We start from the raw sequence: 221,194 nt of genomic DNA on the forward strand, positions 1-221,194 counted from the left end.
AGGATCTCTCCCTGTTGCCCAGGCTGGAGTGCAGTGTTGTGATCACAGCTCACTGCAGCCTCCACCTCTAGGCTCAAGCCATCCTCCTACCTCAGCCTCCTGAGTAGTTGGGACTACAGGTGTGTGCCATCACACCTGGCTAATTTTTTTATTAATAATTTTTGTAGAGATGGGGTTTCACCTTGTTGCCCAGGCTGGTCTCTAACTCCTGGGCTTAACTGATCTTTCCGCCTCTGCCTCCTAAAGTGTTGGGATTATAAGCATGAGTTACCACGCTCATAGATCCTTGATAATTTTATCAAGCCATGAAATAAAAAAGCCAGCTTTGCTTAACCCCAAAGTATGGAATCAAAGGAGAGATGAACCCTATATTCAACAAAATTATCTTTCTTTTAGACAAACAAGCCATCTGCTCATGGGAGTTTATTTGCTTTCTGTTTTAAAGTACTTCTCAAATGAACTGTCTTTTTCATGTCAAAAGCCCAAGTGACCACTACAATTCCTAAATATCCCTGATGAAATGGTGCGTATTAGAGATGGAAGTGTACAGATTAGCCTTGTAGTGAGACATCATGAAGAAAGCATGTGTTTGGCCTGAAAGAAGTGCAGTTTTAAATTGTGAAGACTAGGAGAAATGCAGTGGTATGTAAAGATGTGTAACCTCTAACCCCCAGAGTTTGGCCATGGGCCAGCTATTAGTCCAGGCAGACAAAACAAAATAGTCCAGTTCTCAGGCGCACATAGACAAGACTGAGGAAGACATCTTAATCAGGTTTGGAAATGGTAACCCCAGGAAAAATTTATCCTAAGATGTCTGGTCTGGAGACCTTCTGAACTCATTAGCACTTGGAGGTCACTTGCAAACAGATTTATCAGAACCATGTTTATAACTTTCCCTGTGGACAACACTAAATATTAAGCAAGCAGTAGAAGCAAGGAATAGAAGACTAAAAATGGTTTGATGAAAGAATATAAATCTGATTGGATAATTTAAAAAATTCCAAGAGACCGTCTTCCTAGGGAAACACATAAAGTCAACACTGAAGTGCTTCAACAGAATATAGGAACTCAGTTCAATGTGAACTTACTTCCCAGCCATGAGCAAGTGGCACCTCATAAACATTAAGTCACAAGAGGTCTCAGATGTGTGCACTGCGTTGAGAGTCCTGGTGCAAGCAATGAGAGCTTTGGCCAAACCTGTATTTTTGTCTGTGTCCTCCAGCCCAAGACCATCAGGAACATACTCGTAGTTGAACAAGTTGGATTTATTTCTCTTTGCAGCAAGGGGGAACACATTCCATGGGGAAATGTGGGGTGTCTCAGTAAGAGGCTGTTAGGGTGTATTACAGGATTTGGGTTTGTGTTAGTTGATTTGGGGGCTTTGCTCAGAATTGCATCCTGTCAGGAAGTAGGGTGCAAGGAATGCTGTAATGTGCAGAATGAAGTGAAACTAAAGCTGTCATTGGTAAATATGCTAATGCATATTAGTCAGGATAGCGGGTTTTTGTTCATTTTTGTTGTTTGGACAATGTTCATGTTTTTGTTTCTGTTCAGACATGATTACAGAATGGTCTTTTTTTAATTTGATTTTTCACAGCCTTGTCTTGTGTTAGTGTTCTGTGAATTGTTTATGTTCAACAGATCACCACAGTGTAGCTGTGTCAGGCCAACTCCTAGCAACAGCACAGCCTAGCTGATAGTCCAGGTCAGTTGCTGTCTGTCATGGGCTGCTTTTCCCTTGCTCATTAGCTTAAAAAATAATGTGACACCCGGAAGAGTGGTTGCTCAGCGGTGGAAGTAGACAAATACATCTCAAGGCAAATGTTGGCAGTGTCCAAGCATCATGCAAAAGAGGGAGCTACTGTCTTCGAGTAGTTCAGTTACACATTTACATATTTTAAGCATCCATATCCGCTAACAAAATCCTCATTTTCATGTTTATCAAGTAACTTTCTATCTTGAATGTATCTTTTTGTCCATGTCTTCACATAGGGTAAGAATGTCCTTGTTTCTTGAACATGGTATTCCAGGTGTTCCTCATAATAAATCATGCTTTAAATTTTTTATATCTATATGTGCATATTACTTATATTTATTTAAACGTATATATTAGGTAAATACCATGACCTCACTTTCCTCCCTTCTTCCAATATCCTGTTTCCCATTGCCCAGCCCAAATGGAAGACAAAAGAAAGCCCATTGATGCCCTATCTACAGTTTAGCCTTCTGGAGGCATACAGCAGGGTAGAAAAGTATAAAGAGGGCGTTAGGAGGGCAGACCTCTTAGTTGTCCAAATATAATATGAGCATGCATCCATTGCTGGGGAAGGAGTGTCACTGGACGTTTTACAACATGATTAAGGTTATCTCCTCACAAAAACCTTGATATACAGAGTGTTCTAGCAACAGCAAACAGTCCAGATGAAACCTCTGTGTTGCAAAACTGTCATAAGAGTAGTCCTTAAATGAAGTCTATAAAATTTATAGCTTTACAGATTCCAGCCTGTTCTTCTGCCATTCTTTATACCACTCACCAGCCATACAAAACTCTCTTGTCTCTTCCAGCAGGGTACAAGGGCACAGAGAACTCACAACCTCTTTTTTGCTTCAGCCCATCCACTAGAACTAGCTCAGGCTTAATCTAACTGCAAAGAAGCCCAGGAAATATAGAAGAGAAGATGAAATATTTTGGTGAGTACCATTGTCTCTGGCAGTTTCTTGGAGCATTTTTGCTTACTTCCTAGTTCTTAGCTTTGTTCTATTTAACATACTTCTGTTGTGGAGCTTGCCAGTTAATTAAAGTTCCTTTGAGATTTTTCAAGAAAAGTGACACACACAGTTATATTAGCTAGCACACATAAGCTAACAGTACTAGCTAGTAGCCCCTGCCAAAAGGTGCTTGAGAAATATTCCATTTGTTTTTGCCAAAGGAACCTGTGCTAAGAATTGTTTTAAAACGTTGTGATAGTAGAAGTAAAGACCACTGAGTTTTCTTTGGATTCATGTGTGCCAGTTATGAATTTATTGGTTCTGAGCTCCAAATTAAAACTTCAAATTCGGCTCTGAGAAGTTTTCTCAGTAGAGGGCCCTGTAGAGAAACCTTGCAGGAAGAAAGGGCGTATTTCCATTTGGACACCAAGTAAGGTAGGCTACCTGCCTTCAGTACAGGTTTCATGTTAGGAAACCAGAGTAGTGACAGAAACTGTATAGCTCACAAAGCCCAAAATACTCACCATCTGGCCCTTTACAGAAAGTTTGCTGATCCCTGTTCCAGTCTATCTGTGGAAACAAAAATGAAGAATACAAGGCTCCCCAAACCACAAAGCATCTATTGAAATAACTGATGTTGTTCTGCTAGTTTTTTTCCCATAAAAAAACTAGCAGAACAACATCAGTTATTTCAAACAGATACTTTTTAAGGTTAACCCTTCAGTTTTAAAACAATCTGTCTTAAAATTATTTCTTCAAATACAAGTTTGTTTGTTTTTTTTTTTTTCCCCCATGAACATGTATTTTGTAAATGAACTTTGAGGGTACAAGTGTGAATTTAAAAATACCTCCTCCTTTGGTCTGGGTTATTATGCAGTAAGAACAGTCTTAGGGGGAGATGTTGGATTTGTACTTGGCCTGGGTTTTACTTCCCTTTTCAATCAAGAAAGGCATCAAACGTTCTTTGAAGGTATGGCTTTCTTTGCAATAAGTTGCTGAAGCCCTTTTTTACTTTTACAAAGAAGTTCAGCCTTCATAAAAATAATATGGCTTTTTCATTTGTGGGTGGTGTGTTTTATAAAATCAGACAGGATTTCAGAGATATGTTTCCCCCTCTTCCTGCCTAAACTTTGGCTGTCATCTTCCTTTTTTGTCTCACTCCCCATTTTATTGGGATCAAGATTGCTGGGTATAGACAGTAATAATGAACAGTGTAGTTAATTCTGTTCTTCCTTGGACTGTATATTTTTCTAGAGATTCTATGGCTAGAAACTCTGTGGTATTCTTTCTTCACAAAATACTGTTACAAAAGCCATTAAAATATTTTTTACATTTCTTACAGCATTTTTAAAGTGTTAATTCTGCATGTATTTATCTCCTGCAGAAGTGGTGTAATTCTTACTAAAAATGGATTTATCGTGGTATTTTACAATTTTAAAAACACAGCTTATTTTTAAGCTTAATATGCCTGGAAGGGAAATACTCTGTGACTGGAATAACATGTCAAGGAAAAATGTGTTTGGGGACCCATGGTCTTCAAACTTCTTTGCAGACTTCTGATTTATTTAAATTACATACTTTCTCTATTTGGTTGCAGCACCAGTAGACCCACAGTGTATATTTAATATTTCTAAACTTACAGAGAAAATATTCAATTTTTTAAAAAAACTTTAAAAAAGTTAACATGTAAAATTATAAACGTAAAATGAATATGTCTTCACTGGCACATGGCATATATAGCTGATTTTTCCCCCAAATTGTTCATAAAGTTAACGATTCTTTAAAAATTTAGCATTAGTTAAGTATTGTACTCAAGATTTGAGACAGATAAAGACAATGAAGTTTATTCCCTGAATTTCCCTAAGGTCCATGAGGGTAGGGACCTTACTTGATTTAGCTCACCACTGTATTCCCAGCACCTAGCTCAGTTGTTGGACGGTAACTGTCTATAGAATAAGTAAACTTCATAAACTCTGACTCTGATGTCCCCAGATCCTCAAGTACGTCATTCCATCAATTACCCCATCATTCTCCACCCTCTCCCTATTGGCTATTGCCCCTCAGCAAAAGTCTACCAATTAAAATCCCTCCATTCACCCAGAACATAGCCACCTGCCTTCTGTCCTCTTTCCTTCATAAACTACAAGGCCTTCTTAGAGAAAAAAGCTGGGAGACAGTTCTTTTGGCTTCGCAGAAGTTCTGGTTCTGACTTTTGCCAAAAGCTCTTATTTCTGAGAAAGTAAAAATATGTTTTCCAGCAACTCATTAATACCTTCCTGGATCTAGGATCTGTATATGAAGAAATTATGTGTAGTTCTGCTTGGTGACAGCTTTGAGCCCCAGTAGTCCTGAAATAAGGCGAGTCTTCCAAACTGGCTGAGGAACATTTTCAGACGTTAGATCCGTTGTAGTTTGAGTTAGGGATAAAACTGTTCAGTTCTATATGGGTAGCGATTGTCCCATCTTCTGGGCCTGAAGAATTACTTGAATGCAATAAAAATGATTTAAAAAATACTTATAAATAACCCTTCCCAGCTATATTTAAGGAGATATTTTAATCAAGAGCACAAACAAGAATATACAAAATGAGAACTGAAACAGAATCTTGGATAGCATCCAGGGCTTCATGCTGATTCCATGACATGGCAGAGTATTATTGTGGTGATCCTTAATTTAAAGGGGCAACTGCTGTCCCTAAAGTGACACTTTGATAAGGAAATAGTAACAAGTCTATCCATATACATGATTAAAGATTTCTATCATTTACATTTCATAGCTGTGAGCTGACCATTTTCATGAAAATATTATGTAAATTATGATCATAACAAGTGTACCCAGAATCAGAACTGCTAATTAATTCCCCTTTCCTGTGGATGCAGCTGATGTATTGTCACATCTTACCACTAATTTTCAGAAAATTATACTAGCAATATAAGGAAATGCCTTTATGATAAACTATCAACAGCTTTCTTATATTAACATAAATCAGAAATCTCCAACTGAAGGCTGAGATGGGAAGATCACTTGAGGCTAGGAGACCAGACTGGGCAACATAGCCAGACCTCATCTCTAAAAAATAAATTAGCTGGTTGTGGTGGCACGTATCTGAAGTTCCAACTACTTGGGAGGCTGAGGCCAGAGATCACTTGAACCCAGGAGTTTCAGGCTGCAGTGAGCTATGATCACATCACTGCACTGCAGCCTGGGCAACAGAGCGAGAACCTGTCTCCATGGAAAAATGATACAAACATCACTCCCAGAAAGAATATAAGTTTCAAGTAAGACCATTAAAAATATTTCAGATCAAGTATTGGGAAATAATTCTGTTTATGCTGAATAACAATATTGATACCATATGGTTTGATCCTTGATATCCATAAGTTATCAAGGATGGTGTCAAGGATTGATAACATAAGGTTCAATCCTTACATCTGAACAATCAGACTCAATTCACCTGTGGACCCGTATTAATATTACACTAAAAAACCAACCCAAAACGGTCTATTTAGTGCTTTGGCAGGATTTGCTTTAATATGAAAGAATAAATCAGTATCTTCCAAGCAAAGCCAAACAAACAAAAGATCTTGAATAAAAATCTAAAAATCCATCAACTCAACTCTAAGAAAATAAATGCCTTATTGTATTATTGCACTACATTTTAGGTTATCACCAATTTTTGATAGTATGGGATTCACGTAAAAGGCATTTGAGATACTGTGGAAAGTAACGTATGCCTAAACAATGCACGCACTGTGTGTATGTGTTTATGAAATACACACTTTGGATCACTGGATAAATCACGAGTCCTTTTTAAGTTTCCATACTCTCTAATGTAAAATGGGGAAAATACCCAGAAAAGTTATCTATAGGGTTAATTGGTAGATGAGTTAGTCATTAAATTAACATTAAACTTAGTAGACTGAGTTAGTCTACATTGGTAGATGAGTTTACATTAAAGCACTTTGTAAAGAAAATGGTATAAATGCAAATTAATGTTAAGCACTCTTATTCATTCATATTTTAATATAAAAGCACACAAAACCCACCAATTCAGAAAGGAAAAAAAGCTAACCTCTTCTGATTCTTTTATAGCTTAAAAATGGTTTAAAATGACTTTTGCCATTCAACTCGTATCAGTTCAAGAAGCTCTGGAATAAGTAACCACTGAAGGTAAGACATCTTTTAAATAATAAAAGCCAAACCATACTATTCTTAACACCTCTCAGTTTCTCTAAAGCCAGTATGACAATCTTAAAGGGAAATAATTACTCCTTTTAATCCCTTAAAATTTAAAATATAGTTTTTACCATGTTTTCAGTAAGATTCTCATTCTGTACCAGAAAGTTCCTTAAAAACCCAAGTTTTAAATATTTAACTTTTTCTGTCCATAAAATAGGTATTATGTTTACATATTATCAGTAACACAGAGTATCTTGGTGTAGAACATTTATTTATTTTTCCCACAAATCACTGAAAGTTTAGGTCAGTGGGAAATAATTTTAATCAAATAATTGTACATTTTCTTCCCACATATCCTGCCTTGTATTAGGAAATGACATTGTGATCCATTTCATTACAAGTAAAATATTACAAAATATTTACAGGAAAATATTAAAAATAACTCAAACACAAAAGGCAAGATGAAATAAACTGTTTTTTTTCCTCCAGAAATCTCTACTCCAGTGCCCACAGCACACAAGAGTCAAAACAAATAAGCAACTAAGATCCCCCGATCACAAATTTCCAAAGAACTGGAGGAGGGGAAGAAACAGGGTGAAAATGGTGGTATGAAAGGGAATGGATGTTAGCAGCACTGCTTCAATAACTGATCTATTCTGGATGAAATACCCTTTTTTATGTGCAGTAAATTCTGAACAAGGCTAAATTTTAGGATATTCCTTGAACTGAAATTAGAAAATACCCTGACAATGGAAGCAGCTCTTTCATCTAAGTTTAATAAGAGCCTCTTTCTCCATGGGCCACTGTTGTGAACAGAAGCCTGTTCTGGCATCAAAAGCTGTCACAGTAGCCCTTCCATCTCTTTCATGAAAGCCTCATAGACATCATCCTTAGTTTGTACTGAGACAGGAACAGAAGGACCAGATTTGGGTGCTGCTTTGGCAAGAGGCACAGCAGAATCATCCTCTGACTTTCTTTGGGGAGCAGCAGTAGCCCCTTTATTCTCCCGACGTACTCTCAGTGCAGTGGGCACAAATCGAGTAATCTCTGCCTTGGGATTAGTGATCTGTGGCTTGGCACTGATGGTTGCTGTGGCTTTCTTCTCAATGGTGGCTGCACTTGTATCATCCGCCTTGGGTCGCTGAATCAAGTTGGGTGGGGCACTTAAAACCCCAGGGTTTGGCAAGGGAGCTGGTGGGAACAGCCCAGGGGGGGCAGGTCCAAGGGGAGGCACCAAAGGTGGGCGCATCATGCCAGGACGAGGTGGAGGAATACCTAAATGAATAAAATAGGCGAGATGAATACTGTAAGAACTAATAAAATTTAACTACTATTAAGGACATTTAAATATTGGTTGCCAATTTTTAAATAAATGGATAACAACTTACAGAAAATAAGCTGAATTCATATTGGTTGCTATTTGAAACTCAGGAATATTTTATTATAAAACAGTATTTACCTTCAGCCTATATTCCTGTGCTTACAGTTTTATGTTCTCTTCTTCTCTAAATAACATCCTACTTTAAAATATAAAGGGACATCAACTGGTTTCAAATTACTATCTCAAATCTCACATCCCAAGATTCTATTCCAGCTGCATAGTGCAGATATTAGTAAGGACAAGGTCAGGAGACTGATCCCCATGCATTATATTCCATACCATTTCCCCTGCACAAAAAGGTCAATGGGCAGGAAATAAAATTTTAACCCTGGTCATCAAATGCATACGGAGGCCGAACACGGTGGCTCACACTTGTAATCCCAGCACTTTGGGAGGCTGAGGCGGGTGGATCATTTGAGGTCAGGAGCTCGAGACCAGCCTGATGACCAACATGATGAAACCCTGTCTCTACTAAAAATACAAAATTAGCTGGGCGTGGTGGTGCACGCCTGTAATCCCAGCTACTTGGGAGGCTGAGGCAGGAGAATTGCTTGAACCCAGGAGGCGGAGGTTGCAGTGAGCTGAGATTGCGCCATTGCACTCCAGCCTGGGCAGGAAGAACGAAACTCTGTCTCAAAGAAAAAAACAATGCACATGGAGTAAGAGAATGCAACTAATCACAATCTGTCATCATTACTGGAAAAGAACTCATGTCCTATGGACAGTTCAGACATACAGAATATTCATATACCAAGAACTGCAGATTTCAGTTCTTCAAATACCACTTTTAAATGAAATATTAAGTACCATATTTTATCAAATCTAAGATCCTATTGATTACAAACTCATAATTATTCTGTGTACCACTGAGAGAGAGGAAAAAAAAGCCCCAGCTGGGGCACTGAAAAGCAGATATTCACATGAAACTGGGACATTTCAGTGTTGTAAACTAGAAATATACCTACCACATAAAACAAGCCCACAAGAAAATCTGCATGTCTAACCTTGACATTAGGTAGAGGTAAGGGAAAAAAACACTCTAACTTTAAACTTTAAGTTGGTACTCATGCAGATGCATGAAACGGCTTCGTAACTACAACTAAAACCAAAAAATTAGCAAATAGAGAATTTAATCCCATGTTCTCTGGCTACAAGTTCCTCAAGTGAACCAAGTGCAAGTACCCACTGGAAGAACTGTACTTCAAGCCAGGTCAACGGCAACTTACAAACCACCACTGACTGTAAGATGACCTCAGATTTCAGAATACTGAAATGTGACCATATGTCTTAGAGCAAATTAAATAAACAGCAGGCTAAGTTTTTATTATAGAAATTGAAAGCGTCACCTGGAGGTGCAGGGGGAGGTAGCCTTGGTGGGGGTCCACGAGGAGGGGGACCAGGAGGCAGACCTGGAGGTGGACCTGGGGGAGGGCCAGGGGGTCGGCCTGGTGGTGGTCCTGGAGGTAAAAGTCGGGGTAAGGGCCCTCGGAGTCCTGGCATTCCAGGTGGTCTCAGGAATGGAGGAGCTCCTGAAAAGAGAAAAATGATAAATTAATGTCACACAAATGTACACTAAGTAATAATTATGGCTTAAAAGTAACTCAAATATGGTTTGACTTTAACCTGAAATCAGATTAACTTCAAGAAGTTAATGAAACATACATGGAAACAGAATTCATTCAATAAATATCTGAGTACAGCCGGGCATGGTGGCTCATGCCTGTAATCCCAGCACTTTGGGAGGCTGAAGTGGGTGGATCACAAGGTCAGGAGTTCAAGACCATCCTGGCCAAGATGGTGAAACCCCATCTCTACTAAAAATACATAAAAATTAGCCGGGCATGGTGGCAGACACCTGTAATCCCCGCTACTCGGGAGGCTGAGGCAGGAGAATGGTGTGAACCCGGGAGGCGGAGCTTGTAGTGAGCTGAGATTGCGCCATTGCACTCCAGCCTGGGTGACAGAACGAGACCCCATCTTGAAAAAAAAAATATATCTGAGCACCAGAAAAATGGTACTGGATTTGTTGTGGATCTTTTCACTTTATTTCCCAACACTGACAAAAAGCATACTCAATCACAGCTCCACAATGTTGGAAATATACAAAGGTGATAAGAATTCTTACATGGTTCCAGTATAAGCTGAAAATGGAATATAAAACACAATGCTTTAAGGACCCCTTGAAACTCATGAATATATAGACAAAGACCACTAAGAATGACATAAAATAGGTAACTTTGCTTTGCACCAATCGGAAAATGATTAGCTCAACTAAAGAAAACTTAGTAGGCTGACAATAGGATGAAGGACTAAAATCACAAATAGCTGAAAAGTTCTCTGTTGCTTCATTTCATAAATAATCTTTTTATACTTTCAAGCTGAACACTTAATAAACAGACTAATCACCTTTGCCTCTAAAAAAGAACTACAACTAAAAAACTATGGAGATTACACTGACATTCAACATTCCTAACCGAAGAACACAAGACATTATTAACTGTGTCTTACTCCCACCTGCTGCCAATTTAGAGCTAGGTCAACCTATCATACTAAAAAGCAATACTAAAGAAAACCTCCATTACATGTTCAAGTTTCTGTCTGCTGTAATAAGAAAAACTGTGAAAACAAGAGTGCTCTGGAGAAAAACAGGTGGCTGTCAGTAGAACTATGAGTTGCAAACAATGGTTTGGGAATGAACAAGCTTTACTTGTCCTTTGAGAATCCTTCACATCTTAAGAGAATCCAATTAGGAGGAAACAAGAAAACATGAACACTAACAACACATAGTATTTTTTGGAATGACTTCATTCTAGCCTCATTTAAACTTTATTCACATTATGTAAGTGTTTACCTGGAGGTGGACCAGGAGGAAGGCCTGTAGGTGGCCCAGGAGGCCGTAATGGTGGAGCAGGTGGTGGTCCAAGAGGTGGTGGTCCTGGCATGGGAGGTGCTTGTATCTGAGAAGGAGGAACAGACTGCGGCGGAGCCTGCTGCTGTGAAGAAGCAGTGGATGTGCCATCAGAATGGGATTCCTCTTTATGCTGCTTTTGTGATTGCTTTTCTGCTTCAGAGTCATCAGAATCATCTTCATCATCGTCCTCTGAAAATTCCTCTACTTCCCGTCCCTCCTCAGGGATTTCTTGACCTGAAAGAAATTTTAAACCCAGTAAATGGAGTTGATTCATTTTCTTACAGTTTGGAGAACAGCAATGACTGAATACACATGGTTAATAAATGTGTTCTCAAAATTAAAAACCAAATAGTCTTCTTCAATAAAATACTTAGATGTGAAAGAAATAACATTCTACTCATCTATGTTAATGCAGCATAGTGGAATGAACTCAGGCTTTAAAACCAGACAGACCAATATTTAAATGCCAGCCCCACCATTTACTTGCTGTGTAACTTTAGGCAGCCTATATAATGGTTCCAAACCTTATTTTTGTAAAACAAGGACTTATTACTTACTTGAAGGTTGCTGAGATACTTAATGGAAAAACGTATGTAAAGTAATTAGCGTGAGGATACACCAAAAGGTGATTCACTATTTTTTCCCTGCCTCACCTGCCATACGAAGCATCATGGCTTGAAGAGGAGTCAGTTCCTTCATGTTCTTCTTTTTCTTCCTTGATTTTCCAGGCATATCTGCAAACCGTACACTCAGACCTAAGGGGACAAAGGAGGGAGTGGAGTAGATTGGCATCAACAAAATTCAGTAAATGTTTACTACGTAGCACTATAAAGTACTAGATATGATTGCTACCCACTACTTGGCAGAGGTGCAGGATGAGATAGCTATACTAATGATACGAACACCCAGATAAAAACAATTTTCAAGAAAATATAAATTACTAAAGTTGGCCAAAGAAGTGATAAGCCCAGAATATACAAAACTTAAATGGTAGTTGAAGATCTACTCCTTAAAGGCTACAAATAATATTAGGAGGAAATTCAGCCAAACATTAAGTTACAGAAATCTGATAAAGAGCATAGGAAAAGATGAAATGTTACCCAACTCATGAAACTAGCCTAACCATGATACCAAAATTCATCTACTGGCCAACATAAAATATAAGCAAGTTACACATGTTTATAGCAGCACAATTTGCTATTGCAAAAATATGAAACTAATTTAAATGTCATCAACCAACCAGTGGTTAAAGAAAATGTGGTATATATCCACCATGGAATACTACTCAGCCATAAAATGGAACAAAATAATGGCCTTTACAGCAACTTGGATGAAGTTGGAGGCAATTAAGTGAAGTAATTCAGGAATGAAAAATCAAATATTGTATGCTCTCACTTATAAGTGGGAGCTAAGATATGAGGATGCAAAAGCCTAAGAATGATACAATGGACTTTGGGGACTCAGTGGGGAAGGGTGGGAGGGGAGTGAGGGAAAGGAGACTACAAACTGGGTACAGTATATACACTACTTGGGTGAGGGATGCATCAAAATCTCAGAAATCACCATTAAAGAACTCATCCATGTAACCAAACACAACCTGTTCTCCAAAAACTATCAAAATTAAAATTTACAAAAAGGAAAAAAAATATAAGCAAGTTGAATCCAAGTGTTCTAAAAGCCAGCAATCTAATTCACTAAAGAACTTAAAAAAAACAAAAAAAGTTACATCCCAACAGATACCTAAAAAATATTTATGATTTAAAAAAACCTATTAGCAAGCTAAGAATAAAAAGAACTTAACTGACAAAGGCTATCCATTAGACGCTGGATAGGAGTATTTTTAGTTGGTAAACATTTTAGGAGAATAGTTCCATGTGAACAGAACTTTAGTTTTGTTTACCCTGTATCCTTAGTGCCTAGAAAAAATGCCATATATAGTAAAAACTCAATAAATATTAGCTGAGTGAATATCAACTCAGAGTTGGGATGGCCATTTTCAGAACATGTGTGTTGATGAGAATATATAAGAAAAATCTGGCTGGGTCGGTGGCTCATGCCTGTATTCCCAGCACTTTGGGAGGCCGAGGGGGGCAGATCACCTGTGGTGAGGAGTTCGAAACCAGCCTGGCCAACACGGTGAAACCCTGTCTCTACTAAAAATACAAAAATTAGCTGGGTGTGGTGGCGGGTGCCTGTAATCCCAGCTACTTGGGAGACTGAGGCAGGAGAATCGCTTGAACCTAGGAGATGGAGGTTGCAGTGAGCTGAGATTGTGCCATTGCACTCCAACCTGGGTGACAAGAGTGAGATTGTCTCAAAAAAAAAAAAGGAAAAGAAGAAAAAAAATCTGTAGGCAGAATAAAAGGAAAAGAAGGCAAGAGACCACACAGACCCAGAAAAAAATGGAGCTGCCATGGCTCTAATGGCTTTCTACTTTCCAGTACTAGTTCCTACCTAATAGTCCTCTATAATAATCTTTCATTACCAGCTCTATCATTTTTAACCAGCTTTTTTGTTCTTGCAACCATGATTCTTAAGACACAGCAGGAGAAAAATTTGTCATTATCAATATTAATATTACATAGTATTATATAAATATTCTGTTGTAGGCCACATAAACAATCCCAAAAGAAGCTCCAAAATTGCTGAGGTTTGACAGAATTGGTGTGCATTTTCCACTGTCAGTACCCATTATGATGCTTAAAATTTTCTTGACAAATGTCCTATTTGAATTTTTTAATAATCAAATAAACACACCCATTATAGATATGTTTCATGATTCCACTCATGAGTGTACCTGGGTTATAATTATGATCCTGGTTCATGTAAGATACCATAAAAGGGCTTCAAAGGTAGATATTTAAACAGATTTATAAAATACAACATCAATGTTTTTCTTAATATGGCTACTCTCCTTTCTTTCCTGTAACATACCCATAATAATACGTTTATGCTGTTGAATAGTTATACCTTTTACCCCAAAATGAACTTTATTACATAGACATTTTTATTACATACAGTTTAATGTTTTTCCTCATAAACATCCACTGAGTACTTACTGTGTCAAAAACTTTCTAAATTTTAATATATAAGATGAACACAGCTATGATCCCGACTTCCAAAGATTTCAGATTACTCTCACAGATTCATTAATAAATTAGGACCTTCAGCTTGTTTTCTCTTTATTGATCAATACCATGAATCCTTCATCTGCACATACCTGACTTCTTTTCTTCATTGTTGTCTCTCTCACCATCATCACGGTGCACAAATTCATCCCCGTCACTTTCTCCATCTGATTTGTCGGTGTCACTGTCATCAGTACTGTCATCATGCTTATCTTGATCCATGTCCTCAGGATAGCCATCATCTTCACTGGTGCTAGAAACATCATCATCATGACCTCGCTGGGCTGAGAAGTGGGAAGGGAACATGGAGAAGTAGTATGATTGGACCCTCCACTACATGGTACCCAGAAATACAGAAAATTATGCTATTCAACTCAGACTGTAACAACTTAATTCTTACCAAAAAAAAAAAAAAATTCTTGTATATATAGCTACTCATACAGTCTAACAAAATTTTCCTTTGCCAATAATTTTAAACACTTCTTTTTGGTAATTTAAGATTTTTTTAAAAAGAGGTTCTAATTTGAAAACCCATTTCCTCCTTTAGCAACAATCATGTTTGTATACACATACACAGTCAGTGAATGTATACAATGACGCTCTAGTCTGATGACAATAAAGCTAAAAGGGAACCAGATATACAAGTCTTAAAGGATTAGCAGCAAGAGTGATGACATCTCCAGGAAAAGCCTAATTTAAAACACGATAAACATTTCTATACTTATGTATGATGCTTTTACTTGAGAAGATCCTAGGATTTATCCAACTGTATGTATATTAGTTATGTACATGATATCCTCTCATTTACTTTCTAAGTTCTGAGGGTGGTGAACAATATGTTAAACAGGGCCAACATAAAAAATGATAGTTATAAAAGCAAAAGAACAGTCACTTCTCACCAAGTTCAGGACTATATAACATGTCTTCATCTCGCCTACGAGGGGGAAGATCTAGGGCAAAACCCACTTTACGGCCATACATCTGCACGACTTGAGGAGGAGGTGGACCAGGGGGAGGGCCAGGAGGTTTTCTGCCAGGGGGCAAACGTGGAACACCATGTCCAAGAAGAGGAAGGATAGAAACTGCCCGAGTTGGAGGTCTGTTAAAAAAAAAACAAAAACAAAAAAACCCCCACAGTAATCACTTAACAGTAATGAGATATTTATTTTCTCTTCTAAACAATTTTCAAGGGATTTCTTATTTTACATTTAATCAAATGTCACACTGTTTACATCCATATTGTCTTTTATTTCCCTCCGCATTAATTTTGGCACTGGACAGTCAACTTGTGCCTTTTCTAAATGCTCTGATTGTGACACTGCTTCCTTACCCATAGGCTGAGGTTTTCTTTAGGATAGAGGGTGGCTGGGCACCAGGAAGTGGAATGTCCTGGATCAAAATGTTGGAAGGAGCATGTGGCATATCTGGCAAAGGAATACTCTCCACTTCCACATGCTGAGCATTCTGAAACAGAGAGAACCATTCAGTAGTATGATAAAAAAGTCATCTACTAACTAAACACTAAAAATGACAAGTCAGCTGTTTCGTAACTTGGACATGCTTTCCAACTAACATAAATATCACCAAAAACCCCCACAAAAATAACCTTACGTCAATACTTCCACATTGTCAAAGAACTGAAAGAAATCTTTACTTCTAAAAACGTCAGAACCCAGCTGTTTTTTTTCTCCTCTTATCAGGTAATTCTTTTTGGATGATTCGAAACAGCTGTTGTCTAGAGAAAGCCAACTGTTACAAGTATCTAGCACCAGAGCTACCCTATTTAATATGCAGGGTGATAGAAAAATACATGTCAGGCTGGGCGTGGTAGCTCACACCTGTAATCCGAGCATTTTGGGAGGCTGAGGCAGGTCGATCACAAGGTCAGGAGTTTGAGACCAGCCTGGCCAATATGGTGAAACTCCATCTCTAATAAAACTACAAAAATTAGCCAGTTGTGGTGGCGTGTGCCTGTAGTCCCAGCTACTCAGGAGGCTGAGGGAGGAGAATTGCTTGAACCTGGGAGGCAGAGGTTGCAGTGAGCCAAGATGGTGCCACTGCACTCCAGCTTGGGCAACAGAGTGAGACTCGGTCTCAAAAACAAAAAATAAACAAAAAAAAGAAAAATAATATATGTCAACTAACAAATAGTATATATCCAGTGGTGGAGGTTGGGCTCATTAGCTTGCCTATGTTGAATTTCTGTTGTGTATTAGCTTAGTTTGACTAAGCAAGGTAACCTGTGCCTTCATCTGTAAAATGGGAGACATATTACCTCCTTTACAGAAATTATAGCATTTGATTTTTTCCCATCTTTATTTTGAGGTAAAACTTACGAAATGTACAAATTCAGTAAGTTTTGACAAATGCATATACCTCATACTCCTTCCCAATCCATCTCTAATATCATCCCCCAAGGCAACCACGGCTACATTTTTTTTTTCCTGCACAGATTATGTGTGACTATTCTAGAATTTCATAAAAATGAAATCATAACAATGAGATAAACTTAGCATGTTTTTGAGATTTACTCACAATTTTTCTTTTTTTATTCCATGCTGTTTTATTAGATTATTCCTTTTATTGCTGAATAACAATAAAATTTGTATAAATATGCTACAGTTTAATGATCCATTATCCTATTAGTGAACACTTAGGCTGATCCAAGTTTTTGAATTAATTTCTTCTGTTTAAATAAAGAGGATTAGATTTGCAGGTTCACACAGTAGGTGTATGTTTAGTTTTAGAAGAAACTGCTATAAGGAAGAGGTTCAACATGACATTCTCCCATCAACTTTTTAAATCTAAGTATAGGCTGAGCATCCCTAATCTGAAAATCTAAAATGCTCCAAAATCCTAAACTTTTTGACTCCCATATGATGCCATGGTGGAAAAATCCACACCTGACCTAATGTGATGGGTCGTAGTTTTGTTTCATGCACAAAATTTATAAAATTATCTTCAGGCTATGTGTATATGAAACATAAATTTCATGCTTAGACTAGGGTTCCATCCCCAAAATATATGCAAATATACACAAAAACAAAACAAAACATTAAAAACCCCCAACAACCCTAAATCCAAAACATTTCTGGTCCCAAGCACTTTGCATAAGGGATACTCAATCTGTATAATATTTTAGTTTATCTCTCAAAAAAAAACCTTGATTACCTTGACAGCATCAAAATATTGGCTAAGTTGAGCCCTCTTCTGTTCATATTCTACTTCTAGCTTTCTCAATTCTTTGTAAATATCTGGATTCTCTTTTTCATAGAGTCGTAGAATACGTTCAAAGGTTTCACGCAGCTTTTTACGCTTGTCTTTCAGTACTTTCTCATTTAATTGTGGCTGTTGCACTGGATTAAACTCTAAGAGAAAAAGTAGATTATGGAATTAAATATAAGAGGCCACTTCAATTAGGTATCAATAGGTTACATGATAAAAACCTCCATATATGCTAAAAAATTTTTAAGAGATCTAGACACCAGACATACTCTTTTCAATTTTATTCGAAGAACTACAATATTTATTAAAATCCCCACCCTTTTTAGATGGCCACTAATTTTACCTTTCTCAGAAATGCCACCTAATTGACTTTCATCTTCATTGTAATAAAAATCAATTTTCACTGCTCTGTGCTGAAAACCTGGTGAAGATTCTGTCAGATTTGTGTTTACCTACTACATTAGTCCTGTCAAATTTTGAGATCTTAAGCATTTTCCTTGAATTCTCTGATTTTTTGCTTCCTCATCTAAAAAATGGAGACGTTAATCACTTTGTAATAAAGCTATGATGATACAATGGGATTACAAATAAAATATCCAGTGGTGTTTGACTCACCACTTAACTATAATCTTTATAACAGATCCGTATTCCTGGCCTAGCTACTATACAATCCTTTCTCTCCCTAACTAATCATGTGTCAATATGGGGCTTAACTGCAGGTCCTCTATCCCAAGAATAAGACCTCCAGGCCTGCCTGGTCAATCATATCCCCCCATCTTCCTTTTTAGTGAATGACTCAGAGATCAATTAGCACATGATCCAAACTGGGACCAGAACATTCCCTGAGATTTTAAATGTAGATGTGAGAGAGATAAGCTCTCAGATTTTCTTTCTGAATGTGTTATGTAGAGAGAAAACAAACCTAGAGCTGCCTGTGGCCTTGTCTCTCAATCATCACTAATTACACACATATATTCCACCTTCTATCCCAAGGAGTTCATTAGTAGTAAGCTGAATGAGGCTAACAGACATCAGACTAGACAGATGGACAGTACTGATGATGAGACTGGATTTTGAGGCTAGTTTCTCTCAGGGATTTCTCATCTTTTTTTTATGTTAAGACTTCTTAATTAAGACAGCCAATGCATGCTTTTTTCTGCCTTAACTAGTCTGTATTGAGTTTTATAAATTGTAACTAGACCCCTGATGAATAGTATTCTCTTCACCCCTTTCCTTTTTCTTAAAAGAATAACAAGTTTATCTTCTTCCTTAAATCCTATTAACTATTATTAATCTTGGCAATTTATTCAAATCCAGAGGGCGTATTCTTACACCATACTAATCCTAGTGTGATTAGTAAAAGCACTGAATGCCTGAGTTTTAATCTCAGCTTTGCCACTACATAGCAGTGTGACCTTGAGGAAAGCTATGTAATCTCTCCATGCCTGAGTTTTCTTACCTGTATAATAGGGACAGTGCACCTACCCTAAAAAATTGTGAGGATTAGAAAACTGGTGGAAAAAAACTGGTGCGTAGGTGTATAGCAAGACAACTACTCAAGAAACCTCAGTTATTACTATTATCTCCTTTTAAAACAACACATAACATTTGGGGTCATTTAAAGAAGGATTCCCTGATTCCCCAAGGAAAGTAATTATCCCTGCTGATATTTAGACCAGAGGCAGGAAGTGGAATCAGTTACAACTGAACTGGGAAATATCTGGGATCCTGAAGCCTGACCCAGAACTCTTAGCCAGGCTAGCTGCACAGATTCTCCCACATTATTTCAGAAACCTTGTAATAGCCTAATGCCATGACTGAATTTTTTTTTTTGTACCCCATTTAATGTATCATTGAGGAGTTTCATTCCATCTCTTTTACTTACTACTCTGTTTTTGGGCAAAACATGGAACTTGTAACGATCACTTTAAAATGCTATTTTACAAAAGTGGCAAAGGGTAGAAGACAAAGTGGCAGAAACTTGACAGGTGAAAAGCACATGGAAGTTAACTAGACTATTTTATTTTCTTGCATGTTTGAAAATTTCTATTAAAAAAACAAAATATTCTACATGTTCTAATATTAAACAGAATGGATATTTGTGGGTTAGGATAAAATTTCCAGTGGCAACATCAATGATTTTCAAACTTAAATGCAAAAAAAGATAACATGCAGCTATTTCATGTGATTCCAATTATAACAAAGCAGCGATACTTAAAATGCATATGAAGAGTGAATAAAATTATTCTATAAAATGTGAAAAAGGCAGATAATCCTGGTATAGTATTTTATTATTTGGTTTTTAGGTATTTGATGATTTTTTTCTATATCCTTACTAAATGGATAAGTATCTTTTTGGATCTTCTGATTGGAAAAATTGGAAATAGCCTTATATTCACAGGGGCCTAATACTTAGATTTACATGGTAGTTGCCAACATTAAATAAAAGACAACAAACAAAAAACCCAAGGTTATTTCATAAATCAGATTAAGTCTTCTCCCGAAAAGCAAGCTGGCCAAACTGTGCTTCTGTTATCTCACAATAACAATTAACTGAAAGCCAAATAATCGCTTCCCTCTTATTCTGGTATCTGGGGTCTCCAGTTTGCAACAGCCCTCTAGCACTCCATTTTGTCTCCCTGAAACTAACATTAAATCCAAGCATCGAATGCCATCATGCTGTTCTGTTTTACTTACGCCTATGCTGCTTCACTCGTTACCTGCCTGCCTCTGTACGTGTCAGACTGTTATAGCTGCCTGTTTGTAAATTCTTACCCATTTCATCCAATTTCTCCATGTCTCGGATTATCTGTTTTGGATCCTTCATCTTTAAAACTGCAGCTCGAACCATCATGCGCTGTTTTTTGTTCTTAGAAAAATAAAAGGGCAGATGTCAAGAAGTCAGGCACTCAGGAGTTTTACTTCAACTTGCTTTAAGAATCTAAACAGAATAACTCCTTGGCTTCTGATCACTTGTTTCAACCACCAGAAACAGCTATGTAATTTTTTGCCTTAAAAATGTTTACACTTGTCAAAAAGACAAAGAAATGCTATTTTTAAGATGTGCTTTCTTAGTAAAGTATTTCTTTGAACTCTGAGATCTTTAGCAGTTACTTAAACACACACACACTTTAAATTTCTTTTTTTTAACCCCTTATGTTCTTGAAGACCTTGGGTGATTGTTCCTGCCCCTTGTTGTAAAACCTCTGCTAGTTGAAGTCCAAAGCAAAGGTTGAAGCTAAATTCTAAAATTATATAAAGAATATTTAAAAATTTTGCAGCAGTTAATGCTAAACATGAAAACACAATCGAACATTATTTAAAATCTGTGTTGCTTCAATGTATTATACTATAATACTATAAAGCACAATACTATAAGGCAAATCCTTTCTTATTCTTTTGAAGCACTTTGCCACAAATTCAACAGCTAAGAGGAGAATGCTAATTGGGAAAATGGATATATAAATCTAATATATCTATAAATATTATAAACCTACATATATATATTTAAGCTAATGTAATATATGTAATAGACAGCTAATCAGGAAAATGGATAAAGCTATCTAGCATCATGTTTATTTCCATCCTCATCAGTAGACTTTAAAACAGTTATGTTTTAATGAGAAAAAAAAGAATTATTTTCAAAAGTATTTTTTAACTCACTGGGAAAAGTAATCAAACAATGGCATTATAACCTGTAGTGAGCTTCTCTGCAAAGTTACTTCAGTTCCTAAATAAAGTTTGGCTTAGTATATCTTACAGTTTTTATAAAAAGCATAAAGTACCTTTTCTAGAAAATATTAGAAATGTTATTCTGAAACCCACTAATCACAAATCACAAGATGTACCAAACAATACTTAAAGTTTTATAAGATGCCTCTAAAATCATACCTTCTTTAATTCTCTCTTCCGGGCTTCCTTTCCTTTAAAAGGAGAGAGGGAGATATAATAAAATCTTTGAATCTTGAACATTAGCATTTCCTCCAATTTAATACAGGTAATTCTTTATTGTGGAAAGTTACAGTATGCACTGTAAAAGAGCAGCATCTTTGGATTCTATCCACTACATGCCAAGAGCATCCCTCTAATTATGACAACCAAAAATGTCAAGACATTTTTGTTTAATGTTTCATTAAAAACAACTATGAATCTGAAGGAAAAACATAACATAAAATGCGAAACAAGGGCTCGCAAAACTAATTTGCTCAAAATTTCCAATATAAAAAGAAAGATTTCAGCCAATTCTACTTTGCAAGTCAATCAAATTTGAAAAATAAAATACGGGTACTAATTTCTTTGCATATTTAAAGTCTTAATGTGCCCATACAAACACTGAATATACAATTTATTCCTCCTATCACTGCTGGTCTTGTAATTAAGCCACAGAGAAAGAAATTCCCTAATATTTGCAATTTTTAACGCTCTCCTACTTCATCATTCCACACTAATGGACACTTACGGGCTTGGTCTGTGGGGTTCATAAATTTTCCACTCTTGGTGGATGATGTAGATCTCCGTCCCATGTTGACAATTTGTATGGTTTACTTGTTCATTAAAAAAAGAAAAATCTGTGAAGGTGAAGACAAAGAAATAGCTTATATCTCCTAAATGTATTTCTTCCTTTTTCTAGTCCCTACCAATCTCTGAAAAAAATTCCTTTAATTAGAAATTCTGTGAGACTGTTCTTTCCTTAGTTTTGACTTTAATGTCCAAGAAAGATGGCATCACCTTTCTTGACCATGAAAATTTAGATCTCTATCATTCTTCAGAAATGTGATGAGTGTGAAGACCACTTTGAATATCCTCAAGTCATCAGTTTAGCTTTTTTCTTATGGATCACAGCACTGACTTTGTCAACTGATGAAAAAACAACTAGAAAATACTTTAACGATATGGCACAAACCATGAACATCAGAATTCATTAGTCCTTCTTCTATAACCTCCCTTTATTAACATGTAATTGTAAAAGAAGAATAAGAAGGGAATGGGGGTAATGGATCTAGGCTCAAAACAAATACCTCACCTTTGCCTCTCTCCATGGTTTTTCTTGGCATGTATGCTGTACCTTCTCAATACTTCTAAGACACTAAAAACTCATTAATTTAAGCATATTTAATTCAGATTCAGTTCTAGTTCAGATATAATGCTTGACTCTCAAGAGTTCAAAACACAACTAAATATGCAAATATTTGAAATTAGTGCTATACTGAGAGCTCCCCAAAACTTAAATATTAAGACACATATTTTTCTTACTAAGACCTGACTCCCAATATATATTTCTTAAGGTAACTAAAGGGAATACTTATTTTTGTTTGAGGAAAAAATATTTTGTAAGCTAAAACTTTTATTAACACAGTACCCTATTACATGGCTTCTTCCTCTTATTCCAAAATAATGGGGCTTAATTTTTTGAAGCGCAGTCTTTGCAGTAATAAAGGCGGACAAATTTGCTTCCTTTTGCAAGTAGACACTTTTTAAAGGTAAGAAAGGGAAGATTTTGTCAGCCCAGTTTATTACAGTTAATGTCTCTTTCACCAAGTGTCCAACTGCCTCGAAAGCCAGATGTTTCAGAAAGCCAGATGTTTCACAGCTGTTCTGGTGGCAATTACTTCAAGACAGCGGTATCAAAGGCTCTGATTTTTAGCTTCCTCATCTAAAAAATGGGGACATCGATTACTTTATAACAAAGCTCTGATGATACAATGAGATTACAAATAAAATATCCTGTGATGTTTGACTCACTACTTAACTAAAATCTTTATAATGGATCCATATTCCTGGCCTAGCTACCATACACCCTGTCAAGTGGTTTCCTTCTAAGAAAAACTGGGGATGGGGGGGTTAGGGGGGGTGGGAGAGCAGCAGGGAGTAGGAGGTAGGGAAGGAGGAAAACAAGCAAAATCAGTACAAATACAAGCTCTCCCATCTTTGATTGCCTGCGTTGTTTGTGCTTTCCTTTCTCAAGTTTCCTCAGGCTCATGTTCTGAATCTCCTCCCCCACAAATGAAACACAACGGATACGAATTACAGAGAATTTTACGGAAGACACTGGAGCTTAAGTCTGCAGATTAGTTTTTTGTCTACAAGCGGAGGCGACTGGAAAATCAAGCCAAATAACCGTTGGGTAACTCTAAACAGCCAAAGAAGCTTCAATGGGATAGGGTCCAGGTTCACCAAAGGAGGCAACACCAGCAACTGACGAAACCATAGCGACGGTTGACCGACCATGACTCGAGGTACAAGACGTCAAACCTAACGCTACCAATCAACGTGCATAAGAAGCGGCCCCAACCGACCCGGGCGATGCCAACCGCGCAACCACTGGTCGCCGCGCCACCCCAGGCCCAGGAATAGCCCAGTCCGCAACCGGGAGACCTCAACCAGGGAGAGGAGGAGCGGGGCAAAGGGGCTGGGTGTCCCCCAAGCCGCTGCGCGGGACGTGGAAGGGACGAAAGAGGTGAGGAAGAGTAGTAAATCAATTCAATACACTCACACTTCTGCTGTGCTCCCAGGACTACGAGAAGCGGGTAGGGGGCGATTCCCGGCCTCTTTCACTTCGTAAGGGCCTTCAACTGGGTCTCTCGGTCAACCCCTCAGCTACCGCCATCTTGAAACCTCGCGCCCCTCCGCACTCCTCACGTCATTTCCCATTCCTCTGTCCCGCCTTCTCTTAGCGCCGCTTGGCCCTGGAACCATAGAGAATACCCAAGAATTCCAGGACCAGAGTCTCTTCCGGTTCCATACAATACTCAATTGGTTGGTTGTCGGCTAAGAGCCCGCCTCATTGCGCTCATCTAGTACAATAGGAATTAGAAGAAGATAGCTGCTAACTGAGTGGCTGACGGTCCTGCCTCTCGAGTTGGAGGCATCTTGACGTAGTTGCTGGGAGCCTGGTACGTTGAGCCGTCCGAGAACGGTACATTCTGCAGATAAAGAAGCGTTCTGCGTGTTCTGTCTTTTGGAATTACCTTAGTTTTTGCATTTTTCTGTTTCTTATGACCCAAGCAGGTGCGATCCTTTAGGGGTGTCTCCGTGTGTAAACGAATACCCAGATAACATTTGCCACTGAGTTTAATCCGCTTTGTAAGCATCAGGTTATCCCATGTGAGCGCCTGGTACGTGTGGAAATTTAATAGACACGCAGAACAGAACGTTTGTAGACCACCCGAACAAATAAATTAGCACCCGTATTAGAGTCGCAGATTGCTTATATGGGCGGTGATTTATTATTTGTTAGTAGTGTTTTGAAGAAGAAATACGGGGATACATATGCAGTCGGTTTTAAGTTACATGAGTGGCAAGGTTGATATATATTGGCTCTATTCCCGACTGGTCTTTTCACCAGCCAAAAGTCCTCTATGATGTCACTCTACGTACGGGATTCTTCACTTAACTCTAGCCTTCGCCCTTTCCCTACCTTCTATCCCCTCCTTCCGTGAGTCAGCCCCCACTTATTTCCCTTAAAGGTAAGTTTAAACATTTAAAAAACTATCTCAGAGGATACGCTTGGTTATTTCTAATCTTAACCTGACTATCCCATGTAGGAAGGCTATTCTTACCACCAGTTATAAATATTTCAAAATATTGATGGAGATACATACTAATTTTTAGCAGAATCTTTAAACTGCCCTTGAAGGTATAAGATCGGTCCTATACCTAAACTTACCTTTGTGTTAGGAAATTCTTGATTTGATTTTAGACTGAATTTGAGTGTCAGAAAGCAATGACGAGATATTGTAGGTTAAAGCTGATAAACCAGGTAGTACATAAAAAAGAAAATAATCTTGAACTGCGAAGGTGAGCTAAGTTGTAATGTTTTGCAACTAGTTTTTTTTTCTTTCCTAACACATTAGTGGTCATAGTTTTGCAACTCGTTTTGAAAAACAATGCAAGAAGAGAAAGAGAAAACAGTGTATGTTGGAAATATTAAAGTCTTTCATGTAGCTAAAATTTTATATGTAGCTACTATTTTTAAGATATGCTGAGCAGTTTTTATTTCAATACATTTCTTGTACTTGGATGGGAGAATCAACTATAACAAACACAGTCTGGCATCAACAGCATATTAATAATTTTGTCAGTATAGACTAAAAGAGTCCTCATGGGAATTATTGGTTGGCAAAGGATTTAGAAAACAAACACATCTGCAGAGATTCAGCGGAACCATTAATAGGCCTCCATAGCCTTTGGCGTTTTCTAAAATCAGGTAATTAGTGAAATGGCCCACCTAATGCGTCATGTAGCAAAGGCAGCTGCCTCCTTTTTGCTAGTGTTGAAAATGAAATTATATTCTTTTTTCTGAAAACTTATAATAAATTATGACTTTCTTTTAAATGACAAATGCTTTGAGTAGTGACCTTCTATTCTGCATCCTAAATGCATTTTATTCATGTGTAGCTGTGTTTTGCTTTCTTGTCTTCTAAATGTTTCAGTGTTTGAACATTCACTTGAGCGATATTTAATTATCACAGTTGGTCAGGGTTGATTGCAGTGACTGAAACAGGACCTTGATGTTTTTAGTTTTGATTTTTACCATTTTCAAATCCATCCGGTTTACATTGTGTAATCAGTAGACGTTTACAGATCAGCTTCCTGTCCTAATTGAAGCACATTGTTACAAACCATTTTTCAGTCTCTTCTAGTTTACAGAAAACCAGATTTACTCTGATGGTCAAAAATATGGTAGTATTTCTGTCTCATTCGAAGGCCTAGAGTTTGTGTCTAGGCAGAAGTTACTAAGTATGTCCCCTTATAACTAAATGATGTTTGAAGCTGGTGGTAGAAATGAAAGTCTCTGCATTCAATGTGAAATTTAAGAATTTTACTGAAATTAGAAAAGAGAAAAGTAACCCCTATACTTGCTACTCTACGATAGCATTTACCCCAACGTTGATCTGGTAGAGCAGGGTGTGAAAACATCCAGGGAGAAAATTTTTTTACCTCACAGGGTCTAGCATCAGCTGATCCAGGCATTGTTGACTCAAAACTCATCTAGTCATCTAGTCTTGGCATCTCCAATTTCCCTCTCCAAATTGTTTATCTTATTTAAGTCCATATTGGAAGCCTATAGAAAATGAACCTAATCAAAGAAGCAAACACTGTTACTGAAAAGGAAGCAGAAAAACACTTCAGTGGCAAATAAAATGGCTGTTCATTTCATTTGGTGTTTCACTGTATTGATGACCTCAGTAATGGCATGATTATATTTTTCTGAGGCTGATTTGAACTCCACCAGATGCTTCTCATAACTTTTGATGGCTGCTTGAAGCTGTGTTTTTTCCACTGCTCCCAGGATGGCACGGACAATCATATCTATGCCAAGGCCAAGAACAGCAACTCCAATACTACCAAGGAGAGAAGCACCAATTTGAGCTAACACAGTGACCAACTTGTTAATTATGCCAGTTGTGACATTTGAGCCCACAAGTTTAACAGCAACTGCACTGGCTGCAGATGTAGCTTCTCCCAGGATGACCGAAATAACCTTTTGCACTATTGCAATTTTGTCTGTTTCCTTTTCCTTAATATCCTGAAGTTTTCTATAGAGGGTTGGCTCTAGCTTATCTTTTAGTGCTTCATCAACCTTCTGCAGTTCCTTTTGGATTTTCATAATGGCTTGGATGATGAGGTCACAGTTTTCTTTGATGGTCCCATCTCTTTTCATCTCAATGGAGGCCAGCCTGCACCCCAAGTGCATATTTAGAACCTCAGTCAGCTTATTGGTGACATCGAAGCTGTCAGATAAGCAATCAAGGAGCTGCTGGTGAAGACGATTTACTTCTTCCCGCCTTTTTGGGTTCTCTGGGTAAAGGAAGTCACTTTGGGCCATATTTCCAATATGATCGCTGAAAAATAAAATGGTAAATTTTTACTGAAAGTCTTAAAAAATGTCTGCTAACTGTGTAGAAGGGACTAGGAAATCTTTTTCTTCATGCATAGCAAAGAAGCAAGATGCTGTCTAAGGATAATTCCTCAGAACACTCAACAAGTTTTTTTAAAAGAGGGAGTATCGCTGTGTCACCCAGGCTGGAGTGCAGTGGTGCGATCTCAGCTCACTGCAACCTCTGCCTCCCAGGCTCTAGCAATTCTCCTGCCTCAGCCTCCCGAGTAGCTGGGATTACAGGCATACACTGCCATGCCCAGCTAGATTTTTGTATTTTAGTAGAGACAGGGTTTCATCGTGTTGCCCAGGCTGGTCTCCAACTCCTGACCTCAGGCAATCCACCTGCCTTGGCCTCCCAAAGTGCTAGGATTACAGGCGTGAGCCACTGTGCCCGCCCTCAGCAGGTTCTTTAAAACAGTTATTTTTATGAAATTTGGAGTCAGTGTATGGAAAATGTAGGCAACAGAATACAACCCTTTGATGGATAAATTAAGGTATTAGATTTTGTGGTGGTGAGAAATATTCATCGTTTGTCAAGCATCTGTTTATTAATAAGAGTGATTATTTCTAGGTAATATTTAATAACTTTTATTTGAAACAGACCCCAATTTCAAATGCTTACCTCTTGATTACTAGTGCTCCTTAGTTTCCCGAACCCCTAGTCACCGCATTGACCACACCTGCCGGACTGATTTCTCTAGCATTTGGAGTTAAACTCTAGTCAGGGCCAGATAAATATTAACATCTCTAAATTTACAGGGCTGTTTTTTGTGTTTCAATACTTGGTTATTTTAACTTAAAATATTCAAGTCACTTTATATTTCTCTACAGGCAAGTTATTTGTTTTCTAAACCTAAAGGATATCCAAAGGCAACACGTATATCATGCTAGAATCTTTAACAAATTTTTTCTTGTGATAAGAGTATATATTCAAGACTCTTTGGATTAAAATTTCATGTGGGGAGAAGGTAGGCACTATACAGGGCACAGTGTTAATCAGAGATAATCATGTGATTATTCTCCATTTGCAAAGCTTATAAATTAAATTATTTAGAATAGTCTAAATAGTATCGCACTTGGGCATTATTTAGATAAACTAGAGTGAACGTCAGAAAAAAAATGCCATTTTACAAAAGTATTAAAGAATAAGGGGCCGGGCATGGTGGCTCAGGCCTTAATCCCAGCACTTTGGGAGGCCCAGGCAGGTGAATAACTTGAGGCCAGGAGTTCAAGACCAGCCTGGCCAACACAGCGAAACCCCATCTCTACTAAAAATACAAAAATTAGTTGGGTGTGGTGGTGCATGCCTGTAATCCCAGCTACTCTGGAGACTAAGGCAGGAGAATCACTTGAACACGGAGGTGGAGGTTGCAATGAGCCAAGATGGTGCCACTGCACTCCAGCCTGGGCAACAGAGCGAGACTTTGTCTCAAAAAAAAAAAAAAAGTACTGAGAGTACATCATAGAATGAATAAAATAAACTTGACAAGAGACTTCAGCGTTTGTCCTTTTGGCCTACAGTACCTAATAGTCATGCTCTTCTGTGTTTATTTGGGTGAAAAATCTAAATTTGAGCCAGTAAGAGCACGATGCTACTCAATATGCATACTTTGAGTAGCCTTCCTATGTGGCTGGTACTTTTTTTTTTAAATTACACTCTTGAGAGAAAAGAGAGAAAAAATGGAGTTCTCTATCCATATCCATGTGGAATCTGGCGCAGTCTCTTTTTGAGTAAATAATATCGTAATTAATTTGGACCGTATGTCTTCTAGCACTATGGTTCTTATTCTGCTTAAGGGGAACCTCAGAAGCATGGAATGTAGGAATGAAGATTTTTTTCTTTCAAGAAAGTAAACCTGAAAATAACCTATCCTCCAAATCGTATGGATACAATTTGCAACGGAAAAGAGAAAATTTTTCTGAAATGGTTTAGGAACATAAATAACCATGTATGTTGTTAGATTTAGAAAAATGCACCGGAACCTCCTGGTAAAATAAACTACCATGGTCAGAAATTAATTTTTATCCTTGATTCAAATCCAGCACACATACACATATATACAGGCATGCACACATGTAACAGACACACATTTCCACAAAACAATACTTAGAAAATTTTCTAATCCAATTCCCTTTAAAGAAATTGCTTGTGATGATCCAGTAAATATTCTCTAAACTTACAATGGGTTGGAAACTGTAATTTGCTAAGCACAGATTTGGACTTTGAATTTTCTTTTTTCTTCTAGTAATTTTCCATTAAACGTTTGTCTTTTTTGACTCCCGGTTTTCAGATCTTATTATGAAGTGAAAACTCTAGTTTCTGACTGACAGGAGAAAATTAGCTATATTCCTATTCAGACAGTTAGGTGAGAGGAGTTTTCTTATCCTGAGAAAGTTCAAAATATCTCTAGCAGCTATCATATGCCATTATATGAAGGCATAGTTTCCAGAAAAGGTGGGTGGTTCTATCTACCTCAAGATAAACAAATGGAGAAATGAACCTTCCTCCTGGATGGGAGGCAGAATGCTTCCAAGTGGTCGGCTCCTTTTCAATTAACTCATTGTTTTAGCACAACTTCACGAATTAATCGTAAAATGCATCTGAAAGACTGAACAGGTGAGCCTTATTTTTTTTCAGAAAATAAAATAGAACTCTTCTCCCCCCAGTATTAAAACACCATAAAAACAAAATAGTAAACAGTATGGTACAGGTACAAGAGTCAGTGAATTAATGGAACAAATTAGTCCCCAAAGCAGACCCTTCTATCTATTTAATAATAATAAACTGTAGAATCTCAAGTCAATAATAATCGAAATTATGACTCCATAAATGGTCTTGAGTCATGGGCTAGACTTTGGAGTTAAAAATTAATAACAAAATTGTTAGTGTAATATATGTAGAAAATTAAATAATAGCTAGAAGAAAATGGATAATTTTCAAATATCGGTATGGAGTAGGACTTTATAAGCCTAAAACCAATAAAAAAAAAGCACATGCAAAAATTTGACTAACAAAGATGGCCAATGTAAAAAGAACTGAAAACAAGCTGGAGAGAATGCAAAAAAAGTATTGTTATTATTTTCAAAAAGCAGTGACAATCTAATATATAAATGAGCAAACCACCCTGAACAGAGTACAAAAAAATAGTATCTAATAAAATGGTGGGAAAAGTTCAGTCTTACTAGAAATCAAAGTGTAAGACATTGTACGTTTTCAACTACTAAAGTAATGTTTTTCCTCCTTTTAAGTAGTCTTGCTCTTGCACTTGCGCTCTTAGACTCTTTTTCGTGGGACCTAGACATCAGTTCATGACTTCGTTCCAATAACGAGTTTGGCTAAAGAAATGTTATGATGTGCTAAGAATTATGTTTCCCTTATAATGAAAAAGGACTTTTATTCTGAGTCAGACTTACCTTCCTAGCTTTTTTCCTTGGGTGGGGAGTGGGGAGGGTTTTCTTGTGCTTACATATCTTCAGCAGGCCTGCCACCATACCTGCTTAGGTATGTCTGAGCTCCAGTTCTGAATACAGCTCAAGGTTATTTCTACACCCCAAATGAGATAGGGAGCACTGGGGAATTAGGAAGAGGAGAGGTGGGGATTGAAAGTGAAACCATTGAATTGTGTTTTGGACAGGTGAAGTTTGAAGAGCTTAGCGAAGAAGGCAATTATTGATTCATTAACTATTCATCTAATAGGGTAGTACTTACCACGTGTAAGGTCCTATGCCAGCACCACTCTGCAAAGCATACAAAGATGAAAAAGACATGGTCCTTGCTTTTTTGGAATTTCTAATCTAGTTAGGAAGTTAAGACAGATTTATAACTGTAATATCAAGTTGAAAGTAATATGTCGTACAAACTTAAAGGTACACTTGGTATTTGACTTGTGCAAATTTGTTTTAAACAACCCACACTTTAATATATAATATATTGGCACTATGGCCATGTGGAGACATTTAGTCATCTAGTAAGGTTAACAATTTGTAACCTTTCAAGTATTCTTAGATATGTGCTTGACAGTTGAGGAGAGGCTGGGCACCACATGGAGAACCATAGTTGGCAGTGTGCAGTATTTTCGCTATTGCCCTTAACAATTTAGTTCTGACTCCCAAAGTGATTACTCCACTCAGCAAAACAAAAGCCCTGCAATTATTTGGAGTCACCCTTCTTAAAGATCGTAGTTGTTACTCAGGCAAGCTTCAAGTGATATTTTACAAACAACCCATAATATTGTGCCCGAGAGGAGTTCTGAGCCATATACTTTCTCCATCTTATTCCATTTTCATTGATGACCTGTCACTTTCAAAGATTGTAGCACCAACAGCAAGTGGTGTATTTAATCCAGCTCTAATTAACTACACCTATTGTATGGTAAGTTTGAACTTTTACATAATTTGAATTATCACATGATGGTGCTTCCTGTTAGTGAAAAGTTCCACTTGGGGAATTACCATCCACTTTTGTACAGAGTTTGTTCTATTATTTGAATATTTTCTTGTAGTTATCCATGAAATGGGTTCTGTAGCGCCCTGGAGCAGCCCATGGGGAATTGCTAGACAGCAGGTTGAGCTCTTGGTCTCTGGGTCTCCCATTTTTCACCTGGGCCTTTGCTGGACTGGAGCAGCTGTGCTTTCTCTTGCTCTACACATTTGGGCTCTGGGTAGGTAAAATTTTATTTGATGAGAGAGTTCTGTTGCTAAAACAAAGTTTGGAAATTTTTGACTTGTTATTTTATTAAAAAATGACAAAAACATCTGAAAGCGCTGATGTCATTGGTCAGCACACCTTAAGAAATGAAAATGGAGACAAAGGTTAGCTTGAGATGGATGCTTACTGCACCTAACCTTGTTAATTTTTTTGAATTGAGAAGTCAACATTTAAGATTAAAGGGCATATAAGATATGGTAGAAATATGCTGATAGTTGTGTCTAAAAGTTAAGTTTTATTTAATGACATCATACAGTTGTTTTAGTTTTTCAGAAAAGGAACTACCTTACAAAATGAAAATGTACTGATCATCATATGTTCAAATAAAAGTCTTCAGGGTACTTTCGTGAATAACAGTAGTGCGTTGACTGTCAAGTGCTGTTGAACTTAGAAATTAATATCAAGGTGATTAGAGAAAGCTTCATGGAGAATGCAATATATGATTTATACTTTGATAGATGGTACATTATGGAGAAATTAAAAGTGAATGGTTTGGTAAAACAATTTTTAAATATATACTTATTACCAGTAATATATACACTTTTTTAAATAGAGGAGGAAAAACACCCATAAACCTACCATTTCACTTTTGATTTTTGTTATTCCTTTTCAAAATTTGTTTATATGCATAAGTATCTTCACAAAGTTATCATAATAGTATAAATAAAATTCATCTTATATTCACTTAACACTTTCCCCTATTTATAGCTTTAAAAATATTTGGCCGGGCGTGGTGGCTCACGCCTGTAATCCGAGCACTTTGGGAGGCCGAGGCGGGCGGATCACGAGGTCAGGAGATCGAAACCATCCTGGCTAACACGGTGAAACCCCGTCTCTACTAAAAATACAAAAAATTAGCCGGGCGCGGTGGTGGGCGCCTGTAGTCCCAGCTACTTGGGAGGCTGAGGCAGGAGAATGGCGTGAGCCTGGGAGGCAGAGCTTGCAGTGAGCCGAGATCGCGCCACTGCACTCCGGCCTGGGCGACAGAGGGAGACTCCGTCTCAAAAAAAAAAAAAATTTTATTGGTTACGTATACTATTCCCTATCTTTACCCTGGTTCAATAAATCTAAAATTGTTTCACTATCACTAATATTCTAATGAGCATTTTGATACCCACAGATTTTTTTTCCTCCATTATCTGGATTATTTCCTCAGCATAAGTACCTAGAAGAATTACATAATTAGTGGCATAAGTAATGGGAATTAAATTTTTATTACTTTTGATATGTATCGTAAATTGCATTCCAAAAGCTTTTACCGTGCTACCCCAAATAAATTTTTATAGCAGGATACTGGGTATCCTGCTATAAAATTTTTACAATTTTTATTTTAGATTCAGGAGGTACATACACAGGTTTGTTCCCTGACTATACTGTGTGTTGCTGAGGTTTACTGTGAATGATCCCGTCACCCAGATACTGAGCATAGTGCTGGTATCTTTCCCAGTCAAAGATGGTCCTGTTTAAATATTGTTGATTTGGGAAGAGTAAGGTTAAATTTCAAAAAGAGAAGTTCTTGCCTATTTGGAAATACATACTGAAAACATTTAAGATGAAATGAAATGGTCTCAGAGATTTGTTCACAAATAATCTGGAAAGAATAGTGGGGTAGGGTTATAGAGGAAAAAAGATTGGCCTTGTTTTGATAATTTTTAAAGCTGAGTTATGGGTACATGGGAGTTTATTATATTATTGTCTCCACTTCTGTGTATGTTTGAACTTTTCTTATAACAAATAAAAAAGAAAGAAAAAGAAAAACATGACCCTGTCTAAACCTCTGATGTTTAGTCATTAGTGCTCTCTGAGGTTTTACATTTCTTCTTGCTGTCACTTTTCTTCACTGTCCAAACAGGGTTTTGCCATCATGCACAGTTTCCTTATTTGGGAGTGTGGAAATAGGGTATAGGTAAAGTCAGGAGCTTTTCAGGAGAAAATAACAGCTTCTAACTAGTTCTGAGTCTCCTTTAATTCAAATAAAAATCTGTGGCCTTTAATTAAAACAAAAATTGATCATGATGTGATGATATACTTTCTGATATAAATTCATTTAAAAAATGTTTCTGACCAGAAAGAAGAATATTAAAGTCATTCATCAGCATTTATCAAGTGCTCACTGGTGAAACCTCTACTGTGTCCCTTGAGGCATTTGAAAAAGACAATGTTCCTTGCCCTCAAGACGATAACAGCCTGTTTGGAGACATACAGCAAATGCTCAGAGATATTTAGATATAACATAATTTATGAAGGAGTATAAGTACTATACATTAACCAGTATTAGATTCCACATTCATTCTTTCATAGATAGGTACTGAGTGCCTATATTAATATTAATGACATAGAAGGAAATGTTACTATCCATGTAAACTTCACACATTCACACAGGTATCATTTCATCCTTAATCCTTCTTAGAATTGATGTCTTTACTGCTTCTCTTCCACTCTGACTTAATCAGTCCTAGAAATTGTTAATTTTCTTCCTTCTCTGCTGTCTTCAGAGAAGGCACCAGGAAAGGTTCCTTCCAAATCACAAGGAACATGTCATGGGATCCTCTTATAACAAAGCTGTTTTTTTACTTTATTTTATTTATGGTTAGGATTCAAGACTGACGGGCTAATTCAAATTCCTCCTACTACTGAGAAACAGAGTATTATATCAATACTAATAGAAATATCCATGTTGCTTACCTTGCTGTGTTTCTGAGTTCCGTGGTCCCAGCAGTTGTTTAGGAGTATTGTTAAAGTGCTTTTTCGTCTGGTTTCATCTGGATATTTCTGATGGAATGTGATGACTTACAGACTTTGCTAGTCTCTGCTGGGTCCCTCTGCCTGTCTCGTTTATAGGCTATTTCTACATGGCTTGGCCCTCAGAATTCCTTCATTTCCTGTTAATAAAAACTTAGTATACAGTATTAAGTTATATAAACTGGAAGACTAATAGTGTGTAAAACTTATTTTTAAATTTCTGTTCTTTAATGGACTTTTTATTGTTGAGAAGCACTATATAACTGAGCTAATTCAATTTAGTAGAGAAGATGGCTCTTTGATTGCAGCTCTCAGATTTTGGGGTTTTATCTTGTCAACTATTCCAGATACTAAGTTTCTTTTAGCTTCTGTTGCATTTGCACCTCTAACTGTTGCTGATTATTTAAATTCTCAAGATATATAAATGCAGTTACTTGCATCCAATTTTTTTTTCCTCTTCTTTCCAGCTAGGAGTTCTCCTCTTTGTCATTCTTTCTCTTCCTGTGTTGGTAAATTGTCTTGACAATATAAAAACCTTAAAGTCCAACTTCACTCTTTTCCCTGAAAGCTCAGATCAGAGTCTTCCCTGCTGCTTCTTCCCAGCTTCAGTCTTCAGACCCGTTAATTCCTCCACAGCAAAGACACCTGAGTCGCAGGGAAATCACTCAGCCCCAGTGTAACTTAGTGAAAGACAGCAGGCTTTACACTCAGACAGTCCTGGTTTTGTGTACTCCAAGTACCACTTACTAGTCATGTAATCCTAAGAAAGTCACTTAGCCTAAGTTTTCCCATTGGTGTAATATGAGTATTAGTTAATAATTTATGGATTAAATGGGATAGTGTTTATAAAGTAATTGGCATAGTGGCTGATATGTGGCAAAATCTTATGAAATGGTAGCTATTCATATATTAACAACGGTATCTCCTGGTGGAGGGGAGAGGAGAATGGGTGGGTACAGGATACAGAATCAAAATGCCAGACAGGCAGACAGGAAACTTTAAAATCTAAAGATGCTGCCCTGTGATCCTAAAGAAGGGCTAAGTGGGGTCACTTTTCTACTTTTGTCCCAGTGGATCATCTTGCCCTTGATGTATCCAGGGCCCCACCATGTACGGATGTGTGGCCAGTGTATCTGAACTAGGTATGGATGTTAAGTAGGATTTTAATAGATGTTTGGGGAGGATGGTGGTATAGAGGAAATAATACAGATGGAGGGAACACTGAGAGCAAAGGAGCTGAACCAAAAATTGTAGAACATTTTCAGGGAACAAAATCCACCATGCTGGTGATACAGGGTGTAAGTGGGAGGAGCAGTTAAGGGAAGGTAAGTCATGGAAAATTGAAAATAGTTTGTAGATAGCCTTAGATGTCATGCTAGGAAATTGTATTTCATTCTGTAGGTAATAATGAACCATTAAAAAATCCTTTTAATTATGGTGTAATATTTGGAGATTTGGATTTCAGGAAGGGTACATTATGTAAACTTGATTAGTAGGTATGGACAATAAAGCATGAGTTACCAACCCCATTGCCTACAGTATGTGGACAAAATATGTCTGTCTTTTACTCTGTCTTAAAACAGTTGCATTTTGTTTCCAAAGAGGCTATTGTTGAAGAGTACCATTTAACCCACTTGTTCCTAAGGTGTTTGTTTCTCTCCTATTTCTACCCTTCTTAACATTTATTGCCTACTCATCCACTCCTTTGTCTCCTACCACATAGCAGCCTAAGTGGAGTTGCCAAAATTAAGGATAAACAGTAACAATGCAAAATAATTATCAGAGAAAAACTAGAAGCAATATTGACTTCATACTGAGCCCCCTAATCAACTTGAACTTCTTTTTTCTGCAATCAGTTTCTCAGGTTGAAAACTTGAACTTCTTAAATCTTTCTTGACTACTAAAGCCAGTATTAACGTCAAGTCAATAGTCAGAACTGAAACTTAGGAAGCAGGCAAATTTTCTTAGTGTAGATCTTGGAGTCAGGGTGGTTTTAGGGAATCAGGAAGGCTGATTTGACAAGTTTCACTGCTGGATTGACAGTGGTGGGAAATGAGAGTGAAAGCAATAATATCTCCAAACTTATCTGCATGTAGCTCTCACTTGATAGTTTCTTTTATTTAGAATGCTTTATTTTCCCTTTTATCCTAAAGCGCATCCCCTTCTTTTCCTAAAATCTCTGCTCAAAAACCATATATTACATGACCCTGAATAACCTGCCTGATTCAATTATGATTGTTTCAACAATTTGCCAGCATTTATGAATGTTGCACTTAAAAAAAAAATCAAGCAAACCTAAAAATAATCACCTTTTTGACCCAATAGCTTCCTTTATCTTTCTTCTTCGCAGTTAGACTTCCCAGTTTGGTAGTGTACATGCATTGCCTCTACTTCATTTTCTCCATTAATTTTCCAGTATTTATAATCTAGCTTCTGTACATATTCCTGCCTCTTGCAAAATTGCTTTTCTAGCATTGTCAATGACATTGTAATGACTAAACATAAGAAATAATTTACAGTGTTTATCATACTTGCAGCATTTGAAATTGCTGATCAGGTCTTTATATTTTCTCTTTTTTTTTTTTTTTTTTGAGACAGAGTCTCACTCTGTCACCCAGGCTGGAGTGCAGTGGTGCCATCTTGGCTCACTGCATCCTCCGCCTCCCAGGTTCAAGCAATTCTCCTCCCTCAGCCTCCCGAGTAGCTGGGATTACAGGCGTGTGCCACACCCAGCTAATTTTTGTATTTTTTAGTAGAGACGGGGTTTTGCCATGTTGGGCAGGCTGGTCTCCAACTCCTGGCCTTAAGTGATCTGCCTACCTCAGTCTCCCAAAGTGTTGGGGTTACACTAAAATAAAATACTTAAATATAAATCTAAGAATATATGAGCCACCATGCCCGGCCAATTTATCATTTTTTCTTTAATGGATATGCTTTTGGTGTCATACATATCAAAGGACTAATCAGCTAACCAAAAGTTACAAGATTTTCTTCTGTTTTATGGTTTTATATTTTTATATTCATGTCCCATTTTGAGTTAATTTATGTATGTGTATGGTATGACATAAAATCAAGGTTTATGTTTTTGCATATGGGTATCAGGCTTTTCCAGCACCATTCATTGAAAAACCCTAAACTTTCTTTTTTTGTTGTTGTTCTTTCTTTGTTTTTTGTTTTTATTTATTTCTTCCAAAAAAAAAAGGGAGGATACATGTGCAGAATGTGCAGGTTTGTTACACAGGTATACATGTGCCATGGTGGTTTGCTGCACCTATTGACCCATCCTTTAAGTTCCCTCCCCTCGCCACCCACTCCTCAACTGGCCCTGGTGTGTGTTGTTCCCCTCTCTGTGTTCATGCGTTCTTATTGTTCAACTCCCACTTATGAGTGAGAACATGTGGTGTTTGGTTTTCTGTTCCTGTGTTAGTGTGCTGAGGATGATGGCTTCTAGCTTCATCCATGTCCCTGCAAAGGACATGATCTCATTCCTTTTTATGGCTGCATGGTATTCCATGGTGTATATGTAACACATTTTCTTTATGCAGTCTATCATTGATGGGCATTTGGGTTGGTTCCATGTCTTTGCTGTTGTAAATAGTGCTGCAATAAACATACATGTGCATGTGTCTTCATAGTAGCATGATTTATAATCCTTTGGGTATATACCCAATAATGGGATTGATGGGTCAAACTGTATTTATGGTTCTATATCCTTGAGGAATTGCCATACTATCTTCCTCAATGATTGAACTAATTTACATTCCCACTAACAGGGTAAAAGCATTCCTATTTCTCCACACCCTTGCAAGCATCTGTTGTTTCCTGACTTTTTAATAATCTCCATTCTGACTGGCGTGAGATGGTATCCCACTGTGGTTTTGATTTGCATTTCTCTGATGATCCGTGTTGTTGAGCTTTCTTTTTTATACATTTGTTGGTCGTGTAAAGATCTTCTTTTGAGAAGTGTCTGTTCATATCCTTTGCCCATTTTTTGATGGGGTTGTAAATTTGTTTAAGTTCCTTGTAAATTCTAGATATTAGACCTTTATCATATAGGTAGATTGCAAAAAATTTCTCTCATTCTATAAGTTGCCTGTTCACTCTGATGATAATTTCTGTTGCTGCGCAGAAGCTCTTTAGTTTTATTAGATTCCATTTGTCAATTTTGGCTTTTGTTGCAATTGCTTTTGGCATTTTTGTCATGAAGTCTTTGCCCATGCCTATGTCCTGAATGGTATTGCCTAGGTTTTCTTCTAGGGTGAAAACACCTAAACTTTCTATGTTAAATTGCCTTTGCATCTTTGTTAAAAATCAATTGACCGGCCAGGCACGGTGGCTTATGCCTGTAATCCCAGCACTTTGGGAGGCGGAGGCAGGCAGATCACAAGGTCAGGAGATGGAGACCATCCTGGCCAACATGGTGAAACCTCATCTCTACTAAAATACAAAAAAATTAGCTGGGCATGGTGGTGTGTGCCTGTACTCCCAGCTACTTGGGAGGCTGAGGCAGGGATCGCTTGAATCCAGTGAGGGGCGGAGGTTGCAGTGAGCTGAGATTGCGCCACTGCACGCCAGCCTGGTGACAGAGCAAGACTCTCTCTCAAAACAACAACAACAAAAACAATCAATTGACCACATTTGTGGGTCTTTTTCTAGACTTTCTGTTCTGTTAGGTTGGTCTACATATCACCAATACCAAACTGTCTCAATTACTGTGGTATATCTTAATATTAGATTGTGTGAGTCCTCTAACTCTGTTCCTTTAGAAAAATCTTTGTTTATTCTTGTTCCTTTACATTTACATATATATTCTAGAATTCACTGTTCTGTATCTATAAAGAATCTTGGTGGCATTTTTATTGTGATTACATTAATTCTGTGGAGCAATTTGGGAAAAATTGACATCTTAACTACGTAAGTCTTCCAATCCATGGACAGAGTTGGAGTTGACATCTTTGCTATATAGAGTCTTTCAGTTCATGGACAGAGTTTATCTCTCCATTTATTTACATTTTCTTTGATTTTTTTTTACTTCAGAATTTTATTTTTTAAAATCTTAGTGCACAGATTATGCACATATATTCTTAGATTTATATTTAAGTATTTTATTGAGAAAGTATTATAAATGATACTTATACAAATGATTGGTTCCCTATTGTTCATTCCTAGTGAATAGAAAACAATGGATATTTGAATGCTGACCTTGCATCTGCTAAAATTACTAATAGCTCTAAGAACTTTTGTGTAGATTCCTTGGGATTTTGTATGTAGACATCATGTTGTCTACAGAGGTAGTTTTATCTCTTCCTTCTCAATTTGAATATTTTCTTTTTCTTGTCCCACATCACTTTCTAGGATTTCCAGTATGATATTAAATAGAACTAGTGAAAGTGAACATACCTGACTAATTCCCAATCCTGGGGGGTAGCAACTAGTCTTTTATTATGTTAGCTGTGGTTCTTTGTAAGAGCCCTCTATGATTAAGGAAGTTTTCTTATATTCCTACTTTGCTAAGAATTTTTATTATTAATGGATATTGAATATTTAAAAATGCCTTTTCTGCATCTACTGATATGATCATGTGGTTTTTCTTGTTTAGTTTGATTTTTTAATGTTGAACTAACCTTACATTTTTGGGATACACCTTAAATTGTTCTTAAGGAATATTGGTCTAGAGTTTTCTTATTTTTCTACAATGGTAGCCTTATAAAATGAGTTGAGAGATATTCTCCCTTCTGTTTTCTGGAGGATATTGTATAGAATTGTTATTCTTTTTTAAATGTTTGTTTGAATTCACAAGTGAAACCATCTGTGCCTTGATTTTCTCTTCTAGAAGGTGTTTAACTACAGACGCAATGTCTTTAAGAAATATAGGTTTATTTAAGTTTTTTGTTTCTACTTGGAAGAGTTTCCATAGCTTATGTCTTTTAAGGGAATAGGCCTGTTTTATTTAGATTGTTGAATTTATGCACTCAGAGTTGTTTATAGTGTTCTCTCATTATCCTTTTTATATCTGTAGGGTCATAGTGACATCTCATTATTTACATTGGCAATTTGTGTTCTCTCTCCTTTTTTTTTGGTCAACTGGCTTAAAGTTTATTGGTTTTTCTTTAAACACTTTGTAGTTTTGTTGGATTTTTATCTATTTTTTCTGTTTTCAATTTCACTGATTTCTGCTCTTTATTATTTTTTTCCTTTTGCTTACTTTGAATGTTTGCTCTTTTCTAACTTAAGATAGAAGTTAAAATTATTCATTTTATATCTTCCTTTCTAATATAAACACTTAATCTACAGATTTCTCTCTAAACACTGCTTTAGTTTCATCTCACAGATTTTGATATATTTTCATTTTCATTCAGTTCAAAATAATTTCTATATTTTTGTGACTTCTTTTTTGAGCCACAGATTATTTAAGGGTGTGTTGTTTAATTTACAATATTTTGTAATTTTTCATGTATCTTCTTTGTTGACTTCTATTTTAATTCTATTAAGAGAAGATTTATTGTCTTTTACATATATGAAAAAAACTCCTGGAATTTTTAATTGGAATTGTGTTGTATTTATAAATTAGTTTGAGGAGTACTGACATCTTAGCAATATTGAGTTTTTTGGCCCATTAACAATATATCTTTCTATTTATTTAGGTCTTCCCTAATTTTTCTCAGCAATATTTTACAGTTGTAAGTGTAGAGATATTTCATCTCTCTTGTCAGATTTATCTATAAATATTTCATATTTTAAATGATATTGTAAAGGTCATTGTTTTAATTTTAATTTCTGATTTTTATTTTGTTGCTAGTATATAGAAATACAATTGATTTTGTACATTTGATCTTGTATTTTTCAACCTTGTGAAACTTAGTTATTACTTCTAGAAATGCATATTTAATGTAATTATTGATATGCTTAAATTAAGTGTAACATTTAGTTTTCTGTTTTTCTGTTCTGTTTTTCAAATTTCTCTGTTTTCCTTTTCAAGCCATCTTTTGAGTAATATAAGTAGTTACTTAAATAATTTTGAAATTTCATTTTAATTTGCCTATTGACGAAAATCTGAATTAGTATCCTAGGGCTGCTGTCACAAATTACCTCACACTTAGTGATTTTAAACAACAGAAATGTACCCTCTCAGAGTTCTCAAGGCTGGAAGGCTGAAGTCAAGCAGGACCTCTCTCCCTCTGGGGGCTCTGAGGGAGAATCTATTCTTTGCCTCTTCCAGCTCTGGTGGCCATGACCATCCCTTAAGTTGGGGCCACATCACCTCCATTTCTGCTTCCATGGCCCCATTGTTTCCTGCTCTGTTTTTAATGGTTACTCTAGAGATTATAATATACTTCCACACTTCACACAATCTACTTAGAATTAATATTTTATCACTTCAAGTAAAATAAAGAAGTCTTTCAGCTACATAAGTCTCCTTACTCTCTCTCCTTTATGATGTAATTGTCATATACATTAAGTCTACCTGCATTGAAAATCCCAACAGTGCTATTTTTTGGTTATAATTTTTGCTTCTTTCTGTGGTCTGCCACCTGCTATTTGATTCCCGGGGGTCCCCTTTCCTGGTGTTCTGGCTAGAAAACAATTTCAGCTCTTCCCATTGCAACTGGTTCTCACCTTGGGGCAAAGCAGTGAGAGAAAGAAGCCTGCAAGGTCACTACCACCATCCCTGCACCACAGTTGCTTCTGCCTAGGGTAGAGTGGGAAGAGTGAAAAGGGGTCCACCCCATAAGGACAGCGTTTTCACTGCCAGTTGATAGGGGCAGGGGCAAAGGACTGGCTGACCTCTGCTGCACTTGTGAGGTGTGTGGGGGGGTGGGGTGGGGAGTAGGGGATGGGGGTGGGTGGCACTGCTGTTACTTGTTAACGCTCGAAGTCAAAAGTGTTTGGAGCTGCCTCTGCTCATGACTAGTTGGGGGCAGACAGAGGGTGGGGTGGGGGGGCTACCACTTTGTTGCTGGCAACTAGATCAAAAGGGATCTGCCCGGCAGAGGCCCCTGCTCCTGATTTGCTTTGTAGAGTGGGTTTATTTTGGAGCTTTCCCTGTTTGGGCTTGTTCACAGTTCTAATTCCAGGCTGCCCTAGAGCCCAAGATGGGATATATAGGAAGCAGGAGAAGACAAACGACAACAACAACAACAGCAACAACAACAACAAACACAGAAAAACACACCCTCAAACAAAAAGTCAGAGCTTCATTGCTTTATTGTCCTTTAAATGCTGTACTCCGTACTTCCTTGGCCTTCTGTCATCCACCTTTCAGAATTATCTGATAGTGATTTTATATATTCAGTCCAGGATTTTTAGTTGTAATCAGTAGGAAAGATCAGATGGAGTGTGCTTAGTCTACCTTAACTGGAACCAGAGCCCCTCTATGTAATTTGTAATGCTTTATCCAGTATTTTTCACTACATTGAATAGTTAAGGGTAGTATCCTTGAGTGTAGTGTAATTCAGTATATCAATCTATCCATATATTCGGGATCCAGCACACAGTATTTGATATGTGGTATAAATTCGGCGATACAACCCTATTCTACCCTGTTTTAATTATTTTTGTTATTATTTTTATTGAAGCATAGTACCATTTTTGTTTCAATGTTTGTATAGCTTTCCTGCCCTTGGCAGGGGGAGTTATCTTCATATTTAGACTATACTTTCAGTTTCTTTATGGTTGCCAAATCGACTTTTATTTTTCATTTGGATTACTGCTTTGCTTTGCATTATTGGAACTTATTTGTTGGAGAAACGTCTTCAGAGTCAGAAAAGGATAAAGAGAGACTGATTCAAGCTGCCAAAATGTTCTTCTTTCATGTACAAGATCTTGCTTCTGTCACAAACACACTGACTGAATTGTTTAACTGCAGTATGAATACTCAAATCCTTTTGATGGCTGTGAAAAACAATAGTAACATTAAGGATTTTTTTGAGCAAATGCTCAAAATTTTTTAAGGAGATGCAATCTGTAATGGATGCAAGACATGACAAAATTCAAAAGGAGTCTTTATGTTCCAAGGTTGCAATGGCCATGTGCTCTGTGGTTCAGAAGAGTACCAATGTAGAGGAGTTGCATCAGTCAGCTAAAGAAGTTTTCAAAAGTGCCCATACGCCAGTCATCATCTCTGTGCTAAACAGCAGTAACATCCTTGGGAGTCTGGAATCTTCTCTTTCACACTTGATGAAATTCCCCATCATGAATCTTCAATTAAGTAACTTCTATACAGAAGACACCAAAGAGCAATCAGATGTCACCACATCTGAGAGAACCAGAAGTCCAGGTTCTTCCAAAACCACTGTGATAGACACCTTGAAAAAACTGCAGGATGTACTAAAAACTGAGGATTCCAAAAATCCCACAAAGTCAGAGCAGATTTGTTGGAACAAATTGTCAAGGCTATGGGACCAATCTTAGAGATCCTCCAAAAAGCCATAAAGACTATGGAAATGAATATTTCTGTGTTTAAGAAAGCCAGTGACAAGTAGGGATGCAACAGAAATGTTCATTTCTGTCAGAAAACTACTTACAATCTTATGGTTTTTCATAGTAGTTTCTAAGATCTTTTGGTGCCAAACATGTGCTATGTTAGAACATAAGTACACAAAAGTCATCTGGCAAAACATTTACCTGTAGTTTTGCTTTATTAAAATAAAAAGAAATAATTAAGAAAGCCTGTTTGAAATGTCAGTCACTAAGAAGAATATATTGTTGAAAAAAACAAAGTGGTATTACATTTGAGGATGTTTCTAAATATTGTGTTTAATCTTAAAGCATAATTAAAACAACCCTAAAGTAGTTCCCACACTTAACTATTCTATTTCCAGTGAGAAATCCAGGTAAACTGTAAATATTATCATTAGATAGACAATCTAGGCCTGGGAAACAAAATAAACTCAATTTTTGTCACTCATATACCAATTTCTATATACTTCAGTACCTTGACGATCAGAAGCCATCACTAAATATTTTAAATATGATTCATAAGTAAGTGAGAACAGTGAATGAGTAATAATGACTTTTCTTGCTTATGTGTGAGTAAGACCAGAACAGATAGTTCATTCTCACTTGTCTCCTGAGGTCTTATGATTAGAAAATACTAGAGGTGGAAAAATGGAAGTACTCTAGCCTTTCACAAAGAAAAGACTTTCACAAGGAAAACACTTGCAGAAGTAGGATATCTGAGATGTGCTTTATTTAAAGAAATGAGATAGGGCAGTCTCTTTTACTACCATAAGTCTTTGGTTCTCATGCATTGTAAATGAGTGTGTACTCCTAAGATTGGTGTTGAAGTTAACTATTTCATATGATACCTGATAGAACTCTGTTGAGAATAGGAAAAGCAATAATAACTCCAAGCCAAAGCCATCATTGTAATTCCCATTGTCATTTAAAATAAGGAGTCCCTTCTCCATCCTCAGATAATTTCAAAATGTTTGGTAGGGAGGGTCAAGTGGATTTTGACCATTACCAGAGCTTGGAGGTCCTGGAAAAAACGATGAGTTTCAATACATTAACTCTCATTTTCTCTCCACAGCAAAGCTGAAACCTTGCTTATTTGTAATAGGTTTCTATTAAGAACTCTATTATTTTGAAGAGGATGTTAAATTGATTCATTTGCTACCATACACATACATACACACACACACACACACACACACACACACACAGAGGGTGAGAGAGAGGAGAAGGGAGACAGGACTCTCACTTTGCTACTTTTTCTGGACCTATATGTGTCTAGGGTTTCAATCTCCTTTTAGTCTTAGGATTATGTTTCAGAATGTTGGATGCAACAGCTAGGGGGATTCATATGGAAATGAATGAGACAAGGACCAAGAAAAGTCTTGGTGCAGAGTCTTTCTGTGAGGTGACTGGAAGAATAGGTGGTGGCAGTTCACAGGAAGTCCTTGCCAGATGCCAATGGGAATGACAACCAGGGTGTTAGAGATGGGAAGTGCCCACTTCAATAAAGATGAGTGGTCTTCCAGTGCTGGTGGCTGTTGTTAGGCTGGTGATCACTTACAGTGTTTCACATTTTCCCACCCTGGGTACCACCAGTCTGACCACTCTAATGACATCATGTCTGCTGCTGCCTCCTGGCTTCTGGAAATACTGAGGAAAAGCTGTATTTTTTTCTCAAACCTATTACTCACATTTAATGTTTCTCTCAAATACTTTGGTTTTGGGTTCCTCTCATTTTCTCTAATATCCTTCAGTTTTTGAAGAACAAAGTGGGGTGTGTTTCTATACTATGCCTGGTCTCATTCCTCCTCTAGGCTGTGAGCATGGGATGGCCTAGCTGTTTGAATGAATCATCAGTAGGGAGGAAAAAGTGAACTGCCACACAACACAACACATGATCATTTACTATTAAAAAAATGAAATACTATTATACTTGTAATTTTTTTTATTAGTTGCCAGTGTTTGCTGCATCTTGGTATTTCTGAAAGCACCTAATAAATGCTTGTTGAATTTTACCAAATCAAGAGCTAGTTCATTCAGTGTAAATCAATTTGATTCATATTATTAGACAACTCAGTACAAGAATCCTGATTCTTCTAGCAAAACAAACTTTACTGAAATTTTCTTTCATTGGATTTTTTTAAAGTAAGAGTAAATAGAGAACTTCAGGATAATCTAATAGGCATATTAAAGAGAACACCTTGTTATAAAAATAAAGTATTACATGGGATGAGTGTTTTTACTTTTTAAATTTTTCCTGTTTCAATCAGCTTCTTCAGGTTAAACAGTATATTTCTGTACACATCAAAAGGAGACATACATGTATTTGTTTAATAAAATTACTATAGGACATAAGTACTCCTTACAGCACAGTCTCTGTTAACAGTTGCATGAATTTACACATATTTGAACATCCGCCTTATCTTTGGAAGATATCCCAGGCTAACAAATTTATCCCAGCAGAAATTACAGTGAAATTTCTAAAACTAGTCTCTTAGAGTTTCATAAACATGTAACTTAATCAATTTAAATCAATATTCTACAGATTCCTTGCTCAACAACTTTGGACTATAGGGAGAGACTGAGGGGATATGAACTATGTACATTTATCCTTAACCAAACTCATGAATCTACATAATTTTAAGAGAATAGTTTCTGTCTCCAGAGATTTGATCTGTAAAACAGCAGCAGGAGTTAGAACTAAGTTATCTTTTTTAGAAACTTGGCTATTCCCTTAAGGATCATAATTGTGTAAGTCACAGTGTTCTCAAATGTTGGTGTATAGCAGAATTATCTAGAGGACTTATTAAAACAGACTGTTCAATTTCTGTAGTCTGTAGTCTGGGATCAGGCCCTAAAATTCACATTTCTAACGAGTTCTTAAAGGATGCTATTGCTGCTTGTGCCTGGAGAGTCAACGCTTTAGGAGAATTGTCTTACTCAGAAAATTATGACTTCTCATGGAAATCAAATGCTTTTGGCTGACTTTTTAGCTTCACTGAGTGGCTTCCAATTTCCTCTCCAGCCCACATTACCCCTCACTCTCTGCCAGACCTATCTGCTCCCTGAACTTATGCTGTACATACATCGATCATTCCGTATCCGCTTCTATTTTCTGCTTTCCTCTAAGTAAAACCTCATCTCTGATAGAAAGCTTTATCTAACCATAGGCCAGAGGAATCACATTTTTCTCTCAGCTCCAAGCATTTAATATTTGGCCTTGTTTTGGGCACTACGCACTTGGCAATACTTTTTCTTGTTTTTTTCTCCATCTGCTCACCCCTTCTCCCAGCCTAGAGCCCGAACGGCTGGTTCAAATGCAGCCTCTTACTTAAAGCCTTCCGGGTGTCTCTTCTTGCCTCAGTTGGAAGAAATCTTTCTTTTGAATTGTTATGAACAGAAAACTTGATTTTTGCCTTTTTTTTTTTTTTGGCATTTCACTTGTGGCTTACTTATGTTCTTAATTTCTCCTAAGAGATTGTAAACTCATGAGAGATCTGGCCTAGTGTTCTCAACTTTTAATCCCCAAAGTGCTTTGTACACAGTATGGCTCAATACATGCATTTATATGGCACAGGAAAAATGTACTTAAGATGTTGAGTGGCTTTTACCAACATAGCATGTCATTACTGACTCATCGATGCTCACTGGAAAAGCTTGCTTCCAGAGCCATGTCCCCAGGACTCTCTACTAGGTAGCCACCAAACTGCCAAAGACCCTATCCTATGCAAGTCACATAAATTGTCTGTTTGTAGAAATTCTTTTTTTCTTTTTTTGAGATCGAGTCTCACTCTGTTGCCCAGGCTGGAGTGCAGTGGTGTGAACTTGGCTCACTGCACTACCTCCGCCTCCTGGGTTTAGGCAATTTTCCTGCCTCAGCCTCCCAAGTAGCTGGGATTACAGGTGCGTGCCACCATGCCTGGCTAATTTTTGTGTTTGTAGTAGAGACGGGGTTTCACCATGCTGGCCAGGCTGGTCTTGAACTCCTGACCTCATGATCCGTCCTCCTCGGCCTCCCAAAGTGCTGAGATTACAGGGGTGGGCCACCATGCCTGGCAGAAATTCTTTCCTTTATTGACTGTAGAGGCTACTGCAACTAGGTGACAGAGGTGATTTGGCCCTGTTAGTTTCAAATCCCAATTTAAAGAATGATAGTACAGAGATGCCTGAACTCCCTGCCAGGTAATTTTATGTAGCTTATTCCCCATTCCATTTCTTTGATCATGACACAGGCCATTCAGGAAGTCCTATGGAGAGTAAATAGATGGACCGATTTTCAGTTTTGCTGCTTCTTATCCAAATCTCAAAAGGGATAAGGAGCATGGATTTTCAAAATCCAAAATTATAGAGCTAGCCCTCATCTTTACTCCATTTAGCCTGATACCAGGGTCTTTAGTGATCGTGATCAGGTTAAATAATCCCTTATGTCGCTACCTAAATTACTACCTGAGAGAAGCGTTAGAGAACATTTCCAGCTATACAATTCAACAATTTATACTTCTTTGCATGTACTAGTTTACATGTAATGAGACCTCACTATATTGCTGATATTTGTTTGTAATCAGTGTTTTTTTCTCTCATACTCTCTGTTAACCTTCACACATACCCTCATGTTTTCCTAATATTTAAATTTGCTATGAAGACTTAAATTTGCCATCAAGTTCTCTATGAATTAACATATGAGTTTAAATTTTAACTTTTGTAATGTCTTAGGAACATGCATGAACACCCATTACTGCTGGTGAATGAAATTTCACTAACATCTTTCATTAACTTTCCCTTTTATTTCTCACGTTTCCATGTGTCTTCTCATCTGAGGCCTTACTAGCTTAATCTTGAATGCTCATAAAAAATCTCTGAAGAAAATTCACACCTTGGTTAATCTCTGGGGTTCAAAGCTTTTCTGTTTGGTGAAGAATTTGTCCTTTGCTTTCTAATTTGATCTTCTTTGATTTGTTCCTATTTAGAATAACTAAATTAAAAAAAATAAGGAAGAGTCCTTGTATTCATTGGAACTTCAACTGCTTGATGCTTGACATAGAAAATCTAATTCAAATTATGCAAGCAAAAACATAAATTATTGATTTATATAATGAAAAATCTTGTAGTATTCAGCTTTAGGCAAAGTTGGATCCAGAGGCTTATACATTCTCATCAGGTCTCAGTTTCTTTTCACGTATCAGCTCTTCCTTTGTTGTGTTAGGTCCTTTCTCAAGGAGATAGGGTCTCCTCTCCTGGTGGCAGGATCTTTGCTGGCAGCTATAAGCTCCTACCCTGCTTTCATTAATATCCATTCAGAAAAGAACCTCCCATTCTATTTCCAATTGCAATTCCACAAAAGTACCCTGATTGTATCTCACAGGCTCTGATTGGATCATTTTCTATTCCAGCATGAATCTTTATGTCCATGAAGAAGAAATATACTGATTGGCTAAGGCCTGAGTTACAGGCCAGTCACAGTCAGTGGGCTGAGCCAGCTCTGCATCAGTTGCTAGCTGGGCAAAGTGATTTCCCCAAGAGTACTTAGGGTGCCCAGATTGAAATAAGGAAAAGGGGTACAAGGAAAGGCATAAGAGAATTAGCAAAGAGGAGGCCATGCACTGGTTTCAGCAGAAGTATGATGGGATCATCCTTCCTGGAAAATAAATGTCCATTTCTAGCCAAAAGGCCAATAAAAAAGATTTTATTTAAATATTTTTTTTAAATAAAAGGAGCCACAAGATTCCTTTATACTCTGCTTTTGGAAAAGATGATGACACTGGTCAAAAAGGAGAGAGATGCAATAGCTATAGGATCAGGGATGCATTTCTTGCTGGAAGCTGTAAAAAACAAAACAAAAGAGATATTTTAGGTAGCAGAGTTTTTTTTTTAAAACTACCTCATCTATCCATTGATCCACTTACTTAACTTAGAAAATTCCTAATAAAAACATTTGAAGTTAGCTACTTAAAACACATTATTTTAGATTTTTCTAACATAACTTGCTTATTTTGCAGATCATGAAACAGACACCAAGAGGTTAAAAGATGTACTCCCAGGTAACCCAGCCAGCTGGCGGTAGAAATCTAATTTTCCATCTTTATCATCACCAGCAGCATAATCACGGTTAGCATTATCCCCATCTTAATTATCATCATCTTCATCACCATTATGAAAGTTAACACAGACTGAATGCTGATTTTGTGCTAGGATCTTTTTCGAGCCCTTGCTATATATTAACTTACTTAAGCCTCACAAAAAACCTATGAGATTTTTATTCTCATTATCCTTGGTTTTTACTTGATGAGATTGTGATACAGAGATGAGAAAAAACTTGCCAATGTCACACATCTTGTAAGTAGTGTAGGCACCATTCAAACTTGGCCAGTTTGTCTCAATTCTGCATTCTTAACCACTAACCTGTTTGTCTGTGTATTACATGTCCATCCATAGAATTTTTCATTACAAGGTGAGCGAGAAATATTCACACAATCCTGTTTGGAGTGTGTGTGTGTGTGTGTGTGTGTGTGTGTTCTAACTACACATATACACCTTTCACAGGAAATGTGGGACAGGTTAGTAGCCAGTTAGGTGTGGAAGCAAAACTGGAAAAAAAAAATATTGTCAGATATAACGAATAATTGGCCATATAATAGGATGGGGACTGAAATGAGATGGGAGATGGAAACCCTGTAAAAAATAGTCTAAATAAAGACTGGAATCTCTTTGCAGCCAGTTTTCACTATTGTTTAAGGTAGAAAAGATGTTTCTGGGAGGAAGAGATTCAACTCTAATTGCCTCAATATTTGCTCATATTGTTTGATAGGATAACCAGATGAGGGAGAAATACATTTCTACTATTTTCACACAATATATACATTTTTTAGTTTTTTGGAATTTCTATATAGGAATGTGTGTGTGTGTGTGTGTGTGTATACAAGTAGAAATTCCAAGACAGAAAAGACAGAAATTACTCTGTGTGTGTATGTGTGTACTGTATATATATATATATATACAGTAATTTCTGTCTTATTTTTTTGAGTTGGAGTTCTCACTCTGTCACCAAGCTGGAGTAGATACAGTAATTTTCAAGACCTTAATTTTCACCAATAAGAGTTGGCAAGGAAAATTAAGAGCATACGTCTTTCTAAACTTTTGTCAAAGTTTGTGTTAAAATCAAATTATATGAATCCCTACAGAGACTTAGGAAGCATTAATACCACTTTAGCAGGTCAATCATTAGAATGGTTCTCAAACGATTTTTGTTTTTTTTTTCCTCTTCACTGAGGCTAAAGATCACAAGGATTTCCAGTCCCACCCTTTCCCAGTATTTAGAGAGCTTAAGGGTCTCTGTTAGGCCACACAGTAAGTGACAGAGCCAGTATTTAACCTAGAGAGTCTGATTTCAGAGATTATATGTTGAGCTTCCTGGAATGTAATGTCAATTCTCAGTCCTCACTGTATTTGACCTATCAACCATATTTATGGTAGTGAATCACTCCATCCTCCTTGATACTTACTCTTCTTTTTGCTCTTAGGACACCAACTCTATCAATTTTCTCCTCCCTCATTGGCCATTCCTTCTCCATTTTTTTTTTTTTTTTTGAGATAGGTCTTGCTCTGTCACCCAGGCTAGAGTATAGCAGTGCGATCTCTGCTCACTGCAACATCAGCTTAAGTGATTCTTCCACCTCAGCCTCCCAAGTAGCTGGGACTACAGGTGCACACCACCATGCCTGGCTATTTTTTTTTTGTATTTTTGGTAGAGACGGGGTTTTACCACATTGCCCAGGCTGGTCTCGAACTCCTGAGCTCAAGTAGTCCACCTACCTTGGCCTCCCAGAGTGCTGGGATTATAGGTGTGAGCCATCACACCTGGCCTCTCCATCTTCTTTGTACTTGACCTTTTAAAATGGGAGTGTCCTGAGGTTTGATCCTTGGACATTTTCTCTCCTTTATTTATACACCTTTGTGGGGAGCTCATCCAGTCTCTTGGCTTTAAATACCACCCATAACCCACTGACCTCAAATTTATCTTTCCATCCTGGGTCACTCGGAATTCTACACTCGTGCATCAACTGTCCACTCAACATCTCTGCTTGGGTTACTATTGCACAGCTCAGATATAACATGTCAAATACCAAACTCCTGCTCTTAAATCTACTCCATCCCCAGGCTTCTCCATCTCAGTGAGTGCCACCTCCATCCTTTCAGTTACTCTAGCCAAACCTTGGAGTCATTCTTCACTCTTCTTTTTCCCTCACTCTTCACTTCCAGTGTGTCAGGACCTCCTTTTGGCTCTGAATCTCATCAAACCTTACTGCCTCCACTCTACCACCTTCATCTCTCAACTGAATGATTGAAATAGCCCCCTACTTGGTTTCTCTGCTTACCTCATTACAGTTTATCCTCTACTGGGCTGCTAGGTCAGTTTTGACACAATCTTCTATGTTCTCTGCCCAAAACCTCTCAGTGGTATCCTATCTAAGAGGAAAAGCCAAAGTCCTTACAACTGCCTTCAAGGTCCTATGTGATCGAATCTACATCATCTTCTGTCTTCGCTTTCTATTATTTTTCTCTCATTCCCATACACTGGTATCTTTGCTGTTGCTTCTTACTTGAGACATTTGCACTTGCTGTGCTTTCTTCCTGGAATGCTCTTTCCTGAGATATACATGGGACTGGCTCTCTCATCTCCTTTCAACCTTGGCTCAAATGTCACCCTCTCAGTGAAGTTTCCCCTGATCACCCAGTTTAATATTGCCACTCCTTCCCATAGTGTTCACTGTCTCCTTACTCTGCTTTATTTTTCATCTTAGTATGTACCACCTACTAACTACGACATAATTTACTTATTTATTTTGTTTATTTCTGCCTCACATCAATAGAATGTAAATCCCCAAGGGCAGGGATTTTCACCTGTTTCCTTCCCTGCACCTAGGATAGTGCCTAGCAAATAGCAAGTGACCAATAAATACTGATTTGTTGAATGAATGAATAATAGCTGCTATTATGATGATGCCCAAATAAGAGACAAACACATAGACACTACTGTCTTGCAATCATAGTCATTCCTCAAAAAAATTCATAAGTCCTCTTTATAATAATTAGGATGTTAAAAATAGCTTCCGCTTAATTTTATTATGTCAGGTTAAAGTAACTAACTCTGTTGATACTTTTTCTCTACCTCTTTTATGGCCATTACCATTTCTACCTGGCATTATTATTATTATTGTTGTTACATGGACCATATATTTAGGAAAATAAATGAAAGACAGCGTGCATTAATTACAAACTAAAGTTTTATTTGAGGATACCTCACCTTTTTTTTTACTTTTGTAGTTGTCTTTAGTTTTCTATTTGACTATCTCTTCAAAGTTTTTAATTTTCTCTTTACCTTTTTACAGTATTTTTAAAATTGGAGAATGTGATCCATTGATGGGTTGTGACATCAGCTTAGGAGGTCATAGCCATCATTGTTTAATAATGTAATAAAATAAGTTAGAATAGAAACACTAGCATTAACACTGCCTATGAAAAGGGTAACTGTTGTATTTTATGAATATGTGTGTATTTGCATATTTATGTGTGTGTGAACTGATTTATAATGTAAACAGTCATAGTCAAGAAGCTTAAAACTAACGGTAGTTTCTCAGTTATATTTGCTGAAGAATGGATGAATCCCCTGAAACCAGTCTATGGAGAATATTGTCCTGGAATTCTTATTAGAAAACATGGGGAAGGATCCTATTTTTGTCATTTGTAAACTATGAATAATTTTACGCAAATCCCTTAAGCTCTCTGAATCTCAGCATTCACATCAGTACAGCGGAGTCAATAACCTGACTTACAGGGTGATTGTGAAAACTAAACAGATAATGGGTGTCCAAACATTTTGTAAACTAAACTGCCAAACAAATATCATTTTATCAGTGTATTATAACCTGATTTTGGTCATCTCTGCCTTAGGGTATAAAGTCTGGAAGAAATACATAATGATTATAACTTTTATTTCATGAAGTCTGAATCTGAATTTTATCATACTGTTCAGAAGTAAATAGTCCTTAAACAGAAAAAGGTAAAGCTGACATGCAGTATACCAAGTCTAGTGTTTGAGGCAAATGCTATCTATAGCCTCTTTCTGTCAAAATGCAAGGAGCAAGAGTATTAATATTTTAGAATATTACCTAGCAAAAACTTAGCACCCGAAAATGAAAAGCGTTATTCCTTCTGCCTCTTCCTTTGTTTCTCTTCTTACTATCAATTTCACTGAAGCACATGTTTGTGCCATTAAACCATTATCCCACTTCCATGTGCAAAGTACTTTCCCAGAGTTTCTCAGTTGTGTTTGAGAGGAGGCAGAGACACCAATGCTATCACAACATTCCCACAAGATGAGTATCACTTCCATTTTATAAATGAAGAAACAGGCTCAGAGGTTAAGTCATTTGCATAAGGTCACCTAGCTACTAACATATGTCCAAATCTTTCTGGCTCCAAAGTTTATTCACTTTCCACCATGCCGTGTGGTCTCCCAGATTTATTCAATGACTCATTCTTTCATCCATTTATCTGAGACTGACACTCTACTTCAAGGTCATTGTGATGCCACAAATAGGGTAAACTAATTTTAGATAATTGAAGCCCAGAGTAAAAGAAAACAGGCAAAATAGAAAGCTAATAAAATAAATAATAATAATGATAATAGTATCTTAAAAGTTTTGAGTACTTACATTTGTCAGATACTATTCTAAGAGATTTTACATGCATTCATTCATTTTCTCCCCACCAGAATCGTACAGGTTGTTAAAAAGTGAAGTTTACATGTAAAACCAGGCTGACTACAAACAATTGCCTATATTTCTCTAGAAACATTTTAAGAATTTTGATTATGTGAAACATTTTAACAAATAAATCCCTGTTCTTTGTGAATCCAATGATATAGAACAGAGCATGTATTTGTGTGTCTACAGATTTTTGGCATAGGTTATTTTGCTGAAAGAAGCAAGATTTAAGGGCAAATAACTAACATTCTGTTAACATATTTTGAGTCTTCCAATGGGCATGAAGACACCTGTTTCTATGGCAACCAGTACAGGTCATGTGAGGGGTGATGGAATAATTAGAGGGGAAAGCTGTTAGTTTAGAATGACAATTTTTCCTTTTGCAAATTTACTTCCTTAAATAGTATAATTCTATTAATTTGATCTCTTGTCTCTCTAAAAGCAACAGATTCCTGGAAACTCTTTAAACTTGAGTTACATGCTAACAGGACCGATTTTAGCATAAATTGAAGGACTGGAGAAGCTATGCTCTTTAATATACTGTCTCTTCTTTGGGAGAATTACAGTATGCTGCTGGGTAATTTTAAAGGTCTTCAAGTGGTCTTTCCAGTATCACGTCTGTCAGATTGAGAGGGAACAGGAGAGAAAACATAATTCACTTGGCTTATAGGGACTTCTGGGGACACAGAATAGCTTGTGGCTCCTGCTCATGAAACAAAACGAAGCTGAAAGAATGAGAAATAGTGTCCAGAGAAGATAACAGTTTCGTGAGGAGTTAGATATCAGTGTTCCAGAACACCATCTGTGAATTCCCTAGGCTGGGGTTAGTGGAGCAGTGAAGTGGGAAATAGTAGCTATCTAGAAAGTCGGGTCTGGGGAGAGTCCGCTGATCTTACTTCCTCCCTGTTAAGGATCCCAGATAAGAAAGACACACTACCTCCTTCCTCTTATTGTTCATGTATGGCTCAGTCCAATACTGCTCCAGAATGTTGGGGTAAGTACTACTTATCAGTTAAAATAAATCACTTTAAGGACCTTTCTGATGTTCCTTCACTTACTGATTGAGAGAAAAACAAAGAAACAAAGAAACAAAGAAACAACACTGTAGCGAATAACTGAAAACATTCTGAAGGCAATCAAACTTTTTTTTTTTTTTGACAGAGTCTCACTCTGTTGCCCAGGCTGGAGTGCAGTGGCGCGATCTTGGCTCACTGCAACCTCTGCCTCCTGGGTTCAAGTGATTCTACTGCCTCAGCCTCCTGAGTAGCTGGGATTACAGGCTCGTGCCACCACTCCTGGCTAATTTTTGTATTTTTAGTAGAGACGGCTTTCACCATGTTGGTCAGGCTGGTCTCGATCTCCTGACCTTGTGATCCACCTGCCTCGACCTCCCAAAGTGCTGAGATTATAGGCGTGAGCCACTGCACCTGGCTGGCAATCAAACATTTTTTAAATCATAAGAGATAGATATTGTGTCCTATCCAAGACTGTATTCAGTAGTGTCCCTTTATCCTTAGTGGATACATTCCAAGACATTCAGTGGATTCCTGAAACTACAGGTAGCAGTGAACCCTATGTTATTTTCATATGTGTATGTATGTATGTATGTATGTGTGTGTATATATATACATACCATCAATGATAAAGTTTGAAGTGTGGCAGCAAAACTAGCATGAATTTCTTTTTCCTTCTTCACAATTACACAGGTAGAAGATTCATTTTTACCGTAGATCTTAGCAACCTCAGCATACAATTTTTTCTTTCTTTCTATTAAGTTGAGAACTTTAAACTTTTCATTCAGAGGAGGCACTTTCTCTTGGGCATATCTGAATCTCCAAGATCACTATTCTTTCACTTTGGGGCCATTATGAAATAAAATGAGGGTCACTTGAAAACAAACACTGCAATACCGAGACAGCAGATCTGATAAACGAGAGGGCTACTAAGTGACTCACAGTGTAGACTGTGGATCCCCCAAACAAAGGGATGATTCACATCCCGAGAGGGAAGGCACAAGATTTCATCACACCACTCAGAATGGCATACCATTTAAAACTTAGGAATTCTTTATCTCTGGAATTGTCCATTTAATATATTCTGCGGGTAACTGAAACCAGAGAAAGCAAAACCATAGGTAAGGGGGCATTACTGCAATTTTTTGCCCTCAACTAAATGACTGTGATGCTAACTAGCCAATGGCAGATGAGGCTTAGGTAGGTCAGGTGGAACCAGAGGATGGACCAGCCTTCTCTGCAACCCTTAGTCAGAGTCAGGGATCAAAGGAAGAAAGGCATCCCTGCAATGTGAGCTTATTCCTCTCCTTCTTTTACCTTCCCAGATAGTTTCATAGCTGTGGAGGGTGAGAAAATGCTCCAATTCCAGCTCTTGGCTGATTATATGATGCCTCTGACCTATCTCTTCCCTCTTCACTTCAATTTATAAAGAAAATATTAAGTTGAGAACTTTAAACTTTTCATTCAAAGGAGGCACTTTCTCTTGGGCATATCTGAATCACCAAGATCACTATCCTTGCACTTTGGGGCCATTATGAAATAAAATGAGGGTCACTTGAAAACAAACACTGCAATACCGAGACACCAGATCTGATAACCGAGAAGGCTACTAAGTGACTCACAGTGTAGACTGTGGATCCCCCAGACAACGGGATGATTCACATCATGACCAGTGGTATTTTTATTCTGCCGTTTACAAGCTTTTCTGCATGGCCACACAAGCTTCTAATTGATAAATTTCTGGGAAAAATTTAGTTACGGTAACTCACATTGCAAGTGACCATGTTGATCATTTACATTGTGACAACAGCTTACTTTTGACTAGGCGTTGAAGCTTCTAGAATATCTTCCCTTCTTCAAATATTGGAACTGTTTTTAATTAATTGTGTTATATGGTCATGTAGTCTAAGGCTCAGATTGCTTAGAGGTATATTCACCATCATTCATTCACTCATTCAACAAAATAGGCTGGGCACTTCTATGTGCCAGAGGACTGAAGTTAGTAATAGCTAACACTAATTTACCATTATTATATGCTATAGAATATATAAATAATTTTATTTATTTATTTTTCTTTTAAGATGGAGTCTCACTCTATCGCCCAGGCTGGAGTGCAGTGGCATGATTTCAGCTCGCTGAAACCTCCGCCTCCTGGATTCAAGCGATTCTCCTACCTCAGCCTCCCCAGTAGCTGGAACTACAGGTATGTGCCATGATACCCGGCTACTTTTTGTATCTTTTTGTAGAGATGAGGTTTCACCATGTTGGCCAGGCTGGTCTCAAACTCCTGGCCTCAATTGATCCACCCGCCTCGGCCTCCCAAAATGCTGGGATTACAGGTGTGAGCCACCGCACTTGGCCAATAATTTTACATTTTATTTCATTTTCACAAAAGTCTTCTGAGGTTCTGTTACGATGATTATTAGGTAGATGAAAAAAGAGTTTAAGCAACTTGACCAAGAACACATAGCTATTAAGTGGTACAGTGGGATATAAATTCAAACAGAGTGGGTCTGGGCTCAAACTGCCTGCCTGCCTAGTTCTCAAATACTAGTTCCTCAAACACTAGTCGAGTTCCTGCCCCCAGGGAGCTTATAGAGCGACACAAGATTATTGATTCCCTTAAGTGTGATTGGTGATTCCAAATATTTCATTAAGACCAACCGAACTGTCAGAATTTAGTGATCTGTATGGCTACCCCAGCTAAACCTTAACTCAAAACTAAGTTAAAGTTGCATTTGGGTAGTTTCACCATAGGAAAGCAAAGATCATTAATTTGGGTGGGGGTGTCCTGAAATATTTTTCTTTGAGGTTTATAGAGTGGCAGAATGTGAGTAATGGTTTATATTATATACTCCTTTCCCTCAGTTTCCCACTCAATGCTTAATATAAATCTTCTGTAATTTTTCATTGAATATATTTTACTGTGCTTACTATCCTAGTGAAGAATTATATGTTCCAAATTCATGATGAGAATGAAGTAATCATATCCTAGTCAGGTTTAGTTCCAAAGAATCCGGGAACCTGGCTATGAATGTTTTCATTTATTATCAAAATCTCACTGTTTTCTTCATATTCTACTATAGTTTTTCATCCTCTACAAACACTAATCTCCTGTGTCTGTGGGGCAGATACTCATTTCACTCGTTTTGCTGCCATGTTTCCAAGGTGACATGTGAGGAGATGAAAGTATTGATAGGTCTCCTCTCCCTGGTCTGTATTTATGGCTAGGACAGAGTGAGCAGATTCTAGACCTCAGTGTGGATGCCAGTTTGAACACTTTTGCAACACTACTGCCCTGAAATGTTGAGAAACGCTGAGAGCCTGAATTATAAATCATAGCAATAATGATAAAGCGAAGACAAATTTGGGGATATATTGAAGGTAGACCCTGCAACTGGGTTCCAGCTGACTGTGAGTGTGAATAAATTTACATATGAACAGTCTTTTTTAAAAAATTTTTCTGAATCAAAAAGGGCACAGGATTTGCTACACAACTACCCCTCCATGAAATGGCTAGGTGGCAACATAAAATTCAATCAGCCATGTTTTTCTTAAAAAAAGTTTAACTTTTTTTTGTATTTTGATATCTCTAAATTTTCCTGCTTCAGTTCATTTTTCACAATGTCATCAGAGCCCTTTCTAAGATGTTGACCAAATTGATTTCTACTCCTTAAAAACTTCTAATTACTTCTTATTACCTACAGCATAAAATTAAAAGGTCCTTAGCATGAAATACAAGACCTTTTATAATGAGGCCCCGTCAGAATTCTCCCACCTGGATAAATCCCCTCCTCCCTTCCTACTCCTATTCTTTTCCCATATCCTACACATCCTACACACCAGCCACCCAGAATTTCAGAGTCCCTGAAGACACCAGGCTGTTTGAAATCCTTGTGATTAACATATGCTGTGTCTTAGTCTGTTTTCTGTTGCAATAACAGAGTATCACAGACTGGGTAATCTGTAAAGAAAATAAATTTATTTCTCACAATTCTGGAGGATGGGAAGTCCAAGAGCATGGCTCCAGCATCTGGTGAGGGCCTTTATGCTATACCATAGCATGGTGGAAGAGAAGTGCGTACACAAGACAGAGAGAGGCTCCAGTGATCAGATTCTCTTTACAATAACACACTCTCACAATAACTAACCTGCTCACATGACAACAACATTAATCCATTTATCCAATCATCTCTTATTAGGAAAGGTCCAATCAACTCTTATTAGAGCCCATTTCATACCACTGTTGCATTGGAGATTAAGCTTCCAACACAGGAACTTATTGGAAGACACATTCAAACCACAGCAAGGTATTCTTTGCTTAAAATGACTTTTCTTTCATTGAAAACCCCCATTCTCACGACAAGTTCCATATGGCTATTATGAAGCCTTCCTCACTTTTCCTGGAGAGAATGAGTAGCTCCCTGCACTGAGCAGCCACAGCTGTTTGCTTAAATATTTGGTATATCACTTAGTACTTTTGAGTGTATACATTTGTTCATATTTCCATTTCTCATTAGACTAAAAATCCTCCTAGGTTATAATTTTTGCTTTATTCATTCTGTATTTCCAGGGCCCCCATCACAATAGAAGATGATTAATGAACAGAAAATTAATGAATAAATATCTTGCCTCTTGCTTTACTTTTAGAACTCCTTATCCATGTAATGACAATGAGAAAAGCAATGAGTTTGAGGGAGAAGGTAAAAGTGCTATCTTTATGCTCCACCTTCCAGTCAAGCTTTACTCTGTCTGTCTGCAATTTTTTACATAATAATTTCACTGCAGAACTTATTGTCCTGGAGGTAATGGAGTAGGAAGAAAAGAGAAGTCAATAAATAAAGTGGATTTTCTCTAATCTATCAGTTCCATCATTACCGAAGGCTAGTTTTCATGTTTTTGATCTTTCCCCAAAAACCCACTGAGAAAAAATAACTTTTATAAAAGAGCAGTGGTCTGTGATCCTGAGTGGCCTCAATTTAGATAAAGAATACCTTTTAGCAGCTGACAGTTATATGTGCTCAGGTTCCCAGTTGACCTCAACTGCATCCAGTTTCCTCTTGGGTGGTAGCTCATATTTATAACTTTAAATAGCTCATAGGGAGGGATCAAGACTTCCTTCTTGAGGGAGAAGTACTGTACAGGTGCACCCAGGCAGGTGAATATGGTAAATAGTGTCTGGTTCCCAAATTCCTGTGCCTCTTCTTTCAGGAGGGATGTGGAGAGGAATTGGCCAAATCGAATGGTGGCCCCTGTGTAGGCATTAAAGTGGACATCCTTTGTCCTATAATGCACCTCATAGCACAGAGTGCCATTCTCCATGATGCTGTCTTTCCTCAGCAGCTGGATTGCTGAGGTGAGGTAGTAGTGTAAATATTTGAAGTGGAATGAACGTTCATACTGCTGTGGAGTCCTGGCAACAGAGGCCATGGCTCTCGTAAAGTCAGAATGAACATTGCTATTCAATGTATAAAACAAAATAGCCACAGCGTGTGTGGTAGTCATGTTCTGGGGTAGAACTTTTCCTTGGTTAAGCCAGGCTAAGTGGGCTTTTTGCCACATCCTAAAATAATTCTTCTGGGCTTCTATGTCTTTTGTGAAATAATCCCCTTGAGTTAGTTTCTCCATAACCTGTTTGCTACAGCCTTGGTACTGATCATCAAAAGAACCTGGTGCGAAGTCAAAGTCGATTTTAATTGCAACCTATAAAAAAAGAAAAATCTTTAGTTTAATTTTTCAAATCAGATGGTGAATGTGGTTGCAGATTTGCTGTACTCTATAAGGCTAAGTCTTCTCCTGGAAACCAATATTTACTGAAGTAAGTTACACTGAAAATCATTACACTGTTCCAATCCTTCCTGCATCAATGACCTGTGCTAGAGATTGAATTTGGTTTGATAAATAAATTACTGAAAGCTTGAAAAACTTATCTCCCCAGAGGGGAAGTAACTCTTTTAATATCACTAAAATCACAGCATGTTTGCATAGTAAGTACTTTGAAGAAAAAATTCAAAATCTTGTAGTTTAATTACACTTTCTGTTTCCTCTACTTTCCCCCCTCTTTCTAGTCTCTCACTGGTGTTTTCAAAAATATCACTTTTATGAATGCCCAAAACCAAATTAAATCCTTGAACTTTATCCTTAAGCTATGAATAGTACTAAGGGGGCTCTCATAAGTAACAACCTTCTTGTCTACCTGAGTTCTGAAAACATTGATAATAAAAATAGCAAAATATGAAAGCCAAAATATCTGTTTTCTTACTGAAAAAGGGCACGCTACAGCAGTCACATTGTTAGGTCTGATAGCAAGTGGCTTGTTAAGAGCAAATTCCAGAATGGGACCGACTCGTTTGCAGGCAGTACTGAACTGGGGCCTGCCCAGGTAAGATTCTTGTCATGGGGAAACAGAGGACTGATGCCCTTTGCCATCAGGCTAACTCCCAGGAGGATGAAGAGCAGAGCCAAACTCAGCACACCCAGTTGTTTTTTCCCATGTTACCAGTCAAGTACATTTGTCCCCCTCAGGGACAGCAGAGTGAGTCAAGGGTTGGACAGTGGTCAGGAATGTGCCTAGGAAAGTCCCTCCCCTCCTGGAAAAGGACATTCCTTTCTAATGGGTAGCCAACAGAATGTTATTTATTCACGTCTAGTGCATGCTAAACTGAAATGACAGATTTGAATAGAAGTCCACAAAATATCATCAGACTATCATTTAGAGCCATATATAAATTATATAAATTCTAAAACATTCCTTTCTTGGCAAAGAAATGATGTTTTCGTAATAAACAGTACTCACTGAGGGACATGTTAAAGGATCACATTCCATCCAGTCAATGTTAAGGATGTTGGAACTGGAACTTAACATCCCATTTGGTATTTTTACTATGTTATTTATGATGAGACGTCAGCTAGTTGTTTGTGAACTAGAACACATTTTTAAGACTGATTAAATGATTTTAACCAATAACTCTTCACATCAGGTATTAAAATAGGTCTACGGTATCTATTTAAGCCAAGCCGAGCCAAACCAAACCAATAATACAATGTTCTGTCAACTGTCATGATGAACTCTGAAACTTTGTTAATATGTTACTAGATCTCAAATATGTACTCTGTCATCTCTTAACATTAGGTTGTTTTTTGTTACACAGATCTTTATTAAAATATTCACTTAAAACTTAAGTCAATCTGTATGCTAGAATTTAAAGCCAAATAGACTTGGTTTATTTTGCATTGTTTGTACTATGGAAGCAATATTTTACTTAATTTTTACAGTGGATCAGGAAAATAACTTTATGCCACTAGCGTCCATAATGTCAAGTGTACTAACAGTGAAGGATTCTACAATTTTTCATAACTGTTTTCAACACTCTTTACTAACATGATTTGTTAAAATGTCTGAATGAAACTAGATTCCGAATGCCTAAGTTTTGGGCCATTTAAAGGCTGTGGCCGGGTGAATGCTCTGTTGGAGCACTGATCATAAAGAGATCACCCCCTCAATTGTCCCCCTACCTCAGAACCCTCTGTGGGTCTCTGCAGGCCAGAGAGGAGCAGCAGGAATGGCAGCGGGCCTCCAAGGAGCCAGATTCTCGTCGTTGCAGGAGGTACAGTAGTTGGGAGAAGAATCTTCTTGCATCTGTTGATCAATGGACCCCATTTGCTTGTGTCACAAGTACTTCTCCTTTGCCCTTGCAGCTTCATCCTGAGATGAATTCTCAGAGTTCTCCTTTGAGGTTTTCTTTCAGTCTCATCCATAACCGTTTTTTCCCCTGTCTATGCTGAGCAACTTCTGTTGCCCACCAACAACCAATAGCTTGTCTGAGGGAAGAAATCAACTCCGACTTCTTTGCAAAACTGAAATCTCTGTGAAATAGCCAGATGCGCACACCAAATAAGGGTTTCTAAAGAGAACCCAAGTTACTTTTCAATTAAAAAAATAAAATCTCTGATCTAGTCTGTATTCAGGGGAATGCCGAAGTCCTGTTAAGTGTCAGACTCAGCAGTTCAGCCTTCCCTTTCCCAGCCAAACAGGAAAAAGCATGCTCTGTCCAGCGTTTGGGGCCAAGTAGCATTATCTGGAGCCCCAGGCTTCCATCAAAACTGATAAGATTGGCATGCGCAGGGCGGCTGGGAACGCGCCACCCTGGGTGTCTATAGGCTCATCTGGCCCTGCTGATAGGCCCTGCCCAGGACAGGCGTTCACAGAGCAAAGTGTGTTTTAGAGTTATTGTCAAAAAGAAGGCTCTTTGTACTGCTTTTCCCTGGCACCTTTGAAACTCTCCAATCCAGAGATTGTACCTCTGGGTTCAAAGCTCTTCCCCCATTTTCTCTTCTGAAGACAGGCCCTCTGTCCGCACAGTTCCAGTCTCCAGTGAATCCTAATGACGACTGTCAGGAGACTGCTTATGTAGAGCTGACGTAAGTTAAAATAGGGGCCACTGTGCAAACTTAATCCAGCACAGTTCTATTAAGCACTCTCTTTTAGGTAGGTACTACCCTTTCTAGTCTGAACATCCTTCTTCTCCTCCCAACCCTTGATATAATTATATTTTCTTGCAAATATTTTGTATTTATACTTCTGGATTCATTATTTAAGAAACTAAAAGTTAGCAATCCTTGATAATTGTTTTTCTTGCAAATATTTACTTCTGGATTCAATTTTTAACTTTTAAGGTAAACTAAGTGCTGTTCTTAAGTATTCTAGAATTTTTTGGCACCCTGAATTTTTTTAATCTAAATTTTCTGATGATCACAGCAGTTCTGTCTCATTAACAAATATTCAGAATATTTAGAAAGCACAAAGGAGAAAAAAATGACACATAACCCGTCACTTGGAGACAGCCACTAATTAGATCTGGATTTTGATTTATACACCCTTAGACATACACACACGCAGGTTTCTAGAACTGAAATAATATAGTATGCAGTTTTGCATACTGTTTATTCCCCTTAATATTTTAATGTAAGCATGTCCCTATATAATTTAATACCTATTGAAACATTTTTTAAACAAAGGTTCACTATATTCCATTACATAGGTGCTGCCACACAATGGGACAGCATGGGTGGATCCATGGACAGTCTCAGAAGAAGATTGATAAGTGACTAGAACATGGACTCTTGAATAAGACATCTCAGTTCAATTCCTGGTGCTCCTTCTTCCTAAATGTGTGATCTTGGACAAGCTACTTAACCTCTCTGTCTCTCTGTTTCCTCATGTGTTGAATGGAGATAATAATAGTACCAACTTCATTTTAGTGTTGATACATTCATACCCCTTAGAATAGCATCTGGCACCTAGAAATTTTCCAACAAATAAAACCAATTATTATTATTTGCACCAAAGTTTATTTAATAAATATCTTATATTTAGCTTGTTTTCAACTACATAAATTTTTGTGTGTTTCTCACAATTTTTAAGATGCAGTTCTAGAGATGTGACTACTAATCCATGGAATGCATATTTTTCAGATTTAATGGCAACCACTAGCAGTGTGTGAAAATATCCCTTTAAGACTTTAACAATTCTTAAGGTTCCTTATTAGCAACTGTTACTTTGGAATATTGAGATGTCATGAAGAGAACTAGACTTAGAATATGAAAATTTGAATTATAGGTTGAGTTCTACCCACAATGCTGGCTGAGGTAACTTTAAAAAATAAGTAATTTGTGCTTAGCCTCAGTTTCCTTAACCTTATAGAAAGTTGTCAGGCTTAAATAAGGTGAAACTTTTCTTTTATTGAGCAAGTACTGTACTTCAAGACCTTTTTGCATGTTATCTCAACCCATGGGACGACCATGAGGAGATATTTTAACCTTTCCTTTATAAATGTGGTTGTTGAGGCCCTGTGAAGTTTAATAACTTTTTAGTAATCACAGGTGCTTTTCTGTCTCCTGAAGCCCACGATCTTAAAACACTCTAAAAGAGTGTGTCATTTTATTATTATCTTCTATAAAGGTTTTGCTATTTTTCCTATCGTGACTGCCACTTCCAGGATAAGACCACTGGAGGGCAGCAGAAAACTTTGTAACATTTTATACCACTCAGTCTAAAAGAGGGAGAACAGAAAAGGGAATGGGGCAGGGAGCAGGAAGGGGGATAGAAAGAGAGAGAGAGAGGGAGAAAGATAGAGGGAGAGAGGGAGAGAGAGTGAGGGGGAGAGCAAAAGAGAGGGGGAGCGAGAGAGTGGGGAGGGGAGGGGAGAGAGAGAAGGTAGGGAGAGAGAGAGAAAGGGGGGAGAGAGAGAAAGAGAGAGACAGAGAGAGAGAGAACCATCAGTGAAAACAACTGGGGTAGGGAAAAGCTCAAGTTCTGGTGTATATGTGAACATATTTGAATTAAAATGAAAAGTTAAGTTTTCTGATTGTTTGGAGTCAATAAAAAGTCATCTTTTGCCTTAAGGGCTATCTTATTAAGATTCTCATGTAATAATTTAATATTAGTTAATTTAGAGTTTGGGGTGCATTCAGTTATCATTTAATGATACCCAGTTCTTCAAAATGCAGCCTATTTGTGCTGTCTTGATGGGTTGGGATATAAGTTTTGAAGTAGCACAGACCTTGTGTTGGAATTTTACTTCCATCACTTCCTACCTTTGTGAGTTGGAACAAATTACACTAATTCTCAGTTGCATTTTCTTCATATGTAAAAGTAGACATGGTAACACCAGTCTTGCAGGGTTCTGTTGACAATGAAATGAAAGACCAACAACTCATAGGGTGTCCAACACAGTGAAAGTTAACTTTATTTTTTTTTTTAAGCAGCTGTTTAAGAAGAGGTTTCGCTAATTTTCCAGATCTATTTTCTGGAATAAATTCTAGATATTCTAGACTATTCTAAACCTTCTTTCAGAGAATGGGTTGCAGTACTCACTAGAGGGCCTTTCCCAGGGAGGAAACTTATCTTCTGTTACCATCCTTGAGGTTTGGCAATGACCTTTAGTAGTTCCTGTTTGGATCTTGTTGAACTCCTTCAGATCTGTGTCTAAATTTAATAGGAGTGTTTTATTGCCAGAAGTACTTGTTAGTCACAGGAAAGTTGTTTGATAGTGACCCCATAATTTGGTAGGCAGAATGGGTTTGAGTTATCTACGTTTTAACTTATCAGTTCCTTCTTAACTCTTAACACTCTTACAGAAGTGAGCAGAGCTCCCTCAGTTATTTCACATTTTTATAACTTTTTATTTAGATAACATTTCATGCTTACACAAAAGGTGCAAGAGTAGAAGGAATTTCGATACACTCTCCAAATTAATCAGTTGTTAATATTTTAACCCAATTGCTCTATCATTCTTTTTTTAAAACAACTTGAGAATAAATTGCAAACATCATGCTCTTTTACCCTTAAATACCTCAGCATTTATTTCATAAAACAGGGACATTCTCTTATATAACCACAGTTAATTACAAATATCATTTATATAATATCGTTATCTAATCCATAGTTCATAGTCAAATTTATTAACTGTTCCTATAATGTCCTTTATGTCTCGTCCCAGGATCACAATTTGCACTTAGTTGTCAAGTCTCTGTAGTCTCTTTAAGCTGCAATACTTCCTCAGTGTTTATTTTGCCTTTTGACCTTGGCAGGTTTGAGAAGCATTGGCCAGTTATTTTGTGGAATGTCTGTCAACTGGGGCTTGCACATTATTTCCTGGTAATTAGATTCAGATTATGCAGTTCTGGCAGGGAAATCACAGGGAGAAGTTTTACCATTCTCAGGAGACATTTGCATCTATTGTTTCAATACCTTTTGCAATAATAGTTATTAAAGCAATTGCTTTATTATAGTATCTGGTTGCTTGGTTATATGTTGATCATCAGATTATGTTATTTACCCTTTCTTTTTCTCACCTTTTTCTTTAAAAGCATAGGATCTTAGTGTCAGGAAAGAGCTTTGTTTTCCTTATCGTCGTCCCCAACACTCCTCTGTGAATTTCCTCAACATTGTTGACAGAGCAACTTCTGCTGCATGTGCTCTCACAACGGCTAACATTCTGTAAGTGTTTGTTGAATGAATGAGTGAATGAATAAATGCTTCCAAATTTCAGTAGCTTGGGTACCATCCCCAAGAAGGCCATTTATTCTGGGAGAGATAGAGCAGAATTCCTAGTGGTGCATAGGAGGTTCTGAGGCCCAGGCTCACAGAAAAGACATTTGCCCAAGGACTATGCCTGAGTCTGTCCAAATCCTGGGGACACAATGGGCAGCAGAAGATCTGACATAACTCAGGGACCGTCTCAACCCTTGGGTAGAGCAGAGTGATTGGGAATACAGGGTAAGGGAGTAGCCATCCTTTCACACATTTGAAAATGATATATTTGCTGAGCATGAGCTGTGCATGATGCTCTGGCGATTCAGCCATAACCAACCAGATATGGTCCCAGCTCTCTAGGAACTTAGATCTGTGCAATTTTGAAAGTCAGCTCATGGTAACGGGGCCTAGCAGTCAGGAGGAGATTCTGGCAAAAAGCTCCATTTCCCAAAGGGAATTTAAAAAAAGAGAGTACTAGTCACATTAATTCACTAGAGAATGGGGATTAGAAATGGGTTCTTAATTTCCAAATCATCAATTTTTAGTGGAGAGTAGAAGCTCTAAAATTTTTGAGGCATCGTCAGGACTAAGAGAACTGGAAGTTACTTACATAACTAGGGAGGAGCTGTGATCCCAGATAAGTCTGGGATCACGTTCCTCGATGAAAAGAGCAGTGACTGAGAGGACCCAGCATCCAATGCCCAGGCACCAGGCCCGGCTCCCACTGAGGCATGAGGGCTTGTGAGGCTGCACGTGAGGCCGTCTGCACACAGGGCAGGACTGAGCTTTTAGAGGTGGAATGAGTGGGCACATCTATGGGAAACAGGATGGCAGAAACGGGAGATTAAGCAAGGAAGAGCAGCACAAAAAAATTTGCGTGTGTGTGTGTGCACATGTATGTGTGACAATATATCTTTTTTTGGGGGGGGCAAGTATTGCTTCAAAATCTGGAGTTTTCTATTGCATTGTGTTCCTCTATTTTCAGCATCTCCCCCACTTTGGCATTCATTTTGGTGGAATCCTTGGTTGTTTCTCATGTACGTTGAGCTTGCTAAGCAGACCAAGGTTTCCCACCACTGGCAGCAGCAATTCTCTGTGTTCCATGGATTAGTGGTTGTAAATTTACTTCTACACTTAAGTTAGCGCCCAGGCTTAATTTGAAATTAAGCTACTTCTCTTTGGTTATAATGGCTTTATATTAAATAATCCTTTGTTTATACATTTCTATTTTGTTCACTAAGAGACAACGAACTGAAGGCCTTTTTACCAGGTTTTTTATCTGCACCCTGTAGTCAAACCCCTTCTTTCGTTTCCATGTGTCTCTACTATACTGGACAGAGGGGCACAATTCAGGGAAGATGGACCTTGCTTTTCTCTGGATAGATCATGGTGAGTAAATGCTTCGTGTGGCTCAGAAGTCGGCCTTTTGAAGGTTTTCTAACTTATTATCCTGCCAAACATAATAGCTCTTGCCCCACTCCCTATTTTCCCTGGATCACAAGCTACTCCCTAGAAATAAAGTTAACTTTTAGCATCTTCTGTCTGACTGTATCTTGAACAATTTGTAGCTTCTATTCATTACTAGAAATTGATGGCTTTTCTCCTCCACTCAGCTATAGCTTCTTTGTGAAGGAAAACATAGCCTGGCTTCACTGTCTGTTACTGTTCCTGGGGAGGTGGGAAGAGTGAGCTACCTTTTTATGGATACAGTGGGTTCTAAATTTGTACTATAGCTGTTCTCCTCTTAGCTTCCATGAGTATCTGGAGTTAAATCCATTCTACCAGTTTAAAGATTGATTTTCTTTAAAAAACTCTCATCTACTTGAGAAATTAATATTACATTCATAAACATAAAATTGATCATATTCTTATAAAATTCATAACGCTGGCTTCCTGCTAACAGAGATTTTGCTCCTCCCTTGCTACGAGACATGTTACAATCTTCTTGCATTGACTAATAATGAATGGTACAAACATAAATCACATTTCTCTAATCACTACTTTTTTGTTTTTACTGACTGGAGGGGAAAATGTTTCAGTCCACCTTACCCCAAAAGTAATAACATATCAAATAACACTTACTACATCAGTTTCATTGAATCCAAATTCATTCACTATTATTTAGAATGTTTCTGGTCTGCGGGGGCCAAGTCTCTCTCACTGCTCTTTTCTAATGTATGAAGATGCTATTCTGTTCTTCCAAGTTTTCCCTTTCCAGACTCAACATTCTGACTCAACTTTTCCTCAGAGAGCACAGTTTCCAGACTATCATCCTGGCCATCTTTCTCTTTCTGAATTCCAGTAAGCCCATGACCCTTGTAAAATACAGCAACGAGACACTCCACATGTGTCTAATCTGTGGGACTAAAGGCTTCCTTTGTTCTGAACACTTTGCTTCCACTGATGTTATTATAACCTAAGGCAAAGCAGCTTTTTTGGGGGCAATTATGTCATACTTTGACTCACTGAATTTGCACGTGATAGAAATCATAAGTCATTACCATATGAACTTCTATTAGTAAGTCAACTCTCACCAATTCTATGCACCTGTAAAGTTGAAGTAGATTTATCAAGCCCAATTTTAGAACCTTACATTTATGCATATTAAGTCTCTTTATTTTAACCTGTCAAGCACTTCATGAATCTTAATATGAAGTATATTAGCAATAACTCTTGGTTTAGTTTCATGAAAGAAAACCAGAATACTCTTCTTTTCATATCTTCATTCCAAACCTTAAAATATTAAAATTAGCACAGGACTCAGTAGCGACTGCTGGCCATGACAATAAGAATTTCCTTTTAGATTGAAAATGATGCATTTTAAAGCTCTTTTTAGTTATCGATCAACCAGTTCTGCTTAACCAGGTTTGAACACATAATTCTGCTAATATCTTAATTAGGAAATTCAACTTGTCAGTTGAATTCTAAAGACATTTTTGGTTTAGCATGCATAATTTAAAAAATATTTGTATGCCCTCAGGTAGTCAAGCATTCTTCATGTACTCATAATTCACACCTTTCACCCTTAGACTCGTTTGATCATGTATATTCTCCGCCTGGACTTTGTAGGCATTTGAGTTTGCCAGCCGTATCCAAATCATTCCACTTAGGATATAGAAACCTTTAAAGCATGTCACCCCTAGCCTAAAAATGAGAGGAAAAGCTATATAACTTATAAAATCACAGATTTTCTTGAATCTATGAAAAAGCCGAGGTCACAGACAACCAGGTTAACTGAATTTCAGAGGGCAACAGGCCCTCTGAGGAGAGATGGGGCACATGAATTGCTACATCTTTGTGGGAGTAGAGGAGAAAGGGGCAGCTGTCTTAAGAGTGGGTAAAAAATAAGCAGCCAAAATTTTAACAAATTCTTAAAGGTCCAGTGTAGGCTAGTGCGACAGTTCAGAATCTTCTAGAGATCTAGACTCAAGAAGAATAGACACTCATTCTCAAATCCTTTTCCATAAGCCTCCATGGGGAATTCACAAGAAAGACTGGAGACAGGACAGGAGACCTGAGAGATTCCTTCTCTGAGATGAAAGCAGGTACAAAGCCTTCGCTGTTCTGTCTCTGCTCTTATTTGAAGCAAAAGCCATGTGCCCTGGGGGAGGGTGAAGGGCACTTGTCTGGTTCAGGAACCTACAATCAAACAAAGCACAGAGGTCAGCCACCACCAGGGCAGAGTAGGAACTCTCCATGCAAGACCTTTCTTAGACACAAGGCAGAATTTGCTGCGGGGATGAGAAGGGAAGATGCAGGAAGGGGAGGAGTACTGAGAAAGCCCCAGGCCATGGCCCAGGAACAAGAGTCCTTCCTTAGTTTGAGGCTATACCAGGGAAACCCCTTGCCCTGCCTTACAACAAGCCTGGCAGCAAGTAACAAGCAAGAAACACTAGACTACTGCAGAGGGAGGTGCATGTCTGTGGAGAGGCATGCTGGGCCTGCTGCAAGCTGAACACAGAACAGAAACAGAGAAAAGCCCTCAGGTGTCTCAGACTCCACAATAGACACAAGGTAAAAGCAACCCACAGCTGGAGGAATTTAAAGTTGTGGTGCACTGAAGGCAACTAGAGCCAAACAAAACCCAAACCCAGCTCAGCTACTGACTAGATTGACTCTACTCCCATACTAATTGCCTGAAAGAAGAAGATATGTGTCTATTTCAGGGTATAGATACCACTTACCTCAGTCTTTATTGTTTTTCTATGCACAGCATGCAACATTCAATAACGAATTATGGGCTGGGAGTTATAGCTCATGCCTGTAATCCCAGCACTTTGGGAGGCCAAGACAGGAGGATGGCTTTAGGTCAGGAATTTGAGATCAGCTTGGATAACATAGTAAGACTCCATCTTTGCAATAAAATTAAAAATTAGCCAGGCTTGGTGGCATACACCTGTGGTCCCAGCTACTTGAGAGGCCAAGGCAGGAGGATCCGTTGAGCTCAAGAAGTCAAGGCTTCAGTGAGCTATGATCACACCACTGCACTTCAACCTGAGTGACAGAGTAAGACCCTATCTCAAAAAAAAAAAAAAAAAAAAAAATTACACTCACACAAAAATGAGACAAACAATCCATTGTCAAGAGATAAAGCAATCCACAGAACCATACTGGAGACATTAGACAGGGACTTTAAAATGACTATGATTGATGGGTTAAAGTCAGTATGAAAGTTTTTCAAATGCTTTCCTAAAATCTAGACTTAACATATCCTAATTTTCCTAAAGCAGTTGACATTTTAAGAATCGGTATCCATAGTTGTGGCCATTTTTTTTTTTTTTTAACTTCTTGGAGTCTACTTCATTAGAAACTGGTCTATAATATCTATTAACTTAAATTTCTTCATGATAATCATCATGTTTGCTTAATTCTCCAGGTAACACAAAACAAACAAAAGATTCACACCGGGTCTCCCCTTCTCCTTCTCCTTCTCCTTCTCCCACTCCCACTCCCCCTCCCAGTCCCACACTCCCTCCCCCTCCCCCTCCTCCTCCTCCTTCTTCTTTTTGAGATAGGGTCTTGCTTTGTCACCCAGGCTGGAGTGCAGAGATGTGATCACAGCTCACTGCAGCCTCGACTGGGGCTCAAGTAATTCCCTCACCTCAGCCTCCCAAGTAGCTAGGACTACAGGCACATGCCACTATTCCCAGCTGATTTTTAAATTTTTTGTAGAGATGGAGTCTCACTCTGCTGTCCAGCCTGGTCTTGAGCTCCTGGGCTCAAGTGATCCTCCCACCTCAGCCTCCCAAACTACTGGGATTACAGGGGTGAGCCACTGCATTGGGCCCAGACCAGGTCTTCTGACTCCAGTCAATGATGATTTGCATGAAACTACACTATAGTTAGCTGTAGGTGATTCTCCAGAACAATACTAACCGCAGCTAATATTTACTGCTATTAATATTTACATCAGATATTGTGCTAAATATTGTACATGTTTTATCTCATTCAATTCCCCAACTGCCCTTTTTTTTAATAGTATAATCAATACTCTAAGTGCTGATGAACTGAGGATTAAAGCAACTAAAATAACTTTCAGCCTTCTTACCCTGTCTCTGTTGTCTCTTGTTTTCCATATCCGTTGTTGGGATGAGGTGAGTGGGAAGCTGTTTGTCCCTTTTGTCCTCACTACCCTGACCTGGTTGATGAGCCCACATGCTCTGAAATTTATTTTCTGGAAGTGGTGATACTGGCTTGTTTCTTTTCTAGCTGGCCAACTTTTCTATGTTTGGTTCTTGTTCACATAAACTGCAGGACCTAGTGGCTCTTTTCTGATTAAGTTTACTTTTCTGAATTTGACAGCTCAAGTTATAGACCCTCATGTGCAGGGTTTATGATTCTCTGCTCCAGTCTAGATGAATTCCAGACATGGTTTTAGCACCTCTCGGTCAGCCCTATAGTCTTGATCCTCAATAAAATTATCTTTTTCAAGTCCCTGCATGATCAAAGGACGCAGTTGTTTAGGAGATGGGCAGATTTAGGCTTCAATCCTGATTCTACTTTTTCTAGTCCAACGACTTTGAGCATATTATTTAACATCTCTAAGTCTAGCTTACACTTTGGAAAATGGAGATAACATTATCCGTCTCAAATGGTCATTAGAACTGAATGATTAAAGTTTGTAAAGTGTTTAGGACAGTGTCTATTACTACCTAGGGAGTGCTCACTAAATGGCAATTATTATTGTTGTTTTTAATATTATGATTATTATTCTTTAGAAGGAAGTTGGCTAGACCCAAATTGATACATTCAGTGTTCTTGGCCTTATAGGCCAATTAGTCAATCAAATCAGTCACAATCATCTAAATGCACAACAGTTTCTTGACAAATGTACCTCACTTTTCATATATCCATGTTTTCAGTTGAATTTAATAGTTGAGTGGCTGCCTAGCAAAGACTTTGGGGAGTGGGTAGATGGGAAAGAGATTTAAGTATCAGATGAGAGGCCTTTAGGATTTTTTTTCAAATTTAAATAAAGGTCCTTTTTTAAAAAAAAGATTTAAATTATGTAATTCTTTTTAGTTGCAACTGCTTGTGTTTTGGATTTTTTTGTTTGTTTATTTATTTTTAGAGACACGGTCTCTGTTGCCAAGCTCTAGTGTAGCAGTGTGATTGTAGCTAACTGCAGCCTTGAATTCTCAAGCCATCTTCCCTCCTCAGCTGCCAAAGTAGCTGGAACAACAGGCACGCACCACGCCCAGCTAATTTTTCTATTATCTTGTAAAGATCTGGTCTTGCTGTGTTGCCTCAGCCTCCCAAAGTGCTGTGCTTATGGGCATGAGCCCTGCACTGGGCTGCTTACCAGTTTTTATTGTTCATTTTTCCTTTTTTAAGCAAGCATGGATATTATTAAGAATTATTTTTTTAATAGAAGAAAATACCTATAAAATTTTTTGTACATTTCTCAAGTTGAAGGTTTGTAAATTCAATGGATGTTTAACATATTTAATTATAAAAATGTTACTTGAAAGACAGCATGTTATTGTCCAAATGTAGAGAACAGTTAGAATGATATTTTAGCTGAAATATAATGTAAGTTTTCCGGACTTCGTGTGGGGTTTTATTGCATCATTTATATCTCTTTTTTCCCTTAATTAAAAAAATATGCCTTTAGATGTCGTTTCAGACTGGGAGATCTTTGGGTAAAACTTTAATTGCTGTCAAGGAAAACATAGTTTTCTGGCTAACTTAATATAGCCACACGGTTCTACATTCATGTGAGTTGTGTACAAAAGCAGAACTGTACTGTAGTATTGAGAAAGGAAAATTTTGGTCAAGCTGCTGCTTCTGAATCTTGACCGCAGTTACATAAACATTGAAATTTTGTGACTAATGGCCAGGAAAACAGCATTGTTTACATATTGGCCCAGCGGAACAGTTTACTATAATTCTGTCAGTAATTTGAATTGCAAGTTTCCAGAGCCAGTAGGGGCAGAAGAGCTGGGCAGCTAAGCACATGATCTTCTCTACTTGCTCACTCATGCCTGACGTCCCCTAAACCAAACAGGGGCTAGGCTTTCAGGGTATAGCTAGAGAGGAATCTTACATGGCAATTATCTACGGAAAAAGTCATACATGGACTTTCATGTATCAGGGTACACATGACTGATTGCAGATTACTCCCAAAGGAGATTTTTTTACTGGGGTATAAATCAAAGGGGCTGGCACAAGGTTACTTTATACCTGCAAGTAATGGATGGTGGTGAAAGGAAGAGCAAAGAAAAGGGAAATGAGAGACACTAGAAAAACAAACTTATTTTAGTATTTTACCTTCAATTACTTCTTTGTATAATGAAGAGTTTCCCATTCTCACATTTAGTTTAAAAGTGTTGGATTTTTAGAAAATATGGAGATACAGAAATTAATACATTTTTCACATTTCTGTGTATTACATGTAAGAAACTTCTATTTTAAAGACTGGTGTTAGAAGTTAAAACAACAAAAAAGGAAATGATTTATGTTCTGCTAACAAGTGGTTGATGTGTATATTTTTATAAGTTCTATACCAAGAAGTATGTAGTAGTGTAGATAAAAATATCTAACCTAGCTCCAGAACTCTTTTTATACATATTTTCTTCTTTCATATACTAAATATACACTTAGCAGTTTAAAAATTCTCATCATTATTCAATTTAATCTTCATAGTAACCTAAAAAGTAGTTAGAATAGACAGTATTTGCCCTATTTTCCAGGTAAGGAAATTGAGGGCAAATAGGCTAAGTGACCTTGTTTTGTTCTTGTTTTTGTTTTGAGGCAGGGTCTCTCTCTGTTACCCAGGACAGAGAGCAATGGCATGATCGTAGCTCACTGCACCCGTCTCCCAGGCTCTAGCAATCCCTCCACCTCAGCCTCCTGAGTAGCTGGGACTACAGGCGTGTGCCACCATGTCCAGCTAATTTTTGTATTTTTTGTAGAGATGGGGTTTCACCATGTTGCCCAGACTGGTCTCAAACTCCTGGGCTCAAGCAATCCTCCTGCCTTGGCCTCCCAAGTCCTGGGATTACAGACGTGAGCTGCGCCTGGCCAGCTAAGTGACTGTTAAGAAACACATAACTAGTATGTGTTAGGACTATGTGTAAGACTCACATCTACTGTCTAGTGTCTTCAAGCCCAGTTTCTTTCTTTCTTTCTTTTTTTATTTCCAACTTTTATTTTAAGTTCAGGGTACCTGTGCAGGATTGTTACATAGGTAAACATGTGCCATGGTGGTCTGCGGCACAGATCATCCCATCTTAATACCTGGGCTTAACACCCAGCTATTAAGTCTAGCATCCATTAGCTATTCTTCCTGATCCTCTCCCTTCTTCCATCCCCTGCCCTTTGACAGGCTTCACTGTGTGTTGTTCCTTCCATGTGTCCATGCGTTCTCATTATTTGGCTCCCACTTATAAGTGAGAACATGCAGTGTTTGGTTTTCTGTTCCTGTGTTAGTTTGCTAAGGATAAAGGCCTCTAGCACCATCCATGACATCGAAAAGACATGATCTCATTCCTTTTTATGGCTGCATAGTATTCCATGGTGTATATGTATCACATTTTCTTTATCCAGTCTATCATTGATGGGCATTTAGGTTGATTCCATGTTTTTGCTATTGTGAATAGTGCTGCAATGAACATATGCATGTAAGGTCTTTATAGGAGAATGGTTTATATTCCTTTGGGACTATACCTGGCAAGAGGATTGCTGGGTGGAATGGTGTTTCTGCCTCTAGATCTTTAAGGAATCACCACACTGTCTTCCACAATGGTTGAACTAATTTTTTTTTTTTTTTTTGAGACAGAGTCTTGCTTTGTCACTCAGGCTGGAGTGCAGTGGTGCAATTTGGGCTCACTACAATCTTCACCTCCCAGGTTAAAGCGATTCTTGTGCCTCAGCTGGTCACCACCATGCCTGGCTAATTTTCATATTTTTAGTAGAGATGCAGTTTCACCATGTTGGCCAGGCTGGTCTCCAACTCCTGACCTCAGGTGATCCACCCGCCTTGGCCTCCCAAAGTGCTGGGATTACAGGCGTGAGCCACTGTGCCCAGCCTGGTTGAACTAATTTACACTCCCATCAACAGTGAGTGTTCATTTTTCTCCACAAACTTGCCAGCATCTGTTGCTTTTTGACTTTTCAATAACAGCCATTCTGACTGGTGTGAGATGATGTCTCATTGTGGTTTTGATTTGCATTTCTCTAGTGATCAGTGATGTTGAGGTTTTTTTCATGTATTTGTTGGCCGCATGTATGTCTTCCTTTGAGATGTGTCTGTTCATGTCCTTCTCCCACTTTTTATGGGGTTGTCTTTTTAATGTAAGTTTAAGTTCCTTATAGATCCTGGATATTAGACCTTTGTTAGATGGATAGATTGCAGAATTTTTCCCCATTCTGTAGGTTGTCTGTTTACTCTGTTGATAGTTTGTCAATTTTTGTTTTTGTTGCGATTGCTTTTTGCATCTTCATCATGAAATCTTTGCCCATGCCTATGTCCTGAATGGTATTGCCTAGGTTTTCTTCTAGGGTTTTTATAGTTTTGGGTTTTACATTTAAGTCTAATCCATCTTGAGTTGATTTTTGTATATGGTGTAAGGAAGGGGTCCAGTTTCAATTTTCTGCTTATAGCTAGCCAGTTCTCCCAGCATCATTTATTAAATAGGGAATCCTTTCCCCATTGCTTGCTTTTGTCGGGTTTCTCAAAGATTAGATTGTTGTAGGTGTGTGGTCCTATTTCTGGGTTCTCTATTCTGTTCCATTGGTCCCTGTGTCTGTTCTTGTACCAGAACCATGCTATTTTGGTTACTGTAGCTCTGTAGTATAGTTTGAAGTCATGTCGTGTGATGCTTCCAGGTTTGTTCTTTTTGTTCCCTTTTGCTTAGGATTGCCTTGGCTATTCGGGCTTTTTTTGGGGTTCCATATGAATTTTAAAATAGTTTTTTTCTAATTCTGAGAAGAATGTCAATGGTAGTTTAATGGGAATAGTATTGAATCTATAAATGCCTTTGAGCAGTATGGCCATTTTCACACTATTGATTCTTCCTGTCTGTGAGCATGGAATATGTTTTCATTTGCATCATCTCAGATTTCTCTGAGCAGTGGTTTGTAGTTCTCTTTGAAGAAGTCCTTCACTTCCCTTTTTCACTGTATTCCTAGGTATTTTATTCTTTTTGTGGCAATTGTGAATGGGAGTTCTTTCGTGATTTGGGTCTCAGCTTACCTGTTGTTGGTGTCTAGAAATGCTGTCAATTTTTGCACATGGATTTTGTATCCTGAGACTTTGCTGAAGTTGCTTATTAGCTTTAAAAGCTTTTGGGCTGAGATAATAGGGTTTTCTAGATATAGAATCATGCCATCTACACACAAAGATAGTTTGACTTCCTCTCTTGCTATTTAAATACTGTTATTTCTTTCTCTTGCCTGATTGCCCTGGCCAGAACTTCCAATACTATGTTGAATAGGAGTTGTGAGAGAGGGCAAACTTATCTTATGCCAGTTTTCAAGGGGAATGTTTCTGGCTTTTGCCCATTCCCGTATATTATTGGCTGTGGATTTGTTATATATGGCTGTTATTTTTTTGAGGTATGTTCCTTCAATACCTACTTTATTGAGAGTTTTTGACATGAAGGGATGTTGAATTTTATTGAAGGCCTTTTTTTTCATCTATTGCGATAATCATGTGATTTTTGTCTTTAGTTCTGCTTATGTGATGAATCACATTTATTGATTTGCATATGTTGAACCAGCCTTGCATATCAGGGATAAAGCCTACTTGATTGTGTTGGGTAAGCTTTTTGATGTTCTGCTGAATTTGGTTTGCAATTATTTTGTTGAGGATTTGACGTTCATCAAGGATATTGTTCTGTATTTTTTTTTTTTTTTTTATCTCTGCCATGTTTTGGTATCATGTTTTGGATGATACTGGCCTCAAAGAATGAGTTAGGAAGGAGTTCCTTTTTCTCAAGTTTTTGTAATAGTTTCAATAGGAATAGTATCAGCTCGTCTTTGTACCTTTGGTCAAATTCAGCTGTGAATCTTTCTGGTCCTGGGCTTTTTTTGATTGGTAGGCTATTTATTACTGCCTCAATTTCAGAACTCATTATTGGTCTATTCAGGGATTCAATTTCATTCTGGTTCAGTCTTGGGAGGGTGTATGTGTCCAGGAATTTACTATTTCTTCTAGATCTTCTAGTTTATGTGCGTAGATGTGTTTATAATATTCTCTGATAGTTTGTATTTCTGTGGGGTCAGTGGTATTATCCCCCTTATAATTTCTAATTGTGTTTATTTGAATCTTCTCTATTTTCGTCTTCCATTAGTCTAGCGAACAGTCTATTGCTTTTATTAATTTTTTCAAAAAACTACCTCTTGGATTCATTATTTTTTTGAAGGGTGTTTCATGTCTCTTTCTCCTTCAGTTCCACTCTGATGTTGGTTATTTCTTATTTCTTGTCTTCCGCTAGCTTTGGTGTTTGTTTGCTCTTGGTTCTTTAATTACTTTAGTTGTGATGTTAGTTTGTTAACGAGATCTTTCTAGCTTTTGGATGTGGGCATTTAGTGCTATAAGTTTCCCTCTTAACACTGCTTTAGCTGCATCGAAGAGGTTCTGGTATGTTGTATCTTTGTTATCATTAATGTCACAGAACTTTCTTGATTTCTGCCTGAATTTCATTATTTACCCAAAAGTCATTCAGGAGCAGGTTGTTCAATTTCCACATAGTTGTATGGTTTCGAGTGAATTTCTTAATTTTGAGTTCTAATTTTATTGCACTGTGGTTCAAGAGACTGTTTGTTATTATTTCAGTTATTTTGCATTTGCTGAGGAGTGTTTTACTTCTGATTATGTGATCAATTTCAGAGTAAGTGCCCTATGACACTGAGAAGAGTGTATATTCTGTTGTTTTTAGGTGGCGAGTTCTGTGGATATCTATCAGGTCCACTTGATCCAGAGCTGAGTTCTGGTCCTGAATGTCTTTGATAATTTTCTGTCTCGATGATCTGTCTAATATTGTCAGTGGGGTGTTATAGTCTCCCATTAGTATTGAGCGGGAGTCTATGTCTCTTTGAAGGTCTCTAAGAACTTGCTTTATAAATCTGCATACTCCTGTATTGAGTGCATATATTTTTAGGAAAGTTAGCTCTTCTTGTTGAATTGAACCCTTTACCACTATATAAAGCCCTTCTTTGTTGTCTTTTTGATCTTTTTTTTTTTTTTTTGGTTGTTGTTTGTTCATTTTGTTTTGAGACAGAGTCTCGCTCTGTTGCCCAGGCTGGAGTGCAGTGGCATGATCTTGGCTCACTGTAATCTCTGCCTCCTGGGTTCTAGCGATTCTCCTGCCTCAGCCTTCTGAGTAGTTGGGACTACAAGCACATATGAGCACACCTGGCTAATTTTTATATTTTTAGTAGAAACAGGATTTTACCATGTTGGCCAGGCTGGTCTCGACCTCCTGGCCTCAAGTCATCCACCTACCATGGCCTCTCAAAGTGCAGAGATTACAGGCATGAGCCACTGTGCTCAGCCCTGATCTTTGGTTGTTTAAAGTCTGCTTTGTCAGAAACTAGGTTTGCAACCCTTGTTTTTTTCTGTTTTCCATTTTCTTGGTAAATTTTTCTGTATCCCTTTATTTTGAGCCTATGTGTGTCTTTGTGTGTGAGATGGGTCTCTTGAAGACAGCATACCAGTGGGTCCTGCTTTTTTATCCAGCTTGCCATTCTGTGTCTTTTAATTGGAGATTTAGCCTGTTTACATTTAGTATTGTCATGTGTGGATTTGATCCACACATAACATGATGCTAGCTGGTTATTTTGCAAACTTGTTTACGTGGTTGCTTTATATTGTCACTGGTCTGTGTATTTCAGTGTTTTTGTAGTGGCTGATAACAGCTTTTGCTTTCGATATTTAGTGCTTCCTTTAGGAGCTCTTTTAAAGTAGGTCTGGTGGTAATGGATTTCCTCAGCATTTGCTTGCCTGAAAAGGATCTTATTTCTCCTTTGCTTATGAAGCTTAGTTTCACCTGATATGAAATTCTGGGTTGGAAATTCTTTTCTTTTTTAAAAAATTTTATTTTCTTTATTTTGTTTTCTTTTTTTTTTTTAAATTATACTTTAAGTTCTAGGGTACATGTGCGCAATGTGCAGGTTTGTTACATAGGTGTATGTGTGCCATGTTGGTTTGCTTCACCCATTAACTCATCAATTACATTAGATATTTCTCCTAATGCTATCCCTCCTCCTGCCCCCCACCCCATGACAGGCCCCAGGGTGTGATATTCCTTGCCCTGTGTCCAAGTGTTCTCATTTTTCCATTCCCACCTATGAGTGAGAACATGCAGTGTTTGGTTTTCTGTCCTTGTGATAGTTTGCTCAGAATGATGGTTTCCAGAATGATGCATCCATGTCCCTGAAAAGGACATGAACTCATCCTTTTTTTTGTTTTTTTTTTTTTTTTTGAGACAGAGTCTTGCTCTGTCACCCAGGCTGGAGTGCAGTGGTGTGATCTCGGCTCACTGAAAGCTCTGCCTCCTGGGTTCATGCCATTCTCTTGCCTCAGCCTCCCGAGTAGCTGGGACCACAGGCGCCCACCATCATGCCCAGCTAATTTTTTGTATTTTTAGTAGAGATGGGGTTTCAGCATGTTAGCCAGGATGATCTCGATCTCCTGACCTTGTGATCCACCTGCCTTGGCCTCCCAAAGTGCTGGGATTATAGACGTGAGGCACCACACCCAGCTAAACTCATGCTTTTTTATGGCTGCATGGTATTCCATGGTATATATGTACCACATTTTCTTAATCCAATCTATCATTGATGGACATTTGGGTTGGTTCCAAGTCTTTGCTATTGTGAATAGTGCCACAATAAACATACGTGTGCATGTGTCTTTATAGTAGCATGATTTATAATCCTTTGGGTATATACCCAGTAATGGGATCACTGGGCCAAATGGTATTTCTAGTTCTAGATCTTTGAGGAATTGCCACACTGTCTTCCACAATGGTTGAACTAGTTTAAACTCCCACCAACAGTGTAAAAGTGTTCCTATTTCTCCACATCCTCTCCAGCATCTGTTGTTTCCTGACTTTTTAATGACTGCTATTCTAAGTGGTGTGAGATAATATCTCATTGTGGTTTTGACTGGCATTTCTCTGATGATCAGTGATGATGAGCATTTTTTCATGTGTCTATTGGCTACATAAATGTCTTCTTTTTGAGAAGTGTCTATTCATATCCATTTCCCACTTTTTGATGGGGTTGCTTGTTTTTTTGTTCTAAATTTGTTTAAATTCTTTGTAGAGTCTGGATATTAGCCCTTTGCCAGGTGGGTAGATTGCAAAAATTTTCTCCCATTCTGTAGGTTGCCTGTTCACTCTGATGGTAGTTTCTTTTGCTGTGCAGAAGCTCTTTAGTTTAATTAGATCCCATTTGTCTATTTTGGCTTTTGTTACCATTGCTTTTGGTGTTTTAGTCATGAAGTCCTTGCCCATTCCTATGTCCTGAATGGTATTGCCTAGGTTTTCTTCTAGGGTTTTTATGGTTTTAGGTCTAACATTTAAGTCTTTAATCCATCTTGAATTAATTTTTGTATAAGGTGTAAGGAAGGGATCCAGTTTCAGCTTTCTACATATGGCTAGCCAGTTTCCCCAGCATCATTTATTAAATAGGGAATCCTTTCCCCATTTCTTGTTTTTGTCAGGTTTGTCAAAGATCAGATGGTTGTAGATGTATGGTATTACTTCTGAGGCCTCTGTTCTGTTCCATTGGTCTATAGATCTGTTTTGACACAAGTACCATGCTGATTTGGTTACTGTAGCCTTGCAGTATAGTTTGAAGTCAGGTAGCATGATGCCTCCAGCTTTGTTCTTTTGGCTTAGGATTGTCTTGGCAATACAGGCTCTTTTTTGGTCCCATATGAACTTTAAAGTAGTTTTTTCCAATTCTATGAAGAAAGTCATTGGTAGCTTGATGCAAATAGCATTGAATCTATAAATTACCTTGGGCAGTATGGCCATTTTCATGATGTTAATTCTTCCTATCCATGTTCTTCCATTTGTTTGTGTCATCTTTTATTTCGTTGAGCAGTGGTTTGTAGTTCTCCTCGAAGAGGTCCTTCATATCCCTTGTAAGTTGGATTCCTAGGTATTTTATTCTCTTTGAAGCAATTGTGAATGGAAGTTCACTCATGATTTGGCTCTCTGTTATTGGTGTATAGGAATGCTTGTGATTTTTGCACATTGATTTTGTATCCCGAGACTTTGCTGAAGTTGCTTATCAGCTTAAGGAGATTTTGGGCTGAGACGATGGGGTTTTCTAAATATATAGTCATGTCATCTGCAAACAGGGACAATTTGACTTCCTCTTTTCCTAATTGAATACGTTTTATTTCTTTCTCTTGCCTGATTGCCCTGGCCAGAACTTCCAACACTGTGTTGATTAGGAGTGGTGAGAGAGGGCATCCCTGTCTTGTGCCAGTTTTCAAAGGGAATGCTTCCAGTTCTTGCCCATTCAGTATGTTATTGGCTGTGGGTTTGTCATAAACAGCTCTTATTGTTTTGAGAGATGTTCCATCAATTCATAGTTTATTGAGAGTTTTTAACGTGAAAGGCTGTTGAATTTTGTCGAAGGCCTTTTCTGCATCTATTGAGATAATCATGTGGTTTTTGTCGTTGGTTCTGTTTATGTGATGGATTACGTTTATTGATTTGCGTATGTTGAACCAGCCTTGCATCCCAGGGATGAAGCTGACTTGATCGTGGTGGATAAACTTTTTGATGTGCTGCTGGATTTGGTTTGCCAGTATTTTATTGAGGACTTTCGCATCAATGTTCATCAGGGATATTGGTCTAAAATTCTCTTTTTTGTTGTGTCTCTGCCAGGCTTTGGTATTGGGATGATGCTGGCTTCTTAAAGTGAGTTAGGGAGGATTCTCTCTTTTTCTATTGATTGGAATAGTTTCAGAAGGAATGGTACCAGCTCCTCTTTGTACCTCTGGTAGAATTCAGCTGTGAATCCATCTGGTCTTGGACTTTTTTTGGTTGGTAGGCTATTAATTATTGGAACCTGTTATTGGTCTATTCAGAGATTCAATTTCTTCCTGGTTTAGTCTTGGGAGGGTGTATGTGTGCAGGAATTTATCCATTACTTCTAGATTTTCTAGTTTATTTGTATAGAGGTGTTTATAGTATTCTCTGATGGTAGTTTGTATTTCTGTGGGATTTGTGGTGATATCCCCTTTATCATTTTTTATTGCGTCTATTTGATTCTTCTCTCTTTTCTTCTTTATTAGTCTTGCTAGTGGTCTGTCCATTTTGCTGATCTTTTCAAAAAACCAGCCCCTGGATTCATTGATTTTTTGAAGGGTTTTTTGTGTCTCTATCTCCTTCAGTTCTGCTCTGATCTTAGTTATTTCTTGCCTTCTGCTAGCTTTTGAATGTGTTTGCTCTTGCTTCTCTAGTTCTTTTAATTGTGATGTTAGGGTGTCGATTTTAGATCTTTCCTGCTTTCTCCTGTGGGCATTTAGTGCTATAAATTTCCCTCTACACACTGCTTTCAATGTGTCCCAGAGATTCTGGTACGTTGGGTCTTTTTTCTCATTGGTTTCAATGAACATCTTTATTTCTGCCTTCATTTCATTATTTCCCCAGTAGTCATTCAGGAGCAGGTTGTTCAGTTTCCATGTAGTTATGCGGTTTTGAGTGATTTTCTTAATCCCGAGTTCTAATTTGATTGCTCTGTGGTCTGAGAGACAGTTTGTTGTGATTTCTGTTCTTTTACATTTGCTGAAGAGGGCTTTACTGCCAACTGTGTGGTCAATTTTGGAATAAGTGCGATGTGGTGCTGAGAAGAATGTATATTCCATTGATTTGGGGTGGAAAGTTCTGTGGATGTCTACTAAGTCTGCTTGTTGCAGAGCTGAGTTCAAGTCCTGGATATCTTTGTTAACCTTCTGTCTCGTTGATCTGTCTAATATTGACAGTGGTGTGTTAAAGTCTCCCATTATTATTGTGTGGAAATCTAAGTCTCTTTGTAGGTCTCTAAAGATTTGCTTTATGAATCTGGCTGCTCCTGTATTGGGTGCATATACATTTAGGATAGTTAGCTCTTCTTGTTGAATTGATCCCTTCACCATTATGTAATGGCCTTGTCTCTTTTGATCTTTGTTGGTTTAAAGTCTGCTTTATCAGAGACAAGGATTGCAACCCCTGCTTTTTTTGCTTTCCATTTGCTTGGTAGATCTTCCTCCATCCCTTTATTTTGAGCCTATGTGTGTCTCTGCACAGGAGATGGATTTCCTGAATACAGCACACTGATGGGTCTTAACTCTTTATCCAATTTGCCAGTCTCTGTCTTTTAATTGGGGCATTTAGTCCATTTACATATAAGGTTAATATTGTTATGTGTGAATTTGATCCTGTCATTATGATGTTAGCTGGTTCTTTTGCCCATTAGTTGATGCAGTTTCGTCCTATCATTGATGGTCTTTACAATTTGGCATGTTTTTGCAGTGGCTGGTACCAGTTGTTCCTTTCCATTTTTAGTGCCTCCTTCAGGGGCTCTTGTAAGGCAGGCCTGGTGGTGACAAAATCTCTCAGCATTTGCTTATCTGTAAAGGATTTTATTTCTCCTTCACTTATGAAGCTTAGTTTGGCTGTATATGAAATTCTGGGTTGAAAATTCTTTCTTTAAGAATGTTGAATATTGGCCCCTCCTCTCTTCTGGCTTGTAGAGTTTCTGCCGAGATATCCGCCGTTGGTCTGATGGTCTTCCCTTTGTGGGTAACCTGACCTTTCTCTCTGGCTGCCCTTAACATTTTTTCCTTCATTTCAACCTCGGTGAATCTGACAATTATGTGTCTTGGGGTTGCTCTTCTTGAGGAGTATCTTTGTAGTGTTCTCTGTATTTCCTGAATTTGAATGTTGGCCTTCCTTGCTAGGTTGGGGAAGTTCTCCTGGATAATAACCTGAAGAGTGTTTTTCAACTTGGTTCCTTTTCCCCGTTACTTTCAGGTACACCAGTCAGACATAGATTTGGTCTTTTCACATAGTCCCATATTTCTTGGAGGCTTTGTTCGTTTCTTTTTACTCTTTTTTTCTCTAAACTTCTCTTCTCACTTTATTTCATTAATTTGATCTTCAATCACTGATACCCTTTCTTCCACTTGATTGAATCAGCTATTGAAGCTTGTGCATGTGTCACATAGATCTCGTGCCATGGTTTTCAGCTCCATCTCGTCATTTAAGGTCTTCTCTGCACTGTTTATTCTAGCTAGCCATTCATCTAATCTTTTTTCAAGGTTTTTAGCTTCCATGTGATGGGTTCAAACATCCTCCTTTAGCTTGGAGAAGTTTGTTATTACCAATCTTCTGAAGCCTACTTCTGTCAGCTCATCAAATTCATTCTCCGTCCTGCTTTGTTCCATTGCTGGTGAGGAGCTGTGATCCTTCGGAGGAGAAGAGGCACTCCAGTTTTTAGAATTTTCAGCTTTTCTGCTCTGGTTTCTCCCCATCTTTGTGGTTTTATCTACCTTTGGTCTTTGATGGTGGTGACCTACAGATGGTGTTTTGGTGTGCATGTCCTTTTTGTTGATGTTGATGCTATTTCTTTCTGTCTGTTAGTTTTCCTTCTAACAGTTAGGCCCCTCAGCTGCAGGTTTGTCGGAGTGTGCTGGGGGTCCACTCCAGATGGTGTTTGCCTGGGTATCACCAGTGGAGGCTGCAGAACAGCAAATATTGCAGAACAGCAAATATTGCTGCCTGATCCTTCCTCTGGAAGCTTTGTCCCAGAGGGGCACCTGCCTGTATTAGGTGTCAGTCGCTCCCTACTGGGAGGTGTCTCCCAGTTAGGCTACACGAGGGTCAGGGACCCACTTGAGGAGGCAGTCTGTCCATTCCCCGAGCTCAAACACTGTGCTGAGAGAACCACTGCTCTCTTCAGAGCTGTCAGACAGGGATGTTTAAGTCTGCAGAAGTTTCTGCTGTCTTTTATTCAGCTATGCCCTGCCCCCAGAGGTGGAGTCTACCTTGCTGAGCTGCAGAGGACTCCACCCAGTTCCAGCTTCCCCTGGCTGCTTTGTTTACCTACTCAAGCCTCAGCAATGGCGGACGCCCCTCCCCCTGCCAGGCTGCTGCCTTGCAGGTCGATCTCAGATTGCTGCACTAGCAGTGAGCAAGGCTTCATTGGCATGGGAGCCTCTGAGCCAGGCATGGGATATAATCTCCTGGTGTGCCATTTGCTAAGACCATTGGAAAAGCGCAGTATTTGGGCAGGAGTATCCCATTTTTCCAGATACTATTTGTTATGGCTTCCCTTGGCTAGGGAAGGGGAATCCCCTGACCCCTTGCACTTCCCGGGTGAGGCGATAACCGGCCCTGCTTCATCTCACCCTCCATGGGCTGCACCCACTGTCCAACCAGTCCCAATGAGATGAACCAGGTACCTCAGTTGGAAATGCAGAAATCACCCGTCTTCTGCATCGATCATGCTGGGAGTTGCAGACTGGAGCTGTTCCTACTCGGCCATCTTGGAACAGAATCTGGAAATTCTTTTCTTTAAGAATGTTGAATATTGGCCCCTAATCTCTTCTGGCTTGTAGGGTTTCTACTGAGAGGTCTGCTGTTAGTCTGATGGGCTTCCTTTCGTTAGGTGACCAAGCCTTTCTGTCTGGCTGCCCTTAACATTTTTTTCTTTCATTTTGACCTTGGAGAATCTGATGATTATGTGTCTTGGGGATTATCTTGTAAAGTATCTTACCGGGGTTATCTGCATTTCCTGAATTTGAATGTTGGCCTGTGTAGCTAGATTGCAGAAGTTCTCTGGGATGATACCCTGAAGTATGTTTTCCAAATTGATTCCAGCCTCTCCATCTCTTTTCGGTACCCAAATCTGTCATAGATTTAGTCTCTTTATGTAATCCCATATTGGAGGCTTCGTTCATTCCTTTTTCACTGTTCTTGTCTGTCTGTAATTTCAGAAAGACAGTCTTCAAGCTCTGAGATTCTTTCCTCTGCTTGGTCTATTCTGCTATTAATACTTTGAATTGCATTGTGAAGTTCTTGTAGTGTGTTTTTTGGCTTTATAAGGTCGATTATGTTTCTCTCTATACTGGTTATTTTGGCTGTCTACTCCTGCATTGTTTTATCATGTTTCTTAGCTTCTTTGCTTTGGGTTACAACATGCTCCTTTAGTTCAGCGAAGTTTGTTTGCTTGTTTTCATCCACATTCTGAAGACTACTTTTGTCATTTCAGCCATCTCAGCCTCAGCCCAGTTCTGAACCCTTGCTGGAGAGGTGTTGTGGTCATTTGGAGGAAAGGGGGCGCTCTGGTTTTTTGAGTTTTCATTGTTTTTGCATTGATATTTTCTCATCTTTGTGGGCTTATCTACTTTTGATCTTTAAGGTTGCTCACCTTTGGATGGGTTCTTTTGTGTTTTCTTTTGTTGTTGTTATTGTTGTTTTTTCTTTGTTTGTTTTTCTTTTAACAGCCTGGCCATTCTTCTGTAGGGCTGCTGTGTTTGGCTGGGGGTCCAATCCAGACTCTAGTCACCTTGGTTTTTCTAGTACCTGAAGGTATCATCAGTGAATGCTGCAAAACAGCAAAGATGGCAGCCTGCCCCTCTCTCTGGGAGCTCTGTCCTGAGGGCTACTGACCTGTTGCTGGCCTAAACATGCCTGTACAAGGTGGCTGGAGACCCTGGTTGGGGTCACTAGGAACGAGATCAGGGACCTGCTTAAAGTATCAGTCTGGCTGCTTTTTGGTAGAGCAGCTGTGCTATGTTAAGGATCCCTTCAGCCCCCAATCCAAGGTCTACAGGGTGGACTAGCTGAGATGCCCAACAGCAAAGGTGGTGGCCTGCCCCATCTTGTGGGCTCCCCCATTCCAGGGAGAAATTAGAACTCTGTTGGTCATAGAACATGGGCAGGGGTGGCCTGGGGCCCCAGCTGGGGAGGCCCTGCCCAGCAAGGAGGAATGGATCCTGCTCCCTTTTATAGAAGCAGTCTGGCCACACCTTAACAAGACAGTCATGGAGTCCTGGGGACCCATCCCTGGCCATGTCAGCTTGGACTCACCAAAGCCCACAGGCTGGAATGGCTGAGTCACCCAAACAGCAAAGATGGTGACCTGCTCCTCCCCCTGGGCACCCATCCCAGGGAGAAATCAGACCTCTGTCCATAGAGCAGGGTAGCCAGAGGCCCTGACTGGGAGGACCTGCCCTGCAAGGAGGAGTGGATTGGGTTCCTGTTTGAAGAAACAGTCTGACTACACCTTGACAAAAGAGCTCTGCCATGCTGGGGAGCTGCCTCTGTGCTGGTCAACTTGCACTCTCCACACCCTGCGGGCTGGAGTGGCTTAGTTGTCCAAACAACCAAGGTGGTGGCCCACACCTCTCCCTCAGGGAGAGATCAGAACTCTGTCCATAGAAAATGGGCAGGAGTGGCTGAAGGTTCCAGATGGGAGGTCCCGTCCAGTGAGGAGGAATGTTTTGGGATACTGCTTAAAGAGGCAATCTGGCCACATTCTGGCAAAGCAACTGTGCTGTGTTGGGGAGAATCTTTCCTTGTCCAGACCATTTGGATTTTCCAAAGCTCAGAGGCTGGAATGGCTGAGTTGACCGAACAGCAGAGATGGTGGCCTGCCTCTGTCCTCCGGGTCTCTGACCCATCTCAGGCAGGCTCCACCCTGTTGCTAGTAGCTGGCTGGAATCCAAGCCAGTAGATCTTATCTTGTGAGGTGCCGTGGAAGTGGGGCCCACAGACTGACACTGGCCCCCTGGATTCAGCTCCCTTCCTAGGGGTATATACAGGTCTCCTGCCTTGCTGAGGATCCCAAAGCCAGAGTAGGTAAAGCTCCTGGGTCTCTGTGTGTGCCTGAGCAGCTGCTGTGCTGAGACTCTACACAGCTCTGTGTGTCAGACCCAAGGCCCTGTGGTGTGGGCTCACAAGGGAATCTCTTGATCTGACAGTTGCAAAGATCCGTGGGAGAAGTCTGGTTTCGTGGGGTCACACAGTCACTCACTGCTTCCTGTGGCTGGGGATGGGGATTCCCTTGGCTCTGTGTTGCTCTCAGGTGGGCTATCGCCCCACCCTGCTTTTCTATGTTCTCCATGGGTCAAGCTGTTTTCCTGATCAGCCTCACTGCGAGTACCTGGATATTTCAGTTGGAGGTGCGGTATTCACTTGCTCCTTTCTTTCCTCTTTGTGAGAGCCAGGTACCACAGCTGCTTCTAATTGGCCATCTCTGCCCTCTCCCCATCAGTTTCATTTCCGGTACATCACACAAACCATAGCAAAATAAAATGTGTAATACATGCTTGTATTAGTTTAATTACACTTAAGATTATGAGTCACAGAGACGCTTAGAAAATAATAGAAACTCCTTTCTTTCCTTTATTGTCAAACTCTTAGTTACCTATCTGCTTCTGACCACATTTAATTCACAACTATGGTTTCGATAAGACCTAAAGAATTAAATCAGTTGTCCAAAAAAGAATTTCCAAGCCCTAAATATGCCTACCTCAAATATATGTTATCTGTGCATATTAAGGAAGAGTCAAGATGGAGGCTTAAAATGCTAGATAGTTGCTCCTTACTTAAAGTTGTTTATGTGACTACTCACCTATCTAATAACACAGTTATAATCATCTTATTTGCCTACTCTCACATGCTCATTCTATCTTTCCTGGAGTGCCTAAATTCCTTCAGCCTGTTTCTGTATCTTAACCTACTGTCTAACCCTCTCCCTGTCCTGAGTGGAAGGGGCTAACAACTGTTTTTATGAACAGAAGTATTGGCTCTGTGTATTTCTCTCATTTAGGCATAGGTAACAATTACAGGATTTTAAGGTTTGAAGTTTCATTTGGCCTGACCATCCTTTCCAGGAATTCCCTTTTCTTTGTCCCTGTCAAGTGGCATTTCCCCTTGTTTAAATGTGTCCTGTGATGATAAGCTTACTCCAGTAGACATTTTCAAATGGAACTTCTGTCTTAGATTTTTCATTCGTTGAACCAAAATCTTTCTCTTTGTAATTTTTATCCTTTGTTCGTAGTTCTACTCTTAGGGTAGTATATCTTTTTCCTTTCCACGTGTTAGACCTCTGTAGGTTTTTACCTTGAGGCACACATGCCTTGTCTGCTTCAGATCAAATAGTATTCATTTCTTTCACCATTCGTCATGGAGCTTAGTTTTAAGCCCCTTTCCTTTTTGTATTGATTCTCTTCTAGATACAGTGCCCCTGGTCTCCAGAGTCCATCTCTGGGCTGTAAAATGGAGCCATGAAATGAGCAGGATATATATATGACCATACTAACTTAAGAGACACATGCACCTAAGCTTTCTAAAGGGAGAAGTGGGTTACATGAGATTATGGTGTGAGAAAATGTTAAACAAATGAAAGGGTCTACTCTTCCAATTTTGGCCCTCTTTGGTTCCAGTGACTGGGGCACAAGGAGAAGACATGAAAAGAGATACTGAAAATCAGTCCCAATTAGGTTTAGAGAAGTATAAGTGGAGATGAAGGTGATTTACATTTCATGCCCTTTCAGGAAGGAGTAACCATTCTAATACATCCTTCTCAAAGAGTGCATGTTTAGTGGAACATCAGCCAATGATGACTTGTGGAAAAAAAGCAGAGTGTCACCATCAAATGGGGAACATCGAGAAGCCTTCATTTTAGTGCATCCACCCATCCTAACTTATTCTGCAGGTCGTTTTGCAGTTGAAGCCATAAGGAAGGCAGTTTGTCACTTCTTTTTGAAAGCCCAGGTTTGTGTGTACCAGCATTAGCAAAGCCAGGAAAGCATCTTTGGTAGATACACTAACTGTGCTACAGGGTGGCCTCTCATGAAAGATCCTGGAAACCTAGAGGCTTATGAATATGGATACTAGAAAAACATTGTAGACTTTGTAGGGCCAATTCTAGAGTTTGAATATCTAAAAACTCACTTTATCATATCAAGGTCTTTTTTAGCCTCTACAAGTAATATCTGTTTTTAACATGAAGGAAATAAATCATGCAATGTTTAAAATTGCAAGGTATGTGTATACCAGGCAGCACAGACCTAAATTATGACTTTGAAGTTTTCTCACTGCAACATTTACAAACCCAGTCCAGCTTGTGGAAAACCATGGACAGATTTTGGTTTGGCTCAGGGCCTTCTTTTCATCTTCCAGTTCACTGAGTGCAAAGGAAAAAAAAAAAACCCTGTAAATATTTTTGAAGCACAGGTTTATTTTTCCCTCTTGCAAAATTAAAATTGAATTATTTAATTTTATCCAAGGGAACTAATTTGTTCTAGACAAGAGACCGACTCTCTACCACTCAAAAATGCTTTTTAGACTCATTTCATGTTACTTCTGTGACTTTTGACTTTGTGATTTCCATGGAAGTCTTATTAGAAAATGAAAGATGATTGCAAAGGAGGTTTTCATTCTCAACATGTTTTCTAGCATTAGGGTTGGGTCTTCTCTTTTCTATATGGTTTCAAGTCTGCTCAGTTTGCACACATTGCTCTGTGTCCCTAGTCTTCCCTTTGCAAAAAGACTTTCCAAGCTTTTTACCTTTAGTAGCAAAGAGTGTGTTTAGATATTGACATTTGAGTTCCAGTGCTTGTTTTGCTTTTAATGACTTTAACTTACCTGACTTTGTTCCCACACCTCTTGACTACAGACAATACTGTTCCTACTCCCCATAGATGCAGTCAGAACCAGTGGAAATAAAGTGTTTATGTGACAGCACTAGAAGTAAATACATTTTTAAAAATGAGATGTTAACACTATACACCTGGGGCTACTAGAGCAGACTCATGAGTAGAGTCTGTGTGAAGAATTGGGTGTTTACTGAGCTGGGTCAGAGGAGGGTTATACTTCACTGAGATTGTGTCTCCTCTTTCTCTCATTGCAAACCCACATGTACACCCACACACCTCATCTCTATTCTAGGTCCAAGTCTGCAACTGACATTCTAGTGGTTAGGCCTAGTGTGCTTCTCCTTCAATCCAGTCCTGGACAAATGCAGGTTCTCCAGGAACTGGTAATTCTGAGGGGTCCAGATAAACTACACGTTTCTTTTCATTTGAGGAATCTCTCAGAAACCATGTCAATCTGGGTCTATTTTTCCCTTACATTTGGTTGACAGCTTGAGAAACCTGGATTGCTGTTCAGCCAGCAAAGAACGTCTTTACGAGTTGGTAGCCTAGGTTGCTACTTTATAATATGATTTGAAAGGTACTTGAAGGCCCATGCTCCAAAGAATCTTGTTCCAGAGCTTGTTGGGGTAGCTTTAGGGTCACTATTTGATGCCAATTTCTTTGGGTCAACATGGTTCTCTCCAAATTCCATTTTTACAAAGCAGACATTTCCTTGGGAAGACTAAGGCAGCTTGTTTTGGCCTGTAGGTGGGAAGGGAGTAGATAGAAAAAGAGACACTAGTGTTAAATTAAATGAAATTTGGCCTAAAGCTGCCTCCATATGTAGCAAACTGTAACATAATATGTAACCATATGTAGCAAACTGTAACTTAATATGTAAATACACTGCAATGTAACTTGCAGTGAGTATATTCTTGTCATGACTGATTGAGTTTTGGCCAATCATAGCAGCTGAGCTTTCAGCCAATCAGGGCCTGTAAACTGCTTAGACATGTCCAAATGAGGCAAATGCAGAGCTGTCACCAATCAGGCTATTTCTGCACGTCACTTCCTTTTTCTGTCTATAAATACTGCCTGCTCATATTGCGGAATGGAGCTTTCTTAACCTTTACTGCTTCAGAATGCTGCCTGATTCATGAACTGTTTCTTTGCTCAAATAAACTCTGCTAAATTTAATTTGTCTAACTTTTTTTTTTTTCTAGAATGAGAAAGTCTGGATGATTAGACAAGATTTTTTTTTTTTTGGTTGTCATAGTTCTATACCAGACTGACCTGATGTCAGGCCCCCTATGCCGAAGCTCATGATACAACCTGCCTAACATGGACTCAAAGCTCTAGGGTGGGGAAGAGTGAGGAAGCCTGGCCTGGGAAGTCCTATAAATAGCATTGCATAGAGGACACTGCATCTGATTCACTGTAAGCTTTTGATGAGCTTTCCTCTACCTTCTGTCCTTCTGGTCCAGTTAGCTGGTTTTATACTGGATAATATATTAGCTAATCATTTTGCATCACCTGGCAACTTGTTAGGCATTTTGAATAAGGGAACAGAGCTAGCAGGGCCAATTGACTGACCATACATAGTGCATGTGACAAATTTACTGGCTTCCTGAATCTGCATTGGGATTTCTGATATAGCAGACTAGACTAATGAGGATGCATGTGAAACAGCAGTGAATACAATTAATTTTGAAGTGAATTTTAGTGCCGAGCACTTCTCCCTGGCACTGCCTTCCCAGGCCTTCCCTCACCTGACCCTTTTGGCCTTTGCTGTTGATATATCTGTTTCTAATCCGTATTGGTTAACATATTTTATTCAAAGGCATACACAAAGGCATTGCCATCAAATTTTCAGGAGATTCATATCTCCAACAGATAGCTAATAAAATGAATGATGAAATTATCTCAACTATTGAATTCAACAAGATGACATTTAGATAGTGATAAAATACGCTTTGCATTTAGATGATAAAATGTGCTCACAAGTACAGCATGGGGAAAGATGTGACTTGCTAGTGCTTTATGTTAAAAATACCTGAAGATTTTAACAAAGGCATTGGTGAGAAGCAACTATGAGAAAAGCAAATACAGTCTTAGATTCCTCGTAGGTGCAACAAGACTTGGATCATGAACAGTCATAATTAGTTGCACTCTGAGACTATCAGAAAATGTGTTGTGCTTCACATTGGGTCCTGCAAGACAGACACTGATAAATTAGGATATAATCAGAAAAAGTTGCATGGGAGTGTGAAGGTATCTGAGCAACATATCCAATGTGGAAGACTGAAAAGAAGAGCAGAGAAATGAGTGAGTAGAATAGACTCATTCTGTTTTGTTTGAGAGAGACGAATTAAGGCCAAAAGGTTTGAATTGATTCAATATACAAAAACTAGGGCATCATGTGGCCTAGAGCACTTCATAACACATGTTTGCAAGTACAAACTGAATGACCATCTGCTACATTGGCCACATCATATGGCATAGAGTAGGCATATGATAAATATTTGTTAAATGTTACATACATGTAGGTGGAATGCTAGGAATGCTGTAGAAAGAAATAGTGGGAGGCTGGGCTTGATTAATGGTTCTAAATAGTGTTCTGCAAGATTTTGGTCAATGCCCTTTGATAAAAACATTGTATTGTCAAAGTATCTTGCAAACCCCTGTGCTAAACAGACTCAAACAAATTCCTTTACTTATGGACCACACAGAAGATTTGATATGTTACATTTAGTGTATTAAACATATATATATATATATATTTCTAAGAGGAGATATATAAAAACAATAGAACTTGTCTGGGCATAGAACAATTTTGGCAGCACACTGGACTGGAGTATTATTACTGGAATACTTGTTTGGGGAACATTGAACTAAATTTGCTTTATATTTTTTCCAATTCTCTTTTATGTTTTCAAAGAGATGGGTGCAGATTGCCCATATGCTTCTAGTAAACTTTGTAGTTCTAGACCTATCTTTCTGGATCCTGTGGCTGTTCTATAGAAATTTATTAACCAGGATAGTAAAAAAGTTATCTCCTCTTTTTCAGCTCTATAATTTCTTCTTTGGTATATTCTTGTGTTTGAAGTCTAATTCACTCCTAGGAGTAAGTACTAACATTTATGATTTTCTTGGAATACTTTTATAATACAAAATTATTATCTTTTAGGCCTTTCCAAGACTCCTCATAAGGAGGAAAATTCTCTCTCAGAATGTTTAGAAAACGTCAATGTACACAAATTATTTTCCTACTTTATTTATTATAGGTTTGTGGTCACAAGAAGTAGTCATTATCCTTAGATGAAATGGGTAGGGACAAATTTCGTGTATTGCTCTACCCAAAGTAAAGGAGTCAGAGGGTTTCTAGGCAAACACCATGAAAGCCTCCTGTATTAACCAAATGAGCAAAGAGCACATTTCTTGAACAGTATTTTTCAAAGCTTAACCTCATGTTTGAACAACCCCAGATGACTTACGTTTCTGGCTTTCTTAATTGTTGGTTAGCTTTCAATGCCTGAATTCAGAAAAATTAGAGATGGAAAAATCCCCCAACAGGTCACCCAGCTCATTTCTTTAAAGGAATTAACAGATGAATCTCATAATGTAGTCCCTGGTTTTAACGTTCTTGAGGATGGGCCGGGGTTTCATTTTAAATTCAGAAATATTGGGGCCAATTTCAGTCCTAGGATGAATTCAGAGGCCACCAAGAGAGGTTCCTATATCCTACTTCTGCTTTCCCATTACTCAGAATGTGTAAAGTCATAAACTGAGTAGTTAAGTCATGATAGATCTTGGCTTTTCAACATGGAGCTGACGGGAAGGGTAGATAAGAAAGATGCAACCACAAGACTGAAAAATGTCAGTGTCAGGGGAAGAGGGCTAGGTGTTTATATCCCTGCATTGACCAGTTTTTGGATACAGACTGCTTCTGGAGAGAGATGAAAATTGGGGCAAGATGACTTTCTTCAGTTAAGAGAGGTTTCAGGAAAGAGACTCAGGCAACTGAGAAAACGAATGCCTCAGTCCTGAAGGATCTGGGCAATGCACCACATCATTCATTACACCTACCCGTCGTGCTTGAGCTTGCTTCATACAAACTGTTCCAGAAACAGCTTCTTCAGGATTCTGATTGGTCTAATAGGAGGTTCTAGTCCTACTTTCCTGGATACTGTGGTTGTTTTATGCAAATGTATTTCCCAGTTTTAGTGTGATAACTATCTCATCTTTCCCAGCTCTATAATTTCTCCTTTGGTATATTCTCATATTTAAAGTCTAATTCACTTGTAGGGTCAAGCCAGAACACGTATGAAGGTTAGTGGGACTAACTATAGCCTGTGTCGGTACAGATGGTTGCAAGGCCACTGCTAATACTCATTGTTTCCCTCTTAAAAACTACCCATTCTAGATTTTGCTCACTCATAGCGTAACTGGTGGTCTTGGTGTCTAACTGGTAAGGGAGTTAGAGCTCCTTTCTTGAGAGTTGGGAGCTCCTGCACTATGCTCTTCTAGACCATGGCTGATATATCTGTCCATTTACTATCATGATTAGGCACAGACATATCAAGAGATGTTTCAGTGCTATCAGATTCACTTTCCCTCCTTAGATTGTGTAACAGAAGCTCTACCTTCTCCTGATGAAATTACCTTCTCCTGATGTCAATTACCCCTGTTAGGAAGCCCTACCTTCTCCTGCTGGCAATTACCCTGTTAGGAAGATGACTCCTTCATTTGCTGCCTGGCATGAAGGGCCTGAAGTTACTGTGAAGCTTTAGAACGTAAATAAGACTCTTCTTATGTTCCATGGTGAAAATATTTCCTCTTTCTAAACCACAATTTCCAGGCCTATAGATTGGAATTGTAGGGATTTAAAGTATAAATTCCTCATGTGGCTTACAAATGATGACAATTAAGGCCACTCCTGCTTCCACACCTTATTGTCGGACACATATAGTCTACCTAATGGGGACACAGCCCTATGCAATGCTTGGTAGTTTAGGGTATGTAACACATCCTGGATTAAGGTGTCTCATTCTTGCCAGTGAAGCAGAGTAGATTAATGTGTTTTGTTCTGAACTGACATTAATGGCCAGGGATACTTACTGGTGTAAGGAACATGGCAGAAGGTATATCTAGGAATAATCAGATGGGTAGCAATGTCTGGGTTCCAGAGGAGGGCCAACTAGGATAAAATAGAACCCTAGTTCATAAATAGAGGCAAATATAGGCAAAGCAGAGGCAATAGAGGCAAAGTTTCAGGGTTCCAAATCAGCATGAGTTTAGGATAGAATTCACTCTCATTAGAGCTCTGTATTATGACAAGGAAGCATTAAAATTGAAGAACTGATGGAAAGGCTACTAATGATAGATAATTAAGGACATCAAGAACTTAAGGTACATATAACAACAGATAATTTACAGATTCCCTCCATTCAAAGGATAAGGGTACATGGTGCTTGCATATATTTTACTAGTACTACTACTACTAGTACTACTATATAAGAATGTAAGTTTAGTTCCATTCTAGTATGAATTACTTTGGCTGCAAAAATTTCAAACCCAGTTGAGTACAAAAATGAAGATCATTAATTTTCTAGTCTTTTTTGAAACTGCATGCTGCTCAGCATAGGTAGCCATGGCCTGGTGGAGGAGAGGAAGAGTGAAGTGAGTACAAACTAGCCAGTGCTGTTTATAGTGTTTGGCTATGAATCCTGCAGACTGCTCTTCATAGGCAACTGTAGATGCTTGAGGTGTAGGTGTGACTCTCCAAAGAGTCATTGTCTTGCCATTTTTAATATCCAGACCATAGTAATAGTACAATACAATACAATAGAAATAGCTAACAACTATTGAGCACTTACTACATGCCAGGCAGTGTTTTGTGCACTTTACATATATTAATTTGTTTAATGTTGACAGCAACTCTAAGATAGGTACTAGAAAAATCTTATTTTGCAGATAAGGGAGTTGAGGCCCAGTGAGATTACTTAACTTGCCCAAGATTGACACATTCTCAGAGGCAGAGCTGGCATTAAAAACTAGGAGGCCTAGCTACAAAGTGCTTATTCTTAGACACTCTTCTAAGATGCAAATTGCTTTTATGGGTGGTGGCAGAGTAATCTGCTTATGTTGAAACACTCTTTGGTTCTCAGGCTAAATTAATCTACAGAAACACCTTACCAAGGTGCGCAAAGGGGAAGAGAATAAGACCTGTAACATGTTACTTTATGTGTCTTAGTTCTGAAAAACAAGGATATATCAAAAAAAGAAATTATAAAGCTGAGACGGTAGGTAGATAAAATTTTGACTGAGGTAGAAACTACATTAAAAATAGCTTCATCAGTTTGGAAAGTGTAACTATACACAATGGGAGGCTGGTAAAAATATATGGGCTATTTGTACACAACTCTTTAAGAAACTGGTTTAAAGAATTAGATTTTATGAGGTCAGTACAACTGAATTTCTCAAGAAAATAGAATTACCTGCCCTTGGGACAGTCACTTAAGTCACTTAGATTTTAAGCTCTCAAATTCTTCAACTGAAAAATGAGGGGATTGAAATAGATTATTGCTGAACCTCTTGCCAACTCCAAAACTATAAAACTAGTGTTATGTAACAAATAAAACAAGCTGGAGCAAGAGGATTCTGGAGCTAGAAGATGCTGGTTGACTCTTCACTATTTACCACCTGAATGATTGTCACAGATTTGGTTCCCTAGGAAGCAGACTCTAAGATTTAGAGATTTGTGTGAGAGTGGTTTATTGGGGAACAACACATGAGAGGGGTGAGGCAAGTAGGGCTAGCCAGAGTGAGCATTTGAATTGTGATGTAACTGCAGTATATGTCTGAGCCAATTTTACTGGGGAACTCTGGGGCTGGGATCACCGTTTAAATAGCCCTGCCTGTTTTAATGGACTTTTAGCTAAGATGGAGTCTAAGGAACTAAGGCTCCATCTAAGAAAGGGGGATTTACCTTCCCTTCGGAAACAACTAAAGAAACAGGCAATACATGTGAAAAAATGTCTTTCAAGACCCTGGACATTAGGCAATTAAAGATGACGATTGCTATGAGATGGAAAACAGAGTAAGTCCTATGACTTCTCCAGCCTATTGCCTTAAGGGAGTTTCTAGGCCATAGCTTAGGGAGAGGGAACCAAGATGGAGTCCAGTGGACATTTTGAGTTGAGGTGGAGTTGAGAGTTCTAGAAAAACACAGCAACTATATTTCACATGGCAAAATACTGCAAAGGAAAGAGTGAGAGGGATCCCTGGATATCAGTGGAGGGCACTCTCGTGCACACACAGAGGACTGATCGGCATATGTGTGTGGGGCGATTACCATCCAAGAGGAATAGAGGAAACAGTGGCTGCTGTTAACTCAGGGCTACGATTATTGTCATGGGACACTGGGCGCAGTGCTCAGAAAGGTCTTGCCTCAGTGTGGGGAAATAATTGCCTTAGATTAAATACTGATCAATTTTATCCACATGATTTAACGGAATCCCAGAGCAGAGCTCAGGAACACATACAGAAATAGAAGAATATCCAGTACACAAAAAGTCTGGCATCAAATAAAATTAAGCAAGAATGCAGAAAATTTTATTTTCTGCATTTTGGCATCAAATAAATGTCTGGCATCAAATAATATCTGGCGTCAAATAAAATTAAGCAAGAATGCAGAAAAGTAGAAAATTGTGGTTCATAAGTAGAATAATCAACCAGTCAAACCAACCCATAACTGACATTATGTTAAAATAGTTATTGGAACAATTTAAATGTATCAAAGACATTTAAAAAGATAAGTAGAGGTGTGGAAGGTATGAAAACATCCAAATCAAACTTCTGGTGATTAAAACCACAATGTCTGGCATGAAAAATACATTAGATGAAATTAATAGTAGATTAGATATTGCCAAAGAAAAGGTTAATGAACCTGATGACACATTAATAGAAAGTGTCAAAAATAAAACACACAGAGAAAAGCAATTTGTAAAAATTAAAATAACATCAGAGAGTTGGATTACTTCAAGTGGTCAAATGTGCATGTCATTGGACCCTCTAAAGGAGAGGAGGAGTGAGGGATCAAAGTATCTGAAAAAATAATGGCTGAAAATTTTTCTAATTTTATGCAATCCAAGAAGGTCAATAAGCCTCAAGAACAAGAAAAATAAGAAAAATCAAATCAAGATAGGTCTGAATCAATTTGGTCAAAAGCACTAATAAAGAGAAAAATGTTAGAAGCAGCCAGAGATAAAAGATGCAGTATACACAGTGGAACAAAGATAAGAATTACAACAAATTTTATATCAAAAAATTGTGCAAGCTAGAATTCAGTGGAATACCTTAAAATAATTAAAAGAAACGTGGCAACTTGGGATTTAATATACAGTGAAAATATCTTTCAAGAATAAAAACAAGCATACAAAACTTAAAGAATCCTGCAGACCTGAACTATAAAAAACGTTAAAGGAAGTCGTCAGGCAGAAAGGAAGTGACACCAGATGGAAAGAAGAATGAAGAAAACAGGAAATGAAAATTACATGGGTAAATATATGAGATCTTTTCTTTCTTTTCTTTTTTATTTTTCTGTAGAGACAGAGTCTCACTCTGTTTCACAGGCTGTAGTGCATTGGTATGGTCATGGCTACTGAGATTACAGGTGTGGCCACTGTGCCTGGCCCGGGATATTTTCTTATTATCTAAACTTTAAAAGAAATTATTAAAATTATTTAAAGCAAGAATAGTAAAAATGTAGCGTGGAACCTATAACAAATGTAGAAGTAAAAATATAACATGTAGAAGTAAAAAATAATTGGATTGTTTAGACTATTTACATATAATGTGATTATTGATATAGTTAAGTCTATAAACTATTATTGACAGTTTTTGCCAATTGCTTTTATTTGTCCCTTCTGCTTTCTCTTTTCCTTTTCCTCCTTTTTTCTCTTCTAGATTATCTTGATTCAGAAATGTTTTTGACTTTGATGCATAAGAGATGAAAAGCAAATGAAGGGAGCCCTGTATTTGCCACAATTTACAATAGGAAAATCCTGCAAAAAACATACCAGATTCCATTCACGGATTCCAAGGTAGAGAGGGTTTAGAGAATTTATGGCTGAGTGAGTGCCTTCTTAGCTTCCTTCTTTTTATGTAGTTGTTTTTCTAATTAATACTAGATATGAGATGAACAGAATCTCCTATTTTGGGTAAGGTGGGCCATGATTTAAATATCTCAATATTTTCCCAAAAGAAAGCAGATTTACAAGATGAAAGTATCACACCAGAAGTTTATTATGGAACAATCACATATGTTGACTCTCCTTTGACCCTCACTGCAGTGCACTTTCATTACTTATCAATCTGGGGGCGGGAAAAAGGGGTGCAGCCAGACAAGAGAATATACAGGAAACAAGCATTGTATATAAGTCTATGTATTTCAGTAATGCTGCTACAAGGGGATACAAAATCAGGTGCCAGCCTCCAGAAAGAAAGAGATTTTTTTTCTTTCCCCAATCTCATTTGGCCCCTCGGCGCTTCCTGAAGTAGCGATTATAGGCAGCATTGTATCCATAAACCATGGCGTAGCGTTCGCAAAGTCTGTAGTCATCACAGGCTTCCCTATTGAGCTCGTGGACAGGCTTAGAGCGTTCTCGGATCCTAGAAAGTGGAAGAAGAGGCCAAAATTGAGAAGGATACAGTGGAAAAATACAAAAATGGAAAAGAAGAAGAAAATATTGGAGAGACTTTCTCTCCATGCCCCCCTATATTAAGAGATATTTAAAGAACAGGGAGAGGCTGGGTGCGGTGGCTCGGGCCTGTAATCCCAGCACTTTGGGAGGCTGAGGTGGGTGGATCACTTGAGGTCAGGAGTTCAAGACTAGCCCTGCCAACATGACAAAACCCCGACTCTACAAAAAATGCAAAAATAGCTGGACATGGTAGCACGTGCCTATAATCCCAGCTACTTGGGAGGCTGAGGCACAAGATAGTGCCACTATAATCCAGCCTGGGCAACAGAGTGAGACTCTGTCTCAGAAAAACCAGCCAACCAACCAAAAAAAACCAGGGAGGGAAGGCAGAACAGGAGATTTTTTTTTTTTTTTTAAATGAAAATAGAAGTTTTCTTTCTGTCCTCCTTTCTCTCCTCCTTCCCTCTCCTTTCCGGATCTTTCCCCAAATAATTTTCTAATAATTCAGTTGTTTTCTGAATATTGCTTTTAAGTTTTTTGATTTTAAAGATACAATTAGAAATAATGTATATGATGAAAAAGCTGTTTCCCACTCCAATTCACATCTGTGATCTACACTGGGAAAAATGACCACTCCTCATGAAGTTTTGTTACTGACCTCTCTTGGACTTTAGCTCTCCATCTCTGCTGAGGGGATATGAAGGTATTTGCATGTCTCCTGTTAATGAAGGGATCTTAGAACAGAAAATAAATAAATGCAGTTTTAGCGACACATAGCTGGAAATATTTCCGTGAATATTCCTTGACACAAATATATTTGAAAGTGCCTTAACTTCTGCAACTCATATAAACAGAGATTGGCAAAAATTAAAGGAGAGTATAAAGTAGATTTCATTAACTTCCTGATCAAATGAAATCAGTCATCAATCCATGTGTCTTAGAGACTTGTCATATAGGCTTTGTTGGTTTTGCGTTTGGACGATCACTTTGCCTTTCTTAATTTCTGTATTTCTACTTGGTAGATTTTAAATTCCTTTTGAGGAGAAATTCTCTGTCCTGAGGATTTATGAAGCATAACTAGATTGCCGGTACATGAACAGTTTAAACACTATAAAAATAATGAATAAATTAAAAATGAGAGTGATGTGCCATTTCCTCCTATGCTCAGTCTTTATAAATCCAGCTATTCAACAGCAATCAGCTGGCTGGGTGTGGTGGCTCATGCCTGTAATCCCGGCACTTTGGGAGGCTGTGGTGGGTGGATCACTTGAGGCCAGGAGTTCCAGACCAGCCTGGACAACATGGTGAAACCCCATCTCTACTAAAAATACAAAAATTAGCCAGGCATGGTGTCATGGGCCTGTAATCCCAGCTACTCAGGAGGCTGAGGCATGAGAATTGCCTGAACCTGGGAGGTGGAGGTTGCGGCGAGCCGAGATCACGCCACTGCACTCCAGCCTGGGCGACAGAGTGAGATGCTGTCTCAAAAAAAAAACAAGGAAAAAAAACCCAAAAAAACCAAAACAGCACTCAGCTTAACGTGGCGCCTGTGGTCTCCCAGCTGACTTGGCGTCCAGCTCTGTGCTTTACCATTTGTCATTACTCCTCGTTTTCCATCTGTGCAGTTGACGTGGTGCCAATTTAAAATTTCCAAATGAGATTTTATGGCTTCTAAATATGTCGCCTGTAACTTAAATCCCATATTGCACTACTTCAAGCTTAAAAAATTGCTCCTTTGGCAATTTTTATAGTCATTCGATTTAAAAATTTACTTTAGTTTTCCAAAAGAGGCCCCCTTTTCCCTCCCTGTTATATATCTTTCCATCTTGTTTATTTAAAAATAAGAAGAGGTTCTTTAATGCAAGGGATTTGAATAAAGAAGTTAAATATTCACTTACTAAGTTCATAAGATTCCATGCTTTCATGTGATTCTGAAATTAAAAAAAGATTCATTATATCAGTATTTATCAATGATTCATTATGTTATTATTTATCAATTTAGACACTGTGATAGTTTAAATACAGGGATGGAAGAAGAGGAAAGAGTCTAAAAACATGAAGAATATATTTAGCAGTGTGGTTATTACAAATTTCAGGAATTTAGGATTTATGAGGTTTTTCTCTAGCTCTGGCCTTGCTGTGGATATCTCTATATTTTAGTTTCTCTGATGTTGAAGGAGGGAGTGGCCATTTTCAGCTAAAATTTCCCAAGGGCTATGACGTCTTCAGACAAGCAAAATAAGACACTTTAAGTGCTGTACAGAAGTCTCCAGAGAACCTTCTTCTCTGGTTTATTCAGAGCCTGTTTGAGAACAGGGTCAAAGGGGATTAAGAAGGATCCAGAAGACAGCCAGGTTTCTCCAGGCAAGAGAACTACAGGGCAGTTGCTCTGCTGGGCTTACTAGGGCAGGTTTCTAAGAGGGTTCCGAAAGCCTCTTAAGAACCTGTGTTAAATTGGCAGCCACAGAAACCACTAGCTCCAGCTGACAGCTCACCCTGGGCACGATGCCAGTTCAGAGAGAGAACTGAAACGATATCAAAGCAGAAGTTTTCTTCTTTCTGCCACTCTCCTGAGCACAGCAGGTAAATTTTGGAATAAGAAGCTTCTATTAATATTTGCCAGCAGTGAATTTTCTTCAAAACTTAAAAAGGAGGTGAAGAAATCAAATCCTCTGATACAGAAAATTTGTGAATACAAGAGTGAGAAGCGTAATCTTTATGGTTGTTAATGTAATTTAAATTTAAAATCAATGAAAATATCTAGGTAATTGAAACAAAAGACTGAAATAAGTAAATAACTTTGCTTCAGATTTCCTTTTATAAGCTTTGAACAAATGCAGGTATATTTAACAACATAGAGAAAACAGGCAAAATTTATTTTCTGACAACAGGAGTTATGAAAATGATTCTTTTCTAAAATTCTTTTGATGTAAAACTTTATTTTAAAATTAATTAACTGAACAAACATAGTAAGTTCATGAGATTGTCCAGTCCCTAGAAAGGGCTATACTTAATACTTCACATAAAAATGGATTTTCTCAAAGGCAAGTGGTTTAAACAATACCCTTAACCCATTGATACCAAAGTCTAAATAAATATCCTTAAAAACGAGAATGCAGGGGGCTGGGAATTTGGTATCTTCTTTCTGAAATATGAGTTTCTAGATATACAGAGACTTACCACTGAACGGGTTTGCCTGTTAAGTTGCACAAGACTCTGGATATTTAGGATATAAAAAAGACTTAATAGAACAGATCAGTTTCTGTGAAGACTGGGAAATGTGAAAGTAATGGTACTTTAAGATTATAACAGAGAAAGGGGGAAGAAGAGGAGGAGGGAGAGGAAAAATAGAAGTAAGCCAAAGTCAGAGGCAGAAAAGTAAACACAGAGAAATGGGAGAAAAGTTTCTCACCATAACACAAAGTTACTACCGCTAAGGCGGCCAGGATGGCAAGAAGGATCAGGCTCTTCATAGTTTCTTCCTGCAGGTCAGTCTCAGGGTCTTGTGTAGCAGCAGTAGGGAGAGAGGCTCCTACGGGATGTTAGTGAAAGGCTGTGAGGTTTTTATAAGAACCAGAGCAGTTGAGAGGGGAGGAACCAGTGGGAGAGGGCTGGAGAAGGTGGGGAAGTGTTGGCACTGAACTAGCATTGGAACTTTTCCCAAACAGTCATTCCTTCCAGATATTATCTACTCTGAGTGGGCAGTTTTCCCTCACTCCTGGACCTGACTGTGCTACACAGGATGCTGCTCTGGTGCAGAAGTTTTGGCCATCGTATGCTTGGGGACAGACCTGGGCAAAAGCCCACAGAGGAAGTTGCCACGAACACATGATCTACCCTCCTGGCCCTGACCACAGGGCTTTTGGGTTTGGTCCACAGACAGAGCCCTAGTGTTCTGTTTGTTACCCTGATTGATTGATGAGAGGTTTTGGGGGAGAAAGGACTTCACTTTCTTTTCTTTTCTTCTTTTTAATCTTTGCCTCTTCTTCTAGGAGAACTTCGCTTTCTACGCTGATTATAATTTAGACATCTTCCCAGTAGGGCTGAATCCTAGACCAATCTATCAATCCCAGACTAATCAGGCATTTGCCTGGGGATATGCATCTTTGGCATTTTTCCAAGGGTTCATCAGGATGGAGATATCCAGTGCCCCATGAGTTCTGTTTCCTTAATCAACACCGTTGTAACTTGCCCATCCAGTTTTGTGACATTAATTCAAACCTGTGCCCTAGTCCTCTTTTAGGCAGCGTATCAGTGCTGGAAAGTGCAGCAAGGATAAGAGGGTACTGTTCTCTCATTTCTGAGGGCGTTGTCTCGATAATTAACTAACTTGATAGACTTTTTAGTGAGTGGCAGGTGAGATGCAAGGTACTGTGCTAGGTGCTGTGGGGGATGTACAGGCAAACAACACACCTCCCTAAGGAGGTAAGTAATAGCTACTTACTATTCACTTTGCTCTTTCACTGTAATGTATCCTCAAGCACAGGTTTTCACTTCACCATCAGGCCCAGAATTACTAGCTTATTTTCCACAGGAGGATTTCAGTTTGATGCCTCTGGTTATCTTGTATAGAGAGCTCTTTTCTTTCTTTCTTTTTTTCCCCCTTCTTTTGCAATCACAAAATCTGTCCTACCAGATGTGCCTCTCTTGCTTGGGAACCCAATAGTTTTCTTTGCAGACAACAGACTTGAGTCACAGAGCAGCAGATTGTAGAAGAGCTACAGCTTCGGGACCTCTGACTCTTGAGCTGGAACAGCAATAGGGCTGGGTTGGGGGTGGGGTGGATGTGTCTTTCAATACTGATGTATTTCAAGGAGCAGTGATGAACTAGGTGGAGCCTCATGCTTCATTCTTTTTGTCTTGTTGGGATGGAGTTTCCCTCCCAACCTCCATCCTGTGAAGAGCTTTTATAAATATTAACAGAGTCCCCATTAAAAGAAATAGCTCCTTTGAAATCTGAAAGATTGAGTTCTGAGGGATCAATAATATTCAAATTTTCTCTCCAAAACCTAAGAAATAGATTATCTGTGAGAAAATCTTAAAGAAAATCTCAGAAAGAAGACCGTGTATGTTCATCCTTGATAAATTCAACCATCACAATTTCCACTAATGAGATTGGCGGTTGTTCCACTCCTTAAACCACAACCTACTATGAGTGTTAGTTTCAGTGTCCATCTTGCAAGATGAATCATCTGAATCATTACATGATCAATGAATAATTTAAAGTGCGAAAGCCAGTTCACTATATTGCATGACTTTGGGGGGACAAGCTAGCCATAGATAAAAGTTTTATATGTACTTAGCTTAGTAATTAACCACCAATTAATATAACATCAAACAAGTTGAATTCCAATGTTTCACCCTTAAAATGAGTAGTCTACTCTCCCCGTCCCCACTTCATCTCTAGAATTAAAGAGAAATCTTCCCATTTTCCTGCTATAAATATGTGCTTTGCAATGTACATTAGCTCTGTCTTTTCCAGCCAAGTCATAGATGTCTCCTTTATGCCCAAGTTCAAATGACAACTATAATCTTTCAGTCTCTGACATCACAATTGTTTGTTTATTTTTACACTCCCAGAAACTAAACTTGAAAATCCTACACTTCTCATTTCAACTTAAGGTTCACCTTTTGTTCACCTTAAATCACTGCTTCCACTGGATTCCCTAAACTTAAGCATTTCTCTTTATCGTCTTGGTTTTTGTAAGGCTAACTTTCTTTTGGGAGCTGTGTCTCTTTGGTCCCTCATCTGCCTTTCCTGTCCATTGCTCTCCATCTATTTCTGGTTCTTCTCTGCAAAATCCCATTTATATATGATATGTAAAAATTATTAACATGTCTGAGAATCCAGAGCCCTTCTTTTTCTCTTCTGTCACCTTACTCCCCATTTCAAAGACAACTTTGTGAATGCCAACTCCAGTCATATGTTTTTATGATGAGGACTTGGACTAAAGCATGAAGCAGGGATGGGAGCTTTGCATTAGAAAGGACCAAGATTGACTCATCTGAGAGAAGACAGAATAAAAGAATGGAAGTAGGAAAAAAAAAAAAAACGGAGAAGGGGAAATGAGAAGAGCCTTACCAATTTGGTTTGCTGGGTGAGTTTTAGGTAGAGACTGAGTGACAGAGAAAAACGGAGGCAGTTGTAGAAGGTGAGACATATTAAAAGCGAGACATGGGAACAGAGAAATAAAAGTTGCTTTGGTTAGGAATAGCATTGTTTGAGATTGCAGAATACTGTCTGAAAATTTTCAGAAAATATTGAAATTTGAACAAATTAATTTTGCCAGCTAGTTTGCATTTTCTTAATTGGGATATCTTGTCAAGACGAGACCACATGAAACTCTAAATTCTAATTAGATTTTAGATAATTATGAAAGACACTTATATAGACATTTTCCCTTAACAAAAAAGAAGTGTTATTCAGAGGAGAGAATATTTGAAGATACTCCTAGAAGTGATAACAGAAATATGAGACAGTGATATGATTGCCAGTTTTTAGAAATGTATAGGAATCTCCTCATGTGAGGTTGGCAACGTGGGAACTGAAGCAAGAGAAGCCATGGAGTAATACAGATCTCCTATTCCATCTACTCTCAGGCAGAAAAGAGAAGAATGACCATGCCTGTCAGGGCCAGAAGGAGCTTCATGATTTCATAATTCTCCCATCCATCCATCCATCCATCCAGCCAGCCATCCATGCATCCATCCATCAAGTTATCTATCTAGCCAACAAATGTACTGAGCATCTACTGTTTGTCAACTCTAGGCTGGAAATACAGTAGAGAAAAATACAGATATGGGCCCTGTCCTCATGCATCAAGTGTGCTCTTTGAACATAAATTTAATAGTGGCTCCTCTTATTTAAAAAATTGTTAGGCAGCCAACTGGCCTTAAAGGAGACCAAGTGATGAGCTTTCTCACTGGGCTGACCATTCTTATGGGCATTTAGGAGCATCTCTGTTTCCAAAGCATCAAGAAAGGTGCTAGTGACCAGCTCAGATAATTCTGAATTTAGGGAGGGAATGCAGGAGAGGAACATTGGCAGAGCTTCTGAGAATTACTGTGGGGAGAAGCTTCTCAGAAAAGTATATTTGCCAGAGAATATACCAAAAGAGTTATCCCCTTCACATGGTATTTCTGTGACTAAAATAATGGCACAGAGGTAGTAAGTGTAATATATTTCCCTATCAATTCTACCTCCTTCTCTTTCTGTCCTTGCTTATCCTTTAACTAACTCTTTTTCAGATGGCTAGGCATTTTGTCTCTTTGAGGAATTTTCCTGGCTCCAGTCAGATTTCTTTTTCTTTTTTGCTGTTCCATGAAATTCAGCTTTACTTACTGAATTTTGATTTTATAATTTTTTTTAAACTGGCAGCACTTAAGTCCTTACCCTTGCCATTAAAGGAAAAACGCAAATGAAAGAAGAGTTAGGAAGAAGCAGCCCTGAAGACAAAAACAGAAATCACTCTCTAGGACATCAAAGGACAATGAACTAGGAGACAGAAGCCCAGCCAATGTCGTGGGACAGTGCCGTGCTCTTAGTTCTTTTCTTTTAAGGGAAGCCCCTTGAGAGGATTCTGTGTGTCAGATTCTTAACTGACATAACTTCCTAGGCACAGACAGAATCCTTCTTTCCTTTCCTTAATTTGTCTTAGTTGAACTAAGTAAGAATAAATGTTTGTCAAACTCAGGCATGGGAGGAGCATCTGGGGACTTATGGGCTGAAACTTCCAGGGAAAGTTGGAGGTGCCTGATTATTAAACAAAATAAAGGTGGAGAAGTCTGAGAGGTGGAGAGCTTTTGGCTGGGAATGGCTGGGATTTTTCTTTTCCTCCCCTATCGATTATTTCCGCCACCCTTTCCTTCTTAAGAAAAGCTTCAATTTTTAAACAAGATAGCAAATATCAAATGAAAATTATACATCTATCCAAGCACTATTATCATATGTCAAATGCTTGCTATATATTAGATGCTCTGATAGTCACTCTTTATTTTTTATTTACTTCTCTTAATAATCCTATAAGCTAAGTATAATGACCCACATCTCATATATAAGAAAATGGAAGCTCAAAGAGGTAAAATAGTTATCCAAGATCACACAACAACTAAATGGCAAAGACAGGATTAAAATGCAGGACTGTTTGATGTCAAATAGTGTGTTTTTAATAGTGATACAACCATGTGAGATCCCTCCAGGTTCTGACACCTGCTTAAATAATTTTGTGATTGCGTCTTACAGGGTTCCTTGAGTTTCAAATTTCATAGCTAGAGACAAAATTACACAAAATTAAGATATACACATTTAAAATGATAATTGTCTCAAAATCCTTTAAAATAGTGCAATACAAATTAAAGGTCTACATACACTTAAGCCCAGTAAGTTAAATGACTTATAAAAATGGAGAGAGGGATAGTTTTAATATTGGATCCTAAGTCCCCTGTTTCTCTCTCCAGTACACTGCACACTAAACATCTGCCCAAACAAGCTCCAACTCAAATATGTTACTTTCCAAAACCTTTCAGCTTCCTTCAGGAATCACCAAGTCTCATCCAGTCTGTGAAAGCCGATGTTTGCTGTCATCTGACACTTGCTCTGGTTTGGTGTATCTGACATATTAAGAATGTCATCTCCCAGTGCACAAGGCCAATTTCTATATTTGCTTAGACCACCGCCCCCCTCCCCACCCCCAGAAAACTAGAAATCTCAGCTTAATTTATAGAATGCTCTGTCAACTCAAAGCAAAATAGAGAGCAGGTTCTATGTCTCCTGTCTTGACTAAAGATGAAGATGTCTTGACTAAAGGCTGGCTATTTACTCATTAGACTCTGGCTGCCTTTTCTGGATGAGGTGCAATCAAGACAAAGTCCGAGGAATTACTCCTGCCTTGACTAAAGATGAAGATGTCTTGACTAAAGGCTGGCTATTTACTCATTAGACTCTGGCTGCCTTTTCTGGATGAGGTGCAATCAAGACAAAGTCCGAGGAATTTCTCCTGCAGTATCATGGTCTCAGCTGGAAAAGAAGGCACCCTTTTATATCTATTATGCTGTCATCCCACACTTTGGGATATCCTCATAATCTCCTTTCATTATTCCAAATCACCAAAGTAAAAACACTCCTTTTTATATTCAAGACATTTACAACCCCAAGAAATGGAGCCAAGTAACTTGCAAGAATTGCAGGGGTTATTGGTGACTGGCAGAAACAGGATCCTAAAGGTAGGATTGGTGAGGAGAGGGGATACGAGAACAATGACATGATGTCTCTAGAAGTGAGATGGAAGCAGAGTGGGATTATATTTACCCCTTGTGAAGACATGAAGGGAGTAGAGAGAAAGATAGCTTAATTCACCAAATCACAGTACCCAAGAACTTGATAGCACTAGTATGAGTTAAAAGAAGTAGTTTTAGGGAAGATAGAAGTAATGCTTTAAACAACAGAGAATAATTTTTAAAAGTTAAGTAAACATAACATTCGTTACCAAATGAAGTTAAAACTAGTTGATGATAATTTTTAAAGTTGACATGAGAAATGAAAATATGCTGTCTTTGAAATCCTTCAGTCAGAGGTATGCATCTGAATGGACCCCGTGTCTAACCTAAGGGTGCTTCCTTGAAATGGAAATTTAAATCTTTTTTAGGGTGATTTTAAGTTTAGGTAATAAATTAACTAGAAGAATATCTGGTAGTTGCATGAGTCAAATCTACCATGTTCCTTCCATATTCCAGCCCGTACCCATTTCATCTGTTCTGTTGCTCTCTCAAAACAATAACAACAACAAAAAAGCAGATGGCGGAGGGGAGTGAGCATTCCCCAGCTTCGCTTCATCTAGATATTCTCTCCATACTTTTGGTAGCTACTCTAACAAACAATCGTCACAAAACCTTGATAGGACTCTAAAGACAGGCTCTGTAGAAGCTGGCCAAAGGATGTAGTTTTTAGGATAAGAAAGCCTGGATTTGACTTTTAGCTCTGCTGCTTTTTCTTTTCTTTTTTTTTTTTTTAATTTTGAGATTGAGTCTTGCTCTGTCGCCAAGGCTGGAGTGCAGTGGCACAATCTCGGCTCCTTGCAACCTCTACCTCCCAGGTTCAAGTGATTCTCCTGCTTCAGCCTGCCGAGTAGCTGGGACTACAGGCTCATGCCACCATGCCCAGCTAATTTTTTTTTATTTTTAGTAGAGACGGGGTTTCACCACGTTGGCCAGGCTGGTCTCAAACTCCTGGCCTCAAGTGATCCGCCTGCCTCGGCCTCCCAAAGTGCTGGGATTACAGATGTGAGCCACTGCGCCTGGTCTGCTGCTTACTCTGCATGTGGCATTTGATATGCTGTTTAAGCTCCTGAGCCTCAGTGACACAGGTAGGGATTATAAGTGTCTGCAACATACTAGATGCTCACTAAGTGTTAGAGGACTCTAACTCAGAGGACCATTAGATGAATTAAGGCAATACCTGCAGAGCTCCTAGCTTAATGGCCTACATACTTTTAATGCTGTGGAGTAAATGCACACACAATATTATTTCAAAAAATAGGTTCAACTCCACTGGTCTAGTGTTACTTCCACTTCTTCCCAATAACGAGGGAATAGATTGTTGAAAACCAAAGCAGAGGAGAGAATGCAAAACATGGGAGGGATTGACTCAGCAAGGCCTTGTCCAGTGGGAACTGTGGAACTGGCTGATGCTCAGTGTAGTTCTGACACTGCCACCCAATGGCTGCGTTACTGTTGAGCAAGCCATTTGCCTTTTTAAACAGAAGAGCTGGAATAGACCTGTATAATTTTGTGCTTCTAAATTATTTCATCCTTGAAATGAATAAACACGATAGAGAAATTATATAATTCAGTGTTTGAAGGAACACTTTGTTCTTAATGCAATTTTGCAAGAGTTTCTAGGGCTGATTGGTGTTTGGATGTCCATCCCTCAGCCAACAAACCACTAGCAAGACGCCTTTTAAAAGCTTCATTCAAATAACTGCCTGCCAATAGGCCATGTCTTCTGTTGTTTCCCAGTTGTAGTCAAATAACTTGATTCATTCGAGTTGGATGCTGATATACTTTGAAATCCTTAGGAGAAGAAAGTCAATCTTTTCAGCCAGGATTTGGTCAGTGAGAGAAAGCTCTCCTCCTCGTGGAAGGGATCAGCAACTGAGCAACTCCTCTTTGTCCCATCGCCTAGTCATTGCAAACCATGGAAATGGGATGAAATTCAGAAAAGGAAGTTTAGACAGGACACAGAGGAAAAATGTCCAGGTTAACATGAGAGAGAGAACATCACAGGGAATGCCTTTGCTGATCAATCTAAGAAGTGAACAGGCTGTCAAATAAGTGATTGTTTCCACATCTGATTTCTCCCTGATGGAAAAAAATGCAGTGAAATGTTGGCTGGGCTGACTGTGGAAATCTATTTCAACCCCGCCTGCTGGCGTTTGTTTAAGCGGTCCTGTAACCAGAGTTTGTCTGAATCTCAGGGGCCTTGCTCTGACTCCAATTCTTCTAATCTATCACTCTCTGTGTTTCCTGTTTTCTCATAATCCCATGCTAATTTTTTTCATGCCTTTTATGGAATTTTGAAAAAGACTTTTATTTTGTTGAGAGGATGAAAGGGGTTTTCACTGGGGTTCTTTGTCTTTTGGTAAACCATAAACCAGTGGGAAAAAGAATAGAATCAAAAGGAAGAGGCAATAAGCTGAAGGGAACAAAATGTAATTTTTGGTCTTACTCTGTTTTGGGATAGCAATAGGAGGGCAGGGGAATGGATATGGGCTGGGGTGAGGGACTAGGAAGGATGAGAGTCTGATACGAACGCTCGTTTGTCTTGCTCCTCTACCAGACAGCAAGTTCTTTGAGCTTAGCCTCTGGCTGTTAGTCATCCTTTATTAATACACACAACAGCTTCTCATTGCTTACAGAATTAAGCTGACATCCTTCTCAAATTCACATGCATCCTAAATTCTCTGGTGCCATAATGAGAGAGTGGAAAAGAACATGTGAATCCCACTCCATTTGTCACTGAATGATCCCTGCTGTCTCTCAAATCCTCATTTTCTTCATCTAATAAAATGTGGGCAATAATGGAAAGTAGCTTATAGAGTTGTAGTGAGGATTAAATGAGATAATTCATGTGAGGGCCTGGCTGGCCCAGTGGTGGCATATAGTAAATATTCCATGAAAGTAGCTATTATTATTATTATCACAGTGTCTAACTAATTACGTGACCCTGAATAAGTCATTTTTTCACTGTAACATGTGAGCGATAATTCTTTTGTAAATTGTTGTAAAGATTTAATGAGGAAATCTTTGCAAAATACCCAGCAGGTGTCTGTGATGTAGTAGGTGCTTATTAATTGTTACTTCCCAGTTGTCTTTCCCATTCATTTCTTTCACTGTTTCCCTTCATGTAACCAATCCTAAAGCCAAACTGAGCAACTTGTTCCTGCGCACCCTTCAGTGTTTGCTATCACACATTTGCTCATTTTATAGTATCCTCTTTTTCTGCCTCTCTGTCTCTGTCTATAGGAAAGTTGGGTATCTTTTAAGGCTTAGCTCAAATACCACCTGCTACATGATGTCTTTCTTAAGCTTCTCAACCAGGTGTAATTTCTCCTCCCTTCAAAAACTCCCTTAGCACTGTTTTTTGGTTTGTTTGTTTGTTTGTTTGTTTTTGAGACAGAGTTTTGCTCTGTCTCCCAGGCTGGAGTGCAATGGCGCAATCTTGGCTCACTGCAATCTCCACCTCCCAGGTTCAAGTGATTCTCTTGCCTCAGCCTCCTGAGTAGCTGGAATTACAGACATGTGCCACCACGCCCAGCTAATTTTGTATTTTTAGTAGAGATGATCACCATCTTGATCAGGCTGGTCTCGAACTCCTGACCTCAGATGATCCGCCCGCCTTGGCCTCCCAAAGTACTGGGATTACAGGCGTGAGCCACCATGCCCAGCCTCCCTTAGCACTTTTATTTCTTTACTGGTACATACTTTCTTTTTTGAATTACAGGCATTTCTGTGCCCCATCTTGTGCACACACTCCTCCTAGCTATTCATGGTACAATCACCTGTCTCCTCTTCTTCCTCACCCCGTACTCATTTACCCAAAAGATTCCAACTCATTATCTAGGAAACTGTCGTCTCTAGAAAGACTTCTTTCTTGCTGAAAGAAGAAAGAATTCTCTTGCTGAATTGCATTTCCAGTTAGATGCCTCAGTTTTCTCATAGTAGTCATGATACTTTTTCATTGATCTTACTGGATTTCAATACAGAACGTTAAGCTCCACAAGGGATATCAGGGATTGTGTCTTTTTCATCTTTGTATTCTCTGTTTCTTACACATCATCTGGAACACAGTAAGTGCTTATTTATGTTTCTGGAACTGAGCTGATCCTGCAAACCCAGTGCAATGTTTAAACACCACAAAAGCTCAGTGAAGTTACCCTTAACAATCCACTACAGCAGTCTACGAACCTTAATGGAAACATCTCTGCCTTTTGTGAAGATAGGAAATTGCTGTAATTTGAAATGCTAAATAACTACACTGTATGTCAAATAAAAGAAAAATGCTATTTCACTGTTATTTTTTGCCCTTGCCTTATGCAGCAATCCAACTACTAAATTAAATTGTTATCTTTTTTATGAAATAGCAATATTCCTGAGAAGTTTCCAGATAATGTCATAAAATTAAATTATGACATAAATACATGTAAAAATTCACTCTTTTTAAAGAAAAATCTTAGTGAAACTACTTGAATAGCAAGAATTCCTCTGGAAGGGTAAAGTAAGAAACAGTCCCTTACTGTGTTTGGATATAAACATGTGTTTTTCTTTGCATCTGTATTTTCACATATTGATTAACAGGAGTGGACTTGTGCATGCCATATAAAATTGTGTAAAGAAGCTGACCCCGGGTAGAGCACCAAACAAGTTATGAATGTTAGAAGTTCAATGAAAAGAAAACAAGAATATTTGAAAGAATGCCAAGGGATAGAATTAATTGATTTAATACATTTTGCATTACAGTAATAGGAATAGCTAATATTTATTAAGTAGTGTTTTATTTCTTTGTTTTCTCCACTTTTTTTCTGGTCCATCAAAACAAGCCTCTTATCTACGCCACACTGCTTAAAACAAAGCACAATTTTTAGTTTGAAAAAGAAAAGTATGAATGTATTATCTATAAGTAATAAAAAGTTAATTTGTGAAAAAGAATATAGCTATCCCAAGACTTCTCTCTGCAAATTTTATATGTTTGCAGAACATTTACCAAATAGCTGAAAGGAAGACAATTTTGTATCATCTTTCCTTTTCCGAGAAGTTGTGCTGTATTTGTTGGAATACATTTCAGTACTTTCATCTGATCCTCAGATGACGATGCCATATGATGTTTCTCACAGGGTCAGCAGCGAAAGAGGATTTCTGGGGATATGTGTTTCAAAGCCAGTGATTCTTGGGAAGGAGTATGAACTCCGATACAAATACTGGCTCATCTCTATACCATGGACTCTTGAGAACAGCAGTGTTTCACCAGTTAGCATTTTGTTGCCAGAAATAAATCAAATGGACAATGGTGCAAAAATAAAAATGTTCCTGGAACAACTGGAGGTCAGTTTTGACCTTAGGTAATCTGGCAATTTTGCTTGGATTTCTCAGTGCCTACATTTGATCTCTAAATTATGCTTTGTGGCTGAACTCACCCTTTCTAGGGCCAGACACAGTTTATCTGGCTAGGATTTTTGCTGTGTAGGTTTAAAGATAAGTAAAATATCTGACTCACTGCTCATCTTGCCAGCGTGTCTTTCTGTTGCACAAAAAGATAGCAACAACATAAGCTGCCATGAATAGCTTTGGCAAGGCTGACTAGTAGGAATGGTTTCCATATGGTGTAAGATTAGAATTAATTGCTCAAACACATGGCAGTTAAAGAACCCTAAGGTGTTTCAAGAGTCCTGAAAGAAAAGACCAAGAAAGGAAAAGAAATTAAAACACTTCAGTGAGTCTCTAAATAAATTTATATAGGCCATAGCATATTATTTAAACTATCTGGGGCCTAAATGATGTTTTAAGGAAAAAAATTTTACTTATAGCATGCACGGATATTTAAAAAATAAAATACATGCATAAAAGAAGGCAATTTCTATTACTCATGTAGGCATCTTTGAAGAGGACCAGGAATAAAACGTATGCAAACAACTGAGCAAATCCATAATAAAAATTCACACATGCACGTGATTATAAAACAAAGTTTAAAATATTATCTTGATATAAATAATATAATTTATTTTTATAGAGTTCTTATGGGAAATGGAGGCTCAGAGGTGTCAACTGATTTTGTCCAGAGGGACACTAGGGGCTTTCATGCCTTGGACTTTACCTGACTTAGAATAGTTCTCTGTGTGCATATTTATGTGTTTGTGTATATATTGTTTATATTAGATTATAGATATCTAAAGAGTGAAGATTATGTTCAACTCATAGTTGTATTCCAATATAACACATGCTACATTGCCTGGCAAATAGTAAGCACTTAATAGTTATTTGCTAAACTGAATTTATAAAAACAAGTTAACATATCCATGATGGGAATTTCTGAGCATAATCATAATATTTCATTCATTTGCTCATTTATTCTACAAACACAAACTGTCTATTGTATGCCAAATACTGTTAGAGTTGATATCTTTCCTCAAAAAAATTACACTTGATAGAGGGATAAAAAGTCTTGTGAACAAATGATTATAAGCACATGGAAAAATCTTTAATCAATTATGTAAAAAGTATTTTACTGCAGAAAGTAGTCCTAATATAGTGGCAATTCTAATTAATGTAAATGGGCCAAACTCGCCATTTAGGTGGGGAGTCTAATGTGTGGTCTCTAAGAGAAACATTTAAGATACAGCAAGGTTTGAAATACATTTATTATACTATTCTTGTCCTATTTTGATAAAAAATTATGCTAGCCTTGTAATATGAGTTGCAAAGACTTTCTTCTTTTTTCTATTCTCTGGTACAGTTTATGTAAAAGAGAAATCTTTAAATTTTAAAAATATATTAAATATTGTTTCTTTTATGACTTACAAATTATTTAGTAGTGTTTACAACTTGCTAAATGCATGGGTTTTAAAATATTTTGATATTGATTCCTAGAATTATTGCATATTAGATAATGTGATGATTATTAAATTTATTCTTTGGTATTTTTCAAGGCTTTTTATGGCCTAATAAATGGTCAATTTTTATAAAGTTTTCATATTTGCATAAAGGTTTATTCTTTAATTATTGGATGCAAAGCTGTATAAATGCTTACTTTAGCAAGCTTATTAATTAATTGTATTACTCAAAACTTCCTTGGCTTTATTAAATTATTTTTGTGTGCTTGATTAGTTCATTAATGATTAAAATCTGTAGTTCTAATTATAGATTTTTCAAATCTTGCAATTTTTCCAATTTTGCTTTCTATGTTTTGAGGATATAGTTTTAGGTACTACATATAAGTTGAGAATTTTTATGGACTCCCAGTTAATTTTTCCTTCAGTTGTCATTCAATATGTCTCTTGTCTATAACAGTGCTTTCTACCTTAAAGTTTATAGTAACTTATATTAACTAAATTTCACTATAACACTTTTCTTTAGCTAAGTATTTGGTTGCTGTCATTTTCTAACTCTTTTATTTATATTTTTATAAATCCTTTTATCTTATTTAGCTGTCTTGTTAATGCATATCAATAGAATTTTAAAATTAAGGTAATTTACATTTATTCTCATTATAATATTTAGGTTTATTTCTAAGATATTATTTTGTGCTTTTATTTGCTAAGCCTTTAATGCTTATTTTTTAAAAAAGTAATTTCATTCTTCTATTGGTTTATGTGACACTTCTTTATTTAATTGTATCCCTTTATTAATTTGTAAATTTTACATTTAATATCTAAATTTTTGTTTCTTTGTTTATTTTGGAGACAAGGTCTTGCTCAGTTGTCTAGGCTAGAGTACAATGATGTGATCATAGCCCACTGCAGCTTTGCACTCCTGGCCTCAAGGGATCCTCCCACCTTAGCCTCCTGAGTATCTGCGATAACAGGTGAATGTCACCACATCCAGCTTATCTAATTTTTTAAGAGAGTTTCTTTGAATTATTAACATCTATATTTTCTTAACACAATAACAAATTAATCAATACTTCTATATACCTCTTGAGCAATGCAAGGAAGTTTAAATGTTTTAATGACAATTAAAGCACTGCCATAATTACTCACTATTATTCTTAATACTTTATACAGTCATCGTGTGCATTGATTTACATGCATGCTTACAATCTCTTTGCATTCAATTTTTTCTATGGTTGTACAATTTTTCTGAAGTAAAGCTTCTATCAGCGGGGTTTGTGAGTGGTAAGCAATCACAATAATTGTCTAAAAATAGACTTATTTTGTCTTTCCTCTGAAATGATAGTTTACTTAGAAATACAATTTTAGTTTGAAACTTGGTTTCCCTCATACTTTGAAGATTCTTTTTTATGATTTTCTGGTTTCTTCTAATGCTGTTTCAAAAATCTGAGGTCAGCTTCATAGAGGAGACAAACACTAAAGTAGTAAAATAAGTAAGTAATTTTATATGAGGTAGTGGCAGATGCTAAAAGGAAACAGAAGCATCAGAGGAATTACTTTGAGGGTCTGCACTGATTCCACATAATCTTCAGTTCACTTGTTATCATTAGGATATTTGTCTGGATTAGCTTACCCTACCCCCCCCCCAGTAGATGTTCATCTGTGTGTTGTGCTGTGTTAATGAACAAGATGGGTAGATTGCTACCCGGGTGGGACACACAGTTTTGTGGAATGCGATCATCATAAAAACGTGCGATTATGAAATTTGATAAAGTTAATGAAGGAAAAATATAGACAGTTAGGAAAGTACATGACAGAGGATGCAGACTTAGTTTAGGGGGTTAGAAAAAAAATTCTTAAAAAGAATGTTTGATCTGCAATTTGAAGTATAAATGAGAGTTAAATGGATAAAGGGGGAAGTAATACCAGAAAGAGAGAGTCTTACAGGCTGAAGGAACAGTAATTATGTAAGTTGTAAGGTGGAACAAGGCTTGAAGTATTACAAGACACATGATGAGGCAGGGGATTTAGGCAGGTCCATGTAAAAATGCAAAAGAACTGATTTTTTAAAAAGATCTTAAAGTGATTGGAAATGATTAAGAACTTTAAGAAGGACAAGAGAGACATAAACAGATTGTTTTTTTTAATAAATGAATCTGGAAGCACTGTGGAGAATAGATTAGAGACTGGTAAGAGTTAATGCAGGGAAATCAGCTAGGGGTCAGGCACTGCAGCAGCTCAGGTAAGAGGTGATCATGACTTAAACCAAGATGAAGTGTAAGAGGAAGAAAGAAGAAGAGGGATATGGAAATTCTTTAGAAGGTGGTGGTGAATCAACGAATGCAGGAGTAAAGGTCTGGTGTCAAGCATGGGTCCTTTGTTCTGGATTGCACAACTGATGCTAATCTAGAGCAGTTCGCAGTTTGAAGGGAGAAATATAAGCCAGTATAAAGAGTTGAGATGTTTTTGTGATATCTAGATAGAAAGATAGAGTAAGCAGTAGGATTTCCGTGTTTAATCTTAGGTGGAAATGCAAACTTGAGAGTCATCATCCCATGCAAATAAAACACTGCGTTTTATTTTTTCAAAATTAATGGCAATACCCTTTTCCCTAAATGGGTGCCACCTATCTTCCACCATAGAACCAACCATTTGGTACTCATGGATAGATGAAAGAAATGAGCCTTTAGGAGCAAATGACCATAATTTCCCTTTGCTTATTATTTTTTGACTCTTTCATGAGTAACAGTAATAAGACCAAACAATATATTGCACAATATCAATAAAACTGAGTTATATAGACAGAGTTTAAACCACATAAGCCCATTGGGTTGATTTGCACAGAGTAGGCGATCAATACATATTTGTTGTTTGACCAAGTCACACTAAAAGTGTTGCTAAATCACTTCCTTAATGTTGGCTTATAATTGGGTTTGTTGTCAGAAACATGACTGTAGCCATAAATACTTTTGTACCCCTCTTTAAGCAGACAACAGAAAGCCCTTCTCACCCTGGAGGCTGACTTTGGCTACAAAGGCAGTTCAGTGACCTGGCATAACCTCAGATCCACAGCTTCAGGCTGTCACTGAGCCTTTGGTGGGCCATGGGCCTTCTCAGCTAATATAATTTGGCAAACACAAAGTATTTTATGAGAGAGGCAATGTGGAAAGAACTCTGTAATTTTGCAAAAAATTTTGCCAATGTTTTTAACCACTCAACTTCCCAAATACTCTGCTTCAGGCAAATTAATTTACAAATGTCTTGTATTTTCCATGTCTTTTTCCATTCTCTCTTTAGGGATCAAGGATTCAACATGAACTCTAGTCTTAATAGTCTCAAAGGATCAGGCTGAGTCCTCTGGAGGGACTAGAAACAGATATGTAAGAGGCAAGTTAAAATTGTTATCAAGGAAGGGGACCAAGGAATAGAACCAGGGAAACGATATTATATGTTGGATCTTAGAGTGTGAGACTGTAAATGGGAAATGTGGCAGGAAGTCGAGAGTTGAGATCAGCAGTAGGCCTCTAGGCCTAGTGCAAGGTTATAAGAAAATGGAAGAAGTCCGAAAGGTAGCTCCGAATAAACAAGAGTGTCAGGAGTTTCTTCCAGTGAGGCTGGGTAGCTGTAGGGGTAGGTGAACCTCACATACAACCTGTATTGTTACCTTTAAGAACTTCCTGTATCCTCGGCTTCAAATATTTCAGGAAGTGGTCAGGTGTAGTACAGAGATCTGGGGCAATCATTGCATGTTGGAGTCCCGGATTCCAAGGGCTTTTGGGAACAGATTTGTGAGAAAAGAGTGAAAAGGAAGCAAGCAGGAGGATGTTTATTTTTAATAAAGGGACCCTGCCCTAACTTCCTGAACTAAAACCAGTCTAGACTTGTTTTTTCCATTTTACACAATGTCCGTAACAACAGAATACATTTATTAAAACCAAACAAACTGGGGGTTGAGTTTTGGCACAGAAAGTCATACAGAAATAGAATCAGCTGCTCTTGAGTTGGGGTGAGTGACTGATTTACAAACCAGCAGTAGATTAAGGCTGCACTGGCCTTAACTGAACTGAAGTTATTTTCATTATGAAGAGACAATAGAGAGGCAAAATGTCTGGCCTGGTGCCTGGGAGATGAACTAGTTAGTCCATCAATTCTGACCTCCTTTTCCTTCAGTTTTCAAAACTCAAGAGATTAGAGCTAGGAAGGACCCTTATGGCATTTTCTTCATAACTGTGTGGAGAAAACTGAGTCTCAGAGAAGTTAGATGTTTTTGCCTCTGCATTCACAGCCATAGATTAAAGCAATGTATCACTAAATTACCAGACAGTACCTACAAATGGGGAGATTTAATTTTGGCTTCTGTCGGTTGGGAACATAAATGTGGCAACAATTCAGTTTGCACACAGTTGAGCATAGCTTCACAGCCAACTCTTTTTTTTTTTTTTTTGAAAAGGAGTCTCGCTCTGTCACTCAGGCTAGAGTGCAGTGGCACGATCTTGGCTCACTGCAAACTCCACCTCCTGGGTTCAAGTGATTCTCCTGCCTCAGTCTCCCAAGTAGCTGGGACTACAGGCACCCACCACCACACCCAGCTAATTTTTATACTTTTAGTAGAGACAGGGTTTCACCATATTGGCCAGGCTGGTCTCCAGCTCCTGACCTTGTGATCCCCCCGCCTCGGCCTCCTAGAGTGCTGGGATTACAGGCATGAGCCATGGTGCCCGGCCCACAGTAAACTCTTTAGTAATTGGTAGACTCTGTGTTTGGAGATGATCCGGCTTCTTCCCTCTCCTTCTCAGCCATTTTAGGGTGCCTTCAGTAGTGCTTCAGCATTTAGATGCAGGTAGGTGTGTACTTAATCAACGTTTAAGGAATGTCTGAGTCCAGGCCAAAGTCAATGTGTATTTTTACATTTCAGAATGCTTTCCATTCCTCATCTCGCTTAATCCCTACAGTATACTTATAAGGAGACAGAAAGTTAATTTGAGCTGGATGTGATGGCAAGTGCCCATTGTCCCAGCTACTCAGGAGGCTGAAGCAGGAGGAATGCTTGAGCCCAGGAGTTCAAGGTTACAGCTATGATCATACCACTGCACTCCACCTTGGGTGACAGAGTGAGACCCTATCTCACGAAAAAAACTGTAAAAAAAAAAAAAAAAAAGAAAATTAATTTGAACTCTATTTCACCTGTGGAGAAAATGAGATACAGTGATATTCCCAAAATGGCATACTGAGTTTCACAGGGAGGTCAGGATTAGAACCCAAATATCCCTCCTCTAATTTTCTTTACAGTGGGCCATGATCTCCCACCAATCCCCTCCATTAATAGGAATTAGAGAAGTTGTAACAGTAAATGAATCCCGAAATGTACAATGGAAAGTTGTACAGTAAATGAATACTGAGATGTAGTGAAGTTGTACAGTAAATGAATACTAAATACTATGTTCATTTTCACAAAAGATGCTTCTAGTTAATTTACTTCAACATGTTGGGCTAATTTTGGAGATGCACAACATTTGGAACCAGAACAGTCACTTTATTTCTAAGACTTATTGTTTTAAAATTTAACTCTTCATGCCCAAAGAGACATCTTCTTTCACAGACCCCTTCATGATGAATGATACTCCTTCCTTGACTCTTCCAATGTACAGTCATTTTCCAATGGCAGACTGCAAAAGACTAGATGTTTCAACTAAACCAAACACTAACAGTCCTTTGAGTGCTGAGCACCATAACTGGTGAAGACAATGGCTGCTTGGAAAAGTGACTTTATCCTTAGGAGATTTCTCCATTCCCTTGAAATTTCTTCCCTTTCATACAACTGTGACCACTTTGTTCAGATCTTAGAGGCTCAATCTCTCTATAGTAAAAATAAAATAAAATAAAACCTTCTATCTCAAAGGATTTTTTAGTATCTTTATTTAAGGGGTGTGTCTTTTACAGAAACGTAGAAATTTGTAGAGGAGGATGAGAAATTAATATTAGTTCTATGAACAAAAATAGGCTTTGCTGTGGTTTGGGTTCTATTCTGTTTTTGATGACTAAGAATCATAACTAATAATGGCCTCTTCAAAATACATTTCTTTTAAGAGCCTGATTGATGGTTATCACAGCTTTCCTCATTCATTCGTTAGTTATCAAGTGACGAAGTCCTTTTAAGTTCATTCCTAAAATTTCCATCTCTGCTTAGAATTTGGTAACATTGAACTTAAAATCAGACATTTTGAGAGGCATGTAGAAATTGTGTTTTGTGACCTGAGCTTTCCAGAAACGGCTACGTTAAGATACAAAGTTGTAATTAGAATCACACAGACAGAAATGGTGAATCTTCTTGAGGAAACCTTGAGGAACTTGAATATTTTGCAACTTAGAAAATTGGAAAATGAGAAAATGGAGGAACCAGAGGGTCATAAGACAGTTCTCAAACTGTAGATAGCCTTTAGTAAATTGCCATTTTAACACTTTGTCTGGCTTGCATAATTATCTCCAGCCTTAACTATATTGGCTACCATTCTTTCCTAAACATCAGCTGGCTTCAAAAGAGCAGTGATTCTCTGACCCATTAGCACTCACCTTACAAGTCAACATCACATTATCACCCACCACCATTCTTGTATTTCACAATCATGTAAATATCCTACCACAAACCACCCTGCCCTCCCATGAACACCTAACATTACCACTTGTTGGCTGACTTAGCCTCTTCCCTTCCTCAGCCTTGGTATATTATTAGTGGTGTTATGGGAAAAAACAGTGTGGAGTCAAGAGAATGAGTCAATCCAAGAGAGGCTGCAGGTCTGAGGAGTTAGGTCACAAGTAGTCATTCTTCCCCATTTTCATTCTGTGATGTGTTTGCCAAAGTGTGGTGGAGTAAAGGGTATGTAGGTCTCAAAAGAGTGCCCTTTGGAACCAATAAGATTCTGATGGTCATGGTGTACCAGGTAGAGATTGCAGGACAGGGCCAGAACTTTCAACATACTGTTCAATACGTATCCAACTCCTTTCAGAGACTTCCTTCCCTGATCATTCCCCTTTATGCTCAGCCCTCATATTATCACTCAACCTGCCTGAACTTTTGTCCCATGTAGTGACCTAGAGCAACATTATTTGAAGAGATGGAGATGGAGGGAGAAGTAGAGATAGAGGCCATGAACTGGTAGGAAAGTAGTAAAGGATGGACCACAGGGTGGGCAATTATTAGCAAAAAGGAGGATGTGGCAGGAGTGAGGAGCAGGAAATGAAGACAGGAAGGTAAGGCACTATCAACTCTGGACATAAAGACAAGAGATATTTAACAACAGATAAGAGCACCTCCATGAAATATAGCTGGCATAAATAAGCATTAAGGTCAGAATTTGGAGTTAAATCTAACATCGTTTTTTGCTCACTCCCAAGTTACTATACAAGTCTTTGCCTTATTCTTATTGCGTATACATCATCATCATTATTATTATCATTAAAATATTTGACTATCTACTAAGTACATTAGAAATTCAGGCCATTCCTCAAGTTCCCAGTGAACTTCATGTTTATCTTACACTAGGGAACCAGATGGCTGGAAAGGAGAAGATGTGAAGTCAACATTAGGCTTTGTGAGTCTGATCTATTTCCTCGACCTCCTGGGCTCAAGGAACCCTCCCACCTTAGCCTTCTCAGTAGCTGGGACTACAGGTGCATGCCACGACACCCTGGTTATTTTTTATTTTTTGTAGAGACAGGGTCTCACTATATTGTTCAGGCTAGTCTTGAACTCTTGGCCTCAAGTGATCCTTCCACCTAAGCCTCCCAAAATGTTAGGATTACTGTTGTGAACCACTGCACCTGGCCAGATCTATTTCCTGATACATCTTTATCTCTTAGTAGGCACTCAATAAATGCTTGGTGAGGGAATGAATGAGTGAGTGATTGTAAAGTGAATACTTCTACTGCCCCGGCAGGATTACCTTTTAGTGAAGACAACATAGACATGTTCTCCCCCAGCACAAACTTAATGAGGGTGCTACATCTTTTATTTGATAAAATTAATCCATCCTTTCCTTATTCTTTTGCATAGCATTGGTGCAATAACTATGATGGTATAAAAGGAGATACAGTTCTAGACATGTGTAGTGGATGCTGTGGTGAGCCACACAGATCACCCCAAAGTCATTAGCTTCTCCCAGCTCTGAGTATGTTGACAGCTAAGAGCTCTTAGATGAATCCCACCCACCAACCAGCCCAGAAATCTCCCTCTGCTCAAATGAGCCATCTTGCCCACGAGCATGCACCTTTCCTATGTGCATCTTGCAACATCAGATGTTCAATGTTGGGGTATAGAGGCCTGGGTCTCATTCTCCAATTTGGGGTACTCTACAAGGAAACCTCAGCACCAAATATCCACATGGGATAATCTAAGCCTTTGTTGTGACTGCATCGCAGCCTAACTTATATTTCTGTGGAACCCTACTTTCTTTATTTCTTCACAGATCCCCAGACACTCCCCAATAAACTCCTTGCAATGGAATTTAGTTGCAGAGACTTCTTGGAAAACATGACCCGTAATACAATGTTAATTTTAAAATTGTTACTTCACCACAGCTTGAATTATGTCAAACGTGCTCTATTTTTTCTTCCTTAAGTGTATGCTAACACCATATTACCATTTTAAGACCAGTGGGCTAATGTAGAAATTAAATCCTGCTATTAAGATTTAGTGAAATTGTTTGGATAATTAAACATTGAAGCCTGGATTCCACACAACTTTTCATAACCTATAGAAGTGGCTTAACACCCTCATCCTTTAGTCACCCATATCCTTCCACCCCTAGTATGACTCAGATATTTCATTGTCAAGGCCACAAAAACAATGACTTCTTGTTCCAGAACAGAAAGAAAAGAGAGACCTATCTTAGAAGTGATTCGAAGGAGGGTGAATCACCTTCAAATTTACAGAGGTATGATTTTAAAATTCACTTGCTTCTTTGACTTCCAGAGTACCTTTTTTCCAATGGTTCAACACTCAAAAGGTGTTGGTGTTTAACTTTCTCCTTTTCCAATTCTCTACGTCTCTCCATGTAAGGTTTCTGCAATTAGGAGCCATGAGTCAGATCCATCCCACTTCCAGTCTTACTTTTCTCTGTTTAGAAAACCAGATATTTTCAGAAAGGTGAAATAAATAGGACTGGTTCCAAATTCAATTGTGAAATGAAGTTTCCTCATGATGGTTGTGGACTGTTTCCTTTGTGGCTCCTCCTCCCCCAGCTCTGGGGCCCCCTCAGCCCATGGCCAGCCTCCTACCCAGTCCCCTCCACAACATACCTCTTTCTTTGTGTATTGCTTTCCCTGTTTGGCTGCTTTCTGTCCATGACTCAGAACCATTCTGGTGGCTTCCATGTTGCCTGTTGTCACTACAACTGAAATGTCTCTGTTCTATAGCTCATCATCCAATCATCACCAATTGCTCTCTCTCTCTCAGAGGGCAGCTTTGCCTGCCACACTCATAGTTGTTTAATGAATATTTAAATGAGTGAATGAGTATACAAATAAACTACTCTCTCTCAATATGCTACATAGCCCTCATCCTACCCCTGACTGCTCAACGTGTATGTGTATTAAGATGGGCCTGATGAAGGCAGCCTTCCCTTCTGGCATGACGCAATAGGCGAGGAAGGACAGGAATCCCCTGACAAGTGGATGTTGGGGCTGTTTTACTGTCTATGTATTTCTAATGCTTTGACATCTGGGACTTTGCTTACCTTGGAGAGATTGCCCCTCCCTCCTAGAGATAGCCAATTCCTAGAGATAGTAATAAACTCACCTGCTAGTATAGCTTTTATATGCAAACCAACCAGTCCAGAGTCCATACCCCAACTATCTCCTTACTGGACTCTCACGGGGCTCTCACATGCTGGGCTACCACCCAGCCACTCCACCCAGGGCGAGGTTTCAGGCAACAAGGGAAAGCTCCTATGCCCCAGAGCCTGCTGAAATTATCGAAACCAGCCAATCCTAAGCCTCCTTACCCTCCTAACCCTTTCCCATTTCTTCCCATGGAGACCATAATAAAGGCCCTTGTCATTTCACCTTTACTCCTTCTGCCTTCTGACTGACCCTGATACTTCCCCATGTGGCCCTGCACAGCATGGCATGCTGCCTCCTCTTGGGAACTGTGAGTAATAAACTATCTTTCAAATGGCTATCTTTTTTGATCTGTTGGCCACCCCATACCTAGAAAACAATAAAAGCTACATTTAAAATCTGTTATCTCAAATACTTTTTCAGCCTCAAAGAAACAGCCTGAATGAAGTCTCTGCCTTCCCGTAAGTTCTAACAATTAGAGAAATGATTATTTCCCAGAGAAGGCAATGTAGTATTAACTTAAGAGAAAAGTAATAGCCAAACTTTACTTAATATGGATTATCACCCTGGGATCTCAAGCAATCCTAATAATTATTACATTAACCTTAATAAACTAAAGTTCAAAGATAAAAGTAATTTTTCCAGTGTCATAGAGGCACATACATAGAATAGGTGAGACTCAAACCCAAACTTTCCAGTCATTCCTTTGAATCCTGCTTCAGTCCTGCTCCTTCGATCATAGTCTTCCAAATATGTTAACATCTTTTTCAAATTTATATTGTATAATATTATCACTTCCTTCGTACTCTAAAGAAAAAGTATGGCAGTCTTGTCAGTGAGGGCCATTGAATGATTCCACAATGAAAAATAGCTGAGATGTATCCAGACATCTCAACAATAACATAGCCCTGGGGAAATGGATGTAGACTTGGCAAAAGATTCTCAAGACAGAGAAAAAATTGCAGATGTTTATAAGATCTGATTTTTTTTTTTTTTTTTTTTTTTGAGACAGAGTCTCTCTCTGTTGCCCAGGCTGGAGTGCAATGGCAGGATCCAGGATCTCGGCTCACTGCAACCTCCACCTCCCAGGTTTAATCGATTCTCCTGCCTCAGCCTCCTGAGTAGCTGGGATTACAAGCCTGCACCACCATGCCCGGCCAATTTTTTTTTTTTTTTTTTTTGTATTTTTTTTTTTTTAAGGAGAGACAGGGTTTCACCATGTGGGTCAGGCTGGTCTTGAACTCCTGACCTTGTGATCTGCCCGCCTTGGCTTCCCAAAGTGCTGGGATTATAGGCATGAGTCACTGCGCCCTTCTAAAGATCTGATCTTTAATAAATGGGTGAATCTTTACAAATTTCTTCTTTCTGAAGTCCCATTCTTTGGTTATGAGACCCCCGGAGCTACAAAGAACAGGACTACCTATGAAGAAGACCGGCAAAAGTAACTGGCAGTTATGAAGAACCACAAGATGACAAGGAAGAATTCAATTCAATACTATACACATACAAATAAGTATATAAAATAACATAATAAAATTGTTATTGAATGTCAGCAAGTAGAAAAATGCATTGTAAAGATGTTAAGACCCATGGGATGTTAAGACCCATGTGGTTTTTGAGGGGAACACTTCAAGAAAAATAATGGAAAAATTAGCACAATATTAAACAAAATGTAGCTCATGGGTCCTACTATAGTTTGGCTTCCAACTATTTTAAGCAAGAAAGAGGAAAAGTTGGGAAAGAATGAGGCGAGAAAAACAATGAAGTAAATCAAATGATAAAAACCAAATGATGAGAGTTAGATTGTGAGTATGGGGGAAAGATGGCTAGATAAAGGGGCTTCAGTGCAGCCAGCAAGTGGTTAAAGGCATGGTTTGAGGAGGGCATCTGGAAGCTGTTAAGAATTTCCACAAAGCGTGGGCAAGAAGAAATAGCTTGCATGGCCAGAGGACCTCAGCTGGATATCAGGAAGAATTTCCCGACCGTAAATGTCAAGAGCTCTCGTTTACAGGATCAAAAGGAGCCTTCTGGGATGTGCCTATCTTAGGAATATTTTTCAGCCTCAAGTGAGAAGCTGTTTGGGTGGTTTTCTGCAGCCCTGGGTTGGACTGTGTGACCTCCACAGAATACCTTGGTCTCGTTGCTGAAGGGCACGCCTTACACTGGGGCTTTCACAGTGTGGTTGCTAGCAGCTGACTCCCGCCCAGGGGCTGTGGAGTTTTCCCCACAGAAAGAACAACTGAGCCTTTCACTCCCTGTTCCTCACTTGGACCAGTCCTTAGGTACATCTGTGGTTTTTCAGCTCTTCAGCACTTAGGCACTTTCCTCCTGAGCCAAGGGACTCCTGGGAACAATGCAGCATCTGTGTGTTGATAGTAACAGCCTATGGGCCAGAGTCACTCAGCCAAGCTCTCCTTTCGCCACACAGGAGCTGGATCACACACCTTACCTGCAATAATCCAAGGCTTAGTCAGCCTCAGCCCGTCCCACTGCCAGTGCCCTGCTTCTCCTATCTGCTCCCCCAACCTTTCACCTAATTTGCTTCCTAGCTCAGTTGCCACATTTGTTCCAATCCTCATGCAGGATGGTCTCTATTTTCCACCCATCCCACCCACAGAGTGAACAATAACATGTTAGTGGCTTATGGTCCGACACTAAACAGTGGGCACTGCAGAGGGAGGAACATGCTGCTTAGTTGGGCAGCTGGGTATTTACAAAAGGTTTGGCCTGCAAAGAGATGCCAGCCTTCTCCTATAACATGATTGCCTTTTATTTATTATGCAGGTTGTTGATTTACATGGGGAGTTGGAGATGCTAACCAAGCATGGAGTTTTCACATGGTCTATTTCTGCTGAGTTCAGGGACTTGGAGACAGCCTTTAACTTCTGGCAAAAAGACAATTTTAGAAAGGTGTTTAAAACCATCCTTTGGTTTTTGATCCTGAGTCAGAGACGGACATGTGCTTATGAAAGAAGGTAGAGTTTCAACCCTTAGGTAACCTTAAAAGAGCAGGAACTATGTTGTGTGTAAGTCATGTGCAGTATACAAACTTGATATTAAATGACAAATTGGAACAATCTTTCTCTAGGAATGCCTCTCTTTCATAGAGGCATCATAGTGAGTCTCTTAAAGCCTTGATCTAGGTGTGTTACAGATGGGCTTACAGAGTATGAATGCACAATAAGAAGGAAATTGGATAGGGAGTGAGGATATGAAGTTTAAAAGAAGGAAGAAGAGAAAATGAGATTTTAAGACAGGAAATGAAGCTCTGTGTGTGTGTGTGCGTGCGCGCGTGTGTGTGCACGTGTGCGTGCGTGTGTGCGCGTGCATGTGTGTGTGTGGTTGGCAGGCCTGGTGATCCTGTTGTTTAGTGTCTCTGAGTTTTGAGTTGTGCCTTTTTACTTTGCATAAAGTAGATACTTGGTCATATGTAGTTCCAAGGAGAAGTCAGAGTTCCACCTTTGGAGTCTTTCCTTCTGATTCACGATTTTCTTTCTGGAAAACATTATAACAATGATATTTAGATTAGTAAACTGAGCTGTTTACTCCTGGAAGTCCTAAGTCCTTCTTTAATTTTTATCTCATGAACCCTTTTATATGAAGTTTGATTTGTTGCCCATTAATGCTTTACACTAAATGCTGAAGTCCAAAATTCAGCCTCTGAATATGCAAGGCCTTTCCAAACATGCTTTTCTAGTTTGAGTCTCACGATATATCCTAACAAGCATCCTGACTCCGGCCACCATATCCTCATAGACTTTTGCTTTTAATCAAATCTAGTAGAGCCCAAATAATTTTTTTAACTTTAATTTTTTTGCTTTTATCTTTGTTTTTAATTGACACATAATAGTTACGTTTTTATGGGGTACAGAGTGATATTTCTATACACGTATACAGCTTGTAATGATCAAATCAGGACAATTAGCATATCCATTGCTTCAAACATTTATCATTTCTTTGTGTTGGAAACATTCAAAATCTACTCTTCTAGCTATTTGAAAATATATAATACATTGTTCTTAATGACAGCCACCCTGTAGTGCTACAGAACACTAGACATTCCTCCTATCTATCTGCACTTGGTATCCATTAACCAACATTTTGCTCTCCTCCCTCTCTGAGCCCAAAGAATTCTTATTCAACAGGAAATAAAAGGGACATAGAAAGAAAACAATTTGCTTTACCTTCAGTCTCACACTTACCAACAATTTTCCACTTAGGAATCCATCACAAAAGTTTTGCACATGCTCTACGGAAACTTCTGCTGTGGGCAGTGTATCCCACTCGTCATCTAGAGTCCGGTAAATTGCCAAAGCTGGCAGTTGAGACTCCTTTAGTTTGAAAAATGATATCACCTTCCCATTTTCTTTCACACCACTGTCCACCAGAATAAAGAGAATCTGCAGTTGTGGAAGTTTGAAAGAGAAAGTTCTATCTGAGGTGAGGTCCAGGGATAAAGAGATACCTTGTAATTGTTGCAGCTCACACTGATTGAATTTATGGTCTGCACCATGCAATTGAAATCTTGAGTTAAAATAAATTTTTGCAGCTGTAACAAAGAACAAAATCATGTCTTTTGTGGGAACGTGGATGGGGCTGGAGGCTATTATCCTTAGCAAACTAACACAGGAAGAGAAAACCAAATATCGCATGTTCCCACTTCTAAGTGGGAGCTAAATGATGAGAACTCATGAACACAAAGAAGGGAACAACAGACACTGGGGTCTACTTGGGGGGTGGAGGGTGGGAGGAGGGGGAGGAGCAGAAAAGATAACAATTTCATGCTGGGCTTAATGCGTGGGTGATGAAATCATCTGTACAAGGAAGTCCCATAACACAAGTTCAACTACGTAATAAGCCTTCACATGTACCCCTGAACTTAAAAGTTAAAAAAAAATGAATTTCCTATTATTTTGTGTTGCTTTGGTGTTTTACCCCTTTGACGAGATTGATTTAATTTTAAGAACATAGAATTGGAAATTACTTTAGTGATTATCTAAGAAAGGAAGTATAGCCTAATGGTTAGGAGCAGAGAGCACGTTTTAAATTCTGCCTCTGGTACTCTCTAGTTACGTGAGTTTGGGCACATTACTCACCCTCTCCGAGACTCAGTTTTCTCATTGGCAAAATGGGCTTTTGGTGGGGGAAATTAAATGAGGTAACGCATTAATATTTTTATTCAGCTTTTGGCCTATAGTAAGTGCTTGATAAATGTAGACTATTTTATATTATTAAATCAAACCTTCAACCCAAAGTAGAAATCTTCTTTATAATATTCTGATCAGATGATTGTCTACTTTCAGTAACACTAAATACTTTCAGTGTTAGAGAACCAACCATCAGAAAGGCGCTTATTTTATTACCAGACAGTTCTCATCATTAGAACAGTCACTAGTTAGGCACAGTAGCCTTGAAGTAGTTGAAGTTTTACTATTTCAGTAATATCAAGCAGAACTTCACAAAGGAGGGGAGGGAAAGAAAGAAATATTCATTGTATATTGAGCAGGTACCAGGTACTTGATAGCTGTTTTATATGAGAAATGAGCCCTGAGGTCTAAATCTCTATGAAATTATGGGAAGGATTAAACAAATGGTGACTTAGAGGTGATTTTGCTTTCAGTCTCTTTGGATCTCTATTTTCTCTCTACTAATCAATGCAGGAAAAAACCCACACTTAATCACTACAGGAAGATATAATTACATATGCCTTTAATATGATAAAATACAACATCTCTAATTTCAAATAATGTGATTTATTATGTCCTACTTCTTGCTTTGCTATCTCCTAACCATAGTTGTTTTCCTTATTTATCTCTGCTTCCTAGCCCCATCTCCCTTTTCCTAGTGTCCTGGAGGTGTGTATGCAATAGGATATTCCCATTCTTGCCTTACCTTCCCCTGGAAGAGCTTGGCTGCCTTCTGGTATCTGTGCGTGTTCTCTTCATACTCTGGGGAGGCCTTGTTCATTATCAGGAGGAGATGAATCTGAATTATGCTGTTGAATAGCCCAATCACAGTCTGGCAAGTCAAAATGTGTTACAGTAGAGTGAAAGAGAGAAAGAATGCATTAGTACCTGGGAAGGAGTGAATAGGTAGATTGAAACATAAATGAGAGCTGGCCACTGGTAACACAAATGGAACTAGCTTCCAAGATGGCTCTCAGTTAAGTCTTACCATCTTGTTTTCATGCAACTGTGTAGATCCTTCCTTCCCACACTGAATGGGGTGGAACTGAGTAACCAAGACAATGTTGCAGAAATGATGGAGTGCGACTTCCAAGGTGAAGTCTTAAAAGACATTATGGTTTCTGCTCTTCTCTCTATCTCTCACTCTGAGGAATACCAGCCCCAGTGTAGGGCACTCAAGCAGTCCTCTGAGGAGAAACGCATGGCCAGGAACTAAGTCCTTCTACTAACAGCCAGCATTGACTTGCTATTCATGTGAGGGAGCCATCTTGGAAGCAGATTCCCAGCTCCAGTTGAGCCTTCAGATGACTGCAGCCCTGACCAATGACCGCAACCTCCCAAGAGACCTCAAACCAGAAGCATCTAGCCCTAGCCACCCCAAATTGGATGACCTGCAGAAACTGCATGAGATTATCAATGTTTTTTATTTGAAACTCCTAAGATTTGGAGTAATCTGTTCTGCAGCAATAGACAACTAATACACTATGTAACATATTAGTCACTTTATTTCAGCCCCCTTTCTTGTTGCAAGACTAGTCAGAGACACTTAAAATGTAGACTTTGTTTGAGTACATATTAGTAGTTCATACTTATTGAGTGTTCATTATGTGGAAGGCACTGTCTCCAACTCTTAACAAATAATAAGTAATTTAATCTTCGAGGTCCCAGTTTTTCAAATGAGGAAATTGAGGCATAGATAGACTAATTCTCCAAGAGTCAAATAAATGGCAGACAGGGATTCACACCAGGTGGTCTAGCTCCAGAGTCCATGCTCTTGATCATCAGGATGGACTGCCTCATGCACAGTGGATAGCAAAACCCCATATAAACAAACTCAATCTCAAATGTGGTTGAACCAATGTATCAAAGGTCAGCAGAAGGTGAGCTCTTCAGGACACCAGAAGCATTGACCTTGTTTTGCTGATTAGAGATGGTGATTTTTCCATGAAGTTGTCAATGACTTAGAGGAGTGGAACAGCCACCAGTCAGACAGAGGAGAAGAAAAAGAGGGGAATCCATGGCACTGGTTCCCTTCATTTCACTGTCCTGAAATAATGCTGCGAGTCTATTTCAAACCAATCTCATCTCTTTTCCCCTCTCCTAAATGCAGAAAGCATTTCTACAAAACTAGTGTGTACACAGGAAGAGAGAGAACACGGTGGGTTAACAAATCTTTGGTCAGAGTCTTAGGAGGATGGGGAAGGGCGCAGCTAGGTAGAATTCTTCCTGATTTTTTACACAATTTTGTAGAGATTCTCCAGCTCTTTTGGCTGCCTACAATATGTAGGCCAGGAGGGCCCAATGGGTCCTTTCCTAAAGATTTCTCCATGGAGTTTAAAATCAAGTTTTAGATTCTTCATTTGGGAGATTGGATGACACATGATTTACTCTTGTTTTACTAAATCCTGCTACTTAAATTTAGAGCATTCATTCACTATTCTAACGCTGAGATGGAGGATAATTCCTGGGAAGAGTAAAGAAATAAAAGCTAAGATGTCAAAAGGTACAGTTATCTTAGCAGAAGGGATTGACCATAGCTGAATGGATTCGTTTAATCCTAACAGACACCTTGACGCCAAGTACTGAGTGTGTGCATTAAAAGTGCGTGGCAGGTCAGGTGCGTGGCAGGTCAGGTGCATGGCTGGGATTTTCTGCCCAGCTGCTACTGGTGCAAACCTTTGCACCAGAAGCAGATGAGAAACAGCTATAGTAGAATGGGCAGTTCTCCAAATGAGAAAAATATTACTTTCAGGAAATAAAAAAAGTAACAATACAAATTGAACTTTCTTCTTTAAAGAAATTCTTACTGAATTTTCTCTTGATATAATCTGCCTTCACTAATAATATGGAACTTAAAAAAGATATGTCATTGCTCTGCGAAATGAGAGACAGATCAGGCATAAGAAACCAGGAAGGTTAGTGCATGCCCCTGCCTTAGCTAGCTTGCAAAATGCCACAACACAGAGGCCATAGCCCAGGGACCATAAGATCATCTTTTCTGGCCCCACATGCAGAAGAACGCCTTTTTGATTATTACTGCCAATACCCCAGGGGCATATGTGTTTGGAGCCTTAGCAGAAGTGGAAATAGAGTCACCAACTCCACAGAGATAAAGATGGTGTGAGAGGTAGGCCAGATTTTAGTCCACAAGAAAAGGGGTGTTTCCTGTTGAAGGCAGTGCAGGGCAATAGACAACCACAGGATTCAGTCACAGGCACCAGTCATAAAAAAGCAAGGACAACTACATAGGCTGTCTCTGAAGCTTGAATTACTAGCCACAGGGCTTTGAAGAAGTTACTTAAATTTTCTGAACTCCCATTTCCTCTACTGTTACATTTTGTCCCTTAAATTATGCCTTTTCTATTTACTCATGATGTGACTTTGAATAATGTTATCAGTTGGATCTTGAATGTTCTCCTCTATAAAATGGACACAATAATTTCCTCTCTTCTACCTCAAAAAAAATCAATATGAGGATTGAATGAAAAAATGAGGATGAAAGGGCTCTGTAAGTTCTCAAAAATCATACCATGCATGTAAAAAACTGGTATTGGAGAATAGAAGGTACAGCATTTTGAGCTGATGTAGATCACTAGAAGTTAATACCCTGTAAGGTTCTGTAATCTATGTCAGGGAAAATAAAGGATGGGACACATAAGATAATTCTGTAGACTGTTATAGTCTATAGAGAGTGTTAGAAGGCCATTTGGTGATCAGGACAGGTGGAGCACCACCTTTACTCAGATTGCATGCAGCATGCAACACCAGAGGAAGACACACCAGGAGAGAAGGCTGAGGCATGGTGAGGGTGTAGGCACGTGCTAGTCAAAGCATGGTTTGCAGCTGCTGCCAGACCAGGAACTGTTTGTTACTGGTCTGCAAGGAGGTACATACAGAAAATGAAATGCTTGTTTAGAAACAATTACAGAAACTTTACATTCCTGTGACATCCAAATATGTGATCAGTGAGCTTCATTTAAAATTTTTTTGTTTGTCTTTCATTTATTCTTATTTTATTTTAGGCACACACCATCATACCTGGCTAATTTTAAAAGTTTTTGGTAGAGACAAGGTCTCGCTATGTTGCCCAGGCTGGTCTCAAACTCCTGGACACAAGTGATCCTCATGCTTTGGCCTCCCACAGTGCTGGGATTACATTTGTGAGCCACTGCACCTGGCCTTGAATTAGTCACCTTAACTGTGCATTCTGGTTCTCTTTCTTACTAGCAGTGTGATAGTTCATTTAACTTTTCTCTGTTTTTTTGCTTAACAGGAACAAGTTAAATCTTAAAAAGGTGTAGGAAGGATAGTAACATAAACAATACAGTATTGTATTGGTCGAAGAATTGGAACTCTGGGAGGAAGAGACCTCTGTTATGAAGACCAGTACCTTCCCTGACTCAGGCTCTGAAGGGACTAAGAACAGGAAGTATTGTTTACCACAGGGTTGTACTCTGTCACCATGTGGAGGCTGTTGATCTCAATGAAACGGCTCAATTTGGTGGCATCAATGCTTTCAATGTCTTCGTCCTCTAAATTCAGTTGTTCATTGTCTACCTGGATAACACAAAAAAGAATGAAGTCACTATTCCATCTTTTTTTCATGTATTGATAAACGTCTTTAGACCCCCATGTGACAGGCACTGATTAAAGCTCTGAAGACCAAAAGATAAGTAAGAGAGTTTCTCTGCCCTAGGGGGACAAACTGTCCTGTAGACTCCAAAAAAGTGAAGAGAAATGTCCCACATGATGTGGCAGGTGTCACCACAGGAGAATCACAGGCCCGCATGTCACCTATGGAAGAGCAGAAAAGCTTCAAGGAAGAAGTTACTCCTGAAAAGTGGCTAAGACTTGATCAGATAAATGAGGATGAGGAAGGAGCTTTAAATAGAGAACAGCATATGCAAATACTGTGAGATGTGAGAGGTTGCGTTCTGGAAGCTGCTGTTAGTTCACTGTGACCCTACCAGATGTGATGTGAGGGTTGCAGAGAGATGAGCTTAGAGGGATAAGGAAGAGCAAATTTGGAAGTGTTCTGAAGCCAAGGCATGTAGATTAAATTCTATCTGAGGGCAAGGGGGGTCATTGGCAAGGTCAGATTTGTATTATATTTATGTACCCTTTTACTGTGAAATAAAACACATGTAGAGAAAAATATAACACAGTATAAACATTTGCTGTAAAGCTCAGCAAATTATCACAGAGAAAACTATTGTAGAACCACCACCCAAGTCAAGAAATAGAATATTGCTAGAACCCCTGAAGTCCTGGTGCTTCCTTCTAGTTTATAATTCATCCTTTTTTTTTTTTGCCAAAGGTATGCTGACTTTTATATTGACCATTTTCATCCTTTCCTTTATACCTTTATAACTTAAAGATGCTTCTTTTAATGCTATAGTTTAGTTTTACCTCATTTTTCACATTAAATACATGTAAACAAACTTCTTTGGCTTAACATTTTGATTATAAGTCATTTATGTTATTGCATGTAGCTGTAGTTTGTTCATCTTCCTTGCTGTATAATATTCCATTGTCTGAATAAACACAATTTATTTATTCATTTTACTACTGATGAACATTGGTTGTTTCTAGTCATTAAGACAATGCCATAATGAACACTTCTTGACTTTTAGTACATATATGCCTCTGTATCCACTGAGCATATACCTCAGATTGGGATTTTTGATTATAGGATATGTATATAGTTAACTAGTAGAAAATGCCAAGCTATCTTCCAAAGTGGATAATTTACACATACCAGTACTGTGTATGACAGGTCCCATTGCTCCACATCCTTGTCAACACTTGCTATTGTCAGTTTTTCTAATTTTACTGATTTTGGTGGATATGGTTATGTCTCAGTGGTTTTAATTGCATTTCTCTCATTAACCACTTAATAATAATTTAAGGATATGAGGACAATTAAAGATAATTATCCTCTTTATGAAGTGTTTATTCATGTTGCTTGCCTATTTTTCTTTTGTCTATCTTTTTCTCTCTGATTTGAACGTGTTTTTATACATTCTGGATATGAGTCCTTTGTTGGTTCTATAATATATATATTTTCTTACTAGGGCTTCTCCTTTAATGGTGAGTGCACATGAAAGAAGGTAATTTAAACATAGTTGAAGTTATCATCTTTATCGCTAATGTGTACTTTTTTGTTTTGTTTTAAGAAATCTTTGACTACACCAAGGTCATGAAGATATTCTCCTATATTTTCTCCTAGAAACATTGTCTTTCACAATAGATCTAAAATCCACTTGGAACTCATTTTTCTTACTTCTTAAAATGGACGCTAAGGTAGGCCAGGTGCAGTGGCTCACGCCTGTAATCCCAGCACTTTGAGAGGCTGAGGCCAGCGGATCACCTGAGGTCAGGAGTTCAAGACTAGCCGGCCAACATGGTGAAACCCTGTCTCTACTAAAAGTACAAAAATTAGCTGGTGGTGCACGCCTGTAATGCCAGCTACTCTGGAGGCTAAGGCAGGAGAATCACTTGAACCCAGAAGGTGGAGGGGAGGTTGCAGTGAGCCGAGAATGCGCCACTGCACTCCGGCCTGGGTGGCAGAGTGGAACTCTGTCTCAAAACAAAAAAATGCTAAGATCCTTGATTTTTGTATTACTCTTCTCTAAAGTGAATATTAAAGTCTCCTTCTTTCTGATTGCTTGCATTAATTGGGGCATTGGTCTTCTACTGTCCTGGGTGTTTCTGGTTCTTAGGCCTTCAGACTCAGACTGGAATCTACATCATTGGTGCTTCGGCCCTCAGGCCTTCAAACTAAAACGCTGGCTCATCTAGGTCTCCAGCTCACAGGCAGTAGATGGTGAGACTTTTCAGCCTTCATATTTGTATGAGCCATTATCTTATTTAAAAAATCTCTTAATATGTATATTCATATATATAATATTTACCACTATATATATAATTTGTGTTATAAAAATAATACAATGTAAAAATGTAATTTTTACTATGTAATATCTATCTATTATCTATCTATCTATCTATCTGTCTATCTATCTATCTATCTATCTATATTACCTGTCTCCTGTTGGTTCTCTTTTTCTGGTGAACAGAGAAACAGAAAAACAGAACCAACTATATTGCAAATAATACTGCCATGCCATTAGTTTACTGCTATTATTGTTATTGACAAATTGATTGGTGAAAACTTTTCTTAGTGTTTGAAGTCTTTTTCCTATTTTATTATATTTTACTTTTAACCTACTATTCAGTTTTGTACATATTTATGGGGTATAGTGTGATGTTTCAATACATGTATACATTGTGTAAATAATCAAATCATAGTATTTAGCATATCTGTTGCCTCAAATATTCTTTGTGATGAGAACATTAAAAAATCCTTTCTTGTAGCTATTATGAAATTACAATACAATATTGTTGACTATACTCACCCTACTGTGCAATAGAATACCTAAACTTATTCCTTTCATCCAACCGTAACTTTGAACTTATTAACCAATTTCTCCCTGTCCCCACTTCCCTCTTCCCTCTTCCGTCACCACTTCCCCCTCCGCTCCCCAGCTTTCCATAACCAGTATTGTGCTCTCTACTTCTATAGATCCATTTTTTAGATTGCTTGTATGAGTGAGATCACGTGGTATTTGTCTTTCTGTACAAGGCTTATTTCACTTAACATAATGTCCTCTGGGTCTATCTGTGCTCCTACACATGACAGAATTTCATTCTTTTTTATGGCTGAATAGTGTCCATTGTGTATATGTACTGCAATTTCTTTCTCCATTCATCTGCTCATGGACATGTAAGTTGATTCCATTTCTTGGTTATTGTGAATAGTGCTGCAATGAACATGGAAGTGCAGATATCTCCTCAACATACTATTGATTTCATTTCCTTTGGATGTATATCCAATAGTGAAAGTGCTGGATCGTATGGTAGTTCTATTTTTAAATTTTTGAGGAATGTTCATACTGTTTTCCATAATGGCTATACTAATTTACATACCCATTAACAGTGTATAAAAATTCTTTCTCCACATCCACACCAGCGTTTGTTATTTTTTGTCTTTTTGATGATAGCCATTCTAATTGGGGTGAGGTGATATCTTATTGTGGTTTTCCAGTTTTTAATTAAAAAAATGTAGAAAGCAACCCCTGACCTGACCTATGTGCTCCTTTTCTCCCCAGAATGAGCCTATCGCTGTCAGAGATGTTTGAGCCAGAGTAACTCCATCTTGAATAGGGGCTAGGAAAAATGAGCTGAGACCTACTGGGCAGCATTCCAAGATGGTTAAGGCAGTCTAAGTCACAGGATGAAATAGCAGGTTGGCACAAGATACAGGTCATAAAAACCTTGCTGATAAAACAGGTTGCAGTAAAGAAGCTGGCCAAAACCCACCAAAATCAAGATGGTGAGGAGCATGACCTCTGGTCGTCGTCCCTGTTACCTTCCCACCAGCCCCATGACAGTTTACAACTGCCATGGCAATGTCAGGAAGTTACCTTATATGGTCTGAAAAGGTGAGGCATGGATAATCCACCCCTTAGTGCATATAATCAAGAAATAAAAAAAAAAAGGACAACCAGCAGCCCTTGGGGCTGTTCTGCCTGTGGGGTAGCCATTCTTTCATTCCTTTACTTTCTTAATAAACTTGCTTTCACTTTACTCTGTGGACTCACCCTGAATTCTTTCTTTCGCAAGATCCAATAACCCTCTCTTGAGGTCTGGATCAGGACCCCTTTTCACTAACATCTTTCTGGAAACCATGGAAGGAACTATAGTGAGGAAACCCCCTGACCCAAAGACTAACTTCGGGTAAGTGATGGGGTTCAGTTATATCATAAATTAAGGATCATTCCATGTTTTTATGTTTCCAAGATATAAAATCCTATTATCTGGCCAATTTTAAATTTGTAAGTAGCAAAAAATACATAGAAATCTATACATTTCCTCCTTAGAAGGTTCTAAATGCACTCATAAATTTGATATGTAGAATTTTTATCATTCAGTTCAAAATGTTTCCTAATTTTTTGTTCTTAATTCTTCTCTAAACTATTAGTTATTTAGAAGTGTATTTCTTAATTTTAAAATGTAAGATTTTCTGGTTATATTCTTATTGATTTCTAGCTTTATTTTTACATTTTATTTTTATTATTTGTGTCTTTAAAATTAAGTATATTTTACAGTTTTTGAATACAGTATTCTATAAATGTTTATCAGGTCACTTGGTGAATTTTATAGTTGAAGTTTTCTATATCTTTCTTTTTTTTTAACCAGCTTATTTTATTTAAAAGAGTGTTGGGGCCTGGCGCGGTGGCTCACGTCTGTAATCCCAGCACTTTGGGAGGCTGACATGGGTAGATCACAAGGTCAGGAGATCGAGACCATCCTGGCCAACATGATGAAAGCCCATCTCCACTAAAAATACAAAAAATTAGCCGGGCATGGTGGCATGCACCTGTCGTCCCAGGTACTCAGGAGGCTGAGGCAGGAGAATCGCTTGAACCTGGGAGGCAGAGGCTGCAGTGAACAAAGATCACACCACTGCACTCCAGCCTGGGCAACAGAGCAAGACTCTGTCTCCAAAAAAAAAAAAAAAAAGTGTTAAATTTTTCTATTATGTTGTGGCTTTAACCATCTTTTTATTCAATTTTGTCAGTTTGTGCTTATATAGTATCAGGACATGTATTTGATAAATGCAAATTTAGAATTATTAAATCTGTCTGGCAAATAGAAACTGTCATTATTAACTGTTATTCTTTATCTCTAGGAATGCTTGTTGCCTAAAAGTCTACTTTGTTTGGTATTAATATATTCATATCAGCTTTCTTTTGAAAGTGTTTGCATGGTATAGCTCCATCCTGTGTTTTACTTGTGTCACTTGTAGAAGGCACATTGTTGCATTTTTCAATCCAGCCTGATAATCTTTGTCTTTTAATTGGATTATTTCCATGAAATGAAATTACTGGTGTATTTAATTATGCATTTTCCATTGGTTCTATGTGTTCCAAATGCTATTTTTCTTTATTTCTGTCCTACTTTTGAATTGACTGAGTACTTTATATTATTTTCTTCTTTCCCTTTATTGGCTTAGAAGTTACATAGGCTTTAATTATTCTCTCAGGGATTGCCAGAATACATTATACAACATGCATTTTTTTTTCACTTCTCAGAACCTAGTATTAATTGGCAATTTCAGCTACTTCTTGGACAATGCAAACATTAGAATATTCAAATACAGTTTATCTCTTTTAAATTCAATTTTCTGGCTCTACATTCAAGACTTACACATGATTAGTGTCATGTGTTTTAATTCCAGATCTCACAGGATATTATTATTTTTGTTATATCTTCAATATACACTGACATTTATGCACATATTTGCATTTTAGCTTCTCTTTATTTATTCCTGTATTTTTTAGCTTCTGTGTGGGTTTTCTCTCCTCTGCTTAGAGAAGACCTTTTACTATTTTCCTTAGTATGAGATGGAGGTGTTCAGTGACAAATTCTCCCAGTTTGGCTGTTTAATATATATTTATTCACCTTTTATTTTTGAAGGCTGTTTTTGCTGGGGGTAGAATTCTAACGTTGGCAGTGATTTTCTTTCAGTATTTGAAAGATATAATGCTTTGTATTCTGCATTCCACTGTTGCTATTGAGAAGTCAGCTGTGAACCTTATGGTTGTCCCTTTGAGAGTATTTTGATGATAGTCTCTCTTTTCTCTGACTTCTTTTAACATTTTATCTTTTGTTAAGTTTTAGATGTACTATGGCATGGCTAAGAGTGGATTATGCATATTCCACATGTATATATATTTGCATATGTGTAGACGTATGTGTGTATATTTGTGTGTGTGTGTGCGTGTGTGCGTGTGTGTGTGTGTATATATATATATGTATATCTAAAATCACTCTAATTTAATTTCAGGGGCTGAAATGATTTGCATCTGTGCTGCAGCCCTCGAGAGGGCTTATCTACTATGATTCATTCCTGTTTTTAGGTACAGCTCTGTAGGATTCAAAGGGGATGTGAAAGGTGTTGTACTAGATTCACCTCCTATTTCCCCTTGTGAGGCCTGGACTCCAATATTTAATTTTCAACTCCTGAGGATCTCAAAATGCAAATTTATTTCTTAGCTTCTGGGCTGCTTCTAGAACTGACCAAAGCCGTCTAGACAAAAAGCAGTCCTCAATGCAGGGTTCATCTTTTTTGGTTTTCGTCTTCTTCCAGATCTTGACCTAGATATTTTCCCTCTTTTACTGGCTCTCTAATGCCTTCAGGCACACACACGCGCACACACACACACACACACACACTTACACACACATTCATGCACACACATTTTAACTTTTAAAAATAGTCTTTGGTGGAAAGGATTGTCTAGCTACATGATCCATTATCCCAGATTTGTATTTCAGAACACCCTTTCCACCACACTCAGATATATTGAAAGATAGGACTTCATTCTTCCAATCATTGTTCTCAGTTTTCTATTTCCTCACCCCAATCTACTCATACCCATAAAGACACAAAGATAGTGCCTCCACCATCCATAGATAGATCCACGCCTATAGATAAAATTATTAATATCAGCTCCTGAACAATTTTGTCCATTTCCTACAATAGTTTGCATCACTTTTGAGATCCTTAGGCCATCTGCTCTTGGACATCTCCTTAACCCTTTCCCCTCCATGTGCTATCTGTATAGGTCCTGCCCAATCAGATCTTGCCTTGGATCAGAACCACCCTTTTTTCCCCAAGGTACTTTCTCCTAGTCTACCTGGTAAAATGAGAAGCAAATCTCATGTTAGTTAAGGTAGGAGGGAATTCAGGCAAAGGGAAATTAAAGTCACTAAACAGCAAGAATCTAAGATTGCTCTTTATTGTCATCCCGGTGATGATTCCTATTTCACCTCTTTTCTTCAAGAGGGTCTCCCATTGGGATAACTAAAAGCAATAAGAACTCTGGAGATGCACAATGCACCCCTTATGGTTAATTTTAATTCTGGATAGATCTAGTCATTCTCTTCCAATCCATTTATTTAATAATTATTTGCCGAGTGCCTGCTATATGCACTGAGGCATAAAATTGCAGCCATTCATTCAGATGACAATTTAAGCACTCTTTATTTTGGGACTGCTTTATACAATTTAAATTTATGAAATAAATAAATGTTGAGGTACAGAAAAGTTTGTATTTCTAAAAAAGAATTTTGAAACAAATCAAAACCACAGGGTAAAAATGAACTCCTTGTGTATATTTAATTGTTTAAAAATTCACAAAGTTTTGAGTAGAAAGCTTGGGAAAAAACAAAACAAAACATGAAAGCAAGAGAAAAGGTCTTAGGTAGATCCTTGCCCACCCTCCTACCACCTCCTTCCCCTTCCCTTGCCCATATCAGGACGAATGAGTAAAGAAATAAAATGAGCACACAAAAAAATAATATTTGCAGCTCCTCTAGATACTTAATGCTGCTACCGACCTGTATTTCCAGCTGGCACGTCTCCTTCATACTTAAGGCTTTGCTATTGCAACCACCAAAATCATCATCATTATCATCACAATCAGGACTCGTTTAACATTTGATGTGTCTAAATGCTTCCTGACTATTTTTCTAGGAATTCCTAGGTCTGGTGCCTGCGCCTCAGCTCACATCGCTGTGCATGGACCAATAATCCCCCCCTCCCTGTACTCTTTTCCGGGCAGTCCTTCATACTTCCCAGAACAGGGAGAACAGGAAAAGCCAGTTACTCTGGGTATTTCTGGACTTAAAGAATGCACTAAATTGGAGGCAGAGGATGTTAAGTGGTGATAACATTCTCTAAGAAGCAAAAGAGCTTTAATAAAAGCCACCCTCCTGCAGTCTCTCCAGTTTGTTGTACTTCTTTTAAGAAAACATGCCTGATCTTTCATTATTTCTTAAACTAATAAACTCTGGAACATTCATGTTTAGGGTTTCTGGAAGCAACATTTGAACAGGAAATCTCCCTCTGTAAAGGGAATTATTTGCATAATGGACTGGAAAGAAAATCCAACCCAGGAACCAAGAGTTGGAAAAACCTTTTAAAATGTCTTTTTTCAGTTTTATGGAAAGAATTTTACTTAAAATATCATATTTTTATTTCAGAGAAAAGAGGCAGCAGAAGAAAAACAGAAATAGTAAACTGGAAAGATTGCTACCTTAAAACATAATTTTGAGTTTCCTCAAGAGTATCTGAAGTAGATTTTTTGTTGTTGTAGACACTACATCATACCAATCACTCATTTTCTGTTCATTAGTATTTCAGCTATATTCATTTGAATTCCCATGGAATTTTCTAACAACCCAGATTTTTATAAAATGTATTAAAATTGTCTTAGTTTATGCCACAGTTATAGTATTAAATGTCTTTGGTGGCACTGAGAAATCATTTGTTAAACAAAGGTCCTCATGTCCTCAGTTTGTTTTTTTTAAGCTGTTCAGCTTATCATATATTTAGTAAATATATACTTTAAAAAAATGTTTCATCATGGACACAGGTAGGGGAACATCACACACCAGGGCCTGTCGGGGGATCGGGGGCTGGGGGAGGGAGAGCATCAGGACAAATAGCTAATGCATGCGGGGCTTAAAACCTAGGTGATGGGTAGATAGCTGCAGCAAACCACCATGGCACACGTATACTATACAACAAACCTTCATGTTCTGCACATGTATCCTGGAACTTAAAGTAAAATGAAATAAAATAAAATAGAATAAAATAAAAAATGTTTTATAATCTGACATATCTTCTTGCATTTCTTATCAGTTTATTCTCATGCACGAGTTTCTTCTGATTCTCTTTGTCTGGTGAGGTGTATTTCTTATAATAGTTACCCAATAAATAACTGTAAAAGGAATAAAGGATGACTGCACTGTGTTTTCATTACTATCCCATTAGGTCAAAGTTAGGTTAATTATGTTTCTTTAAATAGTAGTGACTGAAAAAATCCAAAGCAGGGTAAACATTCAAATAATATTTCAAATTCCATTTTAGGACAGGCTCATAGTTTATTTAACCTGGGAGTTACATCTCTGCTAGGGCAACAATAAGAGTCCTGTTGAAAAATTTGAGAGTTTATATGCTGTTACACTCACAAAAGACAGGCTGTGCCCTCACACAGCAAGACTGTTATATGCAACTTATTATGGTTTCATGAATTTTACCTAAATTCTTCCTGATTACTTTTATATAGTTGGCCTGCACTATTTTTGGAGAATATTATGTTGCATAAATACAGCACTGGCTGGCCTTTTATTGCTCCAACATTTCAAGCATGAGTAATATCCATTTATTGTTATTTTTTCAGTTAATCATTATTTCAGCTTATTTCTAAATATGTTCTTCAAATGGAAAATTTTGTAAATTTAGACAATATATAATGTCTAGATTAAATCTTGATACATAATTCTGCAGTTTGATTAAGGAGTGCTAGGAGGCTAGAGGAATAATTTAAGAGAAAATAGTTGAAAGAAAAAAAGTAGGCTTTAGAATGAGGGACATTAGATAGAATTCAGTGTAAAAACGAAGTTTTTCTTCAGGGTCAAGTGCTTAAGAAAGCCACTATAGTATAGTAAAAAGGGTATGATTTGTAGTCAGCAATGCTGGGTACGAATCAGACATCTGTTACTTCATAGTTGTGAGATTTTGGGCAACTAAACCATTCTCTCATGGAAATTTCTTTATTAAAAATGCGGGAATAATAAAAATTACTTCATCAGATTCTTGTGTGAATTAAATGGTCAAATATTGTAATAGTGCCTATCATAGATTAGGCTCTGAAAACAAACAAGCAAACTGAACAAAATGGATCCAGAAAATTTTCAATAGGTTCACGTTTCCCAGTGTAAAATAGGATAGTCTTGGTTGATGTTCCCTTTTCAAAAAAAAAAAAAAAAGTGCTCCAAACTCTTGAATAATGGTCCTATTAAAATATGTACTAAAGTTTTGAAAGTGTAAACTGTGAAAAAAATATTTATCTGAAAGCTGGCATGACAAAAGTTGAGCTTCTTCCAGCTCTGCCAGTGAAGTAGGGCAGGAACCAGTTTGTTTGTTTTCTGGTATGGCACATAAATAATCTTGCCCACAGAGGTCCCAAGAGTTCATTTAGACTAGGTCCGTCACTAGCGGTAAACAAAAAACAGATGTTAAAGAAGACTGAAAAACTGAGAAGTCATCAGTGAAGCTTTATGAGGAATAAATTGTAAGCAACGCCAGTGCTCCTGTTAGAGGATGTTAAACCTGTAGAGATGTTGTAAGCATCGGCACTTGTTTTTCTTCCCCATGTGCGTATCTTGGTGGTACTAAGCCTTTTAAATCAGGCCTTATAAGACCGACAAACGAAAAACTGAGAAAGAAGTAGGTGTGGAGTGTAGCTTATTAGAATTTTTGTATTTTTCTACCAGTGGTTCAATGGCAACACGAAAGGCATTTGCCTAACCTTCCATATATATATTCCTCATCAAAGCTTTTCACAGAAGAATTTGATTTAATCTTATTTCACACTGGTGAGAATGCGAACCAGCAACCACTGTGCAGGTGGGAAAGGGGTTGCTGAAGGGAGCTTACACAACTTCAGACGTGCTTTTGGAGGTGAGTTTAGTTCCCCAAGCACCTTCCGAGTGCCTTTAAGGTGCCAGAGGTGTATTATAGCCCTTTGAATACAAAGATGAATAAGTCATCGTTTCCAACCTTGAATAGGTCATGGCCTAAGAGGGTAATAGAGGAGACAGATACGTAAATATATGATATGAATTATAAAATGGTATATGAAAATAGAGATAAGGAGTTACATATAGAGGAATGCTTAGGCCCATTTGGAGATTCCAGAGATATTTCCTGAAGGGTAACATTCCTGAACTGATTCACTGGAGTATGAGAAGGAGTCATCTGGGTGAGGCTAGGTGAAAGGGGACCCTTGGCGGGTGGTGGCATTCTAGACAGAAGGAATAGTCTAGGCAAAATCATGGAATTGGATGATCATTATGTGTATAGTTGGCTACTGAGAGGGTAAAGCCCAGGGTGGAAGCTGGATGGAAAAAGGACTAGAGAAGCAGGCAGTGGGGCAGGCCAGCAAAGCCTATTTGTAACGTTAAATATCTCATTTTTGATTTTTTAAGAAATAAGAAATATTGAAGAGTTTTAAAGAGAAGAGTGCTATGGCCAAATTTCTATCTTAAATACATCGTTGTGATACCATTTTAGAAACTGTATATAAAGTAGTAAAAGGAGATCTGTTCAGAAGCTAATGAAATTGCTTATGCTTAGGCTAAGAGCCTAAATACACAATGAGGTAGAAGGAGTGGAGGAGAATACAGACTCAAGATAGAAGATAACAACTGGCAAAAATGTAAGACCAAATGAGCATAGCCACTTAATAAAATAGTATCTTAGATGGAGGAATATGATTAGCAGGTGCAGACAATAAACTCAGTTTTGAACATTTTAAGAGTATAGTGCTTATGAGGGTATATACCCAGCAAACATTTGAATCATGAGAGAAGTCCAGACTAGGGATAAAATATTCTAAATGCTCAGCAAGCACATAATAGTGGAATACGCAAAAGAATTGTACTTCTTAAGAAGAACATATTCATTCATTCATTCATTGATTCGTTCATATATTCATTCTAAACAAATACTTAGTGAGCACCTACTGCACAGCAGGCACTGTTCTAGGCTCTGTGGATACACTGAACAGAACAGTGTTTGCCTTCACATAGCATGGGTTCCATGACCCAGACTGTAAAAAGTGTTGGGTCAGGCAGCATTGTAGATACAGGAATAGAAGGTCTCAAAGAGACTATAAAAGCAGCAGGAGGATCAGGAGAAGTAGTTTCCTAGAATTCAAGGAAAGAGAGAACATTAAAAAGAAAGAAGTCATCGCTAACATCAAACATGACAGAAATGTTGAGTAAAATAAGACCTAAAAAGGGTTCATTGAGTTTGGCAATATGGAAGCCATGCAGACCTGGATAAATGTAGTTTTAATGGTGTGATGGGGGCATAAACTAGATAGTAGTGTCTAGTTTAGAGAAAGACAGTACAAAATACACTTAAAAGAAGTTTCAATGAGAAAAGAAAGGGAAAGAAAGGATGGAAACTAGAAGGGGCACGACATTCAGTCCCGAAATACTGAAAACTTTTTCTTTCGCATCAATTTACTCTTTTTCAGTGGACTCTTGATATTCCACCAACAAGTAGAACTCAATGACCAATGAAAGCATCAGAAATCCCTATTTCTGCACATGACCTCACTATTCCTAGACACCCTGGCTTTAAGCTTTGCCTGCTTTCCATAACTGTGATATCTAATGATCACAGGATCTTCCTCTTCTTTAATTTCTGTTGCTACCTCTCTACTACAGACTCTTAATACTTCTCACATGGTCTATTTTGTCAGCCTAACAAAAGCTCCCTCTTCTCTTGCCTTTTAACCTAAAAATCCATCCTCCGCCTTGCTGTCAAAATAATCTAATAAAACACATTTCTGTTCATGTTACTCCCCTGATGTAAAGGCTTTAGGGGCTTTCCAGTAACAGCCAAATTCAGGACAAACTCATTAAAGTGGTATTCTATTTCTTCCCCACAATATGATTTTAATCAAGTTTCTTTCTCTTATATTCATTTTCCCCAATGTGTACCCTGGGATCCAGTGAGATTGGCCTGTTTATTGTTTCCTGAGTTTTTTCCCGTTGGCCATGAATTCTTTAGCTTGTCTAAACTTATCTATCCTTCAAGTTTCAATTCTGTTGTCTTTTTCTTTTCTTTTTTTTCAGAATTCCCACACTGCTTCTATCCTTTGAACTGTGATAAAACTTTACCCATAGTGATTCTCTTTGTATTATAGATACTTGCATATTATATATACAATACCTACCATACTTAAAGATCTATGAGACTGGAGAATATATTTAATATGTTTTTATTATCGGTATCTTGCATAGGGCATACAGGAAGTATTTAATAAATGTTTGAAGAACATAAATGAACTCCTCAAAATATTTAATATAAAAATTTTGGAGCTCAAAGTGACCTTAGAGATAATACAGTCTAACTCTTTTATTTTATAAAGGAAAGAATTGGAGATAAAAAATGTTAAGTGACTGCCCAAAGTCATGTGGCTGTTGAGCGACAAAGCAGTACCACAAATTCCATTCCCTGGCTTTCAGTCCTGTCCTCTTTCCATTTCATTACAGTACCTGTTTGGGAAGCTTGAATTGAGTCATCATCCTTGTCAACAATGTCCCTGAATTTGGTACCATCATTAGTGTAAAAGACATAGAGTCCTTTCCAGTCTCACAAGTTTATGAGTCCACAACCCAATGAAAATCTGGGAGAAAGCTCAAGCTACCCACCCAACTTACCAGGCGAAAGAGGCAGATGCTGTTCCCAGTGATGTTGTAGTGTGTCAGAACCTCAGAATCAGTGCTGATCCCAAATGACACGCCTGGGAATTTTTGCACCATGCTATGGAGTATGGGCACTGCTGGTATTTCTAAATCCTAAAAACAAGAGAAAAAATAACACCACAGTGGTTATTTCGAAGGGCAGAGACAAACGATAGGCAAAAGAAATATGCTATGATGCTTACCAGAAATCATAGATTTGATTTACTGCCCAGTAACACATGATTTACCCCTAACAATTCAGGTTTAACTGGCAGTGACATTCTTGAATTTTCCAGGCTCTGTAAGTTAATAGGTAACCACGAAATTGTAGCTGAGCCTGAGACTCCTGTCAGGCCTTGTCATAGAGCTTGAAGTTTACTAGGGGCTGAGAGAGACCTCAAAATCATAAAGGCCTGCCTAGTTTGGCTACACTGTTGTAGATACATATGAGAAGCAACTCTTCTGGGAACAATTTGTTTAACGGTGAAATAGCAAACAAACTAACATAACCAACTCTATTTTTGTTTAAAGGGCATTTATTTACTCATTCCTGCATGTAGGTTAGAATAATTTTAGAGCACTGAGATAATATGCAAAAATAGGAGTTACATAGTTTTTAAAACTAACTCTGGGATTAAAGGAAAACTATGTAAACAACTAACTATGTTGTGCTACAGATGTATAGGTGCCTTGTGACCTGACCAAGGACAAAGAAGTTCCCAACTTCCTGAGACCCTTGCTGGGGCCCAGATGCCTATGGTTGCCGGTTATCACTTGATCCCACCTCCCTCCTCTTCACCCTGCCCTTAACATACAAAGAACCTAAAACTGGTAGTGACTTAACATGTACTTTATTTATTTTGACACAGAGTCTTGCTCTGTCACCCAGGCTAGAGTGCAGTGGCAAAATTTTGGGTCACTGCAACCTCTGCCTAACGGATAGTTGTGCCACAGCCTCCTGAGTAGTTGGGACTACAGGTGTGCGCCACCATACTTGGCTAATTTTTTCTGTATTTTTATTAGAGATGTGGTTTTGCTATGTTGCCCAGGCCAGCCTTGAACTCCTGAGCTCAGGCAATCCACCTCCCTCAGGCTCCCAAAGTGCTAGAATTACAGGTGTGAGCCACTGTGCCCGGCCAAGATGTACTTTAGGATGCTAGTCCACTGTCTTCTTGGTTTACTGGATCTTCAGATAAACTGGCTTTTCCTCCCACCGGCTCTTCCTCTTGAGTTTTGGCTTTGGTTACATTTGTGGATGAAAGGAAAAAATGCAAAAATATGAAATAGACGCCATCAAAAGGGCCAAAAAAGAAAAAAAGAAACATAAAACAATTAAAATGAAAGCTTAGAAGTTTTAACAAAAGTTTATGCAGGTTATGGAAGGACAGTCCCTCTCTTGCCACTGTAGATAAGCCTGAGCTTTGCACATGAAGATGCTGTTCACGCATTCAACTCTGCAGCCCAGGCCTGCAGGAGGGAGCAGAGAAGCCACTTGCAAACAGTGATTCCAGGCCTTCCATAGAGGCTGGCATCATTTTCCCTGCTGTCACGGGACCTTTATCCATAGTAGCTCCAGGAAATTAACAGGAACAAACATGTTCTACCCTGCAAGTCCCCAGGCTGAAGGAGGAGATGTGCAAGGAGAAAAGAAGATGGCCAGTTGATATGGTTTGGCTGTGTCAAACCTAAAATCTCATCTTTAAATGTAATCCCCTTAATCCCCACATGTCAAGGGTGGGACCAGGTGGCAGTAATGGGATGATGGGGGCAGTTTCCCCCATGCTGTTCTCGTGATAGTGCATGAGTCACAAGATCTGATGGTTTTTTAAGCGTCTGTCATTCCCCTGCTTGTGCTCATTCTCTCTCCTGCCATCCTGTGAAGAGGTTCCTTCTGCCATGATTGTAAATTTCCTCAGGCCTTCCAAGCTATGCTGAACTGTGATTCAATTAAAACTCTTTCCTTTATAAATTATCCAGTTTTGGGTATGTCTTTATTGGCAGCATGAGAACAAACTAACATACCCGTCTTGCATCTGGGGTCAAGCAGAGGGAGCTGGTATCTACTCTTCTAGAGGCCGTGAACAATAGTTAATTGAGGCCTCCTCTCTTATTCTGCTCCTTCAGATGGAATTGCTGGAGGGCAAAATGATGGCATCTGGCGGCTGTTTAAGTTATTGCACACTCCTCCAGTTCCATGCTCTTGCCCCTTCCCCGTCTTTCTGACGGTGTTTTTGTCTACAGCTCAGATTTCTCATTCCTGAAAAAGGTAGTCCCTGTCTTTCTCCCTGACTTGCATCTCATTGCAGTGATTTCCAACTGTGTACGCAGAACTGACAGGGTAATCAGGAGTTGTAACTGAGAAATGGAAACAGACAAGAAGGTCTGCCATGAGAGAGTAGGGGCTTGATCAGCTGTGAGGATTTCCAGATGCTACCACCAGAGAAAGATGAAAATGCTGGAATGAGGCAGTCTCATTTATGGCTGCCTTTGTTAGCCAAGAAGATAATCTGGAAGATGGAGGTTAACACCTTGAATATACAAAATGCCATCCTTTTCCAACATTTCAGACAAGGCAAAGAGAAAGAAGGAGAGTCTACCATATTTGGGGGAAAGGCTTTAAAAGGCTGTGCACTGACTAATGTCCAGGACGTTTGGCATCCTGTAAACAGTGTTGCTGGATGATATAAATTGGGTTCACTCTGGCCCCTGCCTATTCATAGGGTGCTATGAGAGTATAGACCAAATGTGTTTAGGACAATGGTAGGGTTCCGTGAAGGCATTCTTTCTGCAGATACTGACTTGATCTTCAAAGCATCCATAGATGAGGAGATGCAGCCCACAGGCTCAGAACTCTTGAAGTAAGTATGAGAAAGATATAATTTAGAGACTGGGAATGTCTGAAAGTAAGAGGTCCCAATGGACAAGATGAAATCAAACTGCGTGGCTGTCTCCCTTTACCCCCACTTCTAATGCAGTGCCATCTGCCAGCAGGTGGCTGCTGTGGTTCCCTTGAGGTAGAACATTTCTGGCTCTTAGGGGAATTGCAAGTAGGGAACTAACCTGGAAGAAGCCTATGACAGCCACCTCAGTGGCAGCAATGAATTCCATGGCAGCTGAGACATCTGCGAGCCACGTGGGTTCCTGGGCAGCACCAGGACCATCTAGAGAGAGAAGCAGAAGATGTCAGGGTACTGAGGCAAGAAGAAGCAGCTCTAAATAATGAGGGCATCTATACCTTTTATCTCTATACTAAGGGCAAGAAGAGCACAATTTATAGGAGTACTGTTGGCATTCCAAGGCATAATATTTTTACTAACATATGGAAGGTGACCCTACTGATGATCTGTCTCTGAAGGATACTGCCAGACTTCCCTGCTCTCTACCAGGCAAAATGCATCTTATCCAGGATTTCCTGGAAAGCTTTCTAGGTGTGGAGGAAAAGTACCCAGAGAACCACCATGCTCCCTTTCCTTCTCCTAATAACACTTTCACACTATAGCCACCCAACTACATTTTTCTTTTACCTGAGGATTTCTCAACTTCTGCAGCAACTTCTGCAGCCAGCTCACACGTGAGGAGAAATAGGAGGAACATGAACCTGGACGGGGCAGCTTCCATTGTCCCTCTCCTGCTCCTGCTCCAACCCTGGACTATGTGTTGGGGAGGCCGACTCAGGGCAGCCCACTCTGTAGCTGATTGGCTGTGGGGTTGTTAGGGCTTTGGGAACTTTGCAGCTGGCTCCAGGGGAGCCTTCAACTTCTGAGATAAAAGACCAAGGTTAGTAATAGGGACTCAGAACATAACCAACCAGAAGAAAGTCAGGTCAGTTTATTTAAATAAAAAATGTAAATATGCTATGCCAGGCATTGATCCTAGTGCTAGGAATAGAAAGATAATTATGATCTGATCCAGCCTCTGCCAGCTTAGATTGTCAGTGGGAGAGATGGGCAAGTAAAAAGATTATTTAAATATAAGATGGAAAGTGATATAGAAAAATTCATAGGGTGCTATGACAATACATATTAAGGGTATTAGGGACAATGCTAGGGTTCAATGAAAGTATTCTTCCTGTGGAGGATGCCGGAGCAGAGTCCTGGGTAAGTAAGATTTTGCCAGGCAACACAAGGTAGAAAGGGAGTTTCATGTAAAGAACCAAAGCACAGGCCGGGCGTGGTGGCTCATACCTGTAATCCCAGAACTTTGGGAGGCCGAGGCGGGTGGATCACGAGGTCAGGAGATCGAGACCATCCTGGCTAACACGGTGAAACCCCATCTCTACTAAAAATACAAAAAATTAGCCAGGTGTGGTGGCGGGCGCCTGTAGTCCCAGCTACTCGGGAGGCTGAGGCAGGAGGATGGCCTGAACCCGGGAGGCGGAGCTTGCAGTGAGCTGAAATAGCACCACTGCACTCCAGCCTGGGCGACAGAGCGAGACTCCGTCTCAAAAAAAAAAAAAAAAAAAAAGAACCAAAGCACAGATATGCAAATATAATGTGTGACAGAATTACTAGTAATTGAGAATGATGAAAAGGAAGGAAGTGATACATGTGGGCAGAAAGGCATGTTTGGACCAGCTCACAGCAGGCTTTATATGATACGCTAAGCGCGGGAGCATCAACTTTATTCTGTAGGTGATGGGAACCACTGAAAAGTCTTAAGCAGAAGAAAGAGATAAAGTTTGATTTTGCTCACAAGTGTCTGAGGAAGTCCAAGATGAGATTTCCACAGGCATTGGGATATGTAGTTTTAAGCTTAGGAGAATTTTCATGTGAAAATATTACAAAAGAAATTAGGAAGCCCTAGCCAGGGCAATTAGGCAAGAGGAAGACATAAAAGGCATCTAAACAGGAAAAGAAAAAGTCAAACTATTTCTCCTTGTTGACAATATGATGGTATGCCTAGAAAGCTCTGAAGACTCTGCCAAAAGGCTACTGGAACTGATGAATGATTTCAGTAAGGTATCAGGAAAAAAATAAATGTACAAAAATTAGTGGCATTTCTATATAGCAATAATGTCCAGGCTGAGAGTAAAATCAAGAACACAATTTCATTTACAATAGCCACAAATAAAATGAAATGCCTAGGAATACAGATAACCAAGGAGGTAAAATATCTCTACAAGGAGAACTACAAAACACTTTTGAAAGAAATCAGAGGTGACACAAATGAAAAAACACTCCACGCTCATGGGTAGGAAGAATCAGTATCTTCAAAATGGCCATACTGCCCAAAGAAATTAACAGATTCAGTGCTATTCCTATCTAACTACCAATGTCATTCTTCACAGAATTAGAAAAGAAACTATTCTAAAATTTATATGGAACCAAAAAAGAGTCTGACTAGCTAAAGCAATCCTAATCAAAAAGAACAAAAACAGAGGCGTCACATTACCCAACTTCAAACTATACTACAAGGCTACAGTAACCAAAATAGCATGGTACTGGTACAAAAACAAACACATAGACCAATGGAACAGAATAGAGAACCCAGAAATAAAGTCATATACCTACAACCATCTGATCTTCGACAAAGTTAACAAAACCAATCAATGGGGAAAGGACTCCCTACTCAATAAATGGTGCTGTGATAGCTGGCTAGCCATATGCAGAAGAATGAAACTGCACCCTCATCTTTCACCATATAAAAAGTTAACTCAAGATGAATTAAAGATTTAAGACCTCAAACCATAAAAGTCCTAGAAGAAAACCTAGGAAATACTCTTTTTGACATTAATCTTGACAAGTAATTTTTGGCTAAGTCCTCAAAAGCAATTGCAACAAAAACAAAAATTGACAAGTGGGACCTAATTAAAGAGGTTCTTCAGAGCAAAAGGAACTATTGATAAACAGACAATCTACAAAATGGGAGAAAGCATATGCAAACTATGCATCCAACAAAGGTCTAATATTCAGAATCCATAAGAAACTTAAACAAATCAAGAAGCAAAAAACAAATAACCCCAATAGAAAATGGGCAAAGAGCATAAACAGATACTTCTGAAAAGAAGACACACAAGAGGCCAATAAGCCTACAAAAAATGCTCAACGTTACTAATTATCAGAGAAATGCAAATCAAAGCCAAAATGAGATACAATCTCACACTAGTCAGAATGGCCATTATTGAAAAATCAGAAAACAACAGACACTGGTGAGACTGCAGAGAAAAGGGAATGCTTATACATTATTCATGGGAATGTAGCTTAAGCAGTTACGTAGTTCAGCCACTGTGGAAAGCAACTCTAAGTAATGAGGACATCTATACCTTTTATCTCTACACTAAGGCCAAGGAGAGTACTCCAATTTTTAGGAGTAACGTTAGCATTCCAAGGCATAATATTTTTACGAACATATGGAGAGTGACCAGTTTGAAGATTTCTCAAAAAACTTGAAACAGAGCTACCATTTGATTCAGCAACCCCATTATTATGTATATATCCAAAGGAAAGTAGATTGTTGTACCAAACAGACATGCACATGTATGTTCATTGTTGTGCCATTCACAATAGCAAAGACATGGAATTAATGTAATTGCCCATTAATGGTGGATTGGATAAAATATACGGTGCATATATACCATGATATACTATATGGTCATAATAAAAAAGTAAAATCATGTCCTTTGCAGCAATATGGATGAAGCTGGAGGCCATAATCCTAAGCAAAGCAATGCAGAAACAGAAAACCAACTTCCATATGTTCTCAGTTATAAGTGGGAGCTAAACACTGAACACACATAGACATGAACATGGAAACAGTAGACACTGTGGACTACCTGAGGGGTAAGGGAGGGAGTGGGGCGTTTTTTGAAAGACTACCTATTTAGTACTAGGCTCACTACCTGGATGCAATATACCCATGTAACGAACCTGCACATGTACCCTCTATATCTAATATAAAAGTTGAAATTAAAAATAGCTAACTAAATAAGTAAAATGTAGATTTCCCACTGGCTGTATTCTGAATGTGCATTGCCTATTCTAGTGTAATAGGGGACCAATTTGTTCCCAAAGATGTAAATATCTCCTCCAGTGTGTTTTCCTCATCCCCATCCCCTCTGAGGGAACTCATGAATGTGAACCATCCAGTTATCATATTTGTTCAAAGGAAGAAAGCAGGGAAATGAAGGTCTCAGTCAGAACACACACAGTTATTGTTTTATTCTTGTTCTCTTGTGTTGTTTACAGTGTCTCTCACAAAAGAAGAACTCCATCTGGCAGGGGATGTGACTAGGGACTCATTGGGCCAGCAACAACCACAAAAGAATCTAGGCATTAGAATGAACTACTGGAACCTGAGTCAAAGACCTGTTAGTGATAATTTGCCCATTTCCTGGCCTCTAGTTGCTCGAATGGGGGTAAGACAGGGAAATATTAAATGATTGTGTATTGAGATGGAGACGTGGAAGATCTGGCCCTGATGGAGGATCAGAGGGAGCAGGTTGGGTGAAAGCCCGGTTTTAAGCCTCTTGTTCTAGGGACCACATTGAGTGACAGGGTGGGAAAAGATGCATCAATAAGGAAATGTGGCAGTGTTGAAGAGGGACCCAGCTGTGGACAGGGAGGAGGGACAGGGTGCTGAACACGCCTGAGAGAATTCTTCCAGGTGGCAAGGGTGGGGAAAGGGGTGGATGCATTCATTCTGTCCACTCCTTCTTAATCGACAGGTTCCACTCCCAGCTGAGGTGGTCTTGCTTGTCATCGTCGGTGAAGAAGGACTTGTTGTGGTACGTGCCTCGGGCCAGCATGCCCTTGGGAGCCTCCTCAACTGGAGTGAGGAACTCATACTCCTCAGGCCGAGGTCCATAGCTGCCCACCATAAATGTTGCTTTATCCACTAGGAAGAAAGAAGAGTTCATTAGGGTAAGAGCCTGATAGAGGAAAAACACACACTGCAAACTGGAGAATCTGGACTACAGCCTACAGGGATTAAAGCCAAGAGCAATGGTTTCCAAGCCTAAATAAACATCAGATTTACCTGAGGCATCTTTTTTTTTTTTTTAAGATGGAGTTTTGCTCTTGTTGTCCAGGCTGGAGTGTGGAGGCACAGTCTCGGCTCACCACAAACTCCGCCTCCCAGGTTCCAGTGGTTCTCCTGCCTCAACCTCCTGAGCAGCTGGGATTACAGGCATGCGCCACCAAGCTTGGCTAATTTTGTATTTTTAGTAGAGACGGAGTTTCTCCATGTTGGTCAGGCTGGTCTCGAACTACCAACCTCAGGTGATCCACCCGCCTCGGCCTCCCAAAGTACTGGGATTACAGGTGTGAGCCACCGCACCTGGCCCTGAGGCATCTTTTTAAAAAAATTATTCTTTAAAACATTTTTTAAGTTGGAGTGCCTTTTAATAATATAGTTTCCTTTGTCCTATTTCCAAAGGCTATGGTTCAGTAACCTTCTGTGGGTCCCAGGGATCAGTGTTTTTAAAAAACTACACAGTTGATTCTGAGGTAAAGTTGGGGAACCAGTGGCCTAAATCAATGGTGTTTAAGTCTGTTTTTTTTTTTTTTTAAATGGAGATATAGCAGATTACACCATTTAAAAAAACTCAAACAAATTGAGACCTCAGTTCCGATCTCAGTCCTGCAATGGCCTAAGTCATATAACATTTTTGAGCCTCCATTTCTTTGTGTATATGATGGACTTTAAGGATCTTCTATCTACAAACTATCATTCTATGAACATATCAGTTGGGGGAGATAAAGTAACAGATGGTGATGAGAATTCATGGATAGAATAATTGGATGGAACAACAACAGCAGTAAGTTGGTAAAAAAAAAAAGTGAAGAACTAGGACAAATGGTGAAAATAGCCAATCAAGTTTATTTATAGGTGGTTAACTGGAATATATATTAAGAATAGTTGGGCATTGAAAAGTATACATAGGCAGATAGGTGGCATATAGTTGGCTAAGTGTTGCTAATAAGTTTGAAAAAACAGCTGCAGACATGTCACTGTCCTTTTGTCTAAGTGAGGTGATACGGGCTTTATGCCCAAAGGAAAATAGGAAATTAAACTTTTTTTTCATGAGGCTAGGTATCGGAAAGGCCAATCAATATCTTTCAGGTCAATGGTCTTCTCTGGGATTTGAGAAATTGACTGGTCCTCTATGTCATCCAAATTTATCAGACAATTTCTCCCCTATCTTGCTTATTAATTTGGTGGAAACTGAGACATGCTTTGTTGTTTCTTGCCTCTGGAGGGGACAGACCCTTAGGTAGAAAGGAACTGTAAAGTGCCTCCATCACCTTCCCGCCTCTCATTTCTCCCTGCCTATATTAATGAAAGAAAATTGAAGGCAGGGTCCCAAGGCATGTCAAGAAGAATTGCAGATTAAGTAATGTTGTCATGTTATTTTAATTAGACAGGCTTTTTCAATCCTAGAAAATATTTTTTTTTTCTATTTCTTTGTTAGGAAATTGAGCATTGCCTCCCCCTTCCCTCCAATGCCACCCCCACCTACTCCCACCCCAGATACACATGGCACTGGGCAAGTTTTTTCTTTCTTGGGTTTCTCTGACACATGGGTTTTGTACCTATGAACTGCCTTTTTTTGTTGTTTACTTTGTAGAGTATTTTTATATACTTTATTTCCTTTAAACTTATCTTGATTACTCTTCTCCTTTACGAGTGATAATATTGAATCCAAAAAGCTGATTGCTGAAGGTTAGCAGCTGATGCAGTCTAAACGAGGTCCCCTGAGCACTGGCCTTGTCAATGTCTAGATCAGAGGTGTATTTGTGCCTTTTCCTAGAGCCGGCATCCACAGCTTTTATCATATTCTCATCTGAGTCTATAGCTAAAAGTTGCTAATAACCAGAAGTTAAAGTATCAATGAGAAGCAGTTTGGGACAGTGTGGAAATGTGGGTTCCCTTACCTTTCACCCCGGTCCTGTAGGTGTGCTGAACGTATTTCAGGCCTGACACAATATCCCTGTTCACCTGCAGGTGGGAAGGAAACAAGATGTTCAGATTAAGAGGGTCTTTCATTTTTTCTCATCTTTCATGCTGACCCTGCCTAGCTGAATCTTCTCTGACAATGAAAAAACTAAAGATTTAGTTCAGAATTGGTGTTTCTATAATTATTTAGCATGGCTGTGAGGCAAAGATTAGAGAAGGGAAATAATAAAATGCAACATTGCCAAACTAGTTTAATTATCGAACATTTTGATTTTTGCCGTTTCGGGAGAGAGGAGTGGTTCATTAAAACATTGGCCCAATATTCTTCATTGTATTTCTCCTTTCTCAATGGTCCCAAGAATGGCCTTGAGCTTTCCCTCTCCAATACTGCTGACCAAGAGACCATCCTTGTCTTAGGAAAAGTTATGAAGATACCAATAGAGCACATTATGTAAATATCTAAAAACCACAACCTCAGAGATGATCCACTTACCATATAAAAAACAAACAACAAGGAGGAAAGCTGTAATGGAAAATTCATGTCTAGAAGATGGCTGTGACTGCAATATAACTGAAATAATGGGTGAAATTCACTTGTATCTGGCAAGTATGTTGGATGTCTGTCATTTTCAGACGTTGTCTGAGATCTTGCTATTTTCCCAAGCCTTTCAAAGAAAATTCAGTAATGCAGAATGAAAATGTGGACAGCCCAGGAACTTTGTTTTTCCATGATTCATTTCACCTGGGACTGACCTGGGTTGTCTGTTAATTTTACACAGTGGTTATGTCTATACAAACAAATTAAGGTGGACATTGCATCATTAGCCGAAGAGCTTGGTTATCTGTTCACCAATGTGAAGAATTAAAGCATCTTCAAATAATTTTTCTTCAACAATAATTATGGCTATCCTTTTGTGTTGGACACAATAGTTCAACCAATCAACCAGTGCTATCTTTTGTTTTGTTGGCAGGGAAGTGGCAGAGCAGTGAACTCTGCCAGCTTAGATTCTTGACTGTCACAGGGTAAATCTGTAGTATAAACCTATGAAAAGCTGTCAGAAAAAAAAATTAGCGTCATCAAAGAGACTGTGATAAAGTCCAGACTTTCTAATACTGTGAGTCTCAAATGTAGCTCATAGGAATAGGGAAAATAAATGCACCTTTCTAGATGTCCCCAAGCTTATCCCTTTCACCTAGTGGGAGAAAGACCTAAGAAGAAGAATTATATTGGTGTAGCAATAAGGACTTCAAGACAAAGAGTCTACCATCTCACCAGCGCTCTTCAGTGGGTCCATTTAATATAAATACATTTGGGGTGGGTGAAATAAAACTATGAATATTCATAGAATCCTCTTCTTCTGCCCACATCCCCATCCCTATTGTGTCTCCCACTCCAGGGGGAAGAAGCCTTGGTGTTATGAATCAAAGTGAGAGCTGTGGAAGTCAGAGATACCACATTTCCCTGGGAGGCAGAAAAAAAGTTGGGGAGAACCTAAAATAACAATCGTAGGTCAGGTTTTTAGAAAGTGCTAAGAAGTTTGGGAGGAGAAAAAGAACATTGAGTGCAACTAACAGAGATTGTGAAAGAGGACTTAACATGTGTTACTTGTGTTATAAATGCAAACTTTCTTGGACATTTTTCAAGAGACTTCAGTGAAGATTTAAGTTGTTTTTCAAGGATTTTTGACTTTGATCTGGCATTTCTTCTAATTGTAGCACCATGCTGGGACAAGCCACAGGATGGTTCAACTTTATGTAGGTTACTCAGAGAGCCATCAAACCTCTGAATTAGAGAGTACTCAAAAGCCCCTTTCTGTGGCCTCCTCCTGCATCATCCTAATGTGTAAACCTGACCACACAGACCCACATACCACATTCCTCCTCCACCTCCCTATCCAGAGGAGAAGCCCCTGTTCCAGAGCTTTCCTTTGCATCTTAGTCACATCAAAATTTACCTGTCACATTTCATTTGAGGAAACCTGGTTTACCAAATAGACAAATTAATGCAATAGCATCAATGATTAAAAATGAAACTGATGTGCAACCCATTCTAGGCATATTTTAATATAATGCCTTACCAAACCTTCAGGTGCTTCAATAATAAATAATATGACAGGAAACAAGTAAGTGAACCCTAGCTCAGTGTCCATTATAGAGTAGGCATCAACAAATATTTCCAGGATGAAATTATTTTCAGTTATATTTGTATGGGGTAGGGAGGGGTCATCCATCAACCCTGAATCATATCCTGTACCTTGGGGAAAAAAGTTCCCAGTGTGCAAATAGAGAGAGCAGATGGAGTCTTCCTTGGTGGAGCCCAGGCCCTGGAGACTGAGGCTAAGTGGGAATGAGAGGCCACCAAAGCAAACATAAACCACTAAGTGCAAACACTGCATTTCTAACTTATTTGTTTTCAAAGTCAAAGTTATTTTTCTTGTGATTTTGGCTGCTCATTGGGATATATGGCTCATTGGGATATATTAGATGTCAGTTTATTTCTTATTTAGTTTCCTCTTTCCTGGTTACCTGTTCCACAACTATAATTGTAATTTCCAGTTCTTTAGCAAAGATCACACTCCCTGGATTTATGTAATCCTTGAGCAATTAGAGCTGAGGCCCTGTCCCATTTTCTTTTCCTATTGGTTGATTCACTTGTTTGTCCACTTTTCAATATATATTCATGAACTATATGCTATTTACAAAGTTTTGTGTGAAATATTGGAAAGGAGGGATGTACAATTTCACCCTAGATTGAGGTGCTTATATTGTATGAAGAAGAAATGACACAGGTGGTACAACACAAAGCAGTGTGTGCCTCGAGGATGTGTTTGGAGTTCACAGAGGGATCCCATTGGCTTAAGTGATAATGAAGAGTTTAAGAAGTCCTGGCTAGGAAAAGACAGGAAGCAAACGTGGGTCTCAACAGGTAGCCCTCAGGGCTGGGAAGAGGACATTCCAGACCCAGCTTGGGGGTACTAGGGGAGAAACAAACAAAAAGTACCTCAACATGATCATGCAAGAAATGTAGTCACTGATTAAAGAAAAGATTTAAACTTTACAAAAACACACAAGGCAGGATACTTACTTTGAAGTGAATTTTGACTCTATATTCGGAACCTTCCTTTAACACAATGGTTTCCTTTTTGAGGGCTTCCAGATCTCCTGTAGAAGAAGATTTAGAGAGAGTTTATCCTCAAAAGCAGATACACAAGTTAATAAATGACTTTTAAGTCCCGGAGAAATTTGTTGGGCCCACGAGGGCAACATGGTTCACAGGGCCCTCAATTCACAGAGTATTTGAGTTTAGTCCTTGCACACGCGCACACACACACACACACACGTAATGCCTGAAATCTTACAGCTCTGTTATGAAAAACATGAGAGTTTCCCTGCCCCCAAGTTTGATGACAATGCTAAAAATACACAAGACATTACCAATAATGAGTTGTGAAGATAAATCTTTTTTTGGTCCATTTATTCTCTCATTGAGAATTATATTACTGGTCAAATGAAGAGGTTATTAAAGAACATGCCCCTTACCCCTCAAATAAAACATATAAGAAAAATAGTATTTAGGAGTGTCAGCTATTTGTTTTTATAGATTTGGTGATGTTTGTGGCATTTTCTAGCTTTTAAAATTCTTGTTTTTATTCATTTTATCACTTTAAGAAAATGTTCACCTTTGTGTTTACTCTTGTATTTTCATTTGTAATTTCCTACTATTTTTCTTAAGGAATATCACTGAAGTTATAAAAGCTTCAGGTTCCATAAAACCAGGATCTGTCCCAAATTCCTGTACCCTGATTAAGGAGGTAATCACTCTCTATGCTTTTCTTCATGCATAGCAGCTTGTTAGTGACAGAAAACCCAATTTGGTTTTCCTCTGCTGGGAAAGGGGACAGAGACCAAGTTTTCCTTGCAATACCACCAGGTCCTGCTAAAGAGAACAGATTTCTTTAGCGCTAATTCAGACCTTATCTTGCAGACTGGCAGCTGTACCTGGTAATATTAGGAAGACTCTGAGTTCTGGTGAGACAGCGTGAGTTTCTCTCCTGGAGAGATGCGAGCATGTCGGGGTAGCTGAATTCGTGTGTGTGCCTGCTCTAATGATTTCAGTTGAACAGGAAGTGTGCCTTCTCAGCCTCTGATTTCCTCCCTCTGACAAAAAAGCCCATATAAGGTAAAGACTGGCTATGTCCTGTGAGAGGGGAACTACTCTGCTGCTAACTAAGCCAACTGTTCTAGACTTGTGCTTTGTCTGTCTCACAAGAGTCCAATTTTTTCATTTGGTAACTTTTTTTTTTCCCACTAAAAACTTGCCTGTGAAGGCCCCAATCTCCTGGCTCCGTGCTTCTCCTCTCATATCCCCTCTGATGCCCGTTTCCTCCACAATAACCCCCTTCCCAGTCTCTCTCCTTCTCCTCAAGCCCTAAGTCTCAGGGAAAGGCTTGACCCTTAGTTACAATAAGGTGAAAGAAAATAACATCTTAATTTGTACGCCTTTAGTAGGAGACGTTGTTTAATTGACAAGAATCAGAGTTTCAAGCTAAAACAATTCAATCTATAGCAGTGGAATTTCTAGTATAATTCCGGATTGCTTCTCACCTTCCAGTAAGTTTTGTAGTGGATAGAAGATCAATACTTTCATGTTTAGACTGTATAAACCTTACAACTTCAGAAGCACACAATTTGTTTCTTAATATTTCCATCAGCAGTCTTTATTGCATAAATAACAATTCTCTTACTATCATGTGGAGACAAAAATCTGTAAATATATCAAATGTGTATGCCTGCACTCTCTTCAATTAAATAGAGATAAAGATTGGGCTTTTCATGAAACATGGTAAATACTGTGCACTCTAAGAGCAATGATTTGTTAACTGGTCCTAGCGTATATATCTCTCTGATTCACCAGTTTTCTTCTGTTGGAACAGGAGACAGAGACCAAGTTTTCTTTGTGATATCTTAGGCCCCCTTTGAACAGTACAGATGTGTCTACATACCAGTAAGGTCCATGGTGATTGGTCCTGGGGCACTCTCACAAACCAGGGTGAGTCGGGTGACAACGACATTGGGGGCTTTCGGATCTGCAGGATCAAAAGGGAATGTAAGTACCAAGAAGAGACATGTGTATAGTGGGTGTGTGCGTTTCAAGTGGGAGACAGAGAGTATGAAAATAAAAGTGATCTTTCTATCTGGAGTAGAAATAGAAATGGATGTGGCAGGTTTGCTATGCTTGGTCTTGATGGCCTTGTAAATTACAGCAATGTTATTTCTGCTTTAGGCACTTGTAGGTCCATCTAATTATTGACATCCAACATTTCCTGAATGGCTATGGGTCAGGTACTCTGCTAATTGGGCACTGTCCATTTATATCTCTGGGCCATGTCTTGTTCTGCCGCGGTGTATGTGGAAGAGATGAAAGGTTAGGTAAGGACTGAGAAAGAGAGAAAATGGAGAGAGAGAAATACAATTCTAAGTGGTAGCCTGGAATTCTTTCTAAATCCCCTCTGTGTGTTATGTGTGCCTATCTCACTGCTGACTTGCATCTTATCTCTTAAGAAGACCTAATTATACAGTTCATAACTTTAATCAGCATATCTAAATTGTGCCTCGCTCACTTTTTCCTGGAAGCAGTTGGTCCTCTTCCCTTTGCTGCTGCTCCTGAGCAGCCAAAATGTCTTCTTCCCTCTCAGGGATCTTCCACCCACCCTGTTCTCTGTACACACATACCTGTCACCACAGGACCATCTCCCAGCAGCGTTTTCTTGTACTTAATTAGACTCTCATCATCTTTGTCCATTTCCTGCAGCTCTTTCAGGGACTTCTGTGGTGGAGGTTTATAATTGAGCTTGCTGTCCAGCTCATCATCGTCATCCTCCTCCACATGTGGCTCTGGGGCTTTTTCAGTCATTTTGATCTATTTCTGGGAGACAGAATGACAGCCCATTAGTCAACAAGTCATGAATATAAAAGATGTTTGTGAGGCTGCTGTTAGCAGCCTCCTTACCCTCATGGACTTCTCTGATCATCAGTCACTTTCCTGATTGTTTTCCTAATTCAATCTCATTAAATTCTATGAAATAATAATCTAATGTATTCTAATAATTTCTCTGACCTGCCTGAATTTCTCTGTACCACTGTAGTATCTTCTATTCACTGAACAAAACTGACAAGAAAGAAATCACTCATATGTGAATAACGTACTACGAGTGAAGCAACATGGCACAAAGACTCCTGAACAAATGAAGCAAAAGCCCAGTCAAAAAGCTGTAGGAGTTATCACGGTCCTCCAGATCCAGCCAGCCTGGCTAGTGTCAAAGCTTGCAGCATGCACAGTCTGAGTGATAATGGTGGAGAGAGGCAGGAGAGAGAAGAGAGAGGTGGAGTACTTGCCAGAGAAATGGTTGGCTCCTCCCCATCAATGGAATCTGTCCCTGAACTCCAGCAATGCCTCAAAGATGACTCATGAGGAACCGTTGACCTTTATGATACCTGCCTCAGGTGCCTGCATGGTTCACACCCAACACTGCTAATCACCCCTCGAGGGTGGGTACTAGGTTTGCTGTTTTTCTTGAATTCCCCCTAAAACACTTGCATAGTTCTGGCACTTTATAAAATTTCCTTGATTGATATATAAGGTTTTATATCTAAAGATATTCTATTCTTTTTAAATGCCACAAAAATAGCAAAGGACAGTTTAAATTCCTCCAGACAAAATCGTAAGTACAAATTTGCCCTTAGCATTTGTCCATCCATTTCCCTTTTCTGGATCCACTTCCCTTTCAGTCTCTCCCCTTCTCCCCTTCCTAGGTTTCCATTGACCTTATAAGGCCCCACCTGGGCATACCCTGGAGTCTTCCTTCATCTCTTATTATCTACATTTACTTGTTTTGTGTTAAAACATTGAGGAGAAATCTAGGCAAGTTATTTACCTGTTAAGTGTTAATGACTGAATAGTAGATTCAAAAATTATTCCTTTTAGAGGATGTATAGTCACAGCTTTTCAGAGCTGAAATGAACCACTGGGGTTCATGTAATCATTGAGGATATTGAGATCCAGAGTTAAAATTGCCCAGGTTCACACAGCTGGATGAGAGGCAGTATACTAACCAAGAGGAAGAAGTCCCTCTGGGAAGAATTTCAGGCCCTGTGGCTGACAGCCACATGAGATGGCTGCCGGGGAGATATTTGGGCAAGGAGATTGTTTTCTGATTTCCTTAATTCTATCTTGACGGTAACTCTTTTCCCTGCCTGTGGTTAAAGCCTTCATTGCTCCTAAGTGACACAACTATAAGAAAATGTCTGTCACATCACATCCTGAGTGGCTCTGCAAACCTTAATAAAGTCTCCCAGGAGTGAAGATATCTCTGGCCAAAATCAGTTCTAGTTTTGAGTTTCAATGTCACTATTATTGGCAAGAGGAAGAAAAATAATTTGGAAGTAAAGCCAAATGAGAGCAATTTTAATGGAACCAAAAAAAAAAAAAAGAGAGAGAAACAAAGAAATAATATCCCTTGGCTCATCAATTCTCTTCCATCTAAATAAGCAGCCAAACATTACGAGCTAGCCTTGACCAACTCTGAAAACAGCATTGCAATGCCCAGGTTCACTTCCTGTACAGGAAGAAAACATGTAGGCCTGTTCCTATGGCAACTCTTGCTTTAGCAGAAGAAACAGCACCACTCAAAGATGAGACTCTAGAGCACAGCAGAATAAACATAGTGGCTAATGCAATTCGTATTCCAAACAATACTCAGGGAAAGTGAATGAACTGGTTGGAAAAAAATGAAGGAGGCAGCGTGTAGATGTTGTAGGTTGTGGGTAATTTAACGACAATCATTAAGGGGCAAATGAAAAGCAAGCCAGATAAGACTAATCAGATGAGACAGGGGCGTACCCAGAACCCTGGTGATCCCCGGAGGATGGGGGCCACATAACAAACCTGCTGACCGAGCATCGGAACAACGGTTCATAGAGGAAGACATCCCAGCCCCCATGGTCAGGTCTTTCTGAACTGTATCACTTGGTTCTAACAAGTCGCCTGATTGAATGAAACCTGGCCATCAGATGGTAACATTACATCCAGTCACTGGCTCAAGATGATTTCAATAACCTCCAGGAAATTGCAACTATGCAGCCTCAAATCTCAATGTCGAAAAGAGAAAGAGAGAAAAAGAGAAAGAGAGCGAGAGAGGGATTAGGTATAGGACAAGATTTGCCACCTTCTAACAGTGTGACCATTGGCATGTCCATTTATCTAACATATAGGTCTTGATCTTCTCATTAGTAAATCTGAGGCTTATGTTCTACATTTTCTCGATTCGTTGCAAACAGATATAACAATTGTTTCATAAAAAGAGACACAAATTTACCTAGACATTAAAGAGTGGAGGATACTGTGGGATTTCTGTATAAAATTTTGTTGCAGTCAAAAGGGGGAAATTCAGGGCCACATTAAAATCATTTGTTTTAATTATAGCATAAGAAAAATAGATATGAGACCAGGTGATCCCAAACTAGCTCATTCTAGAAAGCTGATTAGAAAAAGTAATAATACAGCAAATAAAGGACCGGAAGAGCAGTTCTCAGAGAAAGCCTTTTAAAGTAAAATTAGGGTCATGATTATTTGGTGAGCACCCACTGTTAACAAGACACTGTACTTTAGCCATACTGATGTTTAAATTACTCTTCAGAGTAGAGAAGAGGCTGGAAGTTGGGCAATCTAACCATACTAAAAGGGCCCACCCGGTTTGGTTGATTTCTTATTTTTTTTGGAGATTACAGGTCTCTTTTTTAAAAATCTGATAAACATTATGGTAATTATCTCAAGGAAAAAAAAAACAGATAAACCCATGACATTGTGCATATGATCCAGGGGTTTGTGGACCCATGAAGTCCTTTATAGACTTATTTGGGTTCGAGATCTCCAGATTAGGAACATAACCTCAAAACTATGGAAGCATGAAGCAGAGAGTGGAGTGTTACAGAGGAAGTTTGCTTTTTTGCTTTTGCTTGCTCTTTCTCTCTCTCTTTCTCTCTCTCTCCTTCTCTCTCTCTCTCTTTCTCTCTTTCTTTCTCTCTCTCTCTCCCTTCTTTCCTCCCTTCCTTCCTTCCTTTCTTCTTTCCTTCTTTTTTTGAGGCGTAGTTTTACTCTGTCACCCAGGCTGGAGTACAGTGGCTCTATCTTGGCTCACTACAACCTCTGCCTCCTGGACTCAAGCAATTCTCTTGCCTCAGCCTTCTGAGTAGCTGGGACTACGGGCACATGCCACCTGCCTGGCTAATTTTTTGTAGTTATGGTTGAGATAGGGTTTCCCCATTTTGCCCAGGCTGGTCTTGAACACCTGAGCTCAAGAGATCCACCCGCCTTGGCCTCCCAAAGTGCTGGGATTACAGGTGCCTGGGCAGAAGCTTGCTTTTTCCTGGAGCTCCACCACATCATTGACACAACTTAGTCTCAAGCTGAGAGTCATGTCCACCTGCTCAAAGTGTTGAATATATTGAAGCAGAAGATATCAGGTGACACCTGTGTCTGAGGGCGCATGACCACAAAGCCTGGCAGAGAAGCCCAGGTGCACATGGGTGCAGGAAGTAGACCCTTAGGAGAATTCCGTGGTCATTCTGTTTGATTTTGGATAATGATCTCTTCACTGAACTAGGCCTTGTTATGCATGCCTGGGTTTGGGTTCTGGCTTTCCTACTAACTAGCTTTTTCCCTGTTAACTGAATGTTGCAACCACTGTGGATCTGAGTTTCCTCATCTTGGGGGATGAGGGATTAGAGCACATCATCTTTAGATGATTACTTTTCTAAGGCCTCTGCATATTTCTCCTGACCTGCAGTCATGGGTCAGCTAAGTTACCATTCAGTTACCTTATTTCACCTGTGAATACGAGAGAATATCTGTCTGTGTTTTGTTATTTAAAATGTATGTGAATCCCCATGCTAAGTGAGTAGACATAGCTGCTCTTGGCACAGAAACAAAAAAAGGGTAACTACGTGAGATGATGGATATGTTGATTTGCTTCACTAACATTTTTACTATCGATGTGTGTCCCTAAACATTATGTTGTATACCTTAAATATATGCAATAAAATTCATCTTTAAAAGGAAATTTAAAAATTAAAAAAAAAAGTATGTGAATCCCCAACAGATGCTGCATATTTTATTTTATTTTATTTTACTTATTTTTCTCCCAGACATAAAATTATTTTTCTTTCACTGAACAGGTCTTTGCATAATAAAGGGTACCATAATAGTAATAGCAAATTGTTACTGAACACTTATGAGCCAAAAACTCAGTTAGTACGGGATAAGTGCTTTGCGTGCGTTATTTCATTCAGTCATCGCAATGTTGTGAGGCAGGCACAATTACATTTTACAAGTGCAAAAACTAAGACATAGAAGAAAATATTAAATGTTTCAATTACACAAGCATTTAAAATTCCTTTCCTAATATCACCCTATAGACAGTGAAAAGAGTAATGGTCTGGATTCTAAAAATGAGACATTCGCAATGCATGTATTAACAAGAGATTGATATCTGGAATACATAAATACCTCCTATGAATCAATTTCTTAAAAAGTATTTATTGTATATATTTAAGGTGTAAAATATGTCTGGGATACATAGATAGTGAAAAGGTTACTATAGTCAAGCAAATTAACATATCCATCATCTCACCCACTTTTTTGTGTGTGTGGCAAGAGCACCTAAAATCTACTCTTCAGCAAAAACTCAAGTACAATACAATATTATTAAGCATTGTACTGCATTTTTAACGTTATTTCTGGGTAACCTCAGTTTCTCCCGAAGCCCCAGCCATAAATGGCATATACAGTTTGACAATGATTTCTCAAATTATCTGTGTGCATATTTAACCACAAACAACAATTTTCTCTTTTTATCCTCCTATTTTATGGATGTGTGTTGAAATGAGAATAGGAATTTTATGAAAATTCTACAGACTGTTTTCCAATCCCATCATCTAAAGGACAACTGATTTTCCTATTGATAATATTGATATTACTAATACAAATTATAGTAGTTATCACATGTAGTGCTAAGTGCTTTCTAGAGGATTATCTCATTTAGTTCTTACAATAACTTTGTTGGCATCATCATTCTCTTTTCCAGACCAGGAAACTAAAGTTCAGGTTAAGTAACTTGCCTAAGAAGACATACCACGTGGTAGGCAGAATTAATGTCTGCGCCCAGGTTGTCTGACTTTTAGGCACTATGCTTTATTGCTTCAGTCGTCTTTAAGAAGTTATAATAAAATTAGAGCTTGTTAGTCATCTTGGGAATCTACCTGGAGGTGCACAAGCAGAGGTAAATATTTCTTTGCAAGCTCTGCAGAGACAGCTTTAACAAAGCAGGGAAGTGTCAGATAACGATGTTGCAGCGCAACTCGGTTCCTGCGTTACCTCCTGCAAGTTGCTTAACCTCACTGGGCCCCAGTCTCATCCTCTGCAAAATGAAGCCATGGCATGAGAGGATCTCTGAGGCCCCGTCTTAATTTAATGACTCAAATGCTCCCTAATTTAAAGAAGCTTGTGAAATGAGAAAAGAAAAGAGGAAGTAAAAGGGAGATTGGGGAGGACTCAGCCCATCGGCATAGAATCTTCTGGATGGGCTTTCCTCACCTTCCTCAGCTGCTCATCCCCTATTCTACAAAGGGCAGAGTTGAGTTTTGTTTATTTTTGACTTTGGTCCTTTGCACAGGAAAAATGAAATGGAGAATGAACAGTTATATGTTTAACCAGGTTAATGCGGACCCCATTTATTAGGCCCCAAAGCACATATCATTTTTTCACACAGGCTTGCTACTCTAGTTTTCTGTATTTTCTGCTTCACAGATGCACATACAGATTAACTTTCACAGTGGAGGCCTCACATCCTCATGTTTGCTACTCAGCAAAGCACTGGCAAGCATTAGATGTGCTGAGATGGGGACTTAATCTTCTCAGGCTCAATTAAAATGTCGAATTAAATTAGGATGGTTACTCACAGCATGCATATGACATAGCACACATCAATGTTTTTGCTTGCAAATTCAGTGAAATTTCCAAGACATTGAAAGTGAATTACACTTAAAAATTTACACCCATGTCAGGATAGAGCATCATCTGTTTCATTAATGCAGCTCTAAGTGAACTGAGGACAAGAAAAGGTAGAACTCCTGAGTTTAGATTAAACAAATTACCTGGGTAATTCAGAGAAAGGTGACTTTCATGTCTCATAGAACATAGATTGAGTCAGATGGACCAGGGATTCAAAACCAGGCTCTGCATTATGACAGGACTCAATCAAGTTGCTAATTTCACTGAGCCTCAGTTTTATCACCACTAAAATGGGGATATTCTTTTTTACAGGGTTGAAAGATTGGAGAAAACACATGAAAAATTATAGGACTATACTGGTCAAGAATAGATGTTCCGTGAGTATTTGTTCCCTTCCTCTTGTTCCTTCCCTGCCCCGATGTGGTCTGCTTTGTTGCAAAGCTTCACTGAAGCTAGGTAACTGTTTCCACACCAAATACTTTCCCCTGGATGGGAGCTATGTCCCCACTCCTTCCTCCTTAAAAATAGATTTTTGTCTTTGAGGAGTATTAAAGAGATAAGAAGTTCTGGGGAATTGAAAGGATTGTTTAAAAACTGAATCAACCTTAAAATGAGACTATATTATATTTCTTTTAAAAACTTTCATGTAAACAATTTAATTTTAGGTTTTATTTATTGCTCCCTGTCTTCATTGAAGCCAGAGGTCACTCTGCGAATGATGAGAAATGTCAGTGAACACAGGCACAGCTAATGAAGAGAATTCCCTCTGGCTCTGGAGCAAAATACCACAGAGACTTAACTTACGGCCCAAAGCTGGATCTGCAAAATTGTGCTGGATTATGCATCTAGACACACAGGCCATGGATATTAATGTATTAGGTAGAAGAGATAGCGATGAGAGAGAGAGAAGGAAGAGGGGAAAGAGAGAGAGAGAAAGAGGAGAAAGAGGAGAGAGAGAGGAGGGAGAAGGGAGAAAGAGAGAGAGGGAAGAGAGAGAGAAAAGTGGAAATACCAGAAGTAGGGGATTTCTATCAGAGAAGTTCCTATGTGAGCATCAGCATTCTCTGTAACTCCTGCTACCTCCACTTTCCCTGCTGACTAGGATATGTCTGACTTCCCCCAAATCGGGCTGTGGGTCTAGTGCAGGTCTGGAGAGTCAAGCCATCTCTAAAACACTGTTGACATTTCAGAGCTAGTCAAGGATTTGAATGTGCTGTGCTGCTTGCCTGGCAATTTGGTGTATTACGGGATTGCAAGTTTGTCTCTCAGGACACCAGAAGCCTTCTTGGTTCGGGATTCCACCCTCTCCCCACCGCCCCTGTCCCTGGTGACATGGAGGAATCCATACTCCCCACTTTGCGGTGCTGCTTTCCACCACCTCAGCCCCATGAAGGACTACGAAAACTTCAAAACTGAATGAGAAAAACCAAAGACAAGATTATTTTGTAAGAGACAATAAATATTGTAATCAATTCAGAGAAGGGCACAAATTACTAGAAACGTAATTTCTTACCATTTCTCTTTGTGAGAGAAACAATTTATTATTTCTTGCCTGTGCATTTTTTAGTGTGTTTTTCTAACCCACATTCATATGCACAAAGAGAGAGAACTCAAAGAGATCCCGTGAGCTTTGCTGAGTGCCCAACGTGTGAAGTCACGCCACCAAGTACCTTCACAAATATTATTTTAAATAATCCTCAAAGAAAACTGTGCATTAAGGAAGCCATTGCCTTTGGTATCTCAATATATTCACAAAAGTTTTAAATTAGCATGAAAAGTTAGACAGAACTGAGAGAGAATTTTTTTCTGACCGTTTGTGCTAAGATTACTAGGTTCTTTAAGAAAGCCCAAGTGAATTTTTACCAGCGGTAAAATTCACTCTTTGGCTGTGGACACCAGAGAGTAACACAACACAGGATGATTCAGGATGTGCTTATTGCACAGATAAATGTTGCTGACGTTTCAGGGGCAACATGAGACTCATCTCTGGGTATGCCAGTGTAGCCTTGAATACAGGATCCCGGGCAGCAATAACACAAACCAGGAATAAGAACTCTCAAAATGTGGAATTGGAGAAAATTTCTTCCATGTGATTCTTCCTAAAGAATGTGGGAGATCACCTGAGCCTCAGGAGGTCGAGGCTGCAGTGAGCTGCGTTCACGCCCCTGCACTTCAGCTCGGGTGACAGAGTGAGATTTGTCTCAAAAAAATAATAATAGGCCATGCATGGTGGCTCACGCCTTTAATCCCAGGACTTTGGGAAGCCAAGGCAGGCGGATTGCTTGAGCCCAGGAATTCGAGAACAGCCCTGGCAACATGGAGAAACCCCGTCTCTACTAAAAATGGTAAAATTAGCCAGCGTGGTGATGCGCGCCTATAGTCCCAGCTACTCGGGAGGTTGAGGCGGAAGGATCACCTGAGCCTCCTGAGTAGGTAGGACTACAGGCACGCACCACCATGCCCTGTGAATTGCAATTCAGAGGCATTGTGGCTATTGATCCTTTTTGTATCAGTATGTAATTTTAGTCAAATTATTGAACACTTCTGCATTCTTCTCAGGAACAAAATTTGAAAGTTTTTATCACCAGGCCTGACACATAGAAGGCACTCAATGAATGTTGGTTCCCTTTTTCTATCTGCATAATTTCAACTCCCCAGGGCTTCTCTTTTCCTGCTAGCTGATGTTTGTCATGTACTGTGCTCTCCCAAATCAGCTCAGACCCGTATCTTTCCCTCAGAATGACTTTGTGGTGCTGAGTGTCTACTGAAAACAGAACCTTAATGTTGCTCAGAGCTTAATTCCCTAGGGACAAACTCATGCTCTCCAAAGCAAGGAAGGACCAAATTCCAGTCGAGGCCTGAAAAATGCTTGCCAGTTTCTGTTCAGTGACAGCATAGTTAGTCCTCAGGTTTTGCATCTGTGAAGCATGGATGAAGAAAGAACTGTCTCTTGGAATTTCACACATCTCACAAAAGAGTAAGATGCTCTTGTTACTAAGCTTGTGCTATATCTGCTTTGGGAGGGAATATATTCTTACAAATTAAAAAAACACAAAGCCAATGGCAAGATTCACGATGCCTGCTAGGGACTGGACCTCTGCCCCCTGTCTCTCCGGACCAACAGGTGCCATGGTCCTCTTGATCTCCTGTGCCTGACCATCCCTGCAGTGAGGATGGCCAGGCCAACCCTGACTCCAGGGGCTCTAGGTCTCCATGTGAAGTGGTGACCATGAGCCCTCCGGGTGAGAGCAGTCTGCCTTTCCCCACTCTGAATGAAGAACTGCCCAGGGCTTGCCAGACCCACACCTCAAGTTACCACAGGTCTAGAGTTGAATTACAGATTATGTTTATGAAACATGCTGGCTGGGAAGTCCTCTAAAAGGGAAGAAAGTATTTCAGGTCTTACCTAAAGCACTTCTCCTAATGGTGGCTGAAATTCAGACCTTGACATTTTGAAGGCCCACTGATCAGCTGTCCTAGCTGGGCCCCCTTGACTTTTTCTCAAACCTGTCTCTTAATACGTTATTTGGTGTTTTCCATGTTTGCTGTCAGTTATCTCATACCTAAAGGGCTATTATCATTATTAATATTTTTATTTTTTGAGCCAGAGTTTCACTCTTGTTGCCCATGCTGGAGTGCAATGGCGTGATCTTGGCTCACTGCAACCCCTGCCTCCTGGGTTCAAGTGATTCTCCTGCCTCAGCCTCCCAGATAACTGGGATTACAGGGATGCACCACCACACCCATCTAATTTTGTATTTTTAGTAGAGATGGGGTTTCACCATGTTGGTCAAGCCGGTCTTGAACTCCTGACCTCAGGTGATCCACCCGCCTCGGCCTCCCAAAGTGCTAGGATTGCAGGCGTGAGCCACCACGCCCAGCCCTATTATTATTTTTGACAACAACAGCAAAGATCTGCCCATCCGACTGCAGGAATTTAATACACAGCCTTTGTCAGTGGTAGAAATTCTATCACTGTATGACTCATGAGTACATAACGATGTGCTATACCATACTTCCTCTTTGAGGGCTAAAGCCCCTGCACTCTAAGGGAGGATTTCATTATGCATTTCTCTTATATCACCAGAAAATTATTTAGTGGAAGACAGTTTAATATTTGACAGCTTTGAACCATTTTTTTTTCTCTTTCAACCAGTCTTTTTACATTGTCTGCTTAAAAACAGGAAACCACATATCTCCACCCCAGCACAACCCACCATCCAGCAGCACAGACCGTATCATTTTGGATCTACAGTCTTTTTCTTCCAAGCCTGGCCAGGTGCCTGCTCCTACTTTGCAGGAAACCCCTCCAGGCACTCCCGGTGCGTGTTCTCAGAGCCCTTCTCAGAATATTCAGGATTGCACTTCCTGGGCTGCAGCGCACCCTGTACCCTCCTTTTTTAAGCCTCCTCCCCTGAGTCACTGCTACCCTTCCCTCCTCTAACTTCCCCTTCTCTGCAGCCTCCTTAGCAATTTCTTATCATAAAGTTTGTTTTAAAGAAGAACTGCCCCTCTAAAAAAATAATAAACTGTCGAGGGCGGTAGCCCCGTCTAGAGGTTTCCGACTTTGCTCTGTGCCCACCTGAAGCCTCCCCAGCCCGAGGTATTTGAACTTACATTCAGTGCTTCACGTCTCTGTCCGGGGTGCCTCTGTCTCTCAACTCTGACTTCTGAGTACTGGCAGTTAGAACAGGAAGGAAGTTAATGAGAAAAAAAAATGTTTTAGACCTACTTGAAGAGGAAACCCTGGGCTGTCTCAAATCCTGTTCCTTTGCACTGCCTATCTCTTGATCAGCCAACTTGAGCAGCATTCTTGTCAATTAATGGCACATGTGCGAGCATGACAGCCCGTGTGACGTGGAGATGCATGAATGTACACGCAAGAGTGTGGAGCCTATAGCTATGGGTATTATGAATAATTGTGAGGGTATTTCTGATAATCAGGTCATTGCAGTGCATAAGCCTATGGAGGTAAGGAGCCTGAAACCAGTAGCAATAAATTCACATCGGCTTTACTTTGTACCACTCACTTCTGTTCCCACTGGGTCCCCGCCAGCTTCATTATCAACCAGATACGTTGAAAGTTTGCTGGCAGTGAATGTAGAGTGCTAAGAAATGATGATTGTTAACTGCATATACTACGGTCCTAAATTTAAAAATGTGTCCTTAAACAGATTTTTGGAGTTTTGTTGGTTATAATTTCAAGACGTAGCTTTGTATTGCACTACAAACAGTCAAATATTGTTTGTAATAGTTTTGGCTGATTTTTCTTCAAATGAAACAAACAAGCAAGCGAAAGTACTGTCTTTGATGAAACCTAGGAAAGAAATTACAAAAGGAAGTAAAACTTCATTAATCCATAGTCTTCCAACTCAGAATTTGTGACAACTTAACAAGTGCTAAAATAGACTTTGTACCATATTTGAGGAAATGGTTTATGAAGTAATTTAAATGGGAACAAGTCTCGGAGGCCATGTTTAAACCATCTGAGGAACAGTTTTTAAGCAGCCAAGTCACATTCATGCTGTATATTTCCGTAGCTGTTACCAATAATAAATGCTTATTTAGGTTAATATTTCAATATTCAGTATTTACACTACATCAATATATTTAGATCTGACTAAGCACACAAATTTGGAGAAACTGACGTTTATTTTGTTTTCACCTAAATGTACTGCATCTTCTTCATTTCCCTTTGTAAATTGATACCACAGGGTTTGCCTTCTACTTAGAGTCAATGAAATCAGAATAATCAAGGGAGTCATTTCACGTGAGAAGAGATTAGCCTAGAAAAATATGAAAAGGAAAATAGTATATAATTAAAATGAGCAAAAATACTAAAAGCCTAATACCACTTTATTCTATAAATTTTAAAATAGCATAGACAGAATACAGCCCTTGAAACAATGTACATAACTTTATTGTAAAAACAAAGCAAACCCTAATTTACACAGAAGGCAGTAACTTACACATTCTATAGTTCTGCACCCTCAAGAGGGGACACATTTATTCATTCCATAACATTTATCGAGCACCTCTTTTCTTTCAAGTACTGTTCTAGTTCCCTTGTGCAGCAATAGGCCGCAGGCGACATCTCTGCTGCCCTGTGGAACTTATGTTGTACCTAGGAGACAATTAAAATAACACAGGCAGAATACATTAATTGTAACAAGAAATATTTAAAAATGAAAAATGGTAAATGCATGGTCTATATTCCACCACTCATTTCTCATGTTATTAGGGAACACCTCACTAGGCAAACCTGGCTTTTTTTTTCCCTCCTGAGCCCAGTGTATATCGGAGGGTATGGGAGCACCCCTTCCCAGAAAAATCTGTAAAATCAATACATATTTTACAGATTTGTATTATAGATTAATGTATTTATTGGGGGATGAGAGAGCATTCATAATTTTAGAAAGTTCTAAAAGGAGTCCAATTATCAAAATATACTTAATTCCTGGTCATATGCAAGGACCCATGGAAAGGTACAGAAATAAACAAGACACAGTCCTAGACCTCAAGTAGCTAAAAGATGTAATGGGGAAGACAGAAGCAGACAAATTTAATTTTTTTTTGTGAGCATAGGAAAAGAAAAAATACATGGTGTGTTTTGAGAGTACATGTAAGGACATCAAGGAAGGCTTTTTGGAGGAAGTGACCACTGCGCTCAGTTAAGAGGGAGAGTAGGTTTTGAGTAGTTGATGAGCGAAGGGTTGGGAGTGAAAGAGAAGGCACTCGAGGTAGAGGAGAAACATGAGCAGCAACACGGCCCTGACCTCCCAAAATGATGTGGGATATGCAGGGTATTATAAGCAAGCAGCTCAAGATTGTTGGAATGTAAAGTGGAAGTTACATGTGAATGAGAAATGTACCTGGAGCAGGGCAGCCACAGTGTTCAGATCACCATGGACCTCGTATGCCATGTTAATAACGAACTCGGCCTAGATCCTATCAGTGATGGGGAACTGTTGAAAGTAAAGGATGGACATGATCGTTTTGCATTTCACTTAGTTTACTCTGGCAAACTGATGTGGTTGGATTTGATGTGAGTAAAATCTATTAGGAGACTGTTTAGGCTTGAACACTCATAATGAGATAGACAGAAATGGTCAGATTTGAGAAATATTTAGGTGAAATTGGCATGCCCTGGTAATTGGTGGGATGTGAAGGATGAGGATGAGGAGGACTGTGGAATCAGGAATGACTTCTGGATTTTTTTGCTAGAGTGATTGGGTCCTTGGGGGTACCCCCAAGTGAGATAGAGAATACAAAAGAAGAAATAGATGTATTAGGAGAAATAAGGACATACGTTTGGATGTGTCTAGTCCTGAGTTTGAAAAAAAATGGTGTCGTTTGTTGGAGATGATTTCTGAAAGATAGTGAAATATATAAGCCTGAATTTACATATCATCAGACTATGGATAGTAAGTTAAACCAGGACACCCAAAGTGTGGCCTGTGTACCAGCAGACTACCATCACCCAGGAACTCCTTAGAAATGCAAAGTCTCAGGCCAAACCTCCTACATCAGAATCTCTCCCTGAGGTTGGACCTGGAAATCTATGTTTTAAAAAGCTCTGCAGGTAAACTGTGAGGTTTTAGAAACACTGGTTTAAACTATGTAAGTGGATGGGCTCACCCAGAAGGAATGGAGAAAGAGAAGTTGGCCAAGCATGGGGAAATCCTGTTAGCTCCACTTTCAGTGAATAACCTGCTGACAACTTCTTACTCCTCCTTGGTTAGCACCCTAGCCTACCATCATTGTGCCTCTGCTGGACTTTCATAGCATTCTCTTTATATGTTTTCTATTTCCATAATAGTCTGATTTAACCTTTATTCTCATAACAGACTAAAAAGCATACTCATAATCACATCTTTCCTTCGTTTTCAGACCTCTAGGGATCTTTCATCCACTTAAAATAAAATAGAATTCTATTTTCACCTATATCTGCAAATTGGCTTATTGTAGTAGCCATCTTCCAAGACAGCCTCCAGTGATTCTGGTATTCAACCCTGATCACATTGTATCAAGATTGTTCTGTGTGGCCAATAGAATATGGCAGAAATGATGGCATGTCGCTTCCAAGGTTGTTAGACATTGTGTCTTTTCTCTTGATTTCTCTTAGATCATTCATTCTGTGGGAAGCAGGGCACCATGTCATAAGGACACTCAAGCCCCCTGTGGAGTGGTCCATGTGGTGAGGACCAAAAGCTGTCTGAGTGAACCATCCTGGAAATGAAGGTTTCAGCTCCAGATGATGACAGCTCTGGCTGACAGCATGACTGTAACCTCATGGAAGATGTGAGCAGGAACCACCCAGCTATGCTGCTCCTGATTGACCCATAGAAACTGTGGGAGATAAGAAATATCTATTGTTATGGGCTACTAAATTTTGGGGTAATTTGTCATGTAGCACTATAATTCTAACATACTCATGATCTAGCCACTTGCTAGATCCTCCAGACTCATCTGGTAACGCTTAGCCCTTGTTTCCTCCATTCCAGATCATGCCCCTCTTGCTAATCTTTTCATGAGAAACAGGTTCCCATTTTAGGGATCATTCTCTTTGCAGAAATGTTCTTCCTTTAAATAATCATACCTGATTCATTTCTTTCTTTATTCAGATCTCTGCTCATATGTCAATTTCTCAGAGAGGTCTTTTTTAACCATTATATTTAAAATAGTGCCTCTATTTCATCATTTTGCTTTATTTCTAGCATGTAACATCCCTTGACATATTTCCCATGTATTATTTTTTCTTTTGTTATCCACGTCTCCACAAGACTGTGAGCTCTATAAGGTCAGGGACCTTGTCTTATTCACTGCTGTATCCCAGAGACTAGAGCACTGACTAAAAACATAGTATACTGTCAATAAATACCAGCGGAATTAATGAGAAAGGCCCACATACTAGGAAACCTCAGTATTTAGAAAAGATGAAGTGAGAGATGCCTACAAAGGAAGAAAAGGAGGAATGGCTTGAGAGGGGAGTATAGGAAAAGGGGAAACAGCTCTGCCTGCTGAGTCAAGTCACCTATATTTCAGCTTTGAAGAAATATTTATCTGATTGCCACTATGTTGAAGTTGCTATGCATCCTTCTTATGAATTTTTGAATAACAAATTTATTTAAATTTACACTTTGAAATACTTATAGGTTTACAGAAAATTGAAATGTTCACTCTCTCTCCGCCAATGTCACCATCTTGCATAAATATATATAATATCAACCCAGGAAACTGACATTGATACAATTCACAGAGCCTGCTCCTATTTCTCCAGTTACATATGCACTCGTGTGTGTGTGTGTGTGTTTGTCTGTGTGTGTGTGTGTAATTCTATGCAATTTTATTGCATGTGAAGCTTCTTCTAACTACCACCACAATGAAGATACAGAACTCTGCCATCTCTGTGAGGCTTACTTGTTCTACCCTTCTGTAGCCACACCCACCTCCTCACACCCATCCCTAACACCTGGTGACCATTAAATTGTTCACCCTCTCTATAAATTTTTTAATTTTAAAAATATTAAATAAATGGATGATAGACTAGATAAACAAAATGTGGTACATATACACCATGGAATACTATGAAGCCATAACAAAGAACATAAAAAAGCCTTAAAAAAGGAGATCATGTCCTTTGCAGGGACATAGATGGAGCTGGAGGCCCTTATCCTTAGCAAACTAATGCAGAAACAGAAAACCAAATACTGTATATTCTCACTTATAAGTGGGAGCTAAGTGATGAGAACACATGGATGCACAGAGGGAAACAACACGCACTGAGGCCTATTGGAGAATGGAGGGTGGGAAGAGGGAGAAGATCAGGAAAAATGACTCATAGATATTAGGCTTTATACCTGGGTGATGAAATAATGTGTACAACAAACCCCCGTCTACCTATGTAACAAACCTGCACACGTACCCCTGAACTTAAAATAAAACATTTTAAAAAGAATATTATGTAAATGGAATCATATGTACATTTGTAATTGGCTTTTTTCCTTTAGCATAATTTCCTTGAGGTTCATACAGTTGTTGTAGGTATCAATAACTTCATTTCTTTTTACGGCTGAGCAGTATTTTCATGGTATAAAAGTACCACAGTTTGTGTAACTATTCACTCATTATAGGAAATTTGGATAGTTTCCAGTTTGGGGCTAGTATGAATAAAGCTGCTATAAACACTTGTGGACACAAGTTTTCACTTCACTGGACGAACACCCAAAAGTGCAATTGCTAGGTTGCATGGTAAATCCATGTTTATTTTTAGGAAAACTGGCCAAATGGTTTTCCACAGTGGCTGTTCCATTTTACACTCCCACTCACAATGCACAAGTGATCCAGCTTCTCCTATATCTGTGCAATCATTTAGTGTTACACTATGTTTTTTTAAATCATTATCATAGGTGTGTGGTGATTTCTCATTGTGGTTTTAATTTGCATTTCCCTAATGGATGATTATGGTGAATATATTTTTGTGTGCTTGTAATCTACATATCCTCGTCAGTGAAATGTTTACACGTATTTCTTGTTCATTTTCTAATTGAATTGGTTGCCTTTTTAATCTCAAGTTTTGAGAGTTCTTTACATTTTTGAGGTACAAATCCCTTGTTGGGTATAGGATTTTCAAATACCATCTTCCAATTTGTAATTTGTCTTTCAATTCCCCCATCAGAGTTTCTCACAGAGCAAATATTTTTAATTTTAATGAGGTCAAATTTATCCATTTTTACTGTTATGGATTGTGTTTTCACTGGCAAGTGTAAGAACTTTTCACTTAGTCCAAGGGCCTGGAGATTTTCTCTCATATTTTTAAATTAAAGTTTCGTAGTTTTACATGTTGTATTTTAGTCTGTGATTCATTTGAGTTAATTTCTGTACTAGGTGTGAGGTTTTTGGGGTGCATAATATGTGAGGTTTAAGATTCTTTCTCTCCTCTTCCTTCTCCTCCTTCTCTTTCTCCTTCTCCTCTTGGTTTATGGATACCCATAGACAAAGTGTCCATGCTTTCCAGCACCACTTGTTGAACAGACCATCCCTCTCCCATTGAATTGCTTTTGTCTCTTTTGTCAAAAATTAATCGGGCATATTTGTGTAGGTCTATATCTGAGTTTTCTACTCTGTTTCACTGATGTGTAGGTTTTCATAGCTTCTTTATGAGAATCCTATTCTAGTAGAATTCCTAGTTCTATTCCTAGTTTGCTGAGAGTTTTTATCATTAATGGGTTTTGGATTTTGTTAATCATATTTTCATCAATTGATGTGATCATATGATTTTCTTCTTTAGCTTGTTAATATAATGGATTATGTTGATTAATTTTTGAATATTTAATAAGCCTTGCAAGCTGGAATAAATCCCACTTGACTGTAGTGTATTATTCTTTTTATACATTGCTGCATTTAATTTGATAATATTTTGTTAAGAATTTTTGCATCTAAATTTATGAGAGATACTGGTCTGTAATTTCCTTTTTAAATTTCTTTGTGTGGTTTTGGTGTCAGGATAAAATAGGCCTCACGAAATGAGTTGGGAAGTGTTTCCTCTTATCTGTTTTCTGGAAAAGAATATTGTGTTTTTAATTCATAAGTTTTTTTCCAAGATTAATGTTGTTCTGGAGAATCAAACGTAGGGTATTTAGGGAAAGGGGCCAGGCTTGTACATTCCTTTTTCATGTTTAGTGTGTTCCCCTCTGGAGTCCACTATGCATTAGTCAGAGTGGAAAGTTCAGTCTAGGAGATTCCAAATGTGGAGGAAATGTGACTTTAATGTGTCTTCCCACTCACTGGTATTTTAAGAAGCACTAAAGAAAGATTAGAGATTAGCGCTTGCATAAGCAGCTAAAGGACAGCTAAATTTTTAATTACTTTCTAATTACTTAGTACCTGCACTCTACTTTCCAATATATAATTAATAACACTTTTCCATCTGTCAGAAGGGATCAAGAACCAAAAGTTATAGAGCTATGGAATACAGATTTAAGAAAATAATTTTATTATATTTAGTCATAAAATTTGCATACAGTAGAGCTTACTCCTTGTGATGGACATATGGGTTTTGACAAATGCATCGAGTTGTATATCTACCACTATGATCAGGATTCCAAATAATTCCATCACCGCTCATAAAATTTCTTGGATTTTCTCTTTGGAGTCAACTTCTCCACTCAATCACAGTCCCAAGCAACCAGTGATCTATTCTCCAATCCTACAGTTTTGCCTTGCCAGAATGTCAAAAATGAAGTCAAACATTACACTGCCTTTTGACTGTGGATTTTTTCATTTAGCAAAATGTTTCTGTGATTTATTTATGTTATTGAATGTATCAGTAGCGAGGTGCCCATTAGCTTTATTTCTTGTTTCTGTGAAAGCTTAGAGTGTTCAATACGCCAAAGTTATTTTGGAGGAATTCCTTTGAGATTGGTCATTTTGCTTATAGCCATATAGCCCGATTACCTGGTTGATAAGATGAGAGACAAACTGACCAGAAATCAGCCATCACTAGACTAGGCAATGAACTATGAAGGGATCTGGTAAAACTACTCCGTCCAACAGAGGCAATGTGTATTGATTGTTGCTTGCCCAGCCTACACCAATCCCCTGAGAGTCAGTAGGAGTCACAGTAGCAGAGACAGGAAAAGCAGCCACTTCAAACAGGAAACAGTGGGTGAATCCTTGATCCAAGATGATGACCAGACCCTTAGAACCTCATAGTGCCTTGAACGATGTTTTGTTCTCCACCAAGCCTTGCTGAAGGTGGTTGAGTTTCTTATCTTCCATTTTTCTTTTCAGATAGACTAAAATTCTTTCTTTTATCATTTATTTTTTGTTTCAAAAAGTTTCCTTAGCCATCTTTTTAGAGTAGGTCTTCTGATTATAGATTGTCTTAGTCTTCCTTTGTTTGAGGATGTCATTATTTCCCCTTATTCCGAAGAAGGATAAATTCACATGACATAGAAGTGAGGGTTGACAGTTCTTTTTCTCAGGACATGAAAAATGTGCCATATCCTTCTAGTCCCCCTGGTTTCTAATGGGAAATCTGCTGTCAGTTGAGTTATTTTTCTTACAGATAAGGTGTTGCTTCTCTTTCACTGCTTTCTACTTTTTTTGTCTTTAGTTTTCTGAAGTTTAGCCATGGTGTATTTTGGTGTAGATTTCTTTGAGTTTATCCCACTGGGGTTTCCCACCTTCTTGATGTTATACAATTACGTCCTGCACTACATTTGGAACATTTTTAGCCATTATTTCTTCAAGTACTTTTTAAGCTTCACCTCTTTTCTCCTTTCCTTCTGAGATGCTGATGACATAAATATTAGGTCCTTTAGTCTCACAGATCTATGAGGTTCTATTCTTTTTTTTTGTGGGGGGTGGGTTTATTTTCTGTCTTTTGTTCAGATTGGGTAATTTCTATTGTTCTGTCTTCAAGTTCACTGATTCTTTCTTCTTTATTCTCCATTCTGTTTTTGAGCCTATCCATTGAGTTTTTTATGTTGGTTATTCTATTTTTCAGTTCTAAAATCTATATTTCATGCTTTTTTACATGCTGTGTTATTTCTGAATGGAGATGAAATTTCCCACTTGGGCTTCTTTGATACCACTCTGGTAGGTAGAAGAAGGTGGCCTCGTTATGACTGGTTGGAGGTGAAAGTCCAAGATCCCTATGTGGCTTTCTCTGATGCTACTCAGCTAGGGTGGGAGAAAGAAAGTCACCCCGTTGTAACTGAATCAAGATGAAAGTCTTGGCTCTCCACTCAGACTTTGCTAAGTCATGTCATGTTTTTTTCCATGGTATTTGACTGGAGTAGGGCGGTTTTTGTTTAAATGTTTTTGTTCTTGCTAGTTTGCTACTCTCTTGGTCACTTGTCTAGAAAAAACAGGCTTTTGGGGAGGTTTTTTGTTTTTCACTCCTCTTGGTGTTTTTGGGTTACTGTCTTTTCCTGCATCAACATCCGGATATACAAAAAGAAAATTCAGGATACCTCCTGCCATATTGTTTCTTGCATCTAAAGCCTCCCTTTGGTTTTCCTTCTCTCAAATATTTTGAAATATTCCATATTTCTGTCATATATAGTATCCAGGATTTTTAGCTGTACTTAGCAAGAGGCATGAGAGGAAATGTGTCTACTTTACTTGGTCCAAAACAAGAAGGAACATAGATTTTTAAGACTGTAGAGTAATTTAAGAATTTTCTAATTCTAAACCCCTGAGAACCATATTAGAGTGGCTTTAGGAGAATTTTTCAAACTATACACCTAGACTTTCTCCACACTCCTAATCTCTCCCTCTTCTCTCCCCTGGATTTCCTTTGGAGGAAGAAGACTTATGGCACAACCACCCCCATATTCAAAATTGAGAATCTGAGAATTGCAAGATTATCTTTCTCAAGTGTACTGGGATGGAAAAAAATTGAGAACCCCGACACTCTAAATCATTCATTTTACATATGAGGAAACTGAGACTCAGAGAGGTGACAGTTTTTCAATATAGCAGATAAGTGGTAAACCCAAGCTTGCATATGGGTCTAGAACAGTACTTTTCAAACATTAATATGCAAACACATCACCTTGGACCTTGTTAAAATGTGGATTCTGATTTGGTAAGTATGGAGCAGGGCTGAAATCCTGCATTTTTAACAAGTGCACAGATGGTGTTGCTGCTGCTGCACTTTGAGTAACAACATTCTAGAACATTCACTCAGCTTTTGGCACTTTCCACTGTCCTTAAAATTTGTATTCTTTCATCAAGAAAATGGAGAATATGTAAAAGTTTGACAGCTAAGCATCTAAACATTCACGTGCCTGGTATGTAATAGTAAAGGAAGATGTGAATGGTAATGGAGATACAGAGGAGGGAGCAGAGGGACTCATCCAGAGACCAGACACTTTCCTGGCTTTGCAAGGTAATCATTGCTTTCAAAACTCAGAGGAATTTTGGTAAAGACCAGTGGAGAGCATATGAATGACTCTTGAGCTGTTTAGTTGCTCATGTAATCTGCTTAGGGCTGCAGGTTAGGAACCTCTCCCTGTCTAGAAAGGATAAATTGACCTTCTTTCTCTATAATGTTATGGAGTGTAATTTTCTAATAGGTAACAACTGGGGAAAGAACATTGAAATTCACTGGCAAGGCATGGAAGTGACCAGCAAACAGACATCTTGGTCCATGTCTGCTTTGATGTAGTACAGCACAAAGACAATTGAATATGCAAGGTACTTCCAGATTTGGGCCCTGTTCCTGGCTCCACTATTAATTTTATTTGCAGTCTTGAATAGGTCACTTAATCTTTCTATTATAAATTTATCAAAAGAGATTACTGATAACCAGCATATGGATTGAGATCTATTTAAAATAGAAAAAGTATTAATCTATTAGTAATTAATACTAGTGGATCAATAAAATAGGAAGACTGAGTCAAGGAGTCTCAGTAAATTGGATTGTACCCTAGACCCTACACCCTGAAACATTTAGGTATGGAAGATCCGGCAATCGATTCTCAAATAAGTGTCCTCAGTTAACAATTCCTAGCTGTCATTTGGGCCCTTTCTGTGTCAGATATCACTGAATTTGATATCAGTTTTGACTCTGAGGTTCCATCTCTCTGAGGAAATTCGCACAATACCAGTTAGGGAGACATACTGTGTGTTTCCCAATGTCACTGCCCGCATGTTCAATGTCCCTGTATAGCAGGAGGCACTGTGGCTCCCTCTCTTCTCTCCAGTTATCTAGAGCCCCATAAGAATTATGTCACTGTGTATATGTGTGTGTGTGATTGCACACATAGGTGTGTGTTTGTCAGAGAAAGGGAAGAAATGGGGGTATTGAAAACTAAAGGTAAGAATAAAAAAAAGACAGAAGATATTGAATCACAAACTGAAATTTACCCTTGGATATCAACACTTTTTGTGTTTTTGTGAATACAATACCTATTTATTGACTGGAATGAACCCAAGTCAGTTTTGAAAGGGCCTGTAATTATTGGAAAACTCCTAAGCCTGTCCCAGCATCAACCCATGTTCTCCTAACTTCTTTGCACCTGGGTTGCTGTTCTGAGCTTATGACGGTGAGATTAGGCAGCATGAGGGTATTACAGAGAGATAAGTCAGGATGCAAAGATCCTTTTGTCTTTTGCAAAGAAGGCAGCTGGGCAGCTGATAGGAACAACATTCAGCTCCGTGAGTACTTCTGAACTGCTGGTGAATTTGAGCAGGATAATTGAAGGGCTTTGGGGGGTTGATCAGGTTCCAAAAGAAAAATTGAAGAAAACATGTTGGACCTGTGGGCCTGGGCTGTGGCTGAGGATGAAAATGGGAAAGAACATGAAGGAGATACATGCAGACCTTCTTGTTATGCCATGGGACAAGCAAATAAGTGAAACTTGATTATTACCAGGTCACTGTAAAACCTGATTACTGAATTCATTTAGAAGGAGCCCAATAGTGACCTCCCTGTTTGCAGCTTCATAGTAAACAGTTTTCTGAAGAAGGAGGAATCTGTGGCACTAAATAACCACAGAGAAAACAGTTCTTTACTCCCAGGATGTGCCTGCAAACTTGGCCCAGGCTGGTGTGAGTGTGAGGAAAAGGAGAAGGGGAGCTGAGAGTGAGCATGAGAATGACCACAGGGCAGTGCAGGTGGCTGAGCCTTCTCCCTTTGAGGTCAAGTGTTTGTTTGTTCCATTCTGAAGCAGGGTGCTGGCTGGATTTTTGGTAATTTTTTTTTTATGGCTTTGGTTTGGGTCTTGCTTTGCTTTTCAAATTATTGATTTTCTCTGCCTCAGCAGGACCCTGGGTGATATTTATGGGCTCAACCCCAGCAGTACTTCCCTTCCCAGCTCCTTCCTGCCTCTTTCTTTGTCCACCAACAATGGACTGGTCTACCTGTCTATATCTTTGCTGAGAAAAAGAGAACTGGAAGTGTAAGGTGATAACAGCAGCATCAGAGAGCTGTCTCAGGAACCTCCTAAAACTGCTTTTCAGAGGATCATCCTCTGTCACTATATACAGCTGGGCTTTGCTGTATAAAGAAACAGAAGATGATTGTTTGCTTTATACAAATCTTTAACTTTGTTAAGTTGACCCTAATCCCAGTCCCCTACAAAAGTATGCCTTGAAATATTACTTTGCTGCATCCACTTATTTCTGCAGAAAAACAGTTTGTAATCTTCAAAAGGGGAAGGGCTAACATTGCTTTAAATACAGGAAAATGTTCTGGCTCACAAAAGAATAAATTGCCTAATGCTTTTGGAGGAAAAAATGTGAAACTTCTTTCAGCTAAAATCAAGTCTGATAATACATTTAGGGTTACTCAGCTCCAGATGCCCTTAGAATTTCTAGAAAGGTGTGGTCAGCATGAGGTTAGCCTTTGGTGATGTTTATGGACAACAGGACTGGCTTCCAATGCAGGAAAAGGTCAGAGGTGTTCTACTCTTCCTAAAGGTTTTGCAGAGAGAATTGGAGGGTAAATCTATGACAGAAACTGCGTAGGGATTAGTCGACTGTTCCGGTTACCTAGTGCAAATCCTGAGCACCATTAGGATCAAGGGATTAACCTGGCAACTGTTATGTAACTCTTTCTGAGGAGGCTTCTTTCATATAATGCATCAAACTCAGACATGAACACTTTCTAAGCCTAGAGGCGTAACTTCAAAATTATGTAAAAATGCAAAAGAAACTTGCAAGAAAAAAGGGGATGTATCATTGGGGAATATGGATGTCACGTGTGATTTTTAAATTCTTTGGGGTTGCTGTTGGGGTGTCAAAGGAATTCAAGGAAAGCTTCTTAAGACAGAATTTTAAGACCAGAAATAAGTTAACAGTCGGGGTGTTTGAAGGAAGCAGAGAATTACCCAGCAAGGGCGGATGATAATTGCCCCTCTGGTGTATGGCAAGGGCCCTTCAGCAGTTGGCCCAGAGGAAGGAGGTGCAGAGTCCAGGTGAACAAAGGTCATAACCACAGATTTGTTTGCATGGCTTTCTTTTCTCTCAGAAGGTCTAGCATATATTTGCCCTTTTTGAACACTTTGTACCACTCTACTTATATTGTCTTCCTAAAATTTCCCCATAACCCTAGAAGGAAGGTCTTATTTGATTCATTTTATAGATGGAATAAGACCCACAGAGGATTATGAAATTTATCCTAAGTCACGTAGCCAGTTCTGTGGAGTAGGAACTTAAAACTATATCAGTTTGATTCTAAAGAGTGTACTCTCTACCGTGTTACCATCAAAGGGCAATTTGACAAATGACGGTCACTTTAGGCCCTTACATTATAGAACTCTGGATCCAACTCAATTGGATCTTATTAGGGCTGCCAGATAAAAATGAAGGATGCCAGTTAAATTTGAATTCCAGAAAAAAATGACTTTTTAAAGTATAAATATGTACCATGAAACAGCTGAGATATACTTTACTAAAAAAAAATTATTTCTTTGTAATTCAAATTGAACTGGGTGTGTTGTATTTTTTTTTTTTTTTTTTTTTTTTTTTTTTTTTTGCTTAATCTGGCAATTCTAACCCTAACAGATTCTTTAGATGAGAGAAAAGAAACTTTTTGATTTCTTCTACCTTGAAAATCCTGGGCAGTTCAAAAACCTTGATCTAAGAGCAATTTTCTAGCTGCCCTCTGTGACTCTGGCAGGGCTGGGATGTGTCAGTTACTGGTGGTCCACTCTGAGCACAGCGCAGATCTTGGCTGCTCACCAGCGATTCCCAGGGTCCCAACCACACTTGGGACAGACACAAGGTTTGCCTGTCTACCAGGGGTAGAGAGGGCCCACAGAACGGGAACTGAATTTAGTGAGCAGAGGAACTGGCAGTGCATTTCCTAAATCCTGAAAGCTAATGACTTCTCTGTGCTCTGATGGAGAAGTCAAAGGGTCAGGATCTCATGACCTAAGGTTTACGGTATTTGTTCAATTTCTTTCTTTTTTTTTTTTTTTGAGAGAGGGTCTTGCCCTGTCGCCCAGGCTGGAGTGCAGTGGCATGATCTCAGCTCACTGCAAACTCCGCCTCCTGGGTTCACACCATTGTCCTGCCTCAGCCTCTTGTGTAGCTGGGACTACAGGCGCCTGCCACCACGCCCCGCTAATCTTTTGTATTTTTAGTAGAGATGGGGTTTCACCGTGTTAGCCAGGATGGTCTTGATCTCCTGACCTCGTGATCCGCCCGCCTCGGCCTCCCAAAGTGCTGGGATTACAGGCGTGAGCCACCGTGCCTGGCCTGTTCAATTTCTAAATTAATTTATTAACTCATTTGACAAATATAATATATATGGCATGATTACTGTACATCATGCACTGTTATAGGTTCTGAGACTGGAAGGACAGCCTCATGAAGCTAGTCCAGTAGGGGATAAAGGAAGGAATCACAGCATGAGCAGGTGGTCCAGGGTCCTGGCCAATCTCACCATCCCTGGTACTGGCAAGGGTAATAATTTAGTAATAATCAGAATTTAAATAAGAGAAAAATCTTGGAGGCAAGGATAATAATTGCAACCCAATTGTCAAAGAAATAAGAAAACAGTATGGACTGGAAGTTATAGAATATGAGGTTTCAGGGATATGCAGTGTGGCCAGTAAAGAGAGTCATTGTTAGCACGAGGCAAAGACTGTCAGGGAGGTTTGCAGTTAACAGTATTAGCATAGGCTGATGTGATGGGTCATGCCTGTAAACCTAGCACTTCAGGAGGCTGAGGCGGGAGGATCACTTGAGCCCAGGAGTTTGAGGCTGTAGTGAGCTATGATTGCAATTGCACCACTGCACTACAGCCTGGCTGATGGAGCAAGAACTTGTCTCTCTTAAAAAAAAAGAAAAAAGAATATTAGCATAAATCTGTAATGGGTGAAATAAGGAATCTTATGGAGACAAAGCCCCCCCACACTAGATTTTATAGAAGAGACTGTCTCAGGGTAAGAGGCAAAAGCAATCTGGAATTCTTTGGGGCTTTTCAGGATCTTCCTTCCAAGAGCAAGTTTTGTTAACTCTTATGAAAGAAAGGAAGAAAGAAAATAGCGTCATCCAAAATGACACATTAATTGCTTAAATTTATCTTTTTCAATAATTTTCTTTGATTTGTATTTGAAGAATGGTAGTGTGCATTTCTGTAGCCAAATTAAAGTCTGAAAACACCATATTGGATAGGTCCGTGGTGTGGATAGAAGAAAGCATTGAAGATTTGTGAAAAATGGGGCTGAAGAACCTTATGTCTCGACTTAGAGTTGAAGCACAAACGTATTACTTAATTATCCTTCATTAACTTCTGTATGTGCGTGTGTATTAAGATGTGTTGAATATATTCATGGGTGTTGGTATTCCTGCTTCAGAGGTCCTCCTGTCCAGACAACTACACTGTCATCTCCCAGAACTAAGAGAAAGGTTTCTGGTTCATGTGAGGATTAAACAAAATAATCCTATCTTAAACTATAAGGACATGAAGGACTATAAAAAAACAGAGGCCATAAAAAATGCTCAATAAACATTTAGAGTCAGGTTATTTTACAGCTGGATGGAAGAATATGTAAAGCTTAAAGAAATTGCAGATGCTGTAAAAGACTATAGATATCACTGAGTCCATTTTCCTCTCTTTGTAACTGACAGAACTGGTAGTCACAGAGAAGTACAGCATCATAATAAATTCACGTAGAATGCTTGTGGCAAATCTATTTTATTTATTTATTTTTAAATTTTAATTTGTTATACCTAATGCGAAGCTTTAATTTAATTTATTTATTTAAAAATTGTTTTCAGTGGCAGATCCATGGGAACAGCATAGCTACCTAGATTTCTGAGTTTTAAAATCTATCAATTGTCTGTTTACACAACTGATAGATTGTGTAAGTAATGTAGCAGAAGGCAAGTTTCCATTCCATTCCATTAAGTGCCTGCATTGATTTATACTCTGTTTTCTTAAAGATCCCTTTTAAAGATGATAACTTCTCCCCTTTTGTGTCAACATAAAATACTGAGCTTTCTTGTTGAAGTACTTTTCTTCTCCAGCCTGAAATAAAGATCTAATAACCAATGGTCCCCATGACTTGAAAGATCTTCTATTTTTTATCTTTCACTGTCTAAGGAGGCTGAAAGGGAAACATCAGCCGCCCGGGGGGAGTTAAAATGAGTGACAACGCTACTCTGGCTGCTCCAGCTTCAAACCAGGGTCCTACCACCCCACGCAAAGGCCCTCCCAAGTTCAAGCAGAGGCAGACTCGCCAATTCAAGAGTAAACCTCCAAAGAAAGGTGTGAAAGGGTAAGACCAAAATGAAAAGAAAAACTTTCTATTACTTTCTTTTTCCCACAAGACTGCTTTTGTTTTGGGAAATTGGTGCTCACAATATTAAACAGACTTACAAAAATTTCCACTCCATCCTCTCTTTTCCTCTGTAACTCCATCTTTGATGAATTGTGTCTTTATCCCTGGAATTCTTTCCTTCTCAACTTCCAGGTCTGTGGCTGAATTTAACATGGCAAATGGAGGCTTTTTACGATAAACTTTGACTTTGCCTTGCAGGCTTTTGATGACCACTCCTCTTTACTGACACAACCTCTACATTAATCTGTAACACAGAACCACTGACCATTTCCAGAAAATATAGCTTATATTTATGTCTTCCAAATTTGTATCCTCAGTTCTTTATTTTCCTCTTCCTCTCCTTGGCAAAATCCTATTGATTTTTCAACACACAGATCATATGCTAATTTCTTTTTGAAGCTACTCCTGACTGTCTTTAACAAACTATCATTACTTTCACGTTTGCATTTTGTACATTCAGCTATCATAACTTACATTATATCTTATATTTATTTATTTATATCTATTATCCGAGGCTAAGACCACTCAGAAAATTTGTCTGTTTTCTTCTTAACTCTCTGTGCTTAACAAAATGCCTGGTATGTAATAGATGCTTAGTTAATGATTTTGAATAAGTAAACAAATGGATGAATTCATCATTTTTAATGCCTTTTGTATTGCTTTCTCATTTCAATTTTTATTATAAAAAGTGAAACTTGACTAAATTGTCCCACTGATGGTTCTTTCTGACTCTTAATTGTTTTAGGTTAAGTTCCTACAGGAGAGAAATATCTCTCCACTGGGATACACCAAAACCTGCCTGGGTGACATTTTCTTTGCTCCAGTTCAGGGCAAACTAAAGGAGTTTCTCAAATACAAACACTTAAACCTCTCCTTCTTCCCCCTTGAATCAAGAAACTCTCCACGTGAGTGACTCCAAAATTCTTTTGCTCTAATCTCAGCTAATTTCCCCTTTATTCTTTTCCATAGATTTGGAGATGACATTCCAGGAATGGAGGGGCTAGGAACAGGTAAGCCATCCACTGATTTAAATGAGAACTTTGCACTTGGAGTTCTGCCTTTTTATATACTTCAGGCCTCAAGGGGCAGTTGAAAGTTATGAGAGACACCCAAGGCAGAAGATCTGTGAAGACATAGAAATGTGGGGATTTAATTTACCCTCTGAAATAAGTACATGTGTGCCCAGATACAAAAGCCCTAAAAGAAATCAGGGTAGGCCCAAAATTTCATAAACCTTCTTGTTTTGACAAACAACCTTTGAGGGCACACAATGATAAATTACAGACTTTTATGGTAGAAAGATTTTCATAATTCATCTCCCCAAACTTCATTTTTCAAGGGAGAAATCTGAGACATAGAGGAATTGGCAGTCTTTTGTCTGAGGCTACCAAGTGAACTATTGGAAATAAGGGTGAGGTCTGGAGATCTCTCCACTCTACCTGGCAAACCACTTCCTTACCAATTTCCTCTCTTTTACACATCCTCTAGCACCCAGAGGAGGATCTTACATACTGAATGCCTGCAATATAATTTTAAAAATTGGTTACCAGATTTTTATGTATCATACAATGAATGCAATCACTGCATATTTTTTAAATTAATAGACTTTATTTCTTAGAGGAGTTTAAGACTTACAGAAAAATTCAGCAGTAAGTAGAGTTCCTATATGTCCTCTCTACCATCTCTCCCCTTTTACACAGTTTCCTCTATTATTAACATCTTGTGTTAGTGTGATTATATTTGATGAGCCAATGTTGATGCAGTATGTTAATTAAAATCCATAGCTTGAATTAGAGTTTTTATCCTTTGTGTTGTAAAGTTCTAAGGGTTTTGATAAATACCATGTACCCACCATTATAGTACATATTGCAGTACATATAGTATCATACAGAATAGTTTCGCTGCCCTATGCTCCACCCGGTCATCCTTCTCTCTCTCTCTAAACCCCAGACATCCACTAATGTTCTTACTGTCTCTATAGTTTTGCCTTTTCCAGAATGTCATATAGTTAGACTCATACAGTATATAGCTTTTCTGGACTAGCTTCTTTCATTTAACCATATTCATTTAAGGTTTCTCCATGTTTTTATGTGGCTTGATAGCTCATTTTTTAAAATCACGGAATAATACTCCATTGTAGGGATATACACAGTTTTTTATCCTATTGAAAGATACCTTGGTTTCTTCCAAGTTTTGCCAATAATGAATAAAATGCCCCTAAATATTTATGTGCAGGCTTTTGTGTGGACATATTTTCAACTCATCCCACACACCTTTGATAAACAGTAGCACTTGTAGTAATCAGTGTCCTTCCCAGGCAATCCTCAGTGTATCTTTCTGCAGGCAAATACCAATCCTGGGATCTCGAATGAATTTTCCAGCCATGTTATAAAGCAAATTTTCTATTCTTTTAGATCAACTGCTTCCGTATTTTGGCAAGGTGCATACAAGACCAGCAAATTTGCTTTGGGATCTGGAAGATATGCTTGACTCTGACAGTGTATTTGGAATAATGTAAAGAGGTTTATAGGGAGTGAAGGTCTGAGGTCTTTGACCTGGCTCTAGTCTCAGCTCTACAACTATGTGGTTTTTGCTAATTATTTCATCTTTCTGTGTGTCAGCAAGCTTCTTTGTAACTCAGGGATAATAACATCTTATTGTCTAAAACAAGAAGCTGGATTAAAAGATGCTTTGTGATCGTTTCTCAATATGTGATTGGATATAGGCAATTCAAAATGTAAAGGAATAGAAGAACAATTAGAGAAGAAACCGATCTAGATTGGTAGGGAAGACTATGGATACCTAGACCAGGGAGATTCAAAGTGCTCCTCTTTTTCATTTTAACCCTTGGCCTGACTAGAATTCCGCTTCTTCTTCCTCCTTAGTGGTTGTGGTTTGGGGAGACTCTGTGTGATCAGTGGGCTGTACCCCACAGGGAACCCCCCAGTCAAAAGCTGTGGATCACCTCCCCAAAGAGGAAGCAGAATGAAACCAACAGAGATGCCTGGTGCAACAATTAAGCAATTGGTCTGATCCTTCCTGGGCCACAGGGCCACGCTAGGGAACTTCCCAGTCAGGGGACAATGAGCAGGAGAGAGGAGTGAAGTGTCTCTGCCTGAAGGGTGTCTTTCTGTGAAGAAGCTCTCTTGGGGTGAGGTTGGCTTACATGCTCTTCTTCCATCTCTTGCAGATATCACAGTGATTTGTCCATGGGAGGCATTCAGCCACCTGGAATTGCATGAGCTCGCTCAGTTTGGGATTATCTGAGGTGCCAGAGGTTCTGCCACTCTCAATGACATTTGCTGTAATTTTGGTTGCTTTTGCCCTGTTGATCTGCCGGAGTCTTGAAATTCAGCTGATTTGAAGTGGTTTCTTTGACTTTCAAGGTCATTCCCTATCAGTTACTACTAAGAGTTCTCTTACTGTCAGAATCTCTCTTGCAGTACAGCTCAAAATAGTGGATGCATTTCAAACTTGACCACCTTTTCCTACCAGCTAGTTAGAAGTCATCAATATTTCTCTACATTTTGTTTATCTGTAAGTCCTTTAAATCTATTTTTGCTAGGCATTCATTATGATTAATAGTAGACTTTTAAGACAACATTTATGTCACTCCCCACCTCCTCATATTTAATAAAGGAGATATTTACCTTGAATGTTGGTGAAGTTGTATTAAATGCTACGTAGAAATATCTGATGCTGTGTTCTGAGAACCAATTAAACAAGAAGGCACAGTCATACAGGAAATAAGTGCAGTGCTTAACAAAACAGCATAGGATTAAGATTTGAATTCTGTAAGTTTGTAAATTGTATAATTTCCGGGTCTAAATTTTTTTTTTTTTTTTTTTTTTTTTTGAGACGGAGTCTCACTCTGTCGCCCAGGCTGGAGTGCAGTGGCACGATCTCGGCTCACTGCAAGCTCCGCCTCCCAGGTCCATGCCATTCTCCTGCCTCAGCCTCCCGAGTAACTGGGACTACAGGCGCCTGCCACCATGCCTGGCTAATTTTTTGTATATTTAGTAGAGATGGGGTTTCACCGTGTTGGCCAGGATGGTCTCGATCTCTTGACCTCGTGATCCACCCCCCTCGGCCTCCCAAAGTGCTGGGATTACAGGCGTGAGCCACTGCGCCCGGCCACTGGGTCTAAATTTTATTGAACTAGGTTATTCCAGAAGTCTCATGCAGCTCTAAGTTGTATAGTTCTAAGTTGGTGAGGAACTGGGATTTAAACTCAGAATTCTGACAATGTGAGCCTTCTTTTCGGTACTCTGGTTGAGGAAGGTTTCCTTCCACGGCATCCCTTCAGTGAAATTATTTTGTCCAATGACTTAAAATGAGAGTCACAGGAGTTACATACATTGACTGCTTTGTGTACATCTGTAGTAAATCTAACCTTTAAACTGTCAATTGAAAAGATTTATATGCTGTAAGGTTTAGACTTATATGCAAAGGATAGGCAGTTGACCCTCTAAATAAAATGGATGGTTTGCCTCACCCCTGAAGTTATGTCAATGTAATGTGCTCATACTTATCTTTTCTCAATACTTTCAAGGCAATTGTGCAACTCAAATGCTGCCTCTATGTGACTTGGATGCTTTGGAACTAACAGTATGAATTTCTTCATTTCAGTTTTGAAATCTGTGGTAAAAGAATGGAGTAAATTAACCGAAGAGAGAGACAGGATGATAGAGAAGTAAGAGATTCAGGTTCTAATCCTGTCTCTACCAGTAAATTGCAATATAATTTTGAGCAAAGATCTCACCCTTTGTACCTTCAAGTTTTCCTGAATCAGATAATCTAAGGTTCGTGGTAGTGATAAATTTTGTGACTTTGTGGCCTTAGAGGAGTGCAGCACTCAAAGACTTGTGGCTGCTACAGGGCCTGTGTTAACAATTTTGCACGAATGATCAGGTTACCTTCTGGCCAGAAAATTAGAAGTACAAAAGAAAAGCTGAGGTATAGATTCAAAAGTGGAACCACGACATGCAAAGAGGCCCAGTGGAAATGTGTGTTTCCTCCTTCAGCAGGAACTCCTGCCTCCACCCAGTCACCTGCTTTCTCTCCTGCCAAAGCTAACCCTTGCCTTTCAAGTCAGCTGCTCCATTTGACAGCCAGTGCCTTCAGTTCATCCCAGTTAGGGAGGACTGGCTTCTTCTCCCAGCTGGGAGAGACTCTGGTTCACATTTGGCTTACTTTTCAAATATTTCTTTAAAAATGAAGCAATGACATTGACAAAACAGAATGCATTCAAAAGAATGTATCCAAAGGCTACCTAATGAAGGATCTAGAAACTACGCTACATGGGGAATTGTTGAACGAACTGATAACATTTAGCTGAGAGAAGAAAACATTCATTGCCAGCAAATATTTGAAAAGTTGTAATGGTCCACAGCTGTAACAACCTGAATACACCGGATCTTTTAAAAAAGTAATGGTGAAGGCCGAGTGTGGTGACTCACGCCTCTAATCCCAGCACTTTGGGAGGCTGAGGTGGGCAGATCACAAGGTCAGGAGATCAAGACCAGCCTGGCTAACATGGTGAAACCCTGTTCCTACTAAAAATACACACACAAAAAATATTAGCTGGGTGTGGTGGCATGCGCCTGTAGTCCCAGCTACACAAGAGGCTGAGGCAGGAGAATCACTTGAACCAGGGAGGCGGAGCTTGCAGTGAGCCAAGATCGTGCCACTGCACTCCAGCCTGGTGACAGAGCGAGACCCCATCTAAAGAAAAAAAAAAGGAAAAAAAAGTAATGATGAAGCAGGAAGAAGCAAATTTCTTTCACGCCACAGTCTAGCATTTGGGGGTAAGCTGGAGTAGACATAATTTAAAGCCCTTCCAGTATCTAGAATCCTATTATTTCTATTCCTATCATTTTATTATTTTAAATAAGAAACCTCTCAATGTATAGACAACACATATGAAAGAGATAAAGTAAGTCATTGTCCTCATCTGAGTCCTGGCAGCAAAGAGATGACAACCCCAAGCTGGGTAATTGAGGAAAGGTTTAACAAAGGGACTATTTACACAGGCTGGGGAAGAGTTAGTGGCAATCTACAAAGGCCAGTACAGTAACTTGGGGCTAGCAACAGCATGAGAGCCATTGCCAAACCTGGGCCTAAAGCAATCCGGAAATAACATCTGTAATAATAAAGGAGGGGCCCTTGACAAGGCTGTGGGATGCGGCAGAGGGACATAGTTAACATACAGTGATGCTGTAAGTAATCAGGAGGTAAAGGGGTTGTTCCTCCTTCCAATGTCATCCTTCTCCCCTTCTCTACTTCCCTGTTGATGCCTCCCATTGGCTAAACCCAACTGGAAATCAGAGGGCAAAGAATCTCTTTAATGCAGTCATTAAAGTTCACCTTCTCCAGTAACACATAGACACAGGGAGGGGAACAACTCACATTGGGGCTTCTAAGGGGGACAGGGGGAAGATAGAGCATCAGGATAAATAGCTAATGCATGTGGGGCTTAATACCTAAGTGATAGGTTGATGGGTGCAGCAAACCACAATGGCACATGTTTACCTGTGTAACAAACCAGCACATCCTGCACATGTATCCTGCAACTTAAAATTTTTAAGAAAGTTCACCTTCTTCAGCAAAGAGCAAGTGGAGAGTGAATGTGGAGGGGCTAAGAAAATATATATCCATCATAGCAACAGTATTGAAGAGCAGATAGTATTTGTCAGCCAGTGATTTTTAGTTGGAGTTGGGAAATAGCATGCATATGTCTATAGCCTACACAGCTGATTCTGATGCAAAACGCTAGAGTGGAGGAAGCAGTGTTAAATAGGAAGAACCCGATAGGCAAAAGAGAACAATAGCAGAAATAATTTATCATAAAGTTCAAGAGTTTGGGGAATTAAACAAAAAATCTTCAGACAGTTTTCTGATAATAAGAAACATTGAGAGTCTCTTGTTAAAAGCACATAAAATTTGGGCCTCACTCCAGATTTTCTGAATAAGAATTTCCAAGGGAGAGATATTGAAATCTATGTTTTTAAATGAGGGCCCTAGGTGATTCTTACATTTGTGCCAGTTTAAAAACTCTGATGTAATCCAAGCCTACATTTTACACATTAGGAATTAGCTAATTCTTAACTTGTTACCACCCAGTGACCCAGTGGCCAACTTAACCCATTCTTCTTGCCCCCAATAACACATGTAGTCAGTGGGAGAACAGAGGCTAACGTGTATGTGTTCTGACGGTCACATAGTTTTGCTGGCTGATAAAATAGATGTGCCTCACTACTCTAGACCTAACCCAGAGGATGTCAGAGAGCTCAGGGGACAAGGGTTGGACTGAAGCAATTCCAAGAATATAGGGCTGGACAAGTACCACAATTATGACCACTGCCTCACACAGCCACCCTCCCTCCATAGCCTGTGTCACACTCCCTGGCCTCTGCTGCCTCCTCTAACTGGAGTAGGAGGAAGCCAGGGAGGGTGAGAGGCAGGTGGAGGCAGGAGCTGGCTAATCCTCCACGTCTTCCCTGTTTGTTTCAGCACTGGGTAGAAGTTGAGATTAATGGTGCCAGTGAGCTAGGCACTGATTCCTGTTCTCCACAGACCTCAGCCACACTACAGCCAGACAGAAAAAGCGGTGCATAAGGAGAAAGTGTTCCTCTTGAGTCTCCACCCTACCTGAATAGGCACAGTGGTCCAAACGATTGCCACTGTGCAGTTGACCTGTGCTGTGAGAAAGCAAAAATCGCCATAAACAATTTTATAAAACAAAGGAGGAGGAGTTTCTCAACAACTAAAGAAGTGGAGGGAAAACACACGCACAGAGGAATAATCAATTAGACCAATATTCAGCACAAGAGAAAAAAAGATCACACAAGATTGAGCACTATAAAACTAATATAATGAGAACCATGCAAGTATGACACTGAATTGTTTTAAAGGGGAAAATAGGAAAGGAACTATGTTTTATAAAAGGCTAGAGGGAAAGGCTTGTACAGGCCACAAAATTGTGTATATATATATAAACTAGCATGACGCTTTTTGCAATATGAGGGCAGAGTCAGATAGATTAAAACCGAAATTCAAAAAAGCAACAATCAAGTTGATTGGCAACATCAGTCACAGTATCTTTTTTTTGGCAAAAGCAATTGAGAGGCCTGGGTTCTGCCCGGATCTGCTGCAAAGTACCTGCTAGATAGTCAGCTAATTCACTTTTCTTCTTTGGCCTCAAATATTTGACAATAAAACAGGATCTTAGACATAATGATTGCCAAGTTTCCTTTCAGCAAAAAATTCTAAAAAACAAGTAATACATCTAAATATATTTCAGTTGTTTCCTTTAGACCAGAAGACCTAAAGCACAGAGCCTCAGTTTCCAATTATTTCCAGAGTGCTTGTTTAATATCCCCCGCCTTTTTTTTTTTTTTTTTTTCACCTTTCTCCAGGGTCCAGTAATAAAGTCGAATCGTGTATTAGTACTGCCACCTGCTGCAACAAATAAGCACTTCAACACTTGGAGACAACCATTTCTATTAGACTTTTCAATCCACATAGCTAGTTCTGAATTTCTTCCCATCCATTCATTCACCAATTTAAACTGTTGCATTGCTTGGCTAAGGAAAAGTAATCCATAAAAAGGATGAACATTAAAAGGGTATAAAAGTGAACACAGTACAAGATAAGTCTTGTTTCCACCCAGTGCCCTACATCCCTCTCTCATTCTCAGTCAATCCCTGTTAATGCTTTTTGTGAATCCTGCTAGAGACATTCTGTGCATAGACACACTTATATGTATACACTTTTTTTTTTGCACAGTAATAACATACTATATTCGCTATTCTATACTATTTTTGACTTATTTTTTCTTGAAGATAACTCTATGTCTGTACATTTTGATATACCTCATTTTTTAAAGTAGCAGCATATGTTTCATTTGTATAATTGAGGTCTAATTCATTTATCCAGTGTCATATTGATGGATGTTTTGGATATTTTTAGACTTCTACATATTTTCTCAAATGCCTCCATATTTATGCCAGAGTTGTACAGGTTTATCTCTAGGACCAATTCCTAGGAGTAGAATGGACAGGCTTTGAAGGATATTGCTACATTCACCTCTGAAAAATTTGTAATCATTAACACAACATATACAACTCATGCATACTTTTCCAAACACTCATACCTTTACATAATATTATTAAATTTTTATTTTGCCTGAAAATGAACAACGTTTCATAAGTTTAAAAGTCACTGTTATGTTCTTGTCAGTGAATTGTCTGCTTTTGTGCTTTGTCTGTTTTCCTATGAAACAGCGAATCTTTGAATTATAAGATCTCTCCCCCATCAGTGTCATCTGTATAAAAGGAAGTATTGGTTTGTCTTATATCTGTGGTACAAATAGCCAAAGCAAACCTAAGCAAGAAAGAACAAAGCCAGAGGCATCACATTACCCAACTTAAAACTAGACTATATGGCTACAGTAACCAAAACAGCATGGTACAAAAACAGACATATAGACAGGTGGAACAGAATAGGGAACGCAGAAATAAAGCTGCACGTCTACAGCCATCTTATCTTTTACAGAGTTGAGAAAAATAAGCAATGGAGAAAGGAGTCCCTATTCAATAAATGGTGCTGGGATAGCTGCATATGCAGAAGAATGAAACTGGATTCCTATCTTTACCTATACAAAAATTAACTCAAAACGGATTAAATATTTAAATGTAAGATCTCAAACCATAAGGATCTTAGAAGACAATTTAGAAAACATCATTCTGGATATTGACCATGGGAAAGGATTTATGACTAAGCCCTTAAAAGCAATGGCAACAAAAACAAAAATTGATAAGTGGGACCTAATTAAACTAAAAAGTTCCTGCACAGCAAAAGAAACTATCAACAGAATGAAGAGACAACCTACAGAATGCAAGAAGGTATTTGCAAACTTTACATCGAACAAAGGTCTAATACCCAGAATCTGCAAGGAACTGAAACAATTACATAAGCAAAAAACAAATAACCTCATTTAAAAGTGGGGAAAAGACATGAACAGACACTTCTCGAAAAAAGACATACAAGTGGCCAACAAACATGAAAAATTGCTCAACATCACTACTCATCAGAGAAATGCAAACCAAAACCACAATGAAACACCATCTCGCACCAGTCAGAATGGCCATTATTAAAAAGTCAAAGAACAGCAGTTGCTAGTGAGGCTTCAGGGAAAAGGGAATGCTCATACATTGTTAGTGGGCAAGTAAATTCGTTCAGCCTCTATGGAAAGCAGTTTGGAGATTTCTCAAATAACTTAAAACCAAACTACCATGTGACCCAGCAATTCCATTACTGGGTATATACCCAAAAGAAAGCAAAACATTCTACCAAAAAAGACACATGCTCTTCCATGTTCGTCACAGCACTATTCATAATAGCAAAGACTTGGAATCAACCTAGGTACCAATCAATGCTGGATTGGATTAAAAAAACAACACATGGCACATATATTCCATAGAATACTACACAGTCATAGAAAAGACAAAATTACGTCCTTTGTAGCAACATGGATGCAGGGTGGAGGCCATTATCCTAAGCTAATTAACACAGGAACAGAAAACCAAATACCACGTGTTCTCATTTATAAATAGGAGCTAAACATTGGGTACACATGGACATAAAGATTGCAACAATAGATACTGGGGACTACTAAACGGGGAGGGAAGGAGGAGGGAAATGGATGAAAAGCTATTGGGTACTATGCTCACTACCTGGATGATGGGATCATTCATATCCCAAATCTCAGCATTACTCAATATACCTGTGTAACAAATCTGCACACATATACTCAAACTAAAACAAAATAATATTGGAAGTTCTAGCCGAGCAATTAGGCAATAAAAAGAAGTAAAATGCATCCAAACTGGAAGGGAAGAATAAAACTGTTTCTGTTTGCAGATGACATATTCATATAGATAGGAAAGCCTAAAGACTTGGAACTAACAAACTAATTCAGTAAAGTTGCAGGATACAAAATCAACCTATGAAAATCAGTTATGCTTCTATACATTAATAATCAACTATCTGAAAAATAAATTAAGAAAACAAAGTTGTTGACAATAGCATCAAAAGAATAAGATGATAGATGGCCGATTATAAGCAACTAGTGTGCACGGCTCTCATGGAGAGGAAAAGAAGGGATGAGTAAATACAACACCTTCAATGGAAACATCCAGGTACTTGCATTGGAATTAGTCAAGGAAACAAACTGACCCACACAGAATGAAGAAAAGCAAGACAGGACAATGGCCCACCTGGGAGCATCATGGAGCCTGGGGATCCTTCTCTGCCCAGGGAAGTGGCGAGTGAATGAGTGACAAAACCACACTTCTCCCATAGATCTTTGCAACCCTCAGGTCAGGTGATCTCCTTGTGAACCCACTCCACCAGGGCATTCAGTCTTCAGTCTGACAGACAGAGCTATGTGGAGTCATGGCAGAGCAGCCGCTTATACATGTATGGAGACCCTGGAGCCTTAGATACTTGGGCTTTCTGGCAAAAGTAGCTGCAGCTCTGGCAAAGCGGAAGGTTGAGTTCCTTCGCATACTCCTAGAAAAGAGGCTGAATCCAGGGGGCTGAGCAGCAACAGCCCACAGGCCCCATGTCCATGGCACCTCACACGGTAAGACCCATTGGCCTGGAATTCCAGCCAGCTACATAGTATTGGAAGATCTAGCCAGAGAAATTAGGCATGAGAAATAAATAAAGTGCATCCAAATAGGAATAGAGAAAGTCAAACTATCTCTGTTTGCAGACAACAGGAGTCTATATTTAGAAAACCCCACTGTCTTGGCCCAAATGCTCCTTCAGCTGATAAACAACTTCAGCAAAGTTTCAGTATATAAAATTAATGTACAAAAACCACTAGCATTCTCACACACCAGCAATAACCAAACTAAGAGCCAAATCAGAAAGGCAACCCCATTCAAAATTGCCACACACAAAAAATAAAATACCTAGGAATACAGCTAACCAGGGAGTTGAAAGACTCTACAATGAGAATTACAAAATACTGCTCAAAAAAATCAGAGAAGACCAAACAAATGGAAAAACATCCCATGCTCATGGATAGGAAGAATCAATATCATTAAAATGGCTATAATGCCCAAAGCAATTTACAGATTCAATGCTATTCCTATCAAACTACCAATAACATTCTTCACAGGACTAGAAAAAATTATTTAAAAATTTATATAGGACCAAAAAAGAGCCTAAGTAGTCAAGGCTAAGCAAAATCCTAAGCAAAAAGAACAAAGCTAGAGGAATCACATTACCCAACTTCAAACTATACTACAAGGCTGCAATGACAAAACAGTATGGTATTGGTACAAAAACAGACATATAGCCCAATGAAATAGAATAGTGAGCCTAAAAATAAGGACACACATCTATGACCATCTGACCTTTGACAAAGCTGACAAAAACAAGCAATGGGGAAAAGACTCCCTATTTAAGAAATGGTACTGGGATAACTGGCTAGCCATATGCATAAGATTGAAGCAGGACCCCTTCCTTATACCATATACAAAAATCAACTCAAGATGGATTAAAGACTTAGATGTAAAACCCAAAACTAAAAAAACCTGGAAGGCAACCTAGGCAATACCATCCTGGACATAGGAATGGGCAAAGATTTCATAATGAAGACCCCAAAAGCAACTGCAACAAAAGCAAAAATTGATAAATGGGATCTAATTAAACCTTAGAGCTTCTGTACAGCAAAAGAAACTATCAACAGAGTAAACAGACAACCTACAGAATGGGAGAAAATATTTGCAAACTATGCATCTGACAAAGGTCTAATATCTAGCATCTATAAGGAACTTAAACAAATGTACAACAGAAAAACAAACAACCCCATTAAAAAGTGGACAAAGGACATGAACAGACACTTTTCAAAAGAACACATACAAGTGGCCAATAAGCATATGAAAAAAGCTCAATATCACTGATCAATAGAGAAGTGAAAATCAAAACCACAGTAAGATATCATCTCACACCAGTCAGAATGACTATTATTAAAAAGTGAAAAAGTAACATATGTTGACGAGGTTGCACAGAAAAGTTAACCCTTATACACTGTTGGTGGGAGTGTGAATGAGTTCAACCATTGTGGAAAGCAGTACAACAATTTCTCAAAGAGCCAAAAGCAGAACTACCATTCAATCCAGCAATTCCATTACTGAGTATATACCCAGAAGAAGATAAAGCATTCTACCATAAAGACACATGCATGTGAATGTTCATTGCAGCACTGTTCACAATAGTGAAAACATGGAAGCAACCTAAATTACCATCAGTGATAGAATGAATAAAGAAAATGTACATATACACCATGGAATATTATGCAGCCATAAAAAATGTGATCTTGTCTTGTGCCAGAACATGGATGGAGCTGGAGGTCATTATCTTTAGCAAACTAAGGCAGGAACAGAAAACCAAATACCACATGTTCTCACTTATAAATGGGAGCTAAATGATAAGAATTTATGAACACAAGGAAGGAAACAACAGACACTGGGGTCTACTTGAAGGTGGAGGGTGGGAGGAAGGAGAGGAGCAGAAAAGATCACTATTGGGTACTGGGCTTATTACCTGGGTGATGTAATAATATGTACAACAAACCCCTGTGACATGTGTTTATCTATGTAACAAACCTTCACATGTACCCCCAAACCTAAAATAAAAATGTTCAAAAAATAAGATACTTAGAAATAAATTTAATCAAGGAAATGGAAGATCTGTACACTGAAAACTGTAACTGAAACATTGATGAAAGAAATTGAAGAAGACAAACATTAATGGAAAGATAGTATGTATCTGTGGATTTGAAAAATTACAATAGCTAAAATTTCCATACTACCCAAAGTTATCTCCAGACTCAATGCAGTTACTGTCAAAATTCCAATGGCATTTTTAGCAGAAATAGAAAAAAAATTTAAATTTTGCATGGAACCACAAAGACCCTGAGTAGCCAAGGCAATCTTGAGAAAGAAGAACCAAACTTGAGGCATCACACTTCCTGGTCTCAAATTATATTATAAAACTGCAGCAACAGTATGATACTGGCATAAAAACAGACACATGGACCAATGAAACAGAATTGAGAGCTCAAAAATAAACCCACACATATATGATTAACTAATCTTTAATAAAATTGCCAAGAATACACAATGGGGAAAGGATAGTCTCTTCAATAAATGGTGTTGGAGAAACTGGATATTCACATGTAAAAAAATGAAATTCAGCCAAGTGTGGTGGCTCACGCCTGTAATCCCAGCACTTTGGGAGGTCGAGGCAGGAGGATTACTTGAGCCCAGGAGTAAATGAGCTTGGGCAACATAGTGAGACCCCCATCTCTATATTTACCAAAAAATAAAAAATAATAAAATTGGATCCTTATCTTACACCATACACAAAAATCAACTCAAAATGGATTAAAGACTTGAACCATAAAACTAGGAGAAAACATCGAGGAAACTCTCCTTAACATTGGTCTTGGCAATAACTTTTTTGATAGGACACTAAAAGCACAGGCAACAAAAGTAAAAAGAAACAAATGGACTCCAGAGAGGATTAAGTTGAAATGCTCCAAATGCACTTTCTCATCTATAATGTTGAGGAAATAGCATCTATTTCATAAGAATGCCTTTTGAAAGTTACATGAAATAAGTGTGTAATGCTTGGCTCATGGTAAATGTCCAATGATCATATTATGATTGCTATATTCTTTGCCATTGTTATAATGATGAATTTCTTGCTTTCTGCATGACGATAGCCTAGCACGGAGATATAGTTTGTTATGAGATCACATTGAAGGGAACCATTAGCTATGCGACAGCACTGGTAGAGGTTGTTGCGTGTGTATGTGTGTAGCTGTGAGCAATGCAGTCAGGAAGAGTAGTAATTTAGGCGAATCTTTCTACTGTTCTCCATTTCCATCATGAACTATTACCACAGCCTCCAAATAATCTTCCCGTTCTCACACCTGTTCCCCAACTCATCCTTCAAATTGTAGCCATCATGTCTGTTCCCCCAGCAGTAAGAATGTAAACAGCAAGAAACAGTGACCTTGTTATATCATTCTTGACTGTGTAGTCAGTGTCTGGCATGGAGTCTGGCAGATAGCAAGCACTCAATATATTAATATATATGTTGACTGAATTAATAAGTGATGATTTAAAAGACTCTGCCCCGGCATGCCTATCTTGGCCTAAAGGCATCCTCCTGCACGTTGACCACGTCTTCATGGGCACTGACTTGGCAAAATTGGTAAAACACTATGCTGATGTGGACATCTGTAAATGTAGCATTTGTAAGTTAAGCTGAAACTTTCATATATTCTATTTCTCTTTCTGAAAGTCACCAAACTTACACAAGAGATGTCAGTTAAAGACATTGTCATGGTTAATTTTAGATGTCACCTTGACTGGCTTGAGAGATGCCAGATGGCTGGTGATGCATTGTTTCTGGGTGTGTCTGTGAGGGTGCTTCCACAGGAGATTGGTGAGTGATTCAGTGGCCTGAAAGAGGAAGACCCACCCTCGGTGTGGGTGGGCACCATCCAGTCATCTGGGGACCCTGCTCATGAAAATGAGCAGAAAAATTATCTCCTTCTCTCCCTTCTAGAGCAGGATGCTTTTTCTCTTCCTGCCTTTGGACATCAGACTCTAGGTTCTTCTTCAGCTTTTGGACTCTAGGACTTGCACCAGCAGCCTCCGGGGTTGGGGTAGGGGGTGGTTTCAGTCCTCACTGCTGCACTATGGGCTTTCCTGCACCTGATGCTTAGGACACGGACTGACCATGCTACTGGCTGTGAGTCACGCTATTGGCTTCTCTGGCTCTCCAGCTCGAAGTCAGTCTAACTGAAACTTCACCACTGTGATAGTGTAAGCCAGTTCTCCCCATATATATCCCCTTTTGTATAGCCTGTTGGTTCTGTCTCTCTAGAGAACCCTGAATAATACAGATTTTGGTACCAGGAGTGGTTCTTGATAAACAGAATTTTAAGGATAAATTTTCTTAACTGGTTTTAGGGTTTTTGAAATGGGCTGTCTAATCTGATTAGATATAAAAATGCTAAAGACTCTGCTTCTAACAGTACAGAGAGCACAGATAGTCCATGGCATGAACTGTTGTACAGAAAATAAATATATTTGATACTCCTAATTCACCACATACATGAAGCAAGACACTTGGTAACCCTGTGACTGATACTTTCAAACATTTGTGAAAAACCAAGGAATATAATAATGCTAGTTGGTTCTTCCTAACACCACTGGACAAAGTGATGAAAGAAAATGGGAGGAAAGTGGAAGAGGGGTGAGGGAGAAAAAATTACTGAGTGGGTACAATGTACATTATTCAGATGACAGTTACTCTAAAAGGCCAGATTTCACCATTTGGCAATTTATCCATATAACAAAACTACACTCGTACCCCTTAAATTTATACCAAAAAAAAAGAGAGAAGAAAGTGATGAGCTCATGGATTTGAATTCTTGGCTCTAGGTGCTCATAAACAGCCTAAGAGCTTCTAAGTGTGCCCCGAAGAAGAACCTTCTCTCCTGTAAACACAGGAAATTGCTGAAATTGCTGAAAATCACACAAGCCTTCATCATGCAGTGGTCTGACGTACAATAAACACAAACTCTCAGCCTCTCAGGTGTCGACTATTAAAGTGAGGACATTGATTGGGAAAGACTGTTTTTGTTTTTTTTTTTTAAAGTTGGGATGGAGATGTGTGGGAGAACCCTGATGAGGCTGGAGACATCGGGCTCCTAAATTCTGATGAACCCTCATCCCTAGTGGCAGTAGCACCCCCATCTCAAGCCCCACCCCCAGTGATATTGGCCTTTCCACCTGTGTCTGAGGGGATTAACCCTTCATTGTCTGAATAAACAGTAATGGCCTCCCCTGAGGGAGCTTCCAAGCAAGGCTGATTCTCCTCAGGACCCACCTTCACCTCCTCTCTTTGCTTCTAGCCGCATAACCAGACTCAAGTCCCAGCAGACCTCTAAAGGTGAGATAGAAAGTGTGATCCACGAGGAGGTATGCTACACTCCAAAAGAAAGACTTGAGTTTTCTAATTTACACAAGCAGAAATCCAGGGAACACGTGTGGAATGGATATTATGGGTGTGGGATAATGGTAGAAAGAACATAAAGTTGGATCTAGCTGAATTTATTGACTTGGGCCCACTAAGCAGAGATTCTGCATTTAATGTTGCAGCTTGGGGAGTTAGGAAAGGCGCTAACAATCTGTTTGGTTGGTTGGTTGAAACACGGATAAAAAGGTGGCCCACTGTGAGGGAGCTGGAGATGCTCTTCCTTGGTTTACCATAGAGGAAGGGATTCAAAGGCTTAGGGAGATGGGAAGGCTGGAGTGGATTTGTCACTTAAAACCTGCTCACCCCAACTGGGAGGGTCCATAAGATATAGCTTTCACCAGTACTTTGGATGGAGGTCCAAACCCCAGAAATAAGGTTTTGTGACTGTTATTTTGAAAGTGTGCAAAAATCTCGGTTGCTGTGACTTGTGGCAAGGCAATTCATATGCTATAGGAGAGGCTTAGCTACTGCTTAAAGGTTGGAGGTGAGGAAGTAAGCCTGGTTTCTTGAGTGTTGCTTATGGCTTTACTCAAATTTTCCTGAAAATATTTCTCTTAGTTCTTTATGCTGTGTAATAATTTCTACCAGCAAGACTAGGAGAATTAAGAAAAAAAAAAAAAAAAAGAAACAAACAAAAAAAAACCAACAAAATGGATTCTTCTTAGAACTGGGCTTAGACTGCCATCTTGTGGATATTTAGCTTCATATTCTAGTGCTGACAAAAACAGATAAAAGTAAGTGTACACATTGTTTTTTAAATTGACAAGCAGAAATTGTACATATTTTTGGTGTACAATGTGATGTTTTGATATATGTGTACATTGTGGAACAGCCAAATCAAGTAACTTAATTATACATTACCTCACATACTTATTTTTTGTGGTGAAGACTGAAAATCTACTCTGAAAGCAATTTTCAAACATACAATATATTGTTATTAATTGAAGTCATCATGATTTACAATAGATCTCTTAAACTGATTTATCATGTCCACCTGAAATTTTGTGTCCTTTGACCAACATCTCCCCAATTCTTCACATCTCCTGGTTTTCAGAAAACATCATTTTATTCTCTGTTTTCATGCGTTCAGTTTTTTTGCACTTCATATATAGGTGAGGTGAGATCATGTAGTATTTGTCCTCCCGTGCCTGGCTTACTTCACTTAACATAATGTCCTTTAAGTTCATCCATGTGGTTGCAAATGATAGGATTTCCTTCTTTTTTAAGGCTGCATAGTATTCCATTATGTATATATAGCATATTTTCTTCACCCATTCATCCATTGATGGTTGCTTAGGTTGATTCTATATCTTGGCTATTGTGAATAATGCTGCAATGAGCATGGGAGTGCAGATACTTCTTTGACATACTGATTTCATATCCTTTGATATATACCCAGAAGTGGAATTGCTGAATCATATGGTGTTCTCTTTGTAACTTTTTGTGAAACCGCCATATTGTTTTCCACATGGTTGTGATAATTTACATTCTCCCCAAGAGGGGCACGTATATTCTTTAAAAATGTTAAAACTAGAAAAGACTTTATATTATTCACCATATGCCCTGATTTTATAAAAGAAAACACTTGAGGCTGAGAGGATAAAATGACTGGTCACCCATGAAATAAAATGAGTTGGTCAATTTGATGGGCCATTGTTGATACATCAGCTATGCTTTCCTTTTGAGCTCAGTAATGGAGTAAGAAGGGGTAAGACATAGATTGGACAGACGTAAGATTTGGAGTGAGAATAGGATGAGACTCAGAAATGGGATGAGGGATGGTTCTTAGTAATTGTTTTATTACAAAATTAGTGTTTCCAAGGCAGTGTAAAAATACTTTCTTAATAAAACTAAAGAAGAGCTTATAAATAGCAAAAGTCTCCGTTATACCTTTACTATTCTCTCCACCTCCTGAGGGCAACTCTGTTTCTATTTTTAACCCTCTCATAGTTACCACTATAAATTTAAATAATAGGCTTATGCCTTTATTTAAGCAATATTTATATCTTAATATAAAAGGTGAGATATTAACTTATTCCCTGGCTACTTTCCCTATATATTCTCATTTCCTAAATTTGATACTTATTTATTTTTACTTTTAGATCTCCTATGGGTTATAATTTTAGCTGATATTTTCTTCTGCCATTATCCTGAATCTTTGCTTATTTAGGATGAGTGCCTTTACCCCTAACCCTTCTTTCTAACTTTCCTCATTCTAAACCTCTATACTCCCCATTCTGTCAATCACTTTTCTTCCACCTTCTCCAGGTTATTGGTACTAACATTCTGTACGCTAGCCATACATAAACCTCCCATGGTTTTCCTATAGTTAGATTCTATAATAAAAGCAAAACTAATCAATAGCAGTTACATTGTTATGATGTATGCATTCTTTTTTTTTTTTTTAAATAAAGCAGGACCCTTCTCTATTCATTCAATATCTGCACTTTCGGTCTACTCAGTGGAACATCTTTTCAGTACCAAGATCAAATGAAATATTTTTGCTTACACTTCATCAATTATGTAAAGTCTTGTCAAATTTATTGTTTTATTCCTTCATGATTTTTTTGATTCTTTTAAAAATTTTTTACCAAAAGAATAATATGCCTTTATCATATTTTCAAGTTTTCCAACTTTTACGATTATTTGGTCTATTGCACCAAATCCCCCAACTGTTCTTGGGGAGACATCCCTATTAGAGCCTCTGTCTCACTGGCCCACTCTGGATTGTTTTTTTCCAAGCTTGTACAAATAGCTATGTCATCCTAGACACGCTCTTTTCTGGATCGTATTTGTGTTTTTCTTTCTGGAATTGTTTATAATCATCTTTTATCACTGGCACTCTAAAATTTATAGTTTTTTAAATTCATCCTACTCAGCAATAAGTGGTCTCTTTTCTGGTGAAAATTTCTGTTTTTCTCAGTTTAGGGATTTTTTTCCCCTGCTGTTTCTTTAATAATATCCTCTCCTCCAATTTTTTCTGTTTTTTTCTGTCTGAGATTCTAAGTCAAGTGATGGTTTCTCTAGTTCTCTTGTGTTTTCTCTCATGTTCTATTTCTCCTTATCATTTTGCTCATATTTGGGGATATTTTTATGACTGTGTTTTCCTATCATTCCATTGATATTTTTGTGTCCTGTTTTTAGTCTCTTTACAGTTCTCTGTTTGCCCCATTTTCTTAGCACCCAGAAAGTTTATGAATGTAAAATATTTCTCAGTGCTTGAGTTCTCTTTTTTTCTCCTCCAGTCATTGTTTCTTTTTATCTTCTTTTCTTCTTAATGCTGCTGGTTTTTCTCACATGTCTAATCGTCTTCGGGTTTGTCTCTTCCTATTTAAGAATGAAGGATGGGGATCTGGTATAGGCATCTCCTCTGATATACTGGTGTCCAGTACTGATGTCCAGATAGGCTGTTCCACCAAGCAGAAATTCTGGTAGGGAGCTTTGTTTACAAGGGGGGAGTTTGTGGAATGGCAAGTTTAGCTTTAAAATGAGAAAATGTGGAGGTGGCTGTCAGATGGGGTTCCCCCAAAAGTCAGAATGAGGTGACTTCACTTTGGAGTAGGCCAACATCCCATTTGAAGGCTTAATTCCCCAGATGGCTTACAATTGTAAGCAGTGAGGGAGGTGGAGAGAGAGGAATTTAACTGGCATACCTCTTCTCTGTTTATATATTCAATAAATCCTCCTGTTTCCAGGCTCCAGACCAGTTCCTCCCTCCTGAGCCCAGAGCCCCTCTAGAATATTCTAGTTGGCAGATCATGGCATTCCAGTCCCCACTCAGCCCCCTCATGGAATATTCCAGACTGTAACTTCTTTGCTGTGGTCTATCAACGTACTCCCATCTGTTTTCTGTCTTGCAGTGATTTATTGAAATCTCTCCTCTACTGGTTACTCTTGCCCCCATCCCTGCTGTTTTCTTGACTTTATGTGTGTGTTTCTGAACTATTGCATTGTGTTCTGGGAAGCACAGGACATAAACGTCTGCACCCAATCCAGCATCTTGAACAACTTGACAGCTTTCTTTTGATGTTAAATTGTTCTATTTCATTAGTGCTCATATGGTTTTCTGATTCTCACGAAATGCTCTTTCCTTCATGTTCTTTATGACGTTGGTTTCATGTAATGGAAATTATTGTACATCTACTTTTTAGAGTAGGAATTTACAAAGGAAGTTGGAGATAGTTTCTGCTCCTTCCAATCAATAAATCAAGGGCTAACTGAGGACCTCCATTTGCTCTGGAATGTAATATGCACTTATTAAGTGCTGTACAAGAAGACCACAAGAACGAAGGGATCAGGAATGACTTTTGGGTAGCCAATCACTAATGTCTGCCCTATTATTTCATAAATTGGCAGCATACTTTGAGCAAATAAATTCTTAGTCTTACAGATTTTTCTCACAAGTGTTTGCCAAGGTAGTTCATTGATTGATATTCATTCACTTGTTTATTCAACAAATATGTTAAGCCTTACTCTGAGTCAGGCACTATGCACAATGTTAAGTAATGAAAACATGGCCCATTCCCTTAAAGACCTTCCAGTTGAGCCAGATAAACTGGCACAAAGAAAGCCTGAATCATTCTGAGGTTGGAAGGGAGCCAGAGAAGGCACATTATCTGCCAGGCACTGTCTTAGGTTTTGGGAAACAAAGATGAAAGAAACTCTTAGTCCAGTGGAAAGAGACAGATAAGTGGGATAAGGGATCTGATAGAGGTACCTGTTGTCCTAGTTCTCCTATTACTACTTCAGGACTATGAACCAGGTTGAGGGAATCATCGCTTTTCTTACCCATTTGAAAGGAGAAATCAGCTGTTTTGTACATGTAGCATCTTAAGCAGCTCAAAGTTCAAAGCTCAGGCCTTCAGAAACAATATTATTTGTTATCTCTTCAGGCTTTCCTTAGGCTTTGGTACACACACACACACACACACACACACATGCACACATACTCTTTCCTCTACCTCTAGTTCTGTGTATCTGAAGGCACCATCCCTTCTTTCTTCACTTCACCTCTCAGATTTTTTCAATATATTTCCTTATGTCAAAATTATCTTTCATATTTTAAACTCACGAAGGAGTTTCACGACTTCTTCACCTAATGAATACATACCTAGATCTGATATTCAGTTGATACGGCCATATAGGTAGTTCAGATATTGATATTTCAATGACGGGTTAATAACTCCTGTCATGATCCCCCTAGGCATCCCCCATATCCCTTCAACTTAGCCTCTTCTCACAATTAGAAGTTAATGGGCTAATGCATAACACTGCATCAGACTTCTAGGACCTCACCCATTTATTGCCCATGCCTTATTAATTATTAAATATATTTAATATCTCTTCTGAGCTATTCACTAAGTACAGAGTTTGCAAAACTCAAATGCCTCCAAAGGCAAGTAGGTGGTGGAACTGAGTGAAGCCAGCTATGTGAAACCAGAGATTGTGCCACACTTGGGAAAGCATGCGTCACTTTAGAGGTCGTTTACATACAGTGGCCAGTATTATTAGATTTTCAGAAAAGGAGTGAAAAATGTTTTAATGTTAGGTACAAGAAGGAACATACTGAGAAGTGTGGTTTTAAAAAATCCCCGTCCCCAATAATTAAAGCTTCTATCCACAGCACGATCATCATTTCAGTATACATAATCTGCAGCTGCTGCATGGCATTTAAATGAAGGATTAGTAAATGCATGCTACAGCCTCAGTTATTTTTCTAACATAGGTCACCACAAGAAATATGTACACAACAGGTTTGATTTATATCCTCAATATTTCAGTAGTTATGGTGCCTTGAAGAAGCAAAACAAATTGGAGTCAAGACATTTGTAATATTTATTTTGCCTAAAGTAAAAAATATGACAGAATTAGAATAACCATCATTTGAAATTATTTCATTCAGGCAACCAACTATACGCTAAGATACAAGTAGGTGATTTTCCCCTGAAGGTTGAAAAGAAGGACCAGTCTCTGAAACATGTCCTCTGGTTTTCTACTTCTCCCAAATATCTTCTCCTGCAAAGTTCATCATTAAAGCTCTTTGAGGATTATTTCAGACCCCTGCATGCTATGTCTGGGACACAAGAACAGTCTTAAAGAGAATGTCCTGAAGCTCATCCACCTCAGTGTGCAGGGCTGGAGCTCATGTATATGTACTTCGGCTCTCACCAGAAGTGGTGAATCTTAGGGTTCTGGGTCTTATTGTTTTAAGAGATATGATGTGAGCCAGGCTGGTTAGTATGAACCACCGACAAATGAAATGATGGCTTATGAAAGAAAGTTAATGTAAAATATTAGCCCATGTGAGCTAGCATAATCTGTTGTTTTTATTAAAATGTTATGTGTTTGTTGCATTAGGAAAAGGAAGTGGATTGGATACCCCTTTGTTCCCACATATCTTCAGTCTTTTTACACTTAGCACCACCGGCTATTTTTAGCATGCTTGTTGTCTGTCTATCCTGTTACAACATCACCTCCACAAGGACAGGGAATTTGCCTGTGTTGTTCACTGTTATACCCACTCCACTTCCTAGGAAATGCCTAGAAATAGAAGGAACTCAGTAAATACTTCCCGGGTGAGTAAATACATGAGAAAATTATTTGTGTGGATGGATAGTTGCAAATATCACTATGGCATAAGCAGAGGCTTCCCCACTCGGGTTACAGCAATGCGGTTCTTTGTTTGCAAACTGCAGTTACCAGCTGAAGCATCTGCTGTGATTTTTTTTTTTAAATCTACTTCAGTTTACTTGAAGGGTTTCCTAAGAAGACAGTGTGCTGGTTTATGAAACTATTGTCTCTCTACTTCAAACCCACCTTTCCTTACTCAGCTTTATGGCACTGGGGCTGGGATGATAGGAAATAGAGTTTTGGCTGCCTGTGAGGCTTCTCTGAGGGGGAGGCACTGGATGCTTGCTGGAAGGCTAGAAAGGGAGGGAGGGAAGGAGAAGTCCCTATTCCTGGCAGCGGCATCCGCCAGCAACAACGGCCCTCTCTTGGCAGCAGCAATTGGTCTGGTTCTAGTCTCCATCTTCTTTCTACACTTTTTCTGCAAAGTTACCCATAGCAGCCAGGCAGTGCCCTCTCCTCAGAGATCTGGTCCGGGTCTGACAATGGCTCTGCCAGGCATCTTCTCTGATTAGGGCAGCTTTCAGACAGCTGATTGCTCATTAGGAACACCCGGGACGGAACCTCAATTTCTTCCCTGTATTCTACCTTCTCTATTTAGCTTAGCCAATTCCTTATAACTGATTATAATTAATTTATAATACATTCCATCTGTTATAATAATTAGTATGCTTTCTAGTTTCCTGACCTGGACTCTGATGGATCATGTTCTTTATCCTACAGCTATGTATGTTTCTGCAAATTCTATATTTCAAAGCTCTTAACAATTCACAAACTTGCAGGACTTCTTTTAATTTAATTTAAAATGATAGTGGGATTTCTTTTAATTTAAAAATGTTTTTCTGTTGGTGGGTATTTAAACACATAAAACAAATAGAGATTTACACAAAATACAAATGCTCCAGTCTTACTTATCAATTTTTAACACATTTCCATCGGATTAATGTTCTCTTACTTTCAAACTCCCTCTTTTTAAAAATGCAAAACAGAAACCCCAATCGTTCATGAATTCTCAGAGCATCCCTTTCTGTGATAATAGAGTGGAGAAAAACTTCCTGTGGGTCTGCAATCCTATCCCCGCACAGGTAAAATGCTTCTTTGTTTTTTCATGTGGAATATTTTGAGCAGTTTTCAGGAGGTTCCAATCTCGACAGCCCACTTGCTTGTCCCTGTGGCGTCTGAGGGGATGCTGACACATGGAGTTTGAGAACCACACTTTAAGAAGTTGTTCTTTCCTGTGGGGCAGAATTAGGGCAGCTTTCCGACAGCTGATTGTTCATTAAGAACACCTGGGGTGGGACCAGAAGGAGGACAGAAAGTGCCATCTGAGATTGCAGAAATTCTCTGTAATTTCACGATTATGCCCATAGCAGGCTTTCTGTGGCAGAGTTGTTGACCTAAGGTTCAGAAGCCAATCTGACCTTGCTAACGACAGCATTTTCTCATGATCTGCAAAACATGAAGAAATGATGCAGTGGGAAGGTTGAAGCCATCGGTATAGTGGGTTGCTTGACCTGCAGAGAAGTCATAAGTTCATTTATCTTCCTCTCAGCAATGACTTAAACTCCTGTCTATTGAGTGCCTCCGAGGCGCAAGGCAGGATGCTAGGCACTTGATTCTTCACACACTTATAGAGTAGGTATTATAATAAGAGCACTGATCACCAGTCTTGAGCTCATAATTGAATGCCCCACAACTAGAATGTGGTCGAGCTAGTCCTTAG

At 38.8% G+C, this 221,194-nt stretch overlaps 8 protein-coding genes across 11 annotated transcripts; 2 read left to right on the plus strand and 6 right to left on the minus strand.

The window, feature by feature from the left end:
• Positions 1-7,140: 7,140 nt before the first annotated feature.
• WBP11 (WW domain binding protein 11) lies at positions 7,141-26,633 on the minus strand. The gene is made up of 12 exons (XM_003816511.5): positions 24,027-26,633; positions 21,993-22,101; positions 21,425-21,456; positions 20,309-20,402; positions 17,480-17,676; positions 15,639-15,772; positions 15,208-15,407; positions 14,401-14,592; positions 11,834-11,935; positions 11,121-11,414; positions 9,616-9,798; positions 7,141-8,163 (listed from the first exon to the last, which is right to left on the minus strand). The coding sequence occupies exons 2-12, from the start codon at positions 22,054-22,056 to the stop codon at positions 7,730-7,732; spliced, it is 1,926 nt and encodes a 641-aa protein (XP_003816559.1). The 5' UTR covers positions 22,057-22,101; positions 24,027-26,633; the 3' UTR covers positions 7,141-7,729.
• Positions 23,522-199,367, plus strand: PDE6H (phosphodiesterase 6H). 3 transcript variants are annotated; one of them, XM_063593011.1, is made up of 6 exons: positions 24,290-24,426; positions 50,319-50,427; positions 58,180-58,301; positions 195,474-195,648; positions 196,681-196,721; positions 198,902-199,367. In XM_063593011.1, the coding sequence occupies exons 4-6, from the start codon at positions 195,515-195,517 to the stop codon at positions 198,976-198,978; spliced, it is 252 nt and encodes an 83-aa protein (XP_063449081.1). In that variant the 5' UTR covers positions 24,290-24,426; positions 50,319-50,427; positions 58,180-58,301; positions 195,474-195,514; the 3' UTR covers positions 198,979-199,367. The 3 variants fall into 3 exon arrangements, with proteins under 3 accessions (XP_054951408.1, XP_063449080.1, XP_063449081.1); XM_055095433.2 differs by lacking the exons at positions 24,290-24,426; positions 50,319-50,427 and adding an exon at positions 23,522-23,990; XM_063593010.1 differs by lacking the exon at positions 50,319-50,427 and having other exon boundaries at positions 24,278-24,426.
• Positions 25,325-34,866, minus strand: SMCO3 (single-pass membrane protein with coiled-coil domains 3). Its single transcript, XM_034935417.3, has 2 exons — positions 34,810-34,866; positions 25,325-27,378 (listed from the first exon to the last, which is right to left on the minus strand). Exon 2 carries the CDS (start codon positions 27,360-27,362, stop codon positions 26,685-26,687), a length of 678 nt encoding a protein of 225 aa, XP_034791308.1. The 5' UTR covers positions 27,363-27,378; positions 34,810-34,866; the 3' UTR covers positions 25,325-26,684.
• C10H12orf60 (chromosome 10 C12orf60 homolog) lies at positions 43,456-44,422 on the plus strand. The gene is given in 3 exon segments (XM_003846201.7): positions 43,456-43,811; positions 43,813-44,227; positions 44,230-44,422. Coding segments are annotated over 3 exon segments (810 nt in total). The 5' UTR covers positions 43,456-43,535; the 3' UTR covers positions 44,349-44,422.
• Positions 46,253-64,171, minus strand: ART4 (ADP-ribosyltransferase 4 (inactive) (Dombrock blood group)). The gene is made up of 3 exons (XM_003816516.7): positions 63,614-64,171; positions 61,093-61,801; positions 46,253-50,141 (listed from the first exon to the last, which is right to left on the minus strand). The coding sequence occupies exons 1-3, from the start codon at positions 63,854-63,856 to the stop codon at positions 50,050-50,052; spliced, it is 1,044 nt and encodes a 347-aa protein (XP_003816564.1). The 5' UTR covers positions 63,857-64,171; the 3' UTR covers positions 46,253-50,049.
• On the minus strand, positions 102,514-106,597 carry MGP (matrix Gla protein). The gene is made up of 4 exons (XM_003816517.6): positions 106,348-106,597; positions 104,834-104,866; positions 103,594-103,669; positions 102,514-102,903 (listed from the first exon to the last, which is right to left on the minus strand). Exons 1-4 carry the CDS (start codon positions 106,406-106,408, stop codon positions 102,762-102,764), a joined length of 312 nt encoding a protein of 103 aa, XP_003816565.1. The 5' UTR covers positions 106,409-106,597; the 3' UTR covers positions 102,514-102,761.
• Positions 131,523-156,063, minus strand: ERP27 (endoplasmic reticulum protein 27). The gene is made up of 7 exons (XM_034935419.2): positions 155,970-156,063; positions 155,506-155,606; positions 152,422-152,559; positions 138,493-138,609; positions 134,759-134,884; positions 133,069-133,266; positions 131,523-132,361 (listed from the first exon to the last, which is right to left on the minus strand). Exons 1-7 carry the CDS (start codon positions 156,061-156,063, stop codon positions 132,314-132,316), a joined length of 822 nt encoding a protein of 273 aa, XP_034791310.2. The 3' UTR covers positions 131,523-132,313.
• Positions 159,572-179,179, minus strand: ARHGDIB (Rho GDP dissociation inhibitor beta). Of its 2 annotated transcripts, none has more exons than XM_008969555.3 (6): positions 179,024-179,179; positions 168,073-168,265; positions 167,343-167,426; positions 165,425-165,501; positions 162,318-162,381; positions 159,572-160,278 (listed from the first exon to the last, which is right to left on the minus strand). In XM_008969555.3, exons 2-6 carry the CDS (start codon positions 168,251-168,253, stop codon positions 160,079-160,081), a joined length of 606 nt encoding a protein of 201 aa, XP_008967803.1. In that variant the 5' UTR covers positions 168,254-168,265; positions 179,024-179,179; the 3' UTR covers positions 159,572-160,078. The 2 variants fall into 2 exon arrangements, with proteins under 2 accessions (XP_008967803.1, XP_057155369.1); XM_057299386.1 differs by lacking the exon at positions 179,024-179,179 and adding an exon at positions 178,641-178,767.
• Positions 199,368-221,194: the final 21,827 nt, after the last annotated feature.

This window comes from Pan paniscus, chromosome 10 (assembly GCF_029289425.2).
Source record: "Pan paniscus chromosome 10, NHGRI_mPanPan1-v2.0_pri, whole genome shotgun sequence".
In the NCBI taxonomy this organism is placed as follows: Eukaryota; Metazoa; Chordata; class Mammalia; order Primates; family Hominidae; genus Pan; species Pan paniscus.

Coding starts and splice junctions, on each gene's coding strand:
- WBP11 (XM_003816511.5), bottom strand. CDS start 22,056: ATGGGACGGAGATCTACATCATCCACCAAGAGTGGAAAATTTATGAAC. Junction 21,457..21,992: donor GAACCCCACAGACCAAGCCC/GTAAGTGTCCAT, acceptor CTCCTTTTAAAG/GAAAGGAAGCCCGGAAGAGA. Junction 11,936..14,400: donor CAATGAAGAAAAGAAGTCAG/GTATGTGCAGAT, acceptor TTGTCCCCTTAG/GTCTGAGTGTACGGTTTGCA.
- SMCO3 (XM_034935417.3), bottom strand. CDS start 27,362: ATGGCCCAAAGTGACTTCCTTTACCCAGAGAACCCAAAAAGGCGGGAA.
- ART4 (XM_003816516.7), bottom strand. CDS start 63,856: ATGGATGAGACTGAAAGAAAACCTCAAAGGAGAACTCTGAGAATTCAT. Junction 61,802..63,613: donor GACCCACAGAGGGTTCTGAG/GTAGGGGGACAA, acceptor CTTTTTTTATAG/GTTGCAATTAAAATCGACTT. Junction 50,142..61,092: donor TAACTGTCAGCTGCTAAAAG/GTATTCTTTATC, acceptor TGTTTTTTACAG/CTTCCAGCAAGAAATGCATC.
- MGP (XM_003816517.6), bottom strand. CDS start 106,408: ATGAAGAGCCTGATCCTTCTTGCCATCCTGGCCGCCTTAGCGGTAGTA. Junction 104,867..106,347: donor GGTAGTAACTTTGTGTTATG/GTGAGAAACTTT, acceptor TTTTAATTTCAG/AATCACATGAAAGCATGGAA. Junction 103,670..104,833: donor CATGGAATCTTATGAACTTA/GTAAGTGAATAT, acceptor TTCTGTTCTAAG/ATCCCTTCATTAACAGGAGA.
- ERP27 (XM_034935419.2), bottom strand. CDS start 156,063: ATGGAAGCTGCCCCGTCCAGGTTCATGTTCCTCCTATTTCTCCTCACG. Junction 155,607..155,969: donor AGAAGTTGAGAAATCCTCAG/GTAAAAGAAAAA, acceptor TTCTCTCTCTAG/ATGGTCCTGGTGCTGCCCAG. Junction 132,362..133,068: donor TCCTAAGTGGAAAATTGTTG/GTAAGTGTGAGA, acceptor AATGTTTTCCAG/AAAGAAAATCGTGAATCAGA.
- ARHGDIB (XM_008969555.3), bottom strand. CDS start 168,253: ATGACTGAAAAAGCCCCAGAGCCACATGTGGAGGAGGATGACGATGAT. Junction 167,427..168,072: donor AGATGGTCCTGTGGTGACAG/GTATGTGTGTAC, acceptor TTGATCCTGCAG/ATCCGAAAGCCCCCAATGTC. Junction 162,382..165,424: donor GAGTCAAAATTCACTTCAAA/GTAAGTATCCTG, acceptor TCCCACCTGCAG/GTGAACAGGGATATTGTGTC.
- PDE6H (XM_055095433.2), top strand. CDS start 195,515: ATGAGTGACAACGCTACTCTGGCTGCTCCAGCTTCAAACCAGGGTCCT. Junction 195,649..196,680: donor CCAAAGAAAGGTGTGAAAGG/GTAAGACCAAAA, acceptor TCTTTTCCATAG/ATTTGGAGATGACATTCCAG. Junction 196,722..198,901: donor AATGGAGGGGCTAGGAACAG/GTAAGCCATCCA, acceptor CATCTCTTGCAG/ATATCACAGTGATTTGTCCA.